Raw genomic sequence first — 267,354 nt, 5'->3', positions numbered from 1 at the left:
GAATATGTAGTGTCAGGAACATAGGAACTGCTATACTGAACCAGGTTAGTGGTCCAGTGGTTTCCCACAGTGGCCAGTACCCAGGGCCGGCTCCAGACCCCAGCGCGCCAAGCGTGCGCTTGGGGCGGCATTTTGCCGGCAGGGTGGCAGGCGGCTCTGGCGGACCTTCCGCAGTTATGCCTGCGGGAGATCCACGGGAGCCGCAGGACCAGCGGACCTCCCGCAGGCATGACTGCGGAGGGTTCGCTGGTCCCGCAGCTCGGTGGACCTCCTGCAGGCATGCCTGTGGATGCTCCACTGGAGCCGCGGGACCAGCGCGCCCTCCGCAGGCACATCTGCAAGAGGTCCCCCGGAGCCGCGGGACCGGCGACCGGCAGCGCGCCCCCCTGCGGCGTGCCGCCCTGCTTGGGGCGGCCAAATTCCTAGAGCCGCCCCTGACAGTACCAGATGCTTCAGGGGAAGGAGCAAGAAACTTGCCATACACCGTTATGGAATAACCTATCCACAGGGAAAGGGGTAACAGGGATAAATATTGTTTACTCCCACCCTGCCTTTTACTGTGAAGTGTACCAGTTTTTCAAGTTCCTTTATACCACACCAACTGCTGGGGTACAAGTGCTGCTAGGGCTGGACAAAGTTCCTTACAGTGAGAGCTTAGGGAGCTCAATCTGTTTATTTTATGAAAGGAAAGATCAAAAGGTAACTTGATTATAGTGTGTAAATACCGTCATGGAGAAAATAGCAAGCACTAAAGCACCCTTTAATCTAGCAGAGAAAGGCATAATCAGAAACAATGGCTGGAAGTGGAAGCCAGAGAGATTTCAGTTAGAAATTAAGCACAAACATTTAACATTGATGGTCATTAATCACTGGAAAAAGCTACCCATGGAAGGATTACTGTTGTCTGCTTAACTTCAAGGGATAAAAACAACAATGTTGCCTGCATACCACTAGATGGTGATCTTACACCAATCCAAATAATTGAAGTCCTGACAAAGCAGGAATAGTGCAGTAAATAATTTAAGTGATTAGATTGAAGGAGCACCTCCTACCCCAATTACTTTGGGTTTATTCTGTGAAATATTAGGTGAGCGGGTGGAGTTCCATGTAGCTTAACTACTGCACTTTATGAACTGGATTCATGAAAGGTCTTAGGCACCTAACTGCCACTTTAGGTGCCTAAATCCCAGAATCAGCCCCCATTGGAATTCACAAACACCTTCGCTTAGCTTCCCCAAACCCTGTAGATGCTGAAACTCACTCAGCACCTAAAGTTGCCTAGGCGCCTATGTTTCTACCTCTGAGCATGTGTGCTGCAGCCCTACACCATGTGTCCGCATGCCCAAAACTATTCCCTAACAGGAGAAGATAGACATTCATCTGTCTGACTCCCCTGTGGGGCCTGCTCTGGTAAGCAGGCTCGGAGCTCACCTACCAGATTGGCCCCTATAGACAAACTCACATGCTGCTGCCATCAGCCAGTGGCAAAGCTACAATGGGGCAAATGGTGCAGTCATGCCAGGCATGGGTGGAGGGTGGAGCCCCACTCTAAGGAGGCTAGCCCCAGCTCTGCCACTTCCACCCATGCCCTCCCCAAGGCTGGAGCCACGAGACCCACCCTGTTCTTCCCCCCTGCGCCCAGAGCCACACCTGGAGAGCCCCTCACCGCCTGGAGGATCCCCGGTCTGGCCGAAGCCCTGAGCCCTCCCCCACCTGCCTGGAGGAGCCCCGGGCCAGCTGCAGCCCAGAATGCCCCCTCCCCCGAGCCCAAAGGAGCCCTGAGCGCGGAAGATCCTTGGCCGGATTGGCTGAAGCCCCGAGCCTCCCCTCACCTGGAGGAGCCCGGGGCTGGCCGCAGCCATGCTGTGCCTCCCCTCCCTGGACCCAACCCATGCAGGCTCCAGGGTGGCTGAGGAGCTGCTATGTGCCTCCTCAGCTGCCCTAGAACCTGTATGGGGCATAATAAAGCAAAAACTTCGCCGCCAAACCCTGCAACTGGGGGTCCGGCCACACCGGGGAAGGCAGAGCCTCCCCTGGGCTATGATACCTGCTGCCCCTGGTGCCAGGGCCCACAAGGATTTGGGGGCCCAGTGAGAGGAAATGGTGCTCTGGCACTTCAGATCATGACAGTGGGGCGGACAGGCCGAACCTGTGAGCCCAGTCACAATGTCACTCAAATGTCAACTGCACCACGTGAGTGTGGGGCGAGCAATGGCAGAGAGCAGAGCCGCTGCTGGGAAGTCAGGAGTGGGTGGGGAGCTGCCCCAGCTTGAGAGAGGTGTAGAGTGCTATGCCAGGGGTGTGCTGTGTGGCCAGGAAGGTTCTGGAAGCAGTGGGTGAGGTGCAGCGGATGAGTGTTGGTGAGTTGTGGGGAGTGTTTGGAGGGCTGCAGAATGAGGAGGTGGAGGATGTAGGGGAAGCTGTGGGAGGAATGGAGGATGTTATGAGGCAGTGGGGTAGACTGAGGGCTGTGATGTTGGGGGTAAGGAAAATTTTAGATTTCAGGCTTGGGAAGGGGACCCTACCCTATTCTTGCACCAGAGCCCCTGCCTCGTAACTTTTAGCTCAGTAGTTAGGGTACTCACCTGTAATTGTGGGAGACCCCCCAGTTCCAGTCCCTGAGGGGGAGAAATGATTTGAACAGGGAAGCTGCCACCTTGCAGGTGAGTGCCATGGGCTATTCAGATGTGAAGGGTCTCTCAATCTCTCCCGTTGAAACTATTCCACTGTGAATAAATAATAATTGGGCCAGAAAGCAAGAGTAAGCACAAGATTGACTCTGAAGCTTGCTGGTTAGTACACTCCGGAGGTGAGAAACTCAAGATTCAGTCTCCCTGCTCCAATGAGTTAGCACACACCCTTTGGCTTGGCATCTCCCACGGGCTAATGTAGGTGAGGAGCTGCCTAGCATGCTGGTTTTGAAAGCCCCATTCAGAAGTGCCTCTCACTTCCCATTCATTGCATAGGGAGCCTAGGCACCAAACACAGGCATTGTGAATTGCAGTGATTTCTAGATGCCTAAAAGTTACGTGTAGTGATGCTCAGCATCATCATCACATAATTTTCTTTGTGAATCTAGCCCAGGGGTAGGCAACCTATGGCACGGGTGCCGAAGGCGACGTACGAGCTGATTTTCAGTGGCACTCACACTGCCCGGGTCCTGGCCACCTGTCGGGGGGGCTCTGCATTTTAATTTAATTTTAAATGAAGCTTCTTAAACATTTTAAAAAACTTATTTACTTTACATACAACAATAGTTTAGTTATATATTATAGACATAGAAAGAGACCTTCTAAAAATGTTAAAATGTATTATTGGCACACGAAACCTTAAATTAGAGTGAATAAATGAAGATTCGGCACACCACTTCTGAAAGGTTGCCGACCCCTGATCTAGCCCTATATGTTTTTTGCACCTTCCTCAGAAGCATCTGGTGCTGGCCACAGTTGGAGACAGGATACTTGTCTAGATGGGCCACAGGTGTGATTGGGTCTGGCAAGTCCTTTGATTCTGCAAAATTCTTTTACTTGAACCACCAAAATGTTCATGTTCTTAAAATAAGTTAGCGCATGATCACATTGCTGTAATCTCTGTCTTTCCTTACCCCTCTGTTTGTCTGTCCTTCATCACATCTACATTTAAATTGTAGGCTTTTCATGGCAGAGACTAAGCTTTTCTATTTCTTTCCTTTAAACATGTAACATGTTGGATGCTGTAAAAATGATCAACAACATGAACATTGTTTCATCTAGCTAGATTTCACACACAGTTACTTAGCCTTTTCCGCTTGCTGACAGTCAACATTGAAATAAGATGATCAAAAGTATAATTTTATGGTGCTAAGGTAAAGTTTCTTCAGGAAAAGAAAATTAGGGCAACATTGTCATTAATTATGTGCAACTCTCACTTAAGTCAATGGGGCAAAAGCTGGTCTCTGTTGCACTGGTGGGGACACAGACCGGGGGGAAGGGGAGTGTTATTCTCAAAAGTTTGGGGATGACTCACCTATTGGAAAGGGTCTGACATCTTCACAGAGTCCTGCAGTGAATCACCATGACAATGCACTTCACTATTCTGTTGCAAATATAAGGGGCTAGACTGTGATCACTTTTCCTCACGTCACATGGAACCTCACTCCATAAGTATCTACATTGACTTCTATGGAGCTCTATTTGGAGTAACGTACTATTCAACATGACTAAAGTTATGAGAATCTGGCTTGAAATAAAGGGTCCTGTATAATTCAAGTTCCCTTTTAAAAGACTTCTGCCTTGGATCCATTCTGTTTATTTTGTATTCTTCTGTTTTAATTTTTAATCAGGTGTAATAGCTGACATCTGTCCTATTCATTTGCATTGTCTAGATGCCACTGAAACCAAAACAATGTTATTAACTAAAATAACAAGCCCCAGATTATCTCTCACAGAATATCTATAGCTTCCACTGAAGTCAATGGGTATTTTTTGTATCAGCAAATAAACTTTCTTCCCAGCATTCCTGGGTGTCACACTATTATTAATCTCAAAGCATGCAGGGAGAGTACGCCAAAAGTTTATATAACTCATTGAAATGATTCCAATTTAGATATACTACATAGTATACTCACCAACATATTTCTCTCCTACTTTCATTCTTATGTGCAAACATACTCATCTCTATATACTGTTGTAAATACAGTTAAAAGCCACCAGAAAGATGGTAACCCAGGGATACATTCCCCTCTCAGAGCAAATATAACTCCCATTAATTTAATGGGAGGTAGGCAGCACATTTAGAGAAGACTATATCCTCAGGCATCTATTTGAACAAATGCTGTGCTGACAAGGTAAAGGAACAACTCCCTTAGCACTTATCTTCCCCAGGCTAATATTACATTCCTGAAGTAAAAAGCTTTGCAGCGACTCTCTGAACTCTTAACCAAGGAATCCTTATACATTTTTGAAAATTTTACTTAATATTTCAGGGATGAGTGAGCAAACATAGTTTACAAAATCCACAACCAAACAATATTGTCTAGCTTTGTAAGGATCACCTGGAGCAAGTTTATATAGTTAATATAGGAATACAATTTACAAGTAGTCTTCTTGGAATATTTGGTCCATTCTCTCCCATTTCTTCAGTCTCTTGGATAGTTTTTAGAAGACTCTAAAATTAGAAGACAATGTTCAGCTTTTAATGGGTTTCATAAAAAGAGTTTAGAAAACTATACAAATGCAATTTTGTGTTTGTTTGTTTTTATTCTTCAATATGAGGTTCTAAGATGGAAGAACCTGGAAGACATTGTTTAGAACTATTTAGAGATACATGGCTTTGTAGAATATCCAGCATTGTAGTTCTTTTCAAAGGTTTGTTCAAAAACCATTTTTTTCAGTGGGAGGTCTTAAAGAGAGAGAGAGAAAGGGAGAAAACTGACTCTTTTAGCTTTAAAAGCATTATTATTTACCCTACAAAGTAAAATGTTTAAAAAAAACCTCTTAAACTTTACAGAGGCACCTATTCAGAATAGTATTTAAGCATGTGTTTAAGAGCTCTGCTGAATAGAATGCTTTCTTGAATCATGGGCTTAGGGCTTGGCTACACTTACAAGTTGCAGCGCTGGTGGAGGCTTTCCAGCGCTGCAATTAACACCCCGTCCACACTTGCAGGGCACAACCAGCGCTGCAACTCCCTGGTTGCAGCGCTGGCTGAAAACCCATCCGGGTTGGGGTATAAGAGTGCAGCGCTGGTGACACCAGCGCTGCTCAGCAGGTGTGGACACTCACCAGCGCTTTACCTGTCCTCCAGGGAATAAGGAGCTATCCCAGAATTCCTGTTCAGCCACTCTGCACATCAGTTTGCACTCTACTGCTCTTGCCTCAGGTGACCCGCCCTTTAAATGCCCCGGGAAATTTAAAAATCTCCTTCCTGTTTGCTGCAGCCAGGTGTGGAGTGCAATCAGTTAATCAGTTACAGGTTACAGGTAACCATGCCTCCACGCGGCAAACGAGCCCCAGCATGGAGCACAGGTGAATTGCAGGACCTCATCAGTGTTTGGGGTGAGGCGTCTGTTCAGGCACAGCTGCGCTCCGGCCGTAGGAATTACGATATCTTTGAGCAGATATCAAGGGACATGCTGGATAGGGGCCATCAACGGGACGCACTACAATGCAGGGTGAAAGTTAAAGAGCTGCGGAGTGCCTATTACAAAGCCCGAGAGGGGAATCGCAGATCCGGATCCGCCCCCACGACCTGCCGTTGTTACGTGGAGATGGACAACATACTTGGGGGTGACCCCACTGCCAATCCCAGGGTAACGATGGACACTTCTGAGCAGGCTGGGGGACAGGAGGAGGAGGAGGCTGCGGGGGGGGGAGAGGAAACCGCGAGTGAAGCTCCTGGGATGGGGGAAGAAACCGCAGATTCCCTGGAGGCATGCAGCCAGGAGCTCTTCTCAAGCCAGGAGGAAAGTACCCAATCGCAGCAGCAGCCAGCAGTTGCAGAAGGACAGGCAGAGGAGCGGTGTACCGTAAGCGGCTTTATTTTCTGGGTGGAAATGTTTCTCGAGAGCAAGGCGCGTTATGGATGCATGCATGGCAGCGTCTAGATGTGGAATAGCCCGTTGATGTGGTCTATCACGTCGCGGTAATCTGCTTCAGTTATCTCAGCAAAAGCTTCATCCAGAGCGTGGGCAATATGCCTGCGCAGGTTTATAGGCAGAGCCACTGTGTCCCTTGTCCCAGTGACGGTGACGCGTCCGCGCCACTCTTCGGCCAGGGGGGGGGGGACCATTTCTGAACACAGGCACGCCGCATAGGGTCCCGGGCGGAATCCACATTGCTCTAAAAGAGCCCCCCGCTGTTCCCTAGTGACTCGCAGTAGGGAAACATCTTCCAGGATTAAGTCCTGTGAAAAATGTTGGGAGACTCTTTAGTGAAGAGATAGGAGATAAGATCACCCCTGCATCTGCATCTTCACTCAACCCCTCTAGCACTCCAGATTACCCAAGCAACCAGCTCCCCTCTCACTCAAGCCCCACTCCTCACTCACCATTTCGTGGCTTCTGTTGTGTTTTCCTTTGGGGATAAAGAATGCAAGTGAGAACTTGCAAGTGAGAACTCCCTCAGTGTAACAATTCATGTCTGGAGATAGTGGATACAATGCTGCCCGTGTTAAATGTTGTCATTTCTGTGTGTACAGTGACCTTGACTGGACTGCCCAGATGTTCAACATCACAGAGGCTTCAAAATTTGAGAAAAATCCCGAAAGAGCAAAGAGGACATGCTGAAAACTGTTCTTCAGCACTCTGCTACAGAGAGAAAAGAATTGAAGGAGTGGCGAGAGAAAGAAAGCAGGACCGCAAGAGAAATGCAGTGGCCAAGAGGAAAGCACGGAGCGGCTGCTAAGCATCCTGGAGCGCCAAGGAGTCTATAGAGTCACTCGTTGCCATGCAAGCAGAGCACTACCGTGCTACTCCCCCACCCGCCCCGTCCTTTGTGCCTTGTGCCCCAATGTCAGCTCCAACCACCTTTCCCCAGCATCCAGGCTCTTACCACCACCAGCTGCCTCCAACACCTGTACGTTCCCCAACCAGCCCTGATACCTACCACCACCCTTACCCTCTGCATTCAACCCCATCACCATGCAGTATATGCACCCTGAAGTGCAGGATTCATTAAACAGCAATCCAGACATGGCATATGCAAACTTGTGACTGTACAGTTCACCAACCCACACCCTTGCCCTCTTGTGTTAATGAAATGTTGTGTGTCTGTCTGTCTGTCAAGGAAGTTTTTTTCTTTTCAATAAAACAATTCTTGGCTTTGAAAACAGTCTTTATTATAGCAGATAGTGAAAGACACCTTAGCCCAGTAAAGAAAGAGGCACTGCAAATCATATTATTATTATGGATAATAGAATAACAGTGTAAGCAGTGCAATTCACTCCCATGCACGGCAGCAACATTACTGTTGGCTTTCAGCCTCAAATTCTTCCCTCAAGGCATCCCTAATCCTTGAAGCCCTGTGCTGGGCCTCTCTATTAGCCCTGCTCTCTGGCTGTGCATATTCAGCCTCCAGGACTTGAACCTCGGTGGTCCATGCCTCACTGAATGTTTCACCCTTCCTTCACAAATATTATGGAGGGTACAGCAAGCGCTTATAACCGCTGGGATGCTGCTTTTCCCCAAGTCTAGCTTCCCATACAAACATCTCCAGCGAGCCTTTAAACGCCCAAAAGCACACTCCACAGTCATTCTGCACCGGCTCAGCCTGTAGTTGAACCGGTCCTTGCTCCTGTCAAGCTTCCCTGTATAGGGTTTCATGAGCCAAGGCAGTAACGGGTCTGCGGGTCTCCAGGATCACAGTGGGCATTTCGACATCCCCTACTGTGATCTTCCTGTCTGGGAAAAAGTCCTGCCTGCATCTTCCTGAACAGGCCACTGTTCCGAAGATGCGTGCATCATGCACCTTTCCAGGCCAGCCTGTGTAAATGTCAATGAAACGCCCGCGGTGATCCACAAGCGCCTGGAGAACCATAGAGAAATACCCTTACGATTAACGTACTCTGATGCCAGGTGGGGCCAGAATAGGAATATGCGTCCCATCTATCGCCCCTCCACAGTTAGGGAAACCCATTTGTGCAAAGCCATCCACAATGTCCTGCACGCTCCCAGAGTCACGGTCTTTCTTAGCAGGATGCGATTAATTGCCTTGCAAACTTGCATCAAAACGATTCCCACGGTCGACTTTCCCACACCAAACTGGTTCCCGACCGACCGGTAGCTGTCTGGATTTGCCATCTTCCAGATTGCAATAGCCACCCGCTTTTCCACCGTCAGGGCAGCTCTCAATCTTGTGTCCTTGCGCCGCAGAGTGGGGCGAGCTCAGCACACAGTCCCATGAAAGTGGCTTTTCTCATACGAAAGTTCTGCAGCCACTGCTCGTCATCCCAGACTTCCATGACGATGTGATCCCACCACTCAGTGCTTGTTTCCCGAGCCCAAAAGCGGCGTTCAACGGTGCTGAGCATTTCCGTGAATGCCGCAAGCACTCTAGTGTCACACGCGGCAGACAAATCCATATTGATATCATCGTCGGACTCCTCACTGTCACTTTGGAGCTGAAGGAATAGCTCGACTGCCAAACGTGTTGTGCTGGTGACACTCATCAGCAGAGTCCTCAGCAGATCGGGCTCCATTTGCCACAGAAATCGCGATTCACAGAGAGTAACAGAAAGACACTCACAATGGCGCCAAACGCTGCCGGAATGAATGCTGGGATGTGAAGCGATGCACCACGGGGCGCTGGCAAACAGGAAGCGGAATGACCCGCACACTTCCTTCCCCTTCCCACAATACTCAGCGCCAAAACGGCGCCAAAACGGTACGAGGTGTTCTGTGGGATAGCTGCCCACAATGCACCTCTCAATACAGCGCTGGAAAGTGCTGCAAGTGTGGCCACACTGCAGCGCTGGTAGCTGTCAGTGTGGCCACACTCCAGCGCTGGCCCTTACACAGCTGCATGAGCAGCGCTGTAACTCCCAGCGCTGCAACTTGTAAGTGTAGCCAAGCCCTTAGAGAATAAAGTCTTCTTGGGCTGTGGCTACACTTGCATTTCAAAGCGCTGCCTCGGCAGCGCTTTGAAGCGCTAAGTGTAGTCAAAGCGCCAGCGCTGGGAGAAAGCTCTCCCAGCGCTGTCCGTACTCCACCTCCCTGGCTTTCTCCCAGCGCTGGGGCTTTGACTACACTTAGCGCTTTGAAGCGCTAATATAGCCATAGCCCCATGGGAGCCGTGCTCCCAGCGCTGGGGCTTTGACTACACTTGGGGCTTTGGCTACACTTGCATTTCAAAGCGCTGCCGCGGCAGCGCTCCCGCGGCAGCGCTTTGAAGCGCTAAGTGTAGTCAAAGCCCCAGCGCTGGGAGAAAACTCTCCCAGCGCTGTCCGTACTCCAGTGGGGAATAACGGACAGCGCTGGGAGCCGCGCTCCCAGCGCTGGGGCTTTGACTACACTGGCGCTTTGTAGCGCCGCAATTTGCAGCGCTGCAGAGGGTGTGTTTTCACACCCTGCTGCAGCGCTGCAAATTTGCAAGTGTAGCCAAGCCCTGGCGCTTTGTAGCGCCGCAATTTGCAGCGCTGCAGAGGGTGTGTTTTCACACCCTGCTGCAGCGCTGCAAATTTGTAAGTGTAGCATTGTTAATTTGTTAATGCAAATTTGTAAGTGTGCATTGTTAATGGGATTCATGATCCTGAATCCTGCAAGTACTTTTACCCCCCCCCCCCTTATTATTTTAGAGAAAATGTTGCTGGAGAAAAAATGGGGTTTGAGATGTGCTTTAAAAATGGTCATTCTGTTAGGCACAGAGACATGGAGGTGCAATTCCTGATGGTGGGAGTAACATGAGGCAAGCATCTGCAAGAGTCCACTTTACACTATAGCTTTGAACTAATTAGTAGAATGGATAGCTCTGTGCATAGCCTGTGTCCACACAAAACATGGCTAATATTCTGTTAGCAACGGTGACAGCTCACCATGCTTTTCCCTTGCTAGTAGCCAAGATTGGTCAGTGGTTTCACTCCAGCTTGTTCAGCATGCTGCTATTCTGCTTTATGGACGTGACCCCCTGTGATAAAGTGTACTCCCCACACCAGCTGAATGAGGCCAGGTGGGCCCAATCAGCCAATTAAGCAGCAAATGGGAGAGTTCAGGCTAGGAAGAGACCACTAATTGGAAGCAAGCTCACCTGTGAGGGAACAAGCAGGGGCTTACAGAAAGCCAAGACTGGCAGTTATCCTCCTTGAGGAAAGGTGGGAGAGGACTTCTTGGAACTTAAGAGAAAAGGGTCTGACTAGGAAGTGGAATTGGTTCAGGGGTAAGAACAGTAAGGTTAAGGAAGCTGCAGACTTTGATTGTTTGGTAAAGGGCACTGGACTGAATTGAACCCAGAGTAGAGGATGGGTCTAGATACCCCTTCTAACCACTGTAGGGTAGTATTGTTTGGGGGCAGTGCAAGGGTGATAGTGTTAGGGCAGTGGTCATGAGGACTGCCTGATGTCACTTGAACAGAAGAGACTTTGAAGGACTTTACCCTGGAAGGGGAAACCACTTAGTGACCTGGCTGGAGGGGTGAGTCACAAAGAGGGTGCTACAGCTCCTGGAGTAAGAGAGGGGCTGCAGCATGAATGAGAGATTCTGGAAATGAGGAAGACCACATCCTGCACTTGCAATCAGCCAGGCAGAGCTAATGCCCAGAACCACCAGAAGGAGGTGCTGTCAAGTGGTAAGTAGGAAACCCCCACCCCAGTCACATCCCCTAATCATGACTGTGTAGCTAGTTTAATGAGTTCTCCACAACTCTGAGGTCTGTGTGTAGCAGGACACTTCAAAGTGCCTGGCCTTAGTGCTGCTGGTACTATGCTGTGTGCATGTCCTTAAGACACTGTCCTGTACTGAGGCCATAGGGGATAGCTGAGTCAGACACCCCCTCCTCCAATTCATGAGATTTGCTTAAACATTATGAGATTCCTTAAGTATAACTATGGTTTATTTGTTTTTATTGTATCAGCTACCTTGTTTCTGAGCACTGAGTTAATATTTTCAAGCCTTCTCATGCAACTTTGAGATCTAAATTTAAGTGGCAGCTGAGATTCTGGTGCATTCACATGGTTCATTCAGAACTGGGGATTTAAGATACAGACTGGATAAGTTAGCAACACTGGTGAGTGTTGCGACCCAGCTACAAAATCATGGTGTACTTGCAGGGTAGCTGTGCCCAGATGGGGGAAAGGAAAAAGACCTCTGGTATTTTGAGGACCATAGGGAACAGAAAGAGATTAGGTTAACGGATCTCCTGTAAACATCAGATCCTTTCTTTTAGAAATATCTCCAATTTTAAATTTACCTCTGTGGCAATAATAGCAAGCTCAAGACTAACACACATTCCCTCCATAAATCTTGAGCATATTATATGATAAAGCAGCTAAACAAAGGTGCAGACAAATGGCGACAGGTTTTCTTATCTTGACTAATCAGGCTAGCAATCAAAAGGAACATCATCCCTTGGATCACTTACATGCTGGAATTACTTCTCTAAGGATCATGGCCTCATTCTATAAATGCATGAATAAAACATAATGTTGGTTTGTATGTTAAAGCAGCTGTGATTATCACAAGTAAACTTTTTTTTTTAAGTGGTCTAGTATACTGGACCCAAAGCCTGACTAGGATTGAAAGTAATGGCAAAGCTCCCATTGACTGGACTGGTTCCTTATTTTTCTATTTGGCATGTCATTTTGTTGTAAAATGATCCCCTGGTTCCCCCACTAATACTAGTTTGGCTGAAGATTTAAACAAATCTTGCAGTTCCCTCTAGAATGTTTCATGCCTTGCCCACTGTACTGCATCTTCCTAGCTTGATATAAAGATAAAAACTCAGTGCTTTCTTAACAAGTGCCCCTTAGTAGGTCTCAATGTTTCCCATTGTCTGTTACAGCTTTCCCCCTATTCCATTTTGTTTCTTACAGCTGTCCCCTTACTCCATTTTGTTTTTGTTCTCCTCCTGTAGCCGCCCCTCCCTGGCTGTTAAGTTGTTTACCAAGAGCCATTGCCCTTCTCAAAGGGATGGCCACTTGTGCTGCGTGCTAAGTGGGACCACTGTCCTGTTCAAAAGGTTAGTCCTGTTATCACCTTGTTGAACCTGGGCTTTGTGTAGGGTAGGCAATGTCCAGAGCTGCAAGATCTAAAGTGGCCACATAGCTGAGCATATGAGTCATACCTGTGAGCTCAGAACTTTCCCAGGCATGTCCTGTGCCTACCTGCAGTTTTTCCCGGTGTCTCCTCCCCTGTGACAGAGGGAGCCTATCAAAGTTACTGGCGGGAAACTGCCTAAGTTTGCCTTTATAACCAGACATTTTCTGATCAGACCTCAGAAAGGTTCCTGCATTGCTGCCTGGTCTGATCAGCCAGGAGTTCTGGGGGGTCCTTTCTCCGCTCTCATTTTATTTTTGAGCATACCCCCATTTTAACTCCCCTCCCACGAACAACGAATTTTGCCTGGAGATCTCCTGATTATTGTAAGCAAATTGAGTCCTCTCTGTGTCCTCTGATGCTGCTGCCTTGGGGACTGGTAAGAATCCCTCTGTGAAACTTTCTATACTTTTATTTTATTATTTTAGCTGCTGGCCTTGTTTCCCCAGCAGACAGACCCAAGCTAACTCCTTGGTCTGTATCTGTAATCTGCTTCTAGCTCCGCAGCGCTTTTGCTGCTAGAAATAAGCCTGCTTGCAGCTGCCCCACTGCTGCAGCCACCACTGGGCACACACCACTCTGCCCTCTGGAACTACCCCTAGTATAAGGTGCACCCATTAGGTTAGGTTTAGCCTTTAGCCTAGATAAGTTGAAATTTCATTTTGCATAGCTGTGTTTAAGTTAGGTTTAGCATTGTACTCTGTAAGTTAGGCTTAGAGAATTGTTGCATTGTGTTTTGTTACTTGCTAATTTGTGTAGTCTTGGTTAAGTTAGATCATAGATAAGATTTTGCCGTGTTCTGTATAATTGTGATTAAGTCTGTCTTCCCACTGTCAGCCCCCCCCACCCCCCACGGGCTTCCCCAGTCACTTACAGCCTGCTTGTTCTCTGTGTCTCCCTAGCCTGCTTGTTCTCTGTGTCTCTCTAAGTTTAAATCTCCCTCCGCAGCGCCTCTGCCTTGTGCTCCTCTTCCCCCTTCCCAATCTAGCATAAAACCCCATTGGTTACCCTTTTTTTCTCTCTGATACACCTCACATTCTACATTTACACCACTGTGACACACTTTTACCCGGAATTGTTTCCTATTTAACATATTTTATCCATAACTGTTAGTTGGTTATATGCTGCTGTGACACACCCTTTACATAGAAATTGTTAGCTACCTGTTACATTTATATTTCTGTGTTAATTGGTTACCCACTGTATTGTATCCTACTGTATTGTACCCCACTATTGAAACCCCCTATACTATTTACTAAAAGAAACCCCTCCCCAGTTGTCTACCTTAACAAACCCAATACCCCTCACTATTGGATTTTCCCTGGTTTTTGCATTTTCTTAATAAAGTTTATTTTGTACCCCACCAGTGCAGTAATTGTCCCCCAAGATCCCCTACCTGCTGGCAGGGACACCATCTCTCATCTTCCAGTTATCTGCTCTTGCCAGCAGAGAACAGCCCCTAATTCAGAACCAAGGATAAACTATTATATAAAGATGGGTGTGATAGGTAAGGGGGCACCGAAGAATAGGGACATATTTCAGGAAAATAAATTGGCCTACCTGTTCTTAACTCACAACAAATACAAATGACTGCCTTCATGCAATCCTTCATATCAAAAATAGCACAAAGAAATTGGCACTACTTGGTCATCTTCCAATGAATCACCATTAGAAGGTCACTTCAGCAAATTTGGAACTAAACAGAAACACTTTTATAGATGGATCAACTCACTCCAGTAATAACTTTATCACCACCTTAAAGGAAAATGGAGTGAAGAATTGCTCATATCCTCACAGGTAAAGAAAGACTAGGATTCTGTCAGTATATCAAGAACACCCCTAGTTTCTTAGCACCCTATTTTGTTTCAGGATAAAATACTCCATACACACTACTGGAGTCCAGGCTATTGGTATAAAATACCTTCCAAGGGACTGTTAAATGTAACAAAACATTTTGTAAGTTTGCCATAAAATATGTAATCCCTGGAGCAATATCTTCAAAGGCCCTTCAGTTCTGAACAGACATACAGCATCACCAAGTCTGGGTATTGGGAATGAAATCCTGGCCCCACTGAAAGCAATGGTAAAAATCTTATTGATTTTAATGTGGCTAGGATTTCACCATAAGTCTATGGGATAAGCTAAAGTATCCAATGGAAGTCAAAAATTCCATTCTGTTAGCCAAAAGTCATTCCCATGAAATAGAAAACAGGCTCTCTTCCTTCTGATGCATACTGGCTGAGCAAATTATCCACAATGGTGTAGATGGAAACATTGGGGGGGGGGGGAATGACAACATCTGGGGACACTCTCATGAATGCCACACTTATGTCCTTTCATAATGACTAGATTTTTTTTTCCCCCCTCAGAATCCTTAATTCTCAAATAAAAAGTTTCTTTGTTATTTCAAAAGCCTTTCCAGGTATAAGTGAGGTCTGGTACCCAGGCCCCAATACAGAAAAATACTTACGCAGATGACTTCAATGGGACTACTTGTGCTTAAAATTAGGCACGGGCTTAAGTATCTTGCTAAACTGTGGCATGGGGTTACTTTCTGAGTATAGATTAAAACTGATTAAAAACCGGCTTGTTTGAAAACCACTAGATGGGGATATTACACTAACAAAAAATAATGAAGTTGGTGGGACAGAACAGATATAGCTAATAGATTAAGTGATTCAAGGAGGATGTATGCCATACTTCTGTATTATTCTGTCAATTAACAAATGAGTATTAAACTTTCTTCGGTCTGACTCTCAATACAGTAACCTTTGTTTTTCTAAAAATCAGTGTTGAAATAGTGTCCTCTAGTCATAAATATTTGTCCATAAAGCTAAGGTAAAATTCCTGAACTGACAAGCAGTTATTTTCAACTAATAAGTATGACAAAGTAGCTGTAAATTTTTCTGAATCAAAAGGACATGAAGAGCTTGGTAGCATTACTATATATAATTGCTGCAATCAGGAGAGACTGTGTAACAAAGAATGACTTCAAAAATGCCAGATGTTTTGATCTGCAGTTGCCTTCTTAGATGAATGCAGCTACACAATATTTGTATTGATGATGACTGGCAAGCTATGTAGCAAGTTTTATTTACCTGTTTTCATTTTCTTATCTGTCAGTTTAAGAAGTAGCCAATCACTAAGACAACTCCATTTTTTTCAGATGAAAATTGGTTCATGTACAGTTAATATTAAACAATATTCATCTATTGCAATTGAATGTCCTTGGCTAAAATGGTGTGGGTGGGTTGTCTTGGAAAAGTCAATAGTTTAGAGTCCACTAAGGACCCAGTTCTGCCATCTGATCTACTGGCTTGTGCAGTGGCCCCACCTCTTCCCTGCTCTTTCCCCTGTGAAATGTGGGGGCATTCCCTACACTAAAGGAACTGCAGGTATGACTGGAGAGTGTGTCTGTGTGTACACAATGTTCAGTAAAATGCCCAGGCAGCATCTGTGCAGTAATCAAGTGGATATTCATAACTCAGAATAAATATGCTAGTGCTATTTTGGGGGATAATGCATATGCCAAGCGTATATGCATTATCAAACCCTACCTGGGTGTGTGTGTCTAGAATGTTATGATGCGTCCATCTTTTTTAAAAAAACAATTTGGCTTGCTTCCTACTAGCAGTACTAAGAGAATGTCCTTAAACCAATATGGTAGTTGTCAAAGGATTTTCTATTCTGTTTTCACTCTGCTGAATGAAGACAGACAAACCTTGTTGATTCTAATGGAGCATTTGATTTTAAGTATCAATTGAGAGATGTAAAGCAAAATGAAGGAGCAGGAATTTGATGCTGCTTGGTTCAGAGGTGGCATAGCTGCTGCTTCTTGAAACTAACTTTTTTTTATCTGAAACAAGATTAGAGCCCAATAATCATAAACTGTAAAATTTAGTTCTGGGACAGTCAGGCCCATGAAAAGTATTGCAATACTAAGGCAGAAAATCTAACTATTTAGGCAGTTATAAAGATCTTTGTCTCATTCTCTGATTCAGGGCTTAGAACAGCCTAACTGTTGCTCTAAATTATGTCAGCTGCAATGATCTTGTAGGGGCAGCTGAAAATCAGGCAGAGCACTATATGCTCTGGCTCCCACTCTCCTGCACATCTTGCCCTTGGTCATGACTCTGGCCTGACTCACTCTGTGACCGATTGCACCCTGTGTTTACACCCTATACCTAAAGCTGGCTCTAACTTTTTTTTTTTTTTTTGCTGCCCCAAGCACCAAAAAAAAGTACTGCCCTGTCAAAACAAAAACAACCTCGAGCCCTGCCCTGCCAACCCCCACCCCAAAAGCACTGCCCCACCAAAACAACCCCCCTGAGCACCGCCCCACTGAAACAAACAAAAAAACCAAAACCCAAGTGCCACCTTGGCCCAAAAAAACCCCACCCTGAGCACTGTCCTGCTGAAACAAACAAAAAACCTGAGTGCCACCCCATCCCAGCTGTTTGGTGGCGCTTAGGACTTTCTGCAGGGGTAGGGAGGAATGGGGATGCAGCATGCTCCAGAGAGGAGGTGGAGTGGGGGTGGGAAGAAGTGCGGCCTGGAGTGGAGCAGGGACAGGAAGAGGTGGGCCTGGAGCATTCCTGGCAAAGTCGGTGCCTGTGCTTCTCTGGGGAAGCTGCTGCTCCGAAGTGCTTCCTAGCATCCTTGCCTGCAGCAGGCTGTGCCTGTGTGAGGTAAGCCAGGGGCACTTCGCAACCACACTACAGTACAGTTTATAATGCCTTTTGTCTGCCCCCCCCCCAAAAAAAAATTTCCTTGGAACCTGACCCCCTGCATATACATTAAATCTTTTGGGAAAATTGGATTCATTTAACATTGTTTCACTTAAAGTTGCATTTTTCAGGAACATAACTACAATGTTGAGTGAAGAATTACTGTAGTTTTTTTTCTTGCTTTTGAATTTGCTTGATAGAATACTTTTTGATGTGATCCTTTTACAACTTAACCCCAGACACAATATCTTCCTCTATTTTTAACTCCCTATTGGTACTAGGGATTTCTCAGGTGCTAGTATGTCTATATTGAGTGGCTATACCTCTTGTCTGATCTTTGTATTTTTATGAAAATATTTTTCTGTAGTGCTCTGGGTACCTGTTCTGAAATGGATGTAGGCTTTGCTACACTAAAGGGTACAAAGGGCTAGACATATTTTCTGAATAGAGAACTGCACAAACTCTTCTCTCTGAACCAGTCTAATGCCATTGCTTCCAATCTGCCAACTATATGAGAGCACAATTTTTAACAGTCCTGAAAGAAGACACGTTTCAAGGAAGAAGCACAAAAACCATTAGAAAAGGGATTACAGAACATAAAAGTAATAAAAAGGTAATAATTGGAGATATACCAATTTTCTAGAACTGGAAGGGACCTTGAAAGGTCATTGAGTCCAGCCCCCTACCTTCACTAGCAGGACCAAGTATTGATTTTGCCCCTGATCCCTAAGTGGCGCCCCCCCCTCAAGGATTGAACTCATAACCCTGGGTTTTGCGGGCCAATGCTCAAACTACTGAGCAATCCCTCTCTGTATACCTAACAAATCTCTTTGCAAGTGACAGCCTTAACCTTAACGGACTACCTTTTGAAATGAAATATATATGTAAACTGGTGGGGGTGGCAACCTATCAAGTGTTAAAGATTTTTATTTTATCTCAAAGAGCATGTTGCATGAGCCTTCCAGCATCTGATAACAGACCACAATTGTGATCATCCTGCTGTTGCTGCTCTGTGACCTGCTAGAAGTTTGTTCTTGACAAATCCATGCTGACTGTTACTTATCACCTTTTTATCTTCTATGTGTTGGCAAATTGCTTAATTATTTGCTCCATAGTATTTCAGTATCTGAAGTTAAAAAGCTGACATGTCTGTAATTTCCTGGCTTGTCCTTATTTCCCTTTCTATAGAATGGCTCTATATCAGGGCCGGTGCAAGGAACTTTCATGCAATAGGCAAAACTTCCACCTTGCACGTGCCCCGCTCTGCCCTGAGGCACCCCCCCCCACACAGCAGTTTCCCCTCCCCCTGGGGAGCCACGCAGCACCTCCCCACCCCAGCTCACCTCTGCTCCGTGTCCTCGAGCACGCTGCCCCCGCTTTAATTCTCCTCCCCTCCCAGGCTTGTGGCGCCAATCAGCTGTCTGGCGCCACAAGCCTGGGAGTTGGGAGAATTAGAGCAGGGGCGGCGTGCTCGGGGAGGACACGGAGCAGAGGTGAGCTGGGGTGGGGAGCCCTGTGGCAGCTCACCCCCGCGGCTGGGGAGCTGTGCAGCACCTCCCCACCCCACCTCTGCTCCGCGTTCTCCCCAAGCACACGGCCTCCGCTCTAATTCTCCTCCCAGGCTTGTGGTGCCAAACAGCTGATTAATCTCATTTTGTGCCTTTGCCTCTCCTAGTTTTGTCCCCACATACGTGTGTGTATTAAATTAGAAAAGATGAATATAGGCATAGCCAGCCTCGAGAGGCGATTGTATTGGTATAGCCAGTTTAAAATTTTATTTGTCTGTGAAGTAATTGAGTTTTGATCTAGGGATTTTTTTCCCTGGGGAGGGGAACTAATAATGTCCTGAAATTAATGGAACAATCATGAGTTTGGAAGAGGTGTTAAGTCTTTTTTTTTTTTTTTTCTGGGTGACTCCCAATTCCAGGTGTACTAACCTCCTGCCTGAATCTCCCAGAGAAATGGGGCAACTTACCAGGAGTCAAACTGATGGGATGATTAAAACTCTTTAAACAAACAGCACAAACCTTAACCCAAAAGACACTCAGCAAATGAATGGCAAATGAGGACTCCCTTCTCTACCCCTATGAGTGTGACTCCAGGCAGGGGACTGCTAACATTAACCTCATTCGTGTGGCTTTTTTCTTGGCAAGCTTTCTGTCCTGGTTTGGCTGGACAGCTTATTTTTTACCCCCCAATCTTTTGCAGTGCTGGGGCTCCACTTCTTGTGGCTGCTGAAGTTCCCAATATGGGAGATTATCAGTGAATAATATTTTTAAACCATAAATCAAAGTGTTTAACTTCAGTTCCACTGGGACATAGGGCACTTACATTTCCAATAAAATGTTAGTATTTTTTACTGGCTCTTATGTGCCCACCATTGTAACTGAGCTACTGATTCTGTGGTGAGAGAGTGAAATTGTATGTATAATATACACATAGGCATGAGGTCATGTGTATTAATCAAATATGCAAATTAGAGAACTACTTTCAGGCTCACTAGCTTTGTAAGGGTTGCAAGAGGTACTAAAGTGGAGCAAATTTCATGCAAGCAGTACTCAGCATCTTTTCCTTGGTCACTGAAGTGTTTTTTTTTTTTTAAGTCTGTCAGTTTCAGTGATGGTGAAATTGTATCCTGTACTAAAATGATTGCAATTTCTTAAAGATGACCTAAAGAGAGAGATGCACTGGTGCTTCCTTTTAATATCTTATGATTTCCAGAGACTTCCTGAAGTATGACTTGGGTTTTTCTTTTTTCTTAAGGTTTTTCTTTAAACTTCCGCTTTTATTTCAGAAATATCAGGTATATTAAGTCTTGTCTTTCCTGTTCTTACTGGAGAAATGATTGGGAGTTTTCTCAGCTTTTAATTGAAAATACATATTGAATCTTGAAGAGATATATCTTCCAATTTTTTTTTAAACTGAATAAAAAAACCTTACCCTTTGAGTCAAGCCTTTGATCTTGCAAAAACATATAGGCTTAACTTTACACACATGAATGGGGAATTCAATGTGACTAGAAAGTTAAATTTATGCTTACACTTTTTTTGCAGGCTTAGAGCCTTAGAATAATGATGGATTCTACAGACAACCTAGAAACAGATTTAATTTGCTATCTGCCTGTAGGTTGCTCAGATGTTATAAACTTAAGTCCTCCAGTTGTCCATTGAGTCTTCAGGGGAGATCAGGTATAGAAGGCTAGGATTACTAAGAAACTCCCCCCCCCCCCTCAGGGAGAAGCAAAAACTACTTCAAAAACTCTTTTAGTGTGGGCTACTTTTAAATATGCAAGGTGCCTTGAGTCCCTGGTATAAGCTGAAAGTAAACTAGATTTGGCTAAATGTGTGTTACAAAGCTCTAATTGAACCTCTAATGCTATTTTCTATTTTAATTATAAAAATATTAGGATCAAGTGCTAGCACTAGCTTGTGAAATATATGGGGGAGGGGGCGGTTGCTGCAGGTGGCGTTTGTACTGCTTTTCTCGCAGCACCACACCCTTATGAAGTTATGTGACTGAGGTGTTTTGTTTTTTAAATAAACATATTCCAAAAAAGCACCAATTTAGTAGTCCCCCAGGTGCTGATGGGTGATGGCTCTAGCCGTATGCAGGGAAAGAGTCACTCTAGCTTAGCCCAAACTTGTAGGAAATGATCCGCCCGACAGCTCTCTGATTCACATCGAGCCCTAATATTGTGGCTAATCGGGGGCAACTGCCTATTCCCCGAATCTGGCCCTCTGGAGACATGAAATACAGACTCTTGCAGGAGGGATATTGGCCATAGAGGGACTTCTACGTAGGGTACCACTAGTCACCCCCTTCTGTCTTCTACCGCCGCTCTGCAGCAACAGGGCCTTCCAGCGCAGGCTTTCTCCTCACCTTTTACCCAGGTGGGCTTCCTAGAAACTGATAAGGGGGCAGGACCTCGGGCGACCCCCGCAGCCACGTCTGGAGGTGTTTTAACCTGAGCTGTGGGCGTGCGTTGGAAACAGCCAGTCGGTCTCCCCGGACAGCTGCTTTCCGCCTTGTCGCTGAGCAGCACCGGGCGAGTGCGTGCCCGGACTGCCCCCGCCCCGCCCTGTCCGAGGAGGCGCACGAGCCCCGCTCCCGTGAGCCCACATCCCAAAGTTTGCCCTCACCTCGCTCGGGGAGCGGAGGCTCGGGACAGCGGCTCCCCTTGTTACTGAGCATGCTCAGCTCGCCGGAGCGTGCAACGGCCTGGGGAGCGAAGGCGAGAGCGGCAGGAGCCGACACTCGAGCGGCAGCACTGGGAGCGGAGAGGGAGCCCCGCCGCCGCTCCGGGACTTGCGCCGCGCAGCGGGCGCGGCGCGGGGGCGCAGCTAGAGCAGGCGGGCGAGGCAAGCAGCAGCGCCCGGCGCGGAGAGCAGGAGGGGGCCCCGCACTCGTTCAGGGGTGCGCTGGGAGCAGCTGGGGGGGACACTGACAGAAGTTGCGGGGGCAGTGGCAGCACCCTGCGCGTCGCCGAGACTCCAGGCAGCGCAGCAGCACCGCTCCGGCGCAGCGGCGGCAGAAGGGGAGCCCAACAGCAGCCCGCCCCCCCCCAGAGTGCAGGGGGGCCGGCGCGGAGCACGTTGCTAGCAGGAGCGAGCCCGGCAGCGGTGACTGGCTGGCGGACTGAGCGCCCCCGGGGGATCCAATGGGGCCAAGCGGCGGGCGCTCGGGAGAAGTGTTAGTGCCTCGCGCTCCCGCTGCCTTGGCCCCGGGGGGAGGGACCCAGCCATGCTCCAGTCTCCAGTGTTGCAGCAGCCTGGGCCGCCTGCAGTGGGCGCTGGGGAGGGAGCAGGGGAGCCGCCTGTGGCTCCAGGGCCAGTGCAGATAGTGGCTGGCAGCCTGCTGTCCCTGCTGATTCTCTGGACGCTGTTTGGCAACGTGCTGGTGTGTGTGGCCATCATCCGCTTCCGGCACCTGAGGAGCAAGGTCACCAATATCTTCATCGTGTCCTTGGCCATCTCTGACCTCTTGGTGGCCCTGTTGGTGATGCCCTGGAAAGCAGTGGCCGAGGTGGCTGGCTACTGGCCCTTCGGGGCCTTCTGCAATGTCTGGGTGGCCTTTGATATCATGTGCTCTACTGCCTCCATTCTGAACCTCTGTGTGATCAGCATGGACAGGTACTGGGCCATCTCCAGCCCATTCAGGTACGAGAGGAAGATGACCCAGAGGGTGGCTTTGGTGATGATCAGCGTGGCTTGGGCTTTGTCTGTCCTTATCTCCTTCATTCCTGTCCAGCTCAACTGGCACAAAGGTGGGGATATTGTTGGAGGTGGACCTGGCACTACCTCAGCAGCAGCAGGCACTGGCACCACCTGGGCAGAAGGGATTGGCACCACCTGGACAGTAGTATTGAGACCCTCTGAGGGGACCCTCGGCAACAATGAGACTCTTGAGGAACAGGCTGAGAGCTGCGATTCCAGCCTCAGCAGGACCTATGCTATCTCCTCCTCGCTGATCAGCTTCTATATCCCTGTGGCCATCATGCTAGTCACCTACACGCGGATCTACCGCATTGCCCAAGTGCAGATCCGCAGGATTTCCTCTCTGGAGAGAGCAGCTGAGCATGCACAGAGCTGCCGGAGCAACCGTATTGACTGCCACCACCACACCAGCCTAAAGACTTCCATCAGAAAAGAGACCAAGGTCTTGAAGACCCTCTCAGTCATCATGGGAGTCTTTGTCTGCTGCTGGCTGCCCTTCTTCATCCTGAACTGCATGGTCCCCTTCTGTGAGAGCCCCCCTAATGACCCCCATGCTGGCCTTCCCTGTGTCAGCGAGACCACCTTTAATATTTTTGTATGGTTTGGCTGGGCCAACTCATCCCTCAATCCCATCATCTATGCTTTCAATGCTGACTTCAGGAAGGTTTTCTCCAACCTCCTAGGGTGCAGTGAGTTTTGCTCTAGCACTCCAGTGGAGACAGTCAATATAAGCAATGAACTCATCTCCTACAATCAAGACACCCTTTTCCATAAGGAAATAGTGACCGCTTATGTCAACATGATCCCTAATGTGGCTGATTGCGAGGATGATCCTTTCGACAGGATGTCCCAGATCTTCCCAGACCATGAGATTGCCACTGACTCTATGTGTGAGCTGGACTGTGAGGGGGAGATCTCCCTAGACAAAACAACACCTTTCACCCCAAATGGTTTACATTAAATTGCATCGTGTCCTGTCTGTTGTATGATCCAATAAAAGCAAATTACGAACACAGAATGAAAAGACTACTGGACTCTAAGCTGTAGTTTGGTCAGGCAATTCACTCCAACTGTGTCTAGCACTTTCAGGGTTTAGAAATTGCCACACAGAGTTGATAAAAACAAACTTAATTCAACATCCCCCAAACTGAGAGAGGATTAGGAAGTTAAATCAGCTCTGGGGTATGATTACAGTTAGTGTTTGTAAAAAGCTCTGAAGATGGAAAATGCTCTCAAAGTATAAAGTATCATGACTTCTAAGAACAGGGACAGATGTAATGGTCACTAAAAAGAAAAATTATTAGATTGTCTGTTCAATTCTTGTTTTTGTTTGAATTTTATGTGGAGCTAAGGATTAGAGTGGTGGTGAATTGGGTGATTGTTTAAATACTTGTTTCTTTCAAAACAGTTTCTGTGTAATTCATGTGTTTTCCTAGGCAGCATTATTGCCTTTGATATCCTTGCCTTGTCCTGAAGATGAAAATAAAGGTTGTTGATCAAGGGGTTATTTTTCCTTCATTAGCCTGAAGATTTACATTGTATAAACAAAGTTTAGCATTTCTACTTGAATGATTAAAGTAACTTCTTATTTCAAAAGCAAACTACAGTCTATCTGGAAATAGGATATTTGAATTAAAGCAGTGCCCACAGGAAAAACCTGATTTTAAACTAGCTCTTTTTGATACTTCTTCTCAGAGCTAGATTATTGCTTACAGTTTTTGTTTCCTTCTCACTAATTGTCACTGTCCATTTTTTAGTCATGATTTTCTGTAGGTACAATATCAAATGTATATTTATAAAATCTTCTTAATTCTAAACCTGAATGGATGTTTAAGATGCTACTAGCAAAGAATAACCTCCTTTGATAGTGTTCACAAAATGGTATGTTTTTTTATAGTAACTATTTCATTCCTAGTGTTGCTACTAGGTTTTATAGTTGTAGGGAGCTCTCACAAATGCCAAAATGCATGACAGTGCTGCTGTTGGATTTTAAACCAAAATCTCTGGTTTTTCTGAATCTTTAATTCAAACTTTTTAAAATGTTAAAAGTATCTAATGAGATTTAGGATTTAGAAGATTTTGATACAGGTTTAAAAAATCATTACGTTGAGATGTTTTAAAGAAACTTTATTTACCCATTTCAAGTGCAATGGAATGACATTTTTAGAATAGCAGCACAGCTATTCTAAAATAAATAACACGGCTACCCCTCTGACTTTTAGAATAGTTAAGTATATTATTTCAGAAACATTCTAAAGCAGTTCAGCTCAGAAAAGGGAGGTGAGTTATTACTTCGCAGGCAATTTATCAAAGGGAGCAAATTAAATATTAAAATGTGATTTTTTTTTTAAGAGTTGGCTTTGTTTTATGAATAACGTTTGAGTTTTGTCTTTTTTTTTTTTTTAAAGTGTCACTGCTCATTTGCTTAAAGTTAGAGCTTAAATAAGACTGAAATCAAATTATAAATGGCTTGATCCCACAGTCCTTATTCAGGCAGCACTTCCACTGAACACAGTAGGAATTTTGCTTCGTAAGGATTTAGTGATCAGACCTTTTTATGTATGCAGTATTTTCGGTGTACTGTTTGACATTTAACTGGTTATGTAGATGTTATGTTTTCATTTTCTCCTTTGGTCACTGAGGGTGGATCTTCCGATTGCTTACAAGTCTCAATTCATATCCTTTTCTGCTTGCCTTTGGATTAGGGGATTGTGGATCTGGTTTAGGAAAGTTTTTTGGAAAGCAATAGCCTCTTGTACATAGTCAGGGTCAACCAACCACTCGGTCCACCTTAGGGATCAAAGAATACAGTCAAACAGGTTCTGTTTGCAAGATCGTATTTACTCCTAGTAAAATTCACTTTCCCTGGCTAAGTCAGAGTAACTGGACTTTTTGTGGGTGGAATACCCAGAATATGATTGTGGAGAGAAATACACTCCCAACTAAGAGCCAGGTCTCCACAGCTTCTCAACTGCTACTCAAGTTTATGGGCTTGCACAGTGTTTGAGGGACATGGTGTCAGCACAGGTTAAGGGAAAAACAGGAATGTCTCCCTTGACAGGTTCCTTGGGCTGGAACTGGAGTACTGCTGCGCCCTCTGTCTCACCAACCTGGGCCTCCCTCTCTCACTGTGGTGCTGTGACAAGCTCCAAACCCCTCCAGGTCCTGAACTTACACAGACATCCACAGGTAGGGACACACCCAGCTGAGCTACATGAATGCTTTTGCCTGCCACTCAATAGGCTCCAGCCAATTCCCCATAGATCCCCAGCCTAGGACCCCAGAACTATACCATCTTGCCCTGGTCAGATGCCTGATGAGTGGAACTTTTTTTTTAATTACCCAGTCTCTCCCTCCCGCAATGTGGAGAGGACATGCACCAGTTTTTGTTCCTGAGCAGATTCTCCAAGTACTTGGAGCAAAACACAGTTTAAGGTAAAATATAAAGCAGATTTATTAATTATATAAAGATCAATTTTAAGTGATTATAAGGACTAAGTGTACAGATCAAAGCTGATTACCTAAGAAATAAAAGTAGAACTCAGATTGTGGTTTTATAAATTAGACAGGATTTGAATCAAACAGTGTCTCATCCTGATGGTATTGTTCCTTAATACGCAGGCTGGGATTCTCCTTTCCAGCCTGGGACCACTTTCCTAGTTCAGTCTTTGTTCTCCAGACATGTTTCCAGGTGTTTGAGTTATGGGGGAAGTAAGGATAAATGATGATGTCACTTCTGCTCCTTTATAGGCTCTTCCAGCTTGCTGGAAAGATCTCTTGCTATGATGTGAGTCAAGCATTGTCCATTGTTTACATGCTTCCACTGAGAAGCCTTCACTGTACACAGATCCTGCGATAGTCCTTAGTGGTGTGGCTTCCCCTTAATGGGCCGTCAACACCATCTGGCTTCTCCGTTGTTCCAGAAAGACTGGTTGTGGGTGTTTCCAACTTCCCAACATATTTCAATAACATGCACATAGCAGAACTTCATAACTTTCCATACAATTATAGTACATACAATCCAACAGGATACTAATATTTAACAGCCGCAGGCCTTTTAAATGATACCTCACAAGGCATACTTTGTACAAAACATATAATTATGATAGTGGTGAATATGGGGGTGCCAGGCAGGTGTTTGAGGTACAGAGTGTCACATCTCAATACCCCCACATAATGATGAAGGGGTCCCCATGCAGGTCTTGCATAAATCAGTTGTGATGGGGCAAGTAAAGAGAGCGGCCACAACATCCTTGTTCATGTGGATCTAATGGAGAGTTTGAATTGTGTAGAGGACCTTGTGCTGGCCCTTAACCCGGGTGAATTTCACTTCAAGGAAATAGTTCCCTCAAGCTTATTTCCTACCATCTCAAGAAGGTATCTCAATAAGACAGTTTTCTCCATCAGTGTCAAGGTGAACTTCAAAACGTCAGCCCACAAAATATGAACTCAAGGAACGCAATAGTCTAAAATGCAGTGTAACGTGGCAATCTGATTGTATATTCCACTGGTGCCTGTCAGACAGTGTTTGCCTACATTTCCAAATGCCCTGTCATGTGCCATCTGTGCTGGTTCCTCCATCCCTTCAATGTCTGCTTCACAAATAGCCATGATTTTGATGGGAGTTAGACGCCGATCCCTGTTCTAGGGTATTTAGGTAACCTTTGGCATGCAGCCCGCCAGGATAAGCACCCTGATGGGCCGGACAAGTTCTGTTTACCTGCTGTGTCCACAGGTTTGGCCGATCGTGGCTCCCACTGGCTGAAATTCGCCGCTCCAGGCCAATGGGGTTGGCGGGAAGTGGCGTGGGGTGCCAAAGGTTGCCAATCTCTGCCCTGGCAGAGCTGCGCCTTAGCCTTGCTGTGCTTCAGCACCTCATTCGTACATCAAGAATAAATATTTAGTTACATCTCAAGAGTGGTATGAGGATAAATACAGTAATAGAAAATTAGGAATATAGGAGTTGCCATTCTGGATCAAACCAATGGTTCCTCTAGTCCACTATCCTATCTCCGATTATGACTAGTACTAGCTACTTCAGAGGAAAAAACCCTGCAGTAGGCAGTTATGGGATAATCCACCCCAGGGAACACTTTCTTCTAGCCCCTGGTAGCTAGAGATAGGTTTATAAGAACATAAGAGAGGCCGTACCGGGTCAGACCAAAGGTCCATCTAGCCCAGTATCTGTCTTGTCAGTGACAGTGCCAATGCCAGTGCCCCCTGAGGAGAAACCTAACAATTATGCATCAAAATTTAAAGGTTTATATACTTTCCAAAGCTCTTGTGTATTTTTTTTAATTACTATTATAATTTGATATTCTTATATGTATAAATCTCTAATCCTTTTGGAATCCTGCTAAACTTTTGGTCTCTGATAACTTGTGGCAATGAGTTCCAAAGTCTGAATGTAATGTGAAAATATGTCCTTTTATCAGTTTTGAATCTGCATCCCTTATATATCATTGAATGTGTTCTTGTATTATGAGAGTGTGATTGGAAGTTCCCAATCTCTGTACTATTTAAAGAAGAACCAACTGATATTAATATCCACTATTTTATTGACCCATTCAAAGAATTCTAACAGATTAGTGAGGCTTGCTATTCCTTTGCAGAAACAATGCTGGTTAGTCCCTTTCATATCATGATCTTCTAGGTGTTGTGTTTTGTTTATGGTTGCAACCCATTTGCTGGACTTTTTGGTCTAGAAGTCACTAATCACCCCAATGCCTTTTTTTTTAAACATTTTGTGTGGTGCTAAAATACTATGGCAACATGGGCTACAAAAATAGTTGTTAAAATAATCTCTCCATTTGGCTTTTCAGCAAGGTGTCCATTTTTTAAAGGGACAGTGCCTTTTAATTTTCATCTGATCATCTTCATACTAAGGGGAGAATCTTTTGACGTTTTAATAAACTGATATGTGGAATGTTACTGTGATTTTACTTGAAACATATTGGATCAAGTGTTTGTCTGGAAGTTGCTCATATGGTTGTAGTGTTTGGAGTTGATAGAATTTTTTGTTTCTGAGATGACCATCTTGCCTCTAACTATGAACATCTTGATCAGAACATTCCAAAAAAGTATTGGCTTAAAATTTCTCACCGATGAACTTGCTGCCCTACCTTTTAAGTGGTCTCCCTTTTTAGTATTAGCAAGACAATTTTTCTCCCATAGCAGTTTTTACTGGAACAGCAAGTAAGGAAAGTGATCATTACACATCTAATCTCTTTTTAAGACTTGGGAGGTACAAGGTGCATCTAAACATCCAAGCAGCATGACTATTCCATGAATGCCACCCTACTCCTATCATGTTTTTGTTCCCTAATTAAATATCAGAACACTGGGTTAGCCCAATTCTTTCTTTTTGTGCTTTAACTGGGGCTTTATGAAGTATTTTTAAATGTGTAATACATTTGGCTTTTGAGTAATTCTTGTTTAGTAATCCCAGTTCAGCCTAATAGGTGGACTTCAAGATCACAGACTTATTTTCTGTTTCTATCTTGTGTTATAGTTATTGTTCTGTAGAGTGGTAGCAAATCTTGCATTGTAATATCTATCACTGTTAAATTTGATTGCAGCTGATGCAGTGGTAATGATCAGGCCTTCAATATGGCCTGAGCCAAAGCCTAGAATGAGGTTCGCATCAAAGCTGGGAAAGTCCATCAGCAGTAGAATGTTTTCAATTAATTAAATCTCTTTTAAGTAAATTAAAAAAAAAGACTATGCAAGGAGCTGCTAGACCACTTAAGGATCTGGGGCAAAAATTAGTCCTGCTAGTAAAGGCAGGGGGCTGGACTCGGTGACCTTTCGAGGTCCCTTCCAGTTCTAGGAGATAGGTAATAATTGGAGATATACCAATTACCTTTACCTTTAATTTTTAACTTGTCTTTGAGAAGCAATATAGACGTGGAACATTTTATGTAAAAAAGCAGCAAACCATTATAAATACTGCTTTAATATTCAAACCCCAAAAGAGCTGTTGCTAGTATCAGCTTTTGTGAGTGTTATTTTTTCGGAGATAAAGAAACTTAAATTTTTTTCCTGGAGTTGGATATAAATAGAATGCCTGTCAAAAGGGAAGAAAAGTGCTGCAATAAGTTCAGTGCTTTAACTTCACAGCTTTTTGTTGTGTTCTTTATTGTTCCTGTTGAGCCACGCACCCACATTTTGTTCATTCTTGTACTGAAAACTTATGTTTAAAATTTTTAAAACTATGCTAAAAATTGCTTGACTCCAAAATGGAGAGGGTCAGTGATCAAAATAAAATACTTGGCATTTAGAGGGGGTCAACCATGTATAAGCACTGCATGCAAAAGGGGTGCAGAGCCTTGGTGCGCTGCCCAGAACAAACAGTTATCAAGTTGCAGATGCATAAGGGGAGTAAAATCCTTTCACTGTGTGCAAGTACCTGCTTTCTTCTATCCATCCTGGGAGACATCCTGACCTTATGGAAGTCAATGGGAGTTTAGCCATTTACTGCAGTGGAGCCAGGATTTCAAACCCACCCCCCAATTTTAAGCTGTGATATGAGTACATAGTACATGGATATGAAAGAGCGTGATTATGGGAGGTGTGTGAGAGTGGTCATTGGTGGGGTGCGGTGCAGGGGGCCATTCTGTTACTCCAGTAACTAATGCAGGAGTTTGTGCCTGGGGCAGTTGTGCAAAGCAAGATACAGCACAGGGCTGCTCCTTGTTCTGATGCATTTCCCTTCCATTATGCTCATGAGCACCTCTCTCCCCTGCTTTTACCCAGGGCAGAACCTGGCCTCGTCATCTTCATGGCACTGTAAAATTGTACCTAATTAATCCTTCTGACAGCCCTGTGAAGTGAGTAGAGGAGGAGAACTGGCTTTTTAAAGAAAAGCTGTTTAAATGAGCTGTGGGTAGATGGGAAGGAGGTGGTCGAAGGGTAACTGGTTGTGGAAGGGAGGGAAGATGGTATCTCATGCACAAATCTGGAGGTATGGCTTGGTATCTTGTGTGTAACCTAGTAGTGATGCATCTGACAAAGTGGGTATTCACCCACAAAAGCTCATGCTTCAGTATATCTGTTAGCCTATAAGGTGCCACAGGACTCTGTCACTTTTTACAGATCCAGACTAACATGGCTACCCCACTGATACTAGTAGTCATTAAACTACACTATTTCTGCCAATCCTTTGGGGATCTTTGTCAATTTTGATACTTTGCTTAAGTCTTTTTTTTTTTCTTCCTCATTATTTATATTTCACCAGGGACACTAACTTCTTTAGAGGACATGATTAAATAGCTAATCTCTTTGAGAGCACTTAGGAGTCTTGCCTGCATAAAGATCATTGTCTTGGGAACTTAACTGGCACCCAGTTAAATTATAAACCTACTTACTAAGGGCTTAGTCTTAAATTATATGGTGTAAGCACATCAGGGCAAGGACTGTTCTGGACAGTGCAGTGGGGCCCTGATCCTGATTGGTGTTGCCAGGCACAATACAAATACAGTAAGTGAATAAGATATATAGGTTTTATTCTTTAAAGGCATTTTGAGGGAAACAGGCTTATATACTCAAAGCTTACAATGTTGCTATTCTTTAATCACAGAAATCAAAGACGAGTACAGTTTCCCAAATACTGAAAACATCCTGTTTTCAGTTAAGGACTAAATCTTTGAAAATCCAAAAGTAGATTATTCCACCAGGAGAGTGAAATTGAATATGCAAAATTGTTTTGCCCAATTTTTTTCGTAAATTTTTTTAGTAAGATTTGCCTATTGATTTTTAACTCTACAGATAATTTTGAGACTTCCAGCAATGAAGCTAGATCATTTAGAAGCATCTGTGTCTTTGAAAAATAAGTATTAGCCAATATCACTATCTTTCATTTTCAGTGAAAAGAAGCTGCAACCTGCTAGATAAGGTACAATGAGGTTCTGTTTCTGTTTCATCGACAGACATCAGAAATCTGCATAACCTATTATACAGAGTATCCAATTTAGGAAAAATAAGTCAAGCTTCCTGAATTATAAATTTCACATTCAGTTGCAAGAAAAATATTTGCCAGATTTGCATTTTATGGTTAGAAAATAGTTAACTTATTTCTGCAAAGTAATTTATTAAGGGCAAGATTAAGTAGTACCGTCCTGATGCTTTTTCGTTGTGTCACTCTGGTGACCCAAACACTTGTGATTCCAGTTTAATAGGACAGTCAAAGTGCCAATTATCCGGCGTATACTGGTGAATCAGGCTGGATGTGTAATGTGTTGTCAAATAATGATCAGTCCATACAAGCATGTACACAGGGCTGTCCTTACCCATACGCAAAGTACACAGCTGCGTAGGGCACCAGGAAACTTGGTGCTGTGCCCCGTGCAGCTGCGTACTGCCCCTGCTCTGCCTCTTTCTCAGGGCCCCCACTCCCCTGAGTTCTGCAGCAGGGCGGAGGCTGCACTCACCGGCGGCAGGAGTGCAGCATCCTGGCCCTAGCTGTGCCACTGGTGAGTGCTGGGGGGTGGTTCTCCCCTCCCCTCACCCCCCTGCCAAGCCAGTCCTGCCCTCCCACTGCTGTGGAGGCCTGGGACCCGACCCCTGCTCCCCCTCAATGAGCCTGAGGGGCTGTGTAGGGCCCCAGAATAGCTAGGGATGGCCCTGCATGTACATGTATGTTGTGGTTAATATAGGAGTGACCTATAAGAAGTTCTTAATTCTCTGTGCACACCTAGTATGGTGTAATATCATTGATTGATTAAAGGGGATGGGGCAGGCAGAAAGGAGGAGATAGCTTAAGGTGGTCCCTTTCTCAGCTTCCGTTTAAAAATGGTTAAGGGACACACAGCCAGAACTATTACTGCTGATGACTCCGGCTTAGTCTTCCAGACGGCATCCAGGAGGGGCAAAAACCTGCCAACACATAAAGAAGCCACATACGGGACACAAAAAAAAATACTGTATTGGGGGCTTGGGGTAGGGGGAAACACAGGAGCCTGTGGGGGGATGGAAGGTGTCTGAAGAAGCTATGCCTGGCCTATGTCACCATTAAGGGATGGCAGTACTTGAAGTAAGACAGATATGCCCGTAGGCTAGTGTGTTGTTTTTTAACCCTTTAAATCTTCTTTAATTCTCTAATGCCTTGTTCGAAGTGCTAAATAAAAGTACTTTGAGGCTACTGGTCGCTATGTCACAGGTTCCTAAAGGGAGGAGGTGCAGGTGCCCAATTCCAATCTGTAGCATGGTCCATGTGGGTAGTCTGACCTGGGCTGCAGTCTGAGTGAAAGAATTGTGGGATTGCTCCCTGACACGGGCGAAAACAAGATGCCCAAGTCTTGAGCAAGGTGTACTCAAAGACCAGAAAGGAAACAGAGGTGCACCTAGCCCTGCGACTGACATATTGACCGTCTAGATATATATCAATAACATCTCTTCTATTCACTCTGTGCATAGACAGTTTCTTCCCCAGTGTGGTCAAATATGTCTGACACTGAAGAACACTACACCTTTTTTTTCCCATTTCACTTTTTAGATAAGTATATTTAAACAATATTTGGATATTAAATATGCTCTGGCAAGTTTTTATTTTGATTTAACAAAATTTGTACACCATTATAGTATCACTGGCTGATTCCTTAAAGTGAAGGTAAATCATTGAATGAAAATATTGGTCAAGAGGTGAGCTCTTGTGGATTTTTGAAGTTAAAGGCAAAAAAAGTAGAGCTGCAAAACTCGTTATTAACTGAATAGTCTTTTTTTTTTAAATACTCAAGCCAATCAGAACGAACAGTGAAATGTAAGTATATCATGTTCTCTAATCAATAAGCTGTGATTAATTGTATCAAAAGCATTGGAGACCCTCAAAATAGCTCCTGCTAATTGTTGGGAAGTTGCAACAAAGTGACTGTACAATGAGGATATTTAAAATAGAAAATATTTTACTTTCCAACTTCTATTAATTGAATATGGTTACAACAGCTGTCATGAATTTCTACAATACAGAGACCAGATCCTCAGCTGGTGTAAATCAGCATACCTCAATTGATTTTAGTGGAACTATGTTGATTTATACAAGCTGAAGTGAAGATCCACTGTGATTAATTCTTATGAATCTTGACATTGCTATGTAATCTCATCATGTGTCACTGTAAATGTAACTAAACACTTACAGCTCAAGTTTGAATGCATTGTTCAGTAGGTGATCAGTCATGCTCACTACAGTGTACTGAGGATTACACAAGAGCTTCAGCTGTAACATCCCATGTCAGATCCTGAGGTATGGTTTGAACTGCAAGGAATGCAAGTCAAAAGCGGTGACTTAGAACTCATCATTTTACTACTATAGTCAGGGCTGGTCTTCATGTGCAGTGTTAGAGCAGCATAAAGTTTGCTCTAATTATGCTGGGTCACATAAAGCCATGACGGGGCAAAAATGGAACTGAGAATCAGTGTGGCATAGGGGTATGGCAGCTGAGTCCTTTCTTTTGGCCATATTGTCTTTCTCATGTTGTGTTGGTAGCAGGGAGGAAAATGGCATCAGAATTCCTTCTCTCTCTCTCTCTGATCGGTAATCGGGGAGATCTTACCTGCAAGTTAAGCTGACTTTAAGGAATGCTCTTCTATGGTAATGTAGTGGTTTCTTTTTTTTTTTAAACGGGTAAATGAAATTCCATATTCCACAAATGAGAAGTGGGTAGACTCTGTTTACTTGTGTGTGTATATACCTTCAACTACACTACAATTCTTGTCAGACTGACAAGCCCACTCATGAAAGCTGACTTGGTGAAGGGGAACCAAATTAACTTTAACTTTGGTAGTGTCTTGCTTAACTTGATCTTTTAAATGGCCACCCATTTCTTAACATGGCTGTTTGTAGGTATCACATCAATACATGGCTCACCTGCTTGGTTGCTTTTTTTGGTCTTGTTTGTTACACCCAATATGTTTGGCATCAGATATGCTGCCACATGCAAAGTAGATCATGGCAGCTGTACGCTTTTATAAGACCAGTGATGCAAGTAGAAATCACTTCTTGCTGGTATGCAACACTCATGCCCCCCCTTTGTGTCCCTCCCATGTGATCTCCCCATGTGACTCCTCCCTGCCCCCAGCCCAGGTCCCTCATGCTCTCCCGTTCCCTCTCCATGATCTATCACCATCCAGGGGTGAAAGTAACTTACAGGACTTACCGGTACTGCTGGAGTCCGGAAGGGGCGTGGCCTTGTCCGGAAGGGGCCATGCCCCCCTCAGGACTCCGGCAGTACTGGTAAGTCCTGTAAGTTACTTTCACCCCTGCACCTAGCTCTAATATAGCCCTTTTCCTCAATAGATCTCAAAGGAGATCTGTATCATTATCCACACTTTAGAGGAAGGGCAACTAAGTTACAGAGAAGGGACGTGACATGCCCAAAGTCACAGAGCAGGCAAATGGTTGAGCTGGGAATAGAACCTAACCACTCTCCAAGTCAGGGTCTCTATCCACTAGGCATTGTTTGAACAGACCCAGGTTACTAAGAGGTACAGATCTGTCTGTCTTCTCTCATCATTATTTACCACCCTGCCAATCTTTGTGGCACCTGCAAATTTTACCAGCAGTGACTTTTATATTCCATATAATTGATGAAAATTTTGAATAGCATCAGGTCTAGCACCAGTACCTGCAAAATTCCATGAGAAACACACTCTCATTGAATCACTTCACACTGATGACTTTTTTTTGACATCGGTCAGTTAGCCAGTTCATAAACCATGTAACGCCTGCTTTATTGCTATTGTATAGTGCTAATTTTTTTTTTAAATCAGAATGCCATGAACTACACTTTTCTAAGATGTTTGACTTAGTAAGTATATTACATGAACACAGTTACCTTTACAAAGCAAAATTGTAATCTCCTCAAAGAATGAAATCAGCTCTGACAACTATCTTGACTGGTATTAATTATATTTCAATATTTGAATTCTTATTAATCCTCTGGAAGACTAAATCTTGATGGTAGCCTGGCCTGAGCAGGTTTTCCTTAATTAGGGGTGTGTCAGACACTGACACTTCCAGCAAGGGAAAAGAAGGCCAGATAGACCTATCATAAGTCTCTCATTGGATTTCTCTTCCCTCCCTCTTCTCCCCCTCCCCTCTCCCTGGGATTGATATCAGGATAACCAGCCTATAGTTACCTCGGTCATCCCACTTGTCCTTTTTTGAATATTGGCACAGAGTAGCACTCTTTCAGTTTTCTGGAAATTTTTATTATATTCCAAGAATTTTAAAACATGAACGTTAGCTAGCCAGAGATCTCCTTAACTAGTTCTTTTAGGATTCTTGGGTAGAAGTTATATGGACCTCTCTCTCTATATTTTTTTAAAATGTTTATTCCCAGTTGATGTTGCTTAACCTCCTTGGTTACTAATGGACTGTAAAATATTTCATCATCCTCATGTGATACAAGTATATCATTGTGATTTTTCTTCTAGGGATCTCAAAACACTTAAAGGTAGGGAATCATTATCCTCATTTTACAGATGGTGAGACAGAGTGAAACCTAGTCTCTTACCCAGGATTACATATAAAATAAATGGCAGAGTTGGTAATAAAAACCCAGGTCTCCTGACTCCCTGTCAGAGGCCCTATCAGCTGGACAATACTACTTCTACAAATCAGTGGAAGATGGGGAAACTGGAATAATATATTTGGATATTTGTAAAACATGCAATAGATGGTCTCACAGAATCCTACTTCCAATCTGATGCCCTACACACTGAAAAATGCTTCCTCCCTATAGGCTACTCCAATTCCACAGGGAAAAAAGGATGGGTTCACAGAATGCAGCAGTGAAGTGTATTAGATTTCAATAAAGCAAATGTTTAGGAATAAATATTTTCAATAGGGTTGGGTGGGAGTGAAAACAGAAACAAGGTTAAAATTAGAGACACAGAGGTAATAGACAACAAATTCTTTGATAGACTTACTGACCTAGTGGATGGGAGCGTGGTACGGAGCAGCAGAGGTGATATCTTGATTTTTAGTAAAGCTTGTGGCACAGTCACGCATGATATTCTCGTAAGCAAACGAAGGGAATGTGGTCTATATGACATTAGTATAAGGGTAGGTGTAAAACTGGTTGAAAGTCTGTATTCAGAGTAGTTATCAATAGTTCACTGTCAAACAGGGAGGGCATGTCTATTGGGGTCCCGCAGGGGTCAGTCCTGGATCTGGTACTACTCAGTATTTTGAGAGGAGAGTATGCTTATAAAATCTGTGGATGACACCAAGCTGGTAGGAGTTGCAAGCACATTGGAGGAAAGGATTAAAGTTCAAAAAAAGCTTGACAAATTGGAGAATTTATTGAATTGCACCTAGCTGAATTCAGACCAAGACAAATGCAAAGTACTTCACTTCGAAAGGAAAAAAAATCAAATACCCAAGTACTAAATAGGGAATAACTGGCTAGGTGATGATACTGTATTTCTGAAAAAGATCTGGGGATTATAGTGGATCACAAATTGACTGTGTCAACAACGTGATGCAACTGTGAAAAAGGTTAATATGATTCTGGGGTGTATTAACAGGAGTGTTGTATGTAATAGATGGGAGGTAACTAGCTTGCTATACTCGGCACTGGTGAGACCTCTGGTGGAATATGTACATGAACATAAAATCACAGTATATTAGAGAGAGACCAGGTGGGTGAATATTTATTTTATTTATTCATTCATTTTATTGGACCAGCTTCTGTTGGTGAGAGAGACAAGCTTTCGAGCCACAGAGAGTGCTTCTTCAAATCTGGGAAAGGTACTCAGTGTTACAGTTAAATACAAGATGGAACAGATTGTTTAGCATAAGTAGTTAACACTTACTGTAAGAACCCATTCAAGGTGAAGTGGCCAGTTAATTGTTGTAAGAAGCCATAAATCCAGTTTCTTTATGAAGGCCATGATGTTTAGTGTCTAGCAAAGGTGGGGTTTTTTTTAAAGGTTTTATGCATGTTTCCTTTGAGGATGCGTACTGAAAGGTCAGTCATGGAGCAATCACTTTTCACAAAGTGTTTGTTTGCCTATAGGGGATATTTTTTTTGTCTTACAATTTTCCTGTGTGAGTTCATTTGCGTGCTTAGTGATGCACATCTATTCACACACATGGTGGTAGTTGTTAGGGCATTTAGTGCACTGGATGAGGTACAACAATATGTTGTATTAGGCATGGGTAGGACTCAAGGATCTTGAAAGGTATGTTGGGGGGGATATTGATCAGTGTAGGTAAGACTTCAGGTTTTACATCTGTTGTTCTGGCAGGGTCTGGTGCCACACTGAGTTGGTGTGTCCTGGTCTGTGGGAAGCTTGGGTCTAATGATGAGTGTGGTGAGGTTGGTGTGTTGTTTTGAAGGCCAGAAAAGGGGATTTGGGAAAGATTTATTTCAGGAAGTGTTACCCATCAAGTATGGGTTGTAATTGTTTAATGATATCCCACCTGAGTTCCAGGATGGGGTGGGAGGTGACTTTTAAAGAGGTGTGGTCAGAGGGTATTTCTCTCCCCACGCCCTCCATTGAAGGAGGTTCTCTCTGGGTATTTGGATGGCCTGCTCCATGACATGATCTAACTCTCTGGTGGAGTGTCCTTGTTTAGTGAAGGCAGTTTTAAGTGTGTTAAGGTGTGTATTCTAAACTTTCTCCTCTGAGTACATTTTGTGGTATCTGAGTGTCTGGCTGTGGATAACAGATTTTTTTTGTTGTGTTTAGGGTGGTGGTTGGATCTGTGAAAATAAGTGTGGTGATTCAGGCTACTTGTGTATAGTTGTTTGAAGGGTTCCATTGTTGAAGCTGATCATAGTATCCAGAAAGCTGATGCTGGTGCGGGAGTGTTCTAGAGAGATTTTGATGGCTGGGCGGTGGTTGTTATATTATCCATGTCTCAGGTATATCATTGGTTTCATGGGGCATTTATCCAGAAATTTTTTCACCAAGGTGGCTCATGAAGAGGTTGGTATATTGCAGAGCCATCTCAGGACTGATGGTGTTCCCATGGTTTGGACAAAGTGTTGTTGAATGTCAGATTATTTAATCCTCACCGAAAACAATGTGTTTGGGGCGTACGTGCTGGAACTTGGTCGTGCTGCAACAGCCCTGTCTTGAGGCGGTTTTCATCATAGACAGGATTTACAGTTTGGCTTAATGGCTCTCAGCACCCCCACTATACAAATTGTTCCAGCACCCCGGTTTGGGGTGGATATCTGAGTGTCATTGTCCTGTAGATATTTGAGGCAGGCAGCAATGCCATTGTTGTGAGGGATGTTGGTATATAAAGGGAGATTGTTAAAGCTGTGGAGTTTCTAGAGGAAGTCAGTTGTCCAGGAAGAAGCTGGCCCTTTGTGTGGTGATTGGGTTGAGGATGGTTCCTAAGAGTCCCACTATTCCTTTGGTAAGAGTGCCATGGCCAGACATGATGGCTCTACCTGGGTTCCCTTGTTTGTGTATCTTGGAAAGCATGTTGAAGGTGCCTGCGGTGAGTTCATGGGGGGATGAGGTTTGTAGAGTTTTTCTCTTGGCTTTTATTTGGGGAAGGATTTGATGGTATCCTTAAATTCTGGGGTGAACTGTGGCATGGGGTCATCCCTGAATCTTTTATAAGAGGTGGTGTCAGAGAGTTGTCAGCTGGCCTTATTAATGTAGTCGTCATGGTTGAGAACTATGATGGCATCCCTTTTTTTTTGTCTGCTGGTTTGATAACTGTCTTGTGGTTGGATTAAGGGACTGTATAGCTGTCCTTGTGGCAGCGGATGTGATGTGCATTAAGGATTTCACAGTCAATGTTTTCCTGAAGCAATATTTTAGCATTTTGGTACCTGCTTTGTATTCATAAGAGGCTTTCATTTAAGCAAACTGAGCTGGGCAAATACCACTAAAATGCAGTGATCATCAGGTTCTATTATACTTGCTCAATAGGTGAAGAGAGCTGTAAATGCTTTCCTGGAGAGAGAGAGAGTGCTTTTTTTCCTAATGTTTCAAATTCATCTTCCATTGATGGTTAGGCTAAAACAGGAATGTGATTGATTTAGAAAATGAGATACAAGTAAAAGTAAGCCACTAAAAAGACTTTTTCTCTACAGGACAAACAGCAGAATGAGAATAAAGATTATTATTTGAGAAATGTGTGCATCAGAGATGAGTGCGTTCAGAGAGGCATATATTAGAGTAATGCTGATCTGATATATTTTGAAATCTCTATTACACATTTTCAGCATTCAATTTGCCTACAAAACTTGCTTAGATGTGGAAATGCTAAGAAAGGACAAAACTCCCATTGATTCAATGGTGCAGAATCAGGCCATAGGATTCTAGGTAATGTATCATAGGGGATGTGCCACATGTGCTGAATCAACACACCTTGAGCAGCCTCTCACAGTTAGGCCAGCCCAATTCCCTCTCTGACTGGCCTTTTCTAATTTGTGGGGTGCACTGGCTCTAGAGGAGTAGATCTGTGGGGCAGCTTGCACTGCTGTAATGCCTCCACTAGGCACTGAACTAGGCACTAGCAGAGTTGAGGTCTGCTAATGTAGCTATGTGACCCACTTTGGGTTTGTACTAGTCTGTGTGGCTCTCAGGACAGAACATCTGTGGATTTAGAGAGGAACCTTAATTCCCTGCCAGTTTCACCCTCTGCCCCCAGTGTCACAATGTGCAGGGAACTCTCTGAGTTGAAAAAATCTTGCAGGGAAGAATACAGAGCATTGAGATTTCTGCATCATCACTGGAAAGGAAGAAATACTTCCCAAGTGTCCATTGCCTTACTTCATCTCTCTGGTTCTGTTTACAAACTAAAGGAAGCATTCTTAATTAGAATTACACTATTGTCTATCTTCTAATGACACAACAGAGGTTCTAAATGAATTCCTGTATTGCTGGTGAAAATTAGTTACTTAATTGCTTTTGAATACTATTATCTTTAATTCCCATTTTTTCTCAACATGTGTGGTATAACCCAGGCTCTTGGATGATGTGATCAATAACTCAAAACACTCCCTTGCTTCTGAATGCCCTGAATCGTTTGAGATTTTCTTGGGAGTTTCCCTTAGGCTGCAAAAACTGTTGGCAGATCCAAATTTGAACTTTTGCTCTTCTAGCTAAGGCTTCTCAGACTGAACGTGATCTGAGTAAAGATTCACTTGAAGCAATATTGACCTGGTCCAAGATCAGTTTGTTCATACAGTATGTTTCTTCAATTGTAGTTTCTAGAAAAGCTGCAGTAAATTGATATGTACATGGGATCTTTAACTGTGTGTAGGATAGCTGATGCATAATGAACTCATCTGTTATGAAATTCTATTTCATAACCACATTAGATTTCTTCTCTAGGTTCATCAATTCCCATTATTTTTAACTTATAGTTTATTGCTTTGATCTATAATAAATCCATGGAATCATGACAGGATAACTGATATGCATGTGGCAGAAAAGCCATGTGACCTTCACTTTTAATCCTGGTTTCGTAAGACAAGGAGAGAAAGTGGATAAAGCACATGGAAAATGCTGGAAATTATGTCATGGCAATTAATGCATGCTTGAACTGTCCAATGCCACACCTTTTTCTCCTATTTTGCTGGTGGTCAATATGCTCTCTATACATTCAAACTGCACAATAGAGTATAAGCCTACAAGTAGAACCTTCAGAGCAGGAGGAACTTTTTGCTCCTTCTATTGGTGGAAAGATAAGAACTGCTATCAACAGCCTTGCTGACCTATCTTTCTTACCCACAATTCCACCAGTTACTCTTGGAAGTCTCCTTAACTGTACCAGAGTTGGTCTTTGGTAGAGAGGTGAAGTCTGAACTCTGACAGGGAAAGAACACTCTGCTTATGGTGAGCAGCTCATCTCCAGGTAGCAAGGATGCTGACCCAGTGTCCTGAATGCTCTTGTCTTCCTCATGCTAAGGATCCTGTGGTGTATAGAGGACTCCTTGACAGAAGGTAGCACAGCGAAGCCTCCTCAACAGAAACCAGAGGGAAAGTAACAAAGTGGAGGTGACTTCAGTGAGGTCCTCCACTACTCAGCGCTTAAACTGAGCTGCGTCACAAAATCCAGGTCAGATGGTGGCACCTCATTGTGCAACTTGGAAAGAAGCTTCAACAGGGCCAAAGCTAAACATGCAGAGAGTGCTGCCCTTAAGCGTCTGGGCTACTGTTAGTCACTGACCCATCAGTGGGGTTTGTGGTAGGTGGCCCGGAAACGCTTGCCTATTGGGCATTCAGACTGGTGGGGAGGGAGTTGAATGGAATGTTTTAATCTTCATTTGAATGTATTACTGATTTCCCCCCCCCCTTCCCCCAGCATCTGTGTCCTTGTTTCTCTTAATAAAGTTTTCCTTGTTTGTCTAATGGACAGAGTGTATTGGGGAGGGGAATCCTGCCTGCGCAGGGAATGGAGCAGGATTTATTTTTTTCCCAGAATTCTGGGTGGGGGCTTGATTTTTCTTCAAGAGACTCCACCTAGACATACTGACCCAGCCTTCATTGCTGCTGTTAAGCACCTGGGAGAAAATTACAGGAATATATTTCTGCATAGACATTCTCAACTGTGTTATCACCTGGTCAGTTACTGATTATCTCTACCAGAGCAGATGAGTTACAGATTTTCCTTTCTTCTTCCTTCTGGAGCTTTTGTTTTGTTGATAAACATTATGAAATGGTTTGCCATGAAAGTAATAGTACTGATAGCAGTAAATCTGTTTCTCATACATCCACTAATTTCACTTCAGCTCATCCATCATCTGGCTAATATAAAGACACCAGATGTCTTTTCCTGTTGATCTTATTGTCTTGTGCATGGTTACCAATACTATGTTTTTGGCATTACAACTACTTTTCATTTCTCCTTTTTAAAGCAGTCTTGTGTGTGTTGTTTTTTTCCAGAAACCACTTCAGATTTGTCTGACTTCTGTGGATTTAGAGGTTATCCAGCCAGGTATTTATATGGCCCTCCTCACCTCACAAACATTAATGAATGTATCCTTCCAGCATCCCTGTGAGGGAGAGAAGAACTATTATTTATGTTTTACAATGTGTCAGAGAAAGATTGTCACCCTTTCAAAAGTGCCTAAATGATTTTTGTAGTGCCATCTCCAAAAGTGACTTAGGCACTTGGACTAAGTGCCAAGTACCAAAGTCACTTAGGTGCTTTTGAAAATTTTAGTCTAAGGCCTGAATATACAAAAATAATTGAGTGCTTAAAAAGAGATTTTAGGTGCTTAAGTCCCAGTTTAGGGACCACTGAGATGCACAAAATCTCCCACTAAAGTCTATAGATGCCTGAATTCACTCAGCACCCAAGTTTTTGCAGTAAAAGTTCCCTTGGGAATAGATCCCTGTTCAAATCCCTTCTCCCTAGGTGGAGGTGGGACTTGAACTGGGGGGCCTTGCACCTTGCAGGTGAGTACCCTAAGCACTGGGCTCAGCAATTTGAGGGAGGGACGCTTCCTCCTACCCAACTTGCTAAAATGGCACAGGTGCCTAACTCCAGGAGAGAGCTCACAGCTGAGAATCACTAGGCAACCTAGGTGCCTCCCTGCAGCCTGGGCTTAAGCACCTAACTCCAGCAGCTGGGTGGGGCTTAGTACATACCCCTTAGGTCAGCATCCCCTGTTGTCTAGCCTAGGTGGCTCCCTGCCCAGCCAGCTGGCTTTTGTGAATCTCAGTCTAAGGTGCCTATCTCTCCCCATTCACTGTATAGGAGTCTCAGTGCTTAACTCAGGCTTTGCAAATTGTTGAGATTTTTCTGGGCACCTAAAAGTTTGGCACTGTGATGCTCTGCCTCACATCACGTAACTCCTCTTGTGCATCCAGTCCTAAGTGCCTTGCCCAAGGTCACACAGGAAGGTTGTGGCAGTGCCACGACTTGAGCCTAGATTAGAGTGGGCAAACTTTTTGGCCTGAGGGCCACATCTGGGTTGCGAAACTGTATGGAGGGATGGGTGGGGAAGGCTTTGCCTCCCCAAACAGCCTGGCCCCCACCCCCTATCCAATCCCTCCCACTTCCCATTCCCTGACTGCCCCCCTCAGTACCCCTGACGCATCCAACCCGCGCTGCTCCTTGGCCCCTAACTGCCCCCTCCCGGGACTCCACACCCTATCCAACCCCCCCCACTCCATATCCCCAAACCTCCGCCCCATCCAACTGCTCCCTGCCCCCTGGGACTCCCACCCCTTACTATGCAGCTCAGAGCAGCAGGCGCTCACAGCCCCACCGCTCGGCCCGTGCCAGCCTGCCACCGTGCTGCCCAGCAGGAGCTTGCAGCCCCACTGCCCAGAGCACTGCCGGCGTGGCGAGCTGAGGCTGCGGGGGAGGTGGAAAGCAGGGGCGGGACTGGGGGCTAGCCTCCTCGGCCGGGAGCTCAAGGGCCGGGCAGGACGGTCCTGTGGACCGGATGCGGCCCGCACGCCATAGTTTTCCCACTTCTGACCTAGATCCAAATCCCAGCCCAACGCTTTAACCACAGGAGCAACTCTGTTACTTCTTCAGTAAATAATTTGTGTTCATATCATAACTTTAATCCCAAAGGTGTTCAGTGTATATTAAGTTATCCATAGAAGTAGAAATTACCTTGCCACTGAAAGACAGCCAATTCTTGGTGTGGAAAGCAGCAACCAATAGGCAAAGATATCAAAGCAGTCTGCCTGCTCTTAGAAAGCACCATGGGATCTGTAGCTTCCACGGAGAAATGGCAGGACCTAAATTCTAAAAGGTTCACCTTGTTGCCTATAGTTCCTGTGTCTGCCTTCTCCTTTAGGCCATGCTCCAGCAATCAGATCTGTGCAGCCAGATGTTCCTGCCTTCACCCCCCTTTATGTTTTTAACTGAAACCAGGAAAACGCTGTTGGTTTTAGCTGAGTTTTAGAGTTAATGGTGTGTCTGAAACTAATTTATTTTTCCACTATGACTGCTGTCTTACTCTCCTGGATTCAGAGCTGAGCCGACTTTAAATTTCCCCACACTTGTATTATCACACTAAACCTCTGAGTGTTTTACCTAATCCAGAGTGTTGTAAAATGGCCACACTATTCCTCTAAACTAGGAATTAGTGCCTCAAGGGAATAATGAAGTTGAATGGAAGCCTTAACTTGAAACGTACTAGCTTTTATCAGCTCGTGTCACAACTTTAATTTAATTTTAACATAGTTTTTCATCTTAGTTTTCTGGAAACAGAATTGTTGAACAGAAATGTTATCTGAGATTGCATTGGAAATGGTTGAAAAATTAGCTTCAGAAATAAAGACCAAGTGTTTAATAGTTATGTTAGTCAAGCTCTTTAGTGATGGAGTAAAAAGATTTCTTTTTAAGACAATAGTAACTCTGCTGTTATAAGTGTCTCAGTGCAGGAGTGAAGATAATACAGACAAAAGACTTAATGATCACAGATGGGGGGGATTTATTATTTTAGGTGTGATCTATTCTAAAAGTTCATCTGTAGCAGGCACTCCAATCTTGACAGCAAATTAAATTCCTTAGAATTAACTTTAACTTTAAGTTGACTTATCTTACTTTATTTGTGATGACAGAGGAGACAGAGAGCAACCAACATTTCATAATCTGATTTTTTTCCAGGGCAAGGTTACAGGTGTAGAAGGCGGTTTCCCAGTGAGGGTGGGATAATTTTAGAAGTGTTTGTAGTGTACATGATACACAGTACACTGGAGCAGGGGTTGCCAATACACGGATAAGTTACTGGTTGTTCATTGTTTTAGCATGATGTTTGAGCTATTCTCAGAGGGATGAAAACAAACCTGAGGACTCGGACAAATGAGAGTTGTAATAGAGGTATGATATAAATGTACCTAGTATGTTTATTCACAAATATGGGGACAGAAACCCAATCAAAACAAGTGCTTTTAGATGCTGGCTGTGGTTCTTTGGGGCACAAGAAAAGCCTACAAGGATGAGATACTGTCACTGGATCTTCATGGGTGGATTCTTAGACCTAATGATGTTTTCAATCTGTGCTAGCTAGCTTGGCTGAGTGTATAGGCTAGAGTTCAGGATTAACTTTCACTCAAGCTGGTGACTCACCCACTTTGCAGTTAGGTAGGATTGCCAGGCATCCGGTTTTTCAACTGGAACACCTGGTTGAAAAGGCACCTCTGATCAGCACAGCTGGACTAGGCTGCTAAGTCTGGTTGGCTGCAGCACCAGCGGGGAAGGCAGGCTCCATGCCCGGCTACGCACGGCTCCTGAGAAGTGGCTGGTGGAGGGGCAGCCAGGGGGGGCTCTGCACACTGGCCCCACCCACAGGTGCCACCCCGAGTGCCAGCTCCGCAGCTCCCATTGGCTAGGAACCAGGACCAATGGGAGTGGTGGAGGCAGCGCTTGTAGGCTGGACCCCTGGCCACCCCTCCACCTAAGAGCTGGAGGAGGGACCTGCTGCTGCTGCTTCTGGGGAGCTGCCTTAGCTCAGTGCCACCTGCAGCCTGCACCCCAAACTCACTCTCATGCCCCAATCCCCTGCCACATCTCAGAACCCCCTCCCACACTCCAAACCCCTCAACCTCACCCCAGAGCCCCACCCCCAGCCAGAGCCTTCACCCTCTTCTGCACCCCCAGCCCAGAGCCCCCTCCCACACTTTGAACCACTCAGCTCCAGCCTGGAGTCCCCTCCTGTACCCCAAACCCCAAGCCCCAGCCCAGTGAAAGTGAGTGAGGGCGGGGAAGAGTGAGCGACAGAGGGTGGGAGGATGGAATGAGTGGGGGTTTGGGGAAGGAGTGGGGCAAGGGTGTTTGGTTTTCAAGTTGGCAACCCTATAGTTAGGACTCAGGCTAAATCACTCAAGTGCTTGTAGTCCTCCAACATTTCCTTCTGTGTGCTCAGAAGGACAGCTGAATTCTCCTACAACTCACTGGGAGAAAATCAGCACAAAGAATCATGGAATATGCCCCCAGAACTGCTAGTGACACAGGGAAGGGGGAGTGCAGCACCAGTGAGGACTCAGTAGCTTGGGTATGGCTTTGCAGCATGTCTCCTCACGCCTGGCCTATGCTAACCTAGGTGCTAATCACCCAGGCTAACTTTGCAAGGAAGATGTACCCCAAGAGAGACAATACACGATGCTGTGTGCTGCATGGGACTGATGCTATATTCACGAGAGCGGAAGCCACAGCAAAGAGATGTGGCTCATTTCAAATTGACACAGATAAAAAATAGTTTATGACTGGTCTCTGTGCAGCGGTACATGGGAGGTGGAGGATTCAGTGAGCTTCCTGCCTTCATACTCCCTGTGCTAGGTCTAATCACATTCCCAGGGGTCTCTTCTAGGAGCAGGGATTGATACTTGCTAGTATCTCTTGTAGTGCAAGCTACTCCAAAGGGGATGGGAAGGAGGCAGGACCATGGACCTACTATCCTCCCTCTTCAGCCAGCCAGCAAAGCTGACATGCTTACAGTGTATTTTTTCCTGTGGAGCTGGTTTCCCATGTGTTCTGGGATCCTCTCTGGGTGTGTCTACACTGCAATTAAAAACTTGCAGCAGGTCTGTTCCAGCTGACTTGAGCTCAAGGGGTTTGGGCTGTGGGGCTGCTTAATTGACATGTAGATGTTCAGGCTCGGGCTGCAGCCCAAGCTCTGGGATCCTCCCACCGCACAGGATCCCAGAGTTCAGGCTGTAGTCTGAGCCTGAACATTTACACTGCAATTAAACAGCCCTGTGGGTTTTTAACTGCAGTGTAGACAAACCCCCAGAGGGCACCATACCTTCTTGAGGTGCCATGCCCCCCCTTGACATGGTAAGGTTCCACCAGCTCAGAGCTAGGAGCCACAAGAGAGTCCAACACATTTATACCACCTCACTCCTCCTTCCCTGTGGGTCACTTCTGGGGCCATATCCTGTCATTCTCTGTGCCACAGTGAGTTTAGACACTCTGATTCTTTCCCAGTGAAGTGTGGGAGAAACCCATCATACCTTCTGAATATCCCATGGATTTCACTGAGAGAAATTACAGCAGGCTTTAACAATTCTTCTGATGCTGTTTTTAACTGTCCTTCCAACTATAAAACCAATGGTCTTTGTACTATCAATCCAATCGCCTTGGGGCTGCTGTAATTTACACCAGGCTGCGAACAGCCACAATGCGGCTGGCCACAACTCCTTTTCCTCCAGCCATCTCCCATTTTCCCTCTTACAATGGCAGCAGAGAGTGGGAGCAGTGGAAAACCCCTCTGTCAGCAGGGCTGGCTCCAGGTACCAGTGCAGGAAGCAGGTGCTGGGGCGGCCAATGGAAAGGGGCGGCACGTCCGGGTCTTTGGAGGCGGGTCCCTCGCTCCCTCTCGGGAGGGAGGGCCGGCCACTGAATTGCTGCCGAAGAATGAAGCGGTGCAGTAGAGCTGCCACCCCACTGCTGCTGATCATGGCTTTATCTTTTTCTTTCTTTCACTGCTTGGGGCAGCAAAAAAGCTGGAGCCGGCCCTGTCTGTCAGCTCTATTCCCCAGCGATCACCCATACACTGAGGTGAGGGTAATCACCTCAGACTCCCAGGGCTGCTTAGACTGGTTTAGAGCCAGAGTCTGTTGGTACAAAAGGGCTGCATCACATCAGAGAATCTGGCTCACTGAGGCAGGACTGACTATTGCCTGGCCCATGATCAGGTAGAAAAACAGAGAACACTTTTTTGTGGCTGGTTGAAAGCAGCTCAGATGTTGGGGGACAGAAGACACAGTCTGGTTGCAAGATGGATTATTGGCAGAGCGCAGTTTGTTCCACAATTTTTCCTTTGAACCTTAATTAGGATACTAGGGAACTCTCTCATTAATTCCCTCCATTTTTTTCTTGAACCTTTTTGTGGTGTCAATATTCCCTGTTCCTTTCCCTCCTCTTCAAATATGAGCGTAGCTAATTTTTAGTGCTTTTCACTTGTTTTGAGTTTCTATTTTTAGAAATACAGCTGCCTGTGCTCCAAATGTTCCAGATGGTAACAGCACTGCTGCTCTACTTTTTCTCTTTAACCCACCCTTTACCCATTCCATAACTCTCTCTCTAGCAGAGCAGCAGAATTTAAGGCCAGAAGTGACCAACAGATCATCAAGTCGGACCTCCTATATATCACAAGCCACCAAACCTCATCTGGCACCTGTACACTAAGCCCAGAAACTAAAATTAAACCATATTACAGCCCTCAGGAGACTAAGCGCTGGTCTACACTACGAGTTTAGGTCGAATTTAGCAGTGTTGGATCATTTGTTTTTTTTTTTTAACCCTGCACCTGTCCACACGACAAAGCCATTTTTGTTGACTTATAGGGCTCTGAATATCGATTTCTGTACTCCTCCCTGATGAGGGGATTAGCGCTGAAATTGACATCGCCAGGTCGAATTTGGGGTAGCGTAGACACAATTTGATGGTATTGGCCTCCAGGAGCTATCCCAGAGTGCTCCATTGTGACTGCTGTGGACAGCACTTTGAACTCAGATGCTTTAACCAGGTACCCAGGAAAAGCCCCAGGAACTCTTGAATTTCGTTTCCTGTTTGGCCAGCATAGCGAACTCAGCAGCACAGGTGACCATGCAGTCCCCCCTCAGAATGTTTCTGTGCTCCAACATTGTCCTTGAGTTGACATAGCTCTTAATCCTCCCTGGTGTTTAACCCCCTGACATATTGATGGAGTGCAGTCATATCCTCTCCCAGCCTTCTTTTTACTAAACTAAACAAGCCAAGCTCTTCCAGTCTCCTCTCCTAAGATAGGCCCTCCATTCCCCTAATCACGCTATAGCTCTTCTCTGCAGCTGTTCTAGTTTAAATCCATCTTTCTTGAACACGAGTGACCAGAATTGTGCACAGTATTTCTTTATCCGAGCTAGAAATGCCTCACTTGATACACCCTAAGATTGCATTTGCCTCTTTCGCAGTTGGATCACATTTGGTGGCTTTATCCTCTAACTGACTAATACACCAGGTCTCTCTTCTCTAGCTCGTCCAAATGATGAGCCACCCCAGCTTATAGAAGAAATTCTTATTAGACCCTAAGCTCATGGCCATGCACTCTGTACTACTGAATTTCATCCCATTTCTATTACTCCAGTCTTCAAGGTCATTCAGATCTTCCTGAACAATAATCTGATCATTATCTGTACTGACACTGACTTCCAACTTTGTATCATCACCAAGTTTCATTAGCACCCTCCTCCTTCTCGTGCCAACGTCATTAATAACTATATTGAATAAGATTGGTCCCAAGACCGATCCTGGAGGAACTCCACTAGTAACCTCCCTCCAGCCTGATAGTTCTCCTTTCAGCACAACCAGCTGCCTTTTCCCACCTTACAATTCTTGTACTTATCACCATCTTCTCTAAATACATTATTAATTTCCCATATGGTACTGTGTCAAATGCTTTACTGAAGTCCAAGTATTAGATCTATTGCATTGCCCTGATCTTAACTGTTGTTTTTTTCCGCCCTCAAAGAAGGATCTCAGGTTAATCTGGCACAATCTACAGTCTAGTAAATCCATGTTGCGTTATACCCCTGTTTATGTTTACCTCCATGAATTTAATTTATTCTCTCCTTCAAAACGTGTTCTAAAACCTTTCATACTACTGAGATTGGACTAACAGGTCTATAATTGCCCAGATCACTTCCACCCATACCCCACCCCTTTCTTAAATATAAGCACAATGTTAGCTATTTTCCAGTCATATGGTACTATTCCCAAATATATATATTTATTTTAAAAAAAATTCTTGCAACTGGACTGGCAGTCTCACGAGACCTTTCTTTCAGTGTTCTAGGATGGAATTTATCCCATGCCCCCAACTTTAGCGCATTAAGCTACTGAAGTTTTAATTCTGCTTCAGTTGTGGTAATTTCCATTAATATAAACTCATTTCCATCTGCCTTCCTGCCTTCATACCCATGTTCTATATTCTCATCTTTATTGAGAACTGGGGCAGAGTATTCATATTGGTTTTGGGTCAGACCTAGATTATCTTTCTCTCTTCCCTGTCCACACTGCACAGCAGCCTGACCACATCCTTCCTTATTGTCCTTTTTATTTATACAGCTTAAAAAAACTCTCTTATTTTAATTTTCCTTGGCAAGATCTAATTCAGCTTGACTGTTACCAATTCTCACTCCATTCCTACATTTCGTGACCTCCAAGAGGTAACTTTCTTTGCTTACTCCTAATAACATTTTGAGGTGTTATTCATCCTGTTGGGTCTGGAGCCTTTCCCTTCAATTTCCCCTGCCGCCCCCCCCCTACCCTTTTGCTTGGCGTGCAAATTGCAGATAGCTTTTTTTTTTTTAAATGAATTTAAAGAAAATTCCAAACTTCCTCCATATTTAAGTCTTTGAGCTCTTCCATCCAGTTCACTTCTCTAACTAATTTCCTTCATGTCCTAAAGTCTGCCCTTGTGAAATAAAAAACCATAATTTGATAACCTGGTTTGGATTATCCTTCCATTTTATTTCAGATGAAGAGTGTGAACCTGTTAGTTGGTTCTCCTTTGTAAATCAACTTTCCTCTTTTTAATAGGGAAAGTTTATGTTGAAATTAATGTCAGAGTGCTGAAAAGTGTGGCAAGCTCATGTGAACCTCAGGAGTTTGAGAGATGGCTTCTATAAATGGTGTATTAGAACCTGATGATCATCTTTATCCCCTGGTTGATCCTTTCATATATTACAGAATCCCCTCCAACTCCAACAAATCTCACCATAGCAATCCAGTACTTACAGCTGATGGCAGGCTGTTTAGTTGGAGTCAGATTTCCTTCAGTAAATAAGTCCAATATTTCCTCTGAATTTATTCTACATTCATTTTAAGTAAGGCCCTTATCTGAGAGATCCAAATTCAAGTCTCATGTACGCTTTGTTTGGTTTTCAGATTTTTACATCAAACTCTGACAGTAACTGATTAGAAGACCTTCATCTTTAGGGAGAATTGCTGTACCCAGTACAGATCCCAAATATCTCGGTTGTGCATTGAGGAAACTCTTGAATCTTTTTTAGTAATACCAAGGTGTCAATGCTCTGCTTGTTCATGGAAGGCCTTTATAATGCTTTCCCAACTCTTTCTGGGCTTCTACATCCTTGCGCGCGCACTCTCTCTCTCTTTTTAGTAATAAAAGGCTCAGACTTTTCTCCTTCCTCAGTGAAGGCAAATGATTTGTATGTATTTTCAGCTTCACTTCCCATTACATAAGTTACTAAGCTAACCTATGCTTTGCTGCTCTGGGGTAAGCCTTGATGCAGCTGGGAATCTGATGAAGCTCTCTTTCCACTCAGCCTTCTCAAACTTTAGTCTTTAGGAGGGATGAACACTGGGCATTTTCTTTGCCTCTTATTTTTGCTGGTTCAAAATGAGTCCCTGCCTGCCATGCTGTCATTTGACAGTAGTAATGAAATACAGACTTATTTTCTTACAATGAATAAGGAGTATGCAGTGTTGCTGTAGCTGTGTTGGTCCCAGGATATTAGAGAGACAGGGTGGGTGAGGTAGTATTCCTTATGGACCAATTTTCTGGCCAATAAGAAAAAAAAGTTGGTCCAATAAAAAGATATATTACATCCTTCCCCTTGTCTCAGTGAATAAGGAACTTTATTAGGAAAGGAAAAACGGTATTACCCTCAGAGAAGCATTAAGGTTGTCTATATTATACTGACAGGTTTCAGAGTAGCAGCCGTGTTAGTCTGTATCCGCAATAAAAAACAGGAGTACTTGTGGCACCTTAAAGACTAACAAATTTATTTAAGCATGAGCTTTCGTGAGCTAAAGCTCACTTCTTCGGATGCATAGAATGGAACACACAGACAGGAGATATTTATACATACAGAGAACATGGAAAGGTGGAAGTATGCATACCAACAGGCAGAGTCTAATCAATTGAGATGAGCTATCGTTAGCAGGAGGAAAAAAACTTTTAGAAGTGATAATTAAGATGGCCCATAGAAGGTGTGAGGAGAACTTAACATAGGGAAATAGATTCAATTGGTGTAATGACCCAACCATTCCCAGTCTTTGTTTAAACCACAGTTAATTGTATCTAGTTTGCATATTAATTCAAGTTCAGCAGTCTCTCTTTGGAGTCTGTTTTTGAAGTTTTTTTGTTGCAAAATTGCCACCTTCAAGTCTGTCACTGAGTGGTTAGAAAGGTTGAAGTGTTCTCCCACTGGTTTTGAATGTTATGATTCCTGATGTCAGATTTGTGTCCATTTATTCTTTTGCGTAGAGACTGTCGGTTTGGCCAATGTACATGGCAGAGGGCATTGCTGGCACATGATGGCATATATCACGTTGGTAGATGTGCAGGTGTACGAGCCCCTGATGGTGTGTCTGATGTGATTAGGTCCTGTGATGGTGTCACTTGAATGGATATGTGGACAGAGCTGGCATAGGGCTTTGTTGCAAGGATAGGTTCCTGGGTTAGTGTTTATGTTGTATGGTGTGCGGTTGCTGGTGAGTATTTGCTTCAGGTTGGGAGGCTGTCTATAAGCAAGGACTGGCCTGTCTCCCAAGATCTGTGAGTGAGGATCATCTTTAAGGATAGGTTGTAAATCTTTGATGATGCGCTGGAGAGGTTTTAGTTGGGGGCTGTAGGTAATGGCTAGTGGTGTTCTGTTATTTTCTTTTTTAGGCCTGTCCTGTAGTAGGTGGCTTCTGGGTACTCTTCTGGCTCTGTCAATCTGTTTTTCACTTCAGCAGGTGGGTATTTTAGGTTTAAGAATGCTTGATAGAGATCTTGTAGGTGTTTATCTCTGTCCAAGGGATTGGAGCAAATACGGTTGTATCTTAGAGCTTGGCTGTAGACAATGGATCGTGTGGTGTGTCGGGATGGAAGCTGGAGGCATGTAAGTAAGTATAGCGGTCAGTGGGTTTCGGTATAGGGTGGTATTTATGTGACCATCGTTTATTAGCACAGTAGTGTCTAGGAAATGGACGCTTGTGTGGATTGGTCAGCCTAGACCAATCACACAAGCGGTCCATTTCTGACACTACTGCTAATAAACGATGGTCACATAAATACCACCCTATACCGGAAACCCACTGACCGCTATACTTACTTACATGCCTCCAGCTTCCATCCCGGACACACCACACGATCCATTGTCTACAGCCAAGCTCTCAGATACAACCGTATTTGCTCCAATCCCTGGACAGAGATAAACACCTACAAGATCTCTATCAAGCATTCTTAAACCTAAAATACCCACCTGCTGAAGTGAAAAAACAGATTGACAGAGCCAGAAGAGTACCCAGAAGCCACCTACTACAGGACAGGCCTAAAAAAGAAAATAACAGAACACCACTAGCCATTACCTACAGCCCCAACTAAAACCTCTCCAGCGCATCATCAAAGATTTACAACCTATCCTTAAAGATGATCCTCACTCTCACAGATCTTGGGAGACAGGCCAGTCCTTGCTTATAGACAGCCTCCCAACCTGAAGCAAATACTCACCAGCAACCGCACACCATACAACATAAACATTAACTCAGGAACCTATCCTTGCAACAAAGCCCGATGCCAGCTCTGTCCACATATCCATTCAAGTGACACCATCATAGGACCTAATCACATCAGACACGCCATCAGGGACTCGTACACCTGCACATCTACCAACGTGATATATCCCATCATGTGCCAGCAATGCCCCCCCATGTACATTGGCCAAACCGGACAGTCTCTACGCAAAAGAATAAATGGACACAAATCTGACATCAGGAATCATAACATTCAAAAACCAGTGGGAGAACACTTCAACCTTTCTAACCACTCAGTGACAGACTTGAAGGTGGCAATTTTGCAACAAAAAAACTTCAAAAACAGACTCCAAAGAGAGACTGCTGAACTTGAATTAATATGCAAACTAGATACAATTAACTGTGGTTTAAACAAAGACTGGGAATGGTTGGGTCATTACACCAATTGAATCTATTTCCCTATGTTAAGTTCTCCTCACACCTTCTATGGGCCATCTTAATTATCACTTCTAAAAGTTTTTTTCCTCCTGCTAACGATAGCTCATCTCAATTGATTAGACTCTGCCTGTTGGTATGCATACTTCCACCTTTCCATGTTCTCTGTATGTATAAATATCTCCTGTCTGTGTGTTCCATTCTATGCATCCGAAGAAGTGAGCTTTAGCTCACGAAAGCTCATGCTTAAATAAATTTGTTAGTCTTTAAGGTGCCACAAGTACTCCTGTTTTTTATATTATACTGCACACTCCTTAGGGTAGTGTGTCACACTGTCTGGAGTGACTCTCAACTCTGAGTGCCTGTCTCAGGGCAGACTGTCAGAAAACAAGGGCAGATGCCCCAAACTGGTGGTATATTCTATTATTAGATTTCACCAAGTCAGTAACAAATGTAAACTTCTGGATCACAGTACCAGTCTTACCATGGAGTCACAGGCAGTCCCCTTAGACTCTCCCATCTGTCTTGTCACCCAGGCAAACTGAACTTTGTGATAAAGTTACTTAAACCTAAAATCAGACCACATCAGTTTTATCCCAGTCCCAAGAGACCAGTCATTCATCCTAGATCAACTGGTACGCTAGATCTTACACGAAAGATAACACTGGCAGCCAATTGTCTAATAAACAATAGGTTTCTTAGCTAAGAAAAAAGAATGAGTTTTATTGAGAGGTTAAAGCAGGTCAAATATAATAGGTAAATCAGTTTGTAACTCCAAATGATGGCAGTGGTGTAATAAACTGCCAGTTTCCCAAAAGTCCTTCCAGTCTATGATGAATAATTCTGGGGATCTCAGTCTTCTCATTCATTATTCTGCCCTATTAGAATCCAACCAGTCTAGAGATAAAGGATCTTTCTTTGAAACCATATTTATATCTTCTTCTCACAGAAGGCAAGTTGACAGCCTCTCTACCCACATGGACCTTTCCTTTGATGACAGTGAGTGAGGAAGGCACTTAGACTTTTGACCTCTGACCATATTTCCAGTAAAGATAAGGAGGTGTTAGTACTGTTATACAAGGTACTGGTGAGACCTCATCTGGAATACTGTGTGCAGTTCTGGTCTCCCATGTTTAAGAAGGATGAATTCAAACTGGAACAGGTACAGAGAAGGGCTACTAGGATGATACGAGGAATGGAAAACCTGTCATATGAAAGGAGACTCAAAGAGCTTGGCTTGTTTAGCCTAACCAAAAGAAGGCTGAGGGGAGATATGATTGCTTTTTATACATATATCAGAGGGGTAAATATCAGGGAGGGAGAGGAATTATTTAAGCTTAGTACCAATGTGGACACAAGAACAAATGGATATAAACTGGACACTAGGAAGTTTAGACTTGAAAATAGACGAAGGTTTCTAACCATTAGAAGAGTGAAGTTCTGGAACAGCCTTCCAAGGGGAATAGTGCGGGCAAAAGATATATCTGGCTTCAAGACTAAGCTTGATAAGTTTATGGAGGGGATGGTATGATGGGATAGCCTAATTTTGGCAATTAATTGATCTTTGATTATTAGCAGGTAAATATGCTGAATGGTCTGTGATGGGATGTTAGATGGGGTGGGATCTGAATTACTACAGAGAATTCTTTCCTGGGGGCTGGCTGGTGAGTCTTGCCCACATGCTCAGGGTTTAACTGATCATTATATTTGGGGTTGTGAAGGAATTTTCCTCCCAGGCAGATTGGCAGACGCCCTGGAGGCTTTTTGCCTTCCTCTGCAGCATGGAGCAACGGGTCACTTGCTGGAGGATCCTCTGCACCTTGAGGTCTTCAAACCACATTTTCAGGACTTCAGTAACTCAGACATAGGTTAGGGGTTTGTTACAGGAGTGGGTGGGTGAGATTCTGTGGCCTGCATTGTGCAGGAGGTCAGACTAGATGATCATAATGGTCTCTTCTGACCTTAAAGTCTGTGTGTGTGTGTGTCTCTGTCTCTCTCTCTCTCTCTCTCACACACACACATATTTATATTTATTTATATAAAAGTAAAATGGCCACTTGCTGTGAAATTAGGATTTTTCTGTTAAAGACCTTAAGTCCTTCATTAGCATGTCACAAGATTTCTTTGATGGGTAATGTAGTTGCAAATATATTTACCATGTAAATGTTTGCTATTACATTGACAGGAATAGATAAGTGAAAACAATACAAGTAATCTTCCATTAGTCTTATGAAATTTAAACACCAAAAACACACATATACATTTATAATTGTTTTGATCTAATACACAAGTGAATTGACCTGAATACACTCTAGCATGACCAGGTCAGCCAGGATCATGTAGTGTACATACTCTGCACACACTCATAGGTGCTGACTCCATGGGTCCTCTGGGGCTGGAACACCCATGGAGAAAAATGGGTGGGTGCTGAGCACCCACCAGCAGCTCCCTGCCCCCTGGCTCCAGCTCTCCGCCCTCCCCCACCCCTCCAGCTCACCTCTGCCTTCTCCACGAGCACGCTGCCATGTCCTGCTTTTCCCTTCCTCCCAGCGCTTGTACCGTGAAACAGCTGTTTCGCAGGGCAGGGAGGAAGGAGGGGGAAGAGGCGGGGCCGGGGCAGGGATTTGGAGAAGGGATCCAATAGGGGTGGAGTTGGGGTGGGGACTTTGGGGAAAGGGTTGGAATGGGGGTGGGCCAGGGGTGGGCGCGAGCACCCACCGGCACCGGAGAAAGTTGGCGCCTATGCACACACTAGCTCAGGTATAAATAGCAATTTAGATGGAGAAGCATTGGTTAGGTGATAGAGTAAAGAAACACCTGAACCCTGGGGACATGTACTCTACATGGCTCTCCACATGTCCAAGCAGTACTTTTCCCATCTACACCGCTGTTTTTACCACTGTTGTGTCCTCCTGCCTCACAGCTGCTGGAGCCTTTCCCCACTGGCTACTCCCTATCAGAACCTTTTGTTGACACATGTAGTTCCAAGTCACAGTGTGGACGCAGCAGGCTTTTCCCTGTGGTGTCTAGTTATACATACCTTACATGCGGCCGCTAGTGGTGTGTGATGTAGCTGGACCGTGTCTTGCCTTCAGCTTTACTGGAAAACTACATCTAGAACCTTCCTCAACGCTCCTACATGCTCTCCTGCCACAGATTTAAAGAAACACTAATATATCCCCTCATGGCAATATTTGACTGAGTAGACAGTATTTGCGGCCATACACAGCCCCACTACTGCCAAACCTTAGCAAGCAGTTTCTAGTTAAACACACAGACACCAAAAAGTGAGAGAACTAAGTTGTAACCAAGATGCATTACATCACAACACTCCATCATGACAGAGACAATTTGAACTGAGCAGAATTTGTTCAGGTACAGACAGGGCCATCCTTGAGCTTTATGGGGCCCTATGCAGTATTATTAAATTGGTGCCCCTATGCCTGATGGCAGCCCAGGCTCGCATGTGTATTTTAGATAAGGGTGGTCTTTTGAAGGATTTATTCAAAAAACTAGGTCTGAAGAGCCAAGCATTTAAGGCTAAAGATGAATACTCAGATTGTGCATCTAAAAATCTATGTAAGGACTTTTTAGAGATGTGATTTTTATAATCTTCAATGCACTAATGAAATATTGTTAAAGCAAATTTTAAACTAAAGTCCTGTAGACTAACGTGTTCTGAGTAAATGTTACAGTGATGCACAACTGTGTGTGTCAGTAAGTTCAGAAACTGACAGTAGATACCTGGGGGTTGGCAAATGCCTGTTAAATGGCTTCATTACCACTTGAACGGCTCTTTAACAGTTTCAGTGTTGAGCTAATAGGTCTGGCAGGCTGGAAGCCTTTTTCACTTTTAAGTTATTAGATCCCCTCTGGAGGAAGAGTCACTAGGTTTCAGCAGCCAATTGTGGTGGGAGCCGGCCAGAAGGGTCAGAACAGGGATAGGAACAGGAGGATTGGTGGACACTAAGACCCGGGGTGCCCCAAATTTTCAGGTGCCCTGTGTAGCCGCGTATGCTGCATATGCCTAAGAACAGCCCTCGGTACAGATGTGATCCACATTTGCAGGCACCTAGATTAATCAGCACACTACCAGTAAATACTGCAGAGTAGGAGAATGCTACAGCACTAAGCTATGGCTGGTTGCTGATAGCAAGAGAAGACGGGTGCTGTGGATTATACCCAGTGCTTAAAGAGAAATCTGGTTGAAAGATACAGTTTGGAGACCTTGGGGAACTTTTATTTCCTTTCTGGTAATATTAATATACCACTAACTGACCCACAAGCAGTAGCATCAAAGCAGGAGGGCTCAATTCCCTACATATCTCAGATTCAAGTACCTACCACCCAACCCAATGGAAATTCCAGCTGAAAAATTTCAGCCAGTTCCAATTAGCAACTAGGTTTTGGAACAATACTGGTTCCTGTGGCAACTGGTCTTCCACTAGAAGTCAGTTAATTGATTCTAATGGAGCCTGTCAGAATTTCCACTGGGGGAAACAAAGTCTGACCACAACTAAGGGATGTTCTGAATCTGAGGTACACCAAGACGCATACACCACTGACTGAGCTGCTGCAACTAGTTTCACTAGTGTCAAACCTCAGCAGTGGGTGTATTAAACACTTGACTATTTATTAAGGATTTCTTATGTAATGGCTAAAGTTTTGGTCAGTAACAGGGATTAAACCACAGTTCTCCAGAGCTTAAAAAGCACAAGCTGCTATTGATTGAGCTAAAGTTCCCAAGCCAAGACATGTAGTAGACTCATTCTCTGTGGATTAGCAGAGGGGGACCTATAATGCACACTCACCAATGGGTTCCATTTAACCCAGTCTCTCATGCAGACCACGTAATGAAGTAGAATTTTGTCCTGTATCAATATAGTGACTTCAGGGATATCTGGTTGCAATGGTAGTTGTACGTTTTGGGAATTGAACTTGAATATTTGCGGGTAAGATGTCATGCAATCTGGTGCACATAGGGTTATGTAGCAAAATGTATAATGCTTCTGATACTATATTTTCTATAATGGTTTTTCTATCCCAGATCCTTAGCTGGTGTAACTGACATTCTCCACTGTTGAGCGTGGAGCTATGCTATTTTACACCAGCAGAGACTATGCCCCCAAATCTCCCTCCATTCAAATATTTACCCATTGTATTGATTATCATTGGGAAAATGGTAAGAGAACCAATGGTCATGATAGAAGGCTAATTGTACTAAGTAGTGAAAGTAATGATAATTTGACAAATAATCTTAAAAGAACAAAAAAGAGGCAAAAGTAAACCCAATACCTATTAACTAGTCTGGCCCATTGTGCTAGTTGTTATGGTAATAGGAATTATAATACTAAAGATTCCTTTGGCACAGTATATTACAAATTAGGACAGAGATCTGGGAACAAAGAAATTCGATTCCCTACAGAGGCTGCAATTACTAGAAGATACAAGTCATTTTCACTTGTATCTTACCTAGTGCTTTTCATCCAGAAGGATCTCCAGGCACTTTACAAATTTAGCCAGGTGATCTTCTAAACATATGCTATATTCTCCCCTTGATATTCACACAGAATGCCCATTAACATCAGAGGAAACTCTGCATGAGGATCAAGAAGCATGATATGATACCTGGCCAGGGCCGCCCAGAGGATTCCGGGGGCCCGGGGTCTTCGGCGGCGGGGGGCCCCGCTTTGGCAGTAAGTCGGCAGCGGGGGGGGTCCTTCCGTTCTGGGACCCGCTGCCAAAGTACCCCAAAGACCCACGGCGGGGACCCCCCTCAGCCGAATTACCGCCGAAGCGGGACCCGCTGCCGAAGTGCAGCCCCCACCGCGGGTCTTCGGGGCACTTCGGCGGCAGGTCCCGGACGGAAGGACCCCCCCCCACCGCCGAATTACTGCCGAAGACCCGGCTGCACTCCGGCGGCGGGTCCCACTTCAGCTGTAATTCAGCGGCGGGGGGGTCTTTCTATCCCGGAGCGGAAGGACCCCCGGCCAGCGAAGACCGGGAGCGAAGAAGCTCCAGGGGCCTGGGTCCCGCGAGAGTTTTCCAGGGCCCCCGGAGCGAGTAAAGGACCCCACTCCAGGGCCCCCGAAAAACTCTCGTGGGGGCCCCTGCTGGGCCCAGGACCTGGGGTAAATTGCCCCACTTGCCCGCCCCCCTCTGGGCGGCCCTGTACCTGGCACTTATACTATCTCAAATCACTGTACAAACACTAATTAAAAGTGAACTGCAAAGGCGAAAGATTAGGATTGTGCCCCTTTTCATCTTTATAGTACTCAACACTGTTAACTATCCTCATAGGAAAGATTTTGGCTAGCAATCCCTAGAATGCTCTGCCCCAGACTCTCGAGTGGCATTCTCACTAACAAGGACCTTGGCTGTGGAATTTAGTCCCACTAGAATTCACGAGAACTCCGTGACTGATTGTGTTGACAGGATATGACACATCTGGGTTTATAGTGCCTAGGGACCCCCAACTAGGATCAGGGCTCTGTTATTCTAGTCACATCTTTTTTCAGACTTTCTAGAAATGGGAAATACTGAATCTCCTTGATATTTAATTTACTGGATACTCTCTACTCTTGGGTCTCCAAAAAATTGGTGTTGCAATTGGCTGAGTTACATCAATACAATCCATTCTGTTTAATTCTTTTTAGATGGTGCGCAATTCACCTATATATCACAGTGGTGGACCTTTTAAGTTCTTGCAAAATAATACATGGTTTTTATGCAGTGTGGAAAATGACTAAGGAAGCTTGGAACAAAACTGCTACACTCCAGCTCTGCTCACAGGGCTAATTACCGGTTGAACACTAACCATTTATTTCAGGAGCATGGCTCTAGGAAGCCCTCCTGCAACCCGACCTGCAACACAAGAAGCATAATTTAGACAGTGAAGTTGGTTCTACCTCTTGTGATTCTTGCATTCAGTGAAGTGTTTATAATTAGGGCTGGTCTACACGTAGTTTGTGCCAATTTAACTGAGAGATTTAAAACCAGATCTAGTTAAATCAGTGCAATCTGCTAACGTGAATGCATTTATACTGGTATAAAGGTACTTGTATAAATATAGGCCAAAGGGCCACCTCACCTGTCAGTGCACCAACCAATATTCTCAGCAGCAGCAGGACTTCACTCCCTTTTCTTCAGGGCTGAGCTTTATTTCGCCAAATCAAACAGTTCAACATAAATCATATTCTGTCCTAAGGTCTCATTTCCCAGGCCATCTTCACTTGGGGGAAGTTGGCTGAGTTTAACACAGGATGCAGCTAGGTCCCAGCCATCTTAGGGATGTCTACAAAGGGATTTAAAAAAACTCTGTGGCTGGCCCAGGTCAGCTGACTCAGGTTCACAGGTTTCCGGGGTTGAAAAATGGCTGTGTAGCAGTTTGGGCAGGGGGGCAATATCAGAGAATAGAGGATGATTCAGCTGATGTATGGGTTCGTTTTTTATCTTCTATACCATGTTAATTTGTTATATCAGGTTAGATAGAAAGGCTCTTATCAATCAGAGAAGAACTGAGTAGATGAATGGGAATTTCAATGATCTAATCTCAGGTCGAGGATTTTTAGATAGCATTATCATTATATTACAGCACTAACAGCAAGAGCTAGCAGAAATAAGAATAATGGAGGAAGAAGGAAAATTAGTAAAAGATGCTTAAGTGTGTTATAGATGAAAGCACCGTCCTCTATGGACAACGTTGACTCAACTCTTAATAGTGCATCTGACACTTAATAGTGTACCTTCAGTAATGGGTACATTGGCTACAGAGAATAGATTGTTTATTTTTTATTATGCTGTTCAACACTGATTGCTTTAGAGTGTAGCATGGGTTTATATATATAATAGCTATATAAATATGATTGAAAACTTTCTGTAGTTTGTCAAATTAACAGCACTTTAAATGTGTAAATATTTAGAGTAAAAATCACTTACCTGTTAGAAGTAGGTGTAAGATTCTTCAGTGAAAGGGACTACCTTAGCAAGCGAAAGTATGTTCTGCAAACGTGCAGCATATGGTTATCATGGAGCAGGTGTTTAGAATTTGGAATATATACATAGAACAGTGTCCAAACTCTCTTTGTTTTTGTCGTGCTATTTGTTACTTGAATCTATACTACCATGACTTATTTAGGAAGATTAAATTTGTCTATCAGATCACTAGCCCACAGAAAGATGCTTTCATAATTCTCAGTGGTTGATGGCTAGATTTCATGCATTCATTTTACCAAGTTGCCCTATTGACTAGCAGATTGACAGCATCCAGTGGTCCAGTCCAGATCAAGGATTTGAAAGGAATTGGAGATATCCATTTAGAAAATCAGCAAGGATCGTTTCTGCCATTACATGTTTGCTAAGGAAATGCAATTATTCAGCAGTATTTTTTTTACGACATTACTTAATAGTATAGTGTAAAGATTTCACTTTCATCGGACTGCTGTAAATTTCAGATGTAATTTACCGTTGGAGTTTCCAAATAAATGTTTAGCTTTTTATATTCTAGATGCTAATTAAGGGCCTGATCCTGTGTGCATTGATTTCCATTGTGATTTTTCTCCACTGAGGTCAGTAGCACAGTTATGACTTATCTATGTGGAATGAGCAAGTTCCAGTCCAATTATTCACATCACAAAATATAAACAAATACAAACTGTTCAAGTTGCATTTGATTTTCATTGCTTATTTTGTAATGTAAGTTCTAGGTTAATTCTTATATAGGCTTTAGAACTTATTTTATCATAATTCACTAGAAGGACAATGGTACATGCTGCATCCTCACATAGCAGACAGAAATAACTAGATTATTGGAAAAGAGGTGTTGCCTATGGATGAAGTCGCTAAAAATTCAGGAATTTTCTGTTCTATTCTGTCCACAGAGAAAACTGCACCCAAAGGTCTTGATTAGTGTTGGAGAAGGGATAAAAGTTTAAGGGAGTTGGAATGCAGGCTGTTCCTTCTGGAGAAAGAATTGTGTGTCTGGTATGTAGCTGGAGTGTTCTTTGAAGTTTTTTTTCTCTTCTAGCTAGGGTCACTGAGATTCTGAGACACTTCAAGGGAGCATAGAAAATGTTGTTATATTCCACTGCTTGCTGCAGAATTCCAGGAACCCTAGCTGTTCACAACTGTACTGCTACAGAGTTGGTTGGATCCTGGCATTCTACTCTGTGCTCGCGGATTTACTCAGGAAATTTAAATGTGTGCACTGTACCCATGTTATAGATGGGGAAACTCAGACAGTGAGAGGTGTGATCTTGGGCAAGTCACTTCAACAGTCAGTGGCAAAGCCAGTAACAGAACCAAGGCCTTCTGACAGTCTGTGCAGTGCCTTATCGAGAATTTTACTGCCTCTTAACTGTGTAGAAAACTGGCTAACTGATAGGTCCCAAAATGTTAATTGGAAATTGGGAGTCGTCATCAAGGGGGTATGTTTGTGGTGGGAGCTATTTCATGTTTTTATCAATGACATGGATGAAAACATAAAATCATCACTGATAAAATATGCAGATGACAAAAAGTTGGGGAGTGGTAAATAATGAAGAGTACAGGTCACTGATACAGAGCAATCTGGATCCCTTGGGTGCAAGCAAACAATTTATATCTTAATATGACTAAATCTGAATGCATACATCTAGGGACAAAGAATCTATGTCATACTTACAGGATGAAGGAGTCTATCCTGGGAAGTGGTGACCCTGAAAAAGATGTGGGTGTCATGGTGAACAAGTAATTAAACAAAAGTTCCCACTGTGATGCTGTTGCCAAAAGGTCAAATGTGATTCTTGGATGCATAAAGGGGGGAATCTCAAGTAGGAGTAGAAAAGTTATTTTACCTCTGTATTTGGCACTGGTGCAATCTTTGCTGGAATACTGTGTCCAATTCTGGTGTGCACAGTTCAAGAAGGATGTTGATAAATAGGAGAGGGTTTAGAGAAGAGCCATGAGAATTCTTAAAGTATTTGCAAACATGCCTTACAGTGTTAGACTGAAGGAGTTCAACTGAGCTCAAGAAGCAGGCTGTGTGAGCGTCTTGATAAGTCTATAAGTACCTACATGGGGAACAAACATTTGATAATAGAGGGTCCTTCAATCTAGCAGACAAAGGTATAACACAATCCAATGGCTTGAAGTTGAAACTAGACAGTTTAGGCTGGAAATAAGGTGCAATTTTTTAACCATAAGGTAATTAATCATTGAAACAACTTCCAAGGGTTGTGATAGATTCTCCATCACTGGAAATTTTTAAAATCAAGTTTAGATTAGAAATATGTTCTCTGAATTAATTCTTGTTTGAACTAGAAGTTCTGTGGCCTGTGTCATATAGTAGGCCAGGCTAGATGATCACAGACTTTATGGTATACAAAGATTTCATTATGCAAAAGTACTCAGTGTTAAAAGTATACCACAAAGTTCTACTTTAAATACAGCCAGTATGACCTGAAGCTATGATGATCTATCCCATCCTTGTTAGTCACCTCACCATTTGATATCATTACATGGTTCTTCTTATGGTGACAAAGACTGGAATCAGAATAAATAACCACAAAAATCCATTTTAACTTTGGACCTATACCCAGGAACCAAACTCAGTTCTCAGAAGGTAAAATTTGAGTGAAAATATATTGTCACTTTTCATCACCTCCACTTTAAAATGTTAACTTATAAAGAACCAAAGCACAATATAAACCTAGTTTAAGATGTCACATTCAAGGTGAAAAAGCTATAAAAACACCTTAGTCTTTAGTGTAGGATAAACTCCTGTGATGTTCTGAAACAGGCCTTACATGTAAGCTAGAATAATACACTTCATCCTTCTATGCTAGTACTTCTTAATGGTACTCTTAAGACTGTCTTTTTAGTAATAGGGTTGTTGTTACTCATCAACTCATAGGCAACTGACCAAATAAGAATGACTTTTGGTCATTTATAGACCTGGAAGTAGATTCCAACCTGGAAGTGAAAGGCTTTTGGTTTGGAAGACTAGCTCACAAATCCTATTACGATATCTAAGCCATCCAATTGCATAGTTGAAAACAGGGCCAGCTTTAAGCTGATTCCCCTGATTCCACGGAATCGGGCCCCACGCCCGTGCCTAAGAGGGCCTCGCGCCTTAGGCGTCCTTTTAATTTTTAATTTTTTTTTAACTCACCCGGCAGGGGGGTGTCCGCTCTGGGTCTTTGGTGGTATTTTGGCAGTGGGAGCGTCCTTCAGTGCCGCGGAAGACCCAGAGTGGACCCTTTGCCCTCGAAGTGCCGCCGAAGCCCCAGACTGCTGCCAAGTATTCGAATCGGGCCCCGCTGTTCATAAAGCTGGCCCTGGCTGGAAACCTGGTGGTCATCAACAAAACCCCAACCTGCACACCCAATTGTCCTTGGGTTCCTCCATCGCTACCATAGAGATCTTTATATAAGATCTTATTCGTGTATATAAGGAGGTGCTATATAAATGAGAATTCCTTTCCATTCCACTGTCAGAATAAATCAGATACACTGTAGAAAGAACTATGCCAATTTAAATATTGAAGAAACCATAAAAATTCATGAGCCATTCAAAGCTGCTAGTGAAGTTCAGTGAGAATATTTGAATATGTTTTATGTACAATAATCTAGTGGATGTATGAGCAGATATAAAATAACTCATCTGGAATTCTTTCCAGTGCCGTTTTTATGGTGTTCTAAATTTCTAGTTTGGAATAGTTACTCTTCTAGCCTGGACACACAACCCACAATTTTTGGCCTTTTGCTATATGGTCCTTGATTTATGCAAACTGCTTTTGCAGAGAGTGGGTGTTATGCAAGTGGATTGAGGCTGATTACATAGTTCTTTGTATCAATAACTTGGAACTGAGGTATAACCACCAGGGAATGATTGAACTCTTTCTTCAATCAGGCACCATCATATTTATATTTCACAGAAAGGAATCAACTGAGAAAAAAGAAACACACATTGCTCTACGTACATATGAATAATATAATTTTAATAAACCTGAGGTGATATAAAGAAAGTGTGTTGGGTTATAACTTAAATTAATAAGGTAACTTCTAACCAAATATGTGACTGAAGGCATAGCTCATGGGTTCTCAAACTGTGGGTTAGGACCCCAAAGTGGGTCACAACCCCATTTTAATGTTGGGATGGCTGCAATGTGGTTTAAATCACCAACCATGTGGTGAGTGTGTCAGCCATCCTTAATGCTATAATTCTTGCAGTCGGGAGCACAGTACATAACAATATTCAAATGCCTCGTGGCAGAAAAAGGAAAAAAACAAAACAAACCCTCAGCAGCTGAGTATCATAAACGAAAGGCTGAGAAGGAAAAGGACCAAGCAAAACCATAGGGATCTTTCCTGAAATATCTTCTCTTTAATCCAAATAAAGATGGAAGCAGTTCACAGCATCCAAATGAAGGAATTTTACTTGGAGAGGAGGTTAGCTCATATCTGCATGGAAGCAGTTTGGAACATCAAGATGAAGGTATATTACTTTGAGATGAGGGTAGCTCACATCCATAAAAAAGCAGCATGGAAACTGAAGATGATAGAAACTTCTAGATGAAGGCAGCTCATGGCATCAGACTGATATGGGAGTGGAGAAAATTTATTCACCTTCAGAGAGACATGCAGAAATTGAAGTAAATGAAGTAGAAGGAAGAAAGGATAAACAAGTTACAGTATGGGGACCCAGCTTCATGGCCCAGATGTGGTCATGGTGTGTGGCAAATTCTTGTGGAACATGGACCCGAACAAGTTGATGAATTTCCCTTCCCTAAGGATGGAAATAAAAGAAAATTCTCTACTCAGCATTACAAGAGGAAACTCATTAATGGGGAAGAAATTTATCAAAACTGGTTACAATATTTAGTGTCGAAGGACTCTGTGTTTTGCTTTTGCTGCAAGTTGTTTAGAAATCAAGCAATTGGTACATCACTTACTGAAAGTGGTTCGAAGGATGGAAAAACATATCTTCAATTCTCTCTTCAGATGAAAGTAGTACAGAACATTTGGAATGCTTTCAAAATTGGAAAGAACTTGAATTATGATTGAAAAAAGGAAAAAACATCTAAGAATTTACATATGATCAAGGAAAAAAGAATATTGGTAACAAATATTAGTGTCTGATTGCTTTAGTGAGAGTTCTTGGTGGGCAAAATTTTAGCATTCCATGGCCACGGTAGAAATGAAAAATTATACACTCCAAGTAATAGAATTTTTTTTAAATTTGTTGAATACCTAGCTTTGTTTGATTCAGTCATGAAGGAGCATCTACATAAAATAACTGATCATGAAACACAGGTTCATTACTTAGAAAAAATAAGCAGAATGAACTGATTCAAATCCTAGCAAATGCCATTAAAAAGAAAATTGTAGAAGCTGCCCATTCTGCAAAATACTTTTCAATAATATGGGACTGCACACCAGGTGTGAGTCAAGTTAAACAAATGATAATGATCATTTATTTTGTGGATATGGAAAAGTCTGCAGATGAAGATAATGTTGAAGTGCTCATAAAAGAACATTTTTTGGGTTTTGTACCACTGAAGGAGACAACTGGAGCATTTATGACTGAAACTATATTCTACAAGAGATTGAAACAATGTCATTATCTGTTGAAAAGTTACATAGCCTGACTGTCTCTCCCTCCCCCTCCCCCGCCCCATCCAATCACCCCTTCTCCCTAAATTAAAAAGGCGCGAGAGCTCTTACCACACCAGGCGGAGGAGGAGGAACTGTGGGAGAGTACTATTCCTCAAAGTCCTGGAGAGAAGGAGGAGCTCTCTCTCAGATTTCAGTGGAGAAGAAGCTGCGCTCCACCTACTGCCTGTTACTCCCTGCCCTCAGGTAAAAATAGTTAGCAAAAATATTGACTTCAGTGAAGTTGTATGGGTGTCATTTTGCAGAACTGTTGGTAAGACATTTTGGGAGCCATTGGGATGGAAGGCACTATATAAATGCAAAATAGGATTAGTATTTTGTATTATTATAATGCAAAAATGTTTTGCCTCCTAGCCAAACTCAGGTTAGGAAAAAAGATTTAGTGCTAAGAGTGTAGCACAAAAGTAATAGTACTTCACAGACCAATGAACAGTGGGATGGTTCTCAAGAGCTTGCCATCTAAAGAGAAACAAGTGAATACAAAAAATAAAGGGAATAAGAAAAGATCATATAGTTGCTTAAGAATTTGATCATGATGAAAAAACGGTAACTCACCTTCTTGTAACTGTTGCTCTTTGAGATGCATTACTCATGTCCATTCCAATTAGTTGTGCGCACCGTGTGCACAGTCATCAGAAAGTTTTTCCCCTAGCAACACCCGTTGGGTCAGCTGTGGAGCTCCCTGGAGTGGCGCCTTCATGGCACTTAATATATGACCCTGCAGACCCCCGGCACCTCCTCAGTTCCTTCTTGCCAGTTACTCTGACAGAGAGGAAGGCGAGTGGGTCTGGAATGGACATCAGGAACGCATCTTGAAGAACAGCAGTTACAAGAAGGTGAGTAACCATTTTTCTTCTTCGACTGATAGCTCATATTGATTTCAATCAGGTGACTCCAAAGCCTACCTAGGTGGTGGGATCAGAGTTATGGAATCGCTGATTGGAGCATCGCTCTGCTGAAGGCTGCATCATCTCTGGCATGCCTGTTGAAGGTGTAATGAGAGGTGAATGTGTGTACCGAGGATGAAGTTGCTGCCCTGCAGATTTCTTGGATCAGGACCTGGGCCAGGAATGCCACCAGTGAGGCCTGTGCCCTTGTGGAGTGTGCCGTAAGTACTGGGGCTGGTGTCTTGGCCAGCTTTTAGCACGTGCAGATGCAGGATGTGATCCAGGAAGATATTCTTTGAGATGAGACCAGGAGTCCTTTCATCCAGTCTGCCACTGATATAAACAACTGGTTCGACTTTTGGAACAGCTTGTTGTATTCGATGTAGAAGGCAAGCACCCGCTGAGCAACCAGAGAGTGCAGCCTCTGCTCATGGCTACTGATATGAGGCTTAGGATAAAAAACAGGCAGGAATATGTCTTGGCTAGTATGGAAATGTGACACAACCTTTCACTGTTGCCCTGGAGCCTTTGAGGCTATGTAGCCTGGAGTCAGTCTGTTCGGCAATCAGGCTCACCCCGTCAACAGGTAGGTCCTGCATAGTTTGCTGAACCTTGGATGGGAGCCCTGAGGCTTACAGCCATGAACTACGTTGCATAGCTATCCCTGAGGACAAGGTGTGCGCTGCTGAGTCCGCAGCATCCAGTAAGGCCTGTAAAGAGGTCTATGCCACTGCCTTGCCCTCCTCGACAATTGCCCCAAGCTCCTCACTGGACTCTGTTGGTACCAGCTCCCAAAACTTCAGCATTGAGTTCCAGGAGTTAAAACTGTACCTGCTCAGGGGATTGCCTGCTGGTTGGCAATCCTGAGTTACAAGCCACCCGGGGAGTACACTTTGCATCTGAATAAATCCAGGCACTTGGTGTCCTTAGATTTAGGTGCTGGGGCTTGCTGACCCTGCCTCTCCCTCTCATTTACTGCTGTCACTACCCATGATCAAGGCTGTGGGTGTGTGAACAGGTAGTCGAACCCTTTGGAAGGCACAAAGTACTTCCTCGCCACACCTTTAGCTGTGGAAGTGATGTAGGCTGGGGTCTGCTAAATGGTCTTTGCATTGGCTTGTATAGTTTTGATGAGGAGTAAAGCGACCCTGGATGGCCCTTCTGGTGCCAGGATGTGCACCATAGGGTCCTCCGACTCTACCACCTCCTCAACCTGCAGGTCCATATTCCATGCCACCCTGTGCAGGAGTCCCTGGTGGGTTCAGCTATCTATAGGGAGCAGCCCTGAGATGGAGGTGCCCGCCACTGCCCCGTCCTGGGAGGAGGATGAGGACGCTAGTGTGGAAAGTGGGTCCTCTGGACCCTCTTGATTCTCAGGGACTTCCTGCCCTGCCTCTAGTTCTGTGCCAGCCACTCCAGGGTCTGGCTCAGGAATGGAATGGGTTCGGGGGGGAGGTGGTGCCACCGCTAACTCCTCTGCACCCCTGGGGCGGGGCGACTGACCACTGCCTCAGGCCTTTAGGCTCAGACGCCACTGAGCGGGAGGCCTTGGACTGGGCTCCCTGGGCCTTGTTGTTATGCCCTTGGGGTCCAAAATGGCCACTGCACTGGCCCATGCCACTGTGCAGGCCATGGCCCTGCACTGACATTAGGTCTTTCCCGCACTGACTTGTGCCGGGGCCACCGCGAATATTTGGACCCTGTCTGAGAGTCCGAAGACTGGGACTGAGACTGCGATGGCCATGGCAGTGCCAAGCGCAGCTGAGCTGGGGTGCAGTGCGTGAGGCTGGGGAGCGGTGCCATGAACGGCATCTGTGCAGAGCGCCGGATCGGTACCGATATGAAGGGTGCCGAGATTGGGACCTACTGCAAGAGGGTGATCTGCCCTGTGAGCAGGAGCGCTGGCGGGACCTGGATCGGTGCCGCTAGTCAGACCTGCACCGCGACTGGCACAGGCACTCCGAGTGGTGCTGGGATTTCGAGCGGTACCTCCCCTCTGTAGGCTGAGTCAGAGGGAGGATCATCGCCATCTTTCCCCGGGACTCTGCCGCCTGTGGTGACATTGGAGGCTTAATACAAAGTGCCAGGGACCTTGGTGCCATCATTGCAATGAGGTCCTTGGCAGCCTCAAAGGTGTCCGGGGTGGAAGGCAATTCTACCTCTACCACCGGACCTGGGAGTCCAAGTGCACCGGACTCAACAGTCCGCCTTGCGGGGCCGAAGTCAATGGCACAGGCTCCAAAAGTTTTGGTGCCGGGGGCTCCTCCTTGGGATGCGCCCCATTGGCCAGCTCTGCTGGGGTGGGCCCTGAAGTAGGGGAACCACTCCTCCCTTGCTTCCAGTGCCACTTCTGCACCGGTGAATAGGATCAGTGCCGGTCCGGTCCTACCGTCTTTGGTGACGGGGAGCAACGGTGCCACAAGTTTCTAGTAGAGTCCTTCCACAGTGCCCCATCTACCACTGCCACCAGGGCACTGTGCACCGAGGATCTCGGCACTGGGTCTTGGACTGCAACCCGCATCGGTGCCGCAAATGCCACCTCCATAAGGAGCTGCTTCAATCTAAAGTCCCACTCCCTCTTGGTTCGGGGGTGAAAGCCTTTACAAATCTTGCACTTTTCTGACTGAGGTGCTTCCCCCAGACACTTTAAACGAGCGTCATGAGGGTCACCCGTTGGCATGGGCTTGTTGCGGGGCTTGAACCCCTGGGACTGAGGCACGTAAGTCCCCCAAGGAGAACACAGTCGGAGTGGAGGGTAAACCCCCAGCCCAACAGCTAAGTAACTAACTAGAACTATAATAACTAAAAACCAACTAAGAACTAATCTACTATAAAATACAAACAGTCCAAAAAAGAAGCCAGGGAAACGTGGAGAGCTTGCAAAGCCAAACGCCACAGTTCCAACCATCACTGGCAGTAAGAAGGAACTGAGTAGGCACCGGGTTGGCAGGGTCATATATTGAGCGCCACTCCAGGGGGTTCCACAGCCGCCAATGGGTGCTGCTAGGGCAAAAACTTTCCGACGACTGTGCACATGGCACGTGCACACCTAAATGGAATAGATATGATGGGCTTTTGTTTTCTGTTATGTTAGCCTTCAAAATATATATGTATATTAAGGGACTAAATGAAGCTTTCAATTGTGCTGTTAGGGAAAAAGACAATGAATGATTGTGTGAGTTAGTGAATTAATCTGCAACTAACAATAATGATATGGAGACACATAATTTAACCTAATCAGTCAGAAGAACACATTGGTAGTTTATTGTTTTTGAGTTGCAGATGTGGGTCAGAATGACACTAACAAGGAAATTAAAGAAATGGAATTCTATAGACAACAGCCTGAGGCAAATCCTTTCATTATGCTAATTCCTGTAGAGTGGCTTTCTCAAAGTACAACGGGAACTGTGGAGATGGGGCTAATTTTACTTTGCTCAGGTAAGTGTTAACAATGTTCTGGCTATCTTTTTAAAATAAACCTGCACGACCTCACAAGTAATACATACTGTGTAAAACATTGCAATTCCAATTTGCCAATTAAGAGCCCAGTCCCGCATATCTTTATCGACTTGATTAGCCATTACTGACCTGAGTAATCTCATGGGTGCTGATAGGAGAACTCACATGACAGCATGTAGCACTGGAACCTAAAGTTTCTAGGTGAAATCCTGACCTCTCCTGAAACTAATGGCAAAATTCCCCTTGACTTCAATCAGGCTAGGATTTCACTCCATATCATTTCAGTACAATAACAACATAAAATGTTTATTTTCACAAGAATAATAAAGATAACCAATGCAACTGCTACTTAACAGTATAATTAGTGACGAATTTAAGAGGAGGCTGGATTGAAGCTTTTACTTTGTTGTTGAAACATTTTCTCTTATCTTATGATCTGGAGGCAAACTTTCATAGATTCCAAGTCAAGAAGGGACCATTGTGGTCACCTAGTCTGTTCTCTTGTATAAAACAGGCCATAGAAGTTCCCCAAAATAATTCCTAGACCATATTTTTCTAAAAAAATATTCAATCTTGATTTAAAAATTGCCAGTGATTGAGAATCCACCATGATCCTTGGTGAGCTGTTCCAATGGTTAATTACTCCCATTGTTAAAAATATATGCCTTATTTCCTGTCTGAATTTGAATAGCTTCAACTTCCAGCCATTGGAACATGTTTTACCTTTCTCTGCTAGATTGAAGAGAGAATTATCAAATATTTGTTCCCCATAGGTACCTTATAAATCACCCCTTCCCACTCTTTGTTAAACTAAATAGATTGAGCTCCTTTATTACTATAAAGCATGTTTTCTAATCCTTTATTTGTTTTCGTGACTCTTCTCTGAACTCCTTCCAATTTATCAACTTCCTTCTTGAATTGTAGGCCTCAGAACTGGACACAGTATTCCACCAGTAGTTGCACCAACACCAAATGCAGAATTAAAATAATCTCTATCACTACTCAAGATTCCCCTGTTAATGCATCCAAGGATCACACTAGCCCTTTCGACCACACCATTGCACTGGAAGTTCATTTTCAGCTGATTTACCACAATCCCCAATCTTTTTCAAAGTTACTACTTCCCAAGATAGAGTCCCTGGTCCTGTATTTTATGGCCTACATTCTTTGTTTCTAGACGTATACATTTACATTTAGCTGTATTAAAACACCTATTGTTTGCTTGTACCCAGCTTACCAAGATCCAGCTCTCTGTCTCGATGACCTGCCCTCTTCATTATTTACATTATTTATTGTGTCATCTGCAAACTTGATCAGTTATAATTTTTGTTTTCTTTCAAGTCTTCGATAAAAATGTTAAGTAGCATCAGGCCAAGAACCTGTTCCTGAGGGACCCCTCTAGAAACAAACCCGCTTGATGATGATTCCCCATTTACAATTACATAGAATTGTAGGACTGGAAGGGATCTTGAGGGGTCATCTAGTCCAGTCCCCTGCACTCATGGCAGGAGTAAGTATTATAACATCAGTTAGCTTTTAATCCATTTATTGTGTGCCATGTTGATTTTATATCATTCTAGTTTTATTAATGAAAATGTCATGTGGTACCAACTTAAACGCCTTACAGAAGTTTAAGTATATTATATCAACAACATTAGCTTTATCAACCAGACTTGCAATCTCATCAAAAAAGATATTAAGTTAGTTTGATATGACCTATTTTCCATAAACCCTTGTTGATTGGTATTGTATTACCCTTCCTTTAATTTTTTATTAATCAAGTCCCATATCAGCAACTCCATTATCTTGGCCAAGATCAATGTCAGACTGACAGGCTTGTAATTATCTGGGTCATCTTTTTATCCTTTTAAAATATTCTCACAAATTTAGCTTTCTTCCAGTCTTCTGGAACTTCTCCAGAGTACCAAGAATTATTGAAAATCAATATTAATGGGCAAGCAAGCTCTTCTTCAACTAGCACTTTAAAACTCGTGGATGCAAGTTATTGGGAACTACTGATTTTTAAAATGTCTAACTTTAGTAGCTGCTGTTTAACATTCTCCTGAGATGTGGAAAGGAAAGAGTGCTAGATAAGAATGGCCATACTGGGTCAAACCAAAGGTCCATCTATCCTGTCTTCTGACACAGGCCAATGCCAGGTGCCCCAGAGGGAATGAACAGAACAGGTATTCATCAAGTGATCCATCCCATTGCCCATTCCCTGCTTCTGGCCAGCTGAGGCTAGTGACACCATCCCTGACCATCCTGGCTAATAGCCATTGATGGACCAATCCTTCGTGAATTTATCTAGTTCTTTTTTTAACCCTGTTATAGTCTTCCCTTCACAACATCCTTCACAGGTTGACTGTGTGTTGTGTGAAGAAATACTTCCTTTTGTTTGCTTTAAACCTGCTGCCTATTATTTTATTTGGTGCCCCCTAGTTCTTGTGTTATGAGGAGTAAATAACACTTTCTTATTTACTTTCTCCACACCAGTCATGATTTTATAGACCTCTATAATACCCCACCCCCTTGTTATCTCTTTACCAAGTTGGAAAGCCCTAGTCTTATTAATTTCTCCTCATGTGGAAGCTGTTCCATGCCCCTAAATCATTTTTGTGTTATCATATGATATGACATCATCCATTCCCCCCCGATACAGAACAGAAATATTTATTTTGCCTTTTCTGCATTATTCACAATTCTACCATTTCCACCTAATAAGGGACCAATACCATTGCTAGGATTCTTTTTGTTCCTAATATACTTCAAAATGCCTCCTTGACTCTGCTGGCCATAGATTTCTCCTAGAGTCCCTTTGCATCCCTTATCAATTTTCTACAGTTCTTAGTTTCTGATGTATAATCATTACTATCAACTTCTCCTTTCCTCCATCTGTGTTATATAATATAATATAGCTGCCTTCACTTGCCCTATAAACTAGGCTGTTTGTTTGTTTGTAGCCAACATAGCCTTCTTCCTCAATTTGTGGGATTATTGTTTTTTGGGCTTCTAGTAAAGTAGTGTTAAGCGATTTCCGATGATTATTCACATTTTTCTGATTAAATTCTTCCTCCCACCTGATTTGGCTCATAACTGTTTTCAGCTTTGTGAAATTGGCCCTTTTTAAAGCTGTGTGTGTGTGTGTGTGTGTGTATGTGTATATACATACACACACTTTATATATTGTATATATAAAAACCATAAACTGGTCTGGGCTTTATTCTGTTTGGAGATTATATATGTGATCAAGTCATGATCACTTGTATCTAAGCAACCATTACTTTTTATTTCTGTGATCAGTTCCTCTTTATCTGTCAAGATGAGGTCTAATATAGAACTCCCCATGTTGGATGCAATGCTTGTTGAATTAGAAAACTGTCATCTAGAATATTTAGAAATTCCAAGGATGCTTTAGTACTGGCAGCATAAGACCTCCAGCATATGTCACTCAGATTGAAGTCTCCCATGATCACATAGCTCCCCCCTCCCCCACACACATTATAGATAAATGTATAAGGGCCAGTCATTCTGTTTGCAAGTGTGATTAGGTGGCCTGTAGCAGACGGCAACTAATAGCGCACAAGCTGGGGTATCTGTTAGGAAATTGATCCATAAGTATTCAAGATAATTTTCTTCCACGTTATCAGTGACTCAGAAACAGGTAATATTTTTTTATTTAGAATGCCACTCCCCCTCCTCTTTTGAACAATCACGCCTTCCCAAATAGGTTATAACCATTGATATTAACATTCCAGTCAAATGAATCTTCCCACCAGGTTTCAGTAATACCAACTAAATTACATTTAAATTCCAATTCCTCTTGTTACCCAGGCTCCTAGCATTAGTGTATAGGTTATTAAAAAATCTCTTCTCTTCCTGTTCTTTGGTTCTCTGATTAATTTTATTCTCAATATCTTGTGATTTTTGTGCTACATGCATGCTCAGATTTTTTTGTACCCTCTCCTTTTATTATTTAACACTCTGACTACTCTAGCTAACCTATTATAGCCAAACGACACAACCCCCCATCCCTATAGAAGGTGGGCCAATGTTCCATAAAACCTACACCACTTACCTAGCCAGCAGTTCACTTCTAGACTCTTCTCCTTCTGTCTTCCTTTCTTGTGTGACTGGAAGGATGTCAATGACGATCACTTGACCACCTTCTTCAGCATGGCTTTCAACTTCCCAGAAGTCATCTATTACCTGTGAGATATCCTATGATGCAGTGTCATTAGTACTGTGATCAACCATCACCAATGGATCATTGGATAGGCTTCTGAAGCTGATGGGAAATCTTTGAGTGATTTCTTGGCTCCAGGAAAGGAACACACTATATTGTTGGCCGCCTGTCTCCTGTAGAATGCTTTCTTGATTCTTCTGAGTATTGAATCCCCAACATGGATTGTCTGTCTCCCTTAGATGCTTGAAGAACTCTTTGTGGGCAAGCTTGATTTTTCTTGTAGGTTGGGCTGAGCTGTCCACCACAGGTGTGTCCTGTACATCTTTCTGTTTTCTTGGATCAGCTGGATCTTGAGAGGTACCTTCCACAATTTCCAGTGTTGAGGATCTGATATCAACTAGCGGTGTGGAATTCCTCCTGACCCTTTTCTCCCTGGTGGCTACATCCTGGCCATCCTTGTCTGTTTCCAGCTGCAAAGAATGATGCCATGACCTTTTGCCTTGGGTGATCCTATTCTATTGAAATGATTGGAGTAACACCAGAGATGAATTTGCCTCATATCTCTATCATGCAATCATAGATTATTAGGGTTGGATGGGACCTCAAGACATCATCTAGTCCAACTCCCTGCTCAAAGCAGAACCAATCCCCAAATCCCTAAGTGGTCCCCTCAAGGATTGAACTCTCAACGCTGGGTTTAGCAGGCCAATGCTCAAACCACTGAGCTATCCCTCCACCTACATAGCTACAATATTTGATAGTAAAGCCTTGCCAAGAACTATAGCCTGTAACTCCAAAGCAACAGATTTTTATGCTTTATTTTCTATAGTAACATAACTTTTTCAAATGTATGATGATGAACAGACTGTGAAACATCTGTATAATTCAGTTCTAGATTGTATCTAGGATCATAGTCAGCACCCAACTCCTGAAGCTCAAATGCCTGTGCCAGGCCAGGAGCATCTAGAGTGTGGAAATCAAGTACCGTATATACTCGTTCATAAGCCAAATATTTTTGGTAAAAAAGTGACGCATCAAAGAGTGGGGGTTGGCTTATAAACGGGTCTACACCAAAATTTGATGATTTTAAACTCTATGGAATCATTGAATTGAATATCTAATGCAGTGTCATTTTGTTTACCTGGAGCGTCTGCAGGCATGGAGCCCCTCAGCTTCCAGGGACCACTTTCCGCAGCTCCCATTGGCTGGGAACGGCAAACCGCAGCCACTGGGAGCTGAGGAGCTCCGTGCCTGTGAACGCTCCAGGTAAACAAAACATCCAGGCCTGCTAGCAGCTTACCCTAATGGGCCAGGAGCCAAAGTTTGCCAACCCCTGAAATATTGTTTTGGCTTATGAAAGGGTCATACATTTTTTGCTATTTTTACCTATCCATCTTGGGGGTGGGGGGGTCAGCTTTTAAAGGAACAGGCTAATGAATAAGTATATACGGTATATCTTTGATTGAATGTAGCCTTAAGGTATGGCTACACTTACGGTTTGCAGCGCTGGTAGTTTGCAGCGCTGGTCATCCAGCTGTGTAGGTGCAGCGCTGGTCATCCAGCTGTGTAGGTGCAGCGCTGGTCATCCAGCTGTGTAGGTGCAGCGCTGGTGTGTGGCCACACTCACAGCTACCAGCGCTGGTGTGTGGCCACATTTGCAGTATTAGCAGCGCTATTGGGAGTGCTGCATTATGGGCAGCTATCCCAGCATTCAAGTGCAACAACGTGCTTTTCAAAAGAGGGGGTTGGAGGGTGGTGTACTGTGACAGGGAGCGGGGAAGATAGAGTGGATTTTTGGAGCCAACACTGTTGTGTGTTAGCTTCCTGGATTGGAAAAATCACAATGTTCATGAGCCCTTAGTCTTAACTCTTAATTGCATACAGCCTGCCTCCAACACGGACTCCCCGCTGTTTCACTCACTCCCTGTGGTGTACTGTGACAGGGAGCGGGGAAGAGAGAGATTGGAAAAATCACAAAATGTTTGCGAACCCTGCATCCAACGCTGTTTCCCCTGCCTCTCATTTGATCGTTCACAGCCAGGTACAGATAGCTCCTGTTTGCTGTGATCAGTGTTTGTTTTAGATTAGCAGTTCAACGGAGCTCCGATCGGTTCTGTTTCATTCACTCTCCCTGCCTCTCATTTGATTGTTTACAGCCAGGTACAGATGATCACAGCAAACAGGAGCTCTGTTCGGAGCTCCGATCGGAGCTCGTTCACAACAAAACAAAGAGTAATTTATAAAAGCATTCTGGGATACACCTTATACCCTGGAGGCCAATCACAGCGCTGGTGTGTGGCCACACTTGATGACCAGCGCTGCAGCACCAGCGCTGGAATCCTTATTCCCCATGCCGAGAGGGGTGTACGGCCAGCGCTGCAGCCAGGGAGTTGCAGCGCTGGAAGTGCCCTGCAGGTGTGGCCACTTACTAATTGCAGCGCTGGTGGAGGCTTTCCAGCGCTGCAAATCGCCAGTGTAGCCATACCCTTAGAGTATGAGGCCCATAGATTAACATTCAGGACAGAAGAGAATATTGCCAACATTGCCAATTCATAAGAAAATATCTAATCTGCCTTTTCAGAATTCTGGGTGGCATAACGACATTTAAAGTATCCATGCTGCTACAATTTTACATCTCCTCTTCTAAATGTAAAGAATTCTGCATTCCAAAGCTGTGATCTCTCCATTACCACCCACATTCTCAGGTTAAAAATCAACCATTTTTTTTCCTCATTGACTATTTCTAATTCCCATTACTTTGCTTTGCAAAGCGGAACTCACTTAGCAATATAGTCTGAGACTATCTTAGATTCTGCTTAATATAATTAATATTTATTTTAACTATTTCAATATTTTACCTTATCTAATGTACATGTGGTTATAGTCCATTATTGATATAAATCTCTAATCTTTCTTCTAAATTCTACTAAGATCTTGACTTCAATATCATCTTGGGACAATTAGTTCCACAGATTGATTATTCTTATTTTTATCGGTATTAAATTTGTCACCTTCAGTTCATTGCCTTGTTCATGTGGTGTGAGAAAGGGGTAATAGGAGCACCCAGCGGACCTCTATTTATTGTTTGTATACATCTCTGATGTCCCTTCCTATTAATCTCTTTAATGCTCTCTACCTATGGAAATCTTGCAATCATTTTCATTAACTGTCTCCAAATCCTCTTTTTCTTTTATCCTTTTTGAGATAGGGTGACCAGAATTGAGCCCAGCATGGCATGTCACAGAATATCATAAATACTTTCTATGCCATTCTTTGTGTACACTTCATTTGCTTTTTTGACTGCCATGCCATATTGGGCAGAAGTTCTATTGAGCAGCTCACAGTGATACCTTTTTCCTACGTGCATCCGAAGAAGTGGGTATTCACCCACGAAAGCTCATGCTGCAAAACGTCTGTTAGTCTATAAGGTGCCACAGGATTCTTTGCTGCTTTTCCTACGTGGTTAGTGTTAATTTAGATTTAACTTGGCATTATTATGAGTTGCACAAATTATTTATTACAAAAATACATTGCCTGCATTTGTCATCTGGCATCATGCTGCTCACTGACCTAACTTTTCAAATTCCTCGCAGTCTTCTTTGGAAGATTTTTAATCAACTACTTATTGACAGGGGCGGCTCTAGGCATTTTGCCGCCCGAAGCACGGCAGCCAGGCTGCCTCCCGCGGCTTGCCTGCGGGAGGTCCGCTGAAGCCGCCGGACCAGTGGACCCTCCGCAGGCAAGCCGCCGAAGGCAGCCTGCCTGCCGCCCTCATGGCGCCGGCAGAGCGCCCCCCGTGGCTTGCCGCCCCAAGCATGCGCTTGGCGTGCTGGGTCCTGGAGCCGCCCCTGCTTGTTGACACCCTTTTCCGGATAACTGATACACATATTAAAACATCTATCCAAGACCAGACTTTGGGACAAGGACCTTTACCGTTTTGTCATGTTGAAAATTGTCCATTTATTCTTAATCTTTGTGTTCTATTTTGTAGACCATTTTAATCCATGACCACACTTTACCTCTCATCTCATGAACACTAATAGCTTCTTGTAGGGACTCTGTTAAAGAATTTTTGTTAGTCTAAATGTGTGTTAACTGGTTCTTTTCCACCTAGTCTCTTACTGATCTGCTCTAAGTCTAAGAATTCCATTGCACTGGCATGAATTTCCTTTGCAGAAGCCCTCCTGGTTTGTCCTTCTCATATTGCAATCCATTTTAAAAGTCTATTTAATTATAATGTCAACTAATTTACTGTGTACCAAATTAAGGCCCACTGCTCTGTAGCTCTCTGGATCATGCCCTAGGAACCTTTTTTAAAGATAAGTGCAAAATTTGCTACCCTCCAGTCCTCTGCTACAGTAGCTGATTTTAATGAGCAAGTGCATATTTTTGTTAGCAGCTCAGCTATTTAATTCTCAAGTTCCTTCCAGGGAATGCTTAGCACTTTGCATAATCAGACTTTTAATGGAAATGCACTCATTTCCCACCTCAGGGATGAAAGTTGAAATATAGTAAGAAGACTACATGTGCCATTCAAGTTGTTCAAAGGATTTTAAAAAAACAATTTTTTTTAGGGAGGGGGGAACTTGAACTCTGGTGAAGGCATCAGGGTCTTAAGGCAAAAATTTTCAAAAATGACCGACTAGTAATTTAGATGCCTCAATTTTTGAGCCTTACAGGGGCCTCATTTACAGACAGTGCTGAGGATCACAGCCTCTCTAAAAATTAGGCCCCTCTAACATGTCTCAAATTGCAGATCCAAATGTAAATCTGAAGCCAGATAACAAAAATAAAAACAGATTTAATATTTCTTTTTCTGTTGCTGCTCCCGCAAGGAAAAGATACTATTAGAGCTCACTCTTCTGATCATAAACTCTGCTTGATTCCGTTAGTCAAATATAATCAAACTACTACCCTGATTAAGGCCTTGTCTACACTACAGAGTTTTGTCGACAAAAGTTAAGCCACAAACAAACAACTGATATAATTACATCGCTCAGTCATGTTCACACTATGCTCTGTCTGTTGGCTGAGCATGTCCATACTTTTTGGTGCACTAGCATTGACCGTGAGAACAGTGCACTCTGGGTAGCTATCCAACTGTGCTACATGCCACTTTCTTCAGCTAGCAGTTATGGGAAGGTGGAGTGGATCGCAGTGCATTGTGGCTGTGGGCTCAATGCCCCATGATGCAGTTCTTTCTGTTCCAGCATTCCATGGGCTTCCGACTGCATTTTGTGGCATTTTTCAGCAGTCCCTTTTTACTGTGTGCCCACCATCTCTGTCTGAAAGGCTGGATCCCGCACTGTTCTCTACTGTGGTGGTCACTGTTATGAATACATCGCAGATGGTCATGCAGTATATCACGCGCTCCCAATCTGAACAGGAGTTGCCTGACTTGCTGCGTGCCATGGAAAGAAAAGTAATCTGGTGTGTGTTGTTCACGGAACAGCTGAACACAGTGGACTGTTGCTTTTGGGCTCGGGAAACAAGCAGAGTGGTGGGATTGCATTGTGATGTAGGTCTGGGATGATGAGCAGCGACTGCAGATCTTTCAGATGCGGAAAGCCACCTTCCTGGAACTGTGTATGGAGCTTGCCCCAGTGGCACAAGGACACCAAAATGAAAGCTGCCCTCTTGGTGGAGAAGCGCGCGGTGATTGCTGTGTGTAAACTGGAAACTCCAGACTTTTACTGGTTGGTCATGAATCAGTTTGGAGTCAGAAAGGCGACTGCTGAGGCTGTGTTAATGCAGGGCCATTAATCACATCCTGCTATAAAGGCCTGTGTCTCTTGGAAATGTGTGTGAAATAGTGGATAGTTTTGAAGCAATGGGATTCCCCCACTGCAGAGGGGCAATTGATGGCATGCATATCCTAATTTTGGCCCCAGACCATCTTGCAACAGAGTACATCAATAGAAAGGGGAACCTCTCTATGGTATTACAGGCACTTGTGGATCACCATGAGCCTTTCACTCACATCAATGTGGGGTGGTTAGAGAAGGTGCATGATACACGCATCTTCAGGAACACCAGTCTGTACAGAAAGCTCCAAGCAGAGACTTTCTTTTCAGACCAGAAGACTCCAGTGGGGGATGTTAAAATGCCCATAATGATCCTGGGAGACCCAGCATACCCCTTACTCCCATGGCTTATGAAACATAACACGGGAAACCTGGACAGCAGCAAGAAGCCCTTCAACAAAAGGCTGAGCAGGTGCAGAATGATCATGGAATGTGCCTTTGGCAGATTAAAAGCATGCTGGCGCTGCCTGTATGGCAGGTTAGACCTAAATGAGGAAAACATTCCTATGGTCATAGCAGCCTGTGGCACACTCCATAATATTTGTGAGGCTAAGGGTGAAAAGTTTCCCCTGGGGTGGAGCATGGAAGCTGATTGTCAGTCTGCTGAATCTGACCAGTCAGATACCAGGGCTATTAGAGGAGCATAACAGGGGGCTATTTGAATCAGAGAGGCTTTGAGGCAACATTTTAACAATGACTGCCAGTAATGTATCTTTCTATACAGCACTCTGCCATGCTTATCTTGCCGCCTTGCATGAGAATTGTGATGATTCCTGACCAGGATTTGTAGTCAGCAAATGATCAAATTGCCACTATGTATTAGTACCAGCAGCCAACCACCCTGTGTAGGAGACAAAGATTTGTTATCTTTCAGAAAGGTTTTTATTACATACCAATTAACACCGCACATACAAAAGGCTTGGTGGGAAGGGAAATAACAGTGTAGGGCAGCGTATGCTGTCATAGCTGTGTGTATGTCCAGCTATCATGTTGGAAGCTCTACGAAGGGGTGGAGTGAATAGGGGAGTGTGACATTCTGCGAAGTTGCAAGGAATGTGTGAGAGGAGTTGGGGGAGGGCATGGAAAGCAGTTCTGTATAGGCTGCAGGGGGGAGTGAGCATGCATGTATTCTGCCTGGAGTGTGATTTGGGACTTCAACATCTCTGTTTGCTCCTCCATCACCTTTATCATCCACTCCTGGCCCTTTAAAACGTGTTCCTCACTCGCCTTTCTGTCCTGCCTTTCTATTTTACATTTTTGCTTCAGGGTCTCTCTCCATTCCCTGCATTCTTTTTTAGCCCTCTGAGGATTGGAGTACCTCTTGGACCATGTCCTCCTTGCTCTACCTTGGCTGTTTCCTTATCTGGTAGATGCACTCCACCAGTATGTAGGGGGTTCTCCTGAACGCCACATCTGCAGAAGCGCAAGAAACAATACATAGAAGCATGATCATTAGTTCATGCAGAGCATTGAATTATTACAGTAAAATACATATCTCTTAATGTATTAATCACTGTCTTTTGGCAAGGACTTATCATGGTGAACACACTAAACGTGGTGAGTTCAGCCCAGGTGGGGGCTGGATTTCAAGATGGGGCAAAGGGTCTAAGTGGTTTTTTAAGAGTATCTGTGCAGGCGACTAGGAACAATATTGTAAATTCTGTCACCAATTTCCACACAGGGGTCATTGAAACCAATCTCTCACTCCTGAGGGTAAGCAAGGATATACGGGGCATCTGCTGCATGTGTGCTACTTCAGACCGGGTTCCTATGTGGCTTGCCTGTGTGCTGCTTTGGTCCCTGCACAAATCATGGCTGATGGGCACCGGAAAGTTTCCTGCAATGGGGGAAGAAACAAGCAGCTCTGCCAAAGAACCTTCAGCAGAAGATTGGTGATTACCTCCAGGAAAATTTCCTTCAGATCTCTCTGGAGGAGTCCTGTGAAATCTGTGCATTAACACACTGTTCTGCCGCACTGCTTAGCTACACAGCGGAATGTGGAGCACACTCAAACATAGCTAGTCTTGTACATTTCTATCCCTTCCCCCACTTCTAGAACACACAGAGCAAAGGACAGCTTCACTGCACAAGTTAACCGAGCAGCATCAACTTAAAAAGATCACTAAACCAGGGCTCTCCTCTGCTGAATCATGCGCACCAGAGACTGACTGCTGGGACTGGCTAGATCCCTCTGGAGTGGAAGAGGTCCTGACTTCCTGTGCTGCTGGACAACCCTGCTGTGTGCTCTGCATCATCCTCCAACTTGACCTTCTCAGCCACAATTTCATTAGGGCCACTATCCACTGCCTCCAGCCCCAACAAAGTATCCACAAGGTTCTTGGTGGTGGAGGTGGGGGTCTCTGCTAAGGATGGCTCCTTATAGAAGCAGCAGGTCTTTGGCGCAGCACCGGAGTGCTGGTTTGCCTCCCTTGCCTTCCTCAGCTCCTTTATCTTCACACAATGCTGTTGCCTGTCTCATTTATAGCCCTTATCACACAAGCCATGAGAAATCTGCCCATAGATATCTAAGTTCCTAGGGCTGGAGTGGCGCTGGGACTGCAAGCTTCCTCTCCCCATACCCTGCAGATCCACCGGGTCCTGTGTACTCTAAGCAGGAGAGCGTTTGCTGCGTGGAACTGCCATGGTTAGCTGGGAAGATGTCATGTGAGCAGTTCATGCTGAGCAAACAGGAAGTGAAATTTCAAAAATTCCCAGACCTTTCAAGGGGGAGGCGCAGAAGCCTGGGTGCAGGGCAGCGGAGTTTGAACTGCTGACCAGGGCAGTCAGGATGGGCATTGTGGGACACCTCCTGGAGGCCATTTACAGTGACATAATCAAGCCTGGTGTCTACACTGACACTTTTGTTGCTATAACTTTCCCACAAAAAGCTCTACGTCTCTTGTTGAGGTGGTCTGATTTTGTCAGCAAAGCAGGAGAGTTTTGTCAGAAGTACCAGTGTAGTGTGCACACCTCCAGTTTTGTCAGCAAAACCTGACTTTTGTTGACAAAACTGTATAGTGTAGATAAGGCTGAAAACTATTTTAATGTAAGATTCAGAGGAGTAGTTATCCCCTAGAGAACAAAATCTGATGGATTTTTCCTATGGTTTTGGAATAGTCATTCCTGTTTTTTACATAGGATCAAACAACCCTTTTTATTTGCTAAAAGGAAGCTGACAAGGCTACCTTCATTCTATACATGTATTTCAATAAGGTTTGGCCTTGAAAGGGATTAACCACTTCCCTTAATGCATCATCATAGATGTTAAATGAATTCCTTTGTAGGCTCTATCTACTTTTATACCCTTTCACTTGTTTGTTTCCTCTAAGTAGCTATTTACCATCTTCCTTCCTTCTTTCAAAACCAACATGAAAAATTATTTATAAAATTGGGCAAAGGTGAAACAAATATGAGGGGGTGAGAATGGCACATTTCTTGACTGCCTGCTGCCATATAAGTTGCCAATTGCCCAGGTAAAGAGGGGGAAAAAAAATTACTTTCCCCACTAAAGGCCAATCTGCCCCATTTCTCTTATCGGAATGTTGTCCTAGCACACCGTAGAATAGTGTCTGTTTGATCCCATAGGGAAGCATTTACATTTTCACCATTTTGGGAATTATCTTTGCATAGTTTTCCTGACATCTCCCGCTTTGTGTTCTTTCCCTAGCGCAACAAACTCAGCTTTCCCTTTTTTTCAAATGCCAGAAGCGATGCTTTTTTTGCTTGCTCTGGCTCACTGCCTTTGTACTCCCTGACAACACACACATTCTCTCTTATTCAGCCAAGACAATATTGTTAATTCATTATTTTATCTAAAGAGGCAATTACTGGTTCAATACTGAATGTGGCCCCCTACCCCTGGAACTCCCTTTCTGGTCCTGAAGGCCATACCTCTACTCTCTCCATTTATATCCCATCCTCAAAATATACTTCTGGGAGACTAGTAAACCATAATCTCAAAACAAAAGGAAGCCCAAGTAACTCTTAAAATGTGTTCAGCAGGTGTGTGTGACCTCACAAACTTACTGTTATAACCACCCTTATCCTTCTCTCCCTCAAGCCTGCCCCCACTGAATTTGCCAACTCATTCTGTAATCTCTTCTGGGCAGGGACTTCGGCTTTAAATTGTATGGATTTATTGTACAGTTCGTCTCCTCTTAAAAGTTCTGATCCAAAGTCTATTGAAGTCCATGGAAAACTCCCATTGACTTCAATGGGCTTTGGATCAAGGTGTCAAATGATTTGCTATCACCTGTTTAAAATATAAAGCCATTCTTGAAAGAACGTTGCTTAAGTAAACTAGTTATATAAATTTCTTGTCAATCAAATCTTATCCATTACATTTACCTCTTATCAACATCTACCCTAGTCCAGAGGTTCTCAAACTGTGGTCTGCGAGCTCCATTCAGCTGGTCCAAGGATAGTTTCCTCTAAGGTGCACACCTGGGCAGCTGCACATGAGAGAATGAAGGGCCACCCACCTTAATTAGTGGAGCTGTGGAGGCGTGGCTCCAATTAGGTGCCTGGACCCTGGAGAAGACACACATGTAAGGTGAGGTGGCGGCCTTGCGGGGAATATGGGGTAGGTGGGAATAGGTGGTGGGGTGAGAAGAGTGGGTGGGGGGAATTTGGGATGTGCAGGGCTGCGGCAGCCAGAGAAAGCGGCAACTTTTCCCAGTTCCAGGGCTGTGGCTGCTGGGGAGAGAGGGCCCTCCTTCCCAGCCTCAGCTCTGTGGCTGTTGTGGCGGGGGAGAGACCCCACTCTTTCCCAGCCCCAGCTTGGGGGCTGCTGCTGCGGGGAGAGAGGGCACATCCATTGCATTAGAAAGGTAAGACTACTGATATTAAAATATGAATTGTGTGCTTTTATTTGTACAACAAAAAACTTTTTTTTTTAATATAGCACTGTTATTCAAAGCACTTTACAATAGTTAGCTAATAGTACAAACAACATTTGGAAAGATTATTAAGTGGCCCACCAAGACCCTCAGCAATTTTCAAGTGGTCAGTGGAAAAAAATAAGTTTGAGAACCACTGCCCTAGTCTTTCCCTAGTCCCTTTAATTTAACTTGTTTGAAGTAAAAGTGTGTCCAAATGTCCTGACATTCCTGCAAAGAGAATTAGAGATGGACGCAAAATGGAATCTCATATCTGCATACTGCCTTTGGAATCCAGTGAGTTTGGATTCACAACTGTGGTTCTATGTCTGCTTTATTGTTTTGGGGCTAAACTGAGTCCAAAACCTGTAGAGAACCTGTTTCCTGGAGCTAATCCAAAAGACAAACCAAGATGGTGGAAATCCCACAAAAACATTAATTTTATCCACTTTCCTTTGTGCAGAATGGTAGGGCAAAATAGCCATTGGTATAATTCAGCCAAGTTGTGATAACTGTTTTTTTGTGTATGTTATGATAAAATTAGTCACAAAGAAAGAGTTAACTATGCTGAATTTAAAGCTTTTGCATTTAATTCAAGACAAAAAATGGGGCAACATTTATAGTGTTAAATATATTTTCCACTAAAATACGGATCCTTTAAATGAAAATTGGCTTCAGAATTTTAAGTATGACATTTCAGAATTTAATTTTTGCAAATTTGAGATCTAAAATTTTTGGATATCTTTGAGAAAATAGCCATTTAATTGAATTTCATAGAAAGAAGAGCTCTAACAGCCACAAAATTGCTTAAAACAAATGACAATTTCTGTGCAAAAAATCTTCAGAAAAATGTTTACCCAAGTCACACATCTTTAGTTCGGTACCTATTCTTTGAACATTTATCTTCAATTAGTGTATAGATTTATATCTTTAATTCTAATCCAAACATGTATTTAGTCTGATTGCTACAATCAGAATGATGGCAAAGTATTCTGTCAATATACAAACAGGTCCAAATATGAATTTTTTTTCTTTAAGAACTTTGACCTAACCAGCTATGGAGTTTGAAAAATAACTTAACTATCAAGGCCTGACTGTACATAGATTTTAATGATGAATCACATGAAAACTCAAGTGGGCTTTACAATTTGAAACTGAGTAATGATACCTTACATTCAACTTTGGATAATCTCACATTCATTTCCAGAAATGAAACCGAACCTGGCATTTTGTGGTTTTAATTCTTATACTTTATCTGGCTCTCACTGTATATAGATTTCACTCATCAGTCACACACTTACAATCCATTTTTAATATGCTTTAAAAACAAAGACACACAGTCCAGCATTTTCCCATTCTGGATTCCAAATATAGCGAAACAGAAGCACAAGTGGAACATTCATTGACAAATGTACAGGTTTGGCTGTAGACAGTTTAATATACCAAAATAGAAAAATCAGTGAAAAACGGTCACCATATTACATTCTATCCTTTGATCATTGAAGTTATAGCACCCTAAGAAGGGGGAAAATGTTGCTACGCAATACTTGAGAACAATTCAAAACCACCCTAGGGGTTAGAGATGAGGGAGTTATGCAAATCTTGGGTGTTCCCAGAAACCAAGCTTGAATATACTATAAACACATCCCCTAGCCAGTGATTGGAATGTTTGAACTAATATTCTCTGATGCTGACATTATTCTCACTCTGTACTGCTCTCTTATAGAAAGATTTGGAGCAAATCAACAGGTATCTAAGTGCACCCCCACAGCTCCCTATCCTACAAGCCCAGAAGGCCCTAAACTCAGCAGAACTGATGTGATTCAGTTCTGAGGAGACAGGACATGGGGGTGGGGGGGTACACAAAGGGATTTGCACTCCTTATGTGCCATGGAGACTCTTCTATGATGCCTCTCTCTGCTGCAGTGCATGTGTGCACATCTAGGTTGAGGCAAGAGAGGGGCCAATGGAGCTATATGTCATGGCACCTTCACATAGAGAGGATGTAGGAGCCCTAGTTGCTAGTACTAGCAAAGCCCCTTAGTTGTGAAGGGAGCTTCCACCTGACCCCTCTCTGATCCTCTATCCAAGCTTCATTTACACATGCTTTGTATGCATGGCAGGAGAGGGGTGAACAACATTTGGGTCTTAAAAAGGTGCTGAAAGAACCTGCATAGCTGAGCTCAAAATGAGTGCTAGCGGTTGTATTCAATTATTGAAGGGTTAAACCTTGCTTCAGAAGTTCAGTAAGACTGATATCAGGATGCCAATGCAGTGTTAATTTATCAAATGTCAACATTATCAAGGATTAATGCCTACCAAGTACTTAGAAGATGAGCAGCATGAAGTATTTTAATAATTGTTATTATTAAGACCCTAATTATGAAACCTAAGTCAAGTGGAGTAGTACCTTACTCTGAGAGCAAGCCCAACTTGTGATGTAAGGTACCCCTCAAGTTGAGTAAAAGGGCTTGATTCTCCCACCAGGTATCTATCAGACAGAGAAGGAAGGCCGGCCTTTATGCTTGAAGGGGGATTTTAAATGTTAGTATTGTTCACCAACCCAGCAGCACTGGGTTTGGTTTTGGTGATTTTTGAGGTTGTTTTTTTTTTTTTTAAACCCATGTAGCAAAAACCAAAATAACCCCAAGAAATAAAGACAAATAAAACCACACACTGCACATAAAAGCTACGTAGTTTCAAGTACTTTCTTTAAGGAAACATATCTGTGTAGTTTCCCCCCTAAAGATTTGATTAGCCCTAACATATTATTCTCCATCGGCATAATCCTGATTCATTACATTTTTCTTTAGCAGCAAAAACTCCACTGTCAGTAGCTACCCCGTGTATAACCTGGTAACCATTCTTTCCTATTACCCAGCAATGAAATTGCTCTGTTGGGTAATTAAGTTCTAGAAATGGTTAATATATAGTATGTACACAAATATACAAATCACAGTATATTGCATTTAGAGAAACAAGGTGGGTGAGGTAATATCTTTTACTGAATCAACCTCTGTTGGTGGGAGACAAGTTTTTGAGTTTACACAGAGCTCTTCAAGTCTGGGAAATGTGTTCCGTGTTACAGCTAAATACAAGGTGGAACAGATTGTTTAGCATAAGTAGTTACCACATATTTCAAGGAATCATTCAAGATGAAGTATCCAGTTAACATGTCTTCAGTCATTGGGGGGGAGGGGGGGAGGAGGAGGAGAAACTGAGGGGAGACTATATAGATTATTGCTTCCTCTTCCCCACCCTTTCTTTCCTTCTCCTATAACTGGACAGGTGGTAACTGGCCACCTCACCTTGAATAATCCCTTGTAATGTATGTTAACTACTTATGCTAAACAATCTGTTCCACCTTGTATTTAGCAGTGACACTCTAGGTATGTCTACACTGCAATCAGACACGTGCAGCTGGTGTGTGCCACCTGACCCGGGCTCATGGGGCTTGGACTAAGAGGCTCTTTAATTGTGATTGTAGATGTTGGAGCTCAGGTTGCAGTTTGAGCTCTGGGACCCTCTCACCTCACAGGGCCCTAGAGACCAGGCTCCAGCCTGAGCCCAAACATCTACACTGCAATTAACCAGCCCCATAGCCTGAGCCCAAGTCAGCTACTATGGACCAACTGAAGTACCCTCTGAGTACATTTCCTGGACCTGAAGACAAGCTCTGTGTAAATTGGAAAGGTCGTTTCTCTCTCCCCACAACAGAAGTTGGTCTAATAAAAGCCATTACCTCACTCACCTTCTCTCTCTAATACCCTGGATCCAAAATGACTAAAACAACACTGCATACGGTATAGATTATTTGGCAACAACTTATTTTAGGTTATGATTAAAAACATATTAGGTTAAAACCTGAAAAAAAACAAAGCAAACATCTGAGAACAATTTTAAAAAATAAAATATACATGTCAAATTTACACTTTTAGCATTGTGCAAAATAGCCCATAGGGAAACATGGCTCACCCTAAAAGATTGCACATACTCATTGGGAACTTATCCCCAGGACTGCTAAGTACTTTGGATTTATTTTATATAAAATGATGGGATTTATTATTTTATTTAGAAAGTGCTTATCCCTGTAGTACCTAGGTAGTTAAGGAATTAAAGGAAAACAACTGAAAAATATTTTTAAAAAAAGTGAGCCATTACTTGCCTAAAAAACACTAAGACTCAGGAAGAGTAAACATCACAAACCCCTGCTGTTTTTCTATCATGAAATTAAATGGATATTGGGTAACATTTTTAAAAGCACCTAAAAGACTTAGGAGCCTAAGCCCTATTTTCAAAACTGACTTAGGCACTTCAGAGCATTAGTCCCATAGGCCTTCAGTGAGACTTTGGCTCCTAAATCACTTTTGAAAATAGAACTTGTGCTTTTAAAAAAATATTACTATTCTTCAAGTCCGGACAGCTCAATGTTTATTTTTTCTTCTACTGTACCTATCTCCCCAGAGCCCACTATTCAGAATATGAATTCAGAATAGGCAGAGTTTTTGTTTTTAGAACAACTGCTTCACTGTTGTTTGCTTTAAACAATAGAAACACAGTGCGAGCAATCCAGTGCTCTTGCCGGTATTTGTGGGATGGAGGGAGAAAGCATGTCAGTAATTATGGAAACAAATTGCAGTTTCCATCTTCTGGAGACAGTGGGAGAGAGAGAGGGTCTGATGAGGAACCGCAGCTAAAATTAAAAATGAAGATGGAAAGATACCATGAGTGCCCCTTTCATTTTGAAGTGCAATTTTAACAGCATATTGGGAAAAGCTAAGAAATAAACTTGCCTCTCCTTCTCTTCACATTCACTGCCTCACACCCAATCTCTGCCACTAGCATATAGGTCCACCCATGCAAGATGGCATGCAGCTGCTGCTTTTAGCTGCATGCTGATCAGCCAGTCCTTGCTCAGGATCCCTCCACCCAGTTCCCAGTGCTAATCCAGTTTCCCTCTCTTAGTCCTAATCCCATCCCACTCCATCCACCTGATGATCCTTTCCACAGGTTTCCTGGAAACTCTGGGTCTTGTTCCCACCAGATGTCTGTCCCTCATATATCAGCTTCCCTCCAGAACCTTCCCAGCTGCCACTGATTTACCCAATGCTCATAGTCCCCTGAATTAAAAAACAAAAACAAAACACAACCACATACACAGGGGTATTAATAACACAAATACGGAACTGCTAGAATTATCACATGCTTTCCAAACCAGCAAAGCAAAATCTGTGCTACTTTTTTTTCCCCCATACAAAGAACACTGAATTCTTAGAGTATACTGTTTTTAGTTTCACCATTCTCCAGTGTTGAAGAGAAGTTATGTTCTTGTTCTTCACTTGATTTCCTTTCTGATGGAAACTGGCTCATCTCCCGCCCTTCTAAAGTCACTTTATTCCTTTTGGCAAATGCCTGGCTGATTTCATTAATGGTCTTATTTTTTGTTTCGGGTAGGACAAAAAACAGGTAAGTAGCTCCAGCAAGGCAGACGACAGCAAACACCAGGAAACAAAATGTCCGTAGTCCAGCCTGTGAACGGAAAACGAACAAAACCAGCATTACAGATACTAAAGAGGCAAGAATCTTATGAATATAAGTAATGCTTGGGAATTGTTTTGAAAGAAACAGTACATTGAACATACAGAACAGCAGCCTGGGTGAATTGCATTTAGAGTGGGAGACCTGGAGCAATTTTTTTATAAAGTACAATAATAGGTTGCATTAATTGCACGTCAGCAGAGCAAGTCATTACCAATTTAAACATGCTATTTTTTTCAGTTACTTCATGAGGAAGGGAGGGTATAAAGAGCTTCCTCCAACCTTCTCCAGGGCTCTTACTTAAGGGCCAGAGCAGGAGTGCAGAGGATCACAGGGTTGCAATCAAGGTGCTCCTGAGGCATGTTGCACTCTAAAGCAGGTGATGGTGGAGTCACTCACATGACTTCAATGGGACCCGAGGTTGCTCACCACCTCTGAAAATCAGGCCAGTTACTTAGGTGCCTAAATATGGATTAAAACATCTAGCTTTGAAAATGCTGACCAATATTTTTAGTAGCACCCCATTGTACTTAGGTTAGCACAATATTAAGAATCTGTCACAGCCCTCAGGGAGCTGAATGAAAGTTTTGAGATTATAAAGCCAAACAGATTCTCCCTCCTCCCCCTTCCCCCCCGTTTCTAAAGTTATAGAGTGTATTATAGAGGAAAAGATGTTACCGTAAGATCTACTTTTCTCATAAGAAAAGAGAGAGACCATTGCAAGGATTAACTAAGATCAGTGATCTGCAATACAATCCAAATGTACATGCTTCAGATTTTACTGCTGCAAATGCTCTACTGTACAAAAAAAGTGATCAATAGTTTATCATGAAAACTCTAGCCAGATTGTAGGACTTGCATATTATCAAAATGACAGAGTTTCTATACTGCTAGGTGTTAAATGACCTTTGTTAGATTAATTTTTCAAAATGTTCTGTCATATTTGAGTGACAATATTGCAAGGTACAGTTTCTTTAAACTGGGAACACAGACTGACATTCTGGCCCCACTGAACTTGCCATTGACTTTAGTGGGGCCAGGATATCAACTGGAGTTTTGAAACATCTCCCTTCTCTGTTTTTATGTAACTTCATACACTCAAAACAGATGTGTACAGTACCCAGAACAACTCTTTGACTTATTTTTATTCACAGGGCAAAATTTAGAACTAAGCATTGGATGCAGCCCTAATAAAATAATAGCTTTGCAGATTTTCAATGACATCTAACATGTGGTCATGAGTAAAGAATACAGGGGGAACTAGACATTACTTACACACACACACTTTTCTAAGACAGAGGTTGCTAAAAGGCAAGTTGTATAGAAGACAAAGACTGATTAGAGCAGGGGCACTGGCTCCTCAATCTCCCCTCTCCCCCACTGATACCCTAGTTGCCCGACTTCAGAGTCGCTCTCACTCTGCCTGGCCTAGTGATGTATTTAGTCACAGTAGAACAGCTTCAACAGGAGAGAGAGAGGGAACCCCACCTCAGAATATCCCATAGTTCAGTGGTTAGAACACTCTCCCGAGAGGATCTGAACAGGAAGCTCCCACCTTTCACCTCTGCTGAGAGGGTGGAATTAAAGTCTTCCCCATCCGAGGTGAGTGCTCTAATCACTAGACTAAGTTATAAGGTGGGCACCCCCTGCAGCTGTTTTGTGGGGAGTGAGGCAGGTGCCTAACCCATTCTCAATAGAGTTGACTTAGATGCCTAAGCCAAGTGACTCCAGGAGGGGGTTCCTGGTTGCAGATCAAAGGCAGAGAGACACTCTTCCCTGCAAACCTGGTCTTAGGTGCCTATCTCCTTCAGAGGGGTGGGGCTTAGCATGCACCCATCTCCTCAGCATCTCCCATTGGCTGCCTTGAGCAGCTCCCTGCCTAGCCTGCTGGCTTTTGTGGATCACATTATATGGTATCTATTCCTCCCCATTCATTGTATAGAGAGCCTCGCCTAACTAAGCCTCATGGATCACCATTTGGTTCCAGTGATTCTTCTATGCACCTAAAAGTTAAGCATTGTGAAGCTCTGTGTCACTTTGCCTAAGTCTCATTTGTGTACCTGGGCCCAAGCCACTACCCTTTCCTCATTCAAATTCTGCTGAAAAAACTCATCTCTGCTGTGAAGCCTACAAGAAGTGAGCTAAGATGTGTGTATATATACACATTTACAACTGCTCATTAAGTGTATAAGAACAGATGAGAATTTCACACAATCTTTATGAAACCCTGACTTTCCCCAACCTTATAGTATATTCCTTCCCTCATTTGTTGTCCCACATCTGCATTCTAGAATGCAAGCTCTTTGGGGCGTGGGGCATGTGTTTGTACTATGCCTTAAAACTATTTTACAGGTCACATTCAGTTACCATCACCTAAATAATGGGTGTCACAACTGATGCAAAACAAGACACACTCTGGTGAAGGCTAAGTCCAATACAAGAGATTTCTTACAATGTCATTTTTAATATTGTGGCTGAATTACCAATTGGGCTAGTCACAATGTTTCCATGGATAATTTATCATCTGGCTCTGCCCTTTTATTTACTTCTGTAGTGCAAGGAAAGCTGAATAAGAACCCCTGAATGCATCAGCAATTTTCTCTCCAAAAATAAATTAAATCCTAGCAGTCTACTACTCCTGGAAAAACCCAGCAATAAGAGCATGTACACGTGCAATGAGGGGAAATGTTCTGGTAAGGAAGCAGATCTGGCTTTCAAGCTTATGAACAGACAGAAACAAATGGATTTAATAGCTATGAAAAATAACTTCACAATGTCTCCATAAGTTATCCTGTCATCTTGAGCATTGTAATTTTGAATTGGAGTTTTCAGCATTTGGAATTGTTTAATAAGGTTGCAGTTTTGTATTTGTCACAGCACTAGGTGGCTGGCTGCTACAGAATGAAGTAGGGGCTATCTAGCATGGAAACCGGCATGACTAGAACAGGAACAAGGGCCAGCTGGTGCAGTGAGATGAAGCTACTGGCAATGAGAGAGCTTCCAGCCAGGTAGTAATGTGGAGTAGATTGGACAGGCTGCTTCTTTTAGGAGCTAGGATCACCTGGATGGGTCTTTGCCTGTGGATTGGTTAAACCCTGGTTGAATGGCATTGGGCCTATTACAAGACACCTTTGATGACTCATCACACTCTCTAGCACAAGGATGATTCATCATGTTTAAGCAGGCTGGGGCTCGAGGTAACTTAAGAATAGGCTGGCTCAGACTCAGAAGGATCATATAATTTACTCACCTGCCATCCTCTTTTAAATCTCTCCATAAAACATACCTTTGCCATTGTGCCTACAAACTAATAATGTGTTGCGTTGATTAGGCTGGCAGCCAAATACCTGTGACTAATTTATACAAATGCACCTCTTGCTTCTGCTACCTTGTTTTCTCACCTTTATGCCTGTCTTTGTTTATTCACCTGCTGTCTTGTTTAAATCCTAGATTGAGCTCTCTGGGGAAGAGACTGGCTTTGTACTATTTGTTTGCACAAGGCCTAGTATAATGGCGCCTTGATCCCTGACTGGAAACATTTGGCATTTCTGTAGCAGTAATAATAATGTGTACTATCCTCATTGGTACATTTAATCACAATGGTTCTTTAAAACTAGCTGATCCTTTATGAAAGATGAGATATATAAGAGTAATAATGTATCTCTTAAGTCTCATGTAATAGCTTGGCATTAAAAAAAATTCTTATTTAAATATCATGACAACAAAAACCATTAAAAGCTCCTCTGATACTGCCAGAAGCTATACTTAGCATATGATGATAGTATATCAAGTGGGAACCAAGTCCATTAAAGGGAGTTACACTACTCCTCTCAAGGATAAACCATTGCTAGACTCTGCACTTTCATGGAAAACATTTGGCAGAATAAATTTTGCATACACCATTGTATAAAGCAGGGATTAAATTCTGAAATCTTTATGTAGGAAAACTCCCACTGGGGAGGTCAGGACTTGGCCTTAACTTTGTTTAATTAATTTCAGAATTGCATCACATTGTTGACTCATTCAATTTGTGATCTATTTTATAAACCCCACATCCCTTTCAGCAGTACTGCTGCCTTAGCCAGGTATTCCCCATTTTGTAAATTTGCATTTGATTTTTTTCCTTCCCAAGTGTAGTACTTTGTAATTGTCTTTATTGAACTTCATCTTATTGAATTCGGATAAGTTCTCCAATTTGCAAGATCATTTTGAATTCTAATGCTGTCCTCCAAAGTTCTAGCAACTACTCTCAGCTTGGCCTCATCTGCAAATTTATAAGTGGACTCTCACTCCATTACCATTATCTAAGTCATTAAGGAAAATATAGACATGTACCTGACCAAGGGCTGACCTCTGTGGGACCTCACTAGATATGTCAGCAAACCACTGATAACTCTTTGAGTATGGTTTTCCAATCAGTTTTGCACCCCCTTAAAGTTATTTCATCTAGACTACATTTCCCTAGTTTGTGCATGGGACTGCATCAAAAACCTTACTAAAAATCAAGATATCATGGTTACAACTTCCCCCCCATGCCATCATCCATTAAGTGCTTACAAACTGATTGTTTAATAATTAGTTCTAGTATCTTTCCAGGTATCAAAGTTAGGCTTTGATTCCCCAGGTCCTCTTTGTTCCTCTTTTTAAAGGCAGCAAAGAATCCTGTGGCACCTTATAGACTAACAGACGTTTTGCAGCATGAGCTTTCGTGGGTGAATACCCACTTCTTCGGATGCAAGCCGAAGAAGTGGGTATTCACCCACGAAAGCTCATGCTGCAAAACATCTGTTAGTCTATAAGGTGCCACAGGATTCTTTGCTGCTTCTACAGAACCAGACTAACACGGCTACCCCTCTGATACTTTTTAAAGGCAGGTACTGTGTTTGCCTTTCTCCAGTCCTCTGGGACCTCAACTGGCCTCAACCTTCTTGATGTAATCTATTGTTAGCTCTCCCTCCCCGTTAAGTAGAGGACCTACACTTTCCTTCTTTCTCATGCCCCTAATGTATTTATAGAGCCTCTCCTTATTGCCTTTTATGTTCCTTGCTAGGTGCCTTAGACTTTGATTTTTTTTCCTACATGTTTGTGCTAGTCTTTGTTAGTAAGGCCATAAGGGACAACTAGATTTAGTCTGACATCTTGTATATCACAAGGCACCAACATTGCCCAGCACCTGCACACTAAATCCAACAACCAAAATTAGACCACAGTATTACAGTCCACAGGAGATTAGACTATTATCTGCCACAGGCAGAAAATAGGTGAGACTGAAGTACACTAGTGCTTGAGGCCCATTACAATGAGAGAGACCCAGATAATCCTGGCAATTTCCACACACCCATATGCTGCAGAGGAAGGCAACTGCACTGCCAACTCAGCCACTGCCAATCTGAGCTGGGGGGAAATTCCTTCCCGACCCCACATCTGGTGATAAGTTAGACCCTGAGCATGTGAGGAAGAACCAGCTAGGCAAGCATCTGAGAGAGAGAATGTTTGTTGCCACCTCAGAGCCCTGACCCACACTGCCCAATGTCCCAACTGCAGCCGTGGCCATCTCTGATACTTCAGAGGCAGGAGATTTAAAAAAAAAACAACCCACAAACAAACCACCCCTCCCATTATCCATTGGTGGAAAATAAAATCTCTGACCCCAGCCACTGGCTGGCTGAAACCTTGAACCATGAGGAATATAAAACGAAGTGGAAGTGAGCTGTTGAGCCCTGCCTCCTACCATCACAAGCCTCCTACCATCATTGGTGCCAGATGGAGGATACTGGTCTTGATGTACCAATGAACTCATTACGCATGGAAAATCATGGCAAATCTTATGTGACTATTATGTGAAGCAAAAGATAAGATAATATATAGATAAAGTATGAGTAGATGGCTGCTACAGGAAAGATGTTGATAGATCAGACAGGATAAAGGGCTGGGTCTTTATCCTGTTGAAATTACCTATATTCTCCTCTTATTTGTATGTGCATTTATGGTGTTTATAGGAACGAATCCCACCTCTGTAATTTAGTTTCTCTGATGTCTGTAATCTCCCTTCCTTGTATACCTCTACCTCGATATAACGCTGTCCTTGGGAGCCCAAAAATCTTACCGCATTATAGGTGAAACCGCATTATATTGAATTTGCTTTGATCCACCGGAGTGTGCAGCCCCGTTATATCGGGTGGTGTTATATCGAGGTAGCGGTGTATTGTATTTATATCACTGGCTCCTTGCTAGATATGGCCCCATATCCAGTGAGGTGCTGTTTAGCTGCAAATATTTAGGAGTCAAATCCCAAGATCTTTTGCTTAGTTAGACTTCTGTGGGAATTTGTATGAGTAGAAAGTGAGCTTGAGCCTCAGTTTGTCTCCTTGATTTCAAAGAGAATCACAGATATTCAGCACTGCTCTGGATTAGGCCTCATAGATCTTACCTTACAGCTTTTTATTCACATGAATACTCTCACTGAGTGATGTCAATAAAGTTTACATGCCTGAAAAAAGGTTTGTAGGATTGGAGCAGGTTTAACAATAGGAGGGAGTGGCACAGAAGACCACCTTATGTACATTCTACTCATTGAAAAAAAATTTGGGGAGGAAAAAAGGAAAAATCTATTTCCACTTGATGTAATTATTTTAAACATTTAAAGCAGATACTGGCTTAAGTATATTCAAAACAATGTGTTGAAAAAATTGAGTTCTTGTAAAAAATGTTCTCTCCAGTCGCAGAAAATTTTGACTTTTCATCAGAAAACCAAACCTCCTCCTTCCCCTGAAACCAAACTTTTTGGCTGAAAATCCCAAAACAACAAAACCAAAAAGTTAATTTTTCAGGTTTAAAATTTTGAGAAAAGAAGACACTTTAAGGTGAAAAATTTCATTTGATCAAAAGGTCTAGTTTCCTACGGGAAAAATATTTTCAGCCAGCCCTATTGCTTGTTTCTGGAAGTCTGAAGATGATCTGTTTTCCTCTATATTTTCTGCAACTGATGAAGATCAGACTAAGAGCAGAAAAATGGAAAACTAGGGGGCTTTGTTCATCATATAGGCAGGGTGGGCATTAAGGAGCCCATCCTGACTGCCCTGATCTTCCACTGAAGTGAACAGCAGTTCAGCGCCCTCAAATACCTCCCAGGATTCAGTCCAAGATGTGCTAAGTGGTGAAACAAGAATTAGAATCTGATGAAAATGCAATGTACCTTCTCAACCGGATAAAAGATACAAAAATGTTCCAAGCCTGTGTAGGGTTATTAGTGTGTGCACAGATAGAAAGTATAGGCATTACCTTCCCCCTACCCCATCAAATGCTGAAAGACGCTGAGTACTGATTTTTGCCATTATAAAAAAATCATTTCTTTCAAATTGCAGCATCCACCCACATGGAGCAAGTATTAGAGAGCTCATTTTCAAATCAAGAAAAGTTAAATTAGTTGAAAAAAGATCTAGTATTAAAATGTTGCTATGATTTTTGTATGTGCTGAAAGATTTTTTTTAAACTTAAAGCTTTCAAAAGCTGTTAAAAAGAGGAAAATCTACACCTGTTTAGATTAATAGGTTACATTCTGTAAGTACCATAGCCTGGAAAAATGTGGAATTGGTTGAGTACAGTCCCTTGCCGGATCATTTAATAATGTGTCAATTGATTCCTTATTCAGTCCATTTTGCTGTAGGGCTCAGTTACTAAGTGGTGGTGTGATAATTGTAAAGAGGATAAAACTACCATTTGGCAGCAGGTATTCTCAGAAACAGACAGGAGAATAAGTGAATGAATTCATCTTGGAGAGGTGTTGAAGAAACTTGAGCTTTTGAAACAGGTCTTTCAAAATCTTCTCATTTGGAAAAATAAACTTTAATTATCTTGCTCTGTGATGTTGACTTGATGTTTTTTAACTGCACTGTGAGCCTTTTTGAGATTATTCTCTATGGAAATGTAATCCAAAACCAAACTAAGATGTATTTATTTTTATTTGTACCTGATTTGCCATCTCTAGAATAGCAGCAGTGTTTCATAATTATCTGATTACCCCATTACTTGTTTGGGGAATTTTACCTGAGGACTGTTGCCCTTCTCTTCATTTTCTTAATCTGCTGTTAATTTTAAAAGGGGCAAAATTAATGACATTTCATAGAATGATAGACTTTAAGGTCAGAAGGGACCATTATGATCATCTTGTTTGACCTCCTGCACAATGCAGACCACAGAATCTCACCCACCCACTCTTGTATCAAACCTGTGTCTGAGCCATTGAAGTCCTCAAATCATGGTTTAAAGACTCCAAGGTGCAGAGAACCTTCCAGCAAGTGACCCGTGCCCCACACTGCAGAGGAAGGCGAAAACCCCCCAGGGCTTCTGCCAATCTGCCCTGGAGGAAAATTCCTTCTCAACTCCAAATATGGCAATCAGCTAAAGCCTGAACATGTGGGCAAGACTCACCAGCCAGACACCCAGGAAAGAATTCTCTGTAGTAACTCAGATCCCACCCCACCTAACATCCCATCACAAGCCATTGGGCATATTTACCGCTAGTAGTCAAAGACGAATTAATTGCCAAAATTAGGCTATCCCATCATACCATCCCCTCCATAAACTTATCAAGCTTAGTCTTGAAGCCAGATATGTCTTTTGCCCCCACTACTCCCCTTGGAAGGCTGTTCCAGAACTTCACTCCTCTAATGGTTAGAAACCTTCGTCTAATTTCAAGTCTAAACTTCCTGATAGCCAGTTTATATCCATTTGTTCTTGTGTCCACACTGAGCTTAAATAATTCCTCTCCCTCCCTGGTATTTATTCCTCTGATATATTTACAGAGAGCAATCATATCTCCCCTCAGCCTTCTTTTAGTTAGGCTAACCAAGCCAAGCTCTTTGAGTCTCCTTTCATATGACAGGTTTTCCATTCCTCGGATCATCCTAGTAGCCCTTCTTTGAACCTGTTCCAGTTTGAATTCATCCTTCTTAAATATGGGAGACCAGAACTGCACACAGTATTCCAGATGAGATCTCACCAGTGCCTTGTATAACGGTACTAACACCTCCTTATCTCTACTGGAAATACGTCGCTTGATGCATCCCAAGACCGCATTAGCTTTTTTCACGGCCATATCACATTGGCAGTTCATAGTCATCCTGTGATCAACCAATACTCCGAGGTCCTTCTCCTCTGTTACTTCCAACTGATGCCTCCCCAGCTTATAGCAGTAGTTCTTGTTATTAATCCCTAAATGCATGACCTTGTACTTTTCACTATTAAATTTCATCCTATTACTATTACTCCAGTTTACAAGGTCATCCAGATCTTCCTGTATGATATCCAGGTCCTCCTCTGTACTGGCAATACCTCCCAGCTTTGTGTCATCCGCAAACTTTATTAGCACATTCCTATTTTTTGTGCCAAGGTCAGTAATAAAAAGATTAAATAAGATTGGTCCCAAAACCGATCCCTGAGGAACTCCACTAGTAACCTCCCTCCAGCCTGACAATTCACCTTTCAGTACGACTCGTTGTAGTCTCCCCTTTAACCAGTTCCTTATCCACATTTCAATTTTCATATTGATCCCCATCTTTTCCAATTTAGCTAATTCCCCATGTGGAACCGTATCAAATGCCTTACTGAAATCGAGGTAAACTAGATCCACTGCATTTCCTTTGTCTAAAAAAATCTGTTACCTTCTCAAAGAAGGATATCAGGTTGGTTTGGCATGATCTACCTTTTGTAAAACCATGTTGTATTTTGTCCCAATTACCATTGACCTCAATGTCCTTGACTACTTTTTCCTTCAAATTTTTTTTCCAAGACCATGCGTACTACAGACATCTAACTGACAGGCCTGTAGTTGCCAGGATCATTTTCCCCCCCTTTTTTAAAGATAGGAACTATGTTAGCAATTCTCCAGTAATACGGTACAACCCCATAGTTTACAGATTCATTAAAAAATCTTGCTAATGGGTTTGCAATTTCATGTGCCAGTTCCTTTATAATTCTTGGATGAAGATTATCTGGGCCCTGATTTCATCCCATTAAGCTGTTCGAGTTTGGTTTCTGCCTCAGATGTGGTAATATTCACTTCCATATCCTCATTCCTATTTGTCATCCTACCATTATCCCTAAGCTCCTCATTAAAGACTGAGGCAAAGTATTTGTTTAGATATTGAGCCATGCCTAGATTATCCTTAACCTCCACTCCATCCTAAGTGTTTAGTGGTCCCACTTCTTTCTTTGTTTTCTTCTTATTTATATGGCTATAGAACCTTTTTCCTATTGGTTTTAATTCCATTTGCAAGGGAAAACTCTACATGGCTTTTGGCCTTTCTCACTTTATCCCTACATGTTCTGACCTCAATAATGCAGCTTTGCTTGCTGATCACTCCCATCTTCCATTCCTTGTAAGTTTTCTGCTTTTTCTTAATCACCTCTCTGAGATGCTTGCTCATCCAGCTTGGTCTACAACTCCTGCCTATAATTTTTTTTCCCTTTCTTGGGATGCAGGTTTCTGATAGTTTCTGCAACTTTGATCTGAAGTAATTCCAGGCTTCCTCCACCTTTAGATCCCCAAGTTCTTCAGTCCAATCCACTTCCCTAACTAATTTCCTTAATTCTTTAAAGTGAGCCCTTTTGAAATAAAAATACCCTAGTCACAGATCTATTTTTGTTTATCTTTCCATTTAGTTTAAACAATTAAATCATGATCGCTCGAACCAAGGTTGTCCCCTACAACCATTTCTTCTATGAGATCCTCACTACTCACCAAAACCAAATCTAAAATGGCATTCCCTCTTGTCAGTTCAGCAACTACTGGATGAAGGAATCCATCAGCTATTGCATCTAGGAAAATCTGAGCCCTATTATTATTACTAGCACTTGTCCTCCACTCTATATTTGGGAAGTTAGTCTCCCATGATCACACAATTCCCATTAGTATTTACTTTATTGAAAACACTAAAAAGGTCTCTATCCATATCCAAATCAGATCCTGGTGGTCTGTAGCACACCCCAAGCACTATCTCACGAGAGGCTCTAGTAGCTTTCTTCCCCACTGTGATTTTTGCCCAGACAGACTCTGTCTTATCCATTCCACCCCTTCTTATTTCTTTACAGTCTACCTCATCACTGACATATAATGCTACTCCACCGCCTTTGCCTTTATTTCTGTCATTCCTAAACAGCACATACCCTTCAATACCTGTACTCCAGTCATGACTGCTATTCCACCATGTTTCTGTTATCCCTATAATATCCGGTTTCACTTCCTGCACCAGTAGCTCTAGTTCCTCCATTTTGTTACCTAGGCTCCTCGCATTGGTGTACAAACATCTTAATTCTTGCTGTTTGGCTTCACTCACATTCTACAATTGTGGGTTTTGGGTGTTCTTAATCAATTCCCAATTATCATTCTTATTTTTCTGATTAAATTCTGTAGCAAGGCCCTTTGTTTTCTGAAAAATCCAGTGGAATATATTAGACATTCTGCATCAGTTCCTGAATTTACTGAATTAAATATGAAAGTGAATAGCACCATCAATGAATTTCAGTTTACTCTGCTCCTAAATTTGCAGTTTTCAATGTCACAGATTTTGACATTGCACATCTGCATTTTAGAAATTGCCATGAGAGCAACTTAGAGGTTATGATAAGTGACTAGGGATGAATTGGAGTTTCTGGCGCATGAGAGGATATGTGATGAGATCTGATAAGCACACTGATTGGATGTTTCTACTAAAATGATCAGCAGTGAAGTATTTACTCATGATGACATTTAAATTTGGGACAATATGTTTCAGAATCAACAACCAATTGAGATGAATACATTGGTGAAGAAACCCTATAGGAACTCCTTGCATTCTACTTTAGCTAGCAGTAAAGCAGTAGGTGCAGGAGGTTTAAAACAGATAGTAAGAAAGTCACGCAGTCTTGATTTGAAAACATTATGAGATGGAGAATTTACTACGTTCCAGTGGTTAATCATCCTCACTGCTAAATATTTTGCCTAATTTCTAGTTTGAATTTTTCTGGCCTTGCATTCCAGCCATTGGTTCTTGTTGTGCCTTTCTCCACTAGACTAAAGAGCCCACTAGTAGCCTATATTTTCTCCCCAGTCACCTCTCAGTTTTCTTTTTGATAAATTAAGCAAACTGAGCTCTTTAAGTATCTCATGATAAGGCAATCTCTCTAGGGTAAGGCGTTTTGTCTCTTTTCTGTACCCTCTCCAATTTTCAACAGCCTTTAAAAAAATGTGGATACCAGACCTGTATGCAGTATTCCAGGAGGAATGGGGAGGAGATTCTGAAAGGCATAAATTGCAGTTAGATGCCTAACTCCCATTCATTTTATATTTCCCCCTTAATACATGATGCAGCGTTTTATTCTGTATGTGTAGTAGAATAGCCCTAATGAGCTTTTCCTTGTCTAACTTTCACATAAGAAAGTGAAAAGAAATGCTGATTACTTTGGTAAAAGATTTTGTCATTTCTCTAACTACAGCCATAACTATTTTAAAACACGTATAAAAGCATAAAATAACTTGATTATGATAATACCAATGGTTAGGGAAGCCTTGGTTCTCACTTTTTTTTGTCAGAAATCCCCATTCAAATTATTGTACAGTATAATTAAAAAAATTAAAAATGTATCATTACACATTTGTGAAAATAATCAAAAGGAACCCTACTGGGTAAATGAATCTCAGGAACTAAAAAGGGGAATCTCGAGTGTAGAAAAATGAGGTAGAAACAATATGGAGGTTCATGCAGGGTGCTAATGAAATGTATAATGATGTGGAAGTGCCACTTCACTGGGAGAAATGAAGACACACATGGGCCAAAAAGGAAAACAGGAGAAAATGGAACACATATCAAGACTCATTGCACAGGCAGAAGGAACAGAATAAGCAGCACTTCCTGGCACAAACAGTTCTTACTGTGCAGAGATCCATCTGGACTATGATGAACAAAGCGGATTTTTTTTAAAAAAGACACTGCAGTGAACACCATTCTTAAAATTGGACAAAAATCAACATGTACCACATTTCTCATACTCCAGCATTCCGACCAATACAGCAGTATTGGCAGGACAGTTATTTCAGCTCCGCTGATTTTTGTTTTTAATCAAAATGTTTTAGCCTTCAAGACCTTGCAGACTGAGCGCTTACCTAGGTCTTTATGTATTCAAAGCACTACACAAATATCATGCAACCTATTGTCCCCACTGCCTCGGCCTTGCTGCAAGGGATGGAGCTGGGAAACAAGGTCTCTGCCTCCTCCTTGACCCTTCTGGGATGGTATGAGTCTCCAGGGAAGAGAAAGGGGGAAATCACGGCCATCACTGAGGATAGGGAAGTACACAGATCCTGAACGGTGGAAGGAAGGCTCCTCCCACTCACTACCTGGCCCAAACTAATTACTTCACTTTTGATCCACCAATTTCCTATGAAATTATAGCAAAAAGCTTATTCTTCCTGAGTGTATTAGAAATTATATATATCCTCATTATCTAAACTATCAGTTTTTCCATTTACTTTCCATGGTAAAGCACAGTTACTGTGTGATCTTCTCAGGCTAGTTTCCAGCCGATGACTTAGGACATGTCTGACTGAGGAGTTCTGTCTTGTTTCCCTGCTTCAGGGATCCCCTTCCTCCATCTCCAGGTCTGCACCTAACAGGCTACTCCTACCTGATGCTCAGGCAGGTGGGGAACAGGTTATGTACTCACTCTCCTACAAAAAAGAAATGTATGTGAAACTGCCAATTCGGCTATCTCACAGCATAACGTTGGTTTCAAATGTGAGCGTTAATTTAACTTAAATCATCTAAAAGAGCAACCTGAAATACAAAGTAAGAATACATCAGTGTAACATCTTAAATTGCTAAAGAGACATGAAATTAATTGGAGACGCAGACCGATAATCATTCATATGTACTATTTATGTAGCTCTTTACATTTACATGGTGCTTTGCAAAATATATAAAATACAGTATACAGGATCTTTGTCCTGAAGAACATGCAATCTAAAGCCCTGATCCTCCTGTCAGACCCAGTCAGTGGCAGAGGTCTGCCTATGCAGACCTTGTCATTGGGTTGGGGCTTAACATGCATTAATATAAAACTGTTCTACTAAGCAATGATTTGGGGTCTGATCCTGCCTTCCTTATGCAAGCAAAACTCCTAGTATAGCTAGTAGAAATTTTGGCTACGAAAAGAGGACCCAATTCTGTGCAGTGCTAGGTGTCCTCAATTCACATGAGGTATGGGAGGGAGGGATAGCTCAGTGGTTTGAGCATTGGCCTGCTAAACCCATGATTGTGAGTTTAATCTTTGAGGGGGCCACTTAGGGATCTGGGACAAAAATCAGTACTTGGTCCTGCTAGTGAAGGCAGGGGGCTGGACTCAATGACCTTTCAGGGTCCCTTCCACCTCTATGAGATAGGTATATCTCCATATATTCAGTAGCTGGTATAATCCGACCTCAAACGTTAGGCTGAGACCTTGAAACATGTATTATAAATACACAGATTTGCTTAAATAGAATCAAAACTGGTCAAATAACATTTTCTTTCAGCAGCATGGGAAGAACTCAGGCCTGGTCTACACTACACAAAGTTGCTTTGGCATAGCTATGTTGTCTAGGAGTGGGAAACATTCACGGCCCGAGTGATGTAGCTCTGCTGGCAGAACCCCCAGTATAGATGCAGCTAAGCCGACAGAAAAGTGCTTCTGCTGGCCTAGCTAACGTAGTTCAGAGAGGTGGTGTTACTATGTTGGCAGAAAAACACTGTCAGCTGAGTTTCATCTCTACTGGGGTGTAGTGTAGACATGGCCTAAACACAAAAGAACAGGACAGATATTGCATGGCATTATGGATAGTATTCATATCCATAAATCAGTAAAAAAAAAAAAAAAAAAGCAGTGTCAGTATGTCATGATGACTGCTTTAAGGAACATAGCAGTCAGACCACAATTCAATAAATATTCTGGTAATTTATCGTCAATTGTAAGGCCACGGTTAGGTTCAACTCACACAAATCCTTTAGTTAAATGGCACAGGAAATCACTTAATAAGGCTGTGTAAAAAGAGAACATTAAACTAGCCATTCCATGTTTGTTCTATTTTGCCAGATTCAATTCTGAGCTTCCCTTGAGCAAATATTTGCAATACTTCTGCGATTAAATTAAAAGAATTGTACTACAGAACAGTTACTTATCAGCATAATGGAGTGATATGGAAATTCAGAAGAGTGGGTGGAGCTGGGTGAACACTGCAAAACAGCGTTTACAATCAGTCGTTTGAAGTCTGTCCCTTTGTATTCACAAATACTCACAAGAATGAATTTTTGTTCCCATGAATGTTTGGGGAATGGATGGTCCCTATCCACAGGCAGGCAAGAGTATTTGCTATATGTTATTCATTATTCTCCTGTTTAAAATTTCATTCATCCAATCAAGGAACAGAATTAGTAATTGTGAATTATGAGCAGTTTATACAAAGAATTTGCAAACAGCATATCGGTTGAAATTTGTTTGTATAAACTTTTCAAACAATTACAAATAAATTAACAAAAATCAGTCTGTTCATGAAGAATTCACGAACAAAACAAAAGGTTTGATTCATTAAAAAGACATATTTACAACAAATAAGAAAATATCTGATACTCAAGCTTTCATTAATCAAGCAGACAAACACACAAGATCCAAAGGCTGGAAGATGAAGTCAGAAAAGTTCAAGCTGGAAATAAGATGCAAATTTTTAATAGTGAAGGGAACTGATCATTGCAATAGCTTACCAAGGGAAATTCTTCATCCCTTGGAATCTTGAAACCCAGATTACATGTCTTTCTAAAAGATATGCTCTTGTTCAACCACAAGTTGGGCTAGATGCCGAAATAACGGAGTGAAATTTGATGGATTGTGTTATGCAGCAGAGTAGATGATCACAATGGTCTATTCTGGCCTTAAAGTCAAAGAAATCTATTAAATGTGATCAGTTTTAGTAGAGGAGAGTGACTATTGAAAAAATGAGGAAATTTCTCCACTGACACAATTCTCTCCCACCCTGCTTATTTTCAAATTCCTGTCAAGAGAAGGTGAAACAAACGTTGCAAATAACGAGATTTGCAACTTACTGTCCATCTGAAAGTCCAGCCTGGGAACAGGGAGTACCTGAGTGTGCGTGACATCTGAAGAACTGGACAGGTCCTTCTCAAGCTTTTACTAAAACTAGACAAGAACCTAAGGGTCAGATTATGGCTAGTCCAGCAACAGGTGTGCTAGAGGGTGGGTGGGAGAATGAGGAGAAATAAACTGGCTGCAAACTACTGGGAAACAAAGATGCTGAATGGTCAGCCAGCACAGCTAGCATCATTCAACGCCCAGAAGAGGAATGCCAGGGCACAATGCAGTTGTGTCCATGGCTCTGCCCCATGCGCACTAGTAAGTTTACACAGCTCTGCATTTGAGTGAGAGCAGGGGACATGATGGCTACACCTTTTAATTCTGCTGCCCAGCCTGATTCCCAAGCCCCAGGAGCCACTGCTCTTTACAAAGACATTCTGCATTTCCCCATAGTACTCAACCCCTCAAGGTACTTCCCTGTTCCACTGCCTTTTGAGAGACATAAGTTATGCCTAAATGTATAGGCTGCATAAATGCTCATCTGCAAGATCTCATTAAATCAATTTTTCAAAGATGAATCAATTTTATAAACTTCAAAGTCTTTGAGACTTAAAGTCACTGGGTTTGTGATCAAGCACTAAACAGAATGTCCAAAGGGAGCATTTTAATTCCAGAATTTTATAAGGGGCCCTGATGGTAATAGTTACAAAGTACTAGCCTGATTCTACTTTGAGATTTTAAAAACATTTCCCATCTTGAATTGGGACAAAAAGTTAATCTTCAAAATATGTTTTCAGATTTTTGATTTGTGAAAATTGTTGATTGGGTCAATTGAAACATTTTGGTTTGATAATTTCAAAATGTTTCATTTCAATTTTTATCTTTAAAACAAACCCTATATATTTATTTTAAAATACATTATTTTGACCCAAAAACCCCTCTTTCCCATGAACAGTTTTTGTTAGATGAATCAGTATTTTTAAATGAAAAACATTTTGTTGAAAATTTCCCAGCCAGCTCTAGTTCTTAACTTAACCAACAGCACCTGTAGAAGCCAGCAGTGAGAGCTTAGCACTTTTGAAAATAAGGCTATATAATTAGTTACTTTGGGTCTGATCCTGTTTCACTGAAGTCAGTGGAACTTTGTCACTGACCTTGATGGGCGCAGTACTTAAATATGCATTTAGAAGTCTAACTTTAGGCACACAGGTTTAAAAGTTTTGGCCTAATGTATTTTACACATTAAATTAAAAACCAATGTTTAGTTGATTTTTTAATAATGAACTCTAAAGGATAAATTAATGATGAAAAATAGAAGTTTATTTTTGCTGCCTTAACTTCATCATGTACAAATTGATTTTAAGATATAGCATAAACTGAAATGTGATTATTATTTTATTAGCCATTGTAGAACTGAAAAATTGCAAGCTGCTGTTCTTAAACCACTGAGATTCAGTTTTATCACAGCTAAATCATCATGTATTTTGAGAAACTTCTGCAGCTCCATTAATTTTTCCTGTTGCGTTATGGCCTAAGGCTAAACCACTATATTAATATTTGTACTACTTTTTCCTGTTACAGGCCATTTCTTGTTTGTTTTATTGTCTATACTTTGGTCCTCTGCAATTTTGCCATTTCTTTCTGGTAATAATAATTAGAGCTGCATTCTGTAGTTCTGCTAGAATAGAAGATTTGCTAGTATTTCTGAAGTAAACCTCCGTTTCATAAAGATTGCTTCTAAACCGAAGCTTAGAAAAGGAGTTGTGTGAAAATCCTACACATACTGATAGGCTAATATAGATCCCTATTGATTTCTGTGCACCATTCTATTATGTATAACTATCAAGAAACTCAAAAGGCAGAGAGTTTTCAAACCATAATTAAAGGACTGAACAACTTAGGTCAGCCCAGCTTGGGGGTTGTGACCCTAGAGTCACAGTGAACACATGTCAGGGGAGGGGAGTGGGGGGTGTCACAAACACCATGCCCATTCCATATAGCTAAAGGGGAAGAGGATTCTGGCTAGATGACAGGAGGAATTCTGGTATGGAAAAATTAAGAATTACTAGCTTAGGTGACCTGGATACACAGTCTTCAATTACTATGTTTCTAAGAGTCTGAATACAACCCACTGTGATAGAGACTGACCGTTGTTAATGGCTCTTTAGTCCCCGGTGATAGATAATTTGGTGACCTCTGTCTGGATCTTAGCAGACTGGTATCTACATCAGGAGTAATCCTTGTTGACAGCTTTGGAAGAGAAGCCAAAGAATTGGCTACACACAGTAGTAGCTAAATGACCCTCAGACTGCTAGAATTACTTTGATAGCCTTTGATTTAGGCCCTTATAGTGTTTATTCTTACACCTGCTATACACAGAAAACAGTGCATTTTTGCAGCTTCCAGGGAGTGAAAGATAAGGCTTCTGATCTGATGGGCTCTAAGCATTAGAACATCAGTCAGCAAACTTAAGTCACATAAGCTATCACCTTGAGAATCAAGTAACCAGTAGCTCTGATTAGCCTAACTTTGAAAAGCTTGCAAGACATTCTAGATCAAAAGTGCATTGCTAGAAAGAAAGTATACATAACACAATGAATGGACTCTTATGTTCTCCGCACAAATGTACACTTTTTGCTCCCAATGTAAATGGCTTACTTTTAATATTTAAATATATTTGTGAGTTTTAGTCAAAGACTTATTCACATCAGGAATTCAGCTTTTAAGAAACCCGGAGGGCTCAATGATACCCACAATCTACTGATTAAAAAGGAAGCTTGTGCAAAGTAATTAATGTGGGGCTCTAAAAGTCCAGGCCAAGTAGCATGACATGTAATTTAACCTCGTAGATGAATAGATTCAGGATATTCAAATACTGTAGAAAAAGATCCCTCACTAAGAATTAGATACATGCAAAACCAGGGTTCATTCTGTCTTGTCTTGTCCTCTGCAGATTCCATTGGCTAAAACAATGTGGAGACAATTGCTCTGTCAGTGTAATTCCACTGTAGTCAATGCAATTGCATCAATAGAGAATGTGACTCTGGACTTGGAAATATGCTAGTTTTTTGCTGGGATCCTGTTAGATATCACAAGCTCAGCAAGGTGAGTCTGGATTTGTACTTGGATGGGAAACTGCTAGTGAAGATGCAGCTCAATTTATAAAGTACCTACCGCTGGAGGAGCGAGGCACTGTTCACACAAATATTTAAAAAGAGACAGTGGGATTTTCAAAGCGCACATTGTTGTCATAATTCTGCTCCAGTGACACCTGTCGAAGCAGACTTAGGCCAATGTTCAGTGCTTTTGAGAACCCCACCTGGAAATGATATTAACCCCAGGAACAATGGTAAATGAACCATTCCTGGCACAATCAAAATGATATTGGCACTCAGGTTGTCAAGAATGAATAAAGAGAGAAAGCAAAAACAATCAAGAAGAAGGGAAACAAATTAATACACCTGGCATCCTGCCTTGAGGGTCCCCAAGCATGGGCCCCCTTGCAGATTTCCAAAGAGAGAGCGTTCCAAAGGAATGAGCACAAAGAAAGTCTTTCCACTGGATCAGAGATTGTAATGCCAAAAAAATGACAGCAAGAGCATCATCCAAGCTGACCTTAGCAAATGTAATAAATAGTAAGAGGTGTTCTCTCAGCTAAAGACTGTGGAACTATGCAATGATAAAAAGCAACGAGCATCTTTCGTACTGTTCCTTTTATCCTGAAACATTAAAACAGGTTGAGGAAAAAAAAATCTCTTTTTTATTAATATTTAGAGATCTGGCCATTTTACACATTTGTAATGTTCCATGACCAAAGTATATAGGAGGAACCTAATGTGACCCCTTTTTTATTCTTCTTCTACTTAAGTGACCTGTACTGTCTCCTTTTTTCCTCTAAAAAAGAATAAATATGTTTTGGTGCTTCCTTAACAAAGTGCCCCCTTGCAGTATTGCACAGTGCAGCTGTCACAATTCAGGACAACTGCATCCATATTTCCTTTCAGTAGTCCAGCAAGGGCACCCAATCTCAGGTTTCCACCTCCCTAGCTGTTCCTCTCTCGAGTAGAGACCCACACCTCTCTCCCTTCTGACCAGGGTATTTCCAGGCTGCACAGTTCCCTGTCTTCACTGTGTATTTCCCAGCACAGACAGTTTGCCCATGGACACCTGCTTGCTTTCTCTTGAGAGAGAGTTAACAGTTGTAAGTACCACACAGTTCTTTTTATTACAGGAGTGGGTGGGTGAGGTTCTATGGCCTGCAATGTGTGGGAGGTCAGACTAGAAGCAGGGGTTTTCAAACTTCATTGCACCACGATCCCCTTCTGACAACAAAAATTACTACATGACCCTAGGAGGAGGGACCGAAGTTTGAGCCCACCCAAGCCCCAACACCCCTGGTGGGGGGCCAAAGCCGAAGGCCAAAGGCTTTAGCTCCAGGCAGGGAGCCTGGAACCTGAGCTCCACTGCCCAGGGCTGACGTCCTTGGGCTTTGGCTTCAGCCCTGGAACCCAGAATGTCTAAGCCAGCCCTGGTGACCCTATTAAAATGGGGTCACAACCCACTTTGGGGTCCTGACCCACAGTTTGAGAACCACTGGACTAGATGATCATGACAGTCTCTTCTGGCCTTAAATCTATGAGTTTACGCAAGCCTACTTCATTATTAAGGTAAAAAGCATTACAGAGAAAACATTAAAAGCAATAAAAAGAACCTGCACACACGCCAATAAGCTTACCAGAATTAACCCCAACCCTAACATGGATCCGGACAGGCCCAGTCCTATGCTGGACTAGGAAGAAGGCCCCAAACCAGTTTAAAACCAGGTAATTTATCCAGAATCCCTTGTTTTGTCTATTCGACCCTAGAGAATCTACTTTGAACTAATACAGGCATATATTTCCAGGAGAGTGGTTTCTCTGGAGATGTTGCAACCTGAGTGAATTTGCCTAATCACTCCTGATGTTCTCCTATTCACCCTTTCCATGGAGATACACATAATTCCACAATAACACATACCCAATTGCATTTTTAATACAATGGACCCCAAAGGTATTAACTTAATTCAATGAAGTTCATTCAAGATATTGCAGGATACTGTCAGTCTGTCACAGAAGCAGCCACTAACCTCAGTTTCCCAGCAACTCACCCACTGCTCTGCCCAGCCTCCAACACCTTCTGAGTTGCAGAGACTTAGCCCTCTGGCTGGTCACTTACAGTCCTACTGCTTCTGAAGCACTCAAAGTGCAAACAAGTACGAAGCAACATAAACTCTTCCTATTCCTCCAGGAGAACTGGTAGGCACTGGTCTCTGACCCCAGCCAGTCTTCTCGCCCACAGTGAGAACCCCATACCTCTCTGACTATTCTCCCTATCCCCCAAGCTGAGCAGGGCTCTTCTTTTTAAGCTCCTCCCTTGAAGATCATTTCCTGCTCCAGGTGTCCTAATCTAGGGTTGATTGGGCCTTCAGTAGCCCACTAATCCCTTCCTATCTTGTGTGGAGGTTTTCTGCCCCATTACACCTTCCTCTTTGATTGTAACTAGGCTTGAGTGAAAAATTTGCTACAAATGATTTAGCTCACATGAGGACACCGTTTCCTCAAATTTGTTTTACAATTGGTGAGTTTTTTCTTTCCCTCTATAGATTGAGCCTGAATACACTACAATTATTAAATATTTAAAGATTAAGGATGAGATTTTCAAAAAAGCTCAATGAGGGCTGAACTCCGCAGGAATATTAGTCAATGGGAATTTCACCAGTGACTTCCACTGAGTTTAATGGGCGCAGAGTTCAGTCAATGGGGAGCACTTTTGAAAATTTCAGTCTAATATTTCAGCTGTATTGGTTAGTTGTGATTGATCGCATAAGACACATGGTATTATCTCTGTTCCCTGACTAGATGGGCACATGACAGCATGAATGCATGACGGCATGTACAAATTTAAAATTTGCTTTGAATGAGTATTTGCAGATGCCTGTTTCAAATATGCTTACAGCAAACAATAATGATCATTAAACTGGTTACTTAAATGAACATAAAGAACACTGCGCAAGTGAACTCATTTTGAAATGTAAGTAAATACTTGTTGAAATCAGTACTATTCACTTAGCTCTGAATAGTACTGTCCAACTCATTATTTATCCAGAAAAGAAAATCATAAAGTAAACCTTTTCATGTCTTACGCATTCCCCAAAACGGAACCTTTAGCAAACAACATTTGGACTTGGTACATAATAGAGAGGAAAACGGACATAACTGAGTTCAACATTTCAACCTGACAGATTTCTTAGAATGAGCTAAGATCTCTCTCATGGATTTTCTAGGAATCCCATTCTGACAACGTGCCTTCTTTAAAATGAATAAAGATATCTTATTAGGAGGCAATATATCCATCACCCTCTTTCAAGAACCCTGAAAAATTATTTGAAAGGCAACGGCTAATGACATTTATACTAGCCTGATCCTATGCATTTGAGCAGTGAGCCTATGAATACTGGATGACCTGATGCTTGGGACGTGAGACACATACTTTAGATCTCAAGAAACAGTATTCATCAATGTATTATTCATATGGTCCAGGAGAATTACAAGCCTTTACAAGATTTGTTTTGGTCACTTCTTTCCTTTTTGAAGTAATTTCACACAATAGAAAAAAGATTGATACTGCAGGCTAAATTTCCAGACTTGCTTTGTTTTAGTCGCATCAAAAGAGTAGTTAGAAATACAGAAGGGCAAAATTTTTCACCCAGAACTTGTTTCAGTGAAAAATACAGATTTGGTGAGAGTACAACATTTTTATGAAATTGACATGAACTTGCTACTCAGTTAGAAAACATAGTCAAAAATTTGTGAAAAAATAGAAAATGTTTTAACAGTTTTGAAATGAAACATTTCAAGTTTTTGATTTGAATCAACTTTCTGTTTTGAAATTTCCTTGGATTTTATTTAACAAATTAAAAAACATTTTAAAATGTTTGAAATTTAAATGCATTTTAAAAACTTTTTGAATCCCCCAATATTTTTAAAAAAACCTGGTTCTGGTTCAATTCACACAGCTCTCATTAGGACTTTATGTGCTCTCCAAATCCACAAGATGCTTTAATATGATTTTCAAAGGACATTACCCAACACTGAGATAATGGATGATTTCCAAAAGTCATTGTCAAAATTCTAGTGCAGGGCAGAAGCCGGGATTGGTGCAAGATTATTATCTATAGTAAATGAGTGAAGTTAAAGAAAGAAGTTAGGGCTTGATCCTGCCAGATGGTGAATGTCCCTTCCGCCATGCTGAGCACACTCAGCTCCCACTGACTTCACTGGATTCTGTTGGGTGCTCAGAAAATCAACCAACTTATTGAGATAGCCAAATACAGATTTAAGAAACGAATTTTAGGAACACATTTTTGAAAGTCTTGGCCAGCCAGTGTGGAACTGATACAGTAATTACAGTTACATAAAAGACAACATTGCTTGTTCTTAAACACATGTCATTTGCTGTTTTTATATTATGCTTATACAGTTTTTGGCAAGTGAAATAATTAGAGCTGAGCATAAATAAATAAATAATTGTAATATTGAAGACAATAAACCCTCTACTAAATGATCACATTAATAAAGAAATAAACTAATGAGTATTTTAATTACTCCCAAGAGATTGGGGCAGGATGTTGAGGGTTTTAGGTCTCAGTTCGGGGAAGACTGAGGCTGATAATTAATTTTATGGATGTCAGTAATCCCTTGCTCATGTGTGTAAAGTTAAACATTTGCATCAGTCTTTGCAAGATTAGGACTGTTTAGATAGAATGTATTCAGTAAGATTTCCAGCTCTCCAAGCAAATACTGAATCTCAGTATATTATTTCTAAGGTATCTGAAAAAAATGCCCTTCCTCAAGGCAAATAATAGAAAGCAGTGATTTCCTTTACCTGCAATATCCTTAGCTTTAAGTACCGAAGTGGAGTGGGCCCTCAGAAGTTTGAGATTCATGTCCCAGTACAGTGCATTTACTTTAAAAATACAGTAACTCCTCACTTAACGTCCTCCCGCTTAACGATGTTTCAAAGTTACATTGGTGCTCAATTAGGGAACATGCTCATTTAAAGTTGTGCAATGCTCTCTTATAATGTCGTTTGGCTGCCTGCTCTGTCCACTGCTTGTAAGATTCTGTGGAAGAGCAGCAACTTTACAAGGGAGCATTGCACAAGTTTCTCCTCTCCGCCTCCTCTCCCTCCCTCCCAGCACTTCCCCCACCACCGAACAGTTGTTTGGTGGCGCTTAGGACTTTCTGGGAGGGAGGGGGAGGAGCGGGGAAGCACCGCGTCTCCACTCCTCCCCCTCCCTCCCAGAAAATCCTAAGCACTCCCGAACAGCAGTTAGGCGGCACTTAGAACTTTTGGGGGGGGGGGGGGGGAGGCGCGGGGATGAGGCGTGCTCCAGAGAGGATGTGGAGTGGGGGTGGGAAGAGGTGGACCTGGAGTGCAGCGGGGACAGGAAGAGGCGGGCCTGGAGCAGTCCCGGCAAAGTCAGCACCTGTTCTTCTCCCGGGAAACTGCCGCGGCTGCTGCAAAGGTGCTTCCTAGCGTCCTTGCCTGCAGCAGGGTGTGCCTGTGTGGGGTAAGCCGGGGGCACTTCCCAACGACAGTACAGTACTGTACAGTTTATAATGCCTTTTGTCTGCCCCCAAAAATTTCCTTGGAAGCTAACACCCCACATTTACATTAAATCTTATGGAAAACTGCATTCGTTTAACATCATTTCACTTAAAGTTTCATTTTTCAGGAACATAACTACAACGTTAAGTGAGGAGTTACTGTATAGATCATCAGAAGCAGGAAGCCTGCCAAACAATCAATGGGGCCACTGGACAACTGAGGTGCTAAAGGAGTACTCAAGGAAGACAAGGCCATTGTGGAGAAGCTAAATGAATTCTTTGCATCAGTCTTCACTACATAGGATGTGAGGGAAATTCCCACACCTGTGCCATTCTTTTTAGGTGAGTCTCTCAGACTGAGGTGTCAACAGTGACTCTCTCAGACTTAGGTGTCAACCTCAGACTGAGGTTTTGGAATAAATTGATAAATTCAACAGGTTTAAGTCACCAGGACCAGACAGAACTCAAATTTGAAATTGAAGAACTACTAACTGTGGTATGTAATCTTTAACTTAAATCAGCTTCTGTACCAGATGACTAGAGGATTGCTAAGGACACACCAATTTTTCAAAAAGGCTCCAGAGGCCATCATGGCAATTGCAGGCTAGTAAGCCTAACTTCAGTGCAAGGCAAATTGGTTGAAACTACAGTATAGAACAGAAGTATCAGACACAAAAATGAACATTATTTGATGGAGGAAGAGTCAACATGGCTTTTGTAAAGGGAAATCATGCCTCACCAATCTATTAGAATTCTTTGAGGGCATCAGCAAACATGTGAATAAGGTTGATTCAATGGATATAGTGTGCTTGGACTTTCAGAAAGCCTTAGACAAGGCCCCTCACCAAAGGTTCTTAAGGAAACTAAGCAGTCATGGGATAAGAGGGAAGGTCCTCTCATGGACTGGTAAGTGGTTAAAAGATAGGAAAAAAAGGAAAGGAATAAATGGTCAGTTTTCAGAATAGAGAGAGGTAAATAGGGATCTGTATTGGGACCAGTGCTGTTCAACATATTTATAAATTATCTGGAAAAAGGGATAAACAGTGATATGGCAAAGCTTGAAGACAATACAAAATTACTCAGGATAGTTAAGTCCACTGCAGACTGCAAAGAGTTACAAAATGAGCTCATAAAACTGGGTGACTGGGCAACAAAATGGCAGATGAAATTCAATATTGATAAATGCAAAGTGATGGACATTGGAAAACATGATCTCAACTATACATATAAAATGATGGTGTCTAAATTAGCTATTACCACTCAAGAAAGAGATCTTGGAGTCATTTTGGATAGTTTTCTGAAAACATCTTCTCAATGTGTAGTGACATTCAAAAAAACTAACAAAATGTTAGGAACCATTAGGAAAGGGATAAATAAGAAGACAGTAAATATCATAGTGCCACTATATAAATCCACGGTACGCCACGCCTGGAATACCGTGTGCAGTTCTGGTTGCCCCAACTTAGGAAAATGTATTAGAACTGGGAAAGGTCTAGATCAGGGCAATAACAATGATTAAGGGTATGGAACAGCTTCCCTATGAAGAGAGATTAAAAAGACTGGAACTGTTCAGCCTGGAAAAGAGACAGCTGGAGGGATATGATAGAGGTCTATAAAATCATGAATGGTATGGAAAAAAGGGTATTATTTATCCCTTCACATAACACAAGAACCAGAGGTCACCCTGTGAAATTAACAGGTGGCAGGTTTAAAACAAACAAAAGGAAGTTCTTCACATAACGCACTGTCAACTTGTGGAACTTGTTGGCAGGGGATGCTGTTAAGGCCAGAAGTATAATTGGGTTCAAAAAAGGAAAAGTTCATGGAGGATAGGTCCCTCAGTGGTTATTAGCCAAGATGGTCAGGGATGCAGTCTCATGCTCTGGGTGTCCCTAGGCCTCTGACTGTCAGATTCTGGGACTGGACGACAGGGAATGGATCATTTGATAACTGTTCTCTTATTTTCATTCCCTTTGAAGCATCTGATATTGGCCACTGTCAGAAGACAAGAGATTGGGCCAGATGGACCTTTGGTCTGACCCAATATGGCCATTATTATGAGGCTAAATCCAAGAGTGATAAAAAAGTTGCCACCACTTTGTCCAAAGTATTTTAAAATAAAAATACAGCTTTAAATATTACTATTGCAGCTGCAGGGATTTTCCCTCAAGAGAATTTTTAAGAAAGTTTCCCTCAAAAATAGTGGTGATTATGTGGGTGGGTCCCAGGGACATTCTTGCAGTTTGTCACCATGCTTCTAAGAGTGCATTTACTCAGCCCCAAGTTACATGGCATCAGATCTGTTGGCTGTTTTGTGGACTGCTATAAAAATAACCCTGCCAGATACAAGATCCACATGGAAAAATGTATATGTTAGGAAACAGGAACCAACCCTGAAGTGCTAATTCAGGCCAAATATCCATTTGATGGACATTTTGCCTGAATAAAGGACTTTGGTATTTGGCCTATAAAGCATAGAGCATTAAAACAGTCTAAAACGCTACCACGCGGAGAAACACTGGGGCACTGTGGGGGAAGGAGCTTCTTTGTGACCTGTTTTGTAAATCAGGTCTACAAACTCCCTTCTCTCATCAAGGTCTGTTTTTGTCTTCAGGGCCCAATCTTATGAACTATGGCGTGTCCTCAATGCCCAATGAAATTAGAGGGCGTAGAGAGCACTGAACACCTCTCAGGAGGCAGTCTCCTGAAGTGATGAATAGAAGTTTGAAATGCCTCCAGACTGAGAAATACAATTTTTATCATGTGTCCGTATATGAAAAGGTTACAAGATCACATGTGATGAAGACATCACAATTCCTACAATTTTAAGCTAATACATTTAATGCATAAAACAATGAATGTTTTTGACATCTGTTATTTAGAAGATATTATGGCTTTGCCTCTTAATTTTCTTGTTGCAAATACTATGTATACCTAAACCTTGCAGCTCAATCTGAGCAGCTGTCCCCACAAACAAAGATGTGAGCAGATAAACATAGAATTTTGCCATCTGTCAGTAGAAATGGACTGCAGGGACATGTTAAAAGACTCTCAAGTTGCAGACTCCTGGAGAAGAGAATAAAAAGTCTTGATTGGACCATAACAGTTTTCAGTTTTTCATCACAGCAGAATATAGCGAGAGAAAAAAGTTTTAAAAACTTACGTGACGTAGAAATGGGTAGCTAATCCACAAAGTTTGTGTAATAAAGGGGGAGCAACAAATAACTGTTTTGAAAACATTAGAGCCACACTTTTTTTTGCACTGAAGTGATATGGTTATAATGTAATATTCAGATGTGCACATCAAATACAACTTGCATATTTCCATATAATATACTGCTTTCCATTTTAAACTTAATTTTGACTTTCCCTCTAACTTTCAATTATTAAAATAGTTATCACATTGAAACCAATTTAAGAAATCGATACAAACAAATTACTCTACTTTCAATATTCTACAATGAGGATGGGAACCTATATAATATTTTCAATTATGCATTTGCTTTAGAATCTTAACTCCACGTTTTAGTGCATGGGTCAGGCAAGTAGCTATCTTACTTCACTAAATTTAACTACAGGGATTGATGGGGGAAATTCTGACATTCAAACTAATTATTAGGTGACATTTTGGAGAATTGACTGCCAATTAATTTTCAATAGCTATGAATATTTTACAAATTTTCCCCCCCAAATTTTAACATAAAACTGTTCTGAAAAGTATAAAATATGTATAAATAACTGCCTCCTCTTGTGGTTTTATAAAACAAATTATTGAAAAAATGCATGGAGCAATCATACTAAAATTTAAACAGACTGAATGGATTATTTCATTTTGTTAAGATGTTTTAAGCATTGATAAGTTTTTTTTAAAGTCATGCTATAAGAACAAAATTACAACAGCCTTAACCAGGAAATGACTATGAGGCTATTGACTCTGTAATGAAGTATGCAACTCAGATGCTGTAATTCAGAGAACAAAGCTGACTGAAGGAGCTGGACAAAGAGAAAGTTAAGGAAGACCATTCTTAAATTCCTTACTCTCTCTAGCTTTGTGAATGAGGAAGGCATTACTGGTCAAATTCATGAATAATCTTAGAAGAAAATTAAAACCCAAGTAACTCTATTTTCATGTACATACATCTGATTTCAAATTGTAAGGAAGTTCTATCAACAAAAACAAACCAACAAAAACAGCAGTATACGTCGCCTTCAGTATAACTGAAGATGTATTTTTGTCATGAAAAAGTAGAATTTTTCATTAAGCTAAATTATGTATTTCCCAGGACAACATGAAATTACTAGAAAAATGTTAGTATATAGATGAAAAACCAAAGAATTTCAATCACTTTTTAGCCTGCTGAGACCTACATAGTGCCTTCTTAAACAGTTAACACTCAGGGCATGACCTATGATGAGGGGTTAGCAGAAACACAGGATACATATAATACAATCTAGCGAAGATAATCATGGACTACATTAAATGAGAGATGTGCCTGAGCTACACAGTTCAGATCTGGCTGCCAGAAGGGCAGTCTCCAAGTGAGAGCTCAAGAAGCAGAAATGAGGGTACAAACATGGGGCACCTTGAATATCCCTACAAGAAAAATCTGAAAAAAGTATGATTTTTAGGAGAAAATTGCCCTGACAAATGTACACAATTATGATGGGATTTTCAAAATCACAGAGCATTAGCCTAATTCCACTGAAGAAAATGGTTCTAGTTACTTCAAGGGGAGCAGAGTTAGGAAGCACAAAGTACTTTTTGCAAATCCTTACTCCTTACGGGTTGACCCAACGCCTAGTGAAGCCAATGAAAAGACTCCCATTGATTTCACTGAGGATTGGATCAGGCTCTTAGGGCTTATTTCTGTGAGCAGTCTAACTGAAGTCAATGGCAACAGTGAGCTGGGCAAAAAATTTTGGTGAATGATAAATTTACCCAAAAATGAAGTTTTGGCCAATGAAAATATGAGGAAGTTGTTTTTTAAAAAGTCAAAACAGTTCATTTCGACATTTTCAAAATGAGCCATTTTGACATTTAGTTTCAAATCAATCTGTTTCATTTAGAAAATGTCATTTTGAGTCAACATTTCATCTTTAAAATGTCTTTTCATTCAACCAAGATGATTTTTTTCCCCTATTTTTTTGTTTTGGTGAGAAAAACCAAAAACATCAAATCAGTTCAGATTTGGTTTTTTGGATTTTTCAGTTTAGCCCCAAAACCAAAACATCAGTTATTCACTCACCTCGAAGGAGTAGAAAAGTTTCAAAGGACTGGGATCTTTGTATTCAGTTTACATTTTGAAGGTGTTCTTAGTAATCAAAAGGCTAAAGACCTCCCCCACTCCTTTTAAATGCAAGATTTGATTAGCTGGGTCAGTGTTTATAACAGTTTCCAGATCTCTCACATAAATTATAATCCATGCAAAGAAATGTAACCAGTGCTACTTGGTAAAAGATGTCCTATATGCTACTCTCACTGAGAATAAATGACTAGCAGAAACAGTACACATTTTACATCAAGTATTTTTTCAGTTATAAGTAGACACAAAAAGCAATTTTCAGAAATTAAAAAAACCCACCACTTATTCTAAATCTCATTACCCAGAAAGGACTTGTCCAATGAGCCTGAGACTTTCCAGAACAATTCTCCTTTGGACAACAATTAGATGTGAAAAACTTCTGCTTTCTTTTCCCTAAAAATGTTTCTGTTTTTGTCCACTTAAAATGGTAACAGGCAATTATGGTGTCACTACTTTGGCTTTGTAATTGTGAATCCCGCTTTTATCATGTTATCAAAGGGTGGGATGACCCTTTAAGGAAGCTGGGTTTAGTCCCCACCTGTGATTAACTAGTTGCATCCCAGCTGGTGAGGTAAAAGGTCAACAAGCAGCTCACTTACAGGGAGAAGGGATGCTCATGCAAGAGACTCAGGAAATAATGTGGTAAGGAGGGCTTGCCACATCTGCTAGGTAGGCAGAAGCAAAAGACCTCTGAGACAAAGGCTTAGGAGGGCCAAGACCTGGTTCACCTCTTTTGACCAACATTTAGCTGTGTTTGAACAATAAATGCATCCCTGGGGAAAGGGACTGAAATATTGTTATTGGTGGTAGATTCACTGATGCACTGTCCAGTGAACAGGCCCACCAGCTTGCCTGAAAGTGGGGAAACAGAAACAGGGTCCTTTGCCATGTTTGGAGAGACCTTGCTACACACGTAGCACTGCAGTAAGTATATGGCTGACAAAGTGGACAAAAGGCTTGATGTAAACAAACTGGAGAGAGTCCAGAGGAGCGCACCAAAAATGATAAAAGGTTTAGAAAGCCTCACCTATGAAGAAAGGTTAAGAAAACCTGACATGCTTAGTCTTGAGAAAAGAAGACTGAGGAGGGACTTTATAAGTCTTCCAGTATCGTAAGGGTTGTTATACAGAGGGTGGTGATCACCTGTTCTCCATGTCCATTGAAGGTAGGAAAAGTAGTAATGGGCTTAATCTGCAGCAAGGGAGATTTAGATTAGACACTAGGAAAAGAACTGTAAGGATAGTTAAATTCTGGAACAGGTTTCCAAGCGAGGTTGTGGAATCCTCGTCAATGGAGATTTTTAAGAACAGGTTAAGCAAACACCTGTCAGGGATGGTCTTCTAGATATTCTTAGTATCGAAGTCCCTTTGAGCCCTACAGTTCTACATTTCTATGATTCTATCCAAAATCCCATTTGACTGAAGTGAATGGGAGTCTTGGTACTGACTTCAATGGGTACTGGATCAAACCTGAAGTCCCCATTTATCACCCATGTTCATAATTTCTTTGAAGGTCATCATTCATTTTTTTGGGAGCATAAAACTCTCCTTCTCTAAGGGTATGTCTACATTAGCTGCCAGATCGGTGGGTAGTGATCAATCTACTGGGGATCGATTTATCGTGTCTAGTGTAGACGTGATAAAATTGATCTCCAATCGCTCTGCCATCGACTCTGGAACTCCACTGTGCACAAGACACGGAAGCGGATGGGGGAGCGGCAGCAGTTGACTCACCGCTGTCCTCATGGCCAGGTAAATCGATCTAAGCTATTCGCGTAGCTGAAGTTGCGTATCTTAGGTTGACTGCCCCCCTAGTGTAGACCTAGCCTGAGTCCCCACTGTGACATTCTATACCTTGGGGGAGCATACTGTAACCCCAAATTCCTCATTTTCATGTAATCGTGATCTTACATATGAAGCAGGCCTTGTAAGGTATAAGGGGAAAGGTTATGATCTGCTGAAAGTCATTTCTCTATCCATACATGTGTATCATTAATGCATATGAAGTTATGAGAATTGTGTTGTATGGTGGTCACTAAAACATGCTGTAAATTGGGGAATTAGCCAGATATTAGCTCCCCAGAGGCAACAACAAGGAAAGTGACCAACGCCCAGGCGGAGTGTCAAATAACCCATCGACAGCCATTGTCCAGCAAGGGAGCTACAATGCAATGACTTACCTGCATGAGGCCACACCAGGGGAATTGCTCAACCTTGCTTGGAGAGACTCAGGGCTAGTCTACACTGGCAACATTAAAGTGCTGCCGCGGCAGCGCTTTAAAATGCCTTGTATGGTCTCAGCGCTCTCCCAGCGCTCTAAAAAACCCACCTCTGTGAGGGGTGTGGCTCCCAGCGCTGTAAATTGCCAGTGTAGACAAGCCCTCAGCAATGGCCCCCCAGACATGCCTGGATTTGTGCTCCCCAAGCACATGGACTGAGGGTATAAAACAGACAAAGTGGACACATACTGGGCCCTTCTCCTGTCCCCACCTATGCTGCAAGCAACCAAGACACTGAGAAGAAGATTCCAACACAGGAGATTGGCCCAGGTTTAAGGAACAAAACTGTATATTAAGGACTGTAATATCCAGTAGGGTGAGAAAAACTGCTTAATCTAGTTGCTGCCCCGTCTAATAGGGTTGAGAGTTTCGACTGCGTGATTATATTTTATTTCTTTTGGTAACTGTCTCTGACTTTTTGCCTATCACTTAAAAATCTACCTTTTATAGTCAATATATTTGTTCAATTGTTTATCTTTACCAGTGAGTTTATATGAAGTGTGGTGCAAATCTGGTTTGACAAAGGCCGGTGTATATCCACTTTCCATTGTTGAAGCGGTGAACCAATTAATAAATTTGCACTGCCCATCTTGAGCCGTGCAAGATGGTATATTCCTGGGGTACTGTGCTGGGAGCAGGGGGGATTTGGCTCTGGTGCCTTTCTCTGTGTGATTCATGAGTGGCTCTGGGAGTATTCACACAATCCAGCTGGGTGTGGGCGCTCCACATGCGGTTGTGCTGAGTGATCACAGCGCCAGGAGGGGTTGCTGCTGGTGACTAGCAAGGCATTGTGAGACACAGCCCAAGCGGGGGAGACTTCAGGGGGCACAGTCCCAGGCTGCACCCTGGGGGGATCCCGTCACAACCACCTTCCCCCCCCAGAAATAAGCTATTGTTCACAAACCCACAATATAATATTTTCCTCCTCACTTTCCGTTAAGTGGAGCTTCAGCATAACATACATTTACAATTGACACACTGAAATGCATCAAAAGGAGGTGCAGGTTTCATTCCACTTCACAACAAAGAAAGTTTCACAATGATCTGATGATAAACTATTAATTCAATTATCATACAGTTAATTGTGCACGGTGTGTACCTGAATAAAAGGGAAAAGAAGTCCCACTGAGAAGTTGGAGACCCAGTTGACTGTCCCAGCTATCATAAATGCGGCAGGCTTTTGAGACTGCTGAAAAAACTCTCCAGTCAAGACGAATGGAATCCCACCTGAAATGTAACAGCCAAGAAATGGTTGGTTTAATAAACTCTGATGCCTAAAGCTGTGGTAGCAATCAATATGGAAATGTCAAAAATTCACAAGCACTGAGATCTGTGACATCAATCAACGTCTGGTGCAGCTCTCCAGCTCTATTCTGGTGTGAAGTTATAACACGTAGACCTTGAACACTAGGATTTATTATTCCACATGGTTTATTGAAACTTTAATTTTAAAGGGCTCGGCTTCCCCTGCATTATACCAGCTTTACCTGAGTATAACTCCTTTGTGGAGTTACAATGACGTAAAACTGGCAACAGAATGGATAACGAAGCCCAAAGTGTTTATCAATTTAATTTTAAGTTGATAACATGGGTGCAATTTAATTCCTGTTCTTACTAAAACAGTCATAATGCCACAGCTTGAGGGATATTCTGTAACAGATTTTATATTAAACATTAAGATTTGGACAGGTGATTTAGAAATATACTTAAAAAAGAAAGATGAGATATTAAACAACTGCATAATTATTCACATTTTTGTAACAGTGAAGCTGGAAATGATGAAAAGGCAAATGATTACTACTCTATATGCTTTTATTGTTATTTATTTAACACACACACACACACACACTCACTCTATATTAAAAATGTTCTTTTAATTCTAATCCCTTTGGAAAATCCATTTTTCCATAATACTCACAAATTTAAAAAACAAACCCTATTATATGTTATATCTATTCTCTGTGTTGTCTCCCAGTATGTTTCTATCTGATCTATCTTTGTCCTTTAGATTGTTAGCTCCGTGGGTGGAGACTTTATCTTCATTTGGCTGTTGCATAGCACTGAACACACTTGTCAGTGCTTAAAAAGTATATACCAAGAAACTGCTACAATACAGTAACTACTACACTTAAAATACATTTAGTATCAACCATACTATAAACACTAAGACATAACCCTTTGCAGACATATAAAGGGACATATAGAAGAGATAGGGCATACGTATATCTTCACTACTGGCTGGATCGGTGGGCAGCGATCGATCCCCGAGCACTCTCCCATCGACTCCTGTACTGCAGCTTGCGAGAGGCGCAGGCAGAGTCAACGGGGGAGCAGCAGCAGTCGACTCACCATAGTGAAGACACTGCGGTTAGTAGATCTAAGTACGTCGACTTCAGCTGTTGCGTAACTTAGATCGATTCCCCACCCCCAGTGCAGACCAGGCCTGTAGGAAGACCTGTCTCTGCCCAAAGAACTTAAAGCCTAGTGAAACAATGGACACATGGAAAGGGGAATGGGATGCAAGAAAAAGTCATGTGACTGATCAGTAAAGTTCAGCCTGCATCATATTAACTATTAATATAATTTTTTCATCTTACAGTGTCTGAAAGCCCCAACTGAAATTGAGGTCCTATTGTACTAGGTCTGTACATACACACAGTAAAAGACAGTCCCTGACCCAAAGCGCTTATTGTCTAAATGGACAATATGAAGGGGACAGAAAGGTAGTATTGTTACCCCCATCTTACAGGTGGGGAAATGAGGTACCAAGCCACTAAGTGCTATTACTTCAAAGCTACCCATCCTGTCCATATTCTACAACTAAAAAACTATTTATCTCTATGGGGAATTAGTTGCGTGCACTGGCTTTTCTGTACAGCACTTTGAAGATATATAATAAAGTGCTATATAATGGCTCAGTAGGAGTATCTCTTATAGTGTATATTATGAAGCACAGAAAACACACTGTCTCTTAATCCTTGGTGGCTTGCACAGAGAGATTTCCATACTCTTGGAACCTGGGTTCAACTGCTAGGTTCTAGCAGGCAACAGAACAACTGCATCTGTCATGTCAGCATCTGTTTCAGCTCTTGACATGCCATGTGAGGAAGCTGTTTGCCAGAGCATTTGCCCTGTGGAGAGAGGAAGTGAAGCACTGCATACGCAGAAAGTATAGAATGAGAATTTATTTATAATCATTTATTCTGTCATGCCTTTGCTTTAGGACAATCTACAGAGGTGCTGCTGTTCTTGTCAGCATAATCAAAATGTTATTCTAGATCCACTTGAGAAAATACACATTGTATAAGAGAGGAAAAGAGCCAAAGGCAAAAAGAAGGAGAACAGAAGGACAGAAACATATCACAAAGCATAAATGTTATGGAAACAAAAATGTATCTGTGCTACTTGAAAAACAGTCTCTTGAAAAATCATGTGTGCTTTCTGGATACATATTCAGCATCAGTAAGCCTGTGCTTTACATTAGTCACCAGCATCACACAGCTCTTGAATGTAATTAAAAAAGAATCTTAACTAATTTAATTAAAACTGTGTCCAAGAGATTTTCTACAAGTCAAGAAAAGGGAGAGTGGTGCTGTGGAGCCTTTCTAAAAGTTTCTTTTGGGGGGGGGGGATATTAGAGATGGCACAGACAAGTGGTTCCACACTTCAGGAGGGTATAGCCAATCATTTCTGAAAGGCACTGACTAGCCAACATAGAGAGGATACGCTACTGCAATGGGATGATGTCAGAGATTGCGTGAGAGAATGAATCAGCCTCTGAGTGTGTGAGGGAAAGTCTGACTGAGCTGAAGGATAGGGCAGTTCAGAAAAAAAACAGGAGGCTGGGTTAAGACAGATTCTGTGATGCAAAGCCTTAAAATATGACAGGGCTTATGCTGCACTAGGACATGAGGCATGGGATGAAGGTGTCTTCCAGGAGTCAGTACATGACACATCGAATTGTGGTGAAGGATCCACTGCAAAATAGAGTGAAATAAAGCAGGGATTGAACCAGTGGGCACCATGAAATAATAACCTTTGAAAAAGGGGTCTGGCTCAGGATCCAATGGACTTGCAATATGAAACCTAGAGTAGAGAAATCTAGAGCAAAAGGCAGTGAGATACAGGTCGACATCAAGATGTCAGAGGAGTGACAAAGCTAAGGCACTGTACGTATAGGTAGGATCTAATGTACAAGTATAGGAATATGAATGGACAAGATACACAATCCAGATATGTACAGCATTAAAATCGACTGTTTATTGTTGGCTTCATTTGGCCCTCCAACAGCTTATCTGTATCAAGCAATGTAGATGAAAATTACACCAACATCTATGACAATTAAACTTCAGAGCAGCACTTCCCAGACCTATGAAAACAGCCTTCCTTCAGGAAAATGAAATCACCTCTCCCCATTAACCTAACCAAGGCCCACCCAAAATAAGTGGTCTGTTGTGACAAGCAGGCTGTGCAGATTTACATAATCTTCCTCTCCTTTCTTGCATGCTTTGGTAAACAGTGAAACAGTAAATAATGTTGACATTTAAGTCTCATCTTTGGCATCTGAATCTGCAGTACCCACTGAAGTGAATAGAGCAGCATACACCTCAGATTTAATGTTTCAGGCTCTCTGCAAACTCAGGCAGACATCACTGCCATTGGTTACGCTTAGATGACACTTTCAAGGTTTTCTCCACAGCAACTAGAGATTAAAGCAGATTTTAAAAAGTATTTAGGTGCCTACAAATGCAGATAGGCGCTTCTGAAAATCCCCACTGGGTGCCTATCTGTATCTTTAGACACCTAAATACCTTTAAAAATCTGGCCCTTAATTCTTTTTTGAACAAAAGCAGAATCTCTGGAGAGCCACTGAGATACATGCCCTAGTCCCCCAACTGATCATTTACACCTACAATGGGGCCCGCCTCACACTTTAAGCAGCATTTCCTAGGGAACTGCATTCAGTTAAAAAAAAAAGAAAGGAAAAAGAAAGGAAAACACCATTTTCTTTGTTACAACTTATGGTTCTATAAATCTGGGTACTACTCTTGGCTCTCTCGTATCCTTGAGAAAGTTGGTTAACCTTTCTGTACCTCAGTTCTCCCATCTTAAAATGAAGATGATCCTGAATGTATTGTCACATTTTCAGGGTCTGCACCTTTACTCCCTGCTCCACACCAGGAGTGCCCAGTCAGGTCTCAGGTCTCTAGCCATCACCTGTCTCTGGGCAGGGAACTTTGTCCCACTCCCTTCTAAGAGGGGGAGTTTTAAGGCTTCACAACTTCCTGCCTTACACTGGGATATCCACAGAGAGCCAGTCTGCCTAAAGACAAGTGCTTGTGCTTTGTTTTCCCTCCAAGGGCTATGATCAGTGTATTGCCAGCAGTCACAAGCCACCACACAGCTAAACTAGCAGATATGTTCTTAAAAGCTAAAAGCATTACAGAGAAAACATGATAAAAACAATAAACAGATGTAAACACACACTGAACATCCCAGGAATCACCCATGCATCCAACGAACTGGGTATTCACCCACGAAAGCTCATGCTCCAATACGTCCGTTAGTCTATAAGGTGCCACAGGACTCTTTGCTGCTTCCATCAGTCTTAAGGGGCCCTAGTAAGCTGGTATTTCCAATCCCTACACAAGGGTTGGGGCCCTCCTTGGAGAGAGGGTCCTGTCCGCTTGTTGGATCAGAAAGGAGGCCCTGAGTCAGTTCAGTCTTTTTTATAGCAAAAGCTCTTTCTGTCATGTGACTGGGACCTGGGCAATCATGCCTAGTGGGCAGAGCAGGAATCAGGTCTAGTGGGCAGAACAAGATTCAGTACCCAGGAATCAGAGCACAGGTCAGCACTGGAGCCAGATGACAGAGCCAAGAGCTACAGCCAGAGTCAGCAGTTGGAGCCCAGGGTCAGAACCAGGTTACCCAGAATGAGGCAAGGCTGGAACAAGGCAGGAGCTATCACAGCCATGGGCAAATGCTTTTAGCAGTCACTCAACTGAACTGCTGCAGATGCTGGGCTTAAGAGCCAGTGTGCTGAGTTTTCCAACCATTCAGGCAGCATAGCCAACCAGGCAGCCTACTACAAGCCAGCTGCAATTGTTAGGTTGCCTGGAGACTAGCTCTGCAACAGGCCTTGATTCCTGACACTTTCTTTGTCTGATGGTCTCTGGAAAACTCAGTTTGAACCAGCATACGCACAGAGTGATACATCTCTGGAGGTATTTACAACCTAAGTGATTCACCTTAATCACCTCTCCCCACTCCCCCCCCCGCCCCGCATTGTTTCTGGTTCCTGTAGGAGCAAAGACAACCCTCCTCCATGGAGTTGCAGGCAGTCGCTAGCCCACAGTGATACATAAACCCAGAGGTGTTGCATGCGGTTGCAATATCTGTCACAACTACGTCCTAGTGGGGGATGTGAGACTTAATCAGTGTCTGTAAATTATAATGAGATTTTTGGATGAAAGTTGCTATTAAATGCCAATTATTATTATTCTTGTGATATTTGTAACTACACTTCCATACCAAAAGAGGTGCAGCTTAGATTCAGAATTCAGATTTTGGAAGTGCATGCAAACTGAACCTGCCAAACTCAAGGAGGTGCAAATGTGGTCTTCACACCAACCAGGTGAATCATCTTGGCAAGTGTACCAGTGAAAGAAAAAATGTAGAACGGACATCGTAGGCAAACTGAGTTTTAGAGTTTCCTTGGATTGTTGTGATAAAGTTTGTTTTTATCTGTCATTCCATACAAATGAGTGAGTGTCCCCATTCAAGTGTCCCCTTCCCCATCACTAACATGAACTGAAAATTTCTGGCCTATGTTCACATATGATTTTTGTTATTGGAAATAAATGATAAATAAAAGCAGCCATTCTGACCAATTCACAGAGGTGCCATGGCTGTCTTGAAACACACGATTGTGAGATTTTGCAACTCCCATTGCGTTTATTTATGTGGGCTGGCATTATGTATGTAGCACATATTTAAATGATGTACTTTCCCACTGAGAATGAACTATACCTGAGCATCACCATCAGAAGGCTGGGCACATGTTTTTCAGTAAAATAGCTATTTTTTGGTACTAACCATAAAAAAAAAAAAGTACATCAGGAAACTTTCCTGTAGGAGTTTTTCAGCGAGGCAGCTTCTGAACATGAATTTACAGAGCTAATGCACCGACCATAATTATTGTGGTGATTCACTTTTATTACGTTGTCCTTTTCAGAGTAGCAATGAATATAATAGGAGGCGGAATTCTTAACACATTGTGATGTCTTAATGAAAGACTAATATACCAGTTAACCTGCTACCACCATTACAGCTTACAAATCTCTTATTTCAGCTGTAATATATTACGGGTCAGATTTATAAACACCCAAAAATGTGTCTGTGTATACAATCTGGCAGACAACAATGTTTGTGTATTTTTGTGCAATATTTATTTGCATACATAATTTCCACAATTGCAGTCAATGTAATTCATTCGCAAATGCCCACTTACTCATCCAAATAGTCAGTTATGTATGCAACTGATATTACAGCACAAAAATAAAAAAATAATTTAAAATGGCAATTTTATTAATTTAGGCATACAAATGCACATGAATTTTGCATATGCAACAGCATGCATTTAAAAATATATAAAATATGAATCTACAATAAAATTGTGTTATAAAGGTAAAAATTGTGCAGTCTTTACTATTCAGTTAAATGGTACATTTTCAGATAAATGCGGCTTAGTATGAGTTGATTAATGTAATGTAAAACCTAAATCTCTCTTTCAAAGGCTTTTAAATACAGGAGCAAATTTTTTATCATAGAAAATATGCAAAGTGAGCAAAATCTTGAGATTCTTACTCTGTTTTTACTCAGTCCTTACTTTGGCATTGAAGTCAGTGGAGTAAAAGTAGGATTTATGGGATGAAATTAAGAAAGGGAATATTTAAACTGAGTATCAAGGAAATCTATTGCTTTGGTGAATAGTCCCAAGGAAAGGGTAGAAACTCCATCTCTTTTGAATGACCAAAGAGAACGGTATTCCTTGCGAAAATATGTGCTACATTTTAGTTGTGGCCATGTATAAGGAGTATGAAATTTCAGGGAGTTATAAATACTTGCAAATTTTTTTCCTGTGTCTGCTTGGATTAAGTGAGACAGTAGAAGGATATGTCAAAACTGCAAATAAAACCTCATGACACTGAGGCCTGGTCTACACTAAGAAGGGGGGGTCGAACTAGGGTACGCAAATTCAGCTACGTGAATAGCATAGCTGAATTCGAAGTACCCTAGTTCGACCTACTCACCCGTCCAGATGCGGCGGGGTCGAACTCCGCGGCTCCCCCATCGACTCCGCCACCGCCGTTTGCAGTGGTGGAGTACCGGAGTCGACCGCAGCGCTTCCGGAGTTCGAACTATCGCGTCTAGATCAGACGCGATAGTTCGAACTCCAAGAAGTCGAACTCACCGCGTTGACCTGGAAGGTAAGTGTAAACCTACCCTGAGTCTCAGAGTCTGAGTCAATTGGCTTGGGCTGTTGGACTAAAAATAGATGTTAGGGCTGGTGCTAGACCTACCCCCCTCATGGGGTCTACACTGATCACAAACATTTACACTGCAATTGTACACCCCAGGTGCCCGAATCCCATGAGCCTGAGTCAGCTGAGCTGGGTCAGCTGCGGCTGTGTCACAGGTCTTTTACTGCAGTGTAAATGTACCCGCAGAGTCTTCCAGGGATGGGAGGCCAGCTAGGAGACCACTCAATGTCAGTGAAAGACTTCAGAATTTGATGTCTAAACAATGGAGGACCAGAGGGGACTCAGTAATCGAAATGCATAAAGAATGCGCCATTTGATCAGAAAAACACATGGAGTCAGAGGAAAAGTGATGGAATGCAGGACAAAGTGGCAGAGGAAAATTTTCTGGATGAATATCTACACCATGATCTTGAGCAGAGGGAATAAGACATCGAATTTCACAGGGACATGTTCTGGTTCCCATGGATTTGCCTCAACATTGCTATGCCCTACAACTCATGCCCAACAATGACAGAGAGCCAGCCAATGAGCCACTCACCATCCAGCCACTCATGGATCCTCACAGCATCAGCAATATCAGCTGCACTCTATACCTTCTCCAATCTGAATGTCAATAAAGGTAAAGAGGAAGGAATCTTTATTTCGTTAATGTGTGCATAAACACTACATACAATCTCCGGGCAACAGCTCAATTCGCTATACAACACCGTTAATCAACAACCCCAGTGTAAACCTTCTGCAGGTTGTGAATGCAAATGTACAAGGCATCGGTCATGGCTTTTGTTTTTAACAGACCCAGGACCACTAATAGTTGCATTTGGTAGTTGTCTGTAAGCAGACCGCAAAGCATCATTGTTGGCAATCCATTTCATCTCACATACAGTGACTGGGATATCTTGTGTGCTTTACGTGTGTGGTGGTAACTGTCTAAACAAGTCAGTAAGCAGCACCCTCTTGATTTCAGTCAGTCAAAGGCGCATTCCACCATGATTCTGCACATGCTCAGCATGTAGTTAAACTGTCTCTTGTCCAATTTGGCGCCTATCAAGATCAACACTTATCAACTAGGGCAGCAGTTTACCTAAAAATCACAGCACGACTGGCGGGGAACAATGTAGCAGCTTGCCCACATTGACACAAGCCAGATTTCTGGAACCACTGGCATCATGCTCTCAATTCAATGTTGGTGTCCATCAATATACCATGGTGGTCCACAAGGCCTGTGTAATGATGGAGTAGTATCCTTCCCTGTTAATGTACTCGCTTGTTTCAAATGGCATGCATAGACTAGAGATATGCCATCAGTGACACCTACACAGTTCAGGAACACCATCCATTCAAACCCTGCTATTATTTCAGGAATATTTCCAATTTTTACAATTGGGGGGTAGGGGGAAGAACAGCACAGCATTAATTGTTTGGCATACCTCCATGACTGCTGTGCCACCACAGAATCATATAACTGGAAGGGACCTCGAGAGGTCATCTAGTCCAGTCCCCTGCACCATGGCTTTGCTGACCCCGAACTGATTACCAACACATCTATAACAGTCTAGTGTTGCCAGCATCCACAGCACAATAGCAACACACTTCTGGACCATTATAGGCCCTTTCATCTGGGGGTTCTGCCTCTCAAGGGCAGGAGCAAACTCCTTATACAGCTCATGTGAAAATCCTGGACTCACTGCTGGTTTCCCATGTTTGAATCACAATGTGGCCCTAACAATGTGTGCTTGTGGTCCTAGTCTAGCAGCATGTGTGTGTGTGCGCGCCCAAATGCAAAGAGGATCTCCCCTAAAAAGCAGCATCCACTCAGTCCACTCTATCACTTCATGGTCCTGTTCTTTTGTTGTTGTTGTTCTGCTTGTAAGCTGCTGCCTGTGTCTTCTCTGGGCCAAAAGTCTCAGAAACACGTGCCATGGTCTCTTGGCAGCAGCTTCAGCAAAGGCATGAAAAAGAAACATTGCCTCCATAAAAAAACAGCAGCTGTTGGTTATTAAGGCGAGTAGGATTCAGACCTCTGGCACAGAATAGCACAGCACCACATCAACTTGGGTCCTGCAAGGAAATGAACTTCCTGGGCCAAGGCTATTTCTTCCCACAATCCCCAAAGTGGACAAGCACATTGCCCCATAACACCCTGGCAATTGTGAGCACAGAATAGTGTAGTGAGTTGTGGCACAATGTATAATTGTATTGTTTATCATGATCAGATACAGTGCTGGTGTGGACATGGGGCATGACAGCAGCATGCTTATATCAACATATGGTCATGCTGATGTGGGTTTGTCTACCATACACTGAATAGCCTGCAATTGCTGAACCTGTCGTTAGCATGCAGTGAAGACATGGCCTAAGAGAAAACTGGATAAAGTGCTGAAAAAGTATATTGTCGGAAACAACCCTGCCCTAGCAGCAGAGGGACTAAATGACCTAATATGTCTTTTCCATCTCTGATTTCTATTAATCTATACATGGAGCAAGAATTTTGCAAAATATTTAACTAGAGTTTTGAGATAATCTGACAGGTTACAGAACATCTCCTTAAAGTGTAAATTCCATTTGACAGAATAATGCTCAACAAATAACAGCGTAGCACATTCAAATGCAACAGTGGTATTGCCTAGCTAATCCTATTTAGGGAATTAGGAGCAGAATGTGTGACAGGGATGTAACACTCCTTGGCTTCATGAACAGAGACACTGTGGTCATCTTTGTGGATTGAATTTGAGACCTTCAGTCTGTACTACTTGACTTTTTCAGAGTTAAGTATCTATCTAAAATGTGCCTCATCAGTATTTTGGTTTAAAGTGGCATATCTAAGGCTTTGGCTACACTTGCATTTCAAGCGCTGCGCGCAGCGCTTAAGCAAGCAGTGTGTGTCAGCGCGCAGCGCTGAAAGGAAAAAATCCTCTGTCCCCACCCACTCCCTGTGGGATCCCTGTGGGGAATAGGGGACAGCGCCTGGGCGCTGGGGCTTGCTGCTACTGGCGGCACTTAAGCGCCGCTGCGCCCAAAGCGCAGCAGCAGTGTGTGTTCACACACTGCTGCTGCCTGCAATTAAAAAGTAGTTGTAGCCCTATAACAAGTACAAATGACAATTAGGACACAATGTCCAAAAAAACAGAGACCCGCCTAAAGCTTTCCCACCACTCCAACCCATCTACTCATCCTGGCCTCTTTCCTCCATTGGTTAGGAGAACAGGAAGGATTTGTGCCATGACCTGAAGATCAACAAATTCAGGCTGTGATGAACTGCTGGTTGAAGAGAATTCCACATGCCAGGGCCTTGTCTTCAGACCCTCATCAATAAATCAGGGGACATGTCAACTGATATTATATGCCACAGATTCAAACAAAAGAAAGCATGGGGCAGCTCCTCAACTAGTGTAAATTGATGTAGCTCCACCATCTAATATCAGTTGAGGAGCTGGCCTCAGTGGTCTTTATGAACCAGCCCATTTAAATCTCTTGTCAGTTGACACAATAATATTACCAAGCATCCTGAAGTACATAATTACTACTAGTCACGTACAGAACTATATTCCAGAAAATAAAATATAGTTAAAGCTCCTACAATTGATAATCTTGCATTATTAGTTTTTATCTGTCACAGGTCTGCTCTTTAACAGGATAACAACGAGGAGTCCGGTGGCACCTTAAAGACTAACAGATTTATTTGGGCATAAACTTTTGTGGGTAAAAAACCCACTTCTTCAGACGCATGGCGTGAAAATTACAGATGCAGGCATAAATATAGATTGGCACATGAGGAGAAGGGAGTTCCCTTACAACTGGAGAACCAATGTTGAAGGCCAGTTCAGTTAGTGTGGATGTGGTCCACTCCCAATAACTGATGAAGAGGTGTCAATACCAAGAGAGGGAAAATTGCTTTTGTAGTGAGCCAGCCACTCCCAGTTCCTATTCAAGTCCAAATTAATGGTGTTAAGTTTGCAAATGAATTGTAGCTCTGCACTTTCTCTTTGAAGTCTGTTTTTGAGGTTTTTTTGTTGAAGAAAAGAGATTTAAAAATAGCCAATTGAATGTCCAGGGAGACTGAAATGTTCTACTGGCTTTTATAATTTACTATTCCTGATGTCTGATTTGTGTCCAGGGCAGATTGGCAGACGCCCTGGAGGCTTTTTGCCTTCCTCTGCAGCATGGGGCAACGGGTCACTTGCTGGAGGATCCTCTGCACCTTGAGGTCTTTAAACCACGATTTCAGGACTTCAATAACTCAGACATAGGTTAGGGGTTTGTTACAGGAGTGGGTGGGTGAGATTCTGTGGCCCGCGTTGTGCAGGAAGTCAGACTGGTCCCTTCTGAGCTGAAGTCTATGAATCTATGAAATAAATTAAGTGATGGTGCGAACAAAAGTACAAACTGATATCTTGTGCAAAAACTCCATTAGTATAAATTTTAGGTTTTTAATTCTATGTACTTTACTCCTAAGTGGTTTAAATATATAATTAAGTACAGATACAAAACCATTAGATAAGGAAAAAATAGAATAATACTTTTATGCCTGTTAGGGTAATCTTTTTTTAAAAAAAACAACACATATTCCTTTTGCTTTCTTTTAATTTGCAAAAATTAAGAATACCATTAATGTGAATCATCTGATGATTTGTTCTCCACTAAACAAAAGTTTGTCCTTCCTTGAGTAGTAATTACTGTGTTTTGATATATACTCAGTTCCAAAAGGCAGTGCTCTCAAGCAGAATTTTCAGAACCGTAATTTACTAGCTGCATTTTTCTTTCTGCTAATTGTTTTTATAAAAGAAAAGTACACTCTGCAACAAAAGAACCCCAGGAATTTCAACTGATTAAAATTTCACCTTTCTTGGTGCTTCTCTGATTAAAAACATCTGACCTCCTGGATACCTAAATGTCATTTTAAACTTATTGTGGTTCCTTTATAGTTTCCTCATCCTCTGTCACTGCTGATAACACTAACTTGCTCATTGTCACCCAGGCTTGTAATATTTGGGGGAGGGGCCATCTTTGACTTTCCCAGCTCCCTCACCACATACTTCTATGCCATGTCCAAATCTTGTTGCTTCTTCCTACATAACATTTAAAAGACCTGCTCTTTTCACTCTTTCCATACAGCTGAAACACTTATCCAAGTCATCATTTTTTGTTTTAATTATGTAAACTTCTTCTCTCTGGTCTCCGCAACAACCACATGGCTACCTCTAGTTAATTCAAAATGCAGCTGGTAAGATAGTCTTCCTTGCCAGTCATTTTGATCACATCGCCCACCTACAACATCTTTGGCTCATTCTACTAGCTCCACATTTACCATTGCATCAAATTCTAGCTCTTTGTTCTCACCTTCAATACGACTCTGAAGTCTGCTGTTCCCTCCGTATCTGTTCACCTCTGACAGGAATTTCAGGATGACGACTTAAAATAAAATCTCTTATCTGCTCTAATGCAGTGACGATCTAACAGTAAATTGTATTTCAGAACCGATTCATGGTGACATGGGAGATATAAATGTTTTGGACAGAGTTCCTCTACACTTTAGACCATGACTTTGGAATAATGAAAGCGAAGACAATCTTTGAATAACACAATGCAAGTTTTACATAAGATCCAGTGAATGCCACAATAAGACATTCGGCGGCTTTGGCTCAGGTCTAACTCCCAAGGAAATTAACTGGAATCTGTCCTTCAACTTCAGTTTTGCTAGATCAAGCCCTTAGTACTTTGAGACCTGCAGCCTTGGTGCAGCAGAAATCTAATCATTCTTCACCAGAATACCCTCAACCCTGAAAATTCCTTATATCTTGGCATGCCAAACACACTAGAATGTGTCAACTTTTATTGCGCATCGAGGGGACCGGGCTATTTCTGAATTTTAGGAGTCAATACAAAAATTAGTACACAGTCAAAAATCCAGATGACCTCGGTTGGAATTTTGGATGCATAACCACTGTGTGATTGGTTCTTAGAGTAAAATTAAAAGATTCAGTACACAACAGAAGGAGATTAGAAGAAGGGTAACATGACATTTTTTAAAGCAACCTATTATTACTATTCTTCAGTATTTGTATTGTGATAGGAACTAGAAGCAGAAGTTATAGATCAGAACGTAAGTACATAGTTGCCTTTTTAAAAAACAAACTGAAAGAATTACAAAACAAACATGTATAAAAAGGCTAGTAATTTTAGATTAGTATGCATCATTCATTAGAGAAAGGATTATATACACATTCTTCTCATCCAAAGGCTGATCAACCCCAGATGCACCATTACATTTTGGAATGTGAGTATAAATGCAGTGTATGGTTATATTGTAACATCTGTTTGTTTTACCTAATTCTTTTATTTTAAATAAAAGTCTTTAATTCAATTACTTGTTGTGTCATTCACTATCCTCCACTAAACTAAATGATCTGTAACTGCCCCAGAGGCTCGAACCTCTAAGAATTCAGTTTGGTCCTATTAATTGGGAACAAATAAATCAAGGTTACACCAGTCGACTGCCTTAAACAAACAGAGGAAGGCTGGCCTTTAATATGTGTGTCTGTGTGCGCGCGCACATGTGTGAGAAAGAGAATTATAGCCTGTTAATGCTGTGTGGCAACTATAAATACATTGCTTTATTAATAGTCTACAAAAGAAAATGTTTGTTCACCATATACATATACCAGTGTTGTAGGCTGTGATTTGCAAAGCCACCAATCTAATTTGAACACCAAATTCTCAATAGCTGTAATCGGAGTAGGGTGTCCAACCCTCACAGTCAACTTCTGAAAATCTTCACCATAATCTTTTAGGGACATGCAAAATCTAAAACAACACATGGCTATATTTTTTTCTAACTTAGCAGTGGATTTCTAATGTCTTGGAGCTGTGAGTCATTGACAAGCAATTAACCATCATTCAGGAAAACATATAGTTCAAGGCTAATGTTCTTTTCAAGTGTTACAGTAATCACAATTTGAAAGCTACAATTTTAATTGGAAATTAAGATCATTTCCCACAATCCTATGTTAAAAGAGGAAAGTTCATAAGATTTCCTGCTGTGGAGGTCCCCAGGTGCCATCTCCAGTAATTCTCCATTTCTGACAGATACAGATGATTATAACCTTTCAGTTATTGTAGACCCTCATCTTTCTTTTGAAACCTTTACCAATTGAAAAGGACCAAAACTGCATCCCGGTGGAACTCTATGAAAGTCAACAGGCTTACACTGTAGGCTCGATGTAGATAACTTCTAAGCACATATTCAAACCAAATTAAAAGTGTATCAATTCTGAGATGTCAGTAATAATGTCTTATTTAATACTGCGAGGGGTCACAGTTTATCTGAGTACCTTCCACACACTGACAGATAAAATATATCAAAATCCAAACCAACCCTGGTATTGTTTCTGCACCGTCCATATCACCACGGTGTGTCCCTTAGGGCAGTGGTTCTCAACCAGGGGTACATGTACCCCTGAGGGTACGCAGAGGTCTTCCAGGGGGTACATCAACTCATCTAGAATAGATATTTGCCTATTTTACAACCGGCTACATCAAAAGCACTAGCAAAGTCAGTACAAACTAAAATTTCATACAGATAATAACTTGTTTATAGAGCTCTATATACTATACACTGAAATGTAAGTATAATATTTATATTCCAATTGATTTATAATTATATGGTAAAAATGAGAAAGTAAGCAATATTTATGTAATAGCGTGCTGTGACTCTTGTATTTTTATGTTTGATGTTGTAAGCAAGTAGTTGTTAAGTGAGGTGAAACTTGGGGGTACCTGAGACAAATCAGACTCCTGAAAGGGGTACAGTAGTCTGGAAAAGTTGAGAGCCACTGCCCTAGGGAGACAAAACAAGTGAGAACCTTTGAACTTTGCTGGTTCAGATCAAATGGAACCTGGACTCAAACCTCGCCTGGTATTTGTTATGCAAAACCCAAACTGGCCACTACTGCAGCTCATCTCTGTGGGTGTTTGTGCTGCAAAAATGTACATTACTTGCAATTCCCATTGTGAAGCATATTGACATACAGAAATTAGATTGTAAGCTCTTATAAAATCTTCAAACCAGGAACCCTATCCAATATTTGTAACATATCTCAGACACCATTAGCCCTGTACAAAAGATAACTATTAATAAGTAAGGGGTTCTGGAGCCTTAAGAAAACCCTCCATCCCTCACAATTTTAATGGTTTGGTTCATTCTCATCTGAATAGCAATTCTCTGACTTCAATTATTGTGGGAGTTATCTCTGAACTGGACTGGAACACACTGTAAGACATTTGGAATATTTTCTGTTTAACTGCTTGTGTGCCAGCACATCTTTAGATCTAATGCTGAACCCTACAAAAAGGCACTATAATTACAAAAAAGCCCATTTATTTATTTAATATAAAAGAATATTAAAGGTTACTTCCTCCAAAGAGGTCTTAATCTGTCCTCTTATATCATATAAGACTGCCTATTGCCTGGGAGGATTTCATTAGCTTCTAACTGAAAGCACTGAAGTCCCTGTTTGAAAAGACACAGGAGCTTTAAAATGAATGGCTTTTTAATTAAACACACAAAAAGTAACATAGGATTTGTTTAGATGGTACAAATTTCTGTTGAAAAGGGAGGCTTATGAATTCAGGCCTGGATCTAACACTTGTTCAGGGTTCACTCAAAAGAATGCATTGAGATGAGACTCAATACATGCATCCCTGTAATGGGAGAAACTACAATAATACCACACAATGCTGCTTCTAATTTACAGTTCAGAAGGTAATCCCAATATTGCATTTTATGTCAGTCCTTTGTCTCTGGCTGCACATAAACAGATACATGTAAATGTGAATGGTGTAACTCTCTGCTTTTGTCATGGATTCAGTAGCATTTTTTTTTACTGCACTTTCAGGTCAAACAAGCTTCCTGACTTTCAAAGTGACCTGTTTCTCACAACCAGCCCCACTGTCAATACAGCTTTGTGTTGACATTCAGAATAAGAGTCCAGACTGATTTAAAATCTAAATACCAACCTCAGGCTGCAGCAACAATTTCCTCTGAATTTCTTCCTGTCTACAACATGCCACCAATTTAACACATGCCAAATGTTCAACTACCATAATTTACCATATATACCTTGGGTCTAAATTCAATCTTGAATCACTTTCCATAAAGTTCCAGTAATCTTGGAACTAAATCATTACAAAACCATAAGACAAGTCACAAGCTACAAGAGAGAGACAAAAGATAAGTGAAATCTCCTTCTGAGACAGTTTAGTTTGCTAGTATGTCTTAGCTCTGTGTATTAATGCAGTCAGGGGTAAAAGTAACCGTTGGGAAAGATTAATCTTGGTATTATAGGATTATTTTTTAAATTAAACTGTTGGGGTTTTTTAAATTGTTTTCTTTTTCTGTGACCACATTATTAGGGTACACTTTATCTTTCCTACCGCCAGAACATCTGCTAAATTAGTACTTCTAGGGCTGATGACCCTTACTCATGTTGGGTAATACCTTAACCCAAAGTAGTCTCATTGAGCCACATTCTGATACCCCTATTCACACTGAATGATGCTTTATGCTATATGAAGTCCATGGCATTACTTCTGGAGGAAGTGCTACTCAACTGGAGGAAGGTTCACAGAATCTGGGCCACTTGCAACAAGAGTCACTACTTGTGAAGAAGGGTGCTATGGAACATGAATATAAGGGTGGCAGTATCAGGACCCTGAAAATACTGTATCAGGACTACTTAGAGACTCTGCCACCCTTATTAACACTGAATAATCTTTACGAGCAGTTCCACTGATTTCAATACAGCACTAGTCAAAGTCAGTAATGATGGCAGAATCTAGTCCTTAAATGAATGAATACAATGACCAGAAAGGCATCTCCCTACAAAGATGATCGCTTTCCAGGAAGTGTTCAGGTTTCTTTAGAAGATCACTGTTAGAAGATGACTGCTATAGGTAGGGCCCTACCAAATTCATAACCATGAAAAGCGTATCTTGGACTGTGAAATCTGGTCTCTCCCCATGAAACCTGGTCTTTTGTGTGCTTTCACCCTATACTATGCAGATTTCACAGGGGAGACCAGCGTTTCTCAAATTACTCAAATTCTCAAGTTCCTGACTCAAAAGGGAGTTGCAGGGGGGTCACAAGGTTATTGGGGGAGGGGGGCTTGCAGTACTGCCACCCTTACTTCTGCAGTTTGCGCTGCCTTCAGAGCTGGGTGGCTGGAAATTGGTGGCTGTTGGCTGGAAGCCCAGGTCTGAAGGCAGAGCCACCACCAGCAACAACACAGAAGTCAGGGTGGAAATACCATACCATGCCATCCTTATTTCTGTGCTACTGCCGGCGCCAGCTCTGCCTTCAGACCTGGGCTCCTGGTCAGCCACAGCTGCTCTCCAGCTGCCCAGCTCTGAAGGTACATCGCTGCCAGCAGCAGCGCAGAAGGGTAGCAGTACTGCAAACCCCCTCCCCCCCCCGCCAATTCCTTTTTGGGTCAGGACCCCTACAATTACACCACTGTGACATTTGAGATTTAAATAGCTGAAATCATGAAATTTACAATTTTTAAAATCCCATGACCGTGAAATTGACCAAAATGGACCTCGAATTTGGTAGGTTATAGGGTTGCCAGGGAGAAGGGGTATAAAGAGGGTCTATTTTGGTAATATATTTCTATGAGGAAAAGGGAAGAAAGCCGACTATTATAACTGGCTTAGTCTTTTCTTATTTTGGGAAGAAGCATCCGAGGAAAGGAAGAAAAAAAAAACATTTCAAAACTAGAATTGCTGCATGTCCTCAGCTATTTTGGGCCCTAACATTCAGAGCTGGGTCTTCTCAACTCAGATTTTCCACATGGCATTACAAAGCGATAGGGAGTTAGATTCACAAGGTTACAAGAAATCCATGAAAATAGCATCCAAGTAAACATAGTTAATTCTCCACAAATAACTGAAGTTAAAAAGATGGATCAGAAAGACAAGTTAAATGCCCATGTAGAAGCTTATCCTGGGACGCAAAAGTATCCTTCTTGTTTTCTCTCTGTTAGTCAATATTTTAACACCTATCTTATTTTAAGCATACAGTCACCCTGAACACTTAATATACCTCAGCTTCTTAGACTGGTAGCAGGCTTTTCAACTGTCTGTAATTAAGCCTATGTCATACTCCTAGATATGATTCAAACTATCAAAGGCAAAGTGAGAACTGAAAAAAATATCAATCCCATACTTGAGCTGGATCCAAACTAGTACAAATTTTCAGAGCAAAGATGGTTGGGATAAACTTCAAGTAACAGACACTGAACCAACACTTCAGGTCTCTGAAGGTTCACCAAACATTATTATTCACTGTTCCTCATTCAGACGTACACAGATTTCCTCTCTACTGTAGCAAAGAGCTTTTTGATACCGTTCCATAAAACAAGTAATAGTAATGTGTGTGTCTGTTTTTGTTCATCAAAAGGTTCATACTTCTTAATTTATATGCCATTTCAGTGGTCAAAGGACAGATAGCATGATTGTATCTACCTGTAGTGGTTTTAGGTCAGTGCTAGTTGTTTCAGGTGAAAAAATAAGTCTGTTTTTTTTTTCAGTTTGCTAAAGCTGCAAGATTCTGTTCTAAAAGATATTTCCCTAATTTCATGATGTGGGGGAGGAGGGAAAATCTTACTAGCAGGCTGTATTGGCTATAAGCAGTGGACAAATAGCTACATAATCACATACAAAATTCTAAACTATTTGGAATACTTAACAAAACTGGATAAAGGAACATTACAATTTAATACAATCTTGGCTTTTGATTGGATTAAAACATTTATGTGCCAAGTCAGTAAATATCTGGCCTGATATTTAAATTGGGCATCCATTTTTTCATGGACATTTTTGTATTTGTAATTCATTTATGCAGATTTCTGGCAATTGATTGCAAGCATTGAATTGCGGATGCAGTTCCTTGTGGACACTTTCCATAAGGCCCAGTCTGAAAGCCTTACTGCCTATTGTTTACCTCCTTATGTGCTAACAATACTGAGGTTTGAAATTGTTAAACTAATTACATTTAATATTCAAATAAGTAGCTAGAGCCAGCATGAGAACTGGCTACAGGATGACAATTCTGTTTCATAGGAACTTTTGAAATTTGTTTTCCTTCTGCAATAACTTTCCAATGTTTTTGTGAAAGTGGAATTTGTGTCACAATATCCATTTTCAGATCAAAAATCAGAGTTTTTGTATTCAGGAAGTTTCTCTCTCTCTTCCTCACATCTTCCTGACAAAAATTAGTCATAACTAACACGTCTTTGTGAAATATTCTGACTTCAACGTAACAACATAATCTGATGAAATTTTACTTAGATGGAAATGTTCCAACCAGCTGTACTCAGCACTAGCTACGTTTCCATTGAACTCATGAATACATATAATATCTTTGCTTTTTGATCAATTAATCTAAAGTCAATTTTTATTTAGTGTTCTAGCCTGTAGAATATTAGTATATTGAAAAAAATTATTCAAGAAAACAAAGTACAGATCCGCCCCTATGCTGAAGTTGCTTTGGACTTCTCTGCTGGCATAAAGTTGAAAGACATTTGCAATAAAAGTCAATATACTTTCTTCCACGCCTGTGGTACCTAATCCAAATGCTCAGAGGCTTTATAGAGTTTATTTTTTTAAATGTTCTTTTGACACTTTTTCTTTGATTTGTGTGATCCTCTAAGCCCCTCCATGCCAATTGGCAAAGAGTTCACTGTCATGTAACGGCATCTCTTATCAGGCCTGACAATCTCACTACACCTAATACATTGCTGTCATAGTAATTATATATAAAGAATGTTGTATGAGATATCAAATAAAAGCTGGTCATCCTAAGAATTGTGAGTTGTATGTACAAGTGTCATACAAGAAGTTGGTACGTATATACTAAAAATATGTTTAAACTAGCAGGGTTGATAAACAAGTTTTTCCTAAACAAAGAAATGTGGATTTACCCATATGTAAAGTAAGCAGAACAAACCAACACAAAGAGAGCCTTATTTGCATATTAAGTCAACAGGGAAACAGACTGATGAGGGTGTGTGAAATCAGCATGGGAGGACACCAGACTAAAGCCACAGGGTAGGTGTCTTGTTTCTGAGGTCAAAACAATGAGTTTTTGTGAAATACACCTCAACCTCAATATAACGCTGTCCTTGGGAGCCAAAACATCTTACCGCGTTATAGGTGAAACCGTGTTATATTGAACTTGCTTTGATCCACTGGAGTGCGCAGCCCTGCCCCCCCGGAGCACTGCTTTACCGCGTTATATCCAAATTCGTGTTATATTGAGGTAGCGGTGTATAAGGAGAAGCAAAAAGACATTTTGTTATCCATTTACTGAGATCATCTCTGATACCATGTGGTGGAATCATGAAAATCTGGACCCTGATTTGATTGAAAAGAAATGGTTATTTACTGTAACTGTGGTTCTTCGAGATGTGATGCAGACATATTCCACTTAGGTGCATGCATACCCAGCACACTGGAAGTTGGAGAATTTTGCCTAGTACAGGGCAAACTTGGTTTACGGCTTGTTCAGGGTAAGCCCCTTGTGGGCCGTGAGATGCTTTGCTTACCTAAGCATCTGCAGGTATGGCCACTCGCAGCAGCTGCAGTTTACTGTTCCCGGCCAATGGGAGCTGCGGGAAGCGGCGCAGGCCAGGCCGAGTTTGGAATCCCCTGGCCTAGTAGTACCTATAGGAAGCAGCACTCGCACCTTGTGCTCATAGTTCCTCCCCTGGCTATATGACCACCGCCTCAACCTCCCTCATTTCCTTCACACCAAATGCCCAGAGAGTAGACTCCTCTGCAGAGGGGATGGTGAGTGGGTCATGCAATACACATCTGTATCACATCTCCAAGAACCACAGTTACAGTAAATAACCATTTCTTTTCAATCAAATCAGGATCCAGATTCAAGTAGATGCAACTGTGCAGTCCACGTAGGTGGAATATTCCACTTGATGCAGGATATTATCCATTTAGAGAGTCTGTGAAGAGACCACTTTCCCCTTCATCTGATCTGCATGTGATACAAACCAGCGAGGCAAAGCGTGAAACATTAGTGCTGTCCAGACAGAATGCTAGGCATTGCCTGACTTCTAATGTAACGGGATGCTGCTTCTCAGGAGATGAATGCGGTTTAAGAAAGAACACACACAAATATACCAGTTCAAATATACCAGGCTTCAAAGTCACTTTGTCCTTAGAGAATTGTGTCTAAGAAGGCTCTATCCTCAGAGCCAGTAACTCACAGACACTCCTTGCGGATGTTATCACTACCAGGAATGCAATCTTCTAATAAGTAAGCAGAAAGGGACAAGATGTTGGGGGCTCGAATGGAGGTCCCATGAAAGGTCCCACATAGGAACCGGCTCTTGGACTGGAGCATGGAGACAAAGAAGCCCCTTTAAGAATCTTGCTACCTTGGCATTGGGGAAGATTGATATTCTCTGAATGGGGGGGCTGAAATGCTGATGTCACTGCAAGATGTATTCTCAATGAGCTAAATGCAAGGCCCAGTGATTGACTGTGCATCAAGTACTCCAAGATGTGCTGGATAGAAGCAAGTGTCAGCTGAATTTCACAGCCTAATGACCACACCAAAAACCGCTTCCATTTCTCTGAATAGGCCATTCTGGTAGAGGGCTTTCTATTGTCGAATAGGACCTGTCCAACAGCTGCTGATCACTGCACTTCCTGCTCATTCAGCCACGAAGCAGCCATGCCATGAGATGCAGAGAGCTGAGTGCGGGATGTAAGGTGCGACCGTGATTCTGTGTCAGTAGGTCAGGACAGAGAGAAAGGGGTATGGGAGGCTGAACTGTCAGTGTGAGGATTTTTACCACGCATTTGGTAAAAACCTGACAGGCAGAAGAGAGGCCAGAGGGAAGCACCATATACTGGAAATGGCACTCCACTATGACGAATCAAAGGAATTTTCTGTGGCTTGGCAAAATTACCACATGGAAGTAGGCATCCTGAAGGTCCGGAGCAACAAACCAGTTGTTCTGAGACAGGGAGGACAGTCGAGAATAGGTCTTGCCCTTCCCTTGGAATTGGGCACCGGAAAATACCGGGAAAAGAAGCACTGACCCTGATGTTGATGTTCCGGCAGAACCTCCTGTGCAGTTCCCATAGCCAATAGAGAGCGATCCTGCTTGAAGAGGAGGGATGGAAAGGAACTGGATGGCAGAGCCTGATCTGACAGTACTTAGGACCCAGCTGTCAGTGGTGATTGAGCCCCAAGCATTTTGAAAGTGAGCCAATCTGTCCCCAAACAGAAGGGACAGGGGGAGGGGAATGATGACTGAAATACTGCTGTCGACCAGGAGTCAACAAAGGGTGCTTGGGGAGGCTGCAAGGGGAAGGTGTGTCATCTGGCCAAACCCTGAACCCGAATGCCTCCTCCTCTGGGTTCTATGCCCCTTTCTGGGGTCATCCCATGATCTCAGGGGGAGGGAAAGACTGCCCAGATCAGTGCTGCAAATGATACTACTGCTGCTTCTGCTGCTGTTAACAACTGTAGTGATGCCTCTGCATTGCTGGCACATACTCACCACCAAGAACAATAGGGTAGCCCTAGCGTCCTTGAAGGAGCGCAGAGTCTCATCTGTCTTGTGCGAAAAAAACACATGGCTGTTGAAGGGCAAAGCCTTTATGGTCGTTGCAGACAGGGGGCAATGCCCAACTTCTGCAGCCTCGCTGCCCATCTCATGGTCACCACCAAGGCCATCTCTTTGGCCAAAGTATTTATGACATCCAGTGTGGACTGCAACAGAGCCTTAGCCACCAAGCAGCCTTCAGTGATAAATGCCTGAAATTCCTCCCTTGAGGCTTTGGGCAGCTGGTCTGCAAACTTAGACATAACCATTGAGTTCACAAAGTCATATTTGGACAGCAAAGTAAGCAGTTAGCAATGCACATCTGCAAGGAAGAGGAGGTGTAAATCTTCCTATTCATCAGGTCCATCTGTTTGGAGTCCTCATCCTTGGGAATGCACTTAAATCTGCCCTGCCAGCTCTATTGTTCACAATGGTTACACGCAGGGAATTTGCAGGTAGGTGGGAGTAAAAAGCTTTAAATCCTTGCACCAGGTGCTTTGCAGAAGGCAGTACCAAAGCCAGTGTGCTCCAGAGAATCTTAGCAGAGTTTGAGAGTGCATTGTTCGCACAGAGGGTGACTCTCCCAGAAGCAGATGGCTGCAGGACAGCAAACAACTTATGCGTATGCTTCTGCAGAAACTCTGCTTGACTACTCAGGGAAGCAGCCACACACCACAAATATGCCTGGTATGCCTTGAAACCCTCCAGTACTGAATAGGAAGAAGAGCCAGGCATAATGGAATTGTCTGGGGATGAAGATGAAGTGGTTAACTGTGCCAGAGCCAGAGCCAGAGCCAGAGCCAGAGCCAGCTCCAGGACTGACGGATCTGCATGGGAAGACTCTGGAGGCTCCGCGAGGGGAAGGGTAACCAGTGCTTGGGCGTGTGGCAGATCAATGGTCACCACTACAGACCTGCCCAGTGACATTCAATCACAGTATCAGGCAGTGGATGACAAGACGTGCTCCATCCTGTGCTTTGGTGTTCACACTGTGCCAGTCCATGCTCCTCTGGAGGAGATAGATGGGTCCCCACATGAATTGGAGCAGCCTCCATCAGTCTTATGTGACCTTTTCCTCAGCGCACTTGATGGGGAATGGCTCCTCCATCTCTTTGGAGAGGTGCTAGCTCCAGAGCGGGAAACGGCAGCAGTCTCAGAACCCAAGGGTGACCTTCGATCCAATGTAGACGTCGGTGCCAAAGCAGGCTTCATGGACTGCTGGAGCAGGTGCGGCTTTAGACAAAGATCCCTCGCCACATGAGTACATTTTGTGAACAATCTGCCAACGGAACACCGTTCCTTGATGTGGGCTTTGCCTAAGGACAGCAAGCACGGTGCATGGGGATCGCTGTTGGAGATCGCTGCCCCACACGATCGACAATGTTTAAACCCCAGTGAGGGTATCACCAGGGAAATACTTGAACTAAACTTAACCAACTAACACTATATAAGGGTACAAATTAATTAGATACAACTAGAAGAAGTCACTAAGACAGAGAGAGGTTGTAAGGTTAGGAACCACACAGAGCTCAGACTCCAGCCATGGGCATTAAGAAGAAACTGAGGGGGTAGAGGTGGTACTGTCTCAGATAGCCAGGGCAGGGGCTATGAGCACAAGGCGCAAGGGTCGCCTCCTATGGGTACTACAAGGCAAAATTTCCCAGCTCTGATATACTGGACGTGCACACACCTAAGTGGAATACACAGCTGCATCTGCTTGAAGAAGAATCAGCAAGCTCTACAAAAAACATTGTGAGTGAGAAAACTGCTTTACCAAAGGATTGTAGTTTGCTAAAGTGTTGTTTAGTCTCTTGGAATGTGCTATACTTTTGTTTTATTTGTAACCAATTAAAACTCTATCTTTGGTAATAAACTTCACTTTGTTTTATCATAAATAGATCTCAATACAGTAATATTAGGCAAAGCATGCATTTTTAGTTAAATCAAACAAGCTGGTTTGTACACTGTCTCTTTGGATATAGCAAACTAGATAATTTCTGTGAGTGTCCAGTGGTGGGCTGGATACCCCTCCCCCAGGGGAACACTCTTCCAGGTGGCCTGAGAACTGGGGTACACCAAGTGTTACCTGCAAGGAAAGGAGTAAGGGCTGGCAGAGTCCGGAGAAATTTGTCTGGGGTGGCTAACAGACTGTGGTGACGGGGAGCTGTTATCCAGGTTAGCACCAGCAAATCTCTCTCTCACGATGCAGAGGAGTCACACAGACCTAACGTTTTGGGCATCCCAAGACAACACCACCATTTGTTTTCTGTTTTGTTTGTTTGACTCCATAGTCACCAGAACCAATCCTTGATTCTGTGTCTATTTTTTAAACATATGAAGCTTCTTTAGATCATACATATCAGATATTTCAGCTGAAATGTGTGGGCAAGAGACAATGACTTCCTGCAGCTCCTGCTTCTTGTGTGGACTGCTCTTTAAAGCTATTTACTAACTTGTATTTCCTCAACCAGAAATAATCTTGCATCCAGATACTTGTAGTTACATGAGATAACTAAAAAGACTGACAAGAAATAAGTGCCTAGAAGCAGCATTTTTTCCCCAACCTACAGAAGAATCTGTTATTTTTCAAAGGATATTTTTCTGTTTTAAATTCCCAAACTACTGTTGAACTCCAGCCTGTGGTCATTTAGAACCTAAAGGAACTTTTTGATAGAACATCACTGGAAACTGTTAGGAAATACTGTGACACTGCACCCCATATTCTTCATAGTGATATTATGATATTATAGCATAATTTATGATGCATTTTATACAAGTTGGCCATGTGAGGTGTCATTGGAAAAGTTATGATTTGTTGAATATGATTATCCTATTTGTATGCATGTACCACTTTTGTATCGGAAGTTATGAATATTGACTATGTATCTATATTTCAAAAGTAGTTATCCCTGGGTATACAGATGCAGGATGCTTTCAGTCTAGATAGTGGGTGGGGAAGGGCCTATTCAGGGTAATGAGCCATTAGGGAAAACAATAGGCCTTAGGAGGAGCTTATCTTCCACCTCATGAGCCTTCCTGAGAACACTCCAGACAGCCCATAAGTAATGGCTGCTATGACTCTGCAAGGGCCAGACCACATGTCTCTGGACTCCATCTTGGGACGTCAGTATTTTTCCACAAACCGATTTATAATGGAAACTAAGTTTTGAAACAAAGGGTTCCCGCCATATGCCAAAGCTATAGCAGGCAGGGAGTGACATCATCTGGTGTTCATCACTCTCCACACAGGAAGATTCTTGGAAACACCGGAGGAACAAAGACTGAACTGGGGGAAGTGCTGGACCCAGGCTAAAGGGATTTCTAGCCCATGTGCGAAAGACCTGGGGACTCCAAGCTGTAAAGCCAGTGCAGCTTGTCCCTTAAGAATCTGCAGCCTGCTTGTATCATCAGCCAGGGTGAGAATTTGCTAATGCATATCCTATCTTTCTAGTATCTTAGACTTAGTTTGCATTTTTGTTTATTTACTAGGTAATCTGCTTAGATCTATTTGCTATCACTTAAAATCTCTCTTTTGTAGTTAATAAATTTATTTTATGTTTTAATCTACCAACAAGTAAGTCTGGAGTGAAGTGTGTAGGAATCTTAGCTCAGAGGGGCTGTTGCATATTCCTCTCCACATTGTGCAGCGCAAGATGGTATAATTTTGGGTTTATGCTCCAGAGGGGGTACGGGCCTGGGGAGCTGAGAGTTACCTTGGCTTTAGCCTTTCTACTGTTGGTTTGTGCAGTGACTAGTCCTGCACGTAACTGCAGCAGGGTGTGTCCCTACCTGTGTGAATGCTGGTGGAAGTGTAAGACCGGAAGCGTGTCTGCAGCTTGTCTCAGCAGCACCATGTGAGATGGAGCCCAGGCTGGTGGGACAGAAGCTGGGCTCAGTGGTACCCCAGTTCCAAGAGGCACCCCGAGGGATCCCATCACAAATGCATTTTAGATTTTTGTTTATCTTTTTATTGTGAACAGAGAGCTATCAACAATCTTCTACTCCTCAATATACCTGCAGTTAACGTTACAGTTTCAATGCTTAGGATTTCTTCCTGGAACACATCTGCAAACTTGCATGCAGAAAAGGAGGAAAAAAACTGACTGAAAGTGACAGCTGATCCTAATTGAGGAGGAGCAGATGGGACTCTGCCATATGCTTTTCTGAAAGTGACAGACAGCACACTACCTATATAACTATCAAGAAATCATCAGATGTTCTAATAGGATAGAAAATACTATTAAAGGGGAAGCCACACTGCCACTTTTAATTGTCTCAAAGTATTAATTTCTACATATCGTGGGCTGGATCCTGAGCTGGAGTAAATTGGCATAGCTCCTCTGAAGTCAATGAAGCTATGCTGGATTTATTCCAGGCAAAGAGCTGTATCTCTAGACCCAGTAGAAGCCACATATAACTCTTGCCAAAGTCAACAGAAAAGCTCCAATTAACTACAAAGGTAGTTAGATCAGATCCCAAAGCTTTAATAATGTCACACTATATCAGTCCCAGTTTGTCAAATATAGGTGATACTCATCCTTCCACACCACGCTAAGAACAGTCACATATTTTATTAAGTGGTAGTTCAATTTTATTGTTCATTTTCCTGGGGAAAAACATTCTCACAGATTTATGAAAAAACAGGAAAGATTAAAAATAATTTTCAGATCTGTCTAGCTAAATTACTATCTGTTACAGTAAAGCCCTATATATTTTAAGTGTGAAATTGTGTGAATATGTTGCTAACTTGGCGTTAGGGAGTGTGAGAAACTGACATGCAAGTTTCTAGGATGAGGCTAGTTCTTATCTGCTGGTAGGCAGTAAACAGGATAATAAATTAGAAAGTGGGACGGGATGACAATTACCCTATGAAGTCACAGCTGTGCTTGTGTGTTGTTTGTTTAACAATATTTGCTTTGCTTTGATTGCTTGAATTGTATATAAGAGCATGCTGGAGAGAAATAAATGACTTTGCTGCCAATCACACAGATTGTTGAGCTTTGTTCATATACGCCTGCGATGCAACATGAAATTGTATTTTTCTGCTTAACGATCATCATTAAACTACAACTGTCCTCCTTCACCATGATCATACCAGACATTCATTAACATTAATATGTCTCTTGTGTTGGTCACACTACAATGTAATAATAACTTCACCCTGGCATAGAAGGCTCACACAAGGCCCTCCTCTCCACTTAGCCTCTTGACCAGTCTGAAGTCTAGCAGATGGTAATACACAGGCCCTTATTCCTGAGTTGAGTTTTTGGTCCTAGGTGTCTCAAACTGGACACCTGAAGACAGAAGAACCCAAATTTAGTGGATGCCATAAAAATCTGGACCATAATGCTGAAGAAATAAAGCAGATTAAAATATTTCATGCACATCTTCCACAGGAAATGTTATATTAATATTTTGTACTACGTAGTCCTATGTATTTTCTTTCTAAAAGTTATTTTAAAAGTTCTCTTATTAAGCAGAACAACTTTGAGCCTAGTCAGCTACTCTATTTTAAAATATAAAATTAAGATGAAGTAGGTGGCATATAGATTGATTTTTAGTGATCACAATCATTTTCCTATTTGCATAATCAATCAATAACATGCACCGTTTCCCTTCAGGAGGGTTGCACGGGTAACTGAAAAAAGACTTTGATCCATACTGTATTAGTCAATAACATATCAGAGTAGTGAATTTAAGTAATACAGTTACTACTGTACTTTATTAGTTTTACCCACAAAGATCCAAAAGTACAGATTCCCCTTACAATTTTAAGTTAAGAAGACACAACTACAAACTACTGGATTTTGATGTTGAAGAAGCAATTTGACAAGTGGCCAGTAACGAATTAGGGACCTGATCCTTTAATTCTTTACTCACATGAGTAGTTCTACTGGAGCCAATGGGCGTACCCATATAGATGTATTTATTTTATTATTAATGTAATAATAAATAATAGTTTTGTTATTTATTTGTGTGAGTAAGAGTTGCACAATTGGACTCTAGAATCTTTATGAACTTTTTGGAATTTCATGGGTAAATTTCTGTTTGCCTAACTCCCAGAAAATGTCCCACTGAACTCATTAGGCCCCCCAGTCAGAACACTTTAAGGGAACACTTGAGTTATGCATTATTGCTCAAGATCCTTCAAAACTGACTATATCTAGGTCTTAGCTTAATTATACTAATGTACTGTATGGCTTATTCCTCTGTCTTCATAGATCAATTAACTAATATGTGACCCATAGTTAATGAACTTTTCCTGTCTGTAAGCCCCATCTCAACTCATCTAATAAGGTCCCTTTAGATGGACTAAAATTTAATCTAACCCAATTCATTGATTTTTTTTGTTCCACTGTAAAGTAATTAGATGTCTTATCTGTTCATGTAAAATGAACTAAAGCAATTTGGCATGTAATTGTACATGAATAACCAGGAACTGAAAGGAACACGGTCTCTCTCACTGGGGCAGGGACAAAGAGTGTCCAGGAGGCCACTGCTGAATATTACCTATGCAGGAACAGAATAATGGGATACTTCAACGCCCAGCAGAGTGAGGCCCTGGTCCGTGACTAGGGCTCCTAGGTACTATGGTAATACATATATATATGATAATAATAATATTAACAACTAACAGAATAACAACTATATGAAGTGTCATGCAACCGAAAGGTATTGCAAATATAGTAGACTGAAATTATATTTGTGCTGGAATTACTATGTAACACTTTCATCTTCTCATTAATTTTACTGGAGGGAATTACGCTTTCATTTTACTATTTATTTAAACACCTGCTGAGGCCTTATGGATAACTTTGAAAAACTTTCTATTAAGAAGTAATTCTGTATCCATCTCTTATTGTTTTCTTCACCTCCATTTTTTAAACAGACACATGCATAAAGGCAGATCCTCTGTTTCCATGGAGTTCATCTGCTCCTCCTGCTCATTCTTTATCTGAATCCACAGTTCTCTCTTTATGATATCATCAAGTCTACAGACACTAAAATGGATCTCATATAAAAGGGACACTAATGCAATATGAAAACCCAAGAAATTTGGGACTAGACCGTTCAAGGCAAACAACACTGATTCCCTTCCAAATATGCATTATGGGGCAAATCCTGACCTGGCTGGTACTGCAAGGTGAACATGGCCACTTTCAGATGAGTCCATGCTTCAGAAATGCTGCCGGTTGGCACAGGATTCCATTGGATGGGCCAGAGTAGACATGCAGTGCGGTGCCCTTTTCTGCTGCTTTAAGCACCCTCCACTCCTACCTAGTGCCTGCTGCTGACATTAGTATATGTGCTAACAATCTAGGATTGGACAACCATCCCTAGTCACCAGACCATATGGGTGGATCATCTCTATACCTTGGCCCCTCTATTTTAATACTTAAACACTGTTGTCTACATGTGGAGAAGGAGCACTCTCTTTATAAGCCTTCCCTCCTTGTGTGGTAGCACAACAGAGGACAGGGAGTTACCCCATCAGTGGTTCTTTCATTATGCTGTTGGATCAAATAATTCAGGGCAATGTGACATACAATTCAGCAAATATATTGTAATATAACAGTCTCCTGCTGTTTAATCGCTCTAGGCTTTAAAAGATGAGTAGAAACTTCCTGCTTCCATGGTTAGGTGGCTGGCTCCATTTTTAAATATAAATGCAACGTGAAAATTCTTCAGGACTTGACTGTGCTACCCTCACTGCCACAGAGTAGTACCTTGCTCAGTGAGTAGTCCAACAGATTTCAATGAGACTACTCACAGAGTTAGGTACCACTCAGTATATGGGATGTACAATCGGTTTTTTTCCCCGTTTAGGCATGCAGGTATAGATTCAGCGTCAGCCGCCACAAAATCATGTACAACCATCACTGAAGTTAATGGGAGTCTCATACACTTAAACCAGGGAAGACTGGTAAACAGCAAGCAGTAGAGCTGGATTTGAACTATTAAGGGCTACATTTTCACTTGGACTACACAGCTATGAAGGATAGTAAAGGGAGTTGGAACCTCCATTACACCTTTGCAAAGGCTACCCAGACCTTGTAACTGGGCAAGGAGATAAAAGAATGGACTGCTACATGCTTGTTTATCGCCTCATAGACTAAGAGGACGGGATCAGGGCATGGGTAGAACCTGGGCTTTATTTTCCAATACACTAGCCAGCAAAGATATGCCAGAGCAAGAGTGCCAAAACTTACTGCTGGCATAAACTGGCAGCAAGTTGCTATTTCCCACCACCCATAGACAAAGGGAAATCAGGAAGGGAATGGGCTATGGCTATGAAACCTCATTATTAGGATTGCAACCACATGTGTCTCTCTCAAAGTAGATCTGATAATTGCATTAAAAATTTCAAAGTTATGCCTCTGTGTTGTGACGTGGACAGATATGGATGTTCTACTTTTCAGTTACACTTTTTTTAGGTTAACAATATATGCTAGGTTTTCTTCTGTTATGAAATATGGCTAATAATGGAAGCTAATTTCCATTTCTTAAAGAAAAATGGTCCCTGACAGAGACCAAAGCAATACAAAAATCCTGGACTTGTCCAGATAGACTAAAGGATAGCTGATCACAGAGGCAGTTTCACTGTGGGTAAATCTGGCCTCATTAAACTCAGCTGAAGTGCTGCCAATGATTTCAATGGGAACATCATATTACTTGGGGCAGGATCCCCCCAGTTCACTCCCTCCAGACTGGGAAATTAAGCTGCAAACTTCTGCAATTCACAGGTTAGACTTTAGTTCAACACTTGCTGTCTTGTTCTCTCAGAAGCAAAGACAGGGTTAACCAACAACCAGGCACTTCTTATGAAGTAAAGTATTATTTGGTCAGACCAAAACCATTACAGAGAAAATATTTCACACAAACAACAAATAGCTTATACACATGTCTAGCTTACCAGGTATCACCCAGCCTCCACATGGAGACTCTGGATCAAGTGTGAAAATAACCTCCCTCCTCAGTCGGGGTGGTCACGTTAGATGGCTTTTGGTTCTTTATTTGCCTGGCCTCGTGAACTACGTCAAACCACTATATGTAATTTCCCCTCCGGGATAAAACTTCTTCAGACTTATTACCTGCCTTAGAGATGTGCATTAATTATTCCCCAGTGATTATAGTTCCCGAGGAAACATTTTCGCACCCCTATTGAGTCAGGAATACAATCCCTAGCCCATAAAGACACATATAACATTTATAAAGTTGGAATATTCATAGACTATTGTATCATGTGCTGATAGCATCTATCACAGTCACCATATTTTCCCTAGCAATTAGTGTATTTGACTATATTGGAATGGTAGATGGATTGGTTGTAAAGAAAACACAGTATTCATGTTCTCTTCCTTTAAAAACAGAAACAGAACACACAACAGCAAGAAGAGTGCTGTAATTTTAAAGATTTTCTATCGGAAGCAGTCTGTTATAATGAATAGAAGTTTCAGTCTTGCATACTTATAGATGTATTGCCTCAGTACAAGCACAAAATGCATTAGAAAATCCTGACTGGCAGCAGTGAAGAGATAAAAGCTAAGTGAACAAAAATAGAATCTACCATAGGGAACAAAGAAAAAAAGAGGAAAGAAGAAAAAGAAAAAATGTGGAGGATTTATTTTAAAAGCTTGAACTGTGATTTACATTTGAAGTTTTGAAAACTGGTGAAATATCTTTTAGGGTTGGCCTAAATTACACTTCAAATTTGTTTCTATGGGGCTTTTTGGAAGGCAAATAAGTAGAGGTTACAAGTGTTCATACTTATTTACAGGAGTTAAACTATTTTTGCATATTAAAAGGAGAACTGGCAAGAAGTTTAAAGTCACCACTTGACCTCTCAAGCCTATCTGGTTGAGAACTGACCGATTTCAAAATGCCTTTTTTTTAAAACCCAGCAATCTGTTGCTGAGAATTTTGTTTTAAACATGAGGAACTTGGGCAGAATTGAAATTTACCCTTACAAAAGCACTAGGGGATGGCACGATGATTTGCATCACGGGTTTCAGTGCCAGGGTTGGGCGGGGGTAGAAAGAGCGGTCTTCAAGGGACTTCTACTCTCTATTGCTCTCAGGTTCCCACACAGATAGGGGCAGAGCAGGAAATTTTCAGTTTTTGCAAGTTAGTTTGGCCCCATCCATATATCAGTCAGTGAAGCTCAGAGACCATGGAAGGGGACTGGCACAGATCAGTGACATAGTCCTTCCCCCAGGAGCATTAGGAAACTAGGGAGGAACTTGTGAGTCAGAGTCATAGCTTCCTGGTCTTTTCCTGAGGTGTCATGGATATCTAAACACCTCTCACTCAGAGGGTGGAGGGTTTTTTTTTTCTTCCAATATTACAGTTTAGCCCTATTTTATTATAGGATTCACAATAAACGGTATGCTGCCTTTTCCGGCTGTCTTCCCAGTAGTAGTAAAATAATAAAACACCACCCCCAAAGACAAAAGTGGCCTAAGTAAGTAATAATGATGACGACAACATTGATGCACAAGCAAGGAAACTAAACAAAAGAATCATGTTAAATTTCATCTTCATTAAAAAGTAAGAAGAAAAAGATGTTGGATAAAACCATGGCAGACGTGATGGGGACAGAAATGTTTTCAGATTTATAACAGAACATATATGAAGGAAAACCACAAAAGCAGTTCATTTCCAGCCCCCGCCTCCCCGCCCCACAACTTTTCTGTGAAGAACAGTTTGTTACAGAATCTTTGGAAAAAACCCACACCTCATTTTAGCAGCACATATTGTACATGAACGATGCTCTAGTTAAATTCCTCTTTCTGCACCTGCAAACATATGCTATCAAAATTAGCTTCTTGCTAATTCACAGGGCCAAATTCTGTTCTCAGTTAAACTGATGTAATCCTGGAGTAACAATGTTTAAGTTAATGGAGTTGTTCCAAAGTTACACTGATGTAACTGGTAATCTAGTTCATTATGTGTCAGTGTTTCTTAATACTTCTACAGAAACCCCTGCTCCAATGAGTCCCAGGGTTCATTGTAATAAAGACTGCAAACTAAGAATATACAGTATATAAAGTTGTGTCTATTGCCATAAAGAAGCCTAATAATCCTGACAGAACCCACACAGAGAACGAGTGAGATGTCATTACATGCACATTATCAACATAGTGATCCAAAGGCATAAGATTCAAATTCATGAAGTCTATACATGCAATGGGGAACCAGAAGCATTATCAACAGGAGACTAACCTTTCTGATCATCTTATACAAGGAACACACACAACCCCCTGCCACACACACAGCAAAGTCTAATGTAATGTCACTTCAATGTGCATGTTTTAGTGTTTGGTGCATGGAGAAATGACATACAAAAACATGAAAAAAAACTACTTACCTGGGCCAATGCAAAATGATGCAATTATTGCAAGAATGCAAAATATACTGAGATAGGGGAGCCAGTATGCATGATTCTGGAAAAAACACAACAACAAAAAATAACCCATACTAGCAATTCTTATGTCAAATGCATAATCAATAATAAGAAATCACATGGAATACAAAATATTCTTTACATTCTTTCCATAGATTAGGGTTTAAGCCAAGAGTTAGTCTTAGAAATCAGTGTTCCTGAAATATTTATTAGACAATTTGTATTAAAATTAAAATTTGGAATCTATACAGTGAAATGTCAAGAGGTCTCGCTGCACTGAAAAAGCCACAAATATTCAAAAAACTCATAACTTCTTATGCAGCAAATTCAAGCCAAGCTGTGAAAGAGAATTTCCTTGGTTTGCACAAATTGTGCTTAGTCACTTTCCCCAGATGTCTCTGCCATATTAATGAAGGCCAGTATGGCAAGCTTTTTTAAATGACAAAGTTAATCTGAGTGAAGGATGGACTAAATACATGGCTCTCAATGGAACAGGAAGTTCTGTTCACCAGAAGCTGGGACTGGGTGACAGGGGATGGATCGCTTGATGTTTATCTGTTCTGTTCATTCCCTCTGAAGCACCTGGCATTGGCCACTGTCAGAAGACAGGATACTGGGCTAGATGGATCTTTAGTCTTATCCAGTATGGCCTTTCATATGTACTAAGCTTAAAACAATATACAACGGGAGTAGTCAAACAGGTTGGGATATTCAGCCACATCCTGAAATTGTAGACAAACAACCCAACGGATCTGATTCTGCAGTAAAGTTTTGTATGGAAAAGGACAGCCACAGGATCAAGCCCATAGATCAGTGGTGGGCAACCCGCAGGCCGCACACAGCCCATCAGAGCAAGCCGCTGGCGGGCCACCAGACCGTTTGTTTACATTTGCTCAGCTACATGGCCACTGGGAGCTGCAGGCGGTCGTGCAAATGTAAACAAGTGGTCGGGCAGACTGCCAGCGGCTTGCCCTGATGGGCCACAGGTTGCCCACCACTGCCATAGATTGTACATGGTTTTATAAGTCTTTGGGTCTGTTTACACTTTGAGCTGGAAGTGTCAATTCCAGCTCGAAGAGATGTACATGCACTAGCTCTGATCAAGCTAAGGTGCTAAAAACAGAATGTAGCCTCAGCAACGTGAGCAGTGAGAGGGGCTAGGTGCCTAGGGTACATAACTAGCATCTTGCATGGATACATGCTCAGGGCAATTAGCCACTCATGCTGCTGCAGCTATACTTGATTTTTAATGCTTTAGTTTAATCAGATCTAGTGGGGGTATGTCTCCTTGAGCTGGCATTTACATCTCCAGCTTACAGTATAGAGACAGCCAGTGTATTCTTCCAAAGTTCCATACTTCTATTTCTATTACAGATCATGTGGTTTTGTGAGGAGTTCATTTTGTCTACAGAAAACTAAGTGAAGCAACAGCAATACAGGTAAAAAGTAATCAAAAGGAACTGACTAAGATTAAAAAGAAGAGCTTAAAGGAAGGTAACGTTTGATTCAATAGGATCTCTAAATTGTATGAATTTTCCCTCTAGCTTCAAATACTGAGGAAGAATTCTACTGAATTGCCAGGCCACAGTCCATGATTCATCTATGTAATGCTGAATAATAAAACCCCTTGATTTCCCCCCACAGTCCTGTGGTCTCATCTTATTTCTCAGAAAATTTTGAATCGCAGAATGTTACAGTGAGGTTGCATATTACTAAGTCTTTGTTACTTTTACAAAATACAAAGATATATTTACAGAGAGTATCTGAAGCATCATCATAACTATACTTGTCGATATAAATGACTGATGTACAGGTTCAAACAAAAGAGTACTATACTGGTTTGTTTCTTTTTAACTTGTTTATTCATTTACTCACTAACTCTCAAAATATGATAATATGTCAAGGCTCTCCTTGGCATTAGTGTGAATTCATAAAGTTATATATTTATCAGAGATGAGCTCAAGTTCGATCCAAACACAGATCTAAATGTCTAAACAGAGAGGACACAGGTGCAAATTCAGAACCAGATAGAATTTTCCTCTAAGTTCAAGGCTGTATGCATTCTGGGTTCTTGGTTCAGACTTATATCTAATACTTAATGCATAACAGACCAGATATTCAGCTAATGTAAACTGACGTCGCTCCACTAAAATCTAACTTACAGTCAATGGAGCATCACTGATTTACAACAGCTGAAGATCTAGTCCAATTAGTTTAAACACACCACATTATGTATTAAAGAGTTTGGAAAAGCCTACTTTTCAGTCAGCTCATAACAAACTTGCAGCCTTATATTTTTATGTGTCTTATGGTTGTGCTAACAACCTTAGTTTTATGACCTAGTCTGTAAAGTACAGTTTTATTGTTTCATACACTTGACAATATGGTAAGTTCTATTCAGATAGTTTACAGATTCATAGTTTAAAGCCAGAAGGCACCATTAGCTCATCTAGTCTGACCTCTTGTACAACACAGGCCCTTAAATTTCACCCATTTACCCTTATACTGAGCCCTAATACTGAGCCTTATACTGAGTGTCTTCGGCTAAAGCACATTTTCCAGAAAGGAATCTAAATCTTTATTTGAAGACATCAAGAGATGAAGAATCCACTGCTTCCTGTGGTACTTTATTCCACTGGTTAATCACCCTATTAAAAATTTGTGCCTTATTCCCAATTTGAATTTGTCTGCCTTCAGTTTCCAGCCACTACCTCTTGTTATGGTTTTACTACGTTCACACACTACTCACATTGACTCTGAGGGTATGTCTACACTACAGAGTAAGGTATAATTATAGCCCGAGTAAGCATACCTGTGCTAGCCATAAGCTAGCTAGTGCAGGTATGCTAGCAGTGAAGAAACAGGGGCCTGGGAAAAGAACCCAAGTATGTACCCGGGGTCCCTGGCGGGATTTTATTGGGGTAGGTAGCCTGCTCTGAAGTTTGTGTTGCTACATTGTCACTGCTACTATTACCTTCACTAGTTAGATTAAAGCTAGAGCAGGTAGACCTACCCACAGTATAATTACACGTTGGTTTGCAATATAGACATACCGTCAGTGGCTCCCTTTGTATCAACTCAAGCAAAGAAATAGGATACTGCAGTCAGATAAATGGTTAGGCTCATTTTAGTCACTGTACCAAAGACAGAGAGATCTTGACTATAGCCAGCGGAAGAACAACTTGCTGAAAGATCACCAAAAGCAGGCTGTTCCAACCTATCAGAACTCTACTTTTCAGGCCCCAGGAACAAAAGAAAGCTGTACATGACAATGCATACAAACGGAGGACAAACAAGGCAGATAAACTGATTTCCTTTCAGTGTTACAGTTTGTTTAATAACCTTCTTCCAATCATTTGACATAATCACTTGCGAAGTAAATGCTAACCCTGCATCTCCATGCCAGGTGCTTCCTTCCAACAAATAAGGAATCTTCACCTTTTGAGTCAAAATAGCTGAACTGAATTTCAAAGCTACAGTTGCACTGGAATGTTTTCTCCCCCGGGAGTCTTCTGTTTGAATTTAACCTTTTTGCTTTTTTAAAAAAATCACCAGTAAACAGAAGGCACATAGAGAATGCAAGAAATTTCAAGAAGATATATACTGTTTTACAGCAAAAGTATGAAATGTTGAATGCAGCATTTCTCAACCATGGGCAAAATTATCCTCTCAGATCTACTTCCAGAAATTCTCACTTGGTAAGAAATGAATGAGACAATCTTTTAGATCACATTACGACTAACAATCACACTTTGAAATAATTAAGTTTATAATTAAACAGAAGACAGAACTTCAAATCTCCATTTCAGAATAGGCCATCATTTAAAGTTAATCAAAAGTTGGAATGGTCCACAGAAGTAAGCTGAAGCCCAGAAGTACTATATACCAGACATTTAAAATAGAAAAATGAAAGAGAATAGTTATGTAATGAATATACTGTACCTGAAAAGTCAGGGATACTGTAAGTATTGCAAAGAAGACGACCATCAAACCAAAACCTCCGATAAGTAGAGGTCTACGTCCAAGCCGTTCAACAGCTAAGCCCTGAATAAGAAGAAATAGTATTTTACTTTCCTGAAGAACCAGTAGAGCTTCGTTAATTAACAAAATTCTTACAGTGAAGTGATAGGTGCTATGTAAAAAAACATAGATAGCAACAATTAACTTCATTTTGTTAATTCTCAGCTACAGTGTGTTCATAACAGTAGTCAGATTACATCATTTGACATATTTTGGAAAACAGGTCATTGTAATTATTCAGCCTTGCTCATTAAAAATTGAGCAAATAAGTAATATTTGGTTGGGTTAATTTTTTTCACTACAGAACCATAATGAGATTGTAGATGGAAGAATGTGAAACTTGTAATTGATTGTCTTAAAGTGCAATGGTGTAGGTTCAATTTCCATTAGTGCAGTGGATATCAAATAAGTTTAACTTTTTTTACATAACAGTTACTTTAATTTGTATGATCAGACAAAGAGAATACAAAACTCATTCAAACATGGCATAGATACACAGAAACCTGAGCATTCATGCACCTTTTCATTTATTTATGTTGACTACTTTGCAGACAAAGGAATTTAATTAAAAAAAATTACATAAAATCAGAGTATGTCCGCTAAAGAGGAATATGATAAAAAGTGCTCTAAAAAGGGTTAGTATAAAATAATTTGATTTTCCTAGATTCATACACTTTAAGTAGATGAGTGAGATACGTTTTAGACCAGACACATTGGAACATTTTCTAACATACTATTCCCACCAGTAATTACTAATTAAAATCACTTTCTTATGAAGACAGGGTAACATTACTTGAAATCTAAAAGGTATGTGTCAAATAACTTCTTGAGATGATTTTAAAAAGTTAGAATCAACTGTTTATTTGCCAGGTAAATAGTTACTTTGGTCTAAAAGCCTGAGTTCAAGCATCACCCATGTGAAAGGTGAAATGCAGAAATGAAATGAATTTCAGATTACATGGGGCTCCGTGGTGGTTTGCAGCCATGGAATTCCAGGAAGAGTTGTGTTATTGGCAGGCATGTGTCTGTAGATGTGGAGGGGGAGGACAATACTTGTGCAGTGGGTACTCTCTCCACAAATTTCAGCTCTGCTAGTTGTTATGGAAGAGGTATGGGGGTTGCATCCACCTTGCTCCCTATTCCTCCTCACCCTCTTTTGGAGAAGCTAAAGCCAAAACTGGGGTTAGCCTGGGACATTCTTTGGGTATGTCTAAATAGCTAAGAAAAGCCCAGAGCTGGCCTGTGCTAGTTGACGTGGGCTCACAGGGCTTGGGCTGCAGGGCTGTTTCATTGGTCTGTAGAATTCTAGACTCGGGCTGGAGCCCAAGATCTGGGACTCTCCCAACGTACAGAGCCCAGGCTCCAGTCCAAAAATCAACGAAAGAATGAAACAGCTCCACAGCCCAAGCCACACGGGACAGTTGTGGGTTTTTCTTTGATGTGCAGACATACCCTGAGTGGCCCAATATTTCACAGACTGCCAATATGCTCCACTGGTTCCCTCCTCTCATTGTTGTGCACCCATGCAAGACAGAACACATAATACTACAGCACCTTCCATCTTAGAATCGCAAGGTGCTTTGCGAATATCAATGAACTGAACCTGTGAGGCACGTAATTCCTAACATCCTTATTTTATGGGGGAGGTGGGGGAGGCACAGAAAAGCTAAGGCTAAATCTTAAAAAATGTCCACTAATTTTGGGTGCCCACCTGAGACATTTATGGTCTGATTTTTCAGAGAAACTAAGTACACATTCATAGGCCCCAATTTTCCATTAAATATGAGATCTGCTCAAGCACAGGTGACAGTGGCTGCCTGCAGCTCCGTGATCACCAGCCCCAGTAGAAGTTAGAGCAGCAGGAGGCCAACTTTAACTCTGGCCACTGGAGCTCACACCAGCAGAGAATCTGCCATAGTGGAGCCTGGCTCCATCACAGTCCCCCCCGTTCCCCCCCCCCCTTACACTGGAAGCATGTAGAGGCAGCTGGTGTAGGAGATGCAGCACTAAGTGAACTTAGTAGACCAAAGAAACTAACCCATGTAGATTTTATGGCCAGAAGGGACCACTATAATCACCTAGTCTGACCTCCACAACACAGGCCACAGAACTTCATTAACAGTGGAGAGAATTATCCTTCTCTACTGCACAAGTAAACACACTCAAGCCCAGTAACTGTGGGTCAAAACAGAAGCACCCCATTGTAGAGGTATTTGGAAAATTTTAGCCCAAGAGATTTTCCCAATCTCACACAGCAAGTCCTTAGCACAGCTGGGAACAGAAGACAGATCTCTGTGCTTCCACTAGTGGACCATGCCCTAGGGACTTGATCTTGCAAGGTGCTGAGCATGTTGGCCCTGATCTAGCAAAGCACATGCTTCACAATGGGACTACTCATGTGTTGGAAGTTAAACAGAATGTGTAAGAGCTTTGCTGGACCTGTGCCAGACCACTCAGCCCCTTGCATAATCCAGGTCTAGCTCCCCTATGCAGGGAAGTCCCCATAATACTGTCTGTGGTGACCAAACAGGAGAGAGTTAATTACCTTTATATAATTCTTTCCCCCTCTGGGTAATTCTGATTGCAATAATGAAGTCATAGAACAACACCAATGCCTGTAGCTAAACAGAACATGCCAGAAAATTTCATAGAGAGAGTAAAAGAATTTTAACAGGTAAAGAAATGTATTTCTTTGCTGAATGTCTCCCATAGTATGACAGGAATATGTTCTGAATGTCCCTGCCTGAAGGTGGCTAGGGGAAGGTCTACCCTAGAAAGTTTTGCTGTTTTAACTATACAGATAATACCAGCTTACTGTTGACAGTATGAAAGTGCTTATGCCAGTGTAATTTATGCCTCTTTGGAAGCCAGCATAAACTATGCTGGTAGAAGCACAGTTATACCAACATAACTACCTCTACACTACGGCTTTCAGCAGCATAGTTAAGTTGGCAAAAAAAAAAAATCACACCCCTAACTACATAGCTATACCAGTACAAACTTTTCAGAGTAGACCAGGGCTCAGTTTTCATTTCAGCTTTGCAGTTCACCACAATAAACCAAAATGTAAATCATTATTGCCTTAAAACTAGAACCCAGATGAACTTGTAGGAAGTAAGTCATGAACAGAATTAGAGAGAATGTTATAATTAATTAATTACATGAATTAAGTAGTTTGTGGAGCAAGTGGAAAGAAGTGTTATTCATTTGTAAGAGTGAGAACAGTGTTATCTTTTAAAACAGAATTCCTCTGTTAAATGGGATTCTTCTATTAAACTGTCATACAAACCATGCACAGAGTCTGTCCCTCGGCATAAGGTGGTCATCTATAAAGCACAATGGAAACTGGTGCAAAATAAGACACAAGACAATTAAAAACTAGCTTCAGTTTTTCTATACCTTTTTTTCTTGAAAGCATTTAAAAATACTTCTCCTGCCATATGTCAATCCTGAGATGTATTTTTATTTTCAAGTTAAATAAATGTCATGCTACTGTAGTTAGCATGGGGGAGAGGGATAGCTCAGTGGTTTGAGCATTGGCCTGCTAAACCCAGTGTTGTGAGTTCACTCCTTGAGGAGGCCACTTAGGGATCTGGGGCAAGAATTGGTCCTGCTAGTGAAGGCAGGGGGCTGGACTCAATGACCTTTCGAGGTCCCTTCCAGTTCTAGGAGATTGGTATATCTCCAATTATTAGTTTCAGTTGTGGACTGTGCTTGGGTGAAGTCATGTCTAGAGTTCAAGTTATTTCATTCATTTTACTTTCATCTTTGTATTGTTCTAGTTATTTTAAGTAATAAGATGAAGAGGTTTTTATTATTTTAAATAGCAAAAGAAACTGGTTTGGGCATTGCCTAAGGATTTAAATTTTTTATATAAATAAAATAGGAATATAATGACATAGAAATGACAAGTTACAATTTCATGCTATGTTTTAAACTTTTGTCCCCTTCTGAATCTAATAAGCAATAGCCACTCTAAAATTTGAACGTTATAAAAACTTCTGATGGTTTCTGTGTCTGAGACTTGAATATAGAAAGTGCTGAACAATTCTGTGAGATGTTGTCAGCCCTCAATTACCAGTAAAGAGCCAGTTTTGAAAACATTTATGCACATGGATAACCTTGTTCTGGTAGGACATTTGTTTATGGTTATGAGAGATGAGACACATGTTGAATAGAGCTGGATGAAGATTGCACTTTCTACAAGTTGTTGGTGATTGGATGCTTTGCAATGCATTTGACATAACTGGATTTCTTAATTTTAATATATGAGTTGGTGGTGGTTGTGCATGAGAAACCTTCTCTGTTACACAACATTGTGGTTTTGTTCTGTAATAGAGAAAGGGTATGAATGTCACTGTGACACAAAGGAAACTAGGGGTATGAGCAAAGGTTTCATACAAGGAGCAATCTGAGAAACAGCCAAGATTAGGTTGAAATTTATGGCTGTTACATGAATAATAAAGCAAACCCCAGGAAGGGGGAAAAGTTTGGACCATTTTGTGTATGTGTGTGTGTGTATGCACATACCCACACCGTTACAAGCAGATTGGGAGTGCCACCAAATCCTTCCATCTTGTATACAAGTTTAATATTCTCTTACCTACAAAATCATTTGACGCTTTCCTAATATTGATTGATTTTCAGTAGGGGAAAAAAAAAAAACAATGGAAAGGAAGCAAAACACAACTACACCAAAGCATTCTTTTCACAGTCTGGTTTATGGTTTACCATGTTTTTTCACACTACGTATTTGTTATTATTTCTATTTATAGTATGGTAATACTTCCTGAATTTCCCATTCCCCTTGTCTTATTGACCCCAATGCTCCACTGAAATTAAATAGAAAGCTAAAGAAGAAAAGGTCTCAACAAATAAATAAAAATAAAGTCATATATGTTATTGAGCTTGTTATGAGTTATTACATGTTTCACTGGTAAAGAATACTATAATTAAGATAACATACAGACTTCGATGATAAGCCCCTCTTTTGAGGGATGATAACTAGCTCAAAAGTTGTTAATTAGCAAAACCCACTTAGATGTTTTTGAGTTACTCTGTGTGAAAAATATTTCTACCAGTTTTAAAGTATTTATGGTTCTGCATTCACCATTTATCTATATTAGGAACATTTCTCAAACCAGTAAAAACTGGTAGAAATCTTTTTGTACCTTAAACCACTGTATATGGCATAAAAGGAAATTCTACATGTGTCCACCTGTGATTGCAGAAAAAGTGCAAAGGCTTTCTACTATACTGGATTGTGCTACCTGCCAAATAGTACAAAATATAGCACTTCGCTGTGAGATAAGCACACATACTGGAAGGAGGAGTTCTGGTGGTTCCTGTGATTAACATAACTGAAGTTCTTGACTTCTGTGCAATTAATACTGCAACCTTAAAATTCCACTGATGTAACTTTTTTCAGGTAGCAATACAACTTCATATATCACCAGTCAATAAGGGAACTATGTTCTGTATCAACAGATCACACACAACTACCTTCTGACTGACAACTCCTTTGAATAAATAAAGAGTTAAAAAAACAACTGCCAATCACTTCCACTTGAGTCAACTGCAGAGACTGGCGTTAACATAATGAAATCAGAGCATATTCAAAAATTCTGACCATGTTTATGTGGTGAAATTGATTATATAAGGAAGTGGAATTGCTAACAGGTCCCAATTCTGTAGTTCTTATGGTAGGTTCCTGAATACTTCATTTCAAATTTTCCCCAACCCCCAAGTTTTATTAAGAAAACTCTCAATTATACTCTCCTAATATCTTAAGACCTGCTATTAAATACGCTCCACTACTTTTCAATAATAAAATGATTATTTATATTCCTTTTTTCTCCTGACATGCTTCTGACTGATACTGTCCTGAATAAGAGCTTCTCTTTAGATTCAGACTCATGTGATTAATGTGACTTGCCAGTTCTGTGCTATTTCCATCTTAAGCAGTAGGATTAAGTAGATAATCAAATCTACATCACTCTCATGTCTATTCATCATTCAGGGTACGGTCACTTGTGTCCAAGAAAAGAGTAATAGACAAACCAGAGAGGTGGATGTATAGTTTTACTTATAGCTCCTTTATTCACAGCACAGTCATTTCTCCTACAGCATGAACCATCCTGTTGCAAAAAGAAACAAAGAATCACGCTGCTTTTATTTAGGTACCTAAATATGGATTTAGACGGTTAGCCTGAGGCACCCAGTTTGGGCACATCACACTTTAATAAATATATGCCCTGCTTGGCTCTTGCATCAGATTGGGTGGGTATGTTCTTATGCCCTCAAATGACAACTTGTTGAACATTTCCTTCATTCAGCACTCTACGGGGGCTGTCAGCAACTGATGGCATTAGTCTATTGGTTGTCTGATCAGTCAAAAGATCCTCAGCAGAGGAACACCTCCTGAAGGAGGTCCATTGGATTCCCCTTGTTGGATATCTTTTAAGCATGCTGAAGTCCCCATCTGTTTCAGTTGGTCTATCTCTGACTTTCTAACCCTGTATACAAGAGCTATTTGTAAGGGTAAATGGAGCATGATTCAAGGAACTGGAACAAGACTCTGGAGACCTGAATTCTATTCCTTGCTTTCATATTGACTGACCGTATGACCTGGGGGAAGTTGTTTAACCTCTCTTTGCCCAGTTTCACCATCTGAGAAACTGGAATAATGCTGCTTCTCTCCTGTGAGATCTGCAGATGAAAAACACTGCATAAGAGCTAAGTATTATTATATTACTCACTCCTCTCATCCCATTAACCCATGGTTTTGGCAAGTAACCCCTTTTGGTGCTGAGGTGGCTGGAGGAAATGCTGGGTTTTGCCTTGTACCAGATTACTTTCTTAGGTTCTGTCTACACTGCACACCTTACAATGGTGTGACTGTGCTGCTGCAGCTGCACCATTGTAAGGTGTGCTGTGTGGTCGCACTTTACCGCCAGGAAAGAGCTCTCCCGGCAACAAAATAAAACCACCTCCAGCGAGAAGCGGTAGCTTTGTTGCCAGGAGCACACTCTTACCAATGAAGCACTGTCCACACCAGCACTTTTTGCTGCTAAAACTTTTGTTATTCAGGGGGGTGTTTTTTCATACCCCTGAGCGACAAAAGTTTTAGCGACGAAAGTGCCAGTGTAGACATAGCCTTAGTTAAACTAGAATTTGAAATGATTGGTTCTTTGTGGTAGATTTCAGTGCTTGGCACTTTGGTTTTTAATGAATAATGTTTGGATGCTTCGTGATAGGTGACCTATATATGGACTGAATAATAAACGAATATGCCTCTCAAGAATTTTTCACATCATCTGAGAAATAGTAAATATTTCTTTAAAACATATACATTATCAATATTCATTTGTAGTAATATCCAAGCACAGTATGTCATGTCTTGGGTTTCAACTTAGCATTCAAGTTTACGAGGCATGATCTGAGACACTATACTGCACAGCACTGAAGCATGCTAAGTTCAAACACAAGAAGCAGGAGGGCAGCAAATGTGGCAAGGCAAAGAATGAACCACTGGGACACTCCAGAGAAATAAAACAAAGTTGCAGCAGTTGTATTTCCAACTCTCATTATCAAAAGAGAAAAAAAGACTGGTCTTCTGAGCCTTAATGGTGGTGTTGGTGCATAGACACAACACAAGCCACCACTGCCAGCCAACACCACCATCAGACGTCTCTCTTGTCCCCTTTGCCAGAAGGCCATTACATCATCACTCCAATATTAGTTGTTTATAAATACTGGTTTATAAAAAGTGATGTAACGGTCCAGATTACCCTTATTCACACTGAATAGTATCTTAAGCCAGAAATAGTCACATTGACCTCAATATACATGTGGATTAAGGTACTACTCAGGGTGCGTTAGGTGATCAGAATTTGGCCCTACATTATTGAGTCCAGATTCCCCGTGTAGTAAAAGACAACCACTATATACACGTACACATAGAAGAATGTCTAATGCTCTGGGACGGTAGCTATTTTCCACTACTATAGCATTGCTAGATTTTACATTTGTATGTGGTGTGATACTAGTCTAAGTATCTTTCAGCTCACAAATTTGCTTCATAAGGATCACAGACAGTTACACTGAAAACTGCAAAATGAGGATGAGCTCATGAATACAGATTAATTAGTGAATCATTCTTTGTGACCAGAAGAATACAGTGCTTTACGCACTGAATAAATCATTGAGTATTCTTTGGCTACCACTTACCACACATATTTGGGAGAGCTTTCATAGTATTAAGCGAAACACATTAAGTGTTTAATCATCTAAAAAACACATGCTATTGAAATGTTATGCGGTCTAAACAAATTAGCATGGCAGCCAATTTAGAAAAGCAAATGTCTGCTTGCACGGGCAATTATTTATAGCTGGATATATTTATAGATGATGTTCTGCATAAACATTGCTTTTGGATAAAATTAACACTGTTTTTTGTTTCATGGTTAATTTTATTAAGGGGAGAATGCTGTTTTAAAAGGCTGTAAATCTTTTCACAAGCACTCTATGGGGAAAAAAGCAATAGAGAACATTTTGTAGGGAACTGCTGTAAATTTTTAAAAAGCGGTAATACTGGCAAATGATATTTTTTCATTACAGTCTGTATTTATTAGTAAATAATAATAATTGTAAAAGAGCTACTTAGATTTTACAGTATCTTTCATTCCAAAGGATTCCAAAGTGCTTCACAAACAAACTAAATTCAGCAGGACCATTCATGTAAATGAAGTTACTAATGTGAGCATGCATTGCACAACTGGATCTTTGAATTGCTAGATAATTAATAGTTCATCAAGTGAAGACTCCCTACCCGACTGAAAATGTACGGGACATTTAGATAGGGAGAACATGGCAACCAGAGTTTGTATGCGACCTGAAGCTTTGGGTATCACCCCTGCTACTTTATTAAAAGTACCATGGGATAATTAATGAGCACACATGGCTAAAACCACTGTTTTTCTACATCTCTTAATAAAAAAAAAAAAAAGTAACTTCAGCAGCATGGTCCTCTATAGCACTGAACTAGGACACTGGTTCAGCAACGGCTTAAAATGAAGAGTGTCTTCTACTATACTGAATCACTGAGACCACTTCCTGCAGTATTTAAATTTCCTTTGGTCTTTCATTCAAATACTGACCCAGCATGTGCCCCCTGAACTGGTGGGATCATAAGTGCTGGAGCACAAAGTGGTATGGCTGTAGATGTTTCATGAATCACACTAGACAGGAGCTTCAATCTGGGCATGCGCCTGGGAACAGTGGTATTTGCAGCAATATTTGCATTTCAATTTTCAAGTTCTTGTTTGTTTATGTCACCATTGGGATTTCTACTCTATAGAAAGAGTGACAGGGATATAATTAAAGCTTGCTAGTAGCAAGCAAGCAAATAGATTAATGTAATGGCTATGTATTAATGACATACTATTTGTAAAGTGCTTTGGAGAGATTGTGCTATAAAGGGGTAAATTAATATTATAATTAAGGCTACGATTTTGTCCCAGAGGTCGCGGAAGTCATGAAATCTGTGACTTACAAAGATCTCCATGACTTCAGCCCTGCGGTTGGGAGCTGCAGGGTCCTGCCGCTTCCCGCAGCAGCAGAGAGCTGTGAGATACTCCCGCCGCCTGAGACAGCGGGCCCCCAAGCTGCTAGCTCCTAGCCACCCACAGCTGCCCAGTCCCTGCCCATTTTATCATGGATATTTTTTAGCAAAAGTCAGGAACAGGTCATGGGCTTCTGTGAATTTTTCTTTATTGCCCATGACCTGTCCGCGACTTTTACTAAAATATCCATGACAAAATATTAGCCTTAATTATAATTATTGTATGTTTGTTTTTCCTCAAGGATCACATCAACTAGTGTTACTGGGCTATTATTCCCAGAAGATAAGTTAAAGGGACACTTTCTATCTGAATTTTCTGTTACTATATTAAGGTCATATTGTGAATTGAATGTTTTTTAAATTCTTTATCAAAAATATATATTATGGTTTTTCTTCTCTCCTGTCTGTTGGGTAGACTCAAAGCACTACTACCAAACGCTCTGCTGTCTTTGTACACAACAGCGTGCTGCCTGTATAACATACTGCCTAATTGCATCATGGACCCTCTAATGGCTAGGCCACAAAGATGATAAAAGTCTACCCTTGCTATCTCAACAATGGTGGTAATTCATTAGCTCACTTGGTAGGGACTTGTGCATTGGTCCTAGGGTCTATTCCTGATGATGACCTGGTTTCAGTTTCAGCTTTGTTGCTACTTGTAAACACCCTACTGCAGATTCCTTGGGAAGAGTGTTCTTATGAACTGACACCCAGACCAATGCAGGAGAGCAATGCAGTTTGCCATTAACAAAACACTGAAATTGACCATACATAAAATACTGGCAAATGCACAAACAAACTAGGAGAAAAAGAAAGGAAAAGAAAAACATACCCCCTTCAATCTCTTCAAACTATATTAGTCTTAGGAGTTACTTGTAACAAGAGAAGGTATAACATTTTCAAATGGCAATGTAAAATTCAAGTTGGAACAGGAACAATAAAATGTGCCTGAGGATTCTTGAAATAAAATTAAGGCTATAAAGCAATGTTTCAGTGTATCTGAAAAGAGCATGTTTGAAGAGTTAGAGATTTCCATACATCGGTATTTCCAGAGGCGCAGCAAGCAGACTGAATATAAAAGAAGGGAATTAAAAATAACCTTGTGGGCATGAGAAACTTACTGAAAAAAATCACAGATACTGGGAACTAACTTAGACATATCCATTTCCTGTTAGATATAACAATATATTCTGAACATGCACTTCAAATTGACAGTATGCAACCCACTGAAAAGACAACAAACCCTATTTATACAATGGCTTTTATGCCATGGAACCTTCTCCATGTAATTTTCAGTGCCAGAAAACAAAAATCAGCATCCTCCCCATATAAAAATATCTGCCAAATCACTTTTCTGTATTTATCTTACAGAAATATTAAAATAATGTCCCATTTATTTAAAAGTGTGACTATGTATCTAAACTGAGATCGTCACAAATCGAAAAATAGATGTGTGGAAAGGTACAAAGATCAGGAGAAGGCCTTTGTGACATTTAAGCTCTCCTTATGTCCCATACAATATGAAAATAATGTTGATAGCTTGGTTTAGTATAACATTTAATAGGCCACAATGCACTTGTTATCCTACTAGAATGGATTTTTTTCCAAGATTGTTTCTCTGACATTTAAAAATGTTTTAAATCCCAACGTGATTTTGCAATATTGATGGTATTAGAATATATGCAGATAAAGCTTTAATTAAGAAGTATGAAATTTATCTATGTAGTCAATCTGTTGGTCTGTAATGTCGCATTCCAAAAACATTTAAAATTTTAAATTATAATAGTGCAAACAAAAATACGCTTGGACTAACAGTGAACAGTTTATTCAACTACTGAAAGTACTTTCAGTTTTATTTTGTCACAATAGCGTATCATGTTGTCTAATCAAGTTTGCTATGGGAGGGGGGGCGGAGGGGAAAACTGCATGTGGCTACTATTTCTCCATCAAAAGCTTTATGGGGATTTTTAGCATTTGAATTCAATATACATTCACGGCACATTATAGATTCTGGTGCTAAAGAGCTTTGTATTTGCTACCACTGAAGGGGCCAGAAGTGAGATCATGGAACTCTGGATCCTCCACATCATCATCACTGTGGTTGTTTTGCTTATCTTTCCCATCACTGTTTAAAATGACAGGCTGGTGTACAAACAAACATTTGAATGTACACCATGAAAGGTGAAAAATTTTGCTTGATACTCATTAATCACTATGAAATAATTGTCATAGCACCACTTTTTGATGGCTAATGAAAGAAGTTACAGTTTCTGAAATCCAAAATGACTTACCTTTTTTACCCAGACCAACTCTGAGTTGGGATCTTGAGGATGAACTTTTTCACGCTCTTCTTTCTGCTCATTTACATGAGCAGTCTCGCAGCTCACTATCTGGATTAACTGGCATACTAAAGCAGTTGCTATGCACTTTAAATGTCATTCTGGGATTTATACGCCCTACACAGTCATGGAAAGTAGGTCTAGAATTGGACTCAACTATGATATTTTCAAGATGTTGAACTTAATCATCAATATACGGTTGCTGATAAAGTATTTGAACATGAATAAAGAAATAATAAATCAGTAACATTTATTTATTTCAACATTAAATAAGTAATGTTAAGGGGGTTATTTATCATCAAATGTACACATCTCCAATTTATCATTCAACTTACGGAAGAAACAGCAGACAAAATCTCAACAGTGCTGGTGCTCAAGGTAACATACGGGATCAGTTTATGACTTATCCCAGCTTCACTGAAGATGCTGTTTGTGTAGTACCAGATCTATATTAAAAAAAACAAAATAAATGCTTCATTAGGTGTCATGGTTTGAAAAAAGGACTTTAGCATTTAATTCAAATATATAAATAGAAGACTTAAAAAAAGCCAAATAATATTGCATGACGAGCTGCCTGAGAGTGTTAAAGTAACTATAAATCTTAAATTGGGGCACATGATGGATGTATAATTTTTTTCTTTCTTCACTCACAAATCAAGAACTTTGAGCAAAAAACAGATAAAACCTAAAAGGCAAATTATAAAGGCTGAAATATAATATTGGGTCTAATCCTGTACTTCTTTTTAGGCCTTGTGGAGTCACCTGTAATATTTACACCTGCGCATAATAGACTGAAAAGGGGGAGTAAAATACAACCAAGTCAGAAAACTAGTATCTTCCACCCACTCGGCACAAGTGCAAATGGCTACACAGTACAGAATACCTAGGGCCCAACCCAGCAAGGTACTGATGTGATGGCTGCCATCTTGGCCAATACATTGCACGCTGAACTGGGGGACCCCCATAGCTAAAAGCCTGAGCTACTACAGCTTGAGATAAAGAGCCTGGCCCCTCTAGTTTGGGGCTGTATCAACTCATCTCCCCTATGGATTGGAACAGAGCGGGACTTTAACACATATTCACCAGTGGGTTACACTGAGTGCCCACAACTGTTAGTCAATCAAGGGCATTCAGTATCTTGATGAATATGGCCCTTGGCAAGTAAATGATAGCACAGAAAAGTGGCACATTCTAAAACCTCTACAGGCCAATAGATCTTTGGGAAGGGCTGGATGAAGCTGATTTGTATTTTCTACAGTTAATAAGGACTGCTTTCTACCTAGACTGCTGTACACCACGTCATGTGCTTGCACTTTAAAATAACGTGTCTGGCCAATACTAAAGCATCAGCTACTGTTCAGAGAAGTGAGAACTGTAAACTGTGTAACACTTGTTTGAAATCTGAGATTCTTGGACAGAAGGAAAAGGGACAAAGAAAATCAGATGCCAAAACATGCGATGTGATTAGCAGTTCTACTGTAAATCAGAAACAATTGGCAAACAGAGAGAGGGGATATCTTTGATTACCAGAGAAAAATAACTGATTGCTAGAATGATGTGAAGTCTCTAAAATAAAGCCTGTCACCTGCCATATTGAAAATGAAAGCCATACACAACATCTTGGCACTAAAAAAACAAAATGTTGTCCGCTCAGGTACACTGAATTTGTGTTAGTATTTTTTCCATATACTGCACATGTATAAAACCGAGAGGTTAGACAGTGCTAAAGAAAAAGTTTAGTGGAGAATGTAACTGTTCTGATTGCAAGAAGGAACCCACTGCTTTGCCCGCATTTTATACATATGCTACATCTGATCAAACACCACCTAAAGAGCTTTATAAAAAAGCAATTAAAAAAACTAAGTTATTCCTCTGAACCACTGTTTGTCCCAGACTGAAGGAGAATCCAATACAAGCTGTGTGAAATGAATAAAAAGAGGGACAAAAGTTAAAAGGAACTAGGTCTATTTATAACATCTCAGAATCTGTCTCAAGAATGTTATGCCCATAGCTGGCATAACTTCCACCAGAATAGCAAGAGCAACAACACAGAAGAACAGTATATCACTGTGCTGGCAGTAATTTGTACATGTGAAATATGTATAAATGGCTACATTGAAGTTAAATGGACACAAATCAGATTTATAATATTCAAAAACCAGTTGGAGAACACTTCAATCTCCCTGGCCACTCAATTACAGACCTAAAAATTGCAATATTACAACCAAAAAACTTCAGAAACAGACTCCAACGAGAGACTGCCGAATTGGAATTAATTTGCAAATTGGACACCATTAAATTAGGCTTGAATAAAGACTGGGAGTGGATGGGCCAAACTAAAACTATTTCCCCATGCTTATTCCCCCCCACCCCTTACAGTTCCTCACATCTTCTTGTCAATTGCTGGAAATGAGCCATTTTCATTACCACTACAAACAGTTCTTTTTCTCTCCTGCTGATAATAGCTCACCTTAACTGATCACTCTCCTTATAGTGTGTATGGTAACAACCCATTGTTTCATGTTCTCTGTGTGTGTATACATATCTTCCTACTGTATTTTCCATTGCATGCATCTGATGAAGTGGGCTGTAGCCCACGAAAGCTTATGCTCAATAAATTTGTTAGTCTCTAAGGTGCCACAGGGACTCCTGTTCTTTTTGCAGATACAGACTAATATGGCTGCTACTCTGAAACTGTACATTGAAGTTGTTTATCGAATCTCTGAGAGTGCTTTGGACCTACTAAGCCAATGAAAGGAAACAAACCCAAAAATCTTCTCTCAACTCCCTTTTTAAAAATTGTTACCTTGCACGCTGTGTAATCCCATGGCATTCAATAGGGGAAAGAAGGTAGCACATAATTTGACTCATATTTAAACACAAAGCAGAGAATTCATATTTTTCATTTTGCTCTTAAAGTTCATGCTACAATATTTAAGTGTTGTGAAAAAAATATGCAAGAAAATTGAAATCTTGAGATTTAGGGATTTCACATTTTACTTCAATTTTGCAAAATGGGTCTGAATTCAAGAAAAAATAATCTATGGAATTGCAAGGTTTTCCCATCAACAATATCAAAAGTGTATAGATGTTGAAACACAAAAAAGGAAGCAAGAAAGGTTTCAGATGCCACTTGAACAGGGACTTCTAAATCTCAAAAATACTTGTGAACCAAAACACTGATCTCAATATATTTTGGATTGGGTCAACTGAAATGTTTAATTTTGATAATTGAGAAACATTGTTTCAATTTTGAATTAGCTAAATTTGAAAATGAAGTTGTTTTGAACCAGAAAACCAAAAATTTTTATTATGAAAAAGTCAAAAATGAAACATTTTGACAGTTGTAAAAAAATTTTTGAGCTGGAAAATTTGTTGAAACCAAGCCTTGTTTCGTGAACAGTTTCAGTGTTAAAGAACTGGCATTTTTTAACAAAAAAATCATTTAGTCAAAAAATTCCCAACCAACTTTATTGAGAACAAGCATTTCTGATCATCTCCCATAGAAATACCACATTCATGCAATTAACTATAACATGGAGCCTACGCCCTTGAGGGATCCTGGGCATGCTGCATGGCCCAGTTATTTTCTTGGGCATCTGGGGAGTGGGTGGATTGAGGTAGATGAGGCAGATGGAGAGGAGGTTTATTTGGAGGGAGAGCTTTAATATTGGGCATGTGCTTTATCGTCTTGATCACATGCCCTTGCATTTTATAAAAAGTGCACAGAGTTCTGGGGCTTGATTCTGAAAAGTGCTGCACACTCTGGCCCTGACCCCCTCAAGCACCTGAGTAATCCCATGGAAATCAATGGGACTTAAAGTACAGGTTTAAATGCTTTGTTGGATGAGCAATATGAATGGCATGTAACTGATGCAGTTGCAAGCATAACTCTTCTCAATGCCTTTGCAGGACCTCAAACAATAGCTCTAAGAGGTGTGACCTGACCCATTCGTCTCAATAGAAACTCAGATGCCCAATGATAAGGGGCTGACATGTAAAAGTATTAGCTACTTCACTGTCCAGCAAAGCATGTAAGAAAGGAGAGGAATGATCATATCATGAAGACAACCTACTGTGATTGACAGCTTGTTTTGGTGCTTGGGAGAGACAGACAATCCTCCACTCCAAACAAGAAGATGCCAGCAGAGAATCACAGCCCCTTCAAAGGGAAGCTAAGCTTTAAAAGCCCATATGAGCTTCACTGAGGGGAAGCCAAGCCTGATAAGTCCACCAAAGAACATGGGTCTTAATGGATCCTAGCGAGGAAGGTGTCTGAACCCAAGCAGCCCAGAGAGTGACACACCACATTCTGATTTAGTGCCTTGTGTGGGTGGAGCTTGGAAGAGTATTACCAGCTTTTTCTCCCAATTCTGACCCGTGGACAATATGATTCTATTAAAAAATGGTTCAGCTCAACTAGACATGGCAGAAACAAAGAGCAAAAGGAACATTCACGTCCCTGAGCAATTCAGACACTAAGGAATAACTATTTGAGAGAAGAATAACCAATGCCAATGATTTATTTTAGTAATCTGGATAAAATGTTCCAGCATCTTTGACAATAAACATAATTTACAGAATAAAGTTACTCTGCCCTCTGTTAAACTATCTTGTTGATTCTCCATCAGAAACTTTTATCCCTCAAAATTCTATCTTAAGCTTGCACATGGTGTATGTTAAGCAGTCGGAAATGAATTATATTAAATAGGAAGCAAGAGAGAAAAGGAACAGATCAAATTCACTAGTGATGAGAAATTATATTCACTTAATTTAGTTTTATGTGTATGTTAAGGCTGAGATACTTTATTATTAATTTATATTTTGAAGTTAGTTCTTGTCCATGGTATATAGATTGATCATATATAACTTTTTATTGAACCAGTAGAAACTAATACAGCTTTCTTTTGAATATTGTGATCGATTGTTTAATGTTTCACCATAATTACATCTAGTAGTATGATCATCAATGTCTCCATTATAGTTTCTGGTGTATCTAGAAAATAATGTACTTGCTGGAATTAAATGGTGAGAATTTTTATTACAAGATAAAGCCTTAGAAGGGAATAATTGCTAGATATACTCCTCAAGATACCAGCTGGACAATTACAGAAGGCAGCCACTTGGTAATTTCCCCTGGGAATGATCTGAAGCTCTTGGATAAATGTGGAAGGATCAGTCCAATCTTTTTTTCTGTGACAACCATCTGGGCAAGACATATGGCAAGCCCTGCCTGGCTAGTAGGCCACCACAGGCCAACTGGATCTTAGAGTTTAATATTATGAAGGATTTTCATATTGGAAATTACTCTCAGATGAAATCAGACAAAATGTTAATCCACTTAAAATATTGTGTCTGTGTGAGAATGGATTTATTGAGATATGGTGAGGGTGGGTGCCTGCATGCACACAGTCTTATTTTCCTGCCAAAAGGACAGTAGCATCTTTCTCTTTCAGTCCCATTGTCCCAAATGGGGGCCTGATCCAAAATCCACTGAAATCAATTGGAGTTATTTGCACGGGCTTCAGCAGGGTTTGGATCAGGACCAATCCGAGAAAAAAGTATACACTATGCAAGACATCATATACTTGCACCATTCTACTTTTAGATCCTATAAAGGAGGAGAACCTGCTCGCTCTTTGTGCCCTTCTATAGTATGAATAATCTATATATTCCAGTAGACATTAAAATGGCAATTTCCACTAGATACCGAGATTCCAACATATGCCTAGGTGTGAGGACACTTTCTGTGATCCAAGAGATTTTTTTGAAATGCTTAGCATTCCCCAAACTAAGTCTCTGATTATGTTTTCAAGATTGTAGTGGTTGTTTATACTGGTGAAGAATTAAAAACTAAGGAATGCACATGTACAAGAAGTAAGGTCCTGATTTAGCAAAGTATTTAAGCATGTTCCTAACTTTAAGTAATCAATGGAAGTATTCATCCCCTTAAATTTAGGACTGTGCTTACATATCTTGCTGAATTCAGTATTAAATAAAGAATTCAGGGAGAGATATTTCCCACAAAGAGTAATGAACATACTGGATAAGTTACTGTGAAATATGATTGACGCAAATAGTGTAATTAAGTTAAAAAAACTCTCCGGACAAAATTTTGTTGTTGAACACATGCATGATTTCCATTTACCTCAATGGGAATCCAGTAAATATACCAGCGAGCTGAATGTGGCTATAATTTGATTTTTCAGGAAAAGAGTAGGGAGAGTTATAAAATGTACATCAACCAAAGAGCAACAGGCTTGTCCGAGTACCTTACCCTCTTTTCAGAATGTCTTAAGTTCTTAGTGGCATAACAAAGCAAGTGAAACAGTGATTCAGTATGTACTTTAGCCAATTTCTGTTACACAGCACCTTTCTTGCAGGCATCTCAGAAGGTTTTACAATAATAATAATTTAACTAGAAAATCAGTTTCAAATTGTAATTCAAAACTCAATTTGTGTAACAAATTTTACATAACTGGCAGAATTATATGGGAAAAAACAAAGCAAAAAATGAGATAAAAATACCCAATTCCTAGGACTATAGGGCACTGCCAATTGATACTTTTATATAGAGCTTGATTTCAAAATGTACCTGCCTAAAATAAATGTTGCATTAGTTTTGGAACATATACAATAGTTTTAAAAAAATTACACCCCACCAGGAAAGAGATGGTGTTTTGCTTTTAAAGCATGTCATTTTTCATTGGAGCTGGGCAATTTTGGTCTTTCAGATATGCCAAAAGTCACAAATTTCTCCTTATATCCCTGAAAATATATCTATGTTTTTTTAAAGCAATGCAAACACATAACTCTAGTAGTCTGTGTTACTTACTGTGGATGTCATTTATTTCACTTATAAGTTGAGTTGATAAATTGTAACAAAGAATGGGTGACAAGATAATTCCATTTCATTTCATCTCAAAATATCCACAAGGAACAAAAAAACCCTGTCATTAGTACTGAAATCTTGCAGTTAGAAGAAAACAATACCTACTGTGCTAGGTTTTTTCTAGTGACCCCTAAATATTGAAGAAAATCTTTTAGACTTCTTACTCGTATGTGCTGAAAAGTTTTTCCATTACCTGGGTTACATTTCCAGTTCATTATTCTGCAGTATGATTTTAGACAAATCACTTTAGGTAACATTTTCAAAAGCACCTAAGTGACTTTTAAGGTATGTCTACACTGCAGCAAGGAGTGAGCCTCCCAGCCCGGGTAGACAGACTTGCGCTACGAAGCTAAATATAACAACGTTGATGTTGCAGCACTAAGGGAGGCTTAGACAAGCCATTTATGCACAAGCCCATCCTGCCCCTTGAATCTTAGCTCAGGTGGCTATCCTGAGCCTACGCCAGGGCTGCAAAAGCCACACTGTTTTATTTTGCATCCTAGCATGAGCCCCACTAATATGAGTCTGTCTATCTGGGCAGGTGCCTTGTTCCCAGTTGCAGTGTAGCCACGCCCTTAAGGGCTAACTTTTGCAAACTGGGACTTTATGGTCCTAAGAGTGTGCATCTCATTGAAAATCAAGGGGACATAGGCCTCTAAATGCATAAGTCGCTTGTGAAAATGTTACCCACAAGAGACCCCAATTAGAGCTGGGCAAAACCTGATTTTTCAGTTGACTGGCAGTTAAAAAAAAATTGGGTCGGGTTCAACCAAATCCAAAAATTGTGAACGGGAATGACTGTGAACTGCCACTATGAAAGACAATGAATAGTCATGGCGGGGAGGGGAGGGAGTGGAGAAAGAGTGAGAGAAAGAAAACTGCACACACACAAGCACAGTGTTTAGGGTATGCACCTTGGCTGTGGGAGACCCAAGTTCAAGTCTCTGTTCCAATGGCTATTTAATTATTTATTCAAAACAGCTCCAATCACAAAGACAGAGAGCCCAACAGTAAAATACCCCATAGCCTGGTGGTTAGGGGCCCCCTCCTGCAATGTAAGAGACCCAAGGTCAAGCCCTTGCTCTACATCAGCAGAGGGGGGAACTGAACCCGTATCTCCCATCTACTAAATGAGCGCTCTAACCAATAGGCTAAAGGTTACAGGGAGGCTGCCAACGATACCTATTTTTCAGGTGAATTCACGTCAAATTCACTAATAGTTTTGCGAAGACCAAAACTGCATTTTTTTCAGTAAAATGTACAAAAACAGTTTGCTAGCTCTAACCCCGTTGTCAGTTGGGGCTTTGAAATGCTACTGCAACACAAATAATGAATAACAGTCATAAGAACAAAAGAACGGCCATACTGGGTAAGACTAAAGGTCCATCTAGTCCAGTATCCTGTCTACCGACAGTGGCCAATACCAGGTACGCGAGAGGGAATGAACAGAACAGGTAATCACCAAGTGATCTATCCCCTGTCACCCATTCCCAGCTTCTGGCCAGCTGAGGTTAGGAACACCATCATGAAGAATAGCAGAGAAATGAAAAATTATGAAGATAGTCAAGTATGAGAACATATAAATACCGATTAACAAAAGGCATGACCCATTAGCAGGCCACATACTGAAAAGGAATACTTACAGCATTTAGCCCACATAGCTGGTAGCAGGCCATGGTAATGATCACAGTAATGATCTGCCAGCGCACAGAGCGGTTTCTCAGAAGTTGAAGGACAGACTCTAATTTAACATCTCTCTGCGCTTCACTCTCTTCTAATTCATGAGACACATCATCTTTCCCAAAGAAGGTCCGGAATGCTGCAAATGGACAATCAGAGACATTAGCAAGACACCTAATATGCTTTATTTTTAAAAACAGGTGAGTTTCGCAGAAGGTTGAATACATTTTAAAACACTTTGAATGTTTTTCACCTCTTTAGTGTAGCTATTCTGCTCCCTCTTTATTGAGCATGGCCTAGCTCACCATCATCACTACAATGGAATGCAATTTTGGGGCCCAGTCCTGCAAGCTGCTGAGCTTGCTCAACTCCAGCTGAAGGCAATGGCCATTGAGGCCATTCAGTATCTTGCAATGTCAGTCACTTTCTTTTATTTTGTGTCTTTCATACAAAATCTATCCTAAAATACTTTATCGAGTCAAAACAATGCAAAAGACAATGGAGATGTAAACTGAAAGAAATTTTAACCAGGATTTCACAAGTGGTGCTGAACACCTCATTTGGCCCTGACTACCTGTGTAGCCAACCTATTGAGCACCTGCTGATGACACTCATCATCAGAGTGGCAATTTTTGGTAGCATAGGCAAGGTTTTAGTCAGAAGATCAAAAGCAGAGGGGGAAACGACATTACCAATGCATAGGAAAGGGAGAAGTGGGACATTTTAAAAGAAACAGAGTTATGGAGGCAAAGATATATAGGAAGAGATAATTAATTTCACCTACAGCTCCATAGATTTACAGGGCGCTTGACTGTTAAATAAGAAGACAGGGCCATTACCTCAAGGAGTTAACCTTTTAAGGGACTAATCTTGGTCCCATCAAGTCCCAAATGATGGAACTTCAGTGACCTGAAAAGCCCACCTCTCCAGCTCTGAGATAGTGCTGCAATTTTGACCAGTGGAGGCACTAGAGGCAACTGCCCCCCTGCTTTAACAGGGAAGAGCCTTCATGTCTGAACTACTTGAACATTTATTTAAATTAAAATAAGTAAGAGGTTATTTTATGTACAGCATATAAACACTCTTAGTTATGTACATTCGTCCTCCTCCCCTTCTCTCTGTTTATGTCACAAAACAATACAGATTCTTTACATTAAAGAAGAGAAAAAACTTAGGAGGAAGTCTGGAATTCACACAGAACTATTTAACATTGATTGTAACAGAGATCTATGTATCCAATGTATCTATGGTATCGCTATAGCACCTATCACCACAATATCTAGAACAAAGGAGAGATTTTCTAAAGCACTAAGCACTAGCCTAACTCAGTTCCATGAAGGTTAATGGGAGTTTTACCATGGACTTCAAAGAGAGCAGTATTAGGCCAAGCAAATGAGTGAAAATCCCACCTAACAAATGCAAATAGCAATGAGATCAAGAGACTTTGTTTCTAAAGATGAAATGGACTGAAAAGTAATGAGAAAAAGCAGAAAGGTGCAATTATTATAAACCAATAAAGAACAGACATTTGGGGCAGAAAATTTTTACCCTTCCTAAAATAATAAACTTCAACTTCTTCTTTATGCAGACAGATTACAGCCAAGGATTCAACTCCTCGGTGTATTAAATGGTTGGAAAGAATTACCCAAAGCAGTTAGTATTTTCCCAGTTCCCATATATAGAAAATTGGGAATCTAATTCACACCACTTTCCTTAAGTCCGTGTTTATACCTCATTAACATGCATCAGCCAAAAAAAACCCCACCAAACCACTTTGGTGCAATAACATAATGGGTGAGATTTACTGCATTAACTTTTCACTGTGAACAATAAAAGCTTTCTACTGCATTCATGCACAAAGCATTTCCAGAAGCATTAGTCACTTTTCAAAGAACCCTTAATTTTGAAGTCGTCCTATGGGTGTGCTATAAATTGCTGATATTTTTATTAAAATCTCCAAGAACATATCCTGGGGGTTGGCTTCATAACATATATTTAAATGTTCGACACCTTGGAATTATTTCTGCTACAGAGAATCAATTGCATTATAAAGGCTCCTGTAACCAGGCTGTTCTGAACAGTGTAAGAGGCAAGTCTCAAAAACAACTATTTACTCAGCCGGCCACTTAAAATTCCTCCTTTTAAGGAAATAATAGCAGTTATTATTATTTTATTAGGAAGAAAAGTGATAGTGTTGCTTTGATTTTACTGAGAAAGAAAAAAACGTACGTTTGACTTATTCACATTATTCACAGCTTTGCAAAGTATTATCTACAGAGGCATAATGTGCACAGCTGCTCATTTAGACTGCACAAAGGACTTGGCTATCTAATAAAGCCAGATACACTCAGTCATGACGATTGAAATGCCCACATTCCATTTAAGGTCTAAAATTCCTGGATTGTAGCATTATCTAGCAAAGAAATAGGCCATACTGTGGAATTTCAATGTTATTAAGAATGTCACCCAAATCAAACAAAACACCCATAATATCAATGTTCCGGGACCTGTGCTAACTATCAGTTCAGTTCTCAGTGGAATTAAAAAGGACCTAGCCAAAATCTTAAGAATTGTCTAGCGATTTTGGATGCCTCAATTTTTTTCATGCCCAACTTGAGACCTTTTAGGGTTTGTCTACACTGCAATTAAACACCAGCAGATGGCTCATGTCAGCTGATGCGGGCTTGTGGGTCATGAGCTGTGAGGCTGTAAAATTGTGGTGTAGACATTCTGGTTCAGGGTGGAGTCCGGACTCTGGGACCTTCTCCCGTTGTGGGATCCCAGAGCCTGGAACCCAGCCCGAGCCAGAACATCTGATTAAAGGTCTTGAGAACATGACCTATGAAGGAAGGCTGAAAGAATTGGGTTTGTTTAGTTTGGAAAAGAGAAGACGGAGAGGGGACATGATAGCAGTTTTCAGGTATCTAAAAGGGTGTCATCAGGAGGAGGGAGAAAACTTGTTCACCTTAGCCTCTAATGATAGAACAAGAAGCAATGGGCTTAAACTGCAGCAAGAGAGATTTAGGTTGGACATTAACTACCCTGACAGGAACTTTTTCCTAAACACTGGAATAAATTGCCTAGGGAGGTTGTGGAATCTCCATCTCTGGAGATATTTAAGAGTAGGTTAGATAAATGTCTATCCGGGATGGTCTAGACAGTATTTGGTCCTGCCATGAGGGCAGGGGACTGGACTCGATGACCTCTCGAGGTCCCTTCCAGTCCTAGAGTCTATGAATCTATGAATATGAATCTACGAATCTACACTTCTATTTTACAGCCCCATGGCTGAGCCCCAGAAGCCTGAGTCAGCTGACATGGCCCAATCATTTACCAGTATTATTCATTGTATTATACTTTTTAAATGATGTACTTAATTCTTGCTTAAATTATTGTAAAGTATGTAGAGCTTGGTATAAGCTGTAAAACAAGAAGTAAATCTAGGTATAGTATATTTAATGATCTACCTACCTATCTCCATATTATATCCTTTATTGTTAAGGATGCTAATATTGAAGAACAACACATAACAAAGGTAATAGGAAGTACAACATCAAGTAACTTCACATATTTTTAATGCATCTTTTTATTTTTTTACTGGAGTAAACCAGGTCAGTGCACAATTTTCTTTATTTTTCCTGTTCTCAGAACCCTCAACATCCCTGTAGGGCATGCAGTCAAAATACAGGTGCAGTCAAGTAAAAAGGAAGCAATCTGTCCATTCTGCACAGGGGGTTTGGTATATTTCTAAACGGAGGAGGAAGTCAAAAATTGTAAGTACAGAAAATGATTAATCGAGCACAAGGGAGAGAAAAAAAGTATCCATTTTCCTTTCCCTCCCTGCAGTTAAGAATAAAGATGTAATTGCCAACAGCAAAACTTCACTAATACTTGAAACACCAGTGACTGCTAACAAACCACTACTTCCCTGCATTAAAGCAGAGTATAGAGCACACTCCTAAAACACTATATCCTTTCCAGCAGATTTAACAAGATTTCATGTTAGTCAACACTTATCCTGAAATTTCTTCTAACCCACCTCTTCCAATAATGTCAGAAATATAATCTTATAAGTTAATAATACTATTTGTTACGATTTTTCAAGCCTATTGACTAAGGAAGAATCTGCCTGGTGAAGTGGTAGAAAGCTCAGACACTCGCATCATTTAAACTCGGCAAAGCACAAAGACAATAAACTGAAGGAAATAAATCCTGCACTGGCAGGGAGATGGCCAGAGTGCAGTAATGGGGCTTTTCAGTCAGTTATGTCTAATTTTATTAACTTAATTTTTTAATTTGAGCTGTTGGAATTGAGTGCAATGGCAATTTTGTCCTGGCAAAAAGGAATGATGTGTTTCACTTTTACCCCACCTGGAACACTTACTTTTCCAACTGTGGCTGGCTGACTTTTTAACTTTATGGGAAGGCTTTATTTTCACTTCTTTCCTGTTGTGCCATAATGACTAAGGGCTTACTTATTCCTCTGGCACCTCTTAGACTTCTTTCCCCCCGGTCTTTCATCTCTCTCAGACAACCATGTGCCAGATACATTGTACTCAAATGCTAGTACCATAATGATTGGCAATAGGACATGGAAACTTTCAACTCTAAACCATTAGCTCAAATTCAAATGGTATAAGACTCACGTTTAAAAAAAGATTCTAAATTTAGAAGAGCAGTTTTTAAGATTGCCCATTATTATCACTTTTCTTACTCACGAAAGTAATTTCCAGTAAGTTGGTTGCTAAAACTCATTTCAACTTCTAAATCATTTGCAATTAGGTGTTGGTAATGTTGCTTTCATGATGATAGATTTTCCCGCAACTCTGAAATCCTCCTCCAGTTTGTAAGCCACTTTCTAGGCCTCTGGATTAGCAATCAAGTCATTCTCAGAATATATATATACTAAAAACATAGAATATCAGGGTTGGAAGGTCATCTAGTCTAAGCCCCTGCTCAAAGCAGGACAATCCCCAGACAGATTTTTGCCCCAAATGGCCCCTCAAGGATTGAACTCACAACCCTGGCTTTACCAGGCCAATGCTCAAACAGATGAGCTATCCCCCCCATGACACAAGAGCTATTGCTATGCTATAAGCAATGGTCACTGGCACTAGATACAAGACAGGAGAGTTATTTTAAAGCCCAGATTCAGAACTGGCTTTTTAAAGAGCCTATTTTGTCAAATCTGTGACAGGTTTTATTCAGTATGTGTGTCTCAGAAGTCTTCAGGTCCCCCCTGGTTTTTCTTTGATAAATGGAAGAGACAAATTCAATCCTCATTCTACATGAGAAACCCCAGTCCCACTGACATCAGTGGCAACATGATGGAGTATATAGGTCTTCTAGGCACAGTCTGGAATAAGCCTCAAAATCTCTACTGTACCCTATCCCAGTAAAAAAAATGAGGAGTCCTTGTGGCACCTTAGAGACTAACAAATTTATTTGGGCATAAGCCTTCGTGGGCTTGAACCCACTTAATCAGATGTATGAAGTAAAAGATACAGGAGCATATATAAATACATGAAAGGAGGTGGGGTGCTTCACATCTGATTGAAGTGGGTTCTAGCCCACGAAAGCTTATGCCCAAATAAATTTGTTAGTCTCTAAGGTGCCACAAGGACTCGTTTTTTTTGCTGATACAGACTAACACGGCTACCACTGAAACCTATCCCAGTAGTGTCCCTGAGAGCAGGCTCAGCCGAACCAGGGTATGGCCTATAGATTCAGGGGTTAATTCCCAGCCAGAGGCAGCTCAAGGATGGAACTAACAGATGGGATTTGATCAGGTGCAGTGGAGCCTATTTAAAGTCAGCACCTGGGTATCTCTCAGGATGGAGTGTTAGCACAGACCCATGCACCACTTAACTCCTCAAAATAAGGCTAAAGTGGCACATAGCTCTTGTGCTCACCCACTACACGGGGATGAATTTTAGCTTCAGGAGGTTGTGCTAACTAGAAACCAAGCCAGGGAGATGTGCGGAAACATAGGAGTTGTCCTATTTGGTTTGCACTTTTTGTTTATATTAATAGTATTTATTTATTGTGTGCTTATTGTTTATTAAACTGCATGGAAGGAAATGGAGAGAGAGACTTTTGCCCAGGTAAGAGAAGTGTGGATTAAAACAAAACACCTATAATAAAACCTAGAACTATTCTAAGTATTTACAAAACACACGTACCACAACCACAAAACACTCCACTGCATGTACCTATCTCCCCCTGGAGAGAGGATGAGAGAGAATATGAACCCATGTAACAGATGTTAGTCATGTCACTTAATGCACTACTGAAAGGTACTCAGACACTAAAGCGACAAGGGTGGTATAAGATAATTTATGCAGAATGGAACAGAATATAGAATAGTATTCATGCCAGAAACAAAGTAAAGTTCCTAAATTTATTGTAAATGAATTACTATAACCTGTACAATATGCTGATCTCCATCTAGTGTTGTGGTTTATTAATTCTAAGTGTGCTGATTTGTTCTGAGAGTTTGACCCAGCCAAAAGGAATGCAAAAATGCACTTGAAGACATTTCACAAATGATCAAATATCTGACAGCCACAAAACCACAGTCCTGAGCTGAAAGACTGGGATTCTTCCCTCAGACATATCAAAATTATGACATGTCTCAAAATTCTGCCTTTACCATGGAAATAGGTTTAAAAAAATGTACTGTGAGATAATTAAGTCTTTAAGTAATGGATTAATTTATGATGTAAAAGCACAAACATAACAGCTTTGTTTGGTACAATTTTCATAGTCATCTGTGGTATTTTTAAATGAATTGGTACTGCTGGAAAAAGATAACACTAGCACATGAGTCACTTTAAAATCCAACCCTTTTAAATGTAATTAGGAGAGTTACCACAACACCCCCACAAACAGCTCACAAGATTCTTTGGCAGATCTCATTCAGAACTTCTCTCTTGCTTTAAAATTCTCCATAGACCTACTCCAGCCTACTTCAAAGACCCTGGCCAAGACTTTCAAAACCAAGAGTCTAAAGTGAGGCACTTATGTCAATATTTAGACACCTACCAAGTGACTTGATTTTCAAGAAGTGGTGAGTACCTCGCAGCTTTGACAGAAATCGGTGGTCCCTGTGACACTGATTTAGTTCAATTATTTAGGAGTTTAAATGAGAACTTAGGAGCACAACTTTAGGCACTCGGGCTTGACAATCTTGGTCCTTTTCTCCAATCTTTCCTTCATCTTCTTGGCTCACTTAGCACCCACCTCCTTCCTTGTCCCTGTCACTCAATCTGACTACTGTTAGTAGGCAGGCCTTCTGCAGCTCTTTCCCGTTGGAAAAGCATTTTCCGCATCACTGAATCTCCAATCTCTTTTCAAATCTCAGCTAAGAACTATCCACTAACAGGACATAATGTAATTTCCTTCAGTCCCTGCAAGATTCCATAAAGTCTGTGAGCCCCTTCTATTTGTCAAGTGCTTCTACCTTAGGCTAGGACAGATGTTGTACATACTTGTATATTCCATCCTAGCTATGCTGTAACCATATGCTGGATTTTCAAATTCATCTGTCCAGCTAATAGTTATTTTAAGAGGGAAAAAAGATTATTATTAATCTTAGCATTGATCTGGCCCAAAGTTGGGCACATCTCTTCTGATCACAGATAGTTTTGTTTATGTGCCAATAAGGATGATTTTGGAGTGTGCAGCTGGATAATTCCAGGAAGTAGTAAGAGGGTACTGAAGCTTTTCACCTTTAAATAAATATGGCCTAGATTTGTAGTAGACCTGCCATCTAGCAGCTATACAATTACATAAATGTATAGATTCAATCCAGCTACTACTGGACGAAGACCTGGATCCCTTTTTGGCAGTGTTGGTTGAGAGCCTAAGCACTGAACAGTCATCGAGAATGAACTTCCTTCCACCCTAAAAATCAATCCTGCCAGGTAAAAGGTGAGACAGGGCAATGTGGGAACACTTCCACCACCACTGTCCATGCTGTTTCTGTTCTGTGGATAATTAGAGGTCTTCAGTTATCAATCAAGTCAGCAGCTATTTCACTTACACAAAAAATGGTGAAGGGGAAAAAACTAATAAGCTTTTAGGCTATAGAAAGCATGATGTTCAAAATTACTTGCCAGTGAGCATCCCTTTAATAAAAACGTTTATACTATGTGGCAAATGATTAATACCCTGTACCTTTTTCTGCTCCACTTTTGTCATTCTTTTCAAGTAGGAGGTAGTGAGGACTTTCAGGGAGGAAGGGCAAAATCCCAACTTGGATCAGTGAAGGAACAACAATCACTCCAAATAAGTAGGGCCAGCGAGATTCCTACAAACAGATGCAAACATGACATTTAGTAAGGTTTCCCTTTAGTGAAGCGAAGATGAAAAATAGCTTTGAGGAAGCAAGCTGTGCCTTTTGAGATAACTTTATGAAATGGACATTGTAATATTTCTTCCATTTCAGTTTAGCCAGTGATTTGAGCACAGTCTCTGTGTGTGGGGAGAAGAGGAGGGGGGGAAAAGAGGAAGAGGGAATATAAAAAAAATCAACTGAGCATCCGTGAAACAGAGGAGTTGGGAGGGGAGATGGGGAAAGGCTTGGGATAGGTTAAATATATGGCATGCTTTTGCTTTCCTTTAGTATTACAAACCACAACCAAAATGACTCAATATTAACCAAGTAAAAAGGGCCACAATGAAACCCAACCACCAAATCACTTGTCAGCTTTAGGAAGCAGTATAGTATTACAGTGGTTAGATAGTTACAGATGGCTGCTCATGGCATCTTAGTCCTATCTACTTGTTTAAAAATCATTCAGACTGGCTACGACACATTCAACACCTCATAGAAATGACAAAAATTATATTTAGGAAAAATTCTATTTCTCCAATGCATTTTCTTTATTTCTAGTAATCAGAGCATGGGGCTCAGAATGGGGTACTTCTTACTTCAATTTTGACACCGGACTCAATCTCAATCTCTGTGCCATGTGTAAAATCAAGATAATACTGTAGCAAATTGGTGGGTGACCAGAATTTCATGGTTGCCACTACGCTGCACACCGTGACCATTCCGAACTTTATTGGCCCTAGGAGTGCACCTTAGATCCTCCTGCTTCAAAACACCAAGATGCTCATTGAGTTCAATGGGGTCCAGATTTCACCCTCCTAAACCTCTACTATTTTAGCTAAAAGGAAATTTTGCCTTAGCAGTATTGGCTCTCCATATATAGTTGAGCAGTTCTAATTCCATCCAGTAGAGGGCACATAAACACAATTCCTCATAATCCTTACTCTTCTCTTCACTTACCTTGGAGCAGGGGTCCCCAACGCGGTGCCCGTGGGCGCCATGGCACCCACCGGTGCGTTTAAGTGCGCCCACATACTGTCCAGCGGATGAGCATCCGCTGAAATACCGCCGACAAACTGCGTCATCCAGAGGCGTCGCCAGAATTTTGGCAGCAACGCCCATTGGCGTTGCCGCTTGTCAGTGGAATTTCAGCGGATGCTCGTCTGCCGCCATGGTCTTCTGTGGCTCATCGTCTGGCACCTGCCAGACGAAAAAAGTTGGGGACCATTGGGTCATGATCTGTCTATGTTCTATGAAATATTATTTATTATCATAGTTATCTAGCTCTAGCACAAGAGCACAGCACTAATAAGAGAGTAGATTTTTGAATTATAGAAATACAGGATATTATTTAGATATTTTTGCGTTTAGAAAACATTATTTTCTAAAAGAAATGGTTCAAATGGTAGGAATACAGGATCATTATTCTCTCTCTCTTTGACCTAAAATTGTTAAAGGGAAAAATGAAGTTATCAATAAAATAGCATTCCTCTCTGCAACTCAATAGAACCTGTTTTGATTTTTTTCAGTCACTTCTTTGCTCTCTTTTTTTAAAATACAGTAAAATGTGTAAGGGATTATATTTTTCTTTTTGTCTCTTTTTAAAACTGAGGGGGAAAAAACAGAGCAGCAAAGTAACTGAAAACCTTTTAATCTAACCTGCGCTTCCAAGTTTATTTATAACTCATTGGCAGAGTGAATAAGAAATGTGTCTTAATTCTAACATTATGATTTTATTACATTTAAACAACATTATGCATGCATGACATTCACCAAGAGTTAGAAAAATGATCACATGCTACTTTATCTTGGACTTTCCCTAGTAATAAGGCTCGTAATTTCAGACTGTATTATATGAGCCATTATGAACTGACAGTCTGTGACTATTAAACATTGCAGCTATTAAAATATATTTGTTACAGTCAGTTACATTATTTTAAAGGCATTTTTACCGTAGTTTCAGTGAAATTCTTTAGAGATTATTTGACAGTAAACTATAAAACAGGAATAACATCACACAAAATGGAAGATTCCTCTATTACACTACACTTGAAGAAACAAACTAAAAGATCATGAATAAAGAAATGTTTTCCTTCCATCGCCAGTCTAGATATTTATTTGTCTAGGTACTTGTATGACACTCATCACTGTAGTATCTGAGCACCTCCATGTTATCAATGGGGATCTCATTGCCACAGGAAATCACTGAAGCCAGGACCTTAGCAAGATTCAAAAAGGGATTGGGCGTTTATATGGATAAGAAGAAGAATATTCAGAGTTACCATCATTAATGTTAATAAACATTTCAGGGTAAGGACTATTAAATCTCATGCTTCAGGGATTAAGCCAATCTCTAACTATTAGAAACCAGGAAGAGACTATGTGGAGGTCAGATTACCCCACATCTGCCTATTGCATAGTTCCTACATCTTCCGAAGCATCTGGTGCTGGCCGCTGTCAGAGGCATGGTGTTGGACCAGGTGGATCTCAGGTCTGATCCAGTCTGGCAATTTTTATATTTCTATTTGAGCACCAATGCAAGGGCAGAATTGTCTAAATTCATCTGAGGAAATGGGAGGGGATAACTAGTAATAATGGAATGAAACTTAGCAAAGGAAAATGTAAACTGGCTATTGGGGAGGGGGAAAGCCTAAGAATGAAATCTATCAGACTGCAATAACGTCAGAAGAAAAGTGTCCTATCAGTAGGATCACTTAAGCCTGGACATGACAAGGCATTTGAGAAAACAATCTGCACAGGGACTGCTGTATGGAAGAGTCCTATATTGGCAAGGAGCTAGACAAGATGGCCTAGGAAGCCTTCACATCTCTAATTTCTATCAGTATAATCAGGAATTCATGCTGTTGTCCATAACATTTCCTAGAAATATAATTTTAAAAGAAAGTGGAAACCTTGCACAACAAACTCAGGTCCTCTGGGTTCAATATTAGACTCTTTGGGTACGTCTACAGTACAAAATTGATTCAAACTTATTCTATTCTAATTTTCAGAAGCAATTTTATACATTCGGTGTTGTGTGTCCCCACTAAAGTGCATGAATTTGGTGGAGTGCGTCCACAGTACCGAGGCTAGCATCGAATGTTGGAGCGGTGCACTGTGGAAAGCTATCCCACAGTTCCCGCAGTCCCCACCGCCCATTTGAATTATGGGTTAAGCTCCCAGTGCATGATGGGGCAAAAACATTCTCGCGGGTGTTTCTGGGTATGTGCCGTCACTTGCTCCTCCCTCCATGAAAGCTATGGCAGACGCCATACAACCAACATTCCAATTGTAATTGCTGCTTGTTGTGTGCGCCACAATATTTGTGAGAGTAAGGGGGAGACGTTTATGGAGGGGTGGGAGGTTGAGGCAACTCGCCTGGTGGCCAATTTCGCACAGCTAGACAACAGGGCGATTAGAAGAGAGCAGCAGGGTGCACTGTGCATCAGAGAAGCATTGAAAGCCAGTTTCATAACTGGCCAGGGTACGGTGTGACAGTTGTGTTTGTTTCTCTTGAAGTTACCTGCCCCCTATATCTATCTATCTATCTATATAGATATATATATATCTATATATATAGATATATATATAGATATATATATATATAGATAGATATATATATATATATATATATATATATATATGAAAGGAAATAAAGTCAAAATTGTTTAAAAACTGTTCTTTATTATTTGTTACACAACACATTGAGAGAAATCAGAAGGTAGACCGGGGGTGGGGGAGGGGGAGGTATTGGGTTGGGTAGGGGGAGGAGGAGGAGGGAAGGACAAGTCCAGAAACCAAATCAAAAGTTCACATATGCCAGCTTTCTGCTGCTTGGGCGATCCTCTGGGGTTGAGTGTGTGGGTCCCCGTAGCCTCTCCTTCGTGTTCTTGGGTGTCTGGGTGAGGAGGCTATGGAACTTGGGGAGGAGGGAGGGCGGTTATGTAAGGGCTGCAGTGGCAGTCTGTGGTCTTGGTGCCTTTCCTGCATTAGATCCACCATACAGCGGAGCATATCAGTTTGCTACCCCATGAGCCTGACCAGTGTCCTGCCTGCTCTCATCGTGTGCGCCCCTCCTCTCTTCGTGTTCCTGTAATACTTTACAGGACTCCGCAATTGTTTGCCTCCATGCATTCAGCTGGACCCTATCAGTGTGGGAGGACTGCATGAGCTCGGCGAACATGTCGTCCTGAGTTCGTTTTTACCACCTTCTACTCTGGACCAGACTCTGGGACGGAGTAGATAGGGGCCACATTGAAACATTTGCATCCGTGAGAGGAGAAAAAGGGAGGTAGTATTTTAAAAGATACATTTCAGAGAACAAAGGGGACACTTTGGTGTGAGTAAGCCATCACACATGGCCAGGCATCGGAATTCAGCTTGCAGGCAGCCTAGGGGCATGCGGGGTTCTGCTTCTTCTACATTCATTTCAATGCTTTCAAACTGCTGGGCCCCCTTTCCCATAGCAAGCAATGCCTGGTGGGTTTGCCATATAAAAGGAGGGCCTGCGGGCTCTCTGGGATGATCGCTTCACACAACATCCCCCCCACACCCCCTGCACCCATCGCGTGGTTCCGATCAGGCTCTCAACTCACCGGAAGTACCTTCTCCAGGGTCATGGTCCGGGAGCCCGCCTTGGGACTGGGGGGAGGCTATTGGCTCCAGTGTTAAGAATAGTTCCTGGCTAAAGGAGAAAACGGATTCCACACTTGCCACCTGTGCACTGTCCTCCTCCTCCTCTTCGTCCACCAATGACTCTTCCTCCTCGCTCCATGCAACTCCCCCCTCGCAGGTGTCCACAGACCATGGTGGGGTACTGGTGGCGTTTCCCCCCCATAACTGCATGCAGCTCACAGTAGAAGCAGAATGTATGGGGCTGTGATCCAGAGCGCTCGTTCACCTCCCTGGCTTTTTGGTATGCTTGCCTGAGCTCCTTGATTTTTGTACGACACTGCTCTGTGTCCCTGGAGTAGCCTCTTTCTGTCATGGCCCTGGAGACTTTAGCGTACATATTTGCGTTCCTTTTTTTGGAACATAGTTCTGCCATAACAGACTCGTCTCCCCAACATGCGATGAGATCCAGTACCTCCCGTTCGGACCATGCTGGAGCTCGTCTGCGAATCTGGGACTGCATGATCTCTTGTGATGGTGGACTCCACCTGGTCACCTCTGATGGTGGACTGTGCTGATGGTCACCAGTGCTGATGGTGACCAAACAGAAAATTAAATTCAAAAGTTCCCGGGGCTCTTCCTGCCCACCTGGCTAGTGCATTGGAGTTGAGCGTGTTGTCCAGAGCAGTCACAAGGGTGCATTCTGGGATAGCTCCCAGAGGCCAATAACGTTGAATTGCATCCACAATACCTTTAACCCGGGATTGTGATCTCGATTTAAGCACTACTCCACTTGCCAAGGTGGAGTACAGAAATTGGATTAAAGAGCCCTTTAAATCGAAAAAAATGGTTTGGTCGTGTGGACGGAATCATTTTTTTCCCCAAATTAACTCGGCTAATTCCGAAATAACAGACTAGTGTAGACCAGGCCTTTGTCTGCAAAGATATATGTAACATACTAACATTCGGTCAAGGAGAAAATCAGCAGCAAGAGTATAATGTATGTAGCTACCTAGGAGACATCATGAAAAGTTACTGCCTTAGTGGATTTTAGATTTAATTTTTCTTCCATAATAATCTTTGAAAGTCACTGAAATTTGATCAGAACATTGAATTTTGCCATTATTTAACTCTAGAAGCAGATTGGGAACCCAGGGAAAAGTACTTCAAAAGAAGGGTTTCTGGGGAAGGCAGCTTATAGAAAATGTATCAAGGGAAATCTGGGTTTGCCTTTGAAGAAAGAATGGAAATATGTAGGAGTATGGTGAAAAAAGCAAGAAAACAGGATTAACATTAACTCAGAAAAGCAAAATGGCCTTTTGGGAGCTTTCTGTTCCTAAAAGATCTTATGTTCTAATTCTGTAATTAACGTTGGGATAACAATCTTAGCAGTGGTCTCTTTTTAAGATGATCATAAAGTATGGTTTCACTCTGCCTATCACTAGTGGTTTCATTTCATTTCATTCATTCTAATTAGAGACTTGATCTTGAAAGGTGTTGAGCAGATTGTTCAGACTTCAGTAGGGCTACTTGAGCTCAAGCAAGTGTTTTCACAGGCTTTGCTGGATTGGAGCAGAGTGCTCAGCACCTTGCATCAGCAAGCACTCACTGCACCTCTCCAAGTACTTTGGAAATGATTTCTCCAGCAGAATCAGAGCCCACATCTTTCAACAAGAGCCCACTGCCATTTTTCTATCTTTCTGAATGGAAAATTAGGTTTTCAACAAAACAATTTTTTTAGTAAAAAGTGGCTGCTTTCTGTGGAAATGTTGACCTTTTATCAAAAACTGAACACCCGTCCCTGCTCCCCCGCCAAAAAATGTTTTGATTTGGATTGCTGTCACCGTCGCTGTAGTTTGGGCGCCTCATGAGCGCATTCTCCTGTATGGTTCCTCAGAAGGACAGCATCTCCCATAATGCACTGTGGCCATAGGTCTAGCAGGAGGAGAGACTGTGGTGCATCTGGAGAGACATAACCCAGGAAGGGAGCCCAGCCCCTAGAGGAGAATGAGAACATGGGACACCCAAACAACAATTCTCTTGAGGCGTAGTGTAGTGAGGCAGACAGGCCTCCCTCCTCCTGGGTGAGTGAGGGAGCGTTACACATAGCAGTGGCATTTCTGAATCAAAATTTTCAGTTTGGGATTTTCCACTTAAAAGTCAAAATTTTCCACAGGTGGAAAAAGAGGATTTTCCTACAAGCTCTACTCTCAACTGTTCGTCTCTCAGTATTTTTCTGTAACAGAACCCCCCACTATAAATGCTGCAAGGCCCATGTTTTTCCTCTCAAGCATTCAGGAAGAAAGGAATTCGAGGGGGAAGCTTTTTGTTTACATTAGAAGCATCAGGAGTTGCTAGCCTATGGCTAGCTCGACACTATCAGCTAAAGATGGGATTCCCCTGCCCATGTCCATATACTAGCGCAAGATCTCATCGAGCTAGCATGAGTAGACAGAGCAGTGAAGTACAGGGAGGAGCAGCAGCAGAGGCACAGCCAAGCCCTGCCGAGTACATACCCACCAGTTTTGGGCAGGTTTGTAGTCACCTTTACCTCTGCTACCAGTGCAACCACAGCTACACTGTTACTTATACCTGTGCTAGCTCAATGAGAGCTAGCTTGAGGGTGTGTATATGAGCAGGGGAAATCACAACCCCTAGCTTGCAGCATAGACGTAAACTGAGATGGAATGAGCAGTTGTCTATTTGTTTTATTGGATAATGAAATGAGATAGTCTCCTTTACACCAATTAAAATGGCTAAGAACACTTGTTAATGGAATAACAAACCTCTGTAAAACAAAAGAAGACACTACAAAGCAAGCAGCTATTGTAACTGGCTGTTTTGCTTTGTGGGCGGCTAGAAGCAGATAGTTTCTTCATTTTTAATGGTAAAAAAACAGCCTTATTTCCATTTAGAGCCCATCATGACTTTCCAAAACATCGTAAAAGGTAAAACAGTAACAAATTTTTTCTAAAGTTACATTTAGTCTGTGAAAGTGATATATAAAAATCTGACTCTTGATTAATGCCTCAGATTTCTTGTACATTTTTCCACAGTGCCAAGGATACTGTGCAAAGGTGAAAAAAAACTAATTACTTTTGTAGATTATTATTATTAATGTTCTGCCGGCCTAGGCAGTCTTATTTGCCTTTCACTAAATCTATATTCATTCCATAGCTTTTCAGTTTTTCACTTTTTTATCCACATAAGTCTTTTAAAACTATTATTGTGAAAAGCTGTAACATGAGAATGAATTCAATCCTTATAATAAATTTCAGGCCAGCACAATACATTAAAAATCTATTTTTACTGTACAAGACATTGATCTTCCTTTGTTTCCTCTATAGAGGAATTTTACTTTTTATTTACAAAAAAGGAGAAAAGAAAGACAGACACAGTCCTTATCTAAAGCAACAATAAAGGTGCCCTCAATCACCTTCTAACAACGCATTTTAATGCACATCGACTTTGTAGTTCATACAGATCTGCCAAGTCTACTGTTTTCCCCTGTAGGCTAAAGATTTTTGGCCCTTTCTACAGGGAAATTGAGCAATCTGTTGTTTTCCTCTTGTGTATGTGTTAAGAAACATTCTTGGCATTAAGGACATGTGAATCTTTCCATTGATTTCAATGGGCTTTGAGTCAGGCCCTAGAATACTTCAAATTCACATTCTCTTCCCATCCACTTCTCTCATGATTTACACTATCCAAATCCAGGCTCCTCAGACCAACTCAAAACATTCTCTCTCTCTCTCTCTTTCTCTCTCATTTTTTTTGTTTGTTTTGGGTTTTTTTGTAAATGTCTTTATATCTCAAGTTTCTCACTTCATCCCAGTGAATTTCTTGAAACCACTTTGGAATTGTTCAAGTTCTTCTCTGGAACCAGAGAAAAAAATTCTTTTTCAGAAAACAACACAAACAAAGAGGCCAGGTATTCTGGAAATCTCACTTTGCACGTGCTCAATAGAGATTTATTAGTTTGGCAGCAAAATTCTCTAAATATTCCATATGTACTGAGCATGCTCTAGTCCAGTGGTTCCCAAACTTGTTCCGCTGTTTGTGCAGGGAAAGCCCCTGGCGGGCCGGGCTGGTTTGTTTACCTGCTGCGTCCACAGGTTTGCGCGATCGCAGCTCCCAGTGGCTGCGGTTCGCTGCTCCAGCACACATGCGCGCGCACACACACACAGTTAAAGGACTCACAGCACTAGAAATGGATGGATTGCTCTTCATGTTACCATACTAACATTTAACAGTCTTTCAGCCATCGTATCTCAGCAAGATCATGTTCTCCTTAGTCTCTACCTGCAGGCTGTGGCTGCCTGGGAACAATTCTTTATAGCTTTCTTTACTAAATTTAGAGTGTAGCATTAGTTACCAAGCAGCCTTTGAGTCTGAGTCAAGTACAAAGTCTTAGGAAGGAGCGGTTTTAAAAGCAGTTTAAACAATGAGGCTTTGAGAAGCAATGTAGCTTAGTTTTTGGGACAGGTTATTGTGCCTTCAACAATAAAGAAAATTATAATGTAGCTGGCTGTACAACATATTTCAGTGCATCTGAAGCAGCACTTAAAAATATAAGAAATGGCAACCAGCAAAATACAAAAGGTTCATATGTAAAAGGTTTTAAAAACAATTATCTTCTACTTCTAATATCATGTCATTCTTTGGGGACTAGTAAAGAAGATTAAGTCTAGAAAGGGAACTACTAATGTTCTCTTGGTATTTTGATATAAAATATATACCTAAGTAAAATCCATTTAAGATCCCATTTGATGCAGAACATTTTTCATCTGTCACAAAGGCTTAGTGTACACTAGAATGTTTTTGCTGGTATAGCTATACTGGCAAATCACCCTAGAGGAGATGCAGCTTACACCAGAAAAAGAGTTCATGTGCCAGTACAGTTTATGCCAGTCACCTGAATGAACTACGTCATACTGGCAAAGAGACTCTTTTCCAGTAAAAACTGCATCTACACTAGGGCTTTTTGCCAGTATAAGAATGTCATAAAGAATCACATCCCTACCCAACATTATTATACTGGCAAAAGTTTATAGTGCAGGCCAGGCCAAAGACTGCTGCCAATTCCTCAAATACTGGATGGAGCATTACTGTTCTTAAAAAAAAATAAAAGGAAGAAAAACAAACCAACAAAAATTGTATTTGCTCCTATTGTTTCAGTGACAGCTGCAAAGCACAACATAGCTACAGCAAAATTGGTGTGTTGATGTTTAAAAATCAATTTGAAACCCAGGTCTGATGCCGTTCTTGCCTACTCTAGTTTTGTGCTGGTGTAATTCCATTTCCCAAAATAGGGTTACTCCTCATTTACGCAGGTGTCAATCAAAGAAGAATGGACCACCCCTGTTACAAGTGAAAACATGCATACATGCTTCTTATTTGAATTCCCTGGAGCCTATCCCATCTATGCATGGGGTATGCACATGTAACTCAGATTTTAACTGTGAATGGGAGAGACTCACATAAATTTCATGTACACTGCTGAAAGAAGAGGTTCTCCAATACATTCAAAGCATGAAGAATAAGCAGGTTTCCTTATAGTGTAAAGATTCATTAGAGATTTAAAAAAAAAAAAAGATGGATAAACATAAAACTGAACAGCTAAGGAATAATGATCTGCCAAGTCTATTTAATAAAATTTTAACTCCATACTGGTGTTCTGGTGACACTGTGGAAGAAAATTTCAGCTAATTTTATTGAGCTCACCAAAGCCTCTATATGGAACTTTAGATGAGCACTGCATGCACTTTGTGTGTGTCATTCCTTTCTAGAAAAGGATGGGGAAAAAACCCTTCTCAATTAAAAATCCTCCCCAGCTGCTTATACTCTTCTCTCATCTGTGCTGTGCCCCGGTGATTCCAATTCAGCACAGCAAGACAGAGTAGGAAAGTCTGTGACAGCAAAGCAATGTTGATGTAACTAGAAATTTAGTTCTGAGGCAGACATTTTTGATATTATATGGAACATCTTCATTACAAACAAAATACTGTATCATTAGACAGAAGTGATCTGTTACAAGATTTACGACCTCTACGCACAGTTACATCAGCTAATTGTTGTCCCTCCCAAACATGTGCTGGTGTACTGAACCAGGACCACCACCAACAAAAGCACAGGGTTCTACCTCTTGAGCTGCATGTGTAAATCTATTTGCACCAGACAGTAAAGGGGGACATGATATGCTTAGTGAGTGGGTTACACTTAGGCCACTAAATTATCCCTTCTGGTTTAGTTATGTTATAACCTTTTTTACAATTTTTTAAATACTACCATACACTTACTTGATTTTCCAGCTTAATATAATTACATAGTATACACACAAAAATTACATTAAAAGAATATTATTAAAAGGTGCTAAGTCAAAACACTCAAAAGGTTAGGAAATTGCAGAATTAAGGTTACCTGCGTAATTTTAATTATGGCCCTTGCATATGGCTTTTGCATTATAGAACAGTCTTTAATTACACAATCACACACTATTTTTTCCACAGGACCCCTGCCTCATCCAGCGGATAGGATGGATGGTGCTCACTTAATGAGCAACTATTCAATATTTTGTTTTGTTCAGTGTGCAGCTCCAAACCTTATTTACTATGCAACCTCTGCTCTGAAGAAAGAATTACCATAATTAATTTCCCCTTGGGCTTTCCTATGGCACTTGGCACTAGAGTGCCTGAGTTACTATTGCCAAGCATGCTCAGGGAGGATGGACTCTAATGCTAAAATCAAAGATGTTTCTCCTGAGTGTGTGTGATCTGTGATTTTTTAAAAAGGCTTATAACTTGGCCAAATTTGGGTGGATATTTTCAGGGATGGCACACAGCACATCCCTGACACAAAGCCACCAACCTGCAAAAATTCAAGCCCTTGCTTCCAAGTATGGGGTCAAGAGCTACTTGGGGGGTTGGGGGTGGGAAGGCGGGAGATTATCAGAATTTTTTTTTACGTGGTGGGCAAAACAATGCATTTTCCTCTAGCCTTGTTCTCTGAAATGGCTGGAATTTTTTGCAAAAACATTGCTTGAAGCAGACACCTGGCATGTGAAATTTCAGGGCAAATGATTAAAGTTTGCCAACTTTATAAGTAACTGAAAACAGGGCCATATAATGGGAACCGTCAGGCAACCTTAGTTATAGACAGCTCTAGCATCCTTCCCTATAAATATGTACACAGAGTGTGTGTGTATATTTCTTTTCTCTCTCTCTCTCTCTCTCACACACACACACACACACACAAGCACACGAAAGAGAAATGTATAGATAGAGACACAATTCACACATATCATGCATACCCCAGCAATGGGAAAGCTCTGTTCACAGGGCTAACTCTAGGATCAATGGGACAAAATTAAGAAAGGGAAAGCATTTGAGAAATTCTTCTGACAATGGGATGTACCAATATTAGATTATGGAAAAGTCCCCAAGAGACATGTTGTAAGCTTGAAGTTTTAAAAAATAGACTTGATAAAACACTACCAAATATTCTGCCTGGAACAGTCCTGACAGGAAAATGAACTGGATGATCTAATGACAGAATCATAGAAACCGGAGGATAAAAAGATCTGACAAGCAGTGCTTTAAGAAGAAGTGACAGATTTGAAATATTCGTTCCAATATAAAATATCTTTATCCTCAAAAGAACATATTAAAAGTTGCACATGCTAAAAAAAGCCAAGAATGCTCAAAATTAAATAATTTTGGAGCCAATGGCAATATTATATCTCCCATGTTACTCAAGATAACACAATTACATTCTTGTGGGCCAGCATAAATTGACATTTGCAGTTGCTATGGCTTCCTGAAGAAATAATGGCTTCAGGTTACAGAAGGCTGAAGCATGATGGTGGTCTAGTTAGCACACTACAACCTAGCAAACAGGATGATACAGAGAAGCAGATCACCTGGGTATAATTTTTTTAAAGTAATTATGTTCTGTGTCCAATTCTGGTCTCAAAACAGTTTTACACTCATGAATCTCCACTGGCTTCCATGGAGATATAGTAGACTATATTATTTGTATTTGTGTAAAGGCGGTCAGAATCAGAGCCTTGAAGTTCAAACTAGTGTTTATCCTACATTAAGGGGGGAAAAGGGGATTTGGAATAATTGGGGGACATTGGCACAGCAGGTGCAGTAGAGAACTAGCAGTGTGACTGTTTAACTTGAGTTCCAGAGACCTATTAATCTTTCTTAAAATATTACACTCTAAGGACACCATCTATAGACTATCATTAAACTAGCTTCAGAGTCAAAGGCAGTAAAAACATGTCAGAATCCAAAAATATCTGTATTTAATCTCAACAATCTGCTGTTGTGATGGCCTTTGCATTCATTCTAATACACCCCTTGCTAAAAAATTAGTGTGCGTACAACAGTGATGTCTGTATTCCAATATATGACATAGAAATAGCTAAGAATGCTTCTCCAAAATGTTATGATAGTATTAGCAATACACCAGAAACATCAGTTCCTTATCCTATTCAACAAGGACAAAATAGTAGGAACAGCACAGTTACTATGCTGGTGACCAAAGCAGTGCAGAACCTTCAGAGAGACATGCTACACTTCCATATGTGCCATGTATATAATCTTTGCACCAGGACTCTCAAGGCAATGCACAAGAGAAAATACATACATGTCTGAAGTATGGCTAGTGTGTCCACCAGCATGAATCCACATGGCCCAACATGAATGTAGGAATGAAGCTATGGATATGATGCTACTTCCCTCACAAACAGTAACAGTCAGAAAAATCCTCAGTGCACAAGCATCCTGCGTGTTATTTTTATTTTGAGGTGAGGATTCAGTCCCTTTCTCTGCTGCATTAACTCTGAGCCAGCATCTCAACCCACAGAACCCAGAGAATATAAAATGCAATGTAGTGAAAAGGTTTTACCAGTGAGAGTCTGTAAAAGCTACATTAGTAATAAATATTCCACTTTCACAGTTCCAATGTCCATTGGCATTTCCACACTTAAAAGTATGTGCCATACTCTGCCACAGAGAAGGTTGGCAATTAAGGCATTAATCAAGAATCCTATTCATTTCAATGGGTTTTGGATCAAGTTCCCATAGCACAGAGAGTTACTGGAATACCGAACTATCTGATTAGCAAATCCAAGCCCTTATTCTATTCACTCCTTGTGCAGGAGTCTTATTTTTCATTATAACAAGTATTCAGACAACCACTGACTTCATTAAAATTCCTGAAACTTTTACATATTTTAATATAAATGATTATTGATATGCAAGTTCATGATGAATGTCTGTTATTTCCTTATTTTAAAAGTTCCAATCATCCAGTCTGGGAACAGAAACAATGCCATTTGATGTAGCTGACCAACCATGCAACATAAATGAAGAGCAGACAGAACAATCTATGAAGCTATAGTCTAAAGGTTATTCAAACGCATTCAAAGAAATCAGGATCCGTTTGTTAATTCATGAATAGAAAAAGGAGCTAAATTTGTAACAAACTATTACTTTCAACTATCTCTGATAGAAACTAATAATCCAACATGCAACAATAAAAAGTGGTGTATCAGTTTTTAAAACAATTATGAGAGTAAACAAGGCCAGTTGATCTTAGATTAATTGAACGAAGGATTTAGTTTTCCATAGTTTAGCACAATCAGCTACAAGGGATATGACCTTTGGTGAGGTTTGCAGGTTTCATCAAGATACTATTAATTGCGCTTTCTTCGTCTGCTTGTTTTTTGCAAATTCCTGCACATTTAAGTTCTCCACATTTTACAGTCAATGACACCATAATTAGGATGTTATTAAATTAAGACATTGGCACTGGCAGAATTTGCTTTGCAGTAACAATAAGAACAACAAGGAGTCTGGTGGCACCTTAAAGACTAACAGATTTATTTGGGCATAAGCTTTCGTGGGTAAAAGAAGTGGGGTTTTTACCCACAAAAGCTTATGCCCAAATAAATCCGTCTGTCCTTAAGGTGCCACCGGACTCCTCATTGTTTTTGTGGCTATAGACTAACACGGCTACCCCTCTGATACTTAATAACTACCATGAAAGCTTGATCTTCTCCAAAACACAATGTACAGCCTGTGGGAAATATTGACCACATTTCAAATGCTTTGTAAAATACTTCACAATCAAATTAAAGGGGAAAAAAATAAAGCAAGGTGACAACCATTTGATAGGCATCTTTCACATCCTAAATGAATAGAAGTCATAATGTGAACCTATTGGGAAATGGATGTCTTTAAACTAGAGTGGGCTTGCAAATATCTTGCACCTGCTTTTGAGAGGCAACTTGATCAAACAACAGTACTTTGAGCATACTGTTTAAGAGGCTTTATGCTGCAAGCCACGTTGCTTTAGGAAAACGGATGTGGAACACCTTTGAAAAATACAAAAGACTCAAAAGGAACACACAGTAAGTAATAGGTTTGACATTTCATAGCTTCTACAGAAAAGAATTCATAACACAATGCATGCAGCTATTCCACAGTTACTCCTAGTTCCACCGCCTTTACACATGTGAAACTCTCATTGACTTCAACGGGAACACCACACATGTAAAAGCTGGAAGAGAGTAAAATCAACCACTGAAATCAATGGGAATCTTGACACAGACCTCAATAGGTATGTCTACACTACAACTGGGAGTGTGCCTCTCAGGCTGGATGGACAGACACATGCCAGGCCCACTTGAGCTAGTGCACTAAAAAGAGCACTGTGGACATTGCAAAACAGCAACAGCATGGGCTCCCCACCAGAGGCTGGACCCTCCCGACCCTCTGTGGGGACTTTGGCATCATTTCTGAGAGAACACCCAAAATTTGTTGCCTAATAAATTTGGTCTTTAACTTACGGGCAAACTGAATCATAGTATTATCCTTCAGAGGTATTTAAATGATAATTTAAGACCAGGATGAAGAAGGGGACAATAGAGGAGTGTTGCCCATCAGTGCAACCATGTAAGAACAGTGATGTATGAGTCCTGAAGTGGATTGAAGCAGACATTTACAAGGCACTTGACATTTCAGTACGTGAGGGACATGTTCCCCTCATTCCTCAAGTGATGGCTGCTATGGATCAGTCTGTTAGACCGAGTTCTTAGTTCAGGTATCACTGTAACAGGATTGCTGTGTGCATTTTCTACACACCGCTTCGAAAGTGAATCTCTGTAGGAGAAGCATTGCCAGGTGCCGACCAGTATAAGCATCGGCTTCCTGTGTTCAGAGTAATGGTGACATCAAGTGGTCACTAGGATAATCTCAGCTACTCAAGGGGTTAGCCTGGCTATAACACAGAGGTGGGCAAACTACGGCCCGCAGGCCACATCTGTCCCAAAGGAGCCTCCTGCCCAGCCCCTGAGCCCCTAGCCCCTCCCCTGCTGTTCCCCCCCACACACACACACAGCCTCTGCTCACTGCACCACAGGTGCCATGCTCCGGGCAGCAGGGCTGGGAGCTCCTGGGGCATTGCACCTGCAAAGCCCGGCCTGACCCGGTGCTCTGTGCTTCACGGTGGCGACAGCGTGGCTGGCTCCAGCTGGACAGCACGGCTGTAGCGCCACCATCGCTCCAGGCAGCGCGGTAAGGGGGCAGGAAGGTTGGATGGGCAGGGTAGTTCAGGGTCATGGTCAGGGGCCGGGGTGTGGATAGGGGTCAGGGCGGTCAGAGGGCAGGGAACAGGGGGGTTGGGTGGGGGCGGGGGTTCTGGAGGTGTTCAGGGAGCAGGGGGGGTAGATGGGGCAGTCAGGACACGGGGAGGGGGTTGGATGGGGCAGCAGGGGGCAGTCAGGTGTGGGGGTTCTGAGGCCAGTCAGGGGACAGGGAAAAAGGGCGGTTGGATGGGGCAGAGGTCCCGGGGGAGCAGTCAGGAAGGAGACGGAGTTTTGGATGGGGTGGTGGGGGGCAGTTAGGGGCAGGGGGTCCAGGGGCAGTCAGAGGACAGAGAGCAGGGGGGTGGATGGGTCAGATGTCCCAGGGCAAGAAGCGGGGGGGTTGGATAGGGGGCAGGCCACACCTGGCTGCTTGGGGAGGCACAGCCTCCCTTAACCGGCCCCCCATACAATTTCTGAAACCTGATGTGTCCCTCACGCCAAAAAGTTTGCCCACCCCTGCTATGGCAGGTCAGAGTGGATATTCTCATTCCAGCAGTCCACCAGAAGTAGCCATGCCTTTTCTCCTACTAGTCTATGAGTATAGCTATATTACAAGCAACATTAAAATCACCCAGTAAGAAGATTTATATTAGAAACACTGTCACTCTATTCAAGGTCATGTGGTATCCTCTTTGTCAGTTTTATTTATCTACATTTTTAGAAATCATTTAGAAAACAGTTATTGAAAAACTCTAGGCACCTTTTTCGTATCTGAAGAAATACAAACAAGGTAACCAATACTAGGAAAATCCAGCAGTTTCCCATCAGGAAAAGGGAGAAAAGGAACCCTTACTCCAGCCACTTGGGCTGTTTAATCTGCTGTTGTCAGACAGGAGACCTCTTTCATAACTATTTTCTTCACAATGACTCCTGCATATCCAAAATGACTGACTACCTAAGGCCACATTCTTCCACCTCATTAATAACTGCTTTAAATGTAGGCCCTCCAAATCAGGACTGGGAGACTTAAGTGGGGCTGCACAGATCTTCTGCTGGTGCGCATGCTGTAACCGTTCTGAGGAGAATTATTTTTTATATTTAAATAATAAAAAGGAGCCTGCACGAGGCTCTAGGTGCTCTAACTTATAAATTAGTAGTGCAACAAAAGCACAGCAGCATTATAACAAACATTCAAACAGCAACTCAGCTAGGCAGCCTCCTACAAAAAACACTCTCACCCCTTCATCACCCTGGGAAGGATATCCTCAGCCCTCTCTTAAAACCCTGTCAAATAGGGCAGCATGGTGGGTAGGATCACCAAAGTTGGGCTGCTTCCGATCAACACAGGGAACAAGTTCCGGAGTCCTGGAGTCCTCTCAGAGAATGCTATAGCAGCTGCCTCTTTTTTTTTTTTATAGCCAGGGGGATCCAGTTCAAATACCTTTGCTTACTGCAACAGTGGCAGTATAAACAGACTCTAGTCTCCAGGGTAGCCATACCTGCTTCTCGCATGATAATTAAGTACATGCACATCACACACACAAACGTTAAGAAAAAGACTTTGAAGACATTGCTTTCTAAAATGGGTCTATGTAAACCACAGTAGTGTGGTTTTCTACCTACAGAAGGAACAGTCACAATTCTCAATGTCACTCTTTAAATGCAATATACAGTAGGACAACATCCACCAAGTACTTACATTTCCAAATATTTCTGGTAGCCCCAAAACCTGAGCAGTGAAAACGCCAATACAAATGAAGATTGCTGTGACCTGTCCCAGAGAACCCCGGATCTCCTTAGGTGAGATTTCACTCAAATAGATGGGAAGGGCACTGAGAGAGACACCTGTGAAAGAAGGGAACAGCAGAGAAATTGCTGTAAGTACAATTGACTTTACACTGAACCAATAAATGAGCAAAAATTTATTTAGAAAAGTTTGAATACCAATCTCAGACACCAGCATGATGAGAATGGCATAAGAACCTACACAGAACAGAACAGAATCTATGCATGTGTGTGCATGCACATACATTAGTATCCTGGTACCATCTAATCACCAAGGGGGCCAATAGTTTCAATTACATATCTGAAATGATGCACTCTGGTCAGGAATATGTAACAGTTCACAATGGAAGTCTCTTGTCACTTCATCAATAGTCTGGACATGGGTAAATAAGAAAAATCCAACAACCTGATTTGGCAATATGTCAACTAGACAATATTAAATACAACATGTTTACACTATAGAATGCATCTTTGTTGTACCAGCAGAGAGAGATATGTTCCCCCTAAACATGCTTACAATTCTGATGGACTTTTAAGAGCATGCATGAATTAGAGAGGAGAATACACCCCAAAATGTGGGGAAATTAAAAAAAAGCCAGCTTAAAACCACCTTAGTCCAGCAGACTAACATTGGTATAAGGTACTAATTTGTACGTGAACAACACATATATCTTCAAGACTACAGTAATTAGTTCTTACAAACAAGATAACCTGCTAAATTATTTTGATGGAAGTGGTGGTTCCACATGGTATTTTAAGAGCTGGAAAACATTACAAATGGATAGCCATGTTCTATGCCTTCAGGCTTATCTTATTCATATCGATCTGGCATCTAGCAACACCAAAATGCAAAATAGTAAGTAGCTTTAATAGACAGCCCATGTTCTTCTACCCAAAGGGTTTCTGTTTTGCGAAGACAGACATTCTGTACAAAGGGGAATTTGCTGTCATGGTTAATATCCATTTATGTTTCTTCATTAAGGATCAGATTCTGCCATCCTTATCCATACTGATTGTTTCTATTGAATTCAGTGGGATTATGCATAGAAATCACTTCTCAATGTAAGGGTGGCGGAGGATGCCCAGTATAAACTGTAAGTGTATGTACAGCGTAACGTAAAGCTTACCTGCATCAATACCCATCACAATGCGGCCCAATAAGAGCATTTCAAACGATCCTGCTAACTGACAGAGAGCCATCAACAACGCAGCCACAACTGCAAATACATTATTGATCAGCAAGGTATGTTTTCTGAAAGGAAAATATATATATATTAAAATTGCACATAACATACATTTATTAAAATAGCTAAACTGTATATAAAATTGCAGATCAATAAAAATACAGTGCTTAACAAACACAGGTTCACACATGTTAAGCATTACAGAAAGAGTTTACAAAAAACTGCACCTAGAGATATCTGCTGTAGAATAAATATAACCACTGTCACAAAATAAAGGTCCAAATCTCAAAGGCAGGAAGATTTGCTTTCTTATGCTTCCCAAGAGCAAGACAAGATATACTTAAGATTAGCATGTTCTGGATAGCTGAACATATGTAGCAGCGTAACTGTTTCGAATTGTAAAAGAAATAGGATATACCGTACTTCAAATTTCAATAGGTTGAAAAAGATTGCAAATACCATGCAAGGTTCTACCAAGTTTTCAACAAATCAGTGTTTGGAAAACCTCAGTATGTACTGGTATGCAATATGGCCAAACTCAATTCTTGATTACAGAATGGAAATCTTGAAGAACTCCCTGGATGTCACCAGATTTACAATGTTGTAACTGAAAGCAAAATTTGTCCCTAATTCATGATATTACAGGTATATAAAAGGAAAGTGACCTCATGGACAGCTACCCAATTCCATCTATTTTTCCAAATTCACTATCACTGGATGAAATAACTTAGTAGTAGTTAAAATGAAAGAAACTACTTTTCCACATTTCCAAAACCAAGTCTGAAAAAAACCCCACTCTCTCTGCCTCTCCTCTAGCACAACAAAAGCCATATATCTTTATCATTTAAATATAGTTTTATCCATATTATTCTTTGCTGCCCATGCACTCTCTTTCCATATATTTTGAGCTGTGAATCAAAACACCATGATCTCTCTCAGCCTATAAAAGTGGCAGCATGAAGAATTTCCTGGATCTTTTGATTCTTTGCTTCACTTACTTCCCTGTGGTTACAAGGTCAGATTTTGCCACGCATGTGTAACAAGAATGTTAAAAATATGAAATCAATAGCTCCACCGAGATTAATTCTGCAATGATTGTTCCTTGCTGAAGGATTAAATATAAAAGCCCTCCCAAAGCTGAGATAATCACTACCACCTGACTGGATGTCTCCATCACCTACTGTCTCAAAGTAAAAAGGCTGCAAATGGCTTCTTTTTCTTGAAGATAGATACATAAGAAATGGATTGGCAGGGCTCACCAACCCTTAGGATAGTAATTAATTGAAAGGGTTTCAGGGTATGTCTACACTGCAAAGGAAAACCTACGGTGCCAAGTCACAGAGCCCAGGGCAAGTGACTCATGCTCACAGAGTTCAGGCTAAGGGACTAAAAATAGCAGTGCAGAAGTTCTGGCTCGGGCTGGAGCCCAGTTTCTGAAACCCAGCGAGAGGCTTAGTGCCCAAATGCCTACACTGCTATTTTTAGCCCTGCAACCTAAGTCTCACAAGCCAAGTCCATTGACCCCGGCTCTGAGAGAACTAGATAAGTTCATGAAGGACAGGTCCATCAATGGCCATTAGCCAAGATGGTTAGGGATGCTCCAAGTGTCCCTAGCCTCTGGTTGCCAGAAGTTGGGAGTGGACAACAGGGGATGGATTACACCATGGTTGCCTGTTCTGTTCATTCCCTCTGGGCATTGGCCACTGTTGGAACAGAGGATACTGGGCTAGACATACTATTGGCCTGACCCAGTATGGCCATTTTTATGTTCTCAATGATATAAGCTTTTTTTGCAACAATGGTACACTGTTGACTCACCTCAAGCTTGTGATCCACTATAACCCCAGATTCCTTTCTGCAGTACTTCTTCTTAGGCATTCATTTCTTATTTTGTATGGGCGCAATTGATTGTTCCTTCCTAAGTGGAGTACTTTGCAATTGTTCTTATTGAATTTCAACCTGTTTACTTCAGATCATTTCTCCAGTTTGCCCAAGTCATTTTGAAAGCACTTACAATCCCTCCCAGCCTGGTCTACTCCACAAACTTTATAAGTGTACTTTCTAGGACATTATCTAAATCATTTATGAAGCTATTGAAGGGAACCAGACCCAGGACCAATCCCCATGGGAACTCATTCAATATGTCCTTCCAGCTTGACTCTGAACCATTTGTAATTATTGTTTGGGAATGGTTTTCCAATCAGTTATGCACCCCCCTTATGGCAGCTCCATCTAGGCTATATTTTCCTAGTTTACTTCTGAGGAGGTATCAAAAGCCTTTCTAAAGTCAAGATATATCACATCTACTGCTTCCCCCATCCACATGGCTTGTTACCCTGTCAAAGAAAGCTAGTATGTTGGTTTGACTGATTTGTTCTTGACAAATCCATGTTGATTGCTACTTATCACCTTATTATCTTCTAGGTGTTTGCAAACTGATTGCTTGATTATTTGCTCCATTATTTTTCTGGGTATTGAAGTTAAGCTGACTAGTCTGTAATTCCCCGGCTTGTTCTTATTTCCCTTTTTATAGATATGCTGTATATCTGCCCTCTTCCAGTCCTCTGGAATCTCTCTAGTCTTTCATGACTTTTTGAAGATAATCACTAATGGTTCAGATATCTCCTCAGTCAGCTCCTTGAGTATTCTAGGATATATTTCATCAGGCCCTGCCGACTTGAAGACATCTAACTTGTCTAAATCATTTTTAACTTGTTCTTTCCCTATTTTAGCGTCAGAGCCTACCTCATTTTCACTGGCATTCACTATGTTAGACGTCCGATCACTACAAACCTTTTTGGTGCAAATTGAAACAAAAAAGGCGTTTAGCACTTCCGCCATTTCCACATTTTCTGTTGTTATCTTTCCCTCCTCATTAAGGGGTCTACCCTCTCCTTGGTCTTCCTCTTGCTTCTAATGTATTTGTAGAACGTTTTCTTGTTAGCCTTTATGTCTTTAGCTAGTTTAATCTCATTTTGTGCCTTGGCCTAATTTTTTCCCTATATGCTTGTGGGTTTTTTTTATATTCATCCTTCGTAATTTGACCTATTTTACACTTTTTGTAGATCTCTTTTTTGAAGATCATTCTTCTAGGTAAGTTAGGGTGGTCTCTTGCAATACTTCCTACCTTTCCTATGCAGTAAGATCGTTTGCTCTTGTGCCCTTAATAATGTCTCTGAAAAACTGTCAAGTCTCTCAAACTGTTTTTCCCCTTAGGTTTGCTTCCCATGGGATCTTATCTACCAACTCCCTGAGTTTGGTAAAGTCTGCCTCCTTGAGATCCATTATCTTTATTCTGCTGTTTTCCCTCCCACGATTCCTTAGAATCAGGAACTCTTATCATTTCATGATCACTTTCACCCAAGGCACTTAGGAGCCCAATAAATGGGACTTAGGCTTCTAAGTCATTCAGATGTTTTTGAAAAGTTTACTCTACTTCTGAGAAATGTAATCTTTAGTCCAGCAACAAATAAATAAATGTTGAGTGCTGTATTTTAAAATAAGAACATTATTTCTGGACAATACGTTGGTCCCCTCTGTCTCATTGTTCTAAGTCAGCGTAAATTAAAGTGAGTTTCACTATTCACACCATCCAGCAGCCTGCATGCACACTGTACTATGCAGAAAGGGCTTTTTATTGCTTTGTCACTGTTTTGGTGCCCTTTTTAGGCAGTTGAATACTAAGACAAGTTTCCGTACCTATCATGAATATTAAGTATCCAAAAGGACTGCAGTGTGAATAGTATTCCTGAAAACTCATTCTTGATGGGCAGTCTTGATCCTTCAACGGCTGTTGAAGGCACGGTTCCTTCCATCCACAAATCCTTATTCTGTGCTCATACAGTAGCTGCATGGCAGAGACATCTATTTGCATTACTTGAATTCTCATATTTTATGGACAGAGTGACAAAACCTTGGAAGTTTAACCCCATAGCCTAGGAATGTGATCTGCTTCTATCAAAATGGCATCTGTGCAACTGCCTGTTTACTCACCACAGCATTTCAATAAACCTTAGCAACCTGCACACTTGTTAATCACAAAAATGCCTCTCCACATCTCAGCAAAAAATGTAAGAGACTTGCTGTGGTGAGCTCTCATGTATGACATTTTTTAAAATATATTGCAGAACATTCACTGACACCTTTTGAATGAAGTTTTTGATTGTGAGATGGAGAATTTGGGAAGGGTGTGAATTGATGAGTTGGGGAGGAGGCTGAGAACCGAGTAGTTAAATTGAGAGGAAAGATCATATAAATATAAATATTGGTGAACTGATGGGAGGGAAGGCACAGAATTGGTGAATTACTGGAGGTGGGGAAGGGAAACAGTGGAAAAAGGATTTGCAGGGCTACAGAATAGATATTTGCTGTGTGAATGTAGGAATAACCGCAGAACATACTGTGTACGGTCAAAAATGGGGAAGAAAAAGGAGAGATATGGCTTGGGTGTAGAAAAGGGAAGTACAGGAGACAGAAGATTTGCAGTAAGTGGAAATTGGATTGTAGGGGAGTAGGGGGTAGAGTAAGACAAGGGAGAAAGTTAGAAGGAGGTAAGAAAGTAGGAAATTAAAGACTAAAAGACTAAAGGAAGCAGAATGATTTGGGGGGGGCGGATGATGTTTTTATACATGTCTATGTCTGTGGTGACATTTAGCAGAACCTAATTTGTTAGTAGCAAGTCATTCTGTGAGTAATCTTAAAGAAATTAAAGAAATACTCAGGAGACTTTCTTTTAAAAAGATATTCTAAAGTTACTTTTTTAACCCTTAAAACCCCTCTAGAATATGAGAAATAATACTTTGGTGCAAGGACACCACCCAAATCCTCTCATTTAAGATTTTACTGCCTCCCTCACAGTTTCCCAAACTCCCCACTTCTTTTTGTGGCTAACTTCAGACCTGAAGCCACCCCTTGATATGACTGCGGTGTGGGCTGCACAGTAAAGCAGAAATCTGCCAATGCAAGTATTCTGCTTTACAGTAGCCATGGAATTTAGGAATACATGTTACACCTGGTCAGTGTTTACCCAGGTACAACCCTGGACAATGGCCCTACGAAACTCAAACTGTGCATACTACTCCAAAAGAGACAGCCCCTTGATTCAACTACCACCTCTGGTGAATGCTACAAATTTGGAGTTATAAACAATAACAATGGTAAGCTTTTCCTTGTCTCCTGTGGGGCAGCACCACCAGATCATATAAAATTTAGAAGCTATCCAACGCAGTTTTCCTAATTTGAAGGTCTTTAAACTGAGAAAGAAATTCATTATGTTAGAAAATATTTTTATTGATGCTATAAAAAGGGTAAATAAGATGCCAAATTCAGAGCTTTGTAATGTACCTACCGGCCAAAGAACTTCACAATTGGTGTGGTAATTATCGCACCCACCAGTCCACCAATGGAGAAAATAGACACCGTTATAGACCAGAGGAGCGTAATAGTTCCTTCATCTATTACGCGGCCGTATCTTCTTTCCCAACTTTCATTGTAAAACCTCTTGATATACTGAAAGTAAAGAGACAATAATGGTATGTGTGAAAGCAGCTTACTTGATGAGTAAGGACACTAACATAATCAATCATGATTTAAACAATGGCAAAATAGTAGCTTGCTGTATAGAAGCTTCTTGAATAGACATCTGTGACATCCATCTTTAATTGTTTTCGCCCTAATGCTGAATGATTTGGAATAAATTAAAAATATGTAAATTCAATCATTAGTGTTATAGGTTGAGTTATACATTGTTATGAGTTGGGTGTAGCTGCTGCCGTACATTCAGGATAAACATTAAGCCATTGTGAAGAAGTGGCTGAACCAACAGCAGTACCACTCAACACACAGGCACATGAAAAAACTTGAGTCGATGCTAACCCAGGCACCAGAGATTGAGACAGAGCAGAGATAGAAAGTGAAGCCACAGTAACAGAAAGCTGGGATGTGGTTGTGAGAGAAAATTAAAAGAAAAAGATTTTGGGGTATGGAGCACTGGCAGGAAAGGCAAGCGTGGAACACCAGACACAGAAATTATCTCCTGCTATTTGGTTCCTACTACAGCCAGAGAAACAATACTTTCTACATTCTTAATGAATAAGCAAAATTGCATCAATGAATTTAATTGCACCACCAATTTCTCCTCCTAAGTGGAACAACCTACAAGACCCCAAATGATGGCTATCCATTTGGGTCAAAAGGGGTATCATTATTATCTATATTGCAGTAGCAGCTACAGCCCATTGTGCCAGGCACTATACAAATATATAACAAAAAAAATGGTCCCTGCCTCAGAGAGGTTACAATCTAAATTCATAGTAAAATGCTGTTAATATTGTATTGTAGTATCCTTATATTAGGAACAAGTAGTTTTTCTGAATATTCCATAGGTCTCTACTGAAAACCATTTTAAAATAGAAAAACTCCAAGGGAAAGGAAGAGAAGAAAAAGGGCAACAAAGGCAGAAAGAAGAAAAGATGTCACTTGTAGAGAGAGAGAGAGAGATGGGGGGTGGGAGATTGGGGAGGAAGAGAAACTCAAGAGGAAAAACAAGAAATGAGATGCCAACAGAAGATGATGCCTTGCTTGCCTTGGCTCACAAAATGGAACTTCAAAAGCAGAAGGGTGAAACAGGAATGATTTCTCTTTTAATCCCCCCCTCAAATTCTGTAACTGATGATTATGAGAATATTTTATACTGATTCTTTTTATTGGCATGTGCACATGCACAAACAGTACATGAAACACTTTTCAGTATTTCTCAATTACTGATTTTTAGTTTGCCTTATCAACAGGAGTCATCCCCCTTTCGCCGTTCTGTCTTTTTGCTATTCAGTTTCTTAGAAAAACAAGCATGACAAATTCAGCACCACCATTCTCCTCACTACCAACACACCCCAAAATTGGGTGAAAAACTAAAGGAAATATTTGAAAATTTACAAAAGGACAGTGTTATTGTCTTCGCCAAACAGCTGTTACAAAAAATAAAAGATGAATGAAAGGAGATTTAAATTTGACACATGGTAGTAATATATAAAAATTATGTCAGGTGTTAAGGTATGATAATGGGAGCTGTGCTGAGAACAGAAATTCCATTTTGAGGAGAATTTCAAAACTTCAAAATTTATTTTCATTCCAATTTGAAATTAAACTCTGAAATTTCAAAATTCTCCATGAAAGAAAACTTATTTTTGCTCAACTGAAACATTTAATTAGAATTTTGAAATGTTTATATTTCATAACAGAAACAATTTTATTATAATTTTTATATTATATAATGTAGCATAAGTATATAATACACAATTTTAAAATTTCAAAAAAAAATCAAAATATGTTATTCTGAAAAATGTCAACGTGGGACTTATTAACGTTGTCAGAACTCTTTTCCCCCACTCCCCAACTTTAGTATCCAAAATGAAGTTTTTGTGGAATCAATATGATTTCACAAAGTATTTCAACTTTGATGGAACTACATTTTCTGACTGAAAATGATTGTATCAAAGTTCTTCAGACCAGCTCAAGTGATAATTTTTAATTTACAAAAATGGCATCTAGTCCTTCCTATTCATGCAAGCTATCCAGCAACATCAACTGATTTCAGGGGTAAAGAGGTTGTTTCATGTATCCTAGGCCTGCTCCTGAGAAGGACTGAGCACTTGTAAGTCCCAGTGAAGTCAAAAAGATCTTTTGGTGTAACAGAATGTACCCATGTCCATATCCTACACACTATTGTAATACTTTTTGTACAAGGTATGCCTTTGTAAGGTATCATTTGAAAACTCTTAAGTTTCTGGTCCGTATTGTCCTGGTAAAATATGTGTAGCAACATTGTGTGTGAAGTTATAATATTCCCTTGTATGGTGTTATTAACACACGTTCCAAACCATGCCCAAACAGAAGCTGGCAAACTGCTCTGTCCTAAACAAAGGAATGTATGCTCTGTTCAATTTGCATTTAAGCAGTGAACAGCAAGAAGAGAAGACAACGGAAGTTCAAATAGGTGAAAAAAAACATCAGGGAATATCCTTCCACATAGACTCTTTGGTTCTTGGTTCTCTGTTGGAAAGGTTTTTCAAGAGGGGAACTGAAACTATCAAAAGAAGGGACAAACACCTCAAGATACTCCCCCGTCCATTGATTCACTGCACCTAAAGGGACAAAGTCAGCAGCCATTAGACTGGAGAAGAGGTCCTGACCTAAGAAGATTAGTCAGTAAGACTGCTGAAAGCCTATGGTGAGAACATTTTGCTTTGAATTTAACATAGGCTGTTGTTAGGCACCAGTTGTGTTTTAGCTTTATTTTTCTTGTAATCATTTTTAAAAAGTTATGATGCATTACTTGTAGTCACTTAAAATCTCTCTCTTGGTAGTTAATAAACTTGTTTTATTGTTTTATCTAATCCAGTGTGTTTAAATTGAAGTGTCTGGAAAACTACATTTGGGGTGGCAAGTTGTGAGCATATTATTGGGGGTGTGTTGGGGTCACCTTGAAGTATAGCCAAAGCTGGTGAGAGCCAGAGTGTAATCCAGGTGGGACTAGCAGGCTGCAGTTACACACCGACATTCAGGGTATGACTTGCACACTGAAAGGCTGTGAGCAGCCCAACTGGAAGCTGCTTCAACCAAAGCATTGTAAAGCACCCATAATTGCTAAGCAGGGGGGACACAACCGCTCAGTAGTCTGGATTGTACCATGGTATGTCACAAGCAGGGGCCCAGCATCTCCCAGGGCCAGGCTATTTGTGAGTGCTGGTTGCATCTAAAAAGAATCAGAGGGGTAGCCGTGTTAGTCTGGATCTGTAAAAGCAACAAAGAATCCTGTGGCACCTTATAGACTAACAGACGTTCTGCAGCATGAGCTTTCGTGGGTGAATACCCACTTCTTCAGATGCAAGTGGGTATTCACCCACTTGCATCTGAAGTGCATTTTGAGCCTGGACCAAAACCCATTGACATCTTTACATTGACTTTAATGGGGTTTGCTGCAAATACAACAAATGAAAAAGGTCGTAAATATCTGAATAATAATGGGTTGCTAGACCTTGCTTCGGTAAGGGTGAGGGTAAGTGAGAGTTGCCAGGCATGGGGGCAGGTATCGCAGGGACAGCGGAAGCTAATCTGATTAAATGGAATGGAAATAAATTATAAAAATAAAAAAAAAATAAGACATGACTGTGAAGAAGGAAAGTATGTTGTATTTATTTATTGGGAGTTCAGCACACCTTGGGACTCTGCATCTGAAAAAATGACAGCATGAGCCCTAATGTACAGTAGCTGTAAGGAAAGCTGAAATGTATTTCTGGTTCATTAAAAGGATATTCAAAACAGTGAAGCAACATAATTATAATTATGCAATAAATTTACAATTTTCAAAGGGTAGATGATCCATTTATTATCTTATAGCACATAATATAACCCCAAGTGCCTACCCTGAAAATTAACTAAATGCCAAATCTCCTGCACAAAGAATGTATGAGGAATGCTTTCTATCTCTTTGCATCAACGCTAATTGTGTTATTTCCACTGCTTGAAGGATGTATTTTTTTAAAAAGCTATGAAATGACACCAAGAAATTGCTACACAGCTGGAATCCAGTTACCCTCTGGCATTTTTACCATTTTAATGTTCCATTCTGACTCATACATAACTTGTCATAAAATTTGCCTCAGTTTTTTTGAGTGACTATAAAAGTCACGGAAATAGTACATTTTCTGAGTGAAGGCCTAGGGTACACTCACCATGACATAAAAGAGTCATTACTGTTACACTTTACATTTTGCAGTTCAGGTTGAACTCAAGGTCATGGACTTGTTTGCAAATGGTCTATTTTTCATTATTTTTAAGGTCAATCTTTTAAAACCTGGGTGAGAAATCAGGCCTCTAAAGGTATATTTAAATGCTGAAATAAGTGCCCTCATTTTCAGAGGTGCTGAGCACTCACCAATTATAATGGTAAATTATACCAGTATAAGCTAAACCAATGTAGTTATATCAGTAAAATTCCACATAGGGACATTGTTATGCCAGAACTAGTAAGGGAAAGCCTATGTTGTTGCATAGGTGTGGCAGCTGGACCAAGAAATTCATCATCTGTACAGTCTCTCTCAAACAACCAATAAAACTATTGCATGCAAATTAGCCGTAGACCAAGGGTGGTGATTGATTGAGTTACTTCTAATATCTATGCAATGAAGAGTGCTAGAGCATTGTGATATTAGAAGTATACCAGACAGTTGTAATTCATGAAGTCAAAATGGACAGTAACAGATTGCAAATCCCAGTGATGATTCAACCTGCTGATATGCTAAACAAAAAGAGCTCTCAACCACGTTTGTGGCAGTTTCCATTGCACTGACTCTACAGACATTCTCAGCTTCCAAGTAACACACAGAGTGACAATCCTGAAATCTTATCTTATATAAGAGCGGCTTGTTTGTTTAACCCCTTGCAAAATGGCATAAGCTAAACTGAAAAAAAGTGTTCTTATATCTCAGTTTTTAAAAGATGTTATTTTGTCTAAAATGTTTAGAGCTTTTTAACAGAGAGTCTTCATATATTCATGTAAAGAAATAGCAGCTTTATCTTTCCAGGACATTAAAATGTATTCAGAGACACAGCCAAACTCACTGGTATCCACTCTCCACTCTGCCATGGATAGTTCTGAAGCAAAGATGTCAATGATTTTACTCTAGTGCAGTGGGGACCTCAACCTTTTCCCTACCATGACCCCAAGAAAAAACAGAAAAAGATTTTCAGATTCCTCCTCCCATTTAGCTATAAAGAAAAGAAGAGAGTCACAGCCACTCTTGGACCTGTTTGTAACGCCCTGGTTGAGAACCCATGATAGAAAGTAACTTCTTCACTGCCAAAGGACAGTTTCATGGAAGAAAAACTGATACTATGTATCAGATGGGAGTGTTATTTTCTAGTTACACGGGGGTGGGGGAGAGAGAGAGATCGAGATCAGACATTTAATAAATGCTAATATTTGAGAGACCGTCTGAAATTGGAATGCAACGGCAGAGGTCAATTTTCGCCCCCTAAACATTTTAACTGATAAGGGACTTTTTATAGTAAAATCTACTAGTAGGCTAATAACCCATCTATCTGTCTAGGTATTCCTAGATTCATAGAGTTTAAGGCCAGAAAGGACCGTTAGATCATTCTCATCTGACCTCCTGTATAATGTAGGCCATTAAATGTCACCCAGTTACCTAAAAAAGCAGCAAAGAATCCTGTGGCACCTTATAGACTAACAGACGTTTTGCAGCATGAGCTTTCGTGGGTGAATACCCACTTCGTCGGATGTATTACCTGTGTATTAAGCCCAAAAACTTTTGTTAGGTTAAAGCGTATCTCCCACAAAGGCATCCAGACTTGATCTGGAGACATCAAGAGATGGAGAAAGTGCACTTTCAGCCCAAAAGGAACTTGAACCCACAATCTCTGTTTTAGGAGGCCAATGCCGTACCCATTAGGCTCATATGGACCTCATCACCATTGTATCTGACATAATCATTAGTGGATTCTATTCCCCCTGTGAAGTAGGATGGTATTAGTTTCCCCTCTGTAAAATGGAGATGAGGCAAAGGGTAGATTAGGTGATTGCCCAAGGTCATACTGGCAGTCAGTATCCAAGCCAGAAACTGAAGCCTGGGTCTTTTCCAACCTTGTTGAGTGTCTTAATGACAAGTCTATCATCCTCCCTTGAAGCCTGGCGTCAAGTTTTAGCCTGATAGACATGGAAGTGCCAAAGCTAGAACTTTTACATATAAATAGGATTATAATAGGAATCATAGAATATCAAGGTTGGAAGGGACCTCAAGAGGTCATCTAGTCCAACCCCCTGCTCAAAGCAGGACCAATCCCCAGACAGATTTTTACCCCAGTTCCCTAAATGGCCCCCTCAATAAACACTTAAATTTAGCAGAATTACCAGATGTCAACTGTTGCTCTTACAGGCAGGATGAAATTTCATAACAAACCTGCACAACTGAATTAGGGATATTTTGTTGATAAACATTAGAATTCTCTATATGAGTTGTGCTTCTATACACTGAGTGAAGGCTGAAATTAATATGAACCTATCAATTCATGCCCCCAATTCCTACGGATGTTTGGACTTGAGGGTCATGAATTCTGTGACTTTCCATTTTTTCCTGAGACACCTGTGATGCTTCTTCTTACTATTCTGAATCCCTGCTGAGGGGCAAAGAAAACCATATTTTCCTTCCAAGAAACGCAATGTGGGGAGGAGGAAGATGACAACAACCAACTGCTAACTTCCTGAGCTTCCTAAAGAGAAATAGAAGAGACCCAATTGTTCCTGCTCATGATACACCTGCAGTGGGAAAACAGATTTTCTGTCCTCAGTAGTTCTACAGTGTGAGGCTGTGGCTACACTTAGCGCTTCAAAGCGCTGCCGCGGCAGCGCTTTGAAGCGCTAAGTGTAGTCAAAGCGCCAGCGCTGGGAGAGAGCTCTCCCAGCGCTGTCCGTACTCCACCTCCCTGTGGGGAATAACGGACAGCGCTGGGAGCTGCGCTGGGGCTTTGACCACACTGGCGCTTTGCAGCGCCGCAATTTGCAGCGCTGGAGAGGGTGTGTTTTCACACCCTGCTGCAGTGCTGCAAATTTGTAAGTGTAGCCAAGCCCTGAGTGAAAATATATTCTACTTCACCCTTGGTTACACCACCTCAAGAGATGCCAGCTGATCAAGATAGAACTGAAAGCATTCTGCATTAATAATGGGAGATGAGGCACAAATCCAGGATTGAATCAAAATTTGCCATGGCTTTTTTTTAAACATCCTGTTCCATGGCAAAATAATAGCCCTTAACAAAACATTAATAGCCCAAGAGATGCTAAATATCAGTATTTGATATTCATGTTATTGTAGCACCCAGATTTCAAACAGGATCAGGGCCCTACTGTGCTTGGCCCTGCACAAATGTAAAATAAAAATCACAGTTCCTACCCCCAAAGAACTGACATGAGAAACAAATTCATTGCAACCTAAGGAAAAAATAAAAAGCTACAAAAGTTTGCAATTGCTGGTCACATGCTGGTCAACAATAAGGCAACACCAATTCCTCCCCGCCCCCGTCCACCTCATCTGTTTGACTTAATGCTAAAGTCAAGATCTATTTGTCACTTGTATAACTGAGTTATAACGTTTCTCCTTCTAATCTAAAGTCAAACTTTGAAAGCTGCTTTATGAATTAAGTTCAGAGATGTAGAATGAGGCAGGAAATTTCTCATTTAATAGCAAAAGTGTCTATTATTTCGTGTGTTATGTAGCCACAGTCAAAATAATAATCACTTTACCACTTTGCTAAATGAGCAAGGACTGTCTAGAGATAAGCACTCAAGCATTTAAGCTAGTTCTATAGGAATCAGCTACTGTACCATTCAAGTACAGCTGCATTTTGTGTTATTTGAATCATATGCCTAGTGTTTTAGCACCTTACAGTGGTTTTAAAAAAAAAAGAGAGAGAGATTAGGCATGCTCCTTTATTGAAATATGCTGCTTCCAGACAAGTGGGATTGGTGAATTTTATGGACTGCTATTGCTGATGTAATTTGGGGGCTGGGAAGAGTTGTAAACCACACAATTGGCTAGAGGAGTTGTGTGAAACTTGTTAATAAGCATCACATCACTTTAAAGAAATGTGATGCTTGATGATACGAAAATAGTTTGGCTTGCATCGCAAAGATCCTTCCTGAAAAAATACAGGTTGGGGCCTGTGTGTGACAAGAGCTGTTACCATCAGTAAATGGAAATAGGGTAGAAGGTGTCACTGAGAACTCAGAAGACTGAGAACAAAGAATTCAGATCAGCTCTTGCCAGTGACTAGCAAGGAAAGAGACTAGGAGGTATATAATAAAACACAAAGTAACCTGAAATTGTACTTGTGCCATAGTTTAGGCCTGTTCAATTTTGGAAATATCATGTAACTTAGTAAAACCAAAGTTAGTGGAGAACTCTGAGACTGAACTAAGACCAACTAAACCTATGATCTAGTTTTAAGTTTGCCACATCGCAAAGTATTTTCCACCACCTCAGAGAGAAGTAAAAACCACGAGTAAATATTGATCATGGATTAAATAACGTTATGATAGAGTGGGTGGGAGCAGCCAACTGTAAAGAATGTTCAAAGTGATGATTTATATGGCAGGTTAGGTAATCAAATGCACCGCCTTTCTCAGCTCAAACATTCCAATCATTTTGTCTAACAAAAAAGTTTTCAGAGGGCAGGGAACAGGGGGTTGAACAGGGGTGGGGTTCCGGGGGCGGTCAGGGAGAAGGGATGGTTGGATGGGGCAGGGATCCTGGGAGGGGTGGGGAGGGGGAGTCAGGAAAGAGAGGAGGGGTTGGATGGGGTGGCGTGGGGCAGTCAGGGGCGGGGGTTCCGAGGGTGGTCAGGGAGAAGGGGGGTGGATGGAGCAGGGGTCCCGGGGGAGCAGTCAGGAATGAGAGGAGGTATTGGATTGGGCAGGAGGGGGTAGTCAGGGGTGGGGTTCCGGGGCAGTCAGGGGACAGGGAGAAGGGAGGATGGATGGGGCAGGGGTCCTGGGGGGGGGCAGCCAGGAAGGAGGGGGTGTTGGATGGCGTGGCAGGGGGAAGTTAGGGACGGAGGACCGGGGGGTGGTCGGGGCAGAGCGAAGGGGAGGGGGGGGGAATGGGGCAGGGGACCCGGGGGCAATAAGCAGGGGGGTCGGATAGGGGTCGGGGACTGGGCCACGCCTGGCTGTTTGGGGAGGCACAGCCTCCCCTAACCGGCCCTCCATACAATTTCTGAAACCCGATGCAGCCCTCAGGCCAAAAAATTTGCCTGCCCCTGGGTTAACACCACCACCCACATTCTGCTGCACTTCATTCCGGCTCCCAGAGAACGGCTGCCATCTTCCTGTGCGGAGGAGCCTTTATGAAGAATTTTTCTCTGGCTCCAGGACCATAAGCAAGTGGCATAAACCAACATGTAACCACTGATTTTAGTTTATTGTTCATTTATTATGTGATGTTATGATTAACTAACATATTATGTCATATATAATCATCGTATGCTAAACAGAGTTAAATTGTAGGATTATAGAAGTATAAGATTAATCAGTAGTTAGGGGGGATAATTCTGTATTAGGTATCTAAGTAAGTAGGGCTGAAACGCAAGGCATACAGGCCTAGCTTAGCCATATTAGGCCAGAGGCTTAAGAAATGCTTGACATAAGTAAATGACCAGTGAATGACCCTATACCACAAGCTAATCAGAAGCGACCCCTTCCAGCTCCATACCAGTATAACGCAACTAGGAAGTGATTTCAAACAAACTTTATGCAAATGAAGTGTTATCAAGGTGAAACAAGCATTGTAGGGCCAAAATGGGCAGTCAATTGAAAAGTGTCATTAGTGACATCCGAGGACTCCCTGTAATACAACATTACTAAATTAACTTTAAATAAAATAATAGGCTACAAACAGAAGGGTGAAGAGTTCTCTCTCATAGAAGGTAAATGATCTAGCTATTAATTTTACAGGCCTTCCAGATCTTACAGTGATGGGTGTCAGAGTAGATGTTCCAAGTTATCATCTATAACTATGTCTACAGCAGTTCTAACTTTAATGATATAAAATGACACTATCAAATCTGGTTTATTGCAGGAAGAAACAAACAACGTGTAGTAATAAAGGGCAGAGATTTTTCACTTCTACGACTGAGGTCAAAGGGCACTGCTATATTGGCGTCCAAGAGACATCACTCAAAAGCACAATCTGTGCACTGAATGAAAAGAAGTCCAGAAGAAGGCGGGTCTTTGATTTACACTCAGCCAAACTGTTAATCTCAAACTTTCCCAATTGTTTTTGGAGAGAGTGCTGTCATTGCCACTGGAGCGAGGTGGTCACCCCACTCCTGCCCGGAAGGTTAAAAAGAGCCCTGGAGAGGGCTGTGGCTGGGGAAAGGCTGATGGGGAAGCAGCCTCAGCCAGGTACCTAGACTGGAGCAGGGCTGGGGAAAAGCCAGAGGAGCTGGGGAGCTCCAGCCTGGAAAACCCCCAGGCTGCAGGCCTTGCTAAATGCCGGAGAAGGTACTGGAGTTGCAGAGGGGCAGCCAAAGGGTAGGCAGAGGCAGCAGGTCCAGATCCTCCTTGCTGATGATGAGTGGCAATTATACTCCAGTCCGCCCCAGTCAGCGGGGGCTAGACGGTGACTGGCAGTAGCCCAAGACTGAGGCGAGATGGGGATAGGGGGTTGGCGGTTCCCCGGGGAGGGGAGACCCAGCGAGACTGTGGGGTACTGCAGGGGGCAGAACCCTGAGAGAAGGGGCACCGGGGTCTGGGAGGGACACCGGGGCCAGCGGCAAGGCGAGACACTGGCATGCAGAGGGTGCCCCCTGGAGCCTGGCAAGCTAATTCCCTGGACAACCAGCAGAAGGTGTTGCCGGGTGAGTCATCGCCCCACTACAGCCAAATATAGGACTGAGCACATGTGCAGAGGACTAAGAGGGCCCAAGGAGATCCCTTATTGTCCTGTGTGGATTACCCACTTAGTCATTGTGCAGGACTAAGGACAGCTGTTGTTAGGCTGCTACTCCTCTCCGATGACGGCAAGTGGGCAAGCCCCAGTTCCAGTGCACCAGCCAGTCCAGCTGACTTGGCATGGCGGAGGAAGTCAGCTGCGCCAGCAGAATGACGAGTGCATTTTATTTCCCTTTTGCAGCAAGGTGGAAGCCAGGCTGATGCATTTCCAGTGAGATTACTTGCATTGCTGCTTGTTAGCATGAGTGAGACTAGCATGAGTAAGATTGCCCTGGGGTGGGGGAGTCCTCCTGTTTGATGAGACTGAAAACTGTATTTGTATATTCTCTTTGAAGGTTGTCCTGGGAAGACCTGATAGCCAGTTGTTTTGAATCAGCTTTGGATTGACTTCCCACATATGGTTCCATGAGAACATAAGAACAGCCATACTGGGGGGTCAGACCAAAAGTCCATCTAGCCCAGTATCCTGACTTCCGACAGTGGCCAATGCCAGGTGCCCCAGAAGGAATGAACAGAAAAGGTAATCATCAAGTGATCCATCCCCTGTCGCTCGTTCCCAGCTTCTGGCAAGCAGAGGCTAGTGACACCATCTCTGTCCATCCTGGCTAATAGCAACTGATGGACATAACCTCCATGAACTTATCTAGTTCTTTTTTAAACCTTGTCATAGTCTTGGCCTTCACAACATCCTCTGGCAAGGGGTTCCACAGGTTGACTGTGCATGGTGTGAAAAAATATTTCCTTTGTTTGCTTTAAACCTGCTGCCTATTAATTTCATTTGATGACCCCTAGTTCTCCTGTTATGAGAAGACATATGATCTGTATAGATACAATGTCCTAAGTATCCACTTTTTATCAACAGTTATATTGTTCAGGTTTTTATTACCTGCTACCTCCCCATACAGTACCTCTTTTCTTCAGTTTTATCTGAATGAGAGGCCTGATCCTGCATAATGCTGGGCACCTCTTGTGACATGCTGGACATCAATGAGACTTTCACTGAAATGAACAGGAGCTGAGGGTGCTCAGTACATCACAGCAAGGGCTCAGCAGTATACAGAGTCAGGCTACAAACACCCATGTTTACTGACTCAGCACCTCACTTTGTTAGCTTGCCAAGTGTATGTACAGCACTTGTAAGATCTACAGCCCTAAGGTGCTAATTATTAACAAGAACATTTAATTCATTCAGGGCCCGTTACTCACACTAAGCAGTACCTGACCCCACAGGGAGTCCCGGTTAGAGCTGGCTGAAACTTGGGAACTAGATATTCAGAACATTTTGGAAACACTGACACATGCGGTGAGGACCCATGAAGGGCCGTAGGTGTTGCAATGCTGAGTGTCAGGCACGGCACCTAACTTTTAAATGCCTACAAAATCCAGGAACACTATGACCCACAAAGCCAAGTTACACATCTAGGTTCCCTATGCAATGAATGAAGAGAGAGAGGCATCTAAGAATGCAATGCACAGAAGCCAGCACGCTAGGTGGCTAGGAGATGCCTAAGCTAGCTAATAGGAGTGCCATTGCCAGAGGTGTATGCTAAGCCCTATCACTCTCTCAGAGATGGGCGCCGAAATCCAGCTTGCAGGAAGGCCATCCAGTTCTGCTGGCGATCCACAAATGGGTACCCGGTACCTGGAGTCAGGTGGCTTAGGCCTCTAAGGAGTTTCTTGCTAGAATGAGTTGAGTGCCTGCTTCACACCACACAAAGGAGCTGGTGCCCAACTTATGACTTTTAGCTCAGTGGTTAGAGCAATCACCTGGGCTGTGAGAGACCAGAGTTCAATTCCCCCTTCTCTGACAAAGGGAGAGAAAGATTTTGAATAGGAGCCTTCCACCCTTCAGAGAGTGCTCTAACCTCTAAACTACGGAATATTCTCCCTCAATCAATTCTACTGAAGCTGTTGCACTGTAGATAACTAATGAAAGAGTGATTGGAGCAGGGGGAGTGGACCCTGAGTCTCCTGACTCCAAGGTGGGTTCCCTAACCACTGGACTACACTCATTCCAATCCTCTCCTGCTCTCTGGCCCAACAGCTCTTCAAGTATTTATCCACAGTGGAACAGCTTCAACAGGAGAGACTGAAGTAACTTCACAACTGCATATCCCATAACCCAGTGGTTAGAACACTCTCCTGAGAGGTGTGGGAGACCCCTATTCAAATTCTGTCTCCCCCTCTGCTAAGGGGGGGGGGGGTTTCAATCTAGGTCTCCCATATCTTTATAAGGAGGGCACCACCTCCTATGGCTAGATTCTGGATGGGACTCAATCCAGTAGGTGCGCTAATAGGGCAACTACCGTATTGGGCCCTGCACATGGCTTATGTGGCTGAATGCGTTTTCCCCTGGTTTGTGAATCGCTCTGGGCCTTAGGTAGGAAATAGGCATCCAGACACCTAGAGGGAGGCAGCATGTGAATGCCCAGAGGCAGAAATGTATGTACTGGGGGAACTTTTAACTAGAAAAAAAAATTAAGTGCCAAGTGAGTTTAGACACCTACACAGTTCAGCGTGAGTTTTGTGGATCACAATGGAACCAAAGGGACTTAGATGCCTCCCTAAGTACTTTTGTGGATCCCACCCATGGTGTTTCCTAAACTAATTATGCTCTCCAGACCCCAGTGGGGGCTGGACAGGGAACTAGCTGGCTCAGGGACCTGGAAGCCTTGTTATCCCCGACCCAGGGTAGTCTGCATAGTAAGGCTGCCCTGGAGCAGCAGACCCTGGGAGCCCTGAAAGCTGCAGCGTGAGGTTCTGTTTCCATTGGAAAAGTTGCAACCAGTTCCTGCTGGCACAGCACGGGAAAAAAAAAAAAAGCACGGAGTCCAGCCGGCAGAGAGAGGGGAAAAAAAAGAAAGAAAAAAAAACGGAGTCCCGCAGGATGAGAGAGAGAGAGAAAAATCAAACAAACAAAAAACAAAGTCTTGGAGTCCTGCCAGCAGAGGGAAAAAAAAAAAAAAAGCGGAGTCCTGCCGGCGGAACAAAACAAACAAACAAATCAAGAGTGCGAAATATTGGGACAAATTGCGTCTCGACCAAACATCAATAGGGATGCGGGCCTAAAAATCGGGACAGTCACAATTTTATCAGGACATCTGGTCACCCTAGCCATGCCCGTAGATCGTAACTGATCAGACATGGTCTATCTAGTCCTCTCTCTGACAGGGGCCAGTACTTGCTGCTTCAGAGGAAGTTCCTAGAAACTTATGGAAAAAGCTTTCCCACGGTGCAAGTTTCTTCCTAACCTTATGGGTTAATGATTTGCTTATGCTGTGAAGCATGAGGATTTATATTCTTTAAGTTTATTACCCTATCCAGTAACAGAGGACATTCTCATTATACATGTAAATATCATATCCGCTGAATCTGATTAAGCTCTTGGGGTAAAAACCAGGCCCCACTGAATTAAGCAGAAAAACTTCCATTAATTCCAGTAAGACCAGGAACCACTGGTGTCAATGATCTCTTCTGGCAATGAATTCCACTGGTTAATTATAAATTATACAAAAGGTCTTTACAATTTGTCACTTTCAATTTCATTGACTATTCCCTTATTCTTATTTTGTGATAGAAAAAAAATAAGAGCACAGACCAATTAATGATGAGTGTACTTTAAACAAAGCATTTAAAACTTAATTTGTAATAGTATTTGGAATAAAATTCCAAAAAATACTATAAATCATGTCATAATATTCCATCAGCAGAACTTGCTGTAGCAGTTGATAAATGGCCAACATAGCAGTTTCACTACATGGACCATAAACAAGGTACCAGTATGAAATGCAATAGAATAGCCCCAATAGAAGGAAGAGCAAGAACAAATTCTATTATCCAACTGTGAGAACAGAATGCTCTACAATTCTTAAAAACAGAACAATGTGATCAAAAGTAGGTATATAATTAATAGCTGTGTATACTTAGTACTTAAAAGCGTGCTACTGGAATTATTTTACCACACAGAACAAACTCATATGAAATGAAATTACGCATTTCAAAACTCAAAAGGAACACTTAGTTTTCATGACAAACGTTTGAACGACACTGTGACTTCATGGGAGAAAGAAACAAACAAAAGATTACAAAAATCTAGTTATAGGGAACTTATGTAAGACTTTTGTTATTATCTCTCTCTTCTCTCCCACTATACAAAAAGTCTTACAAACAAGTATTTCAAATAGTTTGTGTAATTTTTGGACAACATCACCCTCTACTGGAATTAGATTTTAAAAGCTTTCAGTCACTTACCACTGTTGGTGCATTCACTACAGAGAGATTGTAACCATAGAGAAATGAAGACCCAAAAGCTCCAGCTAAAGAGGCAATAATAAGGCTGCCAGACCAGTCCTGAAAAGAAAATAATTGAGGAATCATCAGTTTACTTTTTAAGATACATCTGCAATTATTAATGACAGTGTCTTGCAGACAATCAAGTAAATCCTCAAGACAAAGGGGAACGGCTTGGAAACATATTCTCTCTTGTAATTCAACCAAAATGAAAGTTGATATGAAGTTGTCACATTTGTACATATATTTTTTAATCAGATTAATTCAAAAATCTTGCAAGATGGTTTTTACTGCACCTGTTATTTTACTATTTGCTGTGGAGGATGTTAAAAATTAAAAGCTGCATTCAACAGAAACCTCGATCCCCTTGGGTGCTGATTGCAGAAATGCAGATTGGCTGCAGAACCTAACCCAGGTCCAGAAGAGAGTTTTATTCTTGAGTACAGAAAAAGTATAGCCTAGTGACTAAAAGAGTGGCCTGGGACTCAGGAGAGACTGCTGGCTGACAGTAACCTGAAAATGGGGATAATGATACTGAGCTCGCTTGTGAGGGCTGGCGATCTACTGATGAAAAAGCGCTATATAAGAGCTAGGTATTATTACTGCACTTACAATACTTTCCTTTAGTCCTGAAGACTTTTCCCTGTGGCTACATACAGATAAGAGTAGTCTCTGATTATATCAAGTACTTCATAATATGAGATCCCACACCAAGAAGCAAGCTGCTACAGAAGACAGACCACAATCAAAGGTAACCTCTTCAGAAATATACAGCTAATGCAGTTATCCAAGGCACTGGAATATACTTGTCTAATCTTAATGTGACAAGCCCTTGAGTAGGCTTTCCTTAAGCAAAGGGAAACAAGATTGTTCTAGAATATGCGAATTATGTCATGAAATCACATTGCTATCCCTAAAATATGGGTTATGCTATTAGTGCTATCTCCTAAAACAATGTAGAGAATCCTACAGAATATTACAGGTATTTCAGGTTTTAGTTAATTTTCTCTTTAAAACTTTATAAATTCTCAGCTTCATCCTCTTTGGGTCATCCAGACTTCTGCTCCGAAGTGTATTAAAAACAAATGCCTTCCACATTCTAGATTATAGGTAAGGTCCTACTTCATTCACAATATTGTGGATTCCACAATATAAGGCTTCAACAGCAATTTTGTTTTAAATTAGCTTACTTTGCAAAGTCCACAATTGTGTATACATTTTGAGGTTTACAACACACACTTTTTCCCCCATTACCACATGAAATGATCTTGGAGAATTTTGTGCAGGCCATAACCAGGGTGGGGATGTTATGCTATACAAAGCACACGGGATCTTTATAGGGGAGAAGGCAATAATGCTGCATTTATTGAGAATACAACAAGCATATGCTTTTCAAACACACACACACACACACACACACACACACACACACACACACACACACACACACACACACACACACGTTGATGTCTATAGTTACCAGTCCGGAGTCTGGATCAATCTAGTGGCCAGCCAGATTGCTCGCAGAGGGGAGCAGGGCTCTGTCGGTCGCGATCCAATGCTCCTGGAGTGTATCAAGACCAACGCAAAGCCCCATGGCAGAGCACCCTGTTCTTATAGTCTTTCTTCTCTGTTGAAGTCTATGGATTTTGCTGTGTCAGTTTGTGACCAGGTTACTTCTTAATTGCTGTATCTTTTGCTGTAAACATTCCAATACACCTCCGAGAGGGTCCTCCTGTCCTTTGTTTAGATTTAATCATTTGCCCTTAGGGGTGCCAGCCTTCACTGCAGGGTCGTCAATCTGCCCTTCATTATGGATGCATGATAATGATTCTCTGATGTCCTTTAAGTCTCTTCACTCCTTCTTCCTTGACCACCTGGCTATAACAATAGCCTTCACACCTTATCTTTTCCTGATGCATAAGTTCCTCATTCACACAAACAGTCTTTTACAGTTAAAGGTATACAGCAGTTTTTATGTTGAGCAAGAAAAGGCATTGTAAATTAAGCCTTCCTAAATCTTATAATCAAAACAATGTACATTGGGGCTCAGGCCTTCAATGTTCCTCTAATTTCCTTAACATAGACACAGTACAAGATCCTGTTTCTAAACCTTAAAACAAAGAAATGTATATTTAACTAGAGTGCCTAATTTGTAATACATATAGGAAACCACAGTAGACATTATAACTTATCCTAAAACAAAAGGGTGACCATAACCAGTCATAAGGATTGTTCTGGTCTTTCATTCCTTTCTGCTATTCAAAAAGGGTGGCTGGCAGGATGAAATCCAATCATACATTAATTCTTAGTACAATTACAAAATCCTGCTCCTACATGGTGAGCAAGGGAGCCACCCAGAGCACAAAACTAGTGGGGGGGGGGGGGAGAGAAACGGTAGGGGAGTAGAGTCCTGCAGCAGACATGGTATTGCCACCCTTAGTTCTGTGCTGCTGCTGGCAGTGGTGCTGCCTTCAGAGCTGGGTGCCCAGCCAGCAATCACTGCTCTCTGGCCGCTCAGCCCTGAAGGCGGCGCTGCCGCCAGCAGCAGCACAGAAGTAAGGGTGGCAATACTATACCCGCTGCAAGGCTCTACCCCCCTACCAGTTTTTGTCATTTCACCCCCCAACACGGCTTTCTGGCCTGGGCAGCTACCCACTCATCCCATCCTAGTTACACCCCTATAGTTGCACCAAATTGTCTGGTTATCAAAAAGTTCGCAGGCATAACATACAAATTGAGTGTTTATATCATTCTAGCAAATTTTTCTTAAACAAATAGCTCTACTGTGGCTTTTCCAAATTTACGGCTATTGATAAAGGTCCACTAATACCTTTCCGCAACACAGCTGCAATTATTTGAAGATCATCCTGCGATTCAGGTAGGGTCTTCATTATAGGTCATATTTGTATCGTATCCAACATCAGCCCAGCAGTTACTATGAGACAGCCCAGGAACAGGGAATCTTCTGCTAGGGCTCCATCATTTCTAGTACCCACTGGATTTTGAAGATCTGAGACAAATATTCTAGTAGTTATTTGCTACAAGCACTTGAAGTTAGCTGGACAGGTTTTTTTCCTACCGCGTCTCTGCCAGTAATTGCCAACTGGTGCCCCTCCTTTAAGTTTGTCTTTGCATTCACCACTTGTGTTAGCAATCTGCTGTTTCATATTTGCCATCTCAACAGCTACACCGAGGGTAGGATCATTCTGCAGTTGGAGTTTCTGCCAGGCTTAACAGTCTTGCATCCCAGTGAATATTTTGTATCTAGTGCATTCATCTTTCACTGTTCTCATAATCACAAGTCAAGACTGATACCACAAAAATGTCTGTTTCTCTCAGTTTCTGATTATGCCTGTGAAATCTGTCCATTTTATGGATAGTGGTAGGTCTGGGATTTAAATGTTCCTCCTATTTCCCCAACATTACCCATTTTGTTCTCTGTGTCAAAGATGACTAGAATGGAATGTGTGCTCAGCATGGGTACCAGAGCATAATCAGAGGAGTGACCTGTACCTCCCCTGAATCAAAGCGCTACAGTATTGTTCATGGAAATTCCTGCCCCGGTGGAAGAATCACTTTGGGATGCTGATCTGGATGACAGCTCATCTTTATTGGCCCTTGAATTTGTGGCATGCAGATACTGCAAAAATTTGTCCTAAATGGTTACAGTAATTGAAAGTCAATAGGTTTTAGTCTCCTAAATGCTTAAATCCTTTTGAAAATGGGACTTAGGAAATAAATCAGACTGAGCTTAAACAGATGAGTCTGCCTCTGGAATGCAGATACAGGGTTAAAAAGTTCCTAAGGACAATTATCATAGTCTCTATTCCTCTCAGGAATGAATGGGCCTGTTAAAATGGAGCTGCTTTAGAAATAATCTGCTGGCTCCAGAGCATTTCCAGGGGATTATTAGGGACTTTATAGCGCCTCATCCTGGGAATCATTGCTGCAACTGGTTAGTGGATCAGCATACAGTGTCTGTTGTCTACCGAAGTTGATAGAGTGGCTATTAAGCATTCTTTCCCTTTGCATTATCATGGCCAGGCATGGTTTACTAACAAACTGTGGGAGATTAATGTGTCCTGGCAAAGGTTGCAGCACCAGGGGACAATGTCTGCTGAGGTCAGTCACCTTCTGTATCTGAAGTCACAGAGAGCTCACAAACATGCTGTACTGGAGGGCCTGGAGTTAACTGCTTCTGTGCACTATGGTAAATTTCAGAGAATTACACAGCTTGTTAACCATTCTTCTCCCATTCAAGGCAGTGAGAATTGTGTGCAAGAATTCCTGGATGAGAAACGTATCCCATTGTGTTTACTGCTTACTACAAGATGGTTTGTTCTGATCAGCCAATTTTCCAGAAGGGAACAATGGGAAAAAAAATGTGTCATTCAGTTTTGATTAGAAGGGGTGATTTTAGAAATGCAGGCTCTTTACACCCATCATACCATGCTGCCACCCTTCATACCAGTCTTACTGCACCACTAGACCTGCTTCAAATATTGAGTTAAAGGCAGGCTAGAAGATAAGTAGCCAAGAAGCAATTAAAAGAACAGATCCAGCTGGGCGTTCCCACATGATGGTCAGGGACAGGCACTCTAGGCATTCCAAAACTCAGTGACTGAATGAGGTTTGCAGCAAGAGACTAAATACATATGCCTATGGGGTTAAAAAGTGGAAGACCCAGAGTACAAGTCACAGAAATGCTGCCAGAAATACCTCATCTTTTTACATTGTAACTGCCACTCCTGCACAGGGTTTATATGTCACTTTGTGTGCCATGCAACCTCTCTTTCAAGCATATTAACCACTATCGGAAGTTCCTCAACTCAAAATTGCTTGCTCGAGAGTTTTAAAGCAGCATGCTTCACTTTTGTTTGTGACCTGCCTCTCCAGTCCCACTAGTCCAGATTTACTCAAATTTCAGGAGAGCAAGACACATAAGAAAGCAGAATTAAGTAAGAGCTTTATCAGACAACTGCTTTGCAGAAACATATTAGTTCTGATGGGATCCTAAGCACTTTAAAAGTTCTTTCTCTTATTCATTACAAACACAGATGGATGATCACTGAGAAAGTAAACAGCATAACATTAACTACCACTCCTCACACACTCCTTTGCTTTACACTTTATACCATCAGTTTCCTTGCATCAGTCAGGGGTCATCGTTCAAGGCACAGTTGTGCCTGTTACCACACTGATGACTCTCCCTTAGGTGAAGTTATAACAGTGAGTTCAGAACAAAGGTCTCTGAACAATCCAGGTAACCGAACGTCCCCATTAATACCAAAGTTCTCAACAGCATGGCCTATGAGTCATACTGTCCCCTACATCTCTTAACAATATTTTTCCTCATAGCATGTCTCTCTTGTCCAGAAATTAACAGGAGATTTATCCACTAACGTGTGCAACTCTTAAATTCAGTCTTTTATTTTGAATTGCAACATTTGCAGCCCTGTTGTTTAAAGCCCAATTCAAACTTTTAGTTGTAAAGAGTTACAGTCCCTTTCTAAGATTACAATTAAATAGCAAGCGTAAAATGTAATATTTCACCAGTATCCAGGTGACTTAAAGAGATACTGTCTAGATTTTCAAATGTGACTATTATAGTGCCTAGATTTTTGAGTGCCCAACTTGAGACACCTGAAAGGGGCCCAATTTTAAAGAAGTGCTGAGCTATTCCAAAGTTGCAGGGCTAGAGGCCGAAGCGGAGTCAACGGGGGAGCGGCAGCCGTCAATCCCGCGCCACGAGGATGCGAAGTAAGTCAATCTAAGATACATCGACTTCAGCTACACTATTCTCCTAGCTGAAATTGCGTATCAAGAGTCTTGGCTACACTCGAAACTCCAAAGCGCTCCTGCGGGAAGTGCGAGTGTGGTCGCGGCGCCAGCGCTGGGAGAGCTCTCCCAGCGCTGCAGGTACTCCACCTCCCCGAGGGGATTAGCTTACAGCGCTGGGAGCCACGCTCCCAGCGCTGGGGCACGGTTTACACTGGCACTTTACAGCGCTGTAACTTGCTGCGCTCAGGGGGGTGTTTTTTCACACCCCTGAGCTAGAAAGTTGCAGCGCTGTAAAGCGCCAGTGTAGCCAAGGCCTTAGATCGGGGTACCCAACGCGGTGCCCGCGGGCGCCATTGCGGGGGCATCTTAATGCGTCTGCGTCCTGGCCCCCGGGAGAGCACCCGCCGAAATGCCGCAGTGGCATTTTGGCGGGGTCACCTCTCGATGACGACGCCTGTCGCCGACAAGTGATGTCATCAAGAGGCATCGCTCCCGAATTTCGGCGGGGACGTCTTTCAGTGACGTTGCTTGTTGACGGCATCGAGAGGCGTCGCCGCCGAAATGCCACTAAAATTCGGCGGCATTTCGGCGAGTGCTCCACTGCCGCAGTGGTCCTTCGGCTGGCACCCGCCAGCCAAAAAGGTTGGGGACCACTGCCTTAGATTGATCCCCTCACTGTAGACCAGGCCTTTGTCTTGCACCTGTAAAGGTCAGTCTCCTGCTCTTATCTACAGTAATGGTGACAGCAGTTCACTCCCTTCTCCCAGGGTAACTCTGGGTTCTACTCTGTGTGGTACTCTGGTAATGGTAGTATTTTTAGCTCAGTGGTCTCACAGCTGTGTACCAGACAGCCTCTCTCTATTAAAACAACAGCACCACAACTTTCCTAAGAGAGAAAGGACTAAGGTGGGTTTTTTGCTCCTCTCTCAAGGAGAGTGGAGATGTAGTTACCTGTGCTAGGTAACGTGCATCCCTACTCACTTGTTCCACTAAGCTGGAAGGAAAAAAAATCCCTTTTTGTCCCTCTCTATTTTTTGTCTTTCTTTAATACACAAGAGACTTTGTTCCAGTTGCCCTCTGGTCATAGTACAATTTGCACGGGGTTGGCAGAGAAAGTCCATGAAAATCCTACCCCATTTCTGGTCTTTCCACTAAATTACTTAGTTGAGCCACAAAATTGAAATGCAGGGAAAAGCTCCTCTGGATGAGGCAGGATCATTGTCTCGTTTCATGCTCCCAGCCCAGTACAAATTACCGTTTAGCAGCCACGTGGTGCTACTTACGGTTTTCTCTCTCCGACTGGTCCTTTGTATCAGGGGCTCTACATTGGCCATTTCAGGGTGAGCTTGGGTCCCGTGGGGCCGCCTTGGCCCAGTTGTCTGTCAGGAGGCTGGCCGGTCCGTGCGCCCCATGGGCACGGCGCGCCGGTGGAGAAAGCCCCTGGCCCCGGGGGAGATGTGCAAACCCCGCACCGAGCTCTGCGCGCTTTCCACCGGGTTGCTCCACATTGAGAAACGGAGCGCGTTGTGTAACAGTGCAAACGCAACTCCCACAGGCGAGCCGGACTCGCTCTGGTTTCATTTTCCAACCCCGGCCGAAATGATCGTTAGCAGCCACGTGGTGCTACTTGCGTTTTTCTCTCTGCGGCTGGGGCTTGGTACTTTGTCTCAGGGACGTTCAACTGGCCGTTTTCGGGTGAGGTTTGGTCCCGTGGCGCCGCCTTAGCCCAGCTGCCTGTGAGGCGAGCCGGCCAGACCGTGCACACGGCGTGCCGGAGCAGCCCTGCAGACATCTTGAGTGTGGCTGCCCGGGGCCAGCGTCTCGCGGGGAGAGGAAACGCGGGGAGCCCGGGGGCTTGGCACGCTGCAATCCGGCGGCGCTGTGCAGGTTAGGCAGCGGGGAGGAGTCCCCTGCGGGAGCCGGGGTGAGTTCAGTTCGCTGCAACCCCAGCGCACGTTTGCGGGGCTCCACCAGCACCGCGTCCCTGCGAGCTGTGCTGCAGAGGTGGGTGTGAGTTGCACTGCCGTTGTGACAGGGTTGTGTCACGGGCGCGGGGATTCCCTGCGCCAGGGGAACAGCTGCAGGAGCGGATGTTGGGGACCTGCTGACTGGGGGCGTGACGCTCACGCCGATCTTCATCCCTTTTTTTTTTCTCCAACTACAGGTGACCAATATAGATAAAGTTCCCCGTGAAGGTGCATTTGAGTCGGGGACACGCTGGTGTCTTCCAGCGCCAGTGAGGATCCAGGAACAGTTCAAGGGGAAATACAATACCTCAGTGAAATCAGCTCGTTCAGTCTTCGGCATTGTCCGGCCCTGCATTGCATAAAACAGTCTGATTGGGGTAGGGTGCAGAAGCAGTGCTTAACTTGCCTACTGATCTGTACCGGTTGTTCTGAGTGAGAATGACAGTTCCTGCAGTTGTCCTTTGTTATCCATACAGAAAAGGAACAGTGTTCTCACATGCCAAAACATAATGCAGCTGTTCTGCCTTGAGTGCAGGGGACTGGACTAGATGGCTTCTGGAGGCCCCTTCCAGTTCTCTGATTCTATTTGACCTGCATTATGTGACTACCCTCTGTCCACTCTGCAGTTGCTTCATTTCTATTGTCCCCAGAGTCACTGCAGTAATTACATAAGGCGAGGTACTGAATTGAACATTACAAGCAATTTCACCTCTGAGAGACATATAAGCCTTGATGTTTGGCACTTGCATGGTGGTCTGGAATTGTCAGAGGTCTTACTGAGGAATTACAGAGGTCAGATTTGTAGGGTGATATTGTAGCCGCAGGTGTTTTTCCTTCAGTAAAGTAGAAACTTGGTGCAGTTACTCTTTGGACCTTTAAGGATATATTTTAGCTGTTGTATTTTTTTATTGGCATCACACTTTGAGATAGGAACAAAGTGGACCTTGGTTTATTATACAACAAAATTATTAAACTGTTGACAGATTTAAACTAGATACAGGGAAATCTTTCTAACTATGAAAATAGTTAAGTACTGGAATTGGTTACCTAGGGAGATTGAGGAATCACCATCACTGAACATTTGTAAGGTTAGACAAACATCTGTCAGGGATAAGGTGACCAGACAGCAACTGTGAAAAATTGGGATGGGGGTGGAGGGTGTAATAGGAGCCTATATAAGAAAAAGACCCAAAAATTGGATTGTCCGTATAAAATCGAGACATCTGGTCAGCCTAGTCAGTGATGGTCCAGGTACACTTAATCCTGCCTCGGCATGGGGGAGGAGGGGATGGACTCAATGACTTCTTGAGTCCTACATTTCTGTGGTACACAACTACCGTGATTGCATGTGCATGTCGATTGACTGCATGTGCTTTTGGCTCAGTGATCATTTTAAATATGCTGGTATATGCAAATTAACCATGAAATTGCATGTCCGCCTTTTTTAGTTCTTAAATATCAAGTCAGTATGTCCCTCTAGCAGAGATTTGCAGATTACAAGACTATACACATGTGAAGAAACTACCCTTATTGAACAATCAGCTTTGTTAGAAGTTTACAAGTGCTTTAGTTAAAATCCAAACACTCCAGCCCATCTAAAGTGGCAATTAACTGCTTTGAAATTATATAATCTGATACTATTGTGCTGGTGCACCAGATTGTGTGAAGTACAGTCACTGTGGGTGCAATCCTGCTGTCCAGACACCCTTCTTACTTGGGACAGGTGCCTGTTAGAATGCAATGGGAGTTCTGCCCAACTAAGGCCCACAGGATTTCATCCAGTGCACTACATTTCCAGTTGGCAGGTCACAGAAAAAGTGACATGGAACAAGCTTCAGCTGTACCAAGAATTTTGAGACCTTAGCTGTGCTGCAATTAAATGTTTTCACAAGCCTTCTGGCAAACAGATGTGACACACCTACATTAGTATTATATAACAGATAATAGTTAGACACATGAGGAGGGAAAAAACTCAAGTTAGAACTACTGCTTTTTTAATGTGCGCACCCTAAACCAGTGAATTATGAATTTGGAAGAGTTTTATGTAAGTCACCTAGTCAACAATAATGTTCCCTTGGCAATAATGAAAAGTATGTTTTGGAACTGTTCCCAACTATGTGCACTATTACTGCCATAAATCTGTACTGTTTCCACTTCTGACAAACTATACGTCTGCAGTCTTTCATTCCATAACTAACAAAAATGCCCATCTTGTTGTGGCAAAGTATTGTGAATGTGAAAGGAGCTATAATGTGGTAACTTTTGATGTGTCCTGGTTTCAGAACAATCCAAGAAGTGACTTGTGGGATTTGATTTTTCCATTGACATGTACTTTGTGTATTCATTGATATCTGAGTGTAAATGTCATTGTAACATTTTACATTTACGGAGGTTAGCGATGATGCAAGATTCAAATCAGTGGAGAATCTGGCCTCTGGAGTAGGAGAATTCCTTTTTAGGATACAAAGAAGTAAGCAAACACGCTGATATGCTTTTCTGGTTCATTTTATTCACAAATTTTACATTCTTACTCGCAAAAGAAGCAGTGCTGGTGCAATCTGACACCCACCCACCCCCTATATGTATTTCTCATTTCAACACTGCTTCCTCCTCCCCCCCCCCCCAACACCCTCCTCCCAGCCAGACACACTCCCCTCAACTTTGGAATGTGTGTGAGACAGGGGAATTTCCTGCAATATCCCTGAAAGACCTTATTGTATAAAGTTTATATATTATCATGAGCCAGGATTGTATGTTACCTCTCTGGGCGGGGATGGGGAGATCCAGGTCTCACAACTGATGTGAGTTCAAAAAGACTATATTGAAAGTGTTCCAGACAAGTAGGGACTTCGGGGACAATACGTGTTACATGAATTTCCTGGGGAATCCCTAGGTAGAGGTTAATGCAAATTACTCCATTCCAGTTATGAAAAAAAAACACAACCTTTTGAAGCTACTCTCTGAGGAGAGGGTTATTGTCCACTGATTCCCTGTAACAGAAGGCCAAGATCAAAGACCCGAACTGTAAAGAAACAACTGATGTTCCCTCTTTTGTTCTGGATCTGGATTTAAGATGGATATGAACTTCTAACCAAAGAGAAAACCCAGCAGTGGGTTTTTAAGGACTAAAAAAATCTAGAGCCCTTGGTTACAGTTGGGGGATGACCTGCGGTAAGCTTTTTAGCATGCATATAGGAATTCTGATTGTTCTAGAAAGTTTTCTATGTAGTGCTTTTACTTTATGAATAAAAGTGCTTGTGTAACCCACACACCTTCTGGGTGTGGTGTTCTGTCCCATCTAGTGACACCAAGATCACTTAGAGGGAGAGAAAATGAGTCTGCTCTACAGCCTTAGTTACAAGGCAGTTGGCTTTTAGCTCATGCAGTAGAAGCTAAGCTCCAGAGGTTCCAGGTTCGATTTTGTCTGCTGATGACCGGGGTCTGTCGGCATTACACTTGCTTAGAAGGAGCTGTGTGGTAACTTATAACTACGGGCAATACACTGGTCATAGCCTTTGGAGAGAAAGCAAAGCTCAGACGCTGTCCTGTTTAAGCAGTGTGACATGGGTCTCCATGCAGGACAGGTTATGGCTGGGAACTGGAAACCTTTAAGTGGGTGCCCTTGGTGGATCACAAAGGGGAAAAAACAGTTTCAGGGCAACTGCACCTGTGACAGTGTGTATGATTTTTTGTACAAGCCTTGCCTGGACACACTAAATGCTTTTGGCCTCTTATCATTCATAGAAGACCATCAGCAACCAAACAAAATACACTGCCATGCATCTTCATGTATGGCCATCAAATCATTCCCTTACACAACTCCCCGGCTTTCTTACTCACGGACAACTTAGCTTGCTCTCTTCTTGCTGTGATAAAAGGGTTATGCAACATTTCTAGAAGGTTGACAAACAGGCTATGGCACAGCAAGGGGAGGAGCAAAACTGAGGGGTTTCCACAGGAAGGGTCCTATCAGCACCTCTCCTTCAAACCTCCTAAAACATTTAGTTTGCCCCAAGCAGCATTTGGGTTATTCCAAAATCTGAATAATGGCAGCAACTCAGAGTTCAGGTCCTCAGTGTTCTAGACACTGTGCAGATACACAGTAAGAGACAGTCCCCATTCCAGAAAGCTTACAGTCTGAATAGATAAGACCAACAAAGGGTGAAAGATATCCCAGAAACTGAATCCCAATCCCATAAATCCCACGACGGTGCCTGAACCACAAGACTCTGCTTCCACCTTAAAGAAATCGTAAAGCAATTAGACACAGATTTATAAGGGTATTTAGGAGTCTAAATCTCATGATCAGAAAGGGATTTAGGCTCTTAAGACAGTCAATGGGATCTTGGCTGCTAAGTGCCTAAATCCCTTTCTAAACATGAGATTTAGGTGCCTAAATTATTAAATGTTGCAACTCTGAGTGCTGCAATGCCAAAATACCTTTACAGATCTGAGCATTAGTAATAGTAGTCTGCTTGTTGTCAATTATCTTCTGTATCTTTACTCCCAAAGTGAATGTCTTGATCAGTAAAAAGAACAGGAGTACTTGTGGCACCTTAGAGACTAACAAATTTATTTCAGCATGAGCTCCTGATGATAGCTCATCTCAATTGATTAGACTCTTCCTGTTGGTATGCATACTTCCACCTTTTCATGTTCTCTGTATGTATAAATATCTCATGTCTGTGTGTTCCATTCTATGCATCCGAAGGAGTGAGCTGTAGCTCACGAAAGCTCATGCTGAAATAAATTTGTTAGTCTCTAAGGTGCCACAAGTACTCCTGTTCTTTTTGCAGATCCAGACTAACATGGCTGCTACTCTGAAACCTGTCTTGATCAGTGTTTCTCAAACTGGGGTCGCCGCTTGTGTAGGGAAAGCCCCTGGCAGGCCGGGCCAGTTTGTTTACCTGCCCTGCCCGCAGGTCTGGCCTATCGCGGCTCCCACTGGCCGCGGATTGCTGCTCCAGGCCAATGGGAGCTGCTGGAAGCAGCAGCCAATAAGTCCCTTGGCCCAGTCTTGATAAAAGATTTAGGAGGCAGATGTGGAGGGGAAAAAAACCCAAACTCACCACTTTCTTTTTCACTGCTTGTTTTTCTTTAATCTCACCGTTGCTTTTCTCTTTATTCTCCATTCTGTTGTCTTCTTGTTATCTGTTAATAGTGGGAGAGGGGAAAGATTTGTTGTAATTACTGTACATTTATATACTGAAAACCACTTTAAAACAAAAACACTCACACACCAGAGTGCCTGATCCAGCAAGCTCTTGAGAAAATCTTACTTCAAGAAGGATGTTGATAAATAGGAAGAAGAGCCATGAGAATGATTAAAGGGTTGGAAAATATGCTTTATAGTAGACTCAAGAAGCTCAATTTGTTTCACTTAGAGAAGTTTAAGGAGTGACTTGATCACAGTCTAACTACCTACATGGAGAACAAATATTTGATAATGGGCTCTTTAGTCTAGCAGACAAAGGTATAATGAGATCCAGTGTATGGATGGTGAAGTTAGACAAATTCAGACTGGAAATAAGGCATAATTTTTTTAAACTGAGGGTAATTAGTCACTGGAACAATTTGCCAAAGGAAGTGGTGGATTCTCCTTCACTGGAAAATTTTTAATCAAATGTAGATGTTTTTTCCAAAAGATATGCTCTAGTTCAAAGAGGAATTAATTCAAAGGAAGTTCAGTGTTGTCTGTTATACAGAAGGTCGGACTATATGATCACAATGGTCCCTTTGCTACCAGGGTTCTCTCAACCCTAACCTCAGGGTAACTGTACTCTTTGTGAGGCAGTTTTAGGAAGAAATCAAAGGGGGACACAGCGCATCCATCTGATTAAAGATTGGCACAAATCTAAAGTGCTTTCATCCAAACTTACTATTTTATTAGCTCTCAAGCACACACACACATATGCAAAAAGTTAGAGCACTCCCAACCACTAGTTACCCATGGTCTGGAGGGGTCAAATGACAAGGTTCAACTATCCACCTGTCACTGGGGATTCCAAGAGATGTCGAGAAGGTCAAATCCAAATTACTCAGACCCCTTTTATGTTAGTAACTGCTACAATTACATCAACATATCAACCAAAGAAAAACCATTGAGCAAGCACTTTTAAACCATTAGTCCTGCAGCTGTATTTCCATACAACAGTCCAAAGATATAGCTAGACTTCCTGGTTTGGGGTTTTTTTTGTGTGTGTGTTTGTTTTTTTTTTTTGTTTTAAAAGACACAGCCTTCAGCAGCTTCATAGAAGGCTTTGACAAGGAAAGCAGCAGGGTCATGGTCACTTCTGGTGGACACCCGCTTCCCCTCCTGGCCTGCCCTAGTTATGCTAAGCCTGCTGAAAAAGTCTAGTAGTGTATAGAATAGGAGGGTTGGAAGGGACCTCAGGAGGTCATCTTATCCAACCCCCTGCTGTAAAGCAGGGCCAATCCCCAGACAGATTTTTATCCCAGTTCCCTAAATGGCCCCTTCAAGGATTGAATTTACAACCCTGGGTTTAGCAGGCCAATGCTCAAACCACTGAGCTATCCCTTCCCCCATAGCATAACTGCTTTTGGCAATAAGTGTGACAATTGGTATTCCAGTTACTGGCAGTGGCCTGGGCATTTTGCTATGCTGCCAATGTCTCCCCTACCACCTTCCAGCCTTAGAATTCATGAAACTACTCCTGGGAGTAGTCCTACTGACTTGAGTTACTTATCTCAGTCCAGTTCAGGAAAACTGAAGGCTGCACTGAAGTCACTGGAGCTTAAGCATATGTTTAAAGTTAAGCACACATGCTTAAGTGGTGTGCTAAATAGCACAGACTTAAGCACATGCTTAAGTACATACCTGAATCGGGGCCTTTTTTCCTTCAAAATTGCAAGGGCAGGGACTGAGTTTTAGTATATGTTCACACAGCACCCAGTGCAAAGGGGTTCTGGCCTAGTTGGGACCTCTAGGCACTACTATTAACAAATCAAGCGCAGCAGCAGGAGATGGTTCAGGCCCTAATGTAAAAGTTGTAGACAAGCATCATTTCATCCAGTTCTAGAGTAGAATGCAGCAGCTGTTCAGCAATGCACAGTAAAACAGGATTTTCAGACAGAATATCCATTGAAATCACAGGAGGACTTTAGATAGCCAGATGTAATTACAATATTAGTGTTGGGTCATAGGCAGGACACTAGGCTTATTACCCCACAGCTGATCACTCATTTCTGCTGACCAGCTCATCAAGAAGACACTACCTCTGACAGCAGTGTCTCATAATACCATGCTGGGGCATTAGATCAAAACTGACACAGAGGAAAGAATAGTAAGTAAGTGAAGCTCTTCTATTAATTCTTGTTCTGAGATATTAAAATACCCAAAGATTGGGTATTTTAATGTTACACATTTTAGCTACTGTTTATTTGCAGGCTAAGAATTAGTAGTGGGAGTGTCAGAGAGAGGAAGGATGATCCAGTGGTTAGGGATGTTCCAGAGACTCAGAAGACCCAGGTTCAATTCCTTGATCTTCCACAGACTTCCTGTATGCTCTCGAGTAAGGCCTTGTCTACACAAATTAGGTAAGTCAATCTAAGTTAGGATAGTTAAGTTACATAAATTACTTAACTGAAGTCAATGTAGCTTAGATCAACTTACAGTGGGGTCTACGTGCTATATTGGTGGGAGACACTCTCCCATCGACTTATCATGCCTGCACCAGACCCGCTAACTCGACATCACAGCAGCACCAATTTAGCCCGTAGTGAAGAAAAAGCCCTAAATCACTGTGACATTCCCCTGGTGTTATCTGCACCGATGATCTGCTAGGTCACTCCAATCCTTGATGCTGGGAGCCAGCTTAACCCCCACTCCTGGGCTGTTCACACAGCCTCTGGCATGTAAGCTGCTTGGATTGAGCAACCGAATGACACTAGCCAATATCTCTGGTCCCAGAAACAACCTCTGTCTTGCAGTGTCCAGTTATGCCCGCTGAATGCTGCAAGCTTATATGAGTTGGTCAGTTTAACAAAGAAATTAATATGCACCAAGCTTGTTATCCCAAGGGGAGTCTCTGACACGCTTCAAACCAAACGCACTACTTCAGGTAGAACAAACAAATATATTAACTACAAAGGTAGATGTTAAGTGCTTATAAGTCAAAGTACAAGAAGTCAGATTTGATCAATGAAATAAAAGCAAAACGCATTCTAAGCTGACCTTAACATTTTCGATGCCCTTACAAACTTAGATGCTTCTTACCACAGGCTGGCTCCGTGGTCCCCAACACGGTGCCCACGGGCGCCATGGCGCCTGCTGGGGCATCTATGTGCCCACGTACTGACTGGCGGAAAAGCATCCACCAAAATGCCGCAGAAAAGTGGTGTCACCAAGAGACATCATTGCTGAAATGCTGCTGAAAAAGATTTTGGCGGCGACACCTCTTGACATTGCCGCTTCTCGGCGGCATTTTGGCGAATGCTTGTCCACTGGCCATGGTCCTCCATGGCTCATCGTCCAGTGCCCACCACCCGGAAAAGGTTGGGGACCACTGGGCTGGCTGGTTGCCCTTCACCAAGCTCTCCCCTTTGATCAGCATTTCAGTTGCTTGGTGGTGGTGTCTGTAGATGGAGGTGAAAGAGAGAGACAGCATGGCAAATATCTCTTTTATCGTGTTCTTTCTTCCCTCTTGACTTTGCACCCCCCTTCAGGGTCAGGTGAGCATTACCTCATCGTAGTCCCTGACTGACCAAGGGAAGGGGGGGTGACTCACTAGAGAATCCAGCTGATCCTTTGTTGCTGCCTAGGCCAGTGTCCTTTGTTCCTGTGAGGCTGGGCTGGATTTGTCCCATACATGCCCTGAGGAGGTGTGAACTGTGCCTCTGTTCTTAGAGTTTTGCCTGGGCTTGTTTTAAGCCATGAGGATACATTTTCAGCCTCATAACTATATACATGAAATTACAACCTATAACATTACTAGAACAATTATGCTCAGTGCATCATGAGCCTTCCAAAGACACCCGACATGACAAACTTTGCATTGGATACCACACAATCATATTATAAGGATGAACATGGGGATGCAGGGTGTTCCCCTGAGATACAGTGTCACAGTCACTCAGTCTCTGTTCCTCAGCTCCCCATCTGTAACATGGGGATAACAGCACTTCCCCATCACGTGTGTATTCTTGCAGCACCCTTAACAGTTTGTGAGGTGCACAGATACTACAGTAATGGGACCATGTAAGTGCCTATGATACTTATGGTTACCAACCCCAGTACTGTAAACATTTAAACTGATGCAAGTCTGTAGAATGTAACTCTGTTGGATTCTGTATCTCTTACTAAATTTAGCCCACGTTTATTGAAGTTTGGCTCAGGATTGGCCACAGCTGGGCTTAAGTAAACAATATATGGTTTGAAATGAAAGCCCTTCAGAGATCAGTACTTGGAGCTGTTTTACTTGTAGGAGGCCAGGATTTCAACATAGGTGTTTGGGCTAATCTGATTTCAAAACTCTGAGTGAAACTCAAAGGGATGCAGACATCTGAGTACCAAAAAAACAAAGAAAATTACCGTCCTTCCCCTCCACTCTTCTTTTCTCCAAGCCCATTTACTTTATCCCTCTATATTATATTGCTGCTGCTGGGAGCAGAGAAACCACTTCCTCACCCCCAAAACTTTTTGTTGTTCCATAGCATTCACATCTGTATGACAGCCTTGTTTAAAGAAAAAAATTAGAATTGTCTTTATTGAAGGGTAAACATGGAATCAGTAAAGGGATTCATGATCCCAGGATCAAAGGTCTTCTAAGTTCACAAGCACATTTTAAAAATCAACATGATAGGGCTTGTGTTTCCTTATGGCATTTACAATATAATAGGAAGTAAGCTGTGTAATAAACTTATATCCTTATGACTGTGCTTCAGGCAAATTTAATTACTGCTGAGATTTCAACTCAGACTTCAGCCAGCAAGTAAATGCATTCCTGAATATGCAAAAGTGCCACAATGATGATAAATCATAGACCAAAATAAAGAAGTGTTGCCAAGATGGATTCCCCCGCAGTTTACATGACAAGAATATTTCAAGGTAGAAATGTTCTACTTAGGTCACAAGCACTTTCTTTCTTGTTAGCTATTTATTCAAACAAACAAACAAACAAAACCCCACACATAGTTGGCTGAATCCCTCTTGGACTCCTACAGGGCCTGACCACCCACTGTTAGAATGGAAGTCAATGGGAGGGTCTCAGTAACTCTGAAAATGAAGCCTCTGGCATTCTATGAAGCAGAATGCTGCAAGTCTCCTATGAGTTACCCTGAAATCATACATGACAGTACTCAACATCTTACATGATCTGGTTGACTTGAATGGGGAGGGGGGGCAGAATGTTAATCATGTGAGTAAAGCAAGCAGGAACAGGGTCCCTACATCTAGCCATTTGTCTCTCCTGGATGCTCAAATGCATTACACTAGGGAAAACATTTATTTTAAGAGAAGACTTTAAAAACATTTTATTACAGTTGACATAATGATTGTGTAATTATTATGTAATTTTTGTGCTTTGTCATGGCAGTGGAATATTACCCCTCCCCACAGAATATTCAGTCATTGTGATGAGAGCTAAGAAAAGGGAAAAGCTTTTTTGTTTTTTTTTGTTTTTTAATTAAGCTGATGGCCAGAATTTTACTCTGTATTACGATAGTAATATTAATGAAGTAATTTTAAGCCAGCTACTTAGCCCATGTTTACTTGTAGGCTGTACCTACTAGCATATAAAGATAATCTTGTTGTGTATGAGGTTGAGTTAGATAATGAAAAAACAGATTTGAACATGCATATATAGCTGAATTTTAGTTTGCTGCTGCTGCTGGCAGGGGCCATAGTATCCCATATTTGAACTGCTGCTGAGTAACCATGCAAAGGTTTGAGAGTCCCAAGAGTCTAGTGAATTTGAAGCAACAGGGGGATAGCCATCATTTCTTTTCCTTCTGGTAAGAATTTCAGTCAGTCAGGGGAGAAACAATTAAAAATGACCAGTCACATTTCACCAACAGCAAATACTCAAATCGTACAGTTGCTGAATTACACATAGTTTTAAAATTCATTTAAATCGAGGAAGTAAATTGCCTAGGGGGTCCCCACAAAGACACTTTACAAGTTAAAGATCATTTATGGCAGGGGTGGGCAAACTCCAGCCCGGGGGCTGCATCTAGCCCTCCAGACATTTTAATCCAGCCCTCGAGCTCCCAATGGGGAGCGGAGTCCAGGGCGTGCCCCATTCTGCGTGGCTCCTAGAAGCAGCAGCATGTCCTCTCTCTGGCTCCTATGTGTAGGGGCAGCCAGGAGGCTCCACACACTGCCCCCACCCCAAGTGCCACCAATGGGAGCTGCAGGGGTGGTGATTGTGGACGGGGCAGCGTGCAGAGCTGCCCGGCTGCACCACCACATAGGAGCCAGATGGGGGACATGCCGCTGCTTCTGGGAGCTGCTTGAGGTAAGTGCCGCCTGGAGCCTGCACCCCAGACCTCCTCCTGCACCCCAAATTTCCCGATCTTATAGGGACAGTCCCGATTTTTGGGTCTTTTTCTTATATAGGCTCCTATTATCCCCACCCCTTGTCCCGATTTTTCACACTTGCTTTAAGCCTCCGACATGTTTCATCAAGGAGTACCAGACGTGAGACAGTATGAAGGTATTTAAGAAGCCAATTCAAATAGAGAGTTCCTCCCACAAGCATTCGGGTCTTGAGCAGGCCAGGCAAACAAAGCATGACTACAACAAAGCCGAAACTTGTTCTGCCAGGAAGTCATGGTCTTGGGGCTCGGGCTCCCCATTGTGCCTTTGAAAAGCTCTTCAGTTTCTATATTCAATACTCTATATTGATCTCTTGGATAGTTACGTACAGTGCTATAATGATATACATACTCCCAAGCACAATGCAAACAAGAAAACCAAAAAGGACAACTTATTTAAGAAATACATAGTTAAAAGTTACTTAACTGCTGATCCAGCACCACTGAAGTTAGTGCAGGTTTTGCCGTTGACATCAATGGAGCAGGATCTGTCTCTTGCTGCACAGACCGCTCAGGAAATTTCTGACTATAAATCTGATAGATGGGAAGCTAGTTATCTGAGTTTACACATTACTCGTTTGCATATGAAAACGTTGCTGTTGCATGTACATCTAGGCTCTTTGGAAATTGGGCCTCAGATTGATAAATCCAGCGTTTAGAGTTTGATCCTGCAAGGTGCTAAGCATTCTGGTCTGGATCCACCCAAGCATTTAAGGTTGTGTTTAGTTTTAAATTTGAATAGTAGCTCCATGGAAGTCAATGGAACTACCCGCTTGCTTAAAATTAAACACGAGCTTAAATGCTTTGCTAGATCAAGGCCAGAGCACTTAGTACCTTGCTGGATTGAGCCCTTAAACCACAGAATTGAGTATCTTTCCTGACAGCAGCCTGGAAAGAAGAAATCCTAAGACGTGGATGTAAAATCTACTATGTTGAATGCAAAAATTTTAAAATGGTGACTATAGAAAAATGATAATGGTACCACATCCAAGGGATCCATTTGTCCAGTATGATCTGACCCATCAGATACTTGTATTAATTTCCTATTCACCCTGTAGCCATCCCTACTCTGAGGAAACAAGTTCTGAAAACACCTTGACTATATCCTGCAAGGTTATTCACAGGAGCCAGAGCAGACTCATGCCTGAACCGCGTTATCTGGCTCCCTGTCACTACTGCAGTTGGCCAAAAATGTCAGTGGAAAATAGAAAATAATAGTATTGAAGGACCCAGTCCTATAAGGTGTTGAGCACCTTCAACTTTCATGTGTGTTGAGGTTGCTCCTAGATGCTCAAACTTTTTATGTACAGTACATTCATGGTAAAGTGAGTAGAGCTGATCAGTAAATAAAAACAAAGAATCATGAAATATTTTAAAAACAATGATTTTCTGTTTTCCATCGATATTTTCAGGGAACTGTAGTAATGACAGAGAGCCAGATAGCACTGCTCAGATATTGGTCTACTCTGGCTGCTGTAAAAGAGCTTGCAAAATGTAGTCAAGGCATTTTCATAGCTTGTTTCCTCTGAACAGTGATGGTTAATAATTTATCCTTCACTACCTTGGCAATTAGTGTTGATTAATCATTTCCCTCTTCATTTACACACACAAATGTGCCATTGCCAGGAAAAATCCTAGCAAGTGCCCCTGTAATTCTCCTACGTATTTGGGAACTATGTTGTTCCCAATGTAGATAAAAGATTAATGTAACCTCCTTTCTCTAAAGTAACCTTTACAAACTGCACTGAGCAGGAGCAGCAGGCACCATTTCAAGTGAAAGCAGCTTAACATCTGATTTCCACATGCTATTTTATTCACCAGTTACTGAAATATGGGAATTATTGCAGGGCAGCTAGCAACAGTAGCTGCTCCCCACTCTTCCTTTTTCAAGAAGGCAAAAGACCCCTAGAAGGAAGTTTTTCCCAAATGACTTGTCATTTGAGGGAAGTCCCACTGATTTTAACCAGGCAACTGAAATTAGGTGTAAAAACTGTGGGGCAGATTGTCTCCTGTTTCTGAGGTCCAGTTGGCACAGAAGAGGGATATAGCTCCCTGATTCTGAGGGCCAGGGTGCCCTGGCATAAGTTAGAGCACCTCTTAGGGTGCTCAAATATCCAAACTGCAATTAGACACCCATGGCCGGTCCATGCCAGCTGACTCAGGCTCATGGGGCTCAGGAGCTGTTTAATTGCAATATACGTGTTCCAGCTTGGGCTGCAGCCCAATCTCTAGGACCATCCTACCTCACAGGGTTCTAGAACTGAGGATCCGGCTTGAGCCGGCTGTCTACACCACAATTAAACAGTCCTTTAGCCTTAGCCAGCTGGCACTGGCCAGCTGTGAGTGTCTCACTGCAGTGTAAACATACAGTTTCTAAAGGGAGCAAGTTAGAGTATGCATGGAACTGTACACCAGCTCACAGTTCCCCTTCCACCATGGGAATGCTCAGCTAGTCAATGTCTGGCTCTTTTGCTGCATGAGTGGTGATAATGAGCCTATTAAGACTTGGCCCGCAATTCAATTCTGGTTTTTTTAAAGCTATATCTGGCTGAAGGCTGCTGTTGCTAGACCAGAGATTACTATGTTGTTTTTCAAAGACATATAAATTACTTAAAGGGTTTATGACTCAATTCCTCACCCTACTAAATCTAAGTGTAAAAATACAATAAAGGAGCCAGCACATGTGAAACCAGAAATCTCTTTATTTTGTCTGAATTTCCCTGCCCGTCTGCTTTTGTCTTTCTTTGCGTCATGTTGAATCTAACTTAGAGGCATGATCCTGTAGAGATCCTGCACACAGTTCTTTCTACCAGGAGTCACACTGAAAGCAACTCTTGGTAGAAGGGACTACAGCCGGTAATACAAAGTTTGCTGGAGGAGAACCCTAGGGAATGGCTCCCACAAGGTGGTGAGTGCACTACCCCAACTCAGCAAAGCACAAGATCTTTGCTGAACTGGGGACAGTGCATTCGGCACCTTGAGAGTTGATTGCCTTATATAACAAGCTTCTCGGGGCAGGGATAATGGCTTTGTTCTCTCCATTCAGCATGATGCTATGGACATAATTGTGATGGGTTGGATCACAGAAACCCCCCTGGGAGCTGCCAACTGATGTGCCAAGACTACCTCTGCTCCGGTTTTCCCTGCCAGCCCAGGACTCCAGCACGCTGTCTTGCTGAGCCAGACACTCCCGTCTGCTCCAACAAAGACCCAGGGTCTGAATTACTTGCCCCAAAGCTGCAGGTTTACCTGAAAACAGCTCACAGAAGTGTGCTTGTCTTTAGCACTCAGATGCCCAACTCCTAATGGGGTCTAAACCCAAATAAATCCATTTTACCCTGTATAAAACTATGCAGGGTAAACTCATAAATTGTTCACCCTCTATAACACTGATAGAGAGAGATGTACAGTTGTTTGCTTTCCCAGGTATTAATACATACTCTGAGTTAATTAATAAGTAAAAAGCGATTTTATTAAATACAGAAAGTAGGATTTAAGTAGTTCCAAGTAATAACAGACAGAACAAAGTAAGTCACCAAGCAAAGTAAAATAAAATGCGCAAATCTATATCTAATCAAACTGAATACAGATAATCTCGCCCTCAGAATCATAGAATATCAGGGTTGGAAGGGACCTCAGGAGGTCATCTAGTCCAACCCCCTGCTCAAAGCAGGATCAATTCCCAGCTAAATCATCCCAGCAAGGGCTTTGTCAAGCCTGACCTTAAAAACCTCTAAGGAAGGAGATTCCACCACCTTCCTAGGTAACCCATTCCAGTACTTCACCACCCTCCTAGTGAAAAAGTTTTTCCTCAGAGAGGCTTCAGTAAGTTTTTTCCTCAGACTGGACACCTTCCAGACCTGGGCACAATTCTTTCCCCTGGTACAGCTCTTGTTCCAGCTCAGGTGATAGCTAGGGGATTCTTCATGATGGCTCTTCTCTTCCTTTGTTCTCTTCCACCCCTTCATATATCTTTTGCATGAGGTGGGAATCCTTTTGTCTCTCTCTGAGATCCCACCTCCTCCTTCTCGATGGAAAGACACCAGGTTAAAGATGGATTCCAGTTCAGGTGACATGATCATATGTCACTGTAAGACTTCATTACCCACTTGCCAGCACACGTATACAGGAAGACTTACCGGTAAACCACAGCCATTTGCAGACAATCATCCTAGTTAATGCGAGCCATCAAGATTCCAAACCACCATTAATGGCCCACACTTTACATAACTACACTAGGCCCTCAGAGTTATATTTCATATTTCTAGTTTCAGATACAGGAGTGGTACATTTATATAATTAGGATGATTACACTCAGTAGATTATAAGCTTTGTAATGATACCTTATAAGAGACCTTTTGCATGAAGCATATCTCGGTCACATTATATTCACTTATTAAATTTTTATAAAACCATATAGACTGCACATCACAATAATGTTAAATAATTTTTAAATGGCCAATATAGCCTCATGTTTGGATAAGAGATCTCTATTATAAAGGACAGATCATAAACATGCAGCAGGTTTTTTTTTTGTTTGTTTTTTTTTTTAAACAGGACCACAAAGATTGATTTTCCAAATCAATAAGCCATTTATATTACATTTGATTGCTTTTAGAAATCTTTATACAGACTTCCTCTCTATTCCATCTCTGCTTTCATATCAAGACTGGATACCTTGCTGGAAGATAGGCTTTAGTCAAATACGTTACTGGGCTCAATACAAAGATAGCTGAGTGGAATTCTAGGGTATACAGGAACTCAGACTAGTTGATCTAATGATCCCTGCTGGGTTAAACCTATGAATTTATGAACTATACATAAAAATACACACACACACACAACATTCACTACACTCCTCTCTAGCAATTTCATGTACCTCTGGCTTGTGCCATACCTCTGTGCTTTCATTTTGTATGGGTATAATGGGGAGTATGCATGTATAATACATGAGTTGACTGCAGAAAAGAGTAAGATCTTTCCATGAACATTTTCAGGAATTCTGAATGAAGTGAGAAATTTTCATGGAATGTTCTGATTCACATACTCCACCCCCAATAATATTAATTTGGTTTTGTTTTTTGAGAAATGAAATTTTTTCATTTTGGGGAAGCGGGGTGTGTGTGTGGGGGGAGGGAAATGTATGTCTTTCATCCACTCTTTTCTTTCCCCAGGGGGATGGAAGTGGAAGTGTGTGGGGAGAGAAAAAAACCAAATTGATTTTTATATGACTTAGCAGCCTCTTGCATAAATGGAGATGTCTATATCTAGATCTCAAAAGCTGAAGTGAATGTTTTCTATCAAAGGCAAAATAAGAATTCTCACTTCATTGAAAAACACTGACAGATTTTGACCATCTCTAACCTTGTAAACGTCTTCATTTTAGTAATTAGTTTAGATACTCCTACAAAGCCATTTCTGCTACATTAACATATCAGCATTTCCATCTTCCTCAGTCTTTTTGCACAGGTAAGGGCAATTCTAGTTTACCTATCCAGGTTTTTATCCAATGTTTATCACCAGAATAAGCAACCTAGCACCTCACAAAAATAGTTTAAAAAAAAGGGATCTAATTTAAATTCCCACCCCCACCCCTACATCTTATGAGGTAATGAGGACTATGGGTCTTTGGTTGCGGTCTTGTGTTTTTTTTAAACCTTAGAATTTTTAAATTCTTTCTTCCTCCTCCCCTGGCCAACTGGCCCTCTCCTGTCTTCCTTCTGGTCTTCTCTCCTGGTGCCTCTCCTCTTTTTTGCGTTGGTGTTTTTAGTTAGATCTGTTGAAGTAGTGTGTTTTGCCCTTTGTTCTGAAAGTCAGGAGATGATGGTTGTTCTGATTGCTAGCAGCAATGAAGTCCAAAGCCTTGGTCCTTTTATTGAGAAGGTTCCATTTCTCCCACTTTCACAAGCTTTGTTCTTGAGATCGACAACTTCAGAAATTCCAAGGAATACAGCGACTGTGGAAAATGGTAGTGGGGGATACTTTGGTGCAGTCCAGTGGAAGGGCTTGAGGCCTCTGACTAAGACTTACAACTTGACCTGGTAATTTATGGGGAAGCCACTGTGAAGAGTAGACCATTGGAGTGATGTTCTCGAAGCTGATGTTATTGAGAATTCAGGCTGCTGTATTCTGAACTAACTGAAGCTTCTAAAAAGCTCTGTGTACTGCTACATAGGCATAGTGAATTGCTGTAACTCAGGCCATGAAGGCATAGATCACTGTGGCCAGGTTTTCATTTGCCAGAATGGGGCTACATCCTATAGCCAATTACTGAGGGAAAAGCAGGGTGTTTTGGTTTTTGTGTATTTGGTTGTTGTAGATGTAGTTATTTGAGCATCCAGCAGCAGTGAAGAATTAAAAAAAGGACCCCCAGGAGTCCAGAATAGCAAGGAAGGAGGGAAAGATACCTGAAGCAAATTACATTTTCTGTTATATCTGTGCAACTCAATTGAGTCTCCAGTGTAAATAACTTAGAATACATAGCTCCTATAGAGCTTTTTAGCAATAGATCTCAAATTCACAGTCTTTAATGTATTTATCTTCACTACACCTCTCTGAGGAAGGGAAGGATCATCATCCCCATTTTATAAAAGCGGAACAAGGCACACAGAGGTTCAGACTTGCCAAAGGTCACACAGGAAATCTGTGGAGGAGCAGGGAATTTTGAGAGTAGAGCAAAAGCCAGTGGAAGAATCCAATGCTAAGCATTAACACTATTCATTGTTCACATTTAGAACTCAGTACTGGTCATCAATCACTGGTATCGGAGAGGAGAAAAATACTTCCCTGTATTTAGAGTAGGAGATTAATGTGGTGATGGTTGGCAATTATTTACTTTTAAAAGGGTGTTGACCATATTTATATGTATCAGAGGGGTAGCCGTGTTAGTCTGGTTCTGTAAAAGCAGCAAAGAATCCTGTGGCACCTTATAGACTAACAGACGTTTTGCAGCATGAGCTTTCGTGGGTGAATACCCACTTCTTCGGATGCAAGTGGTGGAAATTTCCTGGGGCAGGTATATATAAGCAAGCAAGAAGCAAGCTAGAGATAACGAGGTTAGATCAATCAGGGAGGATGAGGCCCTGTTCTAGCAGTTGAAGTGTGAAAACCAAGGGAGGAGAAACTGGTTCTGTAATTGGCAAGCCATTCACAGTCTTTGTTTAGTCCTGAGCTGATGGTGTCAAATTTGCAGATGAACTGGAGCTCAGCAGTTTCTCTTTGAAGTCTGGTCCTAAAGTTTTTTTGCTGTAGGATGGCCACCTTAAGATCTGCTATTGTGTGGCCAGGGAGGTTGAAGTGTTCTCCTACAGGTTTTTGTATATTGCCATTCCTAATGTCTGAATTGTGTCCATTTATCCTTTTCCTTAGAGACTGTCCAGTTTGGCCGATGTACATAGCAGAGGGGCATTGCTGGCATATGATGGCATATATTACATTGGTGGAAGTGCAGGTCAATGAACCGGTGATGTTGTGGCTGATCTGGTTTGGTCCTGTGATGGTGTTGCTGGTGTAGATATGTGGGCAGAGTTGGCATCGAGGTTTGTTGCATGGATTGGTTCCTGAGCTAGAGTTACTATGGTGCGGTGTGCAGTTGCTGGTGAGAATATGTTTCAGGTTGGCAGGTTGTCTGTGGGCGAGGAATTTTTATATTTATATTTTATATTTTATATTTATAAATATTTATATTTATATGGTGCTTTATTTAGGGGTGAATGTAAAGTTAAGCATGCAGTACAAATATTTGTTCTTCTCAGTTCTGGAAGAAGCAGAACCCAGAGTGAATTAAGTTTAATTTCTCTGAAATTTGTAATGAACTAAAAATACAGACGGTGGCAGGGCAACGACTCAGTGGTGCAGCACCTCCTGCTGGTTGTCCAGGGAATTAGCTCTTTTCAAGCAGGAGCACCCTCTGCTGGCTGCCGTCGTCTGCCGCTGGCCCTGTGTCCCTCCCGGACCCTGGTGCCCTTCTAGATGAGGGTTCTGCCCCCGGCAGACCCCTTAGTCTGGGTCTCCCCTCTCCAGGGCACCCCCGCCCCCTATCCCTCCCTTGTCTCAGTGGCAACTGTCAGTCATCATCTAGCCCTTGCTCCCTGGGGCAGACTGCAGTCTGTACCACTCATCATCAGCAGGGTGGGGGGGTCAAACCAGCTGCCTCTGCCTAGGTCTGGGCTGCCCCTCTACAGCCCTAGTACCCTTTTGTAGGTCCTCACCTCAGCCTGTGGCTCTGCTAGGCTAGAGCTCCCCAGCTCCCTCTGCCCTTCCCCAGCCCTAGGTACCCTCCTCAGCTTCCCAGGAAGCCAGGTCCTCCTCTCTCCATGTAGCTAGAGAGAGTGTGTCTTGGCTTCTGGCCCCAGCCCTCTTATAAGGGCCAGCTGGGCCCTCATTAAGCCAGCCACAGCTGTGGCTATTTTCCCAATCAGCCCAGCCTTTCCCCTGCGACAGCTCTCTCCCAGGGCTGTTTTAAGCCCTTCAGGGCAGGAGCCGGGTAGCCACCCTGCTACACAGACCTTAGTTTCAGCCTTAAAGCTTTTACACTGAATGATTAGTCAGTCTCAGCAGGTTTTGATTGAATGAAAGGAAAGATACAAGACTTCCTTAGATTTCTGTGGACATTAAACTACAGTAAAGATGAGTGAATAAAGTGCATTGTTCTGCACTTCAAAGAGTATTAAGGTTAAAATCTGTTAATTACTGTTTTCCCAGAAATGCAGTTAGATTTTAAAAAAGTGTTCCAAATATTTCACACATCTTGTTATCATTTCCTATACTTTTAATTTCCAAATGACTTCCTGGATTTGACCCCTCGGCCTGACTGCCTGCCCACCAGTTCCTCATATATGGCCTCAGCAAGAGGCAGGGAAGCAGCAGTACCTTTTAGTTATCTTTCTCTGATCAGCAGAAGCAACAGAAGTTGTAAAGCACCACAAACAACCAGCCAAGTGTTAATGGAATTAGCCTGTTCCAGATGAGTTCAGCTCCTGGATACTATAGGGATGGGACTAACCCTCAGAATAGAATATTATTGCTAGGATGGGCCACTGGGTGACATTGCCCAGCCTTATTGGCCTGAAGGCAATATGTCCCTGCAGCAGTCCTGCCATATTCTACCAGTAAATTTTTTATGGAAGGATTGGCTCAAGCAAATCTGAGGGGTTATATAAAACCATTCAACTAAGCCCAGAGCTGCAAGGCCCAAGATTTAGTAGGTGAGCTTTGTTCTGTGACATACCATACAATCCAGACTAATGAGTAGCTGTGTCACCCCTGCCCTGTAACCTAGGATGCCCTTTACTGCTGTAATTTACAACCTGGATTACTCACAAACAACCTCCAGCATGTAAGTCACTCCCAGCTATGTCTCTGTGGGCTGCAGCCAGCCAGCCACACCTTGGCTCTTACTAGCCTTAAAAATCACTACAGGATGACCCCAACACACACTCAGATTTTCCCAAAAGAGAATGTCCTGTACTGCCCAATCCTTTCCTGGACAGTATGGATATATTAAATCTGTTATTCCTTTAAGGGAATAATATGCACACAACTTGCTACCTCAAATGGAGTTACCCAGACACTTCAACTCGAACACACTGAATTAGATAAAACAAGTTTATTAATTACAAAGAGAGATTTTAAGTAATGAGACATAAACGTCAGAAATGGTTACAAGAAAAATAAAGATGTTTACTAATGCCTAACAAATGATATCAGAGTCAAGCAAAGTTTCTCACCACATGCTCTAGCAGATTACAGACCAAACTCTCAGGCCAGGACCCCTCCACCAGAGTACGACACCAAGTTCCTTTGTCTCTTCCAGTGAATTGAACGTGATAGACAAGAAAAGAGAGAGATGGGTCCCTTGGGGTGTTTGTCCCTCCTTTTTATATTTTAAGTTCTCCTTATTCCCCTGTGATGGGGTGTCCACCCCACACAAGGCTTGAAGGGGTGAAGGTGCCAGGTAGGCACCTAGAGGAGGAGCCAGGGAGCAGGGATTAATTAAAGGAGTCTCAGCTGGACAGGAGCAGGAGGGGCCTGTATAAAGCCCAGGAGCTGAGAGCAGAAAGGGGCTATAGGGGAAGTAGTCTATAGTCACTCCCTAGAAGAAGGGAATTGTGTATGGGGCTAGAGATAGGTAGCTTATAATTATTCCCTGGGAGGAGGGAGTTTGGGTTGGCAAACCCAGAGACGGGGACAGCCAGAAATCTAGGCAATGCTCAGGGGGGAAACAGTAAGGTATGGAGAAGGGCAGAGCTGCTCTGCTGATGAGAAGGCCCCTGTGCTGAAACCTGGTGTAGAGGCCATTCCCAGGCTCTCCTACCAGTGACCGGGGGGGAGTGGTGCTGACCAGATGGTGGAGCTTGGACTGCTTGGGACAGTTTGCTTTGGAAAACTTTAATACCTCAGAAGGAGAGGACTATAGTGACCCTGTTGGAGGGTCAAGTCATGAACAGGAAGCTGCAGCTCCTGGAGTGAGAGGGGCCACAGGGCGAGACAAGATGATGGGCGGAAAGACTGCCAGAGGAGGGCGCAGCACCCACAAGCAGTTCTGGAATCTCCAGAGTGACTGGGAGGATGTGCCATATGTGGTGAGTGCACCCTGTGACCTTGCCTTTTTATAGATTGGCCCTATATTTATATTCTAGTCCTCTGGAATCTCTTCCGTCTTCCATGAGTTTTTGAAGATAATTGCTAATGACTGAGTCAGGTCCTTGACTAGGCTAGGATGTATTCATCCATGCTTTCCACTAGAGGTACCAACTGTTATTTTCATGGAGGAATGAGGTTGGGTTTAGCGTAACCAATTATGTTTACCAGAATTCATATTAGCTAAACTACTTACTGCCTTCATTATAGCATCTAATTAGCCACACAACTGCTGCTGGGACCCGTCTAATTCCAGTTTTCAGTAAGGAACAGGCGGTAAGATTGCATCGTGCCTTAAGTACAGCAACTTCTAACTTCCTGATGACTTTTTGCACTTTATAGCACAACCAATTTCCAAAACATAGGTGAGTCGGTGGTTACCTTTGTAAGTCCATATTCAACAACAATTACTGCATAGTAGTATTTAACCTGGTAGCTTATATGTAGAACAGGAAACAACTCTGATTTCCATTAGCAAATGCTGATCTTTTGAATGGAGAGCCCTGTGCCTCATTCAGGAGTGACTCAGTGAAACAACTGCTTCTAAAAGTTTTAGTTATTAGCCTCCTATCTATAATTAGCCCGTTAACTAAAGTTTACTTTACTTGATGTCTTTCAGTCTAATTAGTCTTACAAAAAATGCTCAAGTCTTTTAAGTAGTATCAATATAGTGTTAATGACAATGAAAAACACTCAGACCTCAATTTTGCAGCAGCTCCATGTGGATTCCTGCTGATTTCAATGGGCTTCCCCAGAGAACCACCTGCAAAGAGCCAGTTGCAGAATAAGGGCCTTCTCTGACACTTTTGTTCTATAGATCTCAAAGCACTTTTGAAAGGGGAGTTCTCAATAATATCCTATTTTACTGATGGGGAAACTGAGGTTCAGAGACATGCTCAAGGCCATACAGTAAGTCAAAGCAATACCAAGAACGGAGCCCACATCTCCCAGCTCAGTCTGGTGCCCCCTCTATGCTTCCCAAACAACAAGTTTAGAAGGTAGACAAATAATTCACTAGATTAATATGTTTGCCAGTTTTCTGCTCTGGAAACCCAAGTTCAAGTGGTGGTTCAGGCCCTAAATAAATCTGACGGTGCCATCCTAACTCCCATTTACTAACTACGATACCTGCCTGCTTAAAGAACAAGAAAGCGGCTTTGCCACATTAGCCACAGCAAAGGGAAGTGAATTTTCCAGGACTGGCTCTGCTGCGGGGTACTACTGCAAGAAAATCTATTGACAGCTCTGGTGATAGCTTTACATGATTCTCATCTTTCTGAGCAGAGGCTGACAGACATTTAATTTCTGTCTATGTAAAGCCCAGATGTGATGGTGCAGCAGGACACTTCTCCATATATAGCCAAAAATAATATGTAAGAGGAATGTCAAAAAGGAGAAGTAAATTCCCTTGAAATCAAGGAATGAGAGGATAATATGTTCACACATGGCTGTGATGAATAGAAAGTTTATCTTTGAACAATGCTAAGAGGCAGAAATCCCTGAGGAGCCCTGAGTGTAACTGAGGGCAGAATTTGGCCCACAAGAATGGAAAAAGTATGAATTCTGAGAAAATTAATTTATACTATTGCTCCTCACCACAAAAACAAAATATTAGAAGAAATCAGTACATACAGGGCCCGATTCTATAAGCAGCTTGGCACTTCTCCTGCAAGGGGCTGAGCACCCTGAGGTCCTATTAAAAGTCAGTGGGAGCTGAGTGTACTCAGGGGCGGCTCTAGACACCAGCGCGCCAAGCAGGCGCTTGGGGCGGCCGTTTCCCGGGGGGGCGGCATTTGGCTCCCGCCGCTCCGGCGCGCAGCGCAGGAGTCTGGGAGGGGATGGACGGTGGACCTGCTGCGCTGGCATGGCTGCGCTGCCCGCCCCGCTCCGGGGCTCCGCCGGGGGAGCCGCAGGCGGGTGCGGCCTCGGCGCCCGCCCGCCCGCCGCATGCCTGCCGCAGAGCCCAGGCGCCGCTCAAACGGGAGTCGAACGGGAGGGAAGGGCGCCCGGGCGCCCGGGAGGCGGCTTGGGGGCGCCCGCTGCCCGGGAGCGCCCCTGGGCCCCCGCCATATTACTGGAGAAACAGCAGATTATGGGGCTGCCCTAACCTAGAGCACTCCCTGTTGTAGGCCATGGCTGGACAGGCATACCTGCCTCAGTTTCCCCCTTAAGTCCCCATTAACTCCATGCAAGCTTATCCTCTAGTCATCAACACAGTTTGTTAGCAAAACACAATTCAAAGAATCCCCAACAAGAGTCCCAAACATAGCCCATTTCCCACATGTAATTCTTAAAACCCCACTTTTCCCAGCAGACACTAACACCAGCCTCATTGTTGAGACCTTCCATACCGTACTCCGGTGACTTCCACCACACCTGGGCTCCTTGTCAGTCCCCTTCTGTCCCTGTGCGAGGACAGCCACTGCAGCCCTTTCAGCTAGAGTGGAACCTTGCTCTTCCCAGCAGGAACACCCACAGACTGTGCTGGGAGATCCATCTCACCAGGAGAGAATCATTCATGCTCCCAGGTCCTATCATATCCAGTTCTCCAGTGTGGAGACATCAGCTTCTCCCCTCCACTGCTTCCCTCCCTTCAGCCCTCTCCAACTCTATGCACCAGCTCTCCAGTGTAGAGCCAGCACACACCTCCCTCTGCTGTTCCCTGGCCTTCAGCTCTCTGGCCCTGGCCCTCTGACTTGGGGATGGCAGCCAGCAAACTCTTCTTGCTGCTCTCAGACTTTCAGCCTTCTCCCAGGAACCACTGTCAATCTCCTGGCTCTGGCAGCTCTCACCTCATGCCTTTCTCCCAACTCACAAGGTCTCTCCTGCACTGAATCCCCCTTCCTCTAGGGCCCAGGTACCCTTTTTTAAGACCAATTCATTGGCCAAATTGAGTCACAGGTGCACTGGTCCTACTGCTTCTTAAAGGGCCAGTTTCACCCTGACAGGACCACATCCTGAAGCTGTAAAGGACATCATCATGAGATGGAGATAATTATTACCTAGAACGATCATGTTCACCAGTTCAAAGTCAACCCACCAAGATAAAATGGCTTCATAAAGCTAGTTACTATTTGTATTAGAGTGGCACCTAGAGACCTCAATCAGACCCGTGAGAGACTCTCTGCGAACTCGGGTGCCCAACAATGCTTGGATGCTCTAGCTCGCACCTGGGCTACTCACAAACAGCCTTCTAACATGCAGATAACACCAGGAGAGTCCATGTCTAGCTGTAGCCTGCCAGCCACACATCAGTCACTCTGGCTTCCACCACCTTGGTTACCACTTGCAGGGTGACCCAACACACTTCCAGTCCCACATTTTCTCTCAAAACATGTACTGCACTGTCCAGTCCTCTTCTGGATGGTCCAGATATGTTAGACCTGTTGTCTCTTTAAAGGGATCATATACAACAGTCTGCTACTTTTAAATAGAGTTATCCAAACAATTCACAACCCTGGACTAGTTTTAGTTAAAGAATAAAACAATTTTGTTTAATGCCTTATCCTTGTACTCACTTAAAATCTCTTTGTAGTTAGTTTTAAATGGTTACAAGAGGAAAAAGATAAAACGCTTCATAAACTTAATAAACTAGATTTGGTTCAAGGTGAAATTCTTATCACAGGTTCCCAGCTACATTGCTGACCAAAAGAGATGGATGAGGGAGAGAACTTAGGGTGTTCTTGCCCTTCCCTTTTATAGTTCAGTCACTCTTTGAAATGCATT

The 267,354-nt window shown here is 41.9% G+C and overlaps 2 protein-coding genes and 1 long non-coding RNA gene across 7 annotated transcripts; 2 read left to right on the top strand and 1 right to left on the bottom strand.

Annotated features, from left to right (window-relative positions):
- The first annotated feature begins 10,687 nt into the window (after positions 1-10,687).
- LOC120405582 lies at positions 10,688-20,627 on the top strand. The gene is made up of 2 exons (XR_005598700.1): positions 10,688-11,255; positions 19,376-20,627. It is a non-coding gene; the product is annotated as an uncharacterized LOC120405582 (long non-coding RNA).
- A 960-nt stretch (positions 20,628-21,587) lies between these two features.
- DRD5 (dopamine receptor D5) lies at positions 21,588-24,264 on the top strand. Its single transcript, XM_039539217.1, has one exon. The coding sequence runs from the start codon at positions 22,189-22,191 to the stop codon at positions 23,620-23,622; it is 1,434 nt and encodes a 477-aa protein (XP_039395151.1). The 5' UTR covers positions 21,588-22,188; the 3' UTR covers positions 23,623-24,264.
- Positions 24,265-87,474: 63,210 nt separating this feature from the next.
- Positions 87,475-241,468, bottom strand: SLC2A9 (solute carrier family 2 member 9). 5 transcript variants are annotated; one of them, XR_005599482.1, is made up of 14 exons: positions 240,751-241,468; positions 233,645-233,743; positions 218,216-218,376; positions 212,812-212,936; positions 211,599-211,744; positions 193,536-193,668; positions 185,321-185,496; positions 177,121-177,231; positions 164,747-164,848; positions 160,769-160,844; positions 126,331-126,458; positions 95,388-95,452; positions 93,583-93,648; positions 92,814-92,895 (listed from the first exon to the last, which is right to left on the bottom strand). XR_005599482.1 is itself a non-coding variant. In XM_039541736.1 (12 exons), the coding sequence occupies exons 1-12, from the start codon at positions 240,799-240,801 to the stop codon at positions 92,638-92,640; spliced, it is 1,566 nt and encodes a 521-aa protein (XP_039397670.1). In that variant the 5' UTR covers positions 240,802-241,468; the 3' UTR covers positions 87,475-92,637. The 5 variants fall into 5 exon arrangements, 4 of the variants coding, with proteins under 4 accessions (XP_039397670.1, XP_039397672.1, XP_039397671.1 ...); XM_039541736.1 differs by lacking the exons at positions 93,583-93,648; positions 95,388-95,452 and having other exon boundaries at positions 87,475-92,895; XM_039541738.1 differs by lacking the exons at positions 92,814-92,895; positions 93,583-93,648 and having other exon boundaries at positions 95,377-95,452.
- Positions 241,469-267,354: the final 25,886 nt, after the last annotated feature.

Source organism: Mauremys reevesii, linkage group 5, assembly GCF_016161935.1.
Source record: "Mauremys reevesii isolate NIE-2019 linkage group 5, ASM1616193v1, whole genome shotgun sequence".
Taxonomy (NCBI): Eukaryota; Metazoa; Chordata; order Testudines; family Geoemydidae; genus Mauremys; species Mauremys reevesii.
The sequence above is the reverse complement of the archived record's forward strand: the minus strand, read 5'-3'. Positions and strand labels throughout refer to the sequence as shown.

Coding starts and splice junctions, on each gene's coding strand:
- DRD5 (XM_039539217.1), top strand. CDS start 22,189: ATGCTCCAGTCTCCAGTGTTGCAGCAGCCTGGGCCGCCTGCAGTGGGC.
- SLC2A9 (XM_039541736.1), bottom strand. CDS start 240,801: ATGGCCAATGTAGAGCCCCTGATACAAAGGACCAGTCGGAGAGAGAAA. Junction 218,377..233,644: donor TAGTGAATGCACCAACAGTG/GTAAGTGACTGA, acceptor CTTTACTTTCAG/TATATCAAGAGGTTTTACAA. Junction 126,459..160,768: donor ATCATTTTGCATTGGCCCAG/GTAAGTAGTTTT, acceptor GTTACATTTCAG/GTGGGATTCCATTCGTCTTG.